The sequence below is a fragment of the Phodopus roborovskii genome, unplaced genomic scaffold, assembly GCF_943737965.1.
Source record: "Phodopus roborovskii unplaced genomic scaffold, PHOROB, whole genome shotgun sequence".
NCBI classification, from domain to species: domain Eukaryota; kingdom Metazoa; phylum Chordata; class Mammalia; order Rodentia; family Cricetidae; genus Phodopus; species Phodopus roborovskii.
Window position 1 is genome coordinate 54,454,674 of NW_026126480.1, and position 273,794 is coordinate 54,728,467.

Below are 273,794 nucleotides of genomic sequence, written 5' to 3' on the forward strand. Positions count from 1 at the left end.
TCCCTCCCTCCCTCATAAGGGAGGGAACTTAGTGCTTCCACTCCCTGCTCTTGGCGCTACCGTAGCCCAGGTGGCAGGGCCCCTACAGGACTAAGCATGCTGACCAAGACAGGATGCAGGGTCATGGACATAGGGCCGGCTCCTCCCTGCAAACTCATAGCTGGCATCACCAACATCCCTTCCCTGACTACCTTGACATGTGCCTGCCCCTGGCATTTCAATAAAACCCAGCTTGGGTCTGTGTCTTGAGTGTTTTTAAAAACACTGTCCTGATGATTACCTGCTTTGGGTCCCAGGAAAGACAGGGCAGAAGAGGCAGCCGCTCTAACCTAACCAGGCCTTCTTTGTCTTCCTCCCTCCGCAGTGAAGATGGTATGTTTCACTGCTGAGGCTGAGCTTCATCTCTAAGGACCCCTGCAAAGCGGATCTCCTATACCCCATGGATCAGAATCAGTTTCATAGGTCTTTCCAGGAAGGCCCAAGGGGCTACTTGTTGACCCTAAGGTCTATTTGTTTTAGACTTTTAATTTTTATTGAGACAGAGTCTCACTATGTAGTCCTGGCTGTCTGGAATTCACTATGTGACCAGACTGGCCAGAAATCCATTTGCCTCTGCCTTCCCAGTGCTTTTAGGTTTTTAAAAAATTATGTTCATGGTGGCACATACCTTTAATCCCAGCACTGGGGAGGCAGAGGCAGGTAGATCTCTTTGAGCTTGTGGGTAGGAGGGGAGGCCAGGTTAAGAGACTGGGGTCTTGGCTAGGCACTTAAGAGCACTGATTACTCTTCCAGAGGACAGTAAATTTAATTGCCAGCATTCATGTGGTGGCTAGTAACACCCTCCAACTACAGTTCCATGGATAAGATGCCCTCTTCTGGTCACTGCAGACACTGCACACATGGTACAGAGACATACATACAGGCAAAACACAGAAAAATGAATCTTTACAAACTGTTAAAATCAATAAAATAAGCTGGGTGGTGCTGCTGCTGCTGCTGGTATCAGTGTCCGCTTTAATCCCAGCACTCAGGAGGAAGAGGCAGGCAGATGTCTGTGAGCTCGAGGCCAGCCAGGTCTACAGAGCTAATTACAGCACAGCTAGGCCTGTTACACAGAGAAACCCTGTCTGGTGTGTGGGGGGTGGGGGCACGACCGATAAAATAAAAATTTGTGTGGGGGGGGATGCAGAAGCTAGTTTGTCTCATGTACACATTTGGAGGTCAACAACTTGACATCAGTTCTTAACAGTGTGGGTTCCAAGGATCCAACTTTGGTCAGGCAAGCACCTTTATCTACTAAGCCTTCTCAGTTGCTCGGGCTTTCATGATATTTCATTTTTTTAAGTCAGGGTTTCTCTGTGTAGCTTTGTAGACCAGGCTGGCCTTGAACTCACAGAGATCCACCTGCCTCTGCCTCCTGAATGCTGGGACTAAAGGTGTGTGCCACCACTGCCTGATAGCTTTTTGTTTTTAAAAACAGGGTTTCATTATGTGGCTCTGGCTAGCCTGGAACTGGCTGTGTAGATCAGTTGGCCTTGGACTCAATCCCTGCTGCTGCTGCTTCCCACATGCTGGGATTAAAGGTATGTTCATTTTGAAATTATGATCCTCTACCTACACCTGAGTGCTGGGAGTGTTGGGATTACAAGTGCACGATGATACCCAGTTCTATGTAGTTTTATGCTGCCCAGGTTTATGCAGTGACCAATATTAAACCCATGATTTAGTGCCTGCTAAGCATTCTGCCAACTGAGCTACATCCACAGGCCCTGTGCCCCACAGACTTGGCCTTTTTGAAACAGTAATATACCACAATTAGGTCTCACAGTTGTGATCTTCCTGCCACAGCTTCTTGAGTGCTTGGACTATACAGGTCTGAACCACCATGTGCATGTCTCAGGACTTAAAAGCACTCTCAGTCCCTGAGTAAGCAGAGATGGGCTGGATTTCAACACCTGGAGCTGGAACAGCCTGAGTATCCATGGATGGTACATCAAGAAGTCCTGGCATTGGCATTCACTTGTACCACCCTATCCGGAAGCCACTGAATAGTTTCAAAGCACTTCCACATGTGTCACTCAACTCTCATGACCTCAATAAGGAGATGCTGGCCCCATTCTGCTGTCAAGGAATTAACCACCAGGTGTGGTGGTGCACACCTTTATTCCCAGTACCCAGGAGGCAGAGGCAGGCAGATCTCTAGGAGCTGGAGGACATCATAGTGTTACATAGCAGGTTCCAGGCATCCAGAACTACAAGACCCTATCTTTAAGGGGGGAGGTTGAGACCAAGAAGAGAAAGGATAATGCAGGGTGATTCAGTGAGTGAGCAGAGCTGGGACTTGTCTCTGATCCCTCCCTTGTCCTCGGGCAGAGAGTAGTTCTTGACCCAGAGAGACACCTTCACAACCCACAGAGCATGGACACACATGATCTGACCATCCTCTTCTGCATGGCTGTGTAGCCTCAGGCCTGGCTTCTGCACCATCCTGTCTCCCCAAACCCGTGCCAGGCCTGGCCTTGGTTGCGGCTTAGGGGTGTTGGCAGAGAGCCCCTTGAGATGTTGCTCTCGTGCTGTGCCAGCGCTGACTCAGCCTGCAGCAGCCTCACCAAGTTGGAATTTGGAGCAGAGGAGCGGAGATGCCACTGGGCTGACTGGGTGGAAGTGTCTGAGTCATGAGACACTGATTTAACCCCCTCCCCTGCTTCCTCCCTACCCTGAGTTTCCCCAGGACTGAGTCCACCTCAGCCCAAATCTGGGAAGTCCCCAGAGCTCAGAGTGGGAGCCAGGTGCCCTGCCTGCCTGATTGTTGATGCTTTTCACTTGACAAAAGTGGGCCAACTTTCCCTAGGCAAGGGTGTGGCATCCCGGCAGAGTCTTCTGTTCTCACAAAGATACCCACATGGTAGGAACAGCCCAGGTTTTCTTCCCGTACAAAGCCTGACACATCCCTCCTCTCCATGTCTCCCAAACCATGACAATAGCCACTAACTTGGTTCCTCCACCCTGTATCTCCTCTGACTCCACCCCCAGCCAGATTCATATATCCTTCTGTAGAGATGCTTACACTCCTACTGAAAGGCCTTCTGTGGTTCTCTACAGCAATGAGAAACAAGGTCTGCTCTCCTGGGCTGGTGTGAACCAGGTCCTCAGCAACTGTCTCAGCAGTCCTTAGGCACATCAGTCTCCACACATTGGAGCCAACTGGCACATCCTCCACCAAGGGGTGGAGCATGGGGCCTCAAGCTTTCCTTCTGTTTAAGCACCTGCTGTGTGGTATTGATCACAGAATCAGGAGTTACTTAGCAATTACCTGATTGATAGCTGTCTCCTGCTGGTCCCCAAACTACAGACCCAGACTAAGGCAGGGCAGTGTGGACATTTCAGCTTCCAACCCAGAATAACCCTCTCCAGAGATTATTAAAGGAAAGAAGTAATTGCCACAGATCCAGCTCATGTGTATTTCTCCTGTTTTCATCTCTACACTCTCTGTTCATATGGCTTTTTTTTTTTTTTTTTTTAACCACATTCTGGCCTTTCCCACTTTGGTGCCTTTGTTGATGGTAGCTTCTAATTGCATGCCTGACACCAACTCTCCTAGCTAATAGTACATCTCAAGCCCACTAGCTCCCCAATCATGTTTACTTGTGGTTCTCATCTGTGTCTGGGAATTCTCAAGGACAGTGGCTGTGGTTTATCCTCAGGGCATCTTCAGCATCAAGCCTGGTGCAAGCAACAAATAATGTTCTTTTGGGGGATTCGGATAGGGTTTCTCTGTGTATCCCAGGGGGTTACTTTGTAAACCAGGCTGTTCTCGAACTGAGATGTACCTGCATCTGCCTCCTGAGTGCTGGGACTAAAGGTGTGCACCTCCACATCCAGCTCAGATAATGTTCTTGAATACTGGGTGATTGCATGAAAGCCATCCTCGGTTTGCAGGCCTTGGTTTCCTTACCTTGTTAAGAGCCTGACACTGGGTTCAACATTTGCCTACATTATCTCATCTAAGCTCCATTTAGTTCTTTTATCCTAAAAATAATTTTGTGTGTATGGGTATTGTTCCTGTGTGTATGTCTGTGTGTCATGTCTGTTCATGGCACCCAGGGAGGTGCCCTGGCACTGGAGTTATAGATGGTTGTGATCTACCATCTGGGTGCTTAGAATCAAACCTTGTTGTTCTGGAAGAGTAACCAATGCTTAGCTCCTGTGTGGCATCTCTCCAGCCTCTAGCTCTGTTGTTATTATATTTTGCAGAAGGGGAAACTGAGGGAGAATTCCAGTTAATTATCTCAAGGTTGCAGAGCAATCAGATAGCAGAGCTCAGCTTTCAACCCAGATCATTCAACATGGTTAGGTCTTGTTAATGAAAGTGCTGTTGAGGACAGGGGTGCTGCAGAAACAGTGCCCTCAAGGGACATAGGGCTGACTTGTGAAGTACACATGGTAGGTTCTCAAAGTCACTTGAGAGACATGCTGGGCCCAAACAGAGATTTCTTTAATACTGACCAAGGATGAGGTCCTGGGAGAGCAGAGCTTTCCCAGGGCTAGCATGGCTTCTCTTGCTTAGCCAGCTCCTGTTTACATGGGAGTTAAGAAGTGACCCAGTTGTGCAGGGGCTGGTCAAATTTGCACAAGCCCCTGTGTCTGCTCCCTTAATAAGACAGATGCATAGCATGACAGGGGCCAGAGAGACAAGATGATGTTCTGGGATGGGGAGACTCTGTGATTCCCTAACTCCAGCTGGATCCTGCTGAAAATCCAGGAGTACTAGAAACAGCTGAATAGGAAGATGCTCCACCGGAAGCTTTGGCAGTATTTGGGGGATTTTCCTACTAGGCCAGCTGCGCCCCACTCTGTTGGCTGGGAGGGGCCTTGGCAGGGATGAAGATTGGGTCACACAGCTGATTCACTGAGGAGGGAAACTCCCCACTTCTGTGACGTGCATCCCCCAGGCATTGAGGGGTAAAACTAAGGGCACTTGTTTGGGAAACCTACCCACTTTTTCTTTGGCCACTGGCTTAGGAGGGTACAGTAAACCTGAAGTTAGGCAGAAGGCTGTGCAGTCAGGGTAGCAGGAAAGGAAACCAGAGGTTGCAACCAGAATGAAGGCTGGACAGAATACCTTAGGTGTCTTACCTATTTTATAAGTGAGGCAACCAAGACTTACCATAAGAGCAAACATGTATACAGGCCTGCTTTTTACAGCACATGCTGGGCCACCTCACCTGCATTAACTCACTCCACCCCTCACATCACTCCTTTTATTGATGAAAAACCAAGGCCAAAAGATGCTAAGTAAGCTAGTCAAAGTTGAGCCAGGTATGTTGATATATATTTATCATCTTAGCATATTAGAGGTAGAGGCAGAAAGGAGTTCAAGTCCAACCTCAGTTACACAGCAAGTTTCAGGCCAGCCTGGGCTACATGACACCCTGTCTCAAAATAAAATAAAAACTTGGCCAAAGTCAAGGCTACAGACACTCTGGCAGCCTGCACAACTCCTTTGTCTTCTACATTTAGGGTTCTGTCCCCAGTCCCTGAGCAGCTCTAGCTCCTAGGGTCAGAGGCCTCCCTGGGATGAAGTCTGATTGGTTTTAGTGGGTCTTCTACCATTGGCCCTACATCTGCCTGCTGGGGACCCTGGAAGGCAGCCATGTCCCATATCAGGTCCTGGCTTTCTCCCCTGAAGGGAGAGAAAACTGACTTCCACAGAAAATGAGCCAAATCTAAGTGTTCCCGCCAGAATCCCTCCAGAGCTATAACTTTTGACTGAACCCCAATCTTGTGCCCAGAGTTTCCCTTTTTTGTCTTGATGCTCACCTCCTGTATTGTGTGTGTGTTGTGTGTGTGTGTGTGTGTGTGTACACATGCACAGACACAGAGATTTACAAGTGTACACATGCACACCCCCCCCAAAGAAACAGACACATACATGCGCACACAGACAGGAAGTGAAAGTCTAGTTTTATTGCCCACTGCCATGGAGGGTCCTGTTGCCCTCTGCCTGAGACCGAGGAACTGCAGGTTCCCATGGGGGCCTAAGAGCAGTGGTTCAGTGAGGTGTGGCCAGTGGCCCCCATTCAGGTGTGCTTTGCCCCACTTGGTTCTCTCACAGGCTACATGACTCACTCCCTTGCCCCCCATGACTCAGTTTACACCAGTGCCTGAAGGTCCTCACAGCTAGGGTGGGGCGGTTTATGGGTCCAGCCCAGACCCGCCAGCCTTTCATCCCAGCATGAGCATTTGTTTCATCCCACTCCTGGCCTAAAGCAGGAGTTGGCATCCCTGGGATCAGCAAGCCAGGCTCCTGGGAGCCTAGGGACAGGAAGTGTGTGTTGGGGGAGGGGGACTCTAGGTCTGGGGCTTTATAAGGAGCTGAAAACTGGGTGACAAGCATCAACCCTCCTTGGCTTGAGTTTGAATGGAGCAGGGGCCATCCTGTGAGTCAGACCAATTGGGCAGAGCCATTCTGGACACAGAGAAGAGGGAATAGGCCCCATGACACCAATTTATCAGTGAGAGCTCCCTAACATATTTCCTACCTTCCTAGGACTCTCCCTCTAAGCCTTACCCATGCTTTATGCTGTCTGCCCCATCAACAGCCCAGAAAAGCAGATACAAACGAAGAAGCAGAGCCGTAGAAGGGATTGCTGACATTACCATCAGGGAGTCCCACAGTAACAAGAATGAGTTAATGCATACTCGAAGGACGATTGCAAAGAGTATTTGTGTATGTGTTTGGTCTTACTATAAGCCTCTCGTCTATACAATAGGTGAGAAAGGACATCTAACATATCCTAGCCAGCCTTCACTCCAGTCGCAGTGTGTTTCTTCTCCCTTAGCCTTGGTGCCCTCCAGGCCATTTCATAAGTCACCTCCTGCTTTCCCAGTTGCATGAGTGGAAGTGGAACTGAGAGGCCCAGTGTTCGTTCCCCTTCACTCTATGGATCTCCATCGGAACACCTGGTTTTAGGAAACACAGTATGTGATGTACAAAAAGGAGAAACAGGCTGGAGAGATGATGGCTCGGTGGTTAAAAGAGCATGCTTCTCTTCCAGATGGTTGAAGTTCAATTCCTAGCACATATCAGGCGGCTCACAACTGCCATAACTCTAGCTCCAGGGCATGCAACACTCTCTTCTGGCCTCTTTAGATACAGACACACACACACACACACACACACACACACACACACATACACACACAGAGACAGAGAGACAGAAAGAGAGACAAAGACAGAGAGAGAGAGACAGAAATCTTTTAAGAATGAAGAGCCAGACATGGTAGAGCATGCTTTTAATCCCAGCCCTCGGGAGGCAGAGGTAGGTGGATCTCTGAGTTCAAGGCCATCCTGGTCTTGAGTGAGTTCCAGGGAAGCCAGCGATACACAGAGAAACCTGCCAAGAGAGAGAGACAGACAGACAGACAGACAGACAGAGAGAGAGAGCAGAGAGAGAGAGCCAGATGGTGTGGCACATGCCTTTAATCCCAGCACTTAAGGAGGCAGACATAGGTGGATCTCTATGAATTTGAGGTTAGTTAGTCTACAAAGTGAGTTCCAGGAGCTGTTACACAAAAACTGTATCAAAACAAAACAAGAAAAACCAAACAGACCAAACCAAACCAAACAAACAAAACCACAACTCTTGAGTTCTCATCACTCAAGCCTGGCATCCTTGGACATCTGTACTCATGTACAGGCACAGATACAGACACATTTTAAAATAAAATAAATCAAAAATTGTAAAAATATTAAAAGGACTCTGAAGATCCCAGAGGGAACAGAGTGTCAGATGTCTTAGAACACTTAGAGGCCCAGCTGGGACAGGATTCATTTCCTTGGGTCCTGGAAAGTGGCTAGATTGGTGACAGGAACCCCACAGGAAGCCTGAGGAGACCAGAGCTGCCTGACACCCTTTAGCACTTATCCCTTCCTGAGCCTCGTCTGCTTCATAGCAGTGTAGCATGAGTGACACCAGAGGATGAGGTACACCTGAGTCAGGGTGCTCTGGAGGGAGGCTGCCATGCAGCCATTGAGAGCCCTTTACCTTGGCTACAACATTACTCCACTATTTCCCCCTCCATCTTCCACAGCCGGAACCCATCAAATGGCTTGCTCTAAACTGCCCCCACTCCTGAGGAGTCAGAATAGCCAGGTCACAAAGCCCTTCATCCAGTAAGGGGCTCAATCCCTTCCCCACACTTCAGCCACATCCCTATTCCCATGTCTACTCCAGCCATTTTGTTCCCAAGCCTGGGGCAAGCTCCATGGTCTACTGTTCCAGGGCCTTGGCTGAGGCTGTGCCAACCCACCTTTCAACTCATGCCCTCAACACACATTCCACTGGGTACCCTGAACCTTGGCCACCAAGGCCTTCCCTTCTGTCCACCCACAGGCTTTTATGCTCACTGCCTCCAACCCTAGGAATGTCTCCCTTGACCTTCAACACTCTTCTGCTGGGAAGCCTTCTCCCACTGGCCCCACCCCAGCTGAAAAGAATGCTTGCTTCCTTCCTAGGGGCTCTGGGAATACCCTAGATACGCTCAGGCTCCCACCCTATGCTATGTCTCCCTTAAGCTCTGACTCCCTCTCCAGGGTGTCAGTATCTTGAGGCCCAGGCCAAGTCCTTGTCAGCCCTTAGTTCCTGAAAATTGACTCTGTTCCATTTCCTCTAATGTAGCCCAAGCTGGCCTTGAACTCGCCATGTAGTAGGATAACCTGGAGCCCCTGATCTTTGTCTTTCCCTCCCAAGTGCATGAATTACAGCTATAAACACTTCGCCTGATGTTTGTTGTGACAGGGTCTGACTATATAGCCCAGGCTGACCTGGAACTCACTGTGGAGACCAGGCTGCCTTTGAACTTCCAGTGATTCCTTTGGCCTGAGTTCTGGGGTTGCAGGGTTGCAGCACTATACCAAAGTCCATTCAATCTTTAGTGCAGTTCCTTTGGGTCAGTGAAACTGTAGTACATCTATGGGATATTACACAATCATAAAAAAAAAAAAAAAAGAGTCAAGAGTAGCCACACACACTGTGAAGGAACTGCACAGACAAGATAATGAGAAGCAGAGGCAGAATTAAAAGCATATGCAGTGTGACTCTATTGGTACGGAATTCCAGAAGAGAAAAGGCTAACCTATGGCTGTGGAAGTGAGTCAAGTGACTTCTTGGGATGAGGGCTTTTTTTTGGGGGGGGGGGTCAGATGTATTCTATCTTGATTGGAAGATGGCTATGTAAGTCAAAACACATGATCAGTATACTAAAAATATCCAAGTTGTGTAAAACATTCCTCAACCAAATGGATGTTTTGCTTTGTTGCTTATAGTCAGGTTTTTCTTTGGGCCACCAGCTCACAAATAGTGACATGAAGACTTCTTATTAATTATGAAAGCATGACCTTAGCTTAGGCTTCTCCTACTAGCTCTAATAACTTAAATTGATTTGCTTTTATTAATTTACATTTTGGGGGAGGGGTGTTTTTTTCAAGACAGGGTTTCTCTATGTAACAGTCCTGGCTATTCTGGAACACACTCTGTATACCAAGCTGGCCTTGAACTTACAGAGATCTGCCTGCCTTTGACTCCCAAGCTGGGATTAAAGGCATTTAACACTACTGCCTGGGTCTAATCTACATTTTACCACATGGCTTTTTACCTTTCACCTTGCACCTCCTGTTTCCTCTCTGTCTCCTGGCATTCCCCACACACCCAGATTCCTCCTCTTCCTTTCTTTCCCTGGTAATCCACCTATACCTTCTGTCTAGCTATTGGCCATTTAGCGTTTTATTATGCCAATCATAGCAATACATCTTCCCACAACAGTTGCTCAGATTGGCAAACTGCTGGCTAAAGCAATCCTCTAGACTCAGGTTCCTGAGTAGCTGGGACTACAGGTGTGTAGCCTACCCCAGATCTCATTTTAAAAAAAAATGAGACTAGCTGGCATTAATCCCAGCACTCTGGAGGCAGAGGCAGATGGATATCTATGAGTTCAATACCAGCCTGGTCTACACATCGAGTTCCAGGACAGTCAAGGCTACACTGAGGAATCCTGTCTCCAAAAACCAAAACAACACAAAAAGACTAATATAAACATACTTAGAGGAAGCCTTTCAAAAATATAAGAGGGTAGCCAGGCATAGTGGTACATACCTTTAATCCAAACACTTGGAAAGCAGAGACAGGTGGATCTCTGTGAGTTCAAGGCCAGCCTGGTCTACATAGTGAGACCCTGTCTCAAAAACAAAAACAAAAAAGCAAGGTTATAGAGATGGCCAATTGAGCAAGAACACTGGATGCTCTTGCAGAAAACCAGGGTTCAGTCCCCAGCACCCATATGGTGGCTCATAGCTGTCTGAGTGGTTGCCTTAGTTCTATCACATTTTTCTAGCCTGCATGCTCACTACATACACATACACCCTGCAGGCAAAACATTCATAGATGAGATAAAAATTAATAAAAGTAAAAATCTTTAAAGTTTTAAAAATACAGAACAGTACAAAAAAGTTGGGCACAGTGGTTGGTAATCCTAGCACCTGGGAAGCTGAGACCTGAGGACCGCCATGAATTTGACAACAGTTTGACCCTAGCCTACAAAGTGAGACCCTATCTCAACAAAACAAACTAACAACCAAATAAAACTCAAAATTTAAAATAAGTAAAATAACAATCTCTTCCTTGCAAGGCAATGTTGGTACACACCTATGATCCCCTTACTCGGGAGGTAGAGCTCTGTGAGTTCAAAGCCTGCCTGGCCTACAAAGCAAGTTCCAGGGTAGCCAGGGCTGCATAGAGAAACCCTATCTTTGGAAAAACAAATCATCATCATCTCTTGTCTGCAGCCCTTTTTACGCCCCCTCACTTAGGAGATATAGTTAGTCACCAACAAAGGCACATACACAAATCCCTCCAGATCACCACATTTTCAGAAGGCATCCTAGGAAGTCTTTGTTTGTTTTGTTTAAGTAAAATTATTTATAGAATCTGAGAACTGAGCTGTGTTTCATGAGAGATTTGATACAGAATGGCGTTGGGGAAATGGTGGGGGAAACTGAGAGCTGCAGGAGGCGAGTGGCAACGGAAGGAAGTGGGACAAGCCTGTGACAGGGAAGAGGCTTGGTACAGCAGGGAAGCCAGGGCAGGAAGGCCCAACTTTAATCTCCACGGAGAGACACACACGTCAAGCACACCTGTAACTTTTGTAATGGGGAGGTGGTAGCAGGAGGTTCAGAAATGCAAGGCTAGCCTCAGTTACACAACAAATGAGGCTAGCCTGGGTTATATGAGAGCCTGTTATAAAATGGGCTGGTGAGACGGGTCAGTGGTTAAGAGCACTTGCTGCTCTTGCAGGGGACTGGGGTTGTGTTCTCAATACTCCTGTCGGCTAACAACCATCTAACTCCAGTCCCAAGGGATCTGACGCCCTCTTCTGGTCTCCCTGAGCACTGCAGACATATAGTGCACAGACATGCATGCACACAAAATACACATTAAAAAGGACAAATCTTTAAAAATAAATGAATCAAAAACAACAAAAGTAATCAGCAGATAGCTAGGCACGGTGTACCATGGTACAATCACTTTGGAGAACAGTTGGAGGAAATCCATGGAAGCCAAACACATTCATAGCCTGGCCCCACTATTCCCTCCCTGACACACTTCCAAGACAACTGCAACAGAATAGGACGACTCTCCAAGTAATGGTGTTCTCCTCTATTTTTATATGGTTGATAGCTACAAAGGCTTATATATGTGTAAAAATATCAATGAGATAAACACATTGGATGTTGTTTTGTCCTCATTAAACTTCATTTTAATCAATGAACTTTAAGAGATAACTCTATAAAACTATGAAAAAAAATGGATGACTTCCTGACTTTGGATTGAACAACAGACTCCTAGATTTATTATCATAAACATCATCAACAATGAAAAATAGAAAATTGGATTAAACAAAAAATTTAAACTTTTGTGCATCAAAAGGACATCATAGCTGGGCATGGTGGCTCCAGGCCAACCAAAGTTACCTGGTAAGACCCTGTAGTGAAAAGAAAAGGGGACATCATCAAGCTGGGTGTCAAAAGCAAGACTGTAATCCCAACACTTGGAAGACTGAGGTAGGAGAATCAAGGCCAATCTCTGCTATATACAAGCTTGAGGCCAGCCTGAGCTACATGAGACCCTGTATCCAAAATAAAACAAACAACAACAAAAGGACATTATCCCAAGCATAGTGACACATACATATAATCAAACATTATCCCAGGCATAGTTATACATACATGTAATTCTAGCATTCCAAAACTTAAGGCAGGAGAATATGAGTACCAGAAAACCTGAACATTATATACAGATCCACCTAACAAACACAGAGGTCTAAAAGCATCTTCTACATATATATGTATACAAACACACATACACATGTATACTTTTATTCCAGACAGGGTTTCGCTATGTAGCCCTGACTTGCCTGGAACTCAACAGGCTGGCTGTAAACTCATAGAGATCTGCCTGTTACTGCTCCGGTTAAAGGTGTGTGCCACCATATCCAAAGTGTGTGTGTGTGTGTGTGTGTGTGTGTGTGTGTGTGTGTGTGTGCACGCACGCATGTGTGTGTGCCTGTGCATGCGTACATTTGTGCAATGTGTATGTGCATGTGTATGCTCTCTCGAGCTCAAGCGTGTGCCTGTGCTTATAGGAAGGGCCAGATGAGATGATTCAACAGTAAAGGAGCCTGTTCTGCCTGATGATCTTTGTTCAGTCAATGCCTAGGCTCCATATGGTTGGTGGGGAGAGATGGAGAGGACAACTCTCTCAGGTTGTCCTCTGACCTCCATACCACAGCTGTGTCCACAAAATAAATACAAGTATAATAAAAAATGTGAAAACATCAAAGAGTCAGATGTCATGTGATAAACCTGTAATACAATCATCAGAGGGGTGGAAGGAAAATTATGAGTCAAAGGTCAGCTTGGGCTACATAGCAAGACCCTGCCCTTCAACAAACACAATAGAACGAGAAAGAAACATCTACACATCATGAGGTTTATATTAAAAATATACAAAACTACTGCATATCTCAATTCTTAAAGAGTAAAGAAAGAAAGAGAAAGAAAAGAAGGAAAACCAAATGTGGTGTCCCACAGCCATGACCCCAGAACTGAAGGACCAAACATTCAGGGTGCTCCTTACCTACATAGGAAGTTGGAGGCCAGCCTGAGCTAGGTAAGACCCTGTTTTACAAAACAAAATAATCTCTGATCACAGAAATGGACAAAGGGCTTGAATAGATACTGTATAAAAGAGGCAAACAAGCCAGGAGGTGGTGCACTCTCCAGAGGCAGAGGCAGGCAAATCTGAGTTGGAGGCCAGCCTGGTCTATAGAGTGAGTTCCAAAATGGCCAGAAACCCTGTCTCAAAATAACAACCAAAAAAGGTCAACAAACATGTGAGAATATTCTCTGAGCTTTAAGGAAATACAAATCAAAACCCAATGAGATACCACTTTGCACCACCTAGTCTTTAAATTTTTAATTTTAAGTATTTATTTTATGTGCTTGGGTGTTTTGTCTACATTTCTGTCTGTATACCACATAGGTCCCTGGTGCTCTTGGATTCCCTAGAAATAGAGTTACAGACTGTTGTAAGCCAACATGAGGGTGCTGGGAATGTGACCTGTGTCCTTTGGAAGAACAACCAATCCTCTTAATTTCAGAGCCTATTCTTGAATTTTTAAATCCCCAACTGGAAACTAACTAGGTTTGGCCATGATTTGGAGAAATTCAAGCCCCGCACAGCAATGGGGAAGATGTGTGGTGGTACAGCTACTGTGGAAAATTGTCTGGAGGCTCCCAAGGGAGATATGCCAACCCACCCAAGGCAAACACCTGAGAGAAATGAAAGCCTGTGTCCTCACAAAGACTGGTACTCAAGTTTCCATAGAATTACTGTTTGTGTATAACCCAAAGTGATGGCTAAGTCCACTGGATGGATAAGTCCAGGGACTTATAAATAAGCTGTGGTACATACATAGCAAGGAATATTATTCAGGCACAAAAAGAACAAAATATAAAATCCAAGGGAAAACACAGATGAGCCTTGAGTATCTTTATACTGAATGAAAGAAGTCAAACAGAAAAGGTCACATAGTATGTGACTCCGTTTACGTGAAATGCTCAGAATGGGCAAAGCCACATCCACAGAAAGATTAGTGGTTACCAGGGGATGGGGCAAGGGGTAAATTGGGAGTGATTACTTAATAGACACAGGGTGTTTTTCTAGACCAATAAAGTTTTGAAACCAGAGAGAGGTGGTAGTTACACAACATTGTGAATGCACTAAATGACACTGAACTGTACACATAAAATGGTTAATTGTATGTTTTGTGAATTTCACCTCAATTAAAAAAGTAAACCAATTTAAAAAGAGAATAGAAACTGCAAAACATAAACATCACCTCCTGCTCCCTGGTAGCCTGGAAAACCTACTAGATTGCAAACTTTCATTTACCAATTCCCTTGGCCTCACTGCAGCAGTGGGGATTCTCTGGGATCACAGAGGGGAAGCAACTGAACCAAGCACACACACAAACCCAGGGACAGTGGCTTCCCAGCAGTCACTGCAGAACCCGGGGTTCTCCTCCAGCTCCCTGGCTGGGAGCTGCTGAGGTCAGGCATGGGGAACGTCTGTGCAACCGCAAGGCAGGAGTTAATGACTGAGGAGCTTGGAATGTGCTGGTTCTGAAAGGACCTCTTGTGGCTCCACGGTTAGAGCAGGAAGGGACTTTCGAGTCACGTACACACTCTGCACTAGAGACCTGGGCCCCGCTCAGCTGCTACAGACGTGTGAGAAGGTAGGGTACTCTTTTTTGCAGCAGGAGTATATTATGTAGTCAAGTTGGACTCGGGTCAGTTCTCCCCATGTGCCACCACCTGGCTGCTTATGTCATTTGTCTCACTCTGGTCAGCCAAAAAATTCAAAGATCAGGTGTGTGTGTGTGTGTGTGTGTGTGTGTGTGTGTGTGCATGTGTGTGTACTCATACTCATGCATGAGTGTGTGCACATGCCAGAGTGCATGTTCCACAACACTCATGAGGAGATCATGGGGCAACTTTTGGGAATCAGTGTTCTCCTGACACCATATGCTCCAGGGTGCAAACTCAGGTTGTCAGGCCTGTTGTGGCAAGCACTTTGACCTGCTGAGCTATCTCTACAGCCCTGCTTTGTTTCTTGAGACAGAGCCTCATGTAGTCCAGACTGTCCTTGAACTCATTGTAGCAGATGCAGACTTTGAACTTCTCCTGTCCTCCTGCCTTTACCTCCAGCACTCTGGCATCACAGGCATCCACCACCACCATGCCTGTTTCTGGGACGTTACTGTATGTATATCTCTAGCAATCCTCGGATGTAGTTATCACTATGTCTCTGTTTCACAAATGAGGAAACAGGAGCTCAGAGAGATTGGATGAGTCATCCAGGACATGCAGTGGATGGTCAGCCTGTCCAGAATTCAAACCCAGAACCCAGAGCTTTCTGAGTCCACCATGCATTCTTTCTGTGGTCTCGCTGTCCCCAAGACTCGTCTCTCTCCTTCCCCTAGCCCCCCATGCACACGCCTACATTTCTCTTTCTGGTAAAATGCTGTGGTTTCTCTTGAGGAAGACAGGCATTTCGTAGAACTAGAGCAAGGGAAAGGCACTAGGCTGGTGACCTTCGGTGGATGCTGCCATAGCATAACACTTTCATATCTGTGGTCTTCTTTGGTCCCATAGCAGCCCTGTGTGAGCAACAGTGAGGCCCAACAGGGACTCAGGAAGGTGATCTGCCTGGGTCACACAGACACAAGGTATAGCTCTAGGACTAGAAACCCAGGGACATTCTGTCCCAAAGAAGGCAGCCTAGGACCCTGCTTCTCTGAAGGTGAAATCTTCAGTTTCCATTGAAATGCAAGGAAGCCTAGGAGGGCCCCTTGGGATGGTTCTTGCAGCCTGACATTCTACATGTATGTGAAGTGTAAGGGTTCAAAGCTCTGATGGCCTGACTTAGTCACCAGACTCAGCCACTTACTCAGTGGCCTTGGGCAACTCATTTCAGTACCTGTCAACCTCGGTTTTCCCCATCTGTAAAATGGGGGTTAGGATGGCATTTGGTCAGGGCCTCACCCTCACAAAGACCTTTCACATACTTTCAAAGAAGGCTGGTGACACACACAATACTGAAGGAGTGCCTCCAGTCAAGAAGCCTCATTGATTGCATATCAGGACACATGTGTCCCTCTGTAGGCTCTCTCTGCCTGGAAAGGCCTAGATTAATGCTTGTGATAGCTCTGGAGACTCCAGACACAATTATAGTGCTTTCTATCTGTGGGTACCCTAAGTGTCACTTCATTTAGCATTAAAATCTAACAACATTTTTGTAACCCTGGTTTGTCACTTACTCACTTACTTTTTAGTCTATCAGGCCTTGACACCAGTTGAAACTGGGTATGGTGGCACATGCCTGTAATATCTGTCTCCATTCTGGAGGTGAAGGCAAACATCAGCAGTTCTAGGCTATCCTAAGATACATAGAAGGTAAAGATCAACCTGGGCTACATGAGACAATATTAAAAACAAAAGAAGCTAGTCTTGATGGTGGCACATTGCAGCACCCGAGAGGCCAGCCTAAGATACCAGAGACCCTGCCTTAACCAATCTTCCTCGACAAACAACAAAGTAAACTCTACCAAACAAACTACCCACCCCGATTCCAGAGGAGTGGCCTTAAACGAGGATCGCAGACTTGGGTAACAGTGCCAGGTAAATAATGATGACAGCTATAATCCATCATATTTGTAATTCACTTCAATAGTTTCCAGCTAGTTTTCCCGTTCTTCTTTCTAAATCCGCGAGCGAGGCTAATCGGCTACATGATTATTTCGTCCTGTTTTATGGCGTTGGGAACATTGGCTAGTCCAGACGGGGCGGGGCGCAGCTGCAAGCCCCAACCTCAGCTAGGTGCGTCAGGGGGAATCCTCGTTGTACCTGGGCGCGGCGAGGAAATTGCACCATGTATGGGCAGCTGCGTCAGAGGGGGCGGGGCCACCATAGAGGCTAGGGGACGCCAAGGCGGTCGCTTTCCCTCAGCAGAGTCATCTGGCCACCAAAGCAGAGGGTCGTGAAGTTTCGTGCCGACCAGCCCACAGCGGCTCATTTGGAGAGGTGGGTCCCCTGAGAAGTGAAAGGCTCGGCTGCGACACGCCCCCACCCCCCGCGGTGCAAGTGGTTCAGCCCGAGAACTTTTCATTCATAAAAAGACAAGACTCCGCGAGGCTCTAGTGAGTCAGAACCGCAGCCGCCGACGCGGACCCCACCGAGCATCCAGCCCAGGGCATGTACCGAGACTTCGGGGAACCGGGACCGAGCTCCGGGGCCGGCAGCGCGTACGGTCGACCCGCGCAGCCCCCGCAGGCACAGGCGCAAACCGCCCAGCAGCAGGTGAGGCTGGCCGGACCCCCGAGGGGGACCTGGGTTTGGACAGCATTGGGGATGCTGGAGTTAGTCTGGTTTGCTCCGGGATTAGGACTGGAACCCCGAGCAGCGTTTGTGCGATCGAGGATCCTGCAGGTTCTGCTCTGTCCAGGAACCGGTGTCCCCCGTGGCTAGGGGGACAGGCGCAGCCGGAGGAGCGAAGATCTACGAATTCCCCCTTCTCGCCCGCTCGCATCTCTCTAGCTGACTCAGTCTGCCCCTCTGTCTCCGTTATGGTCTTTATTTCCTCTTGCCTTCCCCTAAATACAGTGTCCCACCTGCCCCATCCCAAAACTGAGCTGGATCAGAGGAGTTCCAGTGTAATAACCGGGACCTGGAGTCTGGGCACAGGGAGAGATTGGGGGAGGGGGCTCATTAGAACCCGGCCCGGACAGCAAATCCTTAGTAGTGTCGCTTCCAGTTTGTCCTTGTTCTTCTGCCCGGTCAAGTCCCCATCTTTTTGAACTCAGTAGAGTCGTGTGGACCCCAGGCAGTGGCTCTGAGGGGTTCCTGGGGACAGACTCCACTCCCTAAGCCAAGTGGAGACCATGAAGTGTTGGGACATGCTCCGAGTCATCCACCAGGCCATTCTCGCTCCCCTAACTCTCGGCACCCGACTTTTCCCACTACTGGCTAGGGACACTTGAGAGGTTACAGGTGCCCATTTCCTGTCGAGGGACCACGAGCACGTGTTGCCAAGGGAGGGAAGGAGCTGCGTCCGTTCCGCCGAGTCACAGCGAACCGAGTCACGGTGGCTGAGTCACCCTGGGTGCCCCTCCCTTCCTGGCCCCAAACGGCCCCCCGGGACCAACGACCTGGGAGCGGGAGATGCCCCTAGCGATGCTTCTAGCCCAGAACTGGGGTCACTGAGCTACTGTGTCCCCCCAGTACTGGGCTGGGGACAGAGCCATCCAGGCTTGCCTAGGCATGTGAGGTGTTTCCTGGACGGAAGGGAGTCCACACCCTTACCCTTAGCTCACAGGGCTTAAACCCAGTTCTGTCCCCCAGAACACTCTCACACACCCAGACCTCACCCCCCATCCCCGCCCAGTCCCAACACATGCCTCAGATATCTAGCAGAAAAAGAATTAAAGAAAGCCAGCCCTTCTATGGAGGGCTTTTCATCTCTTTACCTTATTTTTGTACTTCAAAACCCCATCAATTTTGAGCCTTCAAAATCTTAAATTGACAACTGGACATGCCTTTAATCCCAGTATTCAGGAAGCAAAGGTAGAGGCAGAGGCAGGCCGATCTCTGGGAGTCCAGGATCAGTTTGGTCTACAAGGTGAGTTCCAGGATGGCCAAAGCTACTTAATAGAGAGATCCTGTCTCTAAAATTAAAAAGAAAGAAAGTAAAGCCGGTTAAACTCTGACTTCTGAGCTATTAGAGCCAGCTTCTCAGCAGCAAAGAAATGTTGTATGATATCAGGAACAAGGAAACTGAAGTAACATTGAGGCTAAATAGCTTGCCCTGGTCACAAAGCCAGTAGTAAATGGCTGAGCTGATACTTGCGACATAACCCTTGTTCATCATATCAGGCACCTGACTTTATTACACATTCTAAGCCACGTGTGCTGCCGTATGCCTGTAGTCTCAGTGCTTGGGAGGTGGAGGCAGGAGGGTCAAGAGTTTTAGTCTAGCCTGAGCTACATGAGATCCACCCCCCAACAACAACAAATTGCCTTCCCTAATTCTCAGAGTTGCTTTGGGAGCTAGAAGCTGAATTTATGTTCTGTGGTAAGGATGGGTGCAGGAGCCAGTGAGAGGACCCAGCCATTCGGTCTCAAATCTGTTTTTATTTGCTGGCTGTGGGTCTATGGTCAACTGTTATCCTGTCTGAAAATGGAGATATGATTGTGCCAGCTGTATGAGTCATTCTTTATTAAGTAGTTGTAACAGTGAGGAACAGTTCACACTTGGTAAGAATTATCTCTGATGGGGAAACAGAGGTAAAGAGACATTGTGTGACCTGCTGAAGTCACACAGTTCATGAACAAGTTTCTGATTGCCCAGTTGTGTTCCTTGTGATCTCCCAAAGCCAGCATCTGTGTTGAGAAGAGACAGAAGTATAGCCCCTTCCCCCTGGAAGTCCCTCAATTCACCTCGTCACTGACCCTCTGGACCCTCTGGTCTTATTTCTCAGAAGTTCCACCTTGTGCCAAGCATCAATGCTGTGAGTGGCAGCCAGGAATTGCAGTGGATGGTGCAGCCTCATTTCCTGGGACCTGGTGGCTATCCCCGACCTCTGGCCTATCCCCAGTACAGTCCCCCTCAGCCCCGGCCAGGAGTCATACGAGCCCTAGGGCCACCTCCAGGGGTGCGTCGAAGGCCCTGTGAGCAGGTAAGGAACAGAGGTATTGTACTTTCGATAGCCCTTAGGGGTCCTAGGAGGCAGGGGACAGGATCTTGCTATGAGAGAACTTCCATTGCCCATAGGAGACCCTGGGAGGCTAAGAAAGAGGCAAAAGGTCGGTCACTTGTGAGTCAAGGAAAGCTTCCTGGAGAAGGCTGCATGTTAACCTAAACCACAGATAGGATTTGTGTATGGAAAGCTGAAAGAATCTTTTCGGGAATGGGGTTAGAAGAACAAGAATGGAGGTGGGGAGGGCATAATGTAAAGTGGGTATGTGGGAATGAGGGGGTCTCCTTGTGTGATCCGAATGGAGTGGGTAGGCTCGTGTTGTCTATGTACTTTGGGGTCAGAGAAGAATAGGAATGAGTGGTCAACGTTCTCTGAATCTCAGTTTCTACTTTATTTTATTATTGTTGTTATGATGAGTATGGTTTTTTGAGACAGGGTTTCTCTGTGTAGCTTTGTGGACCAGGCTAGCCTAGAACTCAGAGATCCACCTGTCTCTTCATCCCGAGTGCTGGAATTAAAGGTGTGCATTACCACTGCCCAGATTCTTTATTTCTTTTAATGTTCACAAATAGTGAATGGGAAGTCAGGTAGTGGTGGCACATGCCTTTAGTGTATCTCTGAGTTCTGGGCCACCTGGTCTACAGAGCGTTCCAGGACAGCCAGAGCTACACAGAGACACCCTGTTTCAAAAAACAAACAAAAAGTGAATGGAAAATATATTTCAATTTTTGTATCTCCCAGCAGAGGAAGGAAAGGCACACAGGGGTAGGTAGTCGTTGTCCAGATCCATACAAATAGTAATGAGACAGGACTGGCCTTGGCCTCAGGTCTGCTCAGCTCCCAAACTAATGAGCCACACTGTCTCAAGGGGAACTCATAGAAGGTTCCAGACAAAGTGAGTCCAGAACTTTTGCCTCCCTGAAGTCCTTTCTTAAATGAATAATGGTATGTTTTTATTTGAAGCTTTGTAGGCCAAGCTAGCCTTGAATTTGAGATCCTCTTGCCTAAGCTTGCCAAGAGCTAGGATTACAGGTGTACACTAGGGTACCTAACTGAGATGGAGGACCTTTAAGGCCTAAGTGCTCTCTGGAGCACTGCGAATGTGCAGTGGAGTGAAGTTTCCGGCCAGCCTGGTCTACAAGAGCTAGTTCCAGGACAGCCTCCAAAGCCACAGAGAAACCCTGTCTCGAAAAACCAAAATAAATAAATAAACAAACTCATGGCGAAGAACATACCCAGTATATACACATGTTCCCAGGTGAACACAGACACAAATCTTTGCCATCATGGCTGGGTAGAGGATGAAGTGGGAGGGCAAAACCTTTGGAGATGTGTGAGACTGACCAGAGACTAGCCAACAGCAGGCTTTCCAGCATCAGAATAGCTGCCTCTGTGATCCGCAGGGCTGTGAGCAAGAAGCTAGCTCTGTACTCTCTGTACTTCCTTTAGCCCTGCCCCGAATGTAACCTTTCTACCATGGGTGCTGCTGGGTTGGAGCTGTGAACTGTGGGTAGGCTTCTCCTGGGGCAGCTGACTCCATCAGATGGCCTTTCACTCAGCGTGAATCCAGTGACAATTACCTGCTCTGAACTTTAACTAGCCATCTCCCTGAGCTTCAGTTCTTTTGTTCTTTTGTTTGTTAGCTTTTTTGAGACAGTCTCTGTATTGCTTTGGAGGCTGTCCTGGAACTCGCTCTGTAGACAAGGCTGACCTCAAACTTAGAGATCCTCCTGCCTCTGCCTCCAGAGTGCTGGGATTAAAGGCATGGACCACCAACGCCCAGAGAGCTTCAGTTCTTATGGGAAAGTATTTTGAGGTCTACAGAGATGATTCAGCAGTTAGCACTGGCTCCTTTTTGTAGAGGATCAAGGTTCCATTCCCTGCACCCATATGGAAATTCACTGTCCATAATTCCCTCCAAAGATTCTGACGCCCTCTTCTGGTCACCACCAGCACTGCATGTTCATGATACACATAATTTGTAAATTTTTGTTTTGTTTTTTGAGACAGGGTTTCTCTATTGCTTTGGTCCCTGTCCTGGAACTAGCTCTGTGGACCAGGCTGACCTTGAACTCACAGAGATCCACCTGCCTCTGCCTCCCTCGTGCTGGGATTAAAGGTGTTCAACACCACTGCCCGGCTTAATTATTTGATGAAATGGCTCAGTGGGTATAGATTCTTGATACCAAGCCTAATCTTTACCCACATAGTAAAAGGAGCAACTGACTTCCTAAAAGTTGCCCTTTGACCTCCACAGTGCTATGAAACACTTGTGTCTACATACACACATACATACATGTGATGTTTTAAGACTCTAGCCAGGCATGGTTGCACATACCTTTAGTTCCAGCACTCAGGAGGCAGAGGCAGGTAGATCTTTGTGAGTTCAAGGATAGTCAAAGGTTTTACACAGAGAAGCCCTGTCTTAAAAAAACCAAAAACTAAAAGACTCTATGTAGGAAGACAGGCAGATGGTTCAGTAGGGCAAGTGACTATCACATGAGGACCAGAGTCTGGATCTTTAGCACCCACACAGAGGCCAAGAGTAGCATGGAGATGGGGCGCAGGCTGAGACAGACAATTCCTATTGGATCACTGGCTAGCAAGTATAGCCAAATGGCTAGGCTCCAGGTTCAGTGAGAGACATCGTCTCAAAAAAAAAAAAAAAAAAAAAAAAAAAAATACGGTGGAGAATTGAGGAAGACACCCAATGTCAACTTCCATCTACCACACACAAGCATACACAAAGAGCTGGGAGGCAGAGGCAGGGGGATCGCTGAGTTAGAGGACAGTCTGGTCTACAGAGTGAGTTCCAGAATAGCTATGGCTACACAGAGAAACCCCATCTCAAAATACAAAACTAACAAAAGAAAACAACAAAAAAGAACTTGTGTAGGGAAGCGGGAAGTGATGACAGGAATCTGTAATCCTAGTACTGTGGAGGCAGAAGAATCAGGAGTTTCAGGTCAGCCTTGGCTATATATTGAGTTTAAGGCTAGCCGGGATACAAAAACAAAAAAACAAACAACAGAAACAAGCCAGGTGTGGTGGCACACATCTTCAATCCCAACACCTGGGAGGCAGAAGCAGATGGATCTTGGTGAGTTCCAGGCCAGCCTGGTCTACATAGCAAGTCCTAGACCTGCCAGGGCTACTCAGTGAAATCTGATCTAAAATACAAAAACTTAAAAAATGCAAAAAAGACTCTATTTAAGGGCTAGAGGCATAACTCAGTAGTAGATCATTTGCCTAGCTAGGCTGTACCAGGCAGTGGGTTTGATCCCTAGCACTGAACAAAAGGAAAACCCTATGAAGCACTTTGCTGGCACAGTAGATTTCCAATAGCTTTTGACACTCATGAGCACCTATGATTCATAGCTCCTCTGGGAAGGAAGAAATTCCATCTTCCACAGATGAGAAGGCTGAGGGTCCTATAAAAAGATAATCGTGTCTCGTAGACTCAGGAGGGAAGGCTACTTATGCCTGGGAAATAAGGCTTTCAACATCTAGGCTGAGAAAGGATGGGCAGGAAGGAAGGTCAAAGTTTATGGAACAGGAAAGCATTACAGGAAAGAAACCAGATGCAGCAAAGCTAGGTTTGAGCTGGAAAATCTACCAATCAGGCGAGGAATGCCTGGTACAGAGAACCGGTTGTATAAGGTGGTACCTAAACTACAGGCTGTGGGAAGCTACAGGCCCCCAGTTGGATGGCAAGCTTAGGGCTTCTTCTCTCTCAACCTAGATCAGCCCAGAGGAGGAAGAGCGCCGCAGAGTGAGGCGCGAACGGAACAAGTTAGCAGCGGCTAAGTGCAGAAACCGGAGAAAGGAACTGACAGACTTCCTGCAGGCGGTGAGCATCAGCTGGTACAGAGAGCTCCCAGGCCCTGGTGCCTCCAAGCCCAAGAGGGGCCTTGGGTCCCAGGAGCACGAGAAACCCAATAAATTACTCCTCTACACCCCTCCCTCCTCCCTGCCTGAGGGGAAGTCCTGGGGAAAGGATAAGGAAACCCACCTTTGATCCCAGTACTTGGGAGGCAGAGGCAGGCAGATCTCTGTGCATTCAAGGCCAGCCTGATCTACAGAGCGAGTACCTGGACAGCCTGGGCAGTTATTTACACAGAGAAACCCAGTCTCAAAAATCAAAACAAAAAATTATTTGTCTTGGGCTTTGAAGCAGAAAAGATGTTGGTAGGCAAGTCTAAGACGCCTTGGCCCTCCCTGATGGGAGTCATGGCCATTTTCTCCCAGGGTCTCATGGGAGTTGCAGTCCAGACTTGCTGGGTGGGGCTCCAGGCACAACCCCCACACTCCATCCTGAGGCTTGGAGATCTTTAGCCCTCTTAAATTTCTCCTAATCCTCTAAAGGAGACCGACAAATTGGAGGATGAGAAATCAAGCCTGCAGCGAGAGATTGAAGAGCTGCAGAAACAGAAGGAGCGCCTTGAGCTGGTGTTGGAAGCCCATCGCCCCATCTGCAAAATCCCAGAAGGAGATAAGGACACAGGTGGTTCCAGCAGCACCAGTGGCAGCGGTGGGAGCAGCCCACCAGTCCCCTGCCGCCCGGTACCTTGTATCTCCCTTTCTCCAGGGCCTGTACTTGAACCTGAAGCTCTGCATACCCCTACACTCATGACCACACCATCTCTGACTCCCTTTACTCCCAGTCTGGTTTTCACCTATCCTAGCACACCAGAACCTTGTTCCTCAGCTCATCGAAAGAGTAGCAGCAGCAGCGGCGACCCCTCCTCCGACCCCCTGGGTTCTCCCACACTCCTGGCTTTGTGAGACACCCAGCCACACCCCTAGCTGGTGCTACCCTAGCCTCCTTTCTCCCATTGATCCAGCAGGCCTGGACCATATCCATGCCCTAAGCCAGCAGGTCCTTTATCACTCAGATTAGAACAAACATATTATGCTTTGATGTAGAGCCAGCTTGGGGGTCCCCAAAGCTGCTCATTGTTTCTCTAGAGCTGGCCTATCATAATTTGCACAAAATCAGAGGCAAAATATGTCCCCTTTAGGCCAGAGAAATCCTGGCTGTCCAGACTTTGTAGATCCCCAGTGGTTCTTTGGAGCCCTATCCCTTCCTCGAAGACCACTCTCACACCACGTCACTTTCTCCATGCGGTCCAGCCAGCCCTACACCCAGACAGAAGGGTTCCTTTTCCTAGTCTAGAACACTAACTCACAGCTCCACTGCCAGCAGCACCAGGGCACCCTGCAGGCTCCTCCTGAATATGAATAACACAACTCAGGAGGCACTGGTGGCTTCTGTGATGAGCAGAGCGGCACTCCCTAGCTTTGAGAAGCCTCTGCTTTCAGGGTATCCAAGCCTCCACATCAAGGGCAGCTGCTATTTATTTTCCTAAAGAGACTATTTTTACACAAACCTTCCAAAATGGAATAAAGGCTGGAAGTTCTAGCCTGTGTTGTCGTGTTGGATCCAGAAGCTAAAGGAGATTGTTTGGAACAGGAGCTCTAGGTTCCAGTCTCAGCTGCGACCTTGAAGAAACTATCATGTATTTTTGGACTTCGATATTCTCATCTGAAGAATGGCGCTACCTCTGCTCTGCCTCGTCTCCTGTACTTCAAGAGACTGAGAATGCTCCAGAGTGCAAGCAAACAAGATTATCAGTTTTTCCCCATGGGGACCTGCGCTGCTCCTATCTTAAGGACTGGGGGCAGGGGCGGACCGTGTCATACCCTTCCACCTTCCGAACAGGCAGCCAGTGGGCTTTAGGCCCCCAACGCCTGCTTCCTGCCCTATTGTTTCAGAGAGGAAAGAGCCTGGAAAGGAGCTAGAGCCACTTCAGGGGCCGGATTTCGACCTGTCTTGGCGCCCACGGGGGAGTTAGTGGTCTACCACTGTCTTAAATCCCACCCCAAACTCCAGGTAATGAGGAGTCAGCCCTTAGTTCTGCAGTCCCTCCAGATGGGAATTGCACCACGTCTTTGAGTTTCCGCCCTCTTCCCAACCACGGCGAGTTCCAGACACAAGCTGGCCAGGCTTCGGGCTCTGCTTCCTTCCCAGTTTATTAGTCCCCACCCAACCACCCAGCAAGTCCCTCCAGTTCAGCCTCCATTCCCCTACTGCCCTGCCAGCAAGAGCAAGGGGCCCTCTTCAGTGCCAGGGCTTTTTCAGTTCATGCTAGAGCCCTGGTGCTCAGCCGAAGCAGCTACCAGGTCTGGAGGTCCACAGCAGTCTCCGCGTTCAGGGAGCAGTTCAGGCAGGCATTGGCGTGGAAAATGCGGCGCCTTCAGTCATCGGGGGAGCAGGCTAGGGGCAACTGATCTGGGCTGCCCACACTGCCAGTGCTGGAACTTCCATCGCCTAAGTCGCGGGGCCCGCAAGGGGGCAGGGCTAGCTCCGGTGTGGGCCCGGCGCCTGTGCCCACCGCACCTCCGGAGCCGCCGCGGGGGCCCCATTCTTCGCCCAGTGCCAGGCAAAGCTCCTTAAGCGCCAGGTTTTCCCGCAGCAGCTCCTCCTGGCGGCCTTCCAGCTCAGCTAGCTTCTGCCAACAGCCACCCAGGTCCTCGCGCACCGCCCGGGATGCTTGGGTCCCGAAGAGCTGCCACTGGCGCGCTGCACGCCGTCCCCGCTGGCGCTCCGAGTCCAGGAAGCAGCAGAGGTCGCGCAGTTCCCGGTTCTCTGCCTGCAGGCGCCGGTTGAGCTGTTTGAGCTCACGGATCTCGCCCAGGTGACCCTGCAGCTGCCGATTCACCTCCTGCATCAGGCGGCCGCGCTGCACCAGCGCTGCCAGGCGCGCCGCCTCCTCCCGCCGCAGGCGCCGCACCAGCTCCTCCTTACCCAGCGCCGCCATCTCCTCATCCGTCAGCTCCTCCAGGCCTCCTGCTTCGGCCTCCATGGCTGATCAGGCAGCTGCAGCATCGCCCGCCCGCCGCCGAGGCTCTGGAGCCCTTCTTCGGGCCGGCTGCCGCTCAGGCTCCGGCCCGGTCTCTGGCTCTGAGGATGGCACACTGTGGAGGAGGCAGCGTAGGATGCAGCAGCCACCCTGGGGTGGGCACGAGGCAGGGCGCGCGCCGGGGCGGGGCCTCTTTATGTTGAAGAAGAACAGCCAATCCGGAAAGTCTCCTGGGAAGGGGCGTGTCCTAAGCCTGTAGTGCCTCTCCTCTTTCCCACTCCCGACCTGGGACCGTAGAACAGTAGGGACTTTCTCCGTCCTTTCCTTCTATGGTCATCTCAGTCAGACTTGAAGGCGTTGCGGGACTCTTCGAGCACTTCTTAAGAACCGATCGATATTCAGGTGTCTGCCTTTAACTCCTCCTGCCCACCACGTGAAAGAACCTGAACAGATGGCTTTCCAGGCTCTTCTTTGCCAGAACTCTCAAACATCACTCCCAGCTATTCTGAATCCAGAGTACAAAGGTCCTGGCTCATTATCAACTGACCCTCCCTCCCTGGGAGCATTTCCTGCCTGCAGGATGGGCCACACAAAGGATTTTTTTGTTTAATAAACTTTTGTTGTGTGAAAGGCCTGTGCAGAAATAAACTTGACCAGAATCCTGACCTTGACCAAAAAGGTCAAAATGTGGCAAAAGAAAAAAAAAAAAAAAAAAAAAAAAAAAAAAGGTGGGGGGGCTGAGTGTGGAGGCTGGAGGGATAGCTCAGTAGCGCTGCTCCTGGAAAGGACCTGAGCTACGAAGCCAGCACTCACTCCTCACAGGGAGGCTCACAGCCACTTGTAACTCCTGAGGATCTGACACTTCCTTCTAGCCTCCATGGGTACAGACACACACAATTTAAAATCTTCTTTTTGGGGGAGAGGGATGGGGAGGGCATCCAAGTTCACACTGAGCATATGGCTCAGTGATCAAACACTTGCCTGGTTCATTCTTGCACTATAGAAGAAGGATGTGATGCAAAAATAGTCTCTGGGATCCCCAAAGTATTTCCCAAAGAGAATATACCTAAGGGACCCTAAAAGATACATAAGATTGCCAACAGAGAGTTCCAGAACAGATAGAGTCATGTAGAAAGACCTTGTCTCAAAACAAAACAAAAGATTGCCAATAGAGAAAAGGGATGGGAAATAAAGCAGGAAGTGTGGTAAAAGACAAGGATGCCTCCAAGAGTCTGGCTGCATTAGGCATAACTGAGGATAGTTTGAAATCTTGGTGAGTGTAGGTAAATGGAAAGTGGTAAGATGAGCAGGCTTTGAAGAGCTGTTGGCTCCTATGCTTGAAGTTGAAATACTGCCAGTTTAAACTAGCCCGGCTTCAAGGATGAGTAGAAGCCAAATTCTTTTTCTTTTGTTTGTTGAGACAGGGTTTCTTTTTGTAGCCTTGGCTGTCCTAGAACTTGCTCTGTAGACTAGGCTGGCCTTGAACTCACAGAGATCCACCTACCCCTGCCTCCTGAGTGCTAGGATTAAAGGCATTTACCACCACCACCCACCTAGAGATCGTTTTATTTTATTTTATTTATATTTTATGAGTGCTCTGCAGGTATACCTGCATGCCAGAAGAGGGCATCGGATCCTATTATAAATGGTTGTGAGCCACCATATGGTTGCTGGAAATTGAACTCAGGTCTTTTGGAAAAGCAGCCTGTGCTCTTAACCCCTGAGTCATCTCTCCAGCCGGAAGCCAAATTCTTAAGGGCTTGCAATGCTAAACTGGAGGGTTTCCAAAGGCCAGTAAGGATTTTAAACAGGGAAATAACATTTTTAAATGTTTTGTTTTGAGCCGGGCGGGCGTTGGTGGCACACGCCTTTAGTTCCAGTACTCAGGAGGCAGGGGCAGGCGGATCTCTGTGAGTTCGAGTCCAGCCTGGTCTACAGAGTGAGTTCCAGGACAACCTCCAAAGCAATACAGAGAAACCCTGTCTCAAAAAAACAACAAGTGTTTTGTTTTGTTTTGTTTGACACAGGGTCTCAATATGTAATCCTGGATGACCTGAAAGTGTCTATGAAGACCAGGTTGGCCTCCAAGTCACAGAGATTCTCTGGCCTCTGTGTAGGAATTACAAGCATGAGCCACCACATTTAGGAAACACACACACACACACTTTTTTTTTTTTTTTTTTTTGAGACAGGGTTTCTCTGTATTGCTATGGAGGTTGTCCTGGAACTCGCTCTGTAGACCAGGCTGCCTCGAACTCACAGAGATCTGCCTGCCTCTGCTTCCCGAGTACTGAACTAAAGGTGTGCACCACCAACGCCCATCGAAAATATATATTTTTAAAAGAATGTTAAAAGAAGCCAATTGTGTTGGTATATGCCAGTAGGCATAGCACCAGGAAGTGGGAGGCAGGAGTATCAGGAATTCAAGGTCATCCTTCCCATAGCAAGTTCAAGACCAGTCTGAGCTGTAGGAGATTTTGTCCCTCCCACCCTCAAAAGAAGCCTTCAGCAGTGCTGTGCAGGATAGACTCTGGCTGCAGGGTAACAGGGAGTCAGTGGGTGGAGAGGAAGAAGCCAATAGTAGAGGCACCCAGCAGGCACATAAACAGCTCTGAATGCCTGAAGAAAGGAATTTGGGAGATAGCCCAGGTTTTTAGTATGAGAACTGGGTGGATGCAGACTGAGGGTGTGAGATCTCGCTGGAGACTGTAGAATATGCTGCACCTAGGCAGAGGTGGAGTGGGAGACATGGCTTTGTTAACCAGGATATCCAGGACTTCTTGCCTTTTAGGCTCTAAGCTTCAGCTTCTTGGGCTGACCTAAACTGGCCGGTGTAGAGCTTTTTAATTTTTTTTTTTCAAGACAGGGTTTCTCTATGTAGCAGCCCTGGCTGTCCTGAAACTCACTCTGTAGACCAGTCTGGCCTCAGAGATCCACCTGCTTCTTCCTCCCAAGTGCTGGGATTAAAGGTTAATTTTCTTTCTTTAGTAATTAAAAAGGTAAACTATATTATGTGTATGTGCAACAGTGTATGTGTGGAGGTCAGAGGACAGTGTGGGCCCTGGAGATCGAACTCAGGCTGTCAGGCTTGGTGGCTCCTGTGTCGAGGTTTTGCTGCTTTACGAGGAGACAAAGAACACAGTGGACGCCTTAGCAGATAGGTGGCCCTGCGGATGTCTCAAAGACTTTAAGGGAAGTCACAGCTTGTGTGGGGGGTGTAGTATGGCTCAGTGGTTATGAGCAAATACTGCTCTTGCCGAGAAGCCGAGTTCAATTCCCAGCACCCACATTGGCAACTCACAGTTGCTTGTAATTTCAGCTCCACAGGATCTGATACATCTGGTCTCCGAGAGCATCTGTACTCACATGCACATAGCCTCCCCCCACATACATGTAGTCCAAAATAATAAAAATCAAATACATGGCGGGGACAGGAAAGATGCTCATCTATCTGATGGACTATGGAAGTAGAACCGCACGCACAGAGATTTAGGATAAGGCCTCGAAAACATTGTAATTTAGGATACAGGTCAAAATTGGGAGGCTTTGAGAGAGCTGAGAAAAAAGGGAGAGAAAGGAGGAGGAAATGGGAGAACCTGCAAGACAGGGGAGAATGGGAGAAGACCTCTGACGGGGAGAGAAAAGAGAGCAGCGTTACTTCCTACCGCTCCGTCCCGGAAGTAGTCCTTTGCTGGCTTCGGGTGCCCGGAGCGAAACCTCCACACTCCCGGAAGTGGCTCTGCGGCGGCTTGCACGGCCCCGGGCCGTGCTAGCTCCAGCTCTGGGCAAATCCGGCCCAGGCATCGCCATGACCAGCGAACTAGACATTTTTGTGGGCAACACTACCCTTATAGATGAAGACGTGTATCGCCTCTGGCTGGATGGTTACTCAGGTCTGTGTAGCGCACTCCCGGGAAGTAGTTGCTTTGGGTGAGAGAGGGGGCGTGGCCAGGACTTAGGTTTCACTTAGGGAAGTGGACCGATTTCTGGGAGTCAGGAATGGAGAAGGATTGGAGCTGGAACCCTTGGAGGGCATCTAGGTTCAGCAGGATAGGATCTTATGGTAGTGCCCTCTCCCTTAGTGAACGATGCGGTGGCTCTGCGAGTACGCTCCGGAATCCTGGAGCAGACAGGCGCCACCGCAGGAGTGCTGCAGAGCGACACCATGGACCATTACCGCACCTTTCACATGCTCGAGCGTCTGCTGCACGCGCCGCCGAAGCTGCTGCACCAGCTCATCTTCCAGATCCCTCCCTCCCGACAGGCGCTCCTCATCGAGAGGTGCTCACCTGGGGGATGGCGGGAATGTCAGTCATTTTGACTTATACCCATTTTTCAGGCTCAAACTGAGGCTCAGGAAGGATGGGACAAGAAATCAGGAAATTGAGAATAGAAGGAACCAACCCCAGGCTCCTGTCCCCATACTTAATGGATCACCAGTAATGTCTTATGCCTCCACAAGGTACTACACCTTTGACGAGGCCTTTGTTCGGGAGGTCTTGGGCAAGAAGCTGTCCAAGGGTACCAAGAAAGACCTGGATGACATCAGCACTAAAACAGGAATTACCCTCAAGAGCTGCCGGAGGCAGGTGGGTTCTACATATATACCATATCCCATCTAGCCCGCCCTTGATCTTCTGCCCACCACCCTAGCTCCCAGTGCCCTGGCTCCACTTCTAGCCTGTGGAAGCAGCTTTTTCATATGTGGTCTCTTCTCCTCCACCTCCCATCTGGCCAGAGTGACCTTTCATAGGCTCAGTTCTGACCATGGCTTTCCTTTGCTTATAGATTTTCATTGACTTCCATTGTCCTTGACTTTCAGACTCTGGTTGGGTTCCTATAGACCTCTCTAGGCTTACATTTCTTGAGCCCCAAGCTTGTTTTTGTTCATAGTGCTCCTGCCTAGAAGGAGGCAGGAGCCTCTTCTAGGTCATACTACACCTTGTAGTAGTATTGTTCTTGGCCACATCTATCCCTTGAAATCCACAGCAGGGAGCTAGATGCTGCCTTATACATGCACCATTTTGGTAGCATCCACCGTAGTATCCATGAGCCTTTTCTTTGAGTACTAGACATCATGATTCTAAAATAAATTTAAGGACAAGAGCAAGGGAACTTTCTTTTAAGGAAAAATGGCAAAAGCTGTCAAACATTTGTTGACTGATGACAGTTAAAAATACCTAGTAATGCTGGCTGTGGTGGCCCAGCCCAGGCCTTTAATCCCTGCACTGGAGAGGCAGGGGTAGGCAGAGCTCTGTGAGTTTGAGGCCTGCCCAGTCTATATAGTGAGTTCCAGGGCAGCCAGTGAAGCCTTGTCTCAAAACAAACAAACAAAAACCAAAGTCATTTGTTGAAACAATCCCTAGTGGGAAACTATCTGCCGACAGCAGAGAGAGAGGTCCTCTGCCAGTTCATACATGAACACCTCTGACCCGTCTTCTTCCTTCTTTAAATGCCCTACAGTTTGACAACTTTAAGCGAGTCTTTAAGGTGGTGGAAGAAATGCGGGGCTCCCTGGTGGATAACATTCAACAACACTTCCTCCTCTCTGACCGCCTAGCCAGGTGAGAGGCCAACCATCTTCCTGCCTGCACAGTTTCCTTGAGCCTTAGACTGGTACACCTTCCTTCCCCATCCTGATCCTTTTCTCCTCCCACTATTCTGGAAGAATGAATATTCTATCAGCGATCTGTAAATTGCATCAAATGGGCCAGGGTTAAGGCATTTGTAATGCATTTAAGACTTGCACGGTGATGGTAATGTGGCTTTCCACAGGCCACATTTCCTTAGGAAGACTGGATGAACCCTCTCTTTGCAGAGATGGGAGGTTGGTAAAGAATGTTCTGTGGATGGTCACACTGTGAGTTAAAGCAGGCAGAAGTAAGCTGGGACTAAAGTACTTAGCCAAGATCACAGGTGGGATTACCTGCTAAGAGGGATTTAAAACAAGAAGTTTCTTCAAGAATAGTTGTCAAGTAGCCAGGCGGTGGTGGCACACACCTTTAACCTCAGCACTTGGGAGGCAGAGGCAGGTGGATCTCTGTGAGTTTGAAGCTGGCCAGGCCTACAAAGAGAGTTCCAGGACAGCCAGAGCTGTTTCACAGAGAAATGCTGTCTTGAAAAACCAAAAACAGCTTACTGATTGAAACAGTTATAGGCACCATGAGAAGGTATTTCTAGTCCTAAGAGCCCACTGTCCCCTGTCTGCAGAGATTATGCAGCTATCGTCTTTTTTGCCAACAACCGATTTGAAACAGGAAAGAAAAAGCTACAGTACCTGAGCTTTGGTGACTTTGCCTTCTGTGCTGAGCTTATGATCCAGAACTGGACCCTTGGAGCCGTCGGTGAGGCCCCCACTGACCCAGGTGCCTGAACATTCCCTGCCCTCTTGGGGACTGCCATCAGCTCTTCCTGTAGCTTCACTGTGCCCAGCATCCTTCATGCCCTCAGGCCCAGGCCACCCCTGCATTTACAGCATCCTTCGTGCCCTCAGCATCCTTCATGCCCTCAGGCCCAGGCCACCCCTGCATATACAGCATCCTTCATGCCCTCAGGCCCAGGCCACCCCTGCATATACAGCATCCTTCGTGCCCTCAGCATCCTTCATGCCCTCAGGCCTAGGCCACCCCTGCATATACAGCATCCTTCATGCCCTCAGGCCCAGGCCACCCCTGCATATACAGCATCCTTCGTGCCCTCAGCATCCTTCATGCCCTCAGGTCCAGGCCACCCCTGCATATAGTCCACTCACTCCACATGCACCTTGTGTGCAGTCCAAGGCTCACGTCTGTGTGGCCTGGGGCATATCATCCCACCTTCCATCTTTGAGATCCCAGTGAGGTAGTGGTGAGGAAAGTTCAGGACCTCAGAAAATGGTCTCTCATCCACCCACAACTTCTTTCATGGTTTTTGCAGACTCCCAGATGGATGACATGGATGTGGACTTAGACAAGGAGTTTCTCCAAGACTTGAAGGAGCTCAAGGTTCTAGTAGCCGACAAGGACCTTCTAGACTTGCATAAGAGGTGACCTCAGGGATCCATGAGCCAGGGTATAAAATGATCTCTGATGGCTATAGTGTGACCCTATCTTCCTACAGCCTGGTGTGTACTGCCCTCCGGGGAAAGCTGAGTGTCTTCTCTGAGATGGAAACCAACTTCAAGGTCTGTGGCCCTGTCCAGGCCCTTCCCCCTAAAGTGTCAGGAGCTGGGCAACTCTGCTTATGCCTGAAATTGACCAGCAGGTGGCACTGCTGCTCTATCTGTCTATGAGGGGGACCAAGTTCATAACAAAAGGAACTTGATTGAGGGAGGTGGATAGATTTGGGGAGGGGCCCAGCCCTCCCCCACCCTCAGTGCTCAGCCTCCAGCTTGTGAGGCAGAAGACAGAACTCCCAAGATCCCTGCCCCACAGAATCTGTCCCGCGGGCTGGTGAATGTGGCTGCCAAGCTGACCCACAATAAGGATGTCAGAGACCTATTTGTGGACCTTGTGGAGAAGGTGAGCAGTCCTGTCCCACACCTCTGGACCCCAGCCTGCTCTGCCTCTGAGTGGCTCTGATGGCGCTCCTTGTTCCCTTGGGCCTACAGTTTGTGGAACCCTGCCGCTCTGACCACTGGCCACTGAGTGATGTGCGGCTCTTCCTCAACCAGTATTCAGTCTCTGTCCACTCCCTGGATGGCTTCCGGTACGAGGTGCCAGGCCTGCTGGCAAATGTATTTGCCCTCCAGTAGACTGTTTCCTATTGAGCTACCCTATGGGTGGAAGTTTCCATCTCTTTGTGACCTTGGGCAAGTTACCTACCCTTTCTGTGCTTGAGCTTTCATGTTATAGGGCTTCGTGGAAACTAAATAGTGTAGGGTGTAGCTTGGTAATGGTATACTTATCCACCATATGCAAGGCCCTAAGGTCAATCCTCAGCACTGCAGGGAATGGGGAGAAGGAAGCAGGCATTAGTGGCTCAGTTCTGTAATCCCAGCACTTCGGAAGCTGGAGCAGGGTCGCCACTGTTTTCCAGGCCACCCTGGGCTACAGAATGAGACTCTTATCTCTAAAACCAACCTATGAAAAATGTGTATGAATTCCAGATGAGTTATGGTATAGAAAGCAATCATAGCAGTGTGTCAGGCACGGTATTGAGTGAACATTGACTTTCAGTGTTGCCATTTTCCTCGCAGGCACCAGACCCTCTGGGACCGCTACATGGGTACCCTCCGTGGATGCCTTCTGCGCCTCTATCATGACTAATGCCCTTTTCCCTCTCCGCTCTGGCATACCCTGACAATAAAGTTGCCATACATGGAGGTCGAGGAGCCTGGGGGCCTTTCACAGTGTGCACCTATGTGTTCTAAGCATGCCATCAGTGTGTGAAGATGTCTACACTAGCACCTCAGGGGCTGGACCATGAGCCACGTGAGGTCTTTTATACCCCACCCTCCCTCTCCATGCCCCAGCTGAAACCACTCAGTAGCCAGGGATCATGTCTTGGTTTATGGAGCCATACAGAGAAAATGGGAAGCCAGGAAGACCCTTAAGGTAGGGCTCACAAGGACAATAGTGGCCATGTGGGAGAGGCGGAGGGGTGGCTGCTGGCCTCAAGGTGGACAAGAGATTGGGAGCTTCTTAACTGGATGGTCCACACGGGCTGTGATCGGGTACTTGGTGATGCCACAGCTGTTGTTTCCCCGGTATAGCCTGAAGTAACCCTAGGAAGTTAGGGGACATCAGTGCCAGAAGGCAGAGAAGAACTAGTCTGCCCCTCCCCCTTCCCACTCTACTCACATTCTCGCCCCATTCAGCTCCCCAGGAGTTCTTCAGGATCCAGTATGGGACAGAGCGTCGAGGTTTGCGAGTTTGGGACAAGACTGTCCCTGACTGCATGCCCTCCTCCTCTTTGCCCTTACCAAAACCCACCAGTAGGACAGAATGGTCCACCTGTTGGGGGTCACAGGTAGTGGGTGTGGCCTTGATCACACCCTTCTGGTAGCCCTGCAGGGGTGGGGGATAGAGGAACTAAGTCTGGAGCTGCGTCTCCCATGTGCCCCTTTCCTCCCCCCCCCACTCTACCCACCTGTAGGAGCTTCATGTTGATAGTCACGGTGATAGGGCCATGGGTGGCCAGGTAGCCTGCAATTACTGGAAATGGGTAATTACTAGAGATTATTGAGTGTGCCATCCAGCCTTGCCTGCCCTGAGCTGCTGCTCTTCTCACAGGGGAATGGACTTTAATTGTGTCTCCCATAGCCAGGCCTGTCTGTGACTCCATTCTGGTTTCTCTGCCCCCTCCCCCCCATGTCCACCCTGGCCATACCCTGCTCATCACTGGCCAACATGGTGAAATCTTGGATCCAGGCCACCTTCGTGTACCTTTTGGCTAGGCACCCATGGGGGTTGGGGTACCCCTTGAATGGGTAATCCTGTTTGCTGGCCAGGCCACCTGAAGATAAACAAGACTGGAAAATAGGCTTGGCTACTGAATACCCTCCATCCTACTGTCCTCCCACAAGGCCTGATACTCAACTGTTGTTGAGGACAGTTACATATGCATCCCACACAAAGCCGCCATTGCAGGCATTTCCACAGCGGTCACAGTCCAGCAGCTCTGGGGCAGAAAGGGACAGCATAGGTGAGCTAGCTAGCCCCTAGGCCATCTTTCCCTGTCACACATTTTTTCCCTGCCATACCCTGCACAGAGACTTCCACAAACTCGTGGTATCTGATACGCCACAGGGCCTCAATGTTGTCCGCGGCTGCTATGGCCCAGCAGCACTTGCAGGTTTTCTGGGTGGAAGGAAGGGTTAGGCATCAAGGCCTTGACCTCATTCCCCTTCCTGGGGTAGGTTGGGCCAAACTGGGTGGGGGCAAATACCTGGTTCTTGATCGATGAGATGATGTTTGTTGCTTTACGCCAGTCACAGGTAGAGGGCACTGGTTGCCCCCATTTTTCAGACCCTACCTTTTTGACCATGTTGGGGATCCTTTCAGGTGCCTTCTGATGCCCGTATAGCTGGCCAAACTCCTCCTCTGGGGACAAACAGGGCCACAGAAGTCACAGGTTTGACATTCCTCTCTTCTATATTCTCCTATCCCAGCTGTCAAAACCTTGGCTCTTCCCATCCCTGAGACACCGTTCGAGGCATCATGTGGATTAGTGAGGTCTAGAGAGTCCGGCATGTTCTGGTGTGGTCTCTGCACCTTCTATCTCTGGCCTGTGGGCCAAGCTGGGACACAGGCTGTAGCGTTCCTACCTTGTGCTCTGGGATTTGGGGCAGTCACCCGGACTGGCCTTGAAAGGGGAGGACTTTGCTCTGTCCATCTGCCAGACACCCTACCCACCAACTATGGGCCAGGAAGGCTCTGGTACCTGTGAGGTCACTGAATGGAGTCTCTCCAAACTCTGCTGTGCCCAAATCTTCTTCCTGCAGCCGCTGAGCCTGGGCCAGGTTGTGGGCAAATATGTTCAGACGGTGAGCATATTCTAGGCCAAAAAGGAGTTGTTAGCGGGGTTGTCTCAGAGCCGGAAGTGGCCATTGGTTGTGCCACCCACACCCACCTAGGTGAGTGCTGGCTCTTTTGTATAGCGTGATCACTATCACCTACTGCAAGAAAGTGGTTCTCCAGCCCACATGAGGTTAGAATTTCCCCAAGAGGCACCGAGAGGCCCACCCTAGGGGAAAGCTGAGAAAGACCACTATAGGCAGTAACTGGGAAAGGAAATAGGTTTGACATAGGTTTCCTGTACCTGTGGGCTGTACCTTCCCTGCCTCTTCTCACATCTGACCACAGGTATGGAGGGTGAGTGGGTAGAGTGTGGGGATGGGGCATAGCGCGTGCACACATGCACAAGAGCACGCATGCATGCACATGCACGCGCGCGCGCGCGCACACACACACACACACACACACACACTCATGCACACACAAAGATGAAACTCCAGAGTAAAAGAGAGAACAGCCCGTTCTGGGCTGGGCCAGGGTAAACAGGGCAAGGATGGGGGACAGAGAGTTGACATGAGACAAGAGGAGTATCCTAGGGTATTTGCTGATTGAAAATGTGACTAGATGGTGGTCCTCCACTCCCACCTGGAGTCACAGTTAGGTGGCTGCAGAGTGAGGACCATTCCATGCCCATCATACTTTGGGGAAGCCAAAGAGTACACTATGGACCCTGTTTCCTACTGAGTGACCTGGGCCAGGTCTTTTCCCCATTCAAAGCCCTAATCCATCTATGAAGTGGACAGAGGGAAAGGGACTGGAAGCATCTGCATCGTTATACCTGCTGGGTTTGCATAACTCCGGTTGTACTTGATCTGGAATAGCTTGAAGACTTCTGTCAGCTCCAGTGGTCGGGGACCTGTATCCTAGCAAGGAGGCAAAGTGGGGAGAGGCACAGGAAAGAATCATTGTATCTAACCAAGGTACAAGGACAGGACTAAGGGGTCACCAGACATTCTCCTCTTTGCTCAATGTGAGCAGTCACATATTAGCCTCAATTGCTCCCTCTGAGAAATGGGAAAGATAAAGCCACACAGAACAGCTCATCCCTATAATTGAATGTTCAGCCTAGCATTCAAGAGGCTGAAGCAGAAAGATAGCTGGGAGTTTTAAGCCAGTGAAGCCAGCCTGCACTACACAGTTAAAGGCCAACCCAAGCTACAAAATGAGAGGGTTAGGGTTAGTTTTGTTTTGTTTTTAGATAGTTTCTCTACATAGATAGCCTTGTTTGTTCTGGAACTTACTATGTCACTACATAGACCAGGTTGGCCTCAAACTCACAGAGATCTTCCTGCTACCATTCCCTGTCTTAAGAAAATTTAAAAAAAGAGAAATATGCCAGTTCATAAAGAGAAGACCCCCCGGCATGGGACAGGCATGGAAGGGCATGGAGAGCAGATTAGAGTTATTTACCTTGGTGAGGAGGGAGTCACTGAGGTGTTGGCCTGCTGTCAACAGAGCCAGAAAATAGAAGAGGTGGACAGTCAGTGCCATGGTGCAGCCACGAGTGATGGAAGGCAGGAAGCTGTATAGACCAAGTTGGAAAGGGCGGAGCTAGAGAAACCACGAGGGGAAACCAGGCTTGGGGGGAGACGGTAGACCCTCCCAGCTGACTGGCTGTCCCCCACCAACTTCTTTTCAATAGCAGCTCTTAGTTACCCTGTTCTGGAAAATACTGGGACTATAAGCACAAATCTCTGTTTAAGGAAACAAGGAGGCTAAGTGGACAGTGATGATACTGACATCTCCGCCATGATGGAAAACCTAGACAGCACAAGCCTCAGGGATCAGCAGTGGTCTGGCTCCCTTAGGGGCTCACTCTTGCTTTTCCTGTGAAATTCAGTCAACCTAAGGGCCACCATCTTTAAGAAGCTGTTTCTTCTTGAGATCCCAGCCTGAGGTATAACTGTTTATAGCCCCTTGATCCCTTTTCACACTTCTGCCCATTCATCACCCAACCACATGGGAGTATCCAGTTGGTCTGTGTCTAGACCATCCAGAAATAGGGGGCAGGCTCAGTGAGTATTCAGTTAGTTTGGGTTGTTTTCTTCATTTGATGTATTTGAGACTGAGATGGAGTCCTACTATGTAACCCTGGCTGATCTAAAACTCTCCAGCTGTGTCAACTAGGCTAACCTTAAATTCACAAATATTTTCTTGGCTCTGCCTGAGTTCTGGGATGAAAGGTGGGTGCTATCATACCACACAGTTTGGGGGTTCTTTTGCGAGGGAAGGAACTGGGTCTCCTGTAGCTCAGGCCAGCCTTAAACTCCTTAGGTAGTTGGGGAAGACCTTCAATTCTAGATCCTGCTGCTTAGACCTGAGTCCTTTGATTACAATCAATGTGTATTGGATGACTGAAAGCTTATAGTCAGCTTCTGTCCCATTTCTCTCCATCCATATATATGAATGAGGAGAAAGAAAGACAACAGGAAGTATCACAGAAAAAACAAGCCCAAAGCTAGTGTGGTCAGGCACTCGGCAGCGCCTTCATACCTGTTAACTGGTGCTTCCATTCTAAGTGGGCCATTAGGCTAAAGAAGCTCCCCCCCACACCACCACCACCGACCTCCAGACTGGGAAACAGTAGCCAAGACCAGAGATAGGTGTAGGAACTAGCCTCCCAGGTATTGCGGTCAGGGTGAAGAAGGAGGGGCCTTGTCCTGGAGGGGAGCCATCCATTTACATGCTTTCTACCTCATCTCCTCATGAGGAATTGTCTTAGAATTGTTATGTTCCATTAAACTCCACCCATATATCTCCCTGAGACAGTAAACTGAGAGACTATTTAAAAAATAATTCTGAAAAAACAGGAAGGAAAATAAATTAAAAAATAATGCTGCTTTAATTAAAATGCAGTGGATAGGATGCCCACACATGCATAGCCCAATGGCCCTAGAGCCCAATTACATGCCCCAAGTGGATCTTGTGCTGTGTGGGTCCTATGTAGGTGCCATACATGTGGCATTTAGGCTGTCCCTTGTGGAAAGCTAAAAGGAAGGGGCTGGGGCTTTTCCTTTGTCCCTTCTGTCTTTCACACAAGTTTTGGTGAGTTTTGGTCAGTGCTCTCTGTATCCTTGGTGCCTGGCACATCTGGTCAACAGTAGCCACTCAGCAAACAATGAATGAATCCTTCCCATCTTGATCACTTGTTCATGTTTATTCTGTTGTTCCTGCCCAGCAACCAGCCATGACTGGGCCATGAGCCCAGGAACCTCACTATTTTTTTTTTTTTTTTTTTTTTTTTTTTAGGAAAAAGCAACCAAATAGGAAGTTTCAGAGGGACTCGATGCCAATCCAGGGAGGTTAGGTAGTCACTGGGGTGCCAGAGGTCAGAAGCCCTCCAGAAGGCAGTTCCAAGGGGCTTATTGGCACAAGATTGGATGTTCATGCCCAAGTTTGTTATCAACTACTCTCTGAGTCATCTCTCTCTGGGTCTTAGTGCCTCTAAGTGACAGCGACAGTTATTGAGTAGGATGACACTCAAAGAGCCTGGCCAGGTTGACTTGATAGCTCCTTCTCATTTGAATAGAAGACAAAGTTCAGTCTTAGAGCCAGAGACTTGAGTTCTAACACTGTTCTTGCTGCTTTGGTGTCACGTGGGGCAAATCTGCCGGCCCCTGTCATCTGTGGAGTAGCAATGGCATCCCAGGTCTGGCTTGACAAGAGGATTGTAGAGTGCCCTTACCAGTGCCTGGGGTGGTTAGATCTGGATAATGAAGAGTTTTTACTTGCATTAATAACAGTTTTAGTGGGTAGTTATGGTGGCAAATGCCTGTAATTTCAGCACATGGGAGGCTGAGACAAGAGGCTTGCCAGGAATTCAAGGCTACCTGGTTTCATAATAAATCCCAGGCCAGCATGGGCTATATGAGACCCTGTTTCAAATAGTACCAACAGACAGATTTTTTTTTTTTTTTCCAAGACAGGGTTTTGTTTTGTTTTTGTTTTTTCAAGACAGGCAGTATAGCTCAGCCTTAGCTATATTGGAACTAGCTTTGTAAACCAAACTGGCCTTAAACGCATGGAGATCCCCCTGCCTCTCAAGTGCTAGGATTAAAGGCGTGCACCACCCACCACCTGGCTGCCAACAAAGAGATCTACTGAGTGATAAATCATTTACTATGCAATTTAACTTTTTGGTTTTGTGTTTTTGTTGTTATTTTTAAGACAAGGTCTCACTATGTTGCTTTGGCTGTCCTGGAACTCACTATTTAGAGCAGGCTGGCCTCATAGAGATTCACCTGCCTCTGCCTCCCAAATGCTGGGATTAAAGGCATGCACCACCACCACTGACCAGCTGCAATTTACTATAGGGTGGTGCACTCCTTTAATCCTAGCACTCAAGAAGCAGTAGTAGGTGGATCTCTGTATTGGAGGCCAGTGTGTCTACAGACAGCCAGGACTATACAAAGATCCTGTCTGAAAAACCAACCTAAAAAAAAAAAAAAAAAAAGATTTCTCCTTGGAGACCAAACTGATCTCAAACTCACAGAAATCTGCTTGCCTTTCCCAAGTGCTGGAATTAAAGGTATGTGCCACCAGGCCAGACTCTCTCTCTTATTTTTCTTTTTTCTTTTCTGTCTCCACTAGTGAGTGGGGCTTTGAGATTGGCCTGATTGGGCAATGGGGAATGAAGAAATAACAGACATGCATACTGAAAGCCTGGGGATGTGGTGGGCCATGTGTTTTGAGGGAGGGAGACACACCAGCAGCCTGGAAACTCGGCCAGTTTATTTATTACTTGATCCGAAGGAGAGTTTGCTAATCTCATTATGGGGACTCAGCAGAGGAGCAGTCTCATGCTTCAGTCATCTGGGCTTTCAAAATGCACGCACTGTCTGTGTCTGCACTCACTCATGGAAGGTCTTGCCATTCCTTTGAGCCTGGCCTGGAGAAGACCCTGCCATTCCCACGAGTCTGAGGGATTGGGGTCCTTGACATAGCTATGTTAATATCAGTAATACATATTCACTCAAGACTTCATGCGCACCCCACACCTTTCTTGTGTCTGTGCTTTGTTCTACTTCAGTATGTGTGTGTGTGGTTACTGGTCTTGATCATGCTAAACAAATAGCATACTACTGAGCTACACCCTAGTCCTCTATTGGAAAAAAAAAAAAAAGACTGGAGAAATGGCTGCAGTATTCCTCTTTCAGATGACTTGAGTTTGGTTCTCAGTACCCACATCAGACAGCTCACAACTGTCTGTAACTCAGATCCAGGGAATACCTCTGGCCCCTGGACACCCGCACTCAAGCCTGTACATCAGTACACAGGTGCACCATAATCAAACACATCATTAAAATATTTTTGTTCCTAAAAAAATGGCAATGGAAGCCGGGGAGGTGGCTCACTGGGTAAAGTGTTTACCACAAACATGAGGGTCTTGAGTTCAGGTTCTCAGCACTAGCATAACCAATTGTGGTGGTGATGCCTGTGTGAAACCCCAGTGCTGGAGAACCTGGGAGGTGGAGGCCGGCAGGTCCTGAGAGCAAACTGGCCAACAAGTGCAGCAGAAATAGTGAACTCTAGATTTAGTTACACAATGTCCTCTACTGGTACGTAGGCACACAGGAATATACTACACACAGACAAGTCCATGAAATGAGGCATATAATATATATATATATATATAATTTTTTTTTTAATACTGTCATAGCTGGGCATGGTAGCGCACGCCTTTCCTCCCAGCACCTGGGAAGCAGAGGCGGGTGGATCTCTGTGAGTTCCAGGACAGCCAGAGCTACTTTGTAAGAACCTGTCTCGAAAAGATATTTAAAAAACAAAAGAAAGAAGAAAAGATGGAAAGAGGTTGGATAAGGGAAAGGAAGGTCGGGCTGTTGCTGCAAGCAGTAAGGGTCAGGCAAGGGAACCCTGGACACGCAGTCCTTTCCCGTCTAGTCCCGCCCTGAGACGTGGGCAACGCGAAGTCCCGCCCATTCGCCCCTTCCTGGGAGCTGGAGGCACATAGACTCCGCCCTCAGGGCATAATCTCCGCTGGGGACCCAGACGGAAACTGGGTGGGGGACCTGGGTGGAAAGAGGGTCGGGAAAGGGTTGGCACTCGGCCCTAGTGTCCTCCGCGCCCAAGTTCAAGTTTCCCAGTTTTCTGTGGGGTTCCATTCATTTCGGGCCAAGACAACTGCTGCCCTCACCCCCATACTAGTATAGCACTGTGCAGGCAGGCTCAGGGTAAGCAAGTGCCCTGAGTAGAGAGACCACCTGGAGACCGTGGAGCTCATGGGCAGAGGGAGAGGGACAATTAACCTTGGATGAAGGTTTGAGACCATCTTACTGACGGTGCGGGAGCACAGGATAAAATTCTGAAAGCAGTAAGACTTGGAGGTTCGAGAAAATAAGTGGCGAGTAAGTTCTGAGAGGCGCAGATTCGGGGTCTGGATGTTTAGCTACAACTGAGGTGCCAGTGCACACCATGGGATTGTGGAGGACCAGGTTAGATAGGGTGGCTAGGATAACATTTTCAATGAGGCACTGAGGTCCCCAGGTGAATTTGGGGGCCAAAATCAAGGTCCGTGGCCCCAGGACCCAAGCGTTAGGGAAGTCTGGCTGGGCGCCCGCAGGCGGCGCCGCGGGGGACCGGGTGGGGGCCTGTGGCCGGCCCGGGGTGGAGAAGCCGGGGGGTCGGGGTCCCTCCCCCTGGCGCGGGCTCAGGAATCCGCCGAAGGGCGGGCGGAGGCGCCGGGGTGGGCCGCGGCAGCGGGCGGGCGGGCGGGCGGGCGGGGGGCGCTTCCTGGGGCCGCGCGTCCAGTGAGCTGCGCGGTCCATCCGTCCGCCCGCAGGCACTGCCGGAGTCAACGAGTGAGTGGCCGCCAGCGGAGGGAGGGCGCGGGCCGTGTGGCGGCCGAGTCCGCGCTACGCGAAGCCGAGAGGCCTGCGCTCCACGACTCGCGGGGCGGGGGCGGGACGGGGCGGGCCGGGATTGCGGGCCTGCGAGCCCCAGGCCTGCGAAAGGACTCGGCCCCCAGCTCTGGAAGGCTCCGGTGCTCCCAGCACAGTTCTGAGACGAGACAGCTGGGAACCCAGGCTCCCCTTCCTGATACAGGGAATGGGGGGTGTCGTGGCAGAGGCCCCTGACCCATGCCCACCACCTCCCAGCCCCAGGATGCTCCCTTTTGCCTCCTGCCTCCCCGGGTCTTTACTGCTCTGGGCGCTTCTGCTGTTGCTCTTGGGAGCAGCGTCTCCACAGGATTCCGAAGAGCCGGACAGCTACACGGTGGGGACCAGCTTGGGATGGGATGGGATGGACAGCAAGACCAGGATCTTGGGGTGGCTGATTCTGGGCATGACTCTCCTGCTTGGTTGGTGGAAGGCTGGGGGTCGTTGTGTGGATCTGACCTGAGCATAACCCAGCTCAGGCCCTGGCCTTGGCCTGGTTAGTTGGAGACTTCCAGAGTGGTCACTGGCCGCTTGGGGTTCCCTTCCAGGAATGTACAGATGGCTATGAGTGGGACGCAGACAGCCAGCACTGCCGGGGTGAGTATGCCTAGGATACTAGCCATCTTCAGAATTAGGAAGGGAACTATTGTTTCCCAGGGACACCCTGGCTCCTAGACCAGCTGCAGGGACCTGACGATGATGGCCTTTTCACTGTCTAGCTTGGCTGAGCCAAAGCCAGTCGTGGTTTTCTTGTGCCACTCAATCAGGAGTCCTACCCCCTCAAGAAGAGCAACGAACTCTGCCTCTATCTGCAGTAGACAAGAGAGCACCTGGCAATTGCCCAGAGAAACAGAAATCCGCACACCCCCCAACTGCTCTCTGCTCTCCTAGCCCAGCTTTTTATCCCAGTGCAAACTGGGAGAGCAGTACACACTCTGCTGGTCAGAAGGCCTGCAAATTACTCTGGGGCAGAGGTAGAGACAGGGTTTTGAGGAGGAATGGAAACTCATTTGGAGGCAGGAGAATAGGGACAATAGTGGAAATAGGTGGCCCTACCCCCAATCCTGCAAATCACCGTGAGGGGTTCTGGGTCATTAGGCTTAGTTTGGTGATCAGAGAGAAAGCAACAGAGGCTCAGCTTAGAGAAGGCCAAGTTGGGCTTCTGCTTTCCACTACCTCCAGGGCCAGCCCAGGTGACTGGCTGTGCCCAGCAGGCCCCTCTCTGCAGATGTCAACGAGTGCCTGACCATCCCTGAAGCCTGCAAGGGTGAAATGAAATGCATCAACCACTACGGGGGTTATTTGTGTCTGCCTCGTTCTGCTGCTGTCATTAATGATCTACATGGTGAAGGACCTCCACCACCAGTGCCTCCTGCTCAACACCCCAATCCTTGCCCACCAGGCTACGAACCCGATGAACAGGAGAGCTGTGTGGGTAAGTGGGGACCCATGCTGGCTGGCACCGAGGCTTCCAAACCTCTTAGAGGTCTTTGTTTTGTTTTTTTTTTTAAATTAATTTTGTATTTAGTGTACACAGTAAAAAGAAAAGTAAAAAAACCAAAGGAAAAAAAGGGGGGCTGGAGAGATGACTCAGTGGTTAAGAGCACTGGCTGCCCGTCCCCAGTACCCACATGGCAGCTCACAGCTGTCTGTGATTCTAGTTCAGGGGACCTGACACCCATGGCAAAACACCAACACATGTAAAAATACGTAAATTTAAAAATAAATAACTAGAAGAAAACAGAGTAAAAGTTTTTTTGTTTTTGTTTTTTAATCATGGTGTCATTCTCCTGACATACTTCATATTACTTTTTATCCCTAGTACTTTGTTTTTGTTTTTCAAGACAGGGTTTCTCTGTGTAGCTCTGGCTGTCCTGGAACTCACTCTAGTCCAGGTTGGCCTAGAACTTAGAGATCTGCCTGTCTCTGTCTCCCGAGTGCTGAGTGCTGGGACTAAAGGCATGTGTCACCATTGCAGGACTGTGTACTTTGTTTTTTGAGACAGTCTCTGGATTTGATCCCCAGCACACACTTGTAATCCCACCACCGGGGAGGTAGAGACAAGAAGGTAGGAAGTCAAAGGTTACCCTCAGCTTCACAAGGAGTTTGAGGCCACCCTGAGCTACATGAGATCCTATCTCAAAAGCATTAACTAGTTGACAAAGTAATAAAGTAATTTTCCACACTAAATACTGCAGACCTTCCTTCCTTGCTGAGAGAAGTTTTTGGCTCCTCAGAGAAACATCTAAACCCTCACCTGCTGCAGGCCCAGTGCATAGTCTGCTGCCCCAGGACTTCCTGTGCAGACATGCAAGAGCTCTGCTCCCAGCCTCTGCTGGCTTTTTATCAGGACTCAGCCTTGGGAACCATTGGCTTTGGAGGAGGGAAGACCCTGGTCTAGAGTCAGCTGAGGGGTGTGAATGGACAGCACCTTATTTATTTGTTCGTTTGTTTTTAAGCCAGTCCTTGATGTCTTGGAACTTTGTAGCTCTGGCTGGCTTAGAACTCACAGGGATCCTCCTGCCTCTGCTCCTCCTGAGCTCCCTGAGTTTGCTACCAGACCTGACAAGGCCTTTTTTTTTTTTTTTTTATGGTTTTTCAAGATAGGGTTCAAGATAGGGTTTCTCTGAATGGCTTTGGAGCCCGTCCTGGAACTAGCTCTGTAGACCAGGCTGGCCTCCAACTCACAGAGATCTGCCTGCCTCCTGAGTGCTGGAACTAAAGGAATGTGCCACCACCGTCCAGCTAAGGACTTGCTTTATATGCTCACCTAATGGGTGCTTTTCCTGGAGGCCCCCTAGTGGACTGTTTTTTTGTGCTGTTGGGAGGACCTATATCATATGTTCATGGTTTGGTGCCAGCTACCCATGTGCCCATGTGAATGATGTTTGGTGTGAACCTCTTCCTTCCAAATTGAAGTGCCTGACATGGTCAGTGAACATGTGGGACTCCAGGTAAAAGCTGAATGGTGTCTCCCACAGATGTGGACGAGTGTGCCCAGGCTTTGCATGACTGTCGTCCTAGCCAGGACTGTCATAACCTGCCTGGCTCCTTCCAATGCACCTGCCCTGATGGTTACCGAAAAATTGGGCCCGAATGTGTGGGTGAGTTCAGAGAGTGGCTTTCCTAATTCTTGCTTTGTGATTAGGTCTGACCTTATCCTTATCCTAGTCCTCTGCTGCTGGTACCCTCCTGTCACTAGACACAGTTGACTATGTGGGTGGCTCAACTCAGCTCCCCAGCAAAGACAGGAGTGAGCATGGATGCTGAGGCCTTTGTCTTAGCCTGTTCAGGCCACATCTGACTTGTGCCCTGCTTTCCCTCCCCTGCCTCCATCACAGACGTAGATGAGTGTCGTTATCGATATTGCCAGCACCGATGTGTGAACCTGCCAGGCTCTTTTCGCTGCCAGTGTGAGCCAGGATTCCAGTTGGGACCTAACAACCGCTCTTGTGTGGGTGAGGCTCTGGGGTCCTGGAGAGAGATGTATGGAATGGGTCAGGCTGTCCTCACTGAGCCCATGTAGAGTGGGGCTCTGGGCAGGGCCTCTGCTTTCACTACTGTTTTCTCTGGCACCCTCAGATGTCAATGAGTGCGACATGGGTGCCCCGTGTGAGCAACGATGCTTCAACTCCTATGGGACCTTCTTGTGTCGTTGTAACCAAGGCTATGAACTACACCGGGATGGCTTCTCCTGCAGTGGTGAGAGTCCACTTGTGCTACTGGATAGTGCATTGCCTGCCCCCCCCCCAGGATTTTCAACATACTGGACCAACTCCAGTCACATAGTCGTTTGAAGCGCCCATGTCTTCCATGTCCTCATCCCAAGCTGCTCACTGAGCATTCCCAACTTGCTGGAGAGACAGGAGAGGATGTGGGTGCCAGTCTCCCTGGAAGTTCAGTTGACTTTCACTGGAACCTTGCACTAGGACAAGTCTCTCTTCTTTCTGGGCATGTTTCTGTTGTAAACAGGTTGTTTGGAATATGGAGAGGGACCATGGTAATGGGCTTCAAGTCTCAGGCAGCAAAAATGGGAAGCACCACTTGTTCATAACTTACATGCTTGTTTAATCTGGTCAATGATTTACTTTTGCAAACAGGACACTAATATTCCTCCAGGTGTGTTGGCAGAATTGTAAGAAGCAAGCAGAAAGTCCAGAGAAAATGGTGACTTTTATCTTTCCACCTACAGAGATGAAGTGACTTGTCAAAGTTCAGACAGAAAGGATGAGATGGGGCCAGGGCTTGACCCCAGGCTTTTCACGTTACCCAGCATGCCCTCCATTTATTTTATGCTATACTGTGAAACACATCATTGGCGTTCAGCTACCTGAAAGGAATGAAAGCAAAGAGACAGTACACTGCATGTGGGGTGCACACTCACCAGAAATCTGGATATTGTGAGTGTAGATTGAAGAACTTGAAAAAAATAAAGGTTAGGCCCTCCAATCCAAGCCACTCATTTGATAGGCATGGAAATGGACCTTTCCTAAAGTTAGTTAGTAGGACTTATGCCCAAGCCTCTAGAATCCTGGTGCCTTTTCTTGTTTGTTTGTGTTTTGAGACAGGGTTTCTCTGTGCAATAGCTCTAGCTGTCCTGGAACTAGCTCTGTTGAGGCTGGCCTCAGACTCAAAGGTCCACCTGCCTCTGTGTCCCAAGTGCTGGGACTAAAGGCGTGCTCCATCACCACCCAACCTCCTGGTGCCTTTTGATGCAGTCTATGTAACCCTGGCTGTCCTGAAGCTCTCTGTTGGCCAGGCTAGCCTACAGAGATCCGCTGAGAGCAGTGCTGAGTTTAAAGGCACAGGCCACCATGTTGGGTTGGTGCGCTAATTTTTTTTTTTGAAAATATTTATTTTATGTGTATGAGTGACCTGTCTTTGTGTATGCAAAAGGTCATCAGATCCCATTACAGATGGTTGTGAACCACCATGTGGTTGCTGGGAATTGGGACCTCTGGAAGAGCAATCAGTGTTCCCAACCGCTGAGCCAATTCTCCAGCCCAGCATTAAGTATTCTTAAAGTCCTGGGGAAGAGAGGTCCCCTATAACCTGGAAGGTCTGTTCTTGTTTTGAGACAAGATGCCGGTCTGTACAGCCCTAGCTGTCCTGGAGTCTCTTATGTAGACCAGGCTGGCCTCACACAGATCTGATTGCCTCTGCCTCCCAAGTGTTGTGATCAAACACCCCATTTGTTTTCTTGAGGCAAGGTCTTGTTATGTAGCCCTGGCTGACGTTGAACTTACTATCTAATTCTAGCTGGATTCCCTCTGTGGACAAGCTGACCTTGAACTTGGTATAATCCTCCTGCCTTTACCTCCCAAGTGCTGGTATTATAGGCATACAGCAACATGCCAAGCTTCGATTCTTTTTCTTTTCTTTTTTCCTCTTCCTTTCTGTGCTGGGATGGAACCTAGAGCCTCCAGTGTGTTAGGCAAGTACTCTACCACCGAGTTATATCCCCAGCCCCTCTAACCTCCTTTGAAATGTCAGTCCCCTCCTGAACATTACTGGGTCTACCTCACCCCTTCTCTCTTCCCACATCCAGCTGTATGGGGGGCTGGGCTCTCTCAGTAAATGTCCGTGGGACTTAGTTGTGAGTACATTTGGCCCAGGGTCCTCATCCCCATCCTCTCTCAGATATCGATGAGTGCAGCTACTCCAGTTACCTCTGCCAGTATCGCTGTGTCAATGAACCTGGCCGCTTCTCCTGTCACTGCCCACAAGGCTACCAGCTGCTGGCCACAAGGCTCTGCCAAGGTACAGGTGCTTCTGGTGGGTGTGCAGGGTTTTAGAGTCTGGTAGTTTACTCTCAGGCCCAGAGTCCAACCTCACCTCCCTTGGTACAGACATTGACGAGTGTGAAACAGGTGCACACCAGTGTTCAGAGGCTCAAACCTGCGTGAACTTCCATGGGGGCTACCGCTGTGTGGACACCAACCGTTGTGTGGAGCCCTATATCCAAGTGTCAGACAAGTGAGTCAACTGTGGCAGTTTCCTGTGGTAACTACAATTCCCAGAGGTGTGTGGGGGCTAACTGGTTTAATCAGGCTGGTGAGTACCCATGATGTCTCATGAGAGACTTGGGTTTGTCTTTAGGTGGGTATATGGGAAATGGGCCCTCATTTGGGTCCTGTCTTGGGGTCTCTAGCCGCTGCCTCTGCCCTGTCTCCAACCCCCTGTGTCGAGAGCAACCATCTTCCATTGTACACCGCTACATGAGCATCACCTCAGAGCGAAGTGTGCCTGCAGACGTGTTTCAGATCCAGGCAACCTCCGTCTACCCTGGTGCCTACAATGCCTTTCAGATCCGTGCTGGAAACACACAGGGGGACTTCTACATTAGGGTAAGGTACTTGTTGGCTCACACACAATTGACTTGAATAATCTAAAATAGTATGCTTGAAGAGCTGCCCTGCCTCTTCTCTCAAAGCCCTGTCCTAAGAAGCTGGGCTCATGTTTGAAGTCAGAGATTTATTTCTGTGTTCCTAGTACATGTGTCCCAAGCAATTCTAACCAGGCAATTGGTTAATGGGGTTTGCGTCCCAGTGTCCCAGACAGTTCTTTTTCTTTCTCTTTCTCTTTTTTGTTTTGTTTTTCAAGGCAGGGTTTCTCTGTAGCTTTGGAGGCCGTCCTGGAACTCGCTCTGTAGACCAGGCTGGCCTCAAACTCAGAGATCCGCCTGCCTCTGCCACCAACACCTAGCCCCAGGCAGTTCTAACAGATAGTTAGTTAATGGGGTTTGAGTCCCAGTAGTGGTTTCTCCTAGCTGGCTTTGACACCCTTATCCATAAAACAAGAAATATGGTTCCTGCAGAGCTGGGATCAGAGACCCCGGCTTTGCAGGCAAGGGGAAGACAGCGTTTATGCCGGTGCAATGTGAGGACCTTGAGTCCATGGTCCTCATGCCATCTTCAGCATTGAGGTGTTGAGCATCAGAACTTATTTCTCCTTTCAAAATTGCTTTGGGAGCGGTGCACAGCTCCACGGCAGAACATGTGCTTACTGCTCAGACCCTTGGTTCCTTCCCCAGCACCAAAACAAGAGACTGACAGAGACTTGAATACTTTGAAAAGGGGAAGTGGGCCAGCCTATGTCACCAAAGGCCTATCACTTCCAACACTTGAGTCATCATGTGGCCATGATGGAGGGAACATCAAGGTGGATGGGGTCAGGGGAGAACCAGGGTGGGGGCATGAGTACTGGAGGGGAAGAGAAATGTCAGAGCTGGATAAGAACTGGAGCAGTAGCCTGGTCACTGTTTCCTAGCCTCGTGGCCATAGGGCAGAGGGTGATGCTGGAGTAGGGTCCTGGCTCATAGGCTAACACAATCTCTATGTTCTGCAGCAAATCAACAATGTCAGTGCCATGCTGGTCCTTGCCAGGCCAGTAACAGGACCCCGGGAGTATGTGCTGGACCTGGAGATGGTCACCATGAACTCTCTTATGAGCTACCGGGCCAGCTCTGTACTGAGACTCACCGTCTTTGTGGGAGCCTACACCTTCTGAAGGAGACCCTCAGAGAAGGGGGGCGGGGCCCCCCTTTTTCTCCCTCCCATAGTTTAAGGAACCTGGGGTTGAGGGGTGACTGTTCTGCTTAAAGAGAAAATGATGTGAAGGACAATAAAGGGAGAAAGGAGTCCTAGTGGCTGAGGTGGGTGAGTAACCTCAGCCTGGGGAGGGGCTGGGTTTGTGAAGCAGGCAGATTTCACCCAAAGGGTCCTGTCTGCATCCAGGCTGAGAAGGTTCTAGAGATAAGAGTCATTCTTCAGAATCAATCCGAGCAGGGAGTTCTAAGGAGTGTACACTTCAGGCCGTAACTTAGAGTTTGGCTGATGCTAGGCCCAGAAACAATGTTCTGGTCAGTGCTAGGAGGTCTGGGTTACCATCTGAGCCTTACCCCAAACTATACATTTGGACAAGCCCTACTGTCTTCCAGTTACCAAAATAAGGCAACTGGACTGAGAACTTTTCTATACCAGGTTGTGTTGCCTTCTGTCAAAGAAATTTATTTGATCAAGGGCCACTCAGTTATACTTAAAGATACAGTGACCCATCGACTTCATCTCCCTGACCAGGAATGCCCAACCCCTAAGAAGCATTATCTATCTATCTATCTATCTATCTATCTATCTATCTATCCATCCATCCATCCATCCATCCATCCATCCATCCATCCATCCATCTACCTATCCATCTCTTTGTGCATAGGGTCTGGCCTAACACCAGTTCAGTGCTTATTATAACTATACAACCATGTTTAGCCAGGAGTGTGCCTTAAAAAGAACCATATGGGCCAGGTATAGTGGTCCACACCTTTAATTCCAGGACTTGGAAGGTGGTAGGCCTAGGAAGATTGAGAATTCTAGGACAGCCTGGGTGACATAACATGTTCTAGGCCACGCTGGGTTTTAGGAGGGGATGGGAATGGGAGGAAACACTGTCCAAGGCTGCATATCATTGCTGTGTGGAAGAGGAATTGCCTAGCATGCATGAGGTTGTGGGTTTCACTGCCAATACTACAAAACAAAACCCACTGGCTTACAAGGTAGCCTCCAGTTCCTGCATATTTCATAAGGACCTTGGCATTTCTTCCTTAACTCCTAAGACCACAAACATTTAGATTTTATTATAGCCCAAAAGATCCCAGTTAAAAGGCTGGCTAGACTTGGTAGAGGTGAAGATGGGTGGTTGGGTGTGTCTCCAGGTGTAGGTCAGGTCAGAGGACTGTGGCTGCAATAGAGCTGGTACAGGGTCCTGCTCAGAGCAGGTCCCAGATTTCTGCAAAAAGAGAATCAGAAGGTTGACCTGCTACCTCTGGCCACCCAGACTCCTCTCCAGGTTGTGTCTTACCCTTACCTCTGTAGACGCCCACATTTGATAGAGCTCAGCAGCATCTCCTGCTCCTTAGGGGTGGCACAGGCATCATAGGCAGCCAGGAGACTGGGGGAAGAAGGCATACAATGTCTGCTTATGTGGGCCAGCATCATAAGAGCTAAGGCAGGAGAGGTTCAGCCTAGAGTGGAGGAGTCTGGACACTGTACATTTCCTGATCCTTGTGATAGAGGCCCTCCTTCATCTTGCCTGCCCTCCCTTCCTGGGAAACACTGGGACAGCCTTCCAAGGTTCCCACACAGCCATGCTCTCTCCAGGATCACTGGTTAAGTTGAACTCCACACAGGAAAGGCAGAGGAACTGAGCGGCTCTCTGGGATATACCTGGCAGGTGTGCTGTATCGGTCCACCAGGGCTGCTGCCTTCTCCCCGCTCAGTCCACGCACCTGCATCAGCTGCCGGGCAAATACTTCTCGTACAGACTGGGCCTGGGGTTGGGATAGACCTGTATTAGGGGTGATCTGGGACCAGGCCACCTAAGCTGAGGCAAGGCCAGGATGGTACCTTGTTCTTGACAGCTTCTGCATTGAAGTCACTGAAGGTGAGGAGTGAGCAGAGAGGGTTTGTAGAAGGCCTTGTTCCTGATTCAGCATCCCCTGGGGTTTCCCAAGGGCGGCTGTGTAGGGTATGACCCTAATAGAAAAGGGGACTGAGGCTAGGGTAGACTCTAAGGGTTAATCCCCAGCTATTCCTTTCCCAGGTCCAGTGGGAAACCTGAGAAACTAGGATCTCACCCACCTTTCCTTGCTTGGGCAGCAAACACCAGGCGAGGGCCCAGTGCTGGTTGGAGGCATCTGCTCACCTGATACAGTCTTTCTAGGCCTTTTGTCAAAAGGGCCAGGTAGCCAGCTGACTCTTTAATATCCATGGTACGCTTCACAAAGAAACCATCAATGACCTGGAAAAGAGGACCCAAGGGAGGTGGCTCCTGGCTTAATCCATGCACTACAAAATCTGCCAGCCCTGCCCTCTCAGCTCACCTGGGTGTTTGTGACAGCCTGCAGCAATGTACTCTCAGGAAGGCTGAGGTTGTGGATAGACCCATGTTCCTCCACCAAGTATACCCGGTGCCCCAGGCCACAGCGCTTCAGGCGGAACTGGGAAGGCAGGCAGAAACAGTGGGTCAAGCCCAAATGCCTACATGTCTACACCAGCCATCACATCACATTAAGATTGCAAGGAGATGGGGTTGGAGAGATGACTCAGCAGTTAAGAACACCGACTGCTCTTCTAGAGGACTTGGGTTCAATTCCCAGCACCCACATGGCAGCTTACAACTGTAATTCTAAGATCTGATACCCTTATACACACATGCATGCAGGCAAAACACACACACACACACACACACACACACACACACACACACACGACTGCAAGGACACCCTGCCTTGCCTGTCTTTGAGGGGCCTCCACAGAGCTTCTTGCTATGACTCCTGTAGGAAATCACTGAACTTCTGGACATTACACATCCTCCAAGCTTCCCTTCTGTTAACTGGCCTCTGTGACCCTAGGGTGAACCCCACTGCTGAGACTTGGGCATAGCTTCTGCATTTCCAATCATAGAGGTTTGCCTTTTATCTGAGATCACTAAGGTTAGGTACTCAAGGGGTCTTTAAGTCTCTCAGGCCAGCCTAGATAGCATTGGGTTCCAACTGTACACCTATATGGCTTAATAGGGGCTCAAAGTGGGTGTGGCTGGAGACCTCAGATGCTCTATTGTGAAACTACCCAATAACACTGTCTAGTTGGTGTAAGGAGTGAACAGGCTAAGATACCTTCTGCTCTCGAAAGCGGCCATCGATGATGCTGCTGCACAGGTCATCTAGCCGCTTGCGTTCCACAATGTGGTCCAAGACTAACTCCCCAGGTCTTGCTGTCAAGAAGTCAAAAAGAGTCTTACTGTCTTCCCTTGACCCACCCAGGCCAGCCTCCCATGCCTGTCCATGACCCTTTACCTGGGTCTCTGGGCCTGGTCTCCTGTGCTACCCACACGAAGTCCCCAACATGCAGCTTGCGCACTGTGTGGGGCACATGCAGCCTCTCTAACTCTCGGAGCATGTCTGGCCTGTGCCCTGACCTAATATTTCAAGAAAGAAGGCCAAGGTCAGGGTAAGCCAGTGCTCGCCACCCTGTACCGCCTCCTGGTTGTTTTCAAGGCTGCCCCCACTTCACTCACCCTCTGGTTTCTCCAGTGTCCACACACAACAACACTCTGTATTCGCCAGGCCTCAGCTCCAGTGGTGGCTGCTGGACGACACCTTCACTGGTGACACTATGAAGGAGCGGGGGCTGTGCGTAAGGCCAGAACCTTCAGTGCCAGGATAGGTCCCCACAGCTGGCAGGGAACAACTGTGGCTCAACAGTTATAGGTCCCTGAGATGTGGCTGCCCCCTCTCTCCTTCCTTCTTACGGTTCTGACAAGGTGGCTCCTGGGGCTGCTGACTCCTCTCCATGAGGCTCCTCTGGCCTGATGCCAATGTTCAGCATGCTCAGGCCTTCTGACTCTGCTAACTTTCGGGCCAGCTCCAGGCCCTCTGGTGTCAGTGCATACCTGGGAGGTGGAAGATACTTTTACCTTCTTTATACCTGGCAAGCTCTGCCACCCCAAGCTAGGTGAGCTTTACCCTCCTTGGTGTAAGTTAAGGCTCCCACCTCCTTTGTCTCCCTGTCCCTCAGATCAGCTTCCTCAGGACCTCCCTAATGCTGTCTCAGCTTTGCAATGTATGTCTCACAACTCCTTCCCCCTATTTTCACTCAGTGCCATACTTTCCTACCTAGAATATTCTGGCATCTCTAATCAGCCAAATTTTAAGACATGCCAAAGATTTGTGCAGCTCTCTGCACCTAATAACTGACTTTTCCTCTCAGCTGCTTGTACTTTCCAGGTCCTCCACCCTTAGGCTTTTAGTGGGAAGGCTGGCCTTCCCCAGCCTCGGCAGCACCAGGTCTGAGACTTGCTGCATCGTTATAGAGCCTAAGAATGTCCTAACCCTGCTTGTGCCTACCCCTGCCTCTTGTGTTCCTTGCAGCTTGCCCTTACCTGGATGGCCGATGTATTCTGAGGACTAGGTTCCTCTGGAGTAGGCCTCGGAGGGCAGGCCAGGGTCTCGAATTTCCAGGAACTATCTGTGAAAAGAAAAGGAGACCCTCAGAGAGGTCCCAGTACTCCGAAGCCTAAACTTCCTGTGCCCCTAGCCATATGCTATAATTGGATCAGGTTTCATACCAAGGCTGCCTGCCATGAAGGAAGACTACAGTGGGCTCTACCTCCCCCTATCAGCTGGATGCTCACCCGGGGGGCCTTCTGGGCACATTTCTGCAGCAGCTCCTCCTTGGTTAGGAAGCAGTGGCCATCAGGGTTCTGAAACCACGGTAGAAATGAGGGTAGGTTCAGGGCTGGAGCCCCTCAACCTGATGCAAAGTGGCTGGCACGAACACTGCCCCAGCAGCTTCTGTGAGTCTGCCTCACCCCACATAACTGATGTTTGGTGGCACTGACCAGGTGCTCCCTGTAGAGGTACAGCAGGATCTCACGGGCACCTGAGTTCTGTGCTGGCCAGTAGCCACCAGCACTTCCCGCTTGAGGCTGGGTAGGAACCTGAGAGAGACAGCAGGGCTCTGAATTCAAATGCCTGTCAGTGTCAGCTGAGGTTTCAGCTGGCCACATGGGAAGGGGAGGGAGATGCTGTAAATCCATGTAAATATGGAACATGAAGACAGCCAGAGAAGGGGCAAAGGCTGGGGGTATGTGCCAGGCCCAGCCTCCGGCTACCACTACTGGAGAACAAGGACACTGTAGAAGTCCCACAGCTTTCTGGGTTGGGTCTCTTAGCACCCTCCTTTGGAACTCCATCTACAAATGTCTCAATAATCCTATGTAGGAATTAAGATAGTGCCTCTTAAAGAGGGTAAGAGACTATCCCAGGCCAGTCTAAGTCAGTAAAAGCTGGACATGGGACTGTTAAATTCTCAAATCTAGAAAGCTAGCTCTCAACCCTCCCTAATCCTCACTGGCATGGAAGAGTCCTGGACTTGAGCAGGTGGCTCTTCACTGGCTTGATTCTTCTCCCCAGATGGTAGGTTGGGGGCATGGTCACCTGTGAAGGACAGAAGAAAGTCAGCCCTGCACCCAATTTGGATGCCAGGAGGAACTTGGATACTTCTGCTCACTTTGTGAATTTCGATATCATATTTTAAAACTTTTTGTTTGTTTTATTGCATATATATGGGTGTCTTGCTTGTGTATATGTCTATGAATCACTTGCAGGAAATGGCAGAAGAGGCCAGAGGTGGGGACTGGATCGCCTGGAACTTGGGTTTGTTTTTGTTTTTTGAGACTGGGTTTTTCTGTATTACTTTGGAGCCTGTCCTGAAACTAGCTCTGTAGACCAGGCTGGACACGAACTCACATAGATCCACCTGCCTCTGCCTCCCGAGTGTTGGAACTAAAAGTGTGCACCCTCAACGCCTGGCGTTGGGATTTGGTTTTGAGACAGGGTCTCATTGGATGACGTTCTGGCTGGCCTGAAACTTAAAAAGATCCTCCTGACTGCCTCCTTTGAGTGTTGGGATTAAAAATATGCATTACTATGGCCAACTCCTTGTCGTTTGAGACAGTCTGAAGTAGTCCAGGCTACACTTGAATTATCTATGTAATTGAGATTGTCCTTGAACTCCTGATCCTCTTACCCCCATCTCCTAAATGCTGGGGTTACAGACTTGTTTCACAACGCCACCCACCCAGTCTCAGTTGTTTATCTTTGTACGTGAGAACTACGAGGCTTACAGAGCGTCAATCACTAGCCTTGGGTCCAATAACAACCACACTGAGAGTGGGGAATTTACGGGATCACAGATAGGCGCTCACCGCCTGATGCTAGATGCTGCTTCAGTCGCTCGTCCAGCATCCGGCAGAGCCTGTCTCCAAAGTGCTGAAGGATCTTGGCTTCCTTTCCGCTGCGCAGAGGTAGCGGGTACCGGCGGAGGGAGCGCAGTGCCTGGCAAGCATAAGGAAGAAAGAACTCATCAGGCTAGGCCATAAGGACCATCTGGTTCCGCTCCAGAAGACCCAGCTGGGACTCACCTTTTGAAACACAAAGCGCGTTTGGCGCCCTCTGCTGGTAGCCTCGTCCCGCCACTCGGTCAGCCAACGAACGAAGAGCGGGTTGGGGCAAACCGGCAGCGGGCGCTTCCGGCCCAAGCGGATCGGTGCCGCCATAAAATCTAGACTGGCTCTTTTGGAGCCCTCCCCAAAACCCTGAAATTGGGACCCCGACAGTTCAGCAGTTGGTATAGGAACACCTGATTGAGGGTAAGATCTCTCCACTGCAGCAGGGGAGTTGCTCAAGGAACGCACTCCCCTCCCCTATAATACACAGTAAGAAGCTGGGAAAAAGTGAAGTGTGTACCATCTTTTCCTTAGAACCTCCCCTATTCCCCGCCAGCACCTGCCCTTTGGACAGGCCCCACCCAGGCTACGGAGCTTTGACCCGCCCCTTCCTTTCTCTCCAAAATTCGAGAGCAAGATCATTTTGTGCTGACAATTACGAAGGCGAACAGCGCCCCCTGTGACCGGGAGGGCTGGCTGGGGAGACGCTTAGAAGCCTGAACTTGGCTTGCTTCAAGGTCTCAAAAGGCTGTTGCAGGCTATTGTTAGAAGAGGCTGGAAAAAGAGGGCTTGAGAAAAGCGGGGGCGGGATGGGCTCTAGTGCAAAAATATTTGTGAGAGAGACATCTGAAGGGGAGCAAGGGATAAAATAAAGGTAAAACAAGTAGCAGAAAGATCTCAAAATGTGAGGGTACAAAGTCGGGGATATACACAGAAGACACAGGTTAAGTGAACGGCGAGGGTGTGTGTGCTATGAGGGTGCATCCTGTCAGGTGGGAAGGTCGAATGTAGTCAAATGGTTGGACCCTGAAGACGCTAGTAGAAGCTTCGTTTTTGTGGCCCACTGAAAGTGCAGGAGCCTCAGGGAGGTTGAAGGTGCGCACTTTGCGAGGGGGCGGTGGGTATCTCAGGTTGAGGGAACACAAGGATCAATAAAGCACAAGGGTCTCTTCGGGGATTGGAACAGCCCAGGATCTTCAACTGTCATGCCGGAAGTCGTCGGCCACCTTACTGGCCGACCCTCTTTTCAATCTAGTTTTCCGCGCCCTCCTCCTTCCTCAGGATGCCTTATAAGGAGCCTGAAGCTGGCGCTCGGGCTAGGCACGCCTCCTGGCGTCTCATTCCCTAATAAGGACATCTAGGACATCTTGCGGCCCGGGGCGGAAGGAGCGCGTCTCCAGGGTAACTTGTAGCCCCTACCCCCGTTGCTCTGGGAAACCGCGAGGTTCGAAAAAGGTGGAGCTAGTCTTTTCTTTAGGCGGGGCACTTGCGAGACCGGGATCAGGCTTCGGCTTTTACCGGGAGCTCAGCAGCTCAACCCGTGAGTGCAGTAGGCGGCCTCTGACTACAACCTCCGGCATGCTCTGCGAGTTGTCTCTCTCTCGGGGTTGTTCCTCATTCACACCCTTTATTAGGCTTATGGGGAGGGTCAAGGACCCCAGTTTCGTTCGCCTGTAACTTGCTTGTGATTTTGCCCTCTTTTCCTGCCGAGTGTGAAGCCATGATCATTGTTCGAGGTCAAAAAAATGTTCCTAGAGTCCCCACCCAATTTTTTTTAAAAGCTCTTTTTCTCAGAGATTGTCTCAGTTTTTTTGTTGTTGTTAAAATAAACCTATCAACTCGAGAGCTAAGTTCAAGTAAATATTCCTATGCTTATATTCTGGTAAAGGAAATATATGTCGTTAATGCACACTTTCCTCGAATTATACTTGACCCAAGAACTTGCCAAATGTCTTTAAACCGAAGCTCTCAAACTTTTTATTGTAACATTTTCCGTTTGTTAAAATCCTTTTTGTTGTTGAAATTTCACACGACCTCTTACGAGACAACAATGACTTTCCACATGGAGAGACACTTCACGGAAGCATGTCTACTGGCTTGAAGACACCGTTATAATTGAGATCCTCTTTTATTTGGAAGCGGATTCCAAGTCAGTGATTCAGAAAATTAAAATCTTAATCATCAAGAGCCGTAAATAACAGAAAAACACTTCACTTTGGGATTTAGAGACTCAGGACAGAATTATTTTCAGGTCATTTTATCAAGCAATGGGCCTCTTGCTCAGATCAGAGCGTTTCCTGGTTCATTGCACCAATGGGCTCACTCCCCGTGCAATAACCCCGCCTCTCTGCCTCCGCCTACCCCCCCCTCAGGCTCTGCGGAAGCCAGGAGCAGCTAGCCCCACATCAGTGCAAAATCCTTTGACTTCATTTCCCGTCGGCCCGCGCGGCGAGCGCCGGAAGCCCGCCCCGCCCCTCATTGTGCGGCTCCTACTAAACGGAAGGGGCCGGGAGAGGCCGCGTTCAGTCGGATCCCGGCAGCAGCTGCGGCGGCTCAGTTCTTCTGTAGCTCTCTCTGTCTCCCTTTCGCTTCCGGAAACATGGTGAGCACTAGGCCACTGTGCCCCAGGGAGGCGGTTTCGTGATCAGTCGCTTGCGCGCCGGGTGGGGTGGGGACGGCAGAGGAGCGTTCTCAGCATCCCCTCCCCCAGCGCCCCGAGCGAGATTAAGGGTCTTGCATTGAAGGGCAGGCCGCGCGTGCGCGCCCGTGGGCGCTGGGAAGGGCCGATTCGGACGTCGCTCGCGCGCCCCCTGCCTCCTTTCCCCTCCCCCATTCCGCTTTTGCGCCCGCGCGGTCACTGGCCGTGGGGGAGGGGTCCAGTGAGCCGAGCATCGGGCAACGCTCGCCGGTTCTCGATGGCGCGCGCTGGACCAGAGCACGCGGCATCCAAACCCTGCCCCGGGGCCGCTAGGGAAAAGCGCGCGCGAGATGTCGGCGCGCGCCCCACCCAAGGGCTGTTCCTTTCCTCGCATCACCCTCCCTCTGCGGATGGGTTTGTCTCCACAGCAGGTGGCAGGGATGCCACCAGGGAGGGGCGGAGGCAACTTGCTGGGGGGGGATACTAGCGCATTGGAGAGTTGGTTGAGGCACTGGCTCCGGAGACTAGGACCTTGTACGGCTAGTCGTGGAGTGGGTCCTATACAGGCTTTAGCCCCTATTCTAGAAAGAGCGATAACACACTGCCTTTTCTGTCCACTGTACTTCGGGCTGAGGCTGAAACGGCGATGTGCACCAGCGCGTGCGCACATGCTTGGGCCCTGCCTTCACAGCCGCAGCTCTGGACGCGCTAGGCCTTTGGCGCTGCCGGATGGGGCCGAGGGTGGAGCCGCGTTTAGGGAAGTGACCCAGGCGGGTACCGCCCGGAAGCCACCCAGCTCTTATGTTCAGCCTGAGGGCCTGAAAAATGATGTTTGTGTGACTCGTCCGTGCTACCTACAGAGCTGACGGGGCTCACGGCTATTCCTAAAGGAGACTCTTGGGCTTGCAGACTTCGTAGATCTGGCCGCCTCTGGGATACGAGTGTCTCTTGGGAAGGCCCTGAGCCTAACCCAACCTCCTTTCCCCGCCTACTCCGGAAGCGGGTGAATCACGTGGCTAGCTTCCTCTGCAGTTCCATGGTTGGGGGTGTTTAAGGATTTTGAATTGGGTCGGCCCCAGGGCCATACAAAGTAGAAAGTTTTTGACGATTTGGGGCACTACAGTTTGACGTATTAATTGGTTAGTGATCTTCAGGGCTCTACAACACTCTTAGAGAGTTGTCCAGCAGGGTCCTAATTAGGGGTTGTAGTTCTCTTGTCTGGGAGATCTCGATAGGTAAGAGAGTCGCTTATGCGATGACAGCATTGAAGGCTCTGGCAGCTGTTGGGTCTTTGTGAAGTTCTATCCCCTCTTTCCCGAAGATGAGTCTGTGGCCCAGGTACTGGGTCTTCCTTGAAAGTCAGCATTTTAGTCAAGCAGCTGAGTGGTGTGAATCCAATCAGTAACTTTCAGATTCTTTGAATTTGGCGTTCACAACTCAGCAAAGGTTTTTAGGAGACAGGCTTTCTCTGTGTCACCTTGGCTGTCCTGGAACTCTGAGAAGGCTTGTTCCACCACTCCTGGCTATGTTTTTTTTCTTTTTTTAACAAATGCGTTTTTAACCTTTAATGGAAGTGTTCAACTAGATAATTGGCTCTCTACTTTGTAGGGTGTTTGACCCACCTAATCCTTAGATGATGGATTGGATTGGGGAGGGGGCATCTGTGTCTGCAGGGACATTACTATTTTTGTGGGTTCCAGAGCTATACCTTTTGGTATCCTGACTGAGGTTTCCTGTTATTGGAGAGGATACCCCAGAATCCTTTCCCTTACAAAGTATATTATCTGGCTTGTCCCTCAGGCCTCTGGTGTGGCTGTCTCGGATGGTGTCATCAAGGTATTCAATGACATGAAGGTGCGCAAGTCTTCAACGCCAGAAGAAGTGAAGAAACGCAAGAAGGCAGTGCTTTTCTGCCTGAGTGAGGACAAGAAAAACATCATCCTGGAGGAGGGGAAGGAGATCCTGGTAGGAGATGTGGGGCAGACTGTGGACGACCCCTACACCACTTTTGTCAAGATGCTGCCAGACAAGGACTGCCGCTATGCTCTCTATGATGCGACCTATGAGACCAAGGAGAGCAAGAAGGAGGACCTGGTGTTCATCTTCTGGTGAGCTCCTCATTCAAGCTCTCTGCCACATTTTCCCTTTCACGGGAGAGCTTAAAGCCTCCTAGGTTTAGGGTCAGGGTTGTAGCAGAACTAATGAGGAACTTGGCAGGGAGCCGTGTTAAGCGTTCTAAGAGCTTCTTTTCTTGAGACATCTATTATTGGGGGCATCTGCTGCAGCAGTTTTCTTGCTTTGTCTTCAGGGCCCCTGAGAGTGCACCCCTTAAGAGCAAAATGATCTATGCCAGCTCCAAGGATGCCATCAAGAAGAAGCTGACCGGTAAGGATCCCCTTTTTGTGTGCCCTTTTCTTTGAGTCACGACTGCCACGTGGAGTAGATGACAGTAATGGGTCCTCCCTTCTGCCTGCTGCCTTGTTCCTTCCTTCCTTCCTTCTGCTCTTGAGACCACTTCCCAGATACAAAAACTCCCCACTCCAGTGCTCCCTGCTCACCTTCTCGCTCTTTTCTCTGTAGGAATCAAGCATGAATTACAAGCAAACTGCTACGAGGAGGTCAAGGACCGCTGCACCCTGGCAGAAAAGCTAGGTGGCAGCGCTGTCATCTCTCTGGAGGGCAAGCCTTTGTGAGCCGCCTCCAGCCCCCTGCCTGGAGCATCTAGCAGCCCCAGACCTGCTCATGGGTGTTGCAGGCTGCCCCTATCCTGCCAGACCTGAGGGGCTGGGGGATCCCAGCAGGGGGAGGGTAATCCCTTCACCCCAGTTGCCAAATGTCCTCCTCACCCCCTGGACCGTCCTCTTCCCTCCACCCTGACGGTTCTGGCCTTCCCAAACTGCTTCTGATCCTCTGATTCCTCTTGGGTTGAAGCGGACCAAGTCCCTTCCCAGTTCCCAGGCTCCCAGTTTGGGGGGAGCCTGCTTTTTTTTTTTTAACGACACCCCTATTCCTCATCCCCCCCAATCCCATGCTGCCAACTTCTAACCACAATAGTGACTCTGTGCTTGTCTGTTTAGTTCTGTGTGTAAATGAAATGTGGACATGACCCTCCCTGCGCCAGCTGGTTGCCCTCCCCTTCCCCTTGTTCTTGGCCACTCATGGAAGCAGGACCAGTAAGGGACCTTCAATTTAAAAAAACAAAACCAATAAAAAGGCTAATTAACAAGGTGGCTTTTTGGGTTTGGGATTTGGGGGACCCTATGACAGGATAATTGGTTAAGGATCAGTAATTTTCCTCGACTGCACCGTTAGCCCAGACCCCAGTGACTGAACCTCCTTTTTGGGTTGGGGCACCACAGTTGGTGTGTCACACCTGAAATTCATTGTTACTGGATCTTCACAGTGGACTGAGCCCTTTCCACCTATGGGTTAAACATAGTTTGCTCAGGTGATCTATTGAGCTATTTTCTCTGCTTTATAAGGTTCTGTTAGATCTCTGCCTTTCCTCACCCTGAGGTGCTGGCTCACCCTAAGTTGAGCCTTTGGCCTCCTGTACTTGTGGTTGGAGTCCATTCAGGGTGGATCAGCCAGGTGGAGCCCAGGACTTCAGACCCAGATGTCTGGCCCCACCTATTACCAGAGCTTAAAGCTTTGAACGCTTTGCTAGCATTTCTGTGAATTCCAGCCTGTTCCCAGAGGACTGCAGAAGGTGTGCCCTGGGACAGGTGAACTGGAGTAGTACCCTGAGTTTAAACTTTACCCACTAAGGTTGTCTCCTTAGCTTTACCCAAATAGTGGAAGATTGCAGGAAGGGACCTGTTTTTTGGGTTTTTTTGTTTGTTTTTTGGTTCCCTCCCCCAATTGCGGTTTTATGTTACATGTTGCTTTGATTTCTCACAAAGACCATAGACCCTTTAAGTTTGGCCCATTTTCTGTTTTGTGTAAGATTGTAGGAAGAATACTGGGTATTTAGCCTTGTTTTCTGTGGTGCTAGGCATTGAACCCAGGGCCTTATACATTAGGTAAGCACTTTACCTCTGAGCTGTAGCAACCAACAGATTGGAAATTGTGTTCTTGCTAGAGATGAGAGTAATATAGACCCCAAAAGACCAACTGCCTTTGGGCCTGGGTTTGTCTAAGGAAAATGGGTTCCTGAGTGGGGATGTGGCTAATGGCCATCTGGTAGAGAAGGGGGTATCTATATGGGGAGAGGGTAGAAGATGAGGACACTGTCATTGAAGGTCCTAGAGTAGCTCTCCCTTAAGGGCAACAAGGGTGTTCTGGAGAAGCAGGGTGCTGGCCTGCAGAAGAAAAGTCCTTAAGAGTTCTCTGAGCTCTGGTCCTGTCATATATACATTGTTCAGCCTCCAGGCCCCTTAACCACCACCCAATGAAGGAAAGGGAGAAATACTGGCCCCAGGAGGAGGCATTACCTCATTCTCAGGCCTGCCTGGCTACAGGGTGTTACCACCAGCACACCCCCTTAATGGGGAAGGTGGGAGGAGCATGAGAGCACAGGAGAAGGGGCCAGTGAGTGCTCACCTTGGCATGTTTGAGCCCAGCTCTGCCAACTCAGTGAGATTCTTTCGGAACCCTGCAGAACTTGAAGTCCATGAGCTCGAGAGAAGAGTAAAAAGGAATGAAGACAGTCCATAAGGGTGGATGCTCAATGTGGGACCAGGCCAGACTTTAGGGCTCTCAGCTGTTGGCTCTCTGCTGGTTGCACTTTCTGGTTCCTTGTATGAGCTTTGTCCAGTGCCTTGTTAGCATTCTCATAGTCAGCCAGTGCCTGAAGATGACAGTACAGCAGGTCCTAAGGCCATCAGCACAAAATGACTTGCCGTGGATTTTGCTGCCTGCCTTTCCCTACATGTCCTCCTTCCCTGAGTACCTAGAGCCACCTCTCACCCTGGCTGCTGGTGAGTCTCGCATGTAGTATCTCAGCATGTCAGATAGCTTCAGGTCATCTTCAGAGGCTACCCTGCCATCCAGTTTCTGTGTCAGGAAGGTGAAACTGGGAAAGGGGCTTGAGAAATGTCCTTCTGATACATACATACCCAGGAGAGAACTGCTTGGTAACTGCTGGTAATGAGGTTCTAAGTTTCAGAAGGCAGGTCAGGAAAGTGTATGCATGTGTCCAAGCCTGAACCACATAGTAGGGTAGCCATGACCAGACCACAAAAAAACCCAAAGGGCAAGCTACCTAAGGGCTTTGTAAGGACTTTGTATCTTGGGTGGGTTCTGAAGTGGGCTAGGCTCCTGCAGGCCCTTGAGCACTCATTTCAGAGACTGGCGTGAATTCTATATCTAACAGGATATCCTCAAGGCAGTCTCTGAGGTGTGGTGCATCCCCGTGCCCTGCTCTCCAACTGCCACCACCCACCCATATCCTACACTCAGAATGGTGTGCTTTTTGCATGTCTCCATTCCTTTTTCTATTTTCTGAGACAGGGTTTCTCTGTGTAGCTGTGGCTGTCCTAGAACTGTTAGCTCTTGACCAGGCTGGCCTGGAACTCACAGAGATCCACCTGCCTCTGCCTCCCAAGTGCTGGGATTAAAGGCACACACCTTGGCTCCATTCCATTTCTTTGTAGTTCAGAGTGGGAGCCACCAAGGCCACCCATCACAGAAGGCTCTCTCCAGAAGACCCTGAGTGCAGAAGGTAGCACTTACCCTCAGTTGTGCAAAGAGCTCTGCCAGTTTCAGAAAGCTCCTGGGAGGTGGATAGCAGAGATCTGGGGCAGCTCAATGCCTCTCTGCCCTCAAACCCCCCCTTGCAATCTTTTCTCCCCTAACCCCATCAGAAGCTTCTGCACAACCCCTCCCTCAACCTGGATTTCTATAGAGTGCACGCCCCTCATGGGCATGCACAGTATTGCAGGCACAGGGAGAGGCTAGGGATGGGAATCCTTCAGCTGTCCGACTTTCCTGGTTCCGAGACTGCTCAGAGCAGCAGATAGGAAGTATATAGTTGTCTGCCAGGCCTGTTGGAGAACAGTCCCAATCAGAGCCCCTAAATCTACATGTCAAGCCCCACCCATGGTGTGAGCCCCTCAACCCCGCCCTCATACACTTGTGGGAACGCATAACATGGTTGGACCTCTGGCAGGTGTGCATTCGAGTGTATTCTATTAGGAAGGTCCTCATCTCAAAGAAGTCATCTACCTCCTAAGGGATGGAGAAAGAACACTTCTTATCCAGTCACCAGGAGCATGGTGGCACCAGCACTCAATGTGTCACCATTTCCTGGCAGTCCAGGGTAGGCCCAACCAATGGCTTCCCTGCCTCAGGCAGAAGGTCACCTTGAGCCCTGATAGCCGGTGATGAGGACTTCATCTGCAGAGCTGATGATGCTTCTCCGGAAACCTCCCAAGACCTCCTTTCTGTTCGTATCTTGAACACTCAGCTAAGCACATGGGAGAGTGGGATGCTAGGATGGGGCATTTATACCTTCTTCCCTGGTCAAATGCTACCCACATGGGGAGCAAACTCGGAGAAATTCTCAGGCCTGATTCCCTGACCCTGATCTCAGATCCCAGCATTCTTAAACAGCTCACATCCTGGCTGTATTTCAAGAATACAAAGAAGTGGTCCTGAGCAGGGTGGATGGGCTGTCAGACACTGTAGGAAGACTTCATGCATTGCAACAGTCTTCTTAAAGATGGCTAAGTACTCCTTGTAGAAGCATGAACAGCCACACTGGGCTCCCGTCATCACAGTTCCCCCTCTCCCTCAGCAGACCTGGAGCCAGAGGTCAAGACTCTGGACATCTGTCACAGTCAGGGAAGGAACTCTGGAGCTCTGGGGAGGGCAGGGTTGGGGTTTGGACACACACACTTCTAGCTCCTGCTTCGTCTTGGCAAACTTCCTGGGTGGTGGAGCTGCCGCCCTCACCCAACTTCTGCAGCTTTTCCCTTGAAGCTTCAAAGTCTGGCCTGGGAGGGGCTGAGCGAATCTGCTCAAGGGAAGGGATGGATTGCCAAGGAGGCCATCACAGCCTGTATCCTAACCCCTGTTCCTGCCTGCCTCTCACAGCCCAGCCTGGCCCCTCCTCACGATGAGGCTGGCATACTCCTCCTTTCCCACATAGGTGTCATGTAGCAAGATCAATTCTTTGTGCTGCCGAACCACGGAGGACTCTGAGCAAAGTGAAGGAGGCCACTCTGGAAGCCCAGAGACCTGCATATGATATCTCCCTCAATCCTGCCCTCACCAAACCTGCTAAGCACCCACTTTTGGCATTCCCATTCTGCACCCCATTTGAAACCTGTTATTTCATCCAGAAAGGTGGGGTTTCAACCAGAGTCAGTCAGAGCTCAGGGCTGGCGGCTTCCTAAGGAGCTGGAAGCTGCACTGGTTCTGCCTCCCATCCCAGGCCATATACCCACCTCCTGGCCAGCAGTCCACTTTACCTTGGTTTGAGCAGTGAACTTCACCTCAATCCGGCTCACTCACTGCATCTGAAATCTCCACCTGTAAGGAGCTATCTCCCTGCAGATCCGACAGCATGGAGGAAGGCTTCTTGTGGGGTGAGAGGGCAAAGTGGCTGCATGAAGCTGCTTTGTCCTCCTCCCTCTCTGGAGACCCTGCTCATAGCAGTACCATTACCAACCAAACATTTCCCCAGCTCCCATCCTCAGAGACCAGTAGAATGCCCTCATTGCTCTTTTGAAGGCCCTAAGTCCTCACTTCTGTCAGTATGAAAACTGCTTTATAGGACCTAATGCAAAACGCCTTTGTGCAGAGCAGTGGCTGTGCACACCTTTAATCCCAGGCAGAGGCAGGTGGATCTTTGTGAGTTTGAAGCCAGCCTGGTTTACAGAACTAGTTCCAGAATAGCCAGAGCTACACAGAGAGACCCTCTGTCTCAAAAAACTAAACAGCAGCAACAACAGAAACACAACAACAAAAACTTCCTAAGCCTTGCTTGGTATCTCATGCCTATAATAACAGTATTTGAGAAACTGAGACAGGAAGATTACTGCAAGTTTAAGGTTAGCCTGGGGTTAAAAATAATAATGAGTTTCAGTCAGACATGGGCTACAGGGTAAGATCCTGCTCCAAGCAAAACAAAACAGCCAGGAATGGAGTTACAGATACGGGACCAAGCATTCAAGGCTAGCAGATAGGTGACAGGTTTTTTTTTTTTTTTACTTTGATCATGTTTGTAGAATTACTAGAGGAATGCATGGCAGTCATACATGGGATTTTAACTTTTGTTACCTACTGAACAACATATTATGCTCTTATCAGGAATTTGGATTTTTTTTAGATTTATCTATTTATTTTATACATACATACATACATACATACATACATACAGTGTTCTGTCAGCATGTGTGCCTGCCTGCACTCCAGAAGAGGGCACCAGATCTCATTACAGATGGTGTGAGCCACCATGTGGTTGCTGGGAATTGAACTCAGGACCTTGATCTCTGGAAGAACAGCCAGTGCTCTTAACCGCTGAGCCATCTCTCTAGCCCTGGATTGCTTTTTTAAAGACTGCATCTTACTATGCAGCCCTGATTAGCCTGGAACTTGATATATACATCAGGCTGGCCTTTAACTCATAGCAGTCCTTCTGCTTGGCCTTAGTATTAGGATTACAGGCAATAAGCCACGGTGCCTGGCTTCCTATGTTATATATTATATTATTACTATTAATACAACTACTATTATTATTTCTTGCAGTGCTGAGTATGCACTCAAGCCTCATGCTTGCAAAGCAAGTGTTCTATCACTGATCTAAACTTCAGCCCTAGTTATTTTATTTTAGTTATATACTTATTTATTTTTGAAATATCTCTCTGTGTAGTCTACTGCCTGTCAAGAACTCTATGCAGACCAGGCTGGCTTCAAACTCATAGAGATCTGTCTGTTTCTGCCTCCCCAATGCTGAGATTAAAGGTGTGTGCTACTGTACCGACCTCTACATATTTGTATAAATCATTACAATACCTTGCTAAAATTGTCATTAGTTTTTAGACTCATTTGGATTTACTACTTATATACTCCTTAATTAAGTTTTACTCTTTCCTTTCCAGTCTCTGTTCCATGATCCTTACTTACTAGTCCTTCACTACTATGGATAAGAGATAGGTATGGTGATACAGGAAACCCTTGGTTGTTTCTGATCATAGACAATGACATTGCAGCTGGGTGTGGCAAAGTACACCATCATTTCGGAGGTATAAGGAGGAAGATCAAGAGTTCAAGTCCATAATAACTTCAAGAGGCTGTAGCCAGAGTTCAAGGCCAGCCTGATCCACATGAAACATTGGTCCATAGAAAGAAAAGAGGTTGGAGGTTGGTGAGATGGATCAACTGGTAATGTCACCTGCTGCCAGGCATGATTCCGGTGTGATCTCCAGGAACCATAGGCTAGAAGGCAAGGACTGACTCCCACAAATTTTCCTCTGAATTCTACATACTTATGGTGACTTGAGAGAAAATAGTCCCTAAAGGGTATAGCTCTATGTACTGGGTGGTTTTGGGTGTCAACTTGACACAAGCTAAAGTCATCAGAGGAAGGAGCCTCAGCTGAGGAAATGCCTCCTTGAGATCCAGCTGTAAGGCATTTTCTCAGTGATGAATAGGAGAGGGCCCACCCATGGTGGGTGGTGCCATCCCTAGGCTGCTGGTCCTGGGTTTTATAAGAGTGTGGACTGAGCAAACCAGGAGAAATAAGCCAGTAAGAAGCTCCCTTTCATGGCCTTTGTATCAGCTCCTGCCTCCAGGATCCTGCTGTGTTTGAGTTCCTGCCCTGACTTCCTTCAGTGATGAACAGTACTGTTGAAGCATAAGCTTAGTAAACCCTTTCCTCTCACCATGATTTTTGTTCATGGTGTTTTCTCACAGTAATAGTAACCCTAAGACACACTATTAGGACATATGGCCTTGTTGGAGTAGGTGTGGTCTTGTTGCCTTGTTGGAAGTGTTGGGGTGGGCTTTGAGATCTTTGCTCAAGTTACATCCACTTCCTGTTGTCCTGTTATTTGAGCTCCTTCTCCATTCTTAGCTTCTCCAGCACCATGTCTACCTGCATGTTGCCATGTCCCATCATGATGATAATGGACTAAGCCTCTAAAACTGTAAGTGAGCCAGCCCAATGAAATGTGTTCCTTTATAAGAGTAGCTGTGGTTTCCGGGTACTGGTGGCACATGCCTTTAATCCCAGCACTCAGGAGGCAGAGGCAGTCTGATCTGTCAGTTTCAGACCAGCTGGTCTACAAGAGCTAGTTAAGAAAAAAGAAAAAGAAAAAGGAAAAGAGAAAAGAGTAGCTGTGGTCATGGTATCTCTTCATAGCAAGTTGGTACCAAGGACTGGAGTGATAGACCTGACCATGTTTTTATTTGGAGGCATTTGGACTTTGGATATTTGGGTTAGAAAAGTAGTGGAACGCTTTAAGCACTGCTTAATAGGCCATGCTAGGAGGAGCATGAAAGTTAATGCTGAGAATGCTTTGAACTGTGGAGAATTGGGTCAAGAGGGTTTCAGAGGAGAAGAATTTTAGTATGTTTCCTAGAGATTGTTCTTGTGTTATTTTGGTGAAGAAAGTTGCTGCTTTTTGTCCTTGTTGGAAGAGTTGGCCTGAGGATAAGTGAAGAGATTTGGATTAATTTTATTGGCAGAGGGAATCTCAAAACAGCCTAGTCATGTGGTTAAATGTACAATTTTGGGAGATGGAGGTAAGTTCTGTGTTCAAGGAGACGAACAGATGAAGAAATGAAATAAAGGCAGAGTTGACCTCAGGGTAATATCCCACTCAGCTAAATTTCCTACCTGTGAAAAGGAATTAAAGAAAAGCTAAGGGCCAGGTGTGACAGTGTACACCTTCAATCCCAGCACTCAGAAGGCAGAGGCTGGTGGATCTCTGAGTTTGAGGCCAGCCTGGTCTACAGATAGAGTTTTAGTACAGCCCAGTTCAGGCAGTAAAGGAAACCCTGAAAAGTAGAAAGCTGGTGAAGATGCAATTGAATAAGGAGACCCAGTAGGCAGCAGAAATTGGCAGCTTTGGTCACGTGGTTCTGGAGTTAAGGATAGAAGAAAGGGGCTATGGGATTTGCCTCTGAGACTAAGGAAAGCCACTGAGACCAGGCATATGTTAGGAGTGTCCCTGAATGGAGGCCTAGAGAAACAGTTGCATGAAGCTGTGAAGGAGAAGCCTGGATTGACTTGGAGACCCCAGGATGCTGGAGATGCCAGAGCCATGGGACACCTGCTGAGGAGAGATGCTAACAGGGAGTGGGACCAGCCCAAGAGAAAGACGTGTGTTGCAGTCAACAAAACTGAAAGGAGTTGAGATCTGAAGAGCACTTCAATATCACACATGAAGATGCAGAGTTTGGCCTTTGCCCAGCTGGTTTTTGGTCTTGCTTTGGTCCAGTGTTTCCTCACTGTGCTCCCTGCCCTATGTTTTAGAATGATATTGTATATCCTGTGCCACTGTATGTTGGAAGTATGTGATCTGCTTTTTTATTTTTATTTCATAGGAGATTACAGTTAAGAGATTGCATGAATTCCAGAAAAGACTTTGAACTTTAGACTTTTAAAAAGGTTTAGATGTTATAGACTATGGGGACCTTTGAAGTTGGACTGAATGCATTTCTGCATTATGATAGGCTACAAGCCTTGGGGAGGAAGTGTGTCACTGTAGGGGTGGGCTTTAAGGTCTCCTTTGCTCACTACACCCAGTGTCTCAGACCACTTCCTCTTGTCTGTGGGATCCAGATGTAGCTCCTCCTCCACTCTCAGCTCCTTCTCCAGCACTATGTCTACGGCATGCTGCCATGTCCCACCATGATGATATGGACTAAACCTCCCAAACTGTAAGCCACCCCAATTAAACATTTTCCTTTATAAGAGTTTCCATGGCTAGGTGGTGGTGCTAGCCTTTAATCCCAGCATTTGGGAGGGAGAGGTAGGCAGATCCCTGATTTCAAGGCCAGTCTGGTCAACAAAGCAAGCTGGGGCTGTTACACAGAGAAACCCTGTCTCCAAATAAATAAATAAATAAATGAGAAGAAGGAAGGAAGGTGCTGTGAGGGGAGGCTGTAGATGGAGAGATGCTCAATGGTCAAGAGTACCCGTTGACTTGGTTCAGTTCCTAGCACTGACATACTCATAACCATCTGTAATTCCAATTCCATGGGATCCAATACCGTCTTCTGACCTCCTGATGGCACCAGGCAGACACATGATGAACTTAGATACATGAAAGCAAACCACTCAAATGCACAGAATAAAATAAACCAAAAATAAATGCCTTCAAAATTCAGTGCTGGGCCAGCAAGAAGGCTCTGCAGTTAAAACACTTGTTTTGAAAGCTTGATGGAACCATGTAAAAGGGATAGGAAAGAAATGACTACACAAAGTTGTCCTCTGACCAGCAGATACCTGCTATGACACTCACATGTACACACATACACACAAGCAACACATTTTTAAAAAACAAAAAGCAGAAATTATCAAATTTCTCTCACTTTCCAAGGATAATTATGTAGATTTTCCTGTTACTCTAAAACTTTCATTTTGGGGCTTATGAGATGACTCAGCAGTTAAGAGTACTACTGCTCTGGGGTTCAATTCCCACCACCCACATGGTAGTTTACAACCATCTGTAACTCTAGTTCCAGGAAATCTTGTCTTCTGTACCAAATGTGAATACTACACACAGACATACATGCAGACAAAACACCCATATATGTTAAATATAATTAAAAATAGAGAACCAAGGTTCTGCCATCCATGTTAGACAGCTAGCAACTGTCTGTACCTCCAGCTCCAGGGGGCCTAACACCTTTTTTCTGGCCTCTGAGGGTACCTGAATTCATATGCATATATCCACACACAGACACAGAATTTAAAACCAAAAATAAATATTTAAAATAAAATGGCTTGGTTTTATGAGATTGGGTATTGCTATGTAGCCCAAGCTGGCCTGAAACTATGTAGCTCAGGCTAGCTTCCACCCTAGTTAATTTTCCCACCATTGCCTCCAGAGTGCTGTGATTACAGGTGTTTAACCATCATGCCTGACACTTTGCAGCTTTCAGGAGGGGGTAGGATCAGAAGTTTGAGATAACCTGTGTTACATAAGACCCTGTTTAAAAATAACAACTAAAAGCCAGGCAATGGCTAATTCCAGTACTCAGGGAGGCAGAGGCAGGCAGATCTCTGGCCAACCTGGTCTACAGAGTGAGTTCCAGGGCAGCCAGAGATACACAGAGAAACCCTGTTTAAAAAAACAAAACAAAACAAAACAAAAAAAAAAACCAAAAAACAAAATGAAACAAAAAGCAAGCAAGCAAACAAACAAACAAACCAAAAACCACATCTGACAGTGGGCTGATCTCCAAAATATACAAAGAACTCAAGAAACTAGACCTCAAACACCAAATAACCAAAATAAAAAATGGTTGCCAGGTGGTGGTGTGTGGGAAGCCACAGCCCCAAGATGGCACCTGGCTGGATGCCAGGTAGTGCGAGCTTAGCTGTAAACAAGCCTTATTTGGAAGTGCTTGATGGATCTGGTGCGCTTCCTCCTTCTGTGGCCTATCCGGGATCGCCAGGTGGCATGAGCTGATTGGGCAGTGAGGGCACATTTAAGGGCTTGCTGGGGCTGGGAGGAGCAGAAGCTGATGTACAAGGTTCCTGAATAAACTGCTTGAAGAAGAGTCGTGGTCGTGTTTCCTTGCTGGCCGAGGTAGACGCAACAGTGGTGGCACATGCCTTTAATTCCAGCACTTGGGAGGCAGAGACAGGTGGATCTCTGTGAATCTGAGGACAGCCTGGTCTACTGAGCAAGTTCCAGGACAAGCTCCAAAGCTACAGCAAAAACCTATCTCAAAAAAAACACAACAACAAAAAAAATGGGGTACAGATATAGACACAGAATTCTCAACAGAAGAAACTCAAATGGCTGAAAGACATTTAAGAAACTGCTCAGCATCCTTAGTCATCAGGGAAATGCAAATCAAAACAACTCTGAGATAACATCTTACACTGATCAGAATGGCCAAGATCAAAAACACTAATGACAGTTTATCCTGGAGAGGATGTGGAGTACAGGGAGCACTCCTCCACTGCTGGCAAGAGTGCAAACTTGTACAGCCATTTTGGAAATCAGTATGGCGATTTCTCAGAAAATTGGGAATAAAATATACCTCAAGACCCATCAACACCAGTTTTGGGCATATACACAAAAGATGCACACTCATACCAGAAGGTATTTGCTCAACTGTGTTTATAGCAGCATTATTCATAATAACCAGAATCTGGAAACAACCTACATGCCCCTTAACCAAAATGAATAAGGAAACTGTGGTACATTTACATAACAGAGTATTACTCAGCTGTAAAAAACAGTGACATCTTGAAATTTGTGGGCAAATAGACTGACCTAGAAAAAAAACATTCCAGTGAGGTAACCCAGACCCAGGAAGACAAATAAGGTATGCACCCACTCATAAGTGGATATTAGACATAAAGCAAAGGATCACCAGTCCACAACCCCAGAGAAGCTAGGAAGCAAGGAGGTCCCTAAAAGAGACATACATGGACCTCCCCACAAGAAGGGAAATAAGGAGCACAGGGGGGGGGCAGGGTGGGAAGGGAGAGGGGAGGAAGAAAGGGGAATGAGAAGATGAATATGAGGGAATGGAATGGGTGAGCTGGAGGAAGGACAGAGAGGGAGGAGGAAAGAATTATGTTGATAGAGGGAGCCATTATGGGATTATTGAGAAACCTGGCACTATGGAAATTCCCAGGAATATACAAGGATAACTCCAAAAAAAACTCTAAGCAATAGTGGAGAGCTTGTATGAACTGGCCCTCCCTCATTACCAGATAGAGGACTGCTGTAATTGTCATCGTAGAACCTTCATCCAGCAACTGATGGAAGCAGATGCAGAGATCCATAACTAACCACTGGGCTGAGTTCCCAAAGTCCAGTCAAAGAGAAGGAGAAGTGATAATATGAGCAAAGTGGTCAAAACCATGATGGGGAAATCCACAGAAATAGCTGACCCAAGCAAGCTAGTGGGAGCTCACTGACTCCAGACTTATAGCTGTGGAACCTGCATAAGATCAAACTAGGCCCCCTGAATGCAGGTGACTGATGGGGGATGTCTTCCTGTATATATGTTTCTTTTATTGATTGATGAATAAAACACTGATTGGCCGATGGCCAGCCAAGAAGCATAGGCATAGCTACTGGATGAGAAGATTGGGGAGAGGAAGGCAGAGGGAGGCCATGAATCGGTGCCATGTAGAGACCGGGAAGATAGGGTGTGCCAGGCATTCTTTGGTAAGATAATACCATGTAGAAATGCATAGATTATGCATAGTTATGGGTTAATAATTAATACAGAGCTAGCCAATAAGAAGCCCTAGCCAGTGACCAAGTGTAATAATTAACATGTCTCTGTGTGCTTATTTGGGGCTGAAGGACAGAAACTTTCATAAACAGGTGACAGTGGGTGGCCTGGGCAGTTTGTGGGGCCACTGGCAGTGGGAGACAGGGGGGAGAGACAGACTTCACTGACTCCCCATGGGAGGTCTTATCCTTGCTGAGGAGAAAGAGGGGTGGTGGGTTGAGGTGAAGGTTTGGGTGAGTGGGAGGTGGGAAGAGAGGGGAAACTTGGATTAGTATGTAAAAATAAATAAATAAAAACAAAACGTATAACAAAACAAAATAACCCCCCCAAACCAAAACAAAACTAAACTAAATACAGAAAACCCTGCTGGGTGGTGGTAATACCTTTTGTGGTGCCTGAAGATCAGAGGGTGGAGCTAGCCACTAGTTAACCACAGAGGCCAGGCAGTGATGGCACATACTTTTAATCCCAGCACTAGGGAAGTGGATATAAGAAGTGATATGGCTGAGCCAAGATCATGCTACATCCTTTAATCCTAGCACTCTACAGAGGGAGTTCCAGGACAGCCAGGGCTACACAGAGAAGCCTGGTCTCAAGACAAACACCCAAACTTCAGCTCAACTGCTACGGGTACTTGCCACCAAGTCTTATCAGATTTCCATATCCCATACTGTAGAAGGTGAGAACTAGCTCCCATAAATTCTCCTCTGAGCTCTACATGTGCATGGCACACATATGCATTTACACATACCATGCATACCCAATACACAATAATATCTGTAAATGAAAAATAGCAGTTTCTTTTCTCCTTTCCTTTTCTTTCTTTTCTTTTCTGAGAGACAGTTTCTCTGTGTAGTCCTGGCTATCTTGGAACTCGCTTTGTAGACCAGGCTGGCCTCAAACTCAAGAGATCCACCTGCCTCTGCCTCCTGAGTGCTGGGATTAAGGGCATGTGCCAGCACCTCCTGGCACAGTATCATGGTATATCACAATTCTAAAAGAAAAAATGAACTGAAACACATCTTAAAGATAATGCATTTTAATTGTTGTGGAAATATGCTCCTTCTCTCCTCACATTCCCTATTCTTCCTGCTTGTGCTTGAAATCTCAAGTACTTATTTCAAGAAGTCGGGGCTGGACCACTGGGTTCAGGTATGACCCTGCTTTGCTCATCGGCCAAAGCCTCACAGTACTGTGTGGGCCAGACCTTGGGATCTTGATTGTGGACTTTGGCCACAAACTTAAGAACTTTCATCTTGCTGGTTTCTAGATTTGCTCGTGGACCCCACTGGAGCTCACAATCCACAGGATCTGTGTAGGGTATCCGTCGGGACTCCAGATAACGTTGCCTCACGAAGTCTTCAGTAATGAGTTTCTTCGGATCCCCAAACACTGAATGTTTCTTGGTGGGATACACCCCCAAACGACGTAGAAAATCCCAGACTTCGGTTTCCGGGATGCTGTGGCCATTCATAAAGATGAGCCCTAAAATAATCATCAGGAGGCCGGTGGTGGGCGTTCCTTGGCTGCCTCTCATTTCACCATCCTCCTCCACTGGCTCCAGGGCGTTGATGAGGATGTAGGCATTGCTCCTGGGTTCTAGTTCTACCAGCTTGTACCCGAACACGTAGTGGAGCCGCTCGGCAGCCAGCTTGAGCAGGTCTGGGAAGATGTCCTTGTAGTCTCGGATGACGTGCTTCAGGATACCGCTCCGCTTGATGGGGATCTTCCTCTGGTCCTTAATCAGTAAGAACTGCACTAGCTCTGCCACCTTCAATTCCAGCTGCTTCTGGGTCCGGAGTTCCGGGGCGGGGGTGGCCTGGGCGGGGCGGGAGCTCGATGACAAGGTGCCAGCGGAGTCCTGCTTGGCATCAGGGCATCCGGACCCACTCGGGACCTCACCAGAAGTGCCGCTCCCCGGCTCGGCACCAGGGCGGCTCCTGTTCCTCGGTTTTTGTAACATATGACCAGGCGGCGGAGAGACACTCCAGTAACCGGCAGCACTGGGCGACTGGAGTCCTTTGCACCAGGCGCCCTCGAGGGGGTGGGGCGGGGCGGCGGCGCGGGATCCAAGGCGTTGGGGACAACGACACACCAAGCTTTCTAGATGGATTTATGCTGGATCTCATTGGCTGGTTTCAAATGCCGAGCACCTTGCATTCCTGGAATATTGCTTTGCTGAAGAACTACCATCCTGACACATTGGCTCACAAATCTAAGTTGATTATATTTTACAGTTTGCATCCTTGTATGTCTTTCTCCTTTCTCTTGCAATGCTGGAGATGGACCAAGTGAGCAACTATCGTTAAGGCATGCGTTTTGTTTTTAGTTTAAGGACTATTTCAAAAATTTACATTCATTCATTTATTTACCGGGGCAACATGTGGCAGTCAGAGGACAACTTGGAAGGAGTCAGTCCCCTCCTTCCACCAAGTGATCTGGGGGAATGAACTCCAGTCATCAGGCTTAGCAGTCTGAGCCAAACTGGCTGTCCTCTAATCCTCTGGAGTGGCTGGGTTTACTGCAACCAGCTATCCATCACACCTGGAATCTTTCCCTTTCTCTTAATATTTTTGACAATTTGGGAGGGGGTGACAAATTATACATAAGTTTTTGTTTTTGTTCTTTGGAGACAATGCCCTATGTAGCTGATAACAGCCTCAAACTCTTCGTTGTACCTGAATCAGCTAAATGCTGGCCAAACTCTGCCGAATACATGTAATTTAGAATATCTCATTTGAGGGCCAGCAAGATGGCTCAGTGGGTAAAAACACTTGTTGCATAAAACCTGGTGACCTGAGTTTGCTTTTCAGAACTGGAACCCATGGGGGAAAGAGGAAAGAGTCCCCAAAGTTGTCCTCTGATCTCTACGCATCTCCCATGGCAGCTGTTCTCTACCTCTGAAGGGACTCTGGCCAGCTCAAGTGTGAGTGGCTCTGCCAGGCCTTGCTTCTCCCCACTCCCTCTGCCTTGCTAAAAACCATTGCATTACATCCCTGAAGTTAGCCCCCAAGGCCTAGTCCCTTATTTGGCTACTTCCCCCTTCTGAGGCTGACTACTGAATTCTAGCTATCTAGGTATTGAAGTCCAGCAATCAAAAGCCTCCTTGTGGATTCCCTAATTAACATGCCCTGTCAAAATATACCTTCTAGCCCATTTTAACACAGACCTCCCCTCTTTCTCTTCTGAAAAATTACATCTGCAAGGTCATTTACTGCTGTTTTCTGCCTGAGTCATAAAGCAGCCACTTTAACTTTTCTTCACCACTTAATAAAGGATTTCTCTGTTGGGGGGAAAAGTGTTTGGGTGTGGTTTGTGCCTAATTCAGGCTTAGGGAGGAAGCTACCCCCCCACCCTTTGCTCAGGGTGTGTGTCCTTCAATCTTTCCCCCAACAATCAATAATGAAATAAAAACTAACACAAGAGCTGGAGGGATGGCTCTGTGGTTGGGAGCATGTATAGAATTTCCAGGGGACTCAAGTTCAGTTCTCAGCACCCAAGTCAGATGGCTCACACCCACTTGTAACTCCAATTCTAAGGATTTCATGCATCTGGTCTCTGAGGGCACCTGAGCTCATGTACATATCCACACACAGACACATATACACATGTAACTAGAAATAGACCTTAAAAATTAAATGTAAAAAAAAATTTAAAGCATTAAAAAAATCCCATTGGAAGCCGGGTGTTGATGGTGCATACCTTTAATCCCAGCACTGGGGAGGCAGAGGCAGGTGGATCTCTCTGTGAGTTCGAGTCCAGCCAGGTCTACAGAACTAGTTCCAGGACAGCCTCCAAAGCCACAGAGAAACCCTGTCTCGAAAAACCAACAAAAACAAACCAAACCAAACCAAACCAAATCCCATTGGAACCATCATTCTTCAGGTTACAGGCCAGATTGCTTCTACTTAAATAAGGTAGGATAGGAGCTGTGCTTCTGTGTCTGTTTTTTTTTTTTTTTTTTTAAATAACTGTGGGGGCAGGGTGTTGGTGGCACACCCCTTTAGTTCCAGCACTCAGGAGGTAAAGGCAGGCGGATCTCTGTGAATTGAGACCAGTCTGGTCTATAAGAGCTAGTTCCAGGACAGCTTCCAAACCCACAGAGAAACCCTGTCTCAAACAACAACAACAACAACAACAACAAAAAAAAAAAAACCAAACCAAAAACAAAATAAATAAAATAATTGTGGGGTTGGAGAGATGACTCAATGGTTAAGAGCACTGGCTGCTTTTCCAGAGGACCCAAACTTGATGGCCAGCATCCACATGGCAGCTCATAACTGTCTATAACTCCATTTTCAGGGGATCTAACACAGTCTTCTGGCCTCCAAGTGCACAAAGCACAAATACAGTACACACGTACACACATACACACATACCACAGAGACAAAATACCCATACACATAAAACATAAAAGTCAGATGGTGGTAACACATGCACATGCCTTTAATCACAGCACTGGGAACAAAGAAGCAGGCAAATCTCTGTGAGTTCAAGAAATAGTTCTAGGATAGTCAAGACTACGCAAAGAAACCCTGTCTCTAAAAACAAAAAAAGAAAAAAGTTAAAACAAACAAACAAAAAGATTTAAAATTTTTTATGACAGAATGGTGACCCATATTTTTATCAGAGGCAGGCAGATCTCTGTGAGTTCAAGGTCAGCTTGAACTTCTGGACTCCATGGGTACTTTTAGCACATATCACAAAAATAATAAAAATAAATCTTTATAACAAAATTAAAAAGGAGAAGTGAGACACATTACAGATGATATAGAGGCATGAAATCCCAGCATTTAGTAGGCCAGACAGGGTTACACAGAGAAACCCTGTCTCAAAAAAACAAATAAAACAAAACAAAACCTCTCCAACGTTATCTCTAAGTGTAGATATGTCCATAGCTAAATCACTTGATGCATTCAGGGAGAAATATCTTTTTATTATATTTGATTTATATATAATTGTCTGTATGTGTGTCATGTCATGAACATGGAGGTTAGAGGACAATTTGTAGGAGTCTCTCTTTCAATCATGTGGGTCTTGGGATCAAACTCAGGTTGTCAGGCTTTGTGGCAAGGGCCTTTACCTACAGAGCCATCACATAGGCCAGAAATATCTTTTCTAGTTTCTTTGCACTGACTCATTTTTACATATTTTTGGTTACAGTGATGATAATTTGGTATGTGTGTACTTTGTTAAATGCTCAAACCAGGGTAATTAGCATTTCCTCCTCCTCTTCCTCCTTTTTTTCTAAGACAGAGTTTCCTTGTGCAGTCCTGGTTGTCCTGGAACTACCTCTGTAGACCAGGTTGGTCTCAAACTCAGAGATCCACCTGTTTCAGCCTTCCTTGTGCTAGGATTAAAGGCACATGCCACCACTGCCCAGTGAACTTCCATCTTTATAACGATTTGTCAGTTCCATGTGTTGAAAACTTTTAGACTCTTCTAAAAAATGGTCATTGTTGTTTTCTTTTGCTCTTTGTTTGATTTTTGAGACAGGGCCTCCTTATGTGGCTCAGGCTAGCTTCTACCTCACTATGTAGTTGAGGATGATCTTAAACTCCTAAATCTCCTGGCTCCAACTCCTAAGTGCTAGGATTACAGGTTTGTACCACTACATCTGACTCTGGTGTGACATCTAAATATGTACATAAACCGTGTAAGACTGAATCAGGTAACAGCATATCCATCCTCAGACATATATCATTTTTTTGTGCTATTGTGCCTTACCTTTTTATTATTTTTTCTTGTCTTTAATAAGATTAATCAAATATTTTATGTTATTACATTTCTCCCCTATTATATTTTTGCTTGTATTTATTATTATAATCATCATTATTATTGATTATTTTTGGATTGCTAAGGCTCAAATGGGGGACCTTGCTAGGCAAGCAATGTACCACTGTCACACTTTCCAAGTCCTTTAGTGTTCTTTTTAATGTCTCTACATTTAATTTAAAAATTTAAAATTTATGTGTATGTGTGTATGGGCATGGGTATGCACACTTAGCACAAGTACCCCAGAAGGCCAGATGAGGGCATCAGAGCCCCTGAAGCTGGAGTTAACAGGCAGTTTGAAGTCTGATATGGGTGCTGAGAACCAAACTCAGGTCCTTTGCAAGACCTGCAAGAACTCTTAACCCACTGGGCCATCTTTCCAGTTTGCCTCTACATTTGAAAGACACACTTTGGGTTTCTTGTTTTGTTTTTAAATGTATTTATTTATTTTTATTACATATATAGTCTTCTGCCTGTATATACACATGCAGGCCAGAAGAGGGCACCAGACCTCATTACAGATGATCATGAGCCACCATGTGGTTGCTGGGAATTGATCTCCGGACCTCTGGAAGACTTGTGAGCCAGCCCTCTAGCCTCGAAAGATGCACTTTGTGAAGGCAGTATTTAATCTAGGGGATGAATATTAAAAAAGATTTTCAGAAAGTATGGCCCTTACAAATCTGGAGTACACTCATCAGCTTAATAGTTCAACATACTCTCAGAACATATAGTAACCCATTTGATAAAAGTTACAACAGCAACCACAACAATACCAATCAGTTACACTTACATTTGGCCTTGTTGTATGCTAGGCATTGTCCTAATAAAGAAATAAATTTATGTATTCATGGCAGAGTCTCACGCTGTAGCTTTGGCAGGCCTCAAACTGGTGGTAATCCTCCTGCCTCATCCTCACAAGTGCTGGCTTCTAATCACTTTATAAACATCTAAGTACATATACATATATGTATACAAATAACATACATTCTGCCTTTGATTTTATTTATTTATTTATTTATTTATTTATTTATTTTTGAGACAGAGTTTACCTGTAGCTTGGAGCCTGTCCTGGAACTCCCTCTGTAGATGAGTCTGGCATGAACTCACTGAGATCCACTTGCCTCTGCCTTCTGAGTGCTGGGACTAAAGACATGCACCACCACTGCCCGTCTTGTTTTTGGTTTCTTCTGCCTTTGAGACAAGATCTCACTACATAGCCCTGGCTGGCCTAGAACTCTCCTTGTAGACCAGATTGGCCTTGAACTCACAAAGATCTTCCTACTCTGGAGATTAGGATTAAAGGTGTTCATCACCACGTCTGCTATTATACATTCTTTCTCATATGAACATATATGTGAACAGAAAGCCAGCCCCTCTTGTTCCTTCAAATTCCACTTGAATCCCCACTCTCAACTTCTTGGATTCTCTGTCCCAAGTCAGGCTGTCTGCCCTCACTCCCGCCCGGCCCCTAGGCCCCGGGTTCCTTCTTGATGTCTATCTCTACTCAAATCTATTTTGCTTGGTGGCTGCTTAGGGGAATTGTGACTTCCAGAATGGACCATAGAGATTCCATCCCCTGCCTCTGCCACGGCTCACTAGAGCCTTTAACCCCTACTTCAAGTGTCTATTTCTGCAAATCCCAAACAGTGAAGACCCTCAATAACTACTGAATGAGGTTGAAAGGGAAAAAATGAAGAATGAACACAAATACACAGGTGAGTCTGTAAACAGGATTCTCTCACCCTCTCAGTCACTTGCAGACTGCCTTGTTCTCCCCCAACAAGCCAGTACCAAGTTGGTCCTGGGGAGGGGAGATGTAACAGTTCCGATTCCATCTATGCAGGCTGAGGTAAAACCCTGATTATCTTTGTATTCTCCACCTGGCCCCATGCAGGGGCCCTAGAATCGCTGGTCTCTCTCCCTGCTGGGCATGTTATGATGTAGTGAGGCGGAGTAGGAAGGATTTTGCTTCCTTCCTTTACCTTACTCTCTTTCCTAGTCTCCTGATGATGCTTCTCCATGGTGCTCCTCCGCTGGGACATACAAGAGTCCTACAGCTGGCCACGGCCTGCACGTTCCAAGAGCTTGGATGAGGGGACCCTGTAGGGATCCTATCAGCTGACACTGACACTCACCGCCACCTCCCTGTGTGGTTCCTATAGCCTGTAGCTGCTCCTTTTGACTGGGCACCAGGTCTACCACGCGATCTGCTATTGGCTGTGAGACCTGTCGATCCTGTGCCTTTACGTGGCATCAAAGAGGCAGTCCAGGATAGGCCAGAGCCTGAGGGGCTCTAGGGTCACGTGCCGGTCCGGAGGGTGGACTCTACAAAGGCGGCCGTTCCGGGCTCCGCCTCCTTCTTAAACGGCACGCGCATGTGCACATGCGCACTAGAGCATCTTGGCGCCACCAGGCGGTGGGCGGGGCGGGGAGTCCGGAGGGGGCCGAGGGGGAAAGGAGGGCGAGGGTGGGAGGGAGGGTTGGGTAGAGGGGAATGGGGAACCCGAGTGGGTCAAGGGGGCTAGGGCCGAGGGCAGGCGGCAATGTCTGTGGAGAAAGAGGTTCCGTTCAAGTTTTCACATCCGGGCTCGAAAGTACGGAGTAAGCAGTTTAGGGGGCCGCGGGGACGAAGTAAGACCCGGACACCCGGCGCACGGAACAAGGCCCACGTCCACAGGCGATCGCAACCAGAGCCTTACTGCAAGAAGGCACAAGTGCAAGAGAAAGAAAAGGTGTGGACGCCCTGGAATGGGCTCATCGTGATTGGGAAGAGAGTGGAACTTTTGGACAGAAACCTGCAAAAGTCTAAACTGTGGGACTCAAAGTTGGAATCTGAGAACTGGAAGCTGGAAGTCGTCGGGAGGAAGATTTCGAAAGAGAGATCGGGCCTGCATCAGGAAAGAGTGGACACGAAGCTCTTGAACAGTGTAGGAAAGACATCACAAGCTTCAGCAAGTTTGGAGGATGACAACTCAGAAGAGATTCCGGGACAGCAGGAGGACAGACTCAAAGCTAGATCTGTGTCTAATAGTACCGAGATGAAAGCAGAGCCTGAAGAAAGACTGCCATCTAAGGACAAGTTGAGGACTAGTGGAGAGGACTTGAGGTCCAGAGGGGATCAACCGAGGCAGAATGAGGAGTTGGAATCGAGTGGAGAGAACTTGATGTACAAGACAGAGAAACGGGTGTCCATGGGAGAGAAGGTGGAGGGCAGGAGAGAGAAGCGGAGGTCTGTTGTAGAGAAAATGGACAGTCGAGAGAAACGGGGCTCCGTCAGAGAGAAGGTGCCAGACAGTGGAGATAAACGGGGCTCTATCAGAGAGAAGGTGCCAGGCAGTGGAGAGAGACGGGGCTCTATCAGAGAGAAGGTGCCAGGCAGTGGAGAGAGACGGGTCTCTATCAGACAGAAGGTGTCAGACAGGCGGAGATCAATCAAAGAGGTATCAGACAATGGAGAGAAACGGGGGTCCATCAGAGATAAGATGTCAGACAGGAGGGGGTCCATCAGAGAGAAGGTATTGAACAGTGGAGAGAGGCGGGGGTCCATCAGAGAGAAGGCATTGGACAGTGGAGAGAAACAGGGGTCCATCAGAGAGAAAGCATCCAACAGCGGAGAGAAACGGGGCTCCATCAGAGAGAAGGTGTCTGACAGTGGAGAGAGGCGGGGGTCCTCCAAAGAGAAGGCGAGGTCAAGTGATGAAAAGCTGAGGTTGAGTAGAGAGAAATTAAGGTCCAGTGAAGAGAAGCCTAGGACTGATGATAAAAATCTGAGATCTACTGAAGATAAACTGGAGTCAGATATTGAGGAAGTACAATCCGATGAGATGAAGCAGGAAGAACATTCACAAACGAGTAGTACAACAGAAGAGAATATTGAAAGAGTGATAAATATTACTGGTGATGAAAGTGTGATGGAAAATATGAGTCTGAAACAGATTCCTTCTGAAAGTGTAGAAGGGAGAGATGAACAAAAGGGAGCAGAGGAAGGGGTAGAAATTAACAAATTTGTCTTGGATGAAATGGAAGATACTGCTGATGACTCTGTTCCTATGGAAGAGAAAGACACAATTGGAAAAGGCTCTGGTGAATCAGGTGGATGAACAATTGAAGGTAAAGGAGATGGGAGAAGTATTGGAAGTCAAAGAGAAGCTAGAGCAAAACAAAACTTTGTTGACCCTGGAAGGGTAAATATGAGTGAGGATTCTGGACCTGAAATGACAGGGAATGGAGCGGAGTTACTGGGCATGAAGGTCAAGCCAATGACAATGAGAGCGAAAAGTGGGGAGAGGGGGATGGGAACATTTTAAGGAGAAAGGAAAAAAAAAATGGGAATGAATGCTAAGCAGAAGGAAGCTGACTGACTGCTTCATTCTTGAACTATTTGAGAAATGAGTCTAGGGTGGGCTGGATTTTGGCAGACATGTACTGGTCAGGGGTATGAAATGTAGGAGAATGTAAAAAACAAACAAACAAACAAACAAAAAAACCCAAAAAACAAATTATAGCAGGATAAAGGATGAACATTGAGGGTTGTGGGAGAAGCCACAAACAGGTGATGTGTCTGAAGCGGGGCTCCAGCAGGAGTGAAACAAAGGGAAGAAGAGTGATCGAATTAAAAGGTGCAGGAAATAAGAAGCCATATCCTACCATGGTGATTAGATTTGTTGATATTTCTATACAGTCCATGCAGCCAGTTTTAACATCTTTGACAGTCCTCTTATGAGAGCCCTATGTATCTGAACCAAACTCATCTTCACTAGTAACTAATTCTATTTTCACAGCTTCACTTCACCCTCACATGGGTTTGAATTACCCATACTTAAAGTAAAGGTATTCTATTTGTACATGAATTGTTTCCATCTTTCACTTTTTCTTTTTTTCTGGTTTTTCAAGATAGGTTTTCTCTGTGTAGCCATGGCTGTGTGGAATTCACTCTGTAGACCAGGCTGGTCTTGAACTCACAGAGATCCACCTGCCTCTGGCTCCCAAGTGCTGGGATTGAAGGTGTGTGCCACCACCACCTGTCCCATCTTTCACTTTTAATTATTCAGCTAATTACATGATCGTGTGTATGTGTGTGTGTGTGTGTGTGTGTGTTGGTCTAGATATGTACCCCTTGCTGGTCCAGAACTATATATATGTAGACCAGGCTGTCCAGGCTGGCCTCTCAAATACAAATATCTACTTGTCTTTGCTTCCCAGGTACTATAATGTTTGTTTCTTTTTTGAAACAAGGCTTCCTCTTAGTTCAGACTGACATCAGAATCTCAGTCTTCCTGAATTAAGCCTTTTATCTTTTCCATAATCTACTCTTTTCCCAAGAAAAAGAAAAGGCCTTCAGTAACCAGTGTCAAGACTCCATTATTGGGCTGGAAAGTTGGCTCAGTGGAGAAGGACACTTACTGTTCTTGCAAAAGACCCGGTTCTATTCCCAGCACCTACATGGAGTCTCACCACTTCTTCAGGCAGCAAGCACACATCTGGTGCACAGATGAAGACACATTAAAAAAACAGAAGACTCTTATCAAGATAGGTTCTGTTGTTCTGATGGTAGAGGTAGCAGAGTAATAGCATAGGAAGAATATTTCATCAAGCCTGGCGTGGTGGCACACAGTTTTAATCCCAAAATTCAGGAGGCTGAAGCAGGCAGATCTCTGAGTTCTAGGCCAGTGAGAACTACATAATAGACCCTGTCTCCAAAAACTTTTTTCACCCTATTCTCATCTGGTTATTTTTTAAAAGCACAATTTCTGAATATAAATTTCATATTATGTATTACAAGTATCTGATAGCTTCATGTCTTTTGTCATTGTTGTTATTGGTGGTGATGGTGGTGTGAGTGTATGTGGTGTGTGTGTGTGTGTGTGTGTGTGTGTGTGTGTGTGTGTGTGTGTGTTGAGACAGAGTCTTATATAGCCCAGGCTGGCTTCAAATTCTGGAACTCATATGTGGCCAACATTGACCTTGAACTCCTGATCTTCCTCCCTCTACCTCCAGAGTGCTGAGATTGCAGGTGTGAGCCACCACACTCAGGTTATGTGGTACTGAAGATGAAGCCTGGGACTTTGTTCATGTTAGGCAAGCACTCTGCCAACCCTGATACATCCTAAGGCTTCATTTATGTTTTGACAAGGTCTCAATCTATAGCCCAAGTTTGCCTACAACTCACAGTGCAGCTCAGGCTGGCCTCAAACACACAGCATTACTCCTGCCTAAACTGGGATTGCAAATGTGAGCCTCCACTCTTGGCTGCCTCATGCTTTTTTCTTAAGTTTCCTGAATATTTTTGCATAGGTTTCTCCACAAGATTTTTAAGCCCTTTGCTATATTTCTATGTACAAGGTTAACCCTAAGATAATTTCTCCATCCCTCCTCTCCTTATTTTGCTCAGATGCATCATTGGATAACTTCCAGAGAAAGTAATCTATTGTGCCAGTCTCTCCTATCTCCTCTGTCCTCCATCCCTCCACCCCCTCACCCGCAACCTCTCTTGCCTTACTATATTGCTCAGTCTGGTCCCAAACTCCAAATCTTCCTGCTTTAGCCTCCTGAGTGTTAGAATTACAAACCACACCATGCCTGTAGTAGTTGTTAATTATCTGTTTGTCCCCCTCTATCATTGACTTTACTCGTTTCAGTATGGTTTAAAATCAAGGGATAAATCACTGCAATAATTTCCCTGCTTGTTAGACTGTCCCAGGGCTCTGTGGAGCCTGCAGGTGTCTGTTCTATACTTGAACCTGACTTGTTTGGGCACAGGATGTGTGCTCAGCCGCTTGAAGATGTGCTTTGTTTTCCTTCCGTATTGCTACTGGGATACCAGGTCCATTTTTATACTGGAGCCAGTTGTACAACAAGCCATTCTGTGGCTATGCCTTGTGCTCTGTTCTCTGTCCCTGATGATTCTGCCTTTCTCTTGGCCCGAAGCTGATTGGTTGCTCTTTCCTCCATTTCCTGAGAACTCTGATCCTGTAGTTGGATAATAAAGTAAAGATAGTGGAAATGGGTAGAATTGTAAAGATAAGCTTCTGGTGACTCAAGCCTGCTAACAGAATCTTTTTATGTATTCATTAAAAATTTTTAAAGAGATTTATTTTTTGTGTATGAGTGTTTTGCTTGTGTGTATGCATGTGCAGCATGTGCCCAAAGAAGCCAAGAGAAAGTGTTGGACCCTTTGGAACCAGAGTTACAGATGATTGTGAGTCAGGTTCTCTGCAAAATCAACAAGTGCTCTTAACCACTGAGTCATCTCTCCAACATTCTGTATTTTTTTTTTTTTTTTGAGGCAGGGTCTAGCTATATACCTAGGCTGATCTTGAACTTTTTATGTAGCCCCAACTGACCTCAACCTCTTGATCCTGTCTCCCAAATGCTGAGATTACAAATGTGCATGGTCATTCCTGTCTTTCTTTGGTCATAAGCTTTTGTTTCTGGTAAATGATACTGATAACATTTTCTGGCTTCTTGTTATGAGCAGTTAAGATGAATAGGCACAGGTCAAACACTATGATTATTCTCTGTCATTTAGCCCTTTGCTCAGCTCTTTACAACGGGAACTATTCCTCTACCAAGTCTACCAATTCAGAACTTCCAAAGCCAGACTATAATTCAGACAGTCTGACCTCAGAGCCACCCTATTCAGCTGTACATTCTTCTCCACTGTTTCTGGGACAGCTGACTTAATTTTCTAGCGTGTCAAAGTAAGCTCTGTCTGGGGAAGGGGAGAGGCTGATAAATAGCCCTTCTATTCATTCAGTGAAGCTTGCAGAAGAAAAAAATCACTTCAATGGCAAGTCTGTAAGAACATAAATTCAGGGGCTGGAGGTCCAGCTTAACTGTTAAGAGCACTGACTGCTCTTCCAAGGGACTGAGGTTCAAGTTCAGAACCACAGGGTAGCTCACACCCATCTGATGCCCTCTTCTGACATCCTCGGGCAGTGCACTAATGCAGAACACACATACACATGCAGATAAAACACTCTTATACATAAACAATCTTTCTAAAAAAGAACATGAATGCAAAAGGTAATGTTTATTTTCTTCCCTAGACCTGTGTCTACCTGAGAGCATCATTTGAAGATTCCTCTGGTGACTCTCTGTGAGCTGAGGTATTGTCAGCTCTTTAAGAGACACCTTCTTAGGCTCAAGATCAAGACAACATTTGCCATATATGGGAAATGACCTACATATCAGGATACAGAGATTCTGTCTTTGGCTGGGTGAGTTCTTTGCCTGAGCTGTCAGATGCATTCCACCAAGACCACAGACACCAGTGAAGATCAAGTTATTATGACAAATGCCAACTGCCTGGTAAGTGCAGATTGTCCAACTATCCAGATAGCTAGAAGGTTTATTTGCTTATTTATTTGTTGAGACAAGTTCTTACTTGGTAGCTCAGGCTGAGCTAGAACTGCTATGTAGACTAGCCTGGCCTTGGAATCACAGAGCTCTGCCTGCTTCTGTTTCCAACATGCTAGAATTAAAAGTGTGTAGTGCTATACCCAGCCCCCATTTTAGTTTGAAAGTTCTTGCTATGTTCCCTAGTATTGAAGTTTAATAAGGATCAGGAGAAACAAGTAGGCCGAATAGATGTTTATTCAGGGAGAAATAACTCACAACATAGACAGATGAACACCAGCAGGTTCCTGGTCCCAAGGATGCCTCTGGAAGTGCTCCTGTCCCTGAGAGCTCTCCGAGCCCCCTCCTCAGCCTTAGTTCCCCCAGGTCTCCTGTCTCCACCCCCATGGGCGTGGTCTATGCCACAGGTGTGGACAAGGTAAATATCTTACTACACCCTAGGTTGGAACTAAACTCATGATTCCCTCCGATTCCCAAGTAGCTCAGATAACAGGCCTACAAAATCTCACCTGGCTGGGTTTTATGTGTTTAATACCTGTTCTGCTAAAGTTAACCAATTTGCATATATTTCTGGGAGTTAAGAGCTTTTGAGTGGATTTTATATGTTTCTGTTATGTATTTTTTATTGTTTTGTATATTTCCAGTGGTCAGTGTTCCTTTTCCTTCCTTCCTTCCTTCCTTCCTTCCTTCCTTCCTTCCTTCCTTCCCTTCTTTCTCTTTCTGTTTCCAAGGCAAGGTCTTATTATGTAGCTCTGGCCATCTGGAACTCACTATGTAAACCAGGCTGGCCTTGAATTCACAGAGATCCACTTGTTTTTGCCTCTTGAGTGCTGGGATTAAAGGCATGTGCCACTATGCCCAAATAGATCTGTTTTTCTTATAAAAAGGATTTTGAAACTAATATCCTCATTATTATTTTGGCTCTTGTTTCGATGGCTTAATTCATTCAGTAAGCACCCAATACTTATTATATGTTGGCTGGAAATACAGGGGAAAATAAATCATGTCCTTGTTTTTAGTGTCTTTTCTTACACTGGGACAAATGTATCATAAGTACATTCCAAGGCACGATGAAATGATTTAAAGAGGCTAGGTAGGCCCAACTATAGAAGTAAGTTAGTAAGACATCAGAAAATGTTCATTTGGGGCTGGACTCACACAGGTAAGAGGACCTGTGCAGTGGTGCACACTTTTATTCCCAGAACTCAGGAGGCAGAAGCAGGTGGATCTATGTGAGTTCAAGGCCACCCTGGTATATTTGGAGAGTTCTAAGCCTGCCACTATATAGCCAGGCTATATAGTGAGACTAAAAATAAATAATAAAGAAAGAAAAGAAGAGTAAGAAGAAACATACAAGTGACCAAGAGAACAAATTTTCTAAACAGAAAGATAAACCCTTTGAGAGCCATGCTGGGAAACTGAATGGCTTGCAAGAAAAGGCAAGGATAGGATCTGGTAAGGCTAAGGTAGGAAGAATAGAGTAGGAAGTCTGGGCTAATCAGATATGAGCATGGGCAGAGCCTTGATGAAAGAGTTTAGACTTTGTTCTGTAGGTTATAGGGGGAGTGACGCCATCAGGTCTGTATTCACTTGTGGAATTGACTAAGCCAAGAGATGGAATCACCTGTGCCCAGGTAACAGTTCAGGGTGGAGAGGGCAAGGCTATGAACTAAGGCAAAGAGTGGGAATAAAGAAAAAAGAGGTGTTTTTGTCAGGGTTAGAAATGCTGTTCAAAGCAGAGGCAGGTAGATCTCTGAGTTCTAGGAAGCCTGATCTACAGAGTGAGTTGTAGGACAGCCATGGATACACAGAGAAACCCTGTTTATAAACATAATCCTACTCAAGTAAGACTTGCTCATTCATTGTAAATAAGTGGTAAGAAAGGAGACACCCAACTCATAGACACTGCTGGCTAATGTGCGAATCGGGCTTCCTCTGCACTGTGCTCTTTGTATTTGTCCCTTAATCCCAAAAGAGTTTTACGAGAGGGATTGTGAATTTTTAAGTTTACTTTTTAGTGTATGTGTGAGGTGTGTGTGTGTGTGTGTGTGTGTGTGTGTACCATGGCATGCATATGGCTGTCAGAGGACAGCTCTTGGGAGTAGAGTCTTGCTTTACACTTTGTTGAAGCAGTGTTCTTGTTTTTCTTTTCAACTCTCTATAGGAGTGCTGGGATTATAGCCGCATGCCATGGTTTCTGGCTTTGTTTTGTTGTTTTTAATATGGGTTCTGGGATTTGAACTCAGGTTGTCAGGCTTGCACAGCAGGTGCTTTTATCCACAGAGCTATTTCACTAGCCAGGAATTGTTTTAATGTATGAGTTTTATATATATCATAAAAATTGAATATGGAGTGCTCAACCCAAGTGACATTGCTAGTTTGTACTGACTGTAAATGTTGGAAATTGGATTTGAACCCAAGGGAATTAGCACTCTTTCTACTATATTGTAGCTCAGCCAGCTGACTGGATTACCACTGTCAAGTAATTGGAGGTCAGGCTACCTTCCTGGGAAGCAGTTAATAACAGCTGTGTGGGTGGAGCAGGCCTGTTATCCCAACACTCAGGAGTTAAAGGCAGGATGATCAGGAGTTTAAAGCCATCCTTGGATATGTAATGAATTTGAGTCTAGCCTGGCCTATATGAAACCTTGTCTCAAACAAACAAACAAAAACAACAAAACAAAAAGCAGAAGAAAGGGAAGAGAAAGCAGCTGCAACACTTAATTTGATAGATTTAGGCTTAGAACTGCTTACTGCTCCCAAAAGTACACAGTCAAGCCCCTGTGCATTATTTCCAGCCACAGGCACATTATAGTGGACTCATTTTTTTTTTTTTGGAATGAACTAACTCAAAAATTTTTGAGTTCACAGTAAAATATAGGTCTTTATATTTTCTTGAAAAACTGAGACTATCTGGCCACACTAGACCCATGCAGCAAACATAGACACCTTTCTGATTCCTTTACCAGGGCCCATGTGCCTTTATCACCTGAGTGTTCCCAGCCTGCCTGGGGTCCCTGCCCACCACTGCAGGTCCTGTGTTTGCACATACTGTTCCTCCATGCAGGGGACCACTCAGCTTGTGTTAGGTGCCAGTCTGTGCTTTAATTCCTGTTGGGCCCAGGCTTCCCTTGCTGCCTAAATATCCCTTTGAGTTTAAGATGTGAGGTATAATATGTGTGTTGTTTGCTTTCTTCTTTAACCCGTGAGAACTGTAAAACAACAACAACAACAACAAAAAACCTGATCACCTCAATACTTACTGTGTGTGAGCCCACAGACAGGAGGGTTTATGTATAGTTGCTGCAGGACAAAGGTGAACAGTCATAGTTCCTGAGATCAACATTGACCAAATGCCAACATAGGTCAGACATGGTGGGTCACACCTTTAGTCCCAGCCCTCAGGAGACAGAGACAGGTAGATAGTAGAGTCTATGTCTGTAATCCCCTCAGACTTTAGGAGGTTGAAACAGGAGAATCACTCTGAGTTTGAGAACAGCCTGGTCTATCTATGGAGACTCTGTCTTAAAATACCAAACAAAATAAAAGAAACAAAACCTGCAATATAGCTGGGTGGTGGGAAATGGCAAAAGTAGAACCTTGGCATGCAAAATTTGGTGGTGTTGTTGTTTTGTGAAGAATCATGTGTTTAGATTTTTGAGCTGTAGACTTTGGCTACTTTATAAGGAAATCTTCAGGGAAAATATGTGGATATGTGCATATGACTGTGTGTGCCACAGTTCAGATAGCTAAACATGTTCTTTAGAGATCCAATTTTAGTACATTTATACAAAGTTTTACATTTACTCTAAGTTAGCAATAAGTTCCTGTACCACTGAGTGGAAGTTCAATGTTGGCAACAGATATTTTGTAGAATTAGGTACTTTATTACCAAGTTTAAAAAATTTTTTCAATCTACTTTAATCGCTTTAAGTTTTTTAAAATTTTACTTTTAGAATATTTATTTTATGTGTATGAGTGTGTGTGTATATGTGCCTGCATATATGTCTGTGCACCATGAGCATGTCTGGGGCCCTCAGAGGTCACAAGAGGGCGTTAGATCCCCTGGAACTGGAGTTACAGATGTTTGTGAGACACATGATCTGGGAGCTGGGTACCCGGCCTGGGTCCTCTGAAAGAGCAACAGGTGCTCTTAACTGTTTCTACAGCCCCTTATTATCAAGTATTTTATTTGTTTGTTTGTTTGTTTTCACTTTTTCTGACCTCTTATTTCTTTTTTTAATTCTTTGATCATACATTATACCAAGTGCAGTTTTCCCTCCCAACATTTCTCCCATCCCCACCCTCTCCCAGATCTACTTCTCCCATTCCCTTCTAAAAGAGAGGCCTTCTGGTTATCAACTAAACATGTCATAACAAGTTATAATAAGAGTGGATGAGGCAAACCAGTAGAAGGAAGAGGGTTCCAAGTGCAGGCAAGAGTCAGAGACACCCTCACACCCACTGTTAGGAGTCCCACAAGAACACCAAGCTACACAACCATAACACATATGCAGAGGACCTAGCTCAAACCCATACAGGGTCCATGATTGTCCCTTCTATCTTTGTGAGTCCCTGTGAGCTCCACTTAGTTGATTTTGTGGGCTGTGTTTTCATGGTGTCCTGGACTCCTCTGGCTCCTACAATCCTTCCTCCCTCTCTTCTGCGGGGTTCTCCTGGCTCAGTCTAGTGTTTGGCTGTGAGTCTATGCATCTGCTTCCATCAGTTGTTGGGTGAAGCCTCTCTAATGATAGTTGGCCTAGGCACTGATCTATGAGTAGAGCAGAATATCATTAGGAATCATTTCATTGACTTTTGTTTTGTTTTGTCTATCTGTGTCTGGTTCTATCCTGGGTCTCTGGGCTGTCCAGGTTCTGGTCCTTGGCCATCCAGCCAGTGTCAGGCATGGGCCTCAAGTTGGACCAATCTTTGGTGGGACACTCCCACAAGTTCTGTGCCACCGTTACTCCAGCACATCTTGCAGGTAGAAGAGATTTTAGGTAGAAGGTTTTGTGGCTGGGTTGATGTCCCAGTCCCACTGCTGGGAGCCTTGCCTGGTTGTAGAAGATAACTGATTCAGGGATCTTTGCTAGGGTCACTCATAGACTCCAGGGAAATTTCACTGCACTAGGTTTCCACATTATTCCCCCAAGTACCCCCCCCCCAATTCCAGTCTCTCCCAGTACTCTGTCCCTCCATCCCTCCTGTTCCCAAACCCACCTGCCCCAAGCTTATCCACAAAATTTATTCTTTTCTCCTTCCCAGGGAAATCCATGCATCCCTCCCTGGGACCTCCTTATTTCTTAGCCTCTCTGGGTCTGTGGACCCTACAGCATGAGTATCCTTTATTTAACAGTTAATGTCCACTTACAAGTACATACCATATTTATTTTTCTGGGTTTGGGTTACCTCACTCAGGTTTTTTTCTAGTTCCAGCCATTTAACTGCAAATTCATGATGGCATTCCTTTTAACAACTGAGTAAATTGTATAAATGTACCACATTTTCTTTATCCATTCTTTGGTTCAGGGACATCTAGAGTTCAGTTTCAGGCTATTATGAATAAAGGTGCTAGGAACATAGTTGAGCAAGTGTCCTTGTGGTAGGATGGAGATTCCTTTGTGTAGACGCCCAAGAGACCTGGTATAGCTGAGTCTTGATGTAGATCCATTCCCAGTTTTCTGAGGAACCACTATGTTGACTTCCATAGTGACTGTACAATAAAGGAGTGTTCCCTTTGCTTAATATCCTCACCAGCATGAGCTGTCACTGTGTTTTTTTTATCTTAGCCATTCTGACAGGTATAAGATGGAATCTCAAAGTACTTTGGATTTGTATTTTCCTGATGACTAAGAATGTTGAACATTTCATCGTTTCTCAGCCATTTGAGATTCCTGTGCTGAGAATTCTGTTTAGATCTGTACCCCACTTTTTAAAAATTGGATTATTTGGTTTGTTGATGCCTAGTTTCTTGAGTTCTTTATATATTAGTCTTGGATATTAGTCCTCTGTCCAATGTTGGTGAAAATCTTTTCCTATTCTGCTTTGTCCTATTGACAGTGTCCTTTGCCTTACACAAGTTTTCCAGCTTCATGAGATTATCAAGTATTTTAAAATATAGCAATATACCTCAGGGCCACAGTCATGTAGGATAAAAGTTTACATTTTCATATATGTGTGAGTTTGCCTGCTCCCTGGAAGTTGCCCTTAGACAGGTAGGCTGGAGGGGTAGAACTCAGATGACACTAGAATGCAAGAGTCATGCCCGATCCTTTTTGGACTCTGAACCCTGTCCAGCATCCTTGTCTTTCCTTCCTTTCTCTTATGATTCCTGGACTCCTAGAAACATGCCTAGGTTTTATTTGGAGGAGTTCTGTCCTCACTCCCATGCTTTCTCACAGATATAGGCAGGAGCCGGACCTGAGGAGTTTAATAATGTGGAGAGTTGGGAACAATGGGAGCCCAAGCAAGGACTAACCTAGGCAATGCTGCGTTTCAGTCTCTTCGCAGCTGTTTTTGTTTGTTTGCTTGTTTTGAGACAGGGTTTCTCTGTTCAATAGTCCTGGCTATCCTGGAACACCTTTTGTAGACCAGGCTGGCCAGGAACTCAGAGATCCTCCTGCCTCTGCCTTCTGAGTTTTGGGATTAAAAGCGTGGGCCAGCAACAGCTTTTTTTGTTTTGTTTTTATCTCAGTCACTTTGTTTTGTGGGTTGTTTCATCAGATTCTAGCCTTCTCTCCCAAAGATCTGGGCAAGTCCATGGCAAAGCTTTCCCCTTGTGTATATGTAGCAAGAGTTCATCCTGTTTCATCAGGCTCCACTCAAGATGTCAGGACACTTATAACCTAGAACCACATTGACAAGCAGCCAGAGAGCTGAGTCAGTGGTTAAGAACATTTACTCCCGCCAGGCATTGGTGGTGCACATAGAGGCAGAGGCAGGCAAATCTCTGAGTTCAAGGCCAGCCTCGTCTACAGAGTGTGTTCTAGGACATGCTCCAAAACAATACAGAGAAACCCTGTCTCGAAAAACAAAACAAAAAACATAAATAAAAAGACATAAACAAAAGAACAAAAAAGAATATTTGCTCCTATCCAAGTACTAATCAGGCCCAGTTCTGCTTAGATTCTGAGACCAGACAAGACTGGGTGCATTCAGTGTGGTGTGGCAAAAAATAAATAAATATTTATACTTATTTATTTATTTAAAAAAACAAAACAAGATATTTGCTCCTTCAGCCAGATGTGGTGGCACATATCTTTAATCCTAGCACTTAGGAGGCAGTTTGAAGCTATCTTGGTCTACATAATAAGTTCCAGGACAGCCAGAGTTACATAGTGAGACCCTGTCTTGAAAATAAAAACAACAAAGTAACAACAAAGAGTGTCAATGTTTGACCTGTTCTAATAATTTTGAGTTGTTTGTGGTAGTACATGCCTTTAATTTCAGTATTTGGGAGGCAGAGGCAGGCAAACCTTTGTGAGTTTGAGACCAGCCTGGTCTGCAAATGAAACACCTCTAAGGACAGCCAGGGCTACATAAAGATACCATGCCGCAAGCAAGCAAGCAAGCAAGCAAGCAAGCAAGCAAAATCAAGCTGCTTGGCTGGAGGGGAAGATCTTCGTAGTGATGAGAATGAAGTGGGGGACCCAAGGGCTCATTGAGGCAGTTGCTTCCATGCAGAGGAACAAGGGCAAACAGAACATTCGAGAGGCCCACCGAGAATTAGAAGTCATGGCGTCATCTGTTGCTTTCACTTTCCCTATGTGCACATGTGGCTTGCTGGAGGGAATCTCTTCAGTAAACCAGTTGTGTAAACCACAAGACTGCATGAGAACTGAGCTCTCTGTGTTGACTTCATCAAGAATTTGTAATGCTTTAACAACCAAGGATCATAATTATTATATTACAATCCTGTCCTTTCTTTTTTTTTATTATTGAGGTGGAATTTACATAACATATAATTAACCTTTTTTAAAGTTACAGTTGAGTGGCATTTACTGCATTCACTATGTTGTGAAACCAGCACCTCTCAGGTTTCAAAATGTGTTTCAAACTCTAATTCAAAATGCAAGCCCTGCTCTTCTCTTTTATCTCTTATTCCTTTATTTTGCAGTGTTTAGAGACAGAATCCAAGGCATCACATAGGCTAGGCAGGTGCTCAGCCATGGAGATGCCTCCCCAGTCCCATATTTTTATTTATTTATTTTTTATTTTTTATTTTACATGTCGATCCCAGTTCCCTCTCCCTCTCTCCCTCCCTCTCAATTACCCTCTCTCCCCCCTCACATGCACCCTGACCACCCTCCCCTCCCATCCCCCCACCCCAATTCCACATGTAGTGCAATGCCATCCAGGTGGGGGTCATGTAAATCTGTCAAGTCATTTGAAGTAGGGACTAGGACTTCTCTCCTGTCTCTAGATTAAGGCAGTTATCCCTCCATGGGGGATATGTCCGCAAGGTCCTTTTGTGCACCAGGGATACATCCTGGTTCCACTCTGTCTGAGGTCCCTTAGACTGCTCAGTCCTTCTGGCTGAGACCCATATTCAGGGGTTCCTGAGTCAGTCCTATGCTGGATTCCCAGCTATCAGTCTGGGAGCCCGTTAGCTCCTCCTTATTCAGGTCAGCTGTCTCTATGTGTTTCTGCAACCTGGTCTTGTCCTCTCCCTCTGTATCTGGATTCTAGTTTGACTCAGTTTATAGGTATGGGTGTTTGCTTCTGTTTCCAACAAGTACTAGATGAGGGCTCCATGATGGTGGATAAGTTAGTTGTTGATCTCACTATCCAGGAAGGGCATTTATGGTAGCCTTTCCATGGTTGGCGGCAGTCTTATAGGTCTCTAGACCTTTCGTTAGGTTCAGTTTTCTTCCCATTTTTTTCTTTTAAAAATATTTTAAGTGTATTATTAGTGTGTAGGTATACACATGTGGAAATGGGGACATATGTGTATCACAGCTTGTGTGTGCCATGGCACACATGTAGAAGTCAGAAGACAACTCAGTTCTCCTCCCACTGTGGGTTCCAGGGATCCAGAGATGGAATTCAAGCTCTCAGGCTTGCATAGCTAGAGCTTTTAACTGCTGAGCCATCTCTTTAGTTCCCTCACAGTGTTTGATGTAAGGATTCGGGCATTATACTAGCCTGCCCCTGTCACCTGGCAGAATGCACTCAGGCAGTACCCTGGTCAGCCCAGATGCAAAGGACCCCTTTAAAAGAAAGACCTCCAACCACTTACTCTCTCTTCTCTTTCCCGCTCCTCTCTTTCTGCCCTCTCTTTCCGGCTTTTCCCCTGGGCAAACAGGACTTCTCCTGTCTCCCTCTCCTCTTCTGTCCTCTCTCTCTGTCTCTGTGTCTCTTTACTTCTGTTCTCTTTCCTTCCCCCTCCATCCCCTGTCTAATAAAATTCTCAGTTAAGCTCTGTCTGCCTGGCATGTTTGTCCCTCCACCTAGGTCACTCTTGCCTGCCATGGAATCTGCCAAGGTCCCTCACGAAAGGTTCCTTCCTCATGCTTTATTCATAACAGTGCTCAATAGAAATTTATGCTGCCCCTTTTTTTTTGGAGACAGGGTCTCACCATGTAACTATGGCTGGCCTAGAACTCACTATGTAGACCACGATGGCCTGAAGCTAACAGATCTCTATCTGCTTCAGCCTCCCAAGTACAGAGATGGAAGTCATGATGTCACTTTTGAAATAGACCCCATCCCCAATCTATCTTACTGTGTTCTTTCCATTTTTAGCTGTGGGTACTAGTTCCTGTGATTCATCTATGTGTTGATTCAACAGATATTTGTCAAGCACCTACATATGACACCTGAGTACTATGGAAGGAAGGTCCTAAGGACACATGGACAACAATGTCAAATAGGACTGCACATCCAGGGAACACAGAAGCTAGTAGGGGTTTTAGACGCTGATCATAGAATTGACAGCAAGTTAATTATGGTCTATGCTTGTAAGGGAAAAGATGTTTGGGGCCTAGGGATATAGCACAGTTGATAGAGTGCTTGCCTAGCATACATAAAGCCCTGGGCTTGATCACCAGCACTTATAAACTAGCTGTGGTAGGTAGGGTCTGCCTATAATTCCAGCGTTTAGGAGGTAGGGGCAGGAGGATGAGAGGTCTAAGGTTATATTTGGCCACATAGAAAGTTCAAGGTCTGCCTGGGGTACATGAAACCCTGGGAAAGGAGGAAGGAAAGGAACGAGGAAGGAGAGAGAAAGAAAGAAGGAAATTGTGTCAAGTACTTGTGAAAGCCAGTGAGTTGGCTCAGCAGATAAAAGGTTTTATTGTGGGGTATACGCCAGAGAAGTCTGTTCCTACATAGGTTTAACCAATAGAAAGTCTTTATTAGCCAGCCAGCCACTACAATGAGTGTTAGGGATCCCAGTGCACTCCCCGGACCTTTCTTAGTGTGAGTTTTTAAGCATAGAAACTATGTTCTGGGTAGACATACTTCTGTTAACAGGAACAATTCGCCAGAAGCAGAACTACAGAAGCTAAAAACCAAGGTTAGCTCATTTGGAGCTTTCCCAGAACTATGGGCTTTGATGGATTAGGCCCTTGCTTTAGTTTTGCCAGGTCTATGTACAGCTTGAATGGTATTTCCACCATGGAGTCAGTTGTGCTGAGGTCTCAGGCCTACTAAGGTCTGGAGTCCTGTTACAGTTTTATTCCTGAGACCCACATAGAGAAAGGAGAGAATAGATTTCTATAAACCACAGTTCCAGATAGCAGTGAGCCCCACCATGTACTTTTCCTCCAAACACAAGTAGTAAAGAATGTGATAGGATTAATTTATTCTTTAGATTTATTTTATTTTATGCGTTTCAGTGTTTTGCCTGCATGTATGTCTATGCACTATGTGTGTGCCTGGTGCCTGTGGAGACAGAAGAGGTCATCTGATGACTTGGCACTGGAGTTACAGACGGTTGTGAGCTATCTTGTGGGTTCTGGGAACCAAACCTGGGTTCGCTGCAAGAGCAGCATGTGCACTTACTTGATGGTTCATCTGTCCAGCACTGTCCAAAAAAAAAAAAACTTTTTCAGAGAAGAAGTACCTGTGAACTGGCCATGGTGGTGCAGGTTTAATCCCTATTAAGGACATTGATGCATGGTGAGCTCCAGATCTGTTTGTCTGGAAGAGAAAAAGGAAGTTGGGGTTCTGGCTCAGCCACAGAGTGCTCACTTAGTGTTTGCTAGGTCCTGGGCTCAATCCCCAGTCCTGAAAGAATGGAGGTCTGATTATGAACAAGGAGCTGCAATTCTTACAGGGCATGACCCTCCCCACCTCCCCGCCCCCCCACCCCCCACCTCCTACCTCCCACCTCCCACCTCCCACCTCCCACCGCCCGCCAAGGGACATTGGGGAGAAAGATCTTCCAATGAAATGATTGGGGTCGGTAACAGCGTTTTCATTTGCTACTGGAGAACAGCCCCTGACATAAACGGGGCCAATGGTGTGACCACTATCACCATTTTATAGATGTGCAAGCGATCCCTCCTCCCCGCCCCCACCCTCAAATTTTGCCTAACGCCGCCTAGTGGTGCTTATAGTCTAAGATCTTGCGAAAGTGGAAAGCGTTTGTCCAACAGAGGGCAGGCTAAGAAGGAAGACTTGAAGGCGAGCAGGGTGAACCCAGAATCACGCCAGCCGCGGGTGTGGTCCCAATCGTCCAGCAGAGAGTGCTGCGGAACCATCTTGGCTTCACCGATGCTCTGGTCCTTACCTCACCATACCTATGGAACTCCAGTGCTCCTGACCCAGCAAACGCCTCGGGACTTTTTCTTGCACACTAGTGCCCTCTTATGTTTTCCTAGCTGCTTGTTCCTTAATCAGACTATGGAATAACAAACCACAGCAAGTCACCTCGAACAGTGAGCCAGTGACCACAGACACACGGACCTGTCTCATCCAGTCCCCGTGCCCAATCCCCAGGCAAGGAGCCACACAAACTGCCAGAGGGTTGTTGGTACTGTGCTATGGCTGCACGTCCCTCATGTAGGCACAACCTTGGGTTTCTTCAGGCAGGATGACCTGGCAGCGGGTGCACCCCACCCTCAGCTGGTTTCGCTTTCCTAATGTTAAAAGTGCCTCTAACTGAAGGAGGGTGGTGGAACAGGTTTCAGCATTTTCCTTATTATTATTATTTTTTTATATATATGCTCATTTGTTTAAGAGTTCTTCTTTCTGGCGAGTCCCTCCGCCTTCTCTCAAAAGATGCCCAGAGCTGCCCTCTTTGGCATTTGTCCAAAGTCCAGGTTCTAATAGCTTTCAGCTAGTTTAATTTTAACCATAAAGCCGTCTTTTGAAATAATTACTTTTTAATCTGGAAAGAGCCAGTTTGATACAAGACCATAAAAACTTCCTGATCAGAGTTAGCAGATGCTGATTTACTGCTAATATGTCTCTTAAGGGAGGGAGCTGGGGGAGAGGGAAGGTAACTGAAAATGGAAATTGTGATAGATTGATCAAGTTGAACTGTTTCAATATCCACTTTAATCAACTTAATAAACTTGGTTTCTAAGGAGGACAGGCTGTTTTGAGCTGCAGGTAGCAGAGAATGACCTCTTCCCAGAGGTTGTCCTGTGCACAACCAGGTGCCCTGTGGCTTCTTAGACAGAGGACACAATGGCCATTGTCAGATCACCCCTCATTTGTCAATCTAAAAGTGCAGTCATCTAAGAGGCCTGTCAGCAGCCACAGTCCTTTTCTCCTTAGGACTGACTTGGCAAGGGCAGGCTGGCAGAGATGTCCCCAGAGCCCCACAGCTACCCGAATATGTTTGATTCCATTTCTTCCCTTATGACCCCAGTCCTTTGTAATAATTACTTGTGTTTAAAGGATTTTTGATGTTTCAGGGTAGAAAGTAGTCTTCCTTTTTGTTGTTGAGGTGGCAAACTTTTTATTTGGCAATAAAAAGTATCAAAGGTGAGAATGAGAAGAAAATGAGATGTGTATGATGGAGACCAGTCTAGGAAAGGTACTGGTTTCTGCTGAGGTAGACAAGCTCGGGAGAACATGACTTTATAGAAATCGTCTTTATTGTTGACTCATGTTGGGTTTGCTCGTGTTCAGGGCTCTGCTAGAGCAGGGGGTGGGGTGGGTGGGTGCACAGCTCGGTGACAAGTCACATGTGTGTAATGTCAGCTCCAGGTAAAGACAATCAGATTAGGAGTTCAAAGCCATCCTTGGCTACATAGGGAATTTGAGATCAGCCTGGGCTACATGAGATCCTGTTTTGGAAAAAAACAAAAACAAAACAAAACAAAACAAAACAAAAAACCACCAAATAGTCTCTCCCCCACATAAAGGCAGACACAAGCAGCCAGCGTGCCCTGTCAGTTCCCCAACTCTCTGAGAGAGAAAGACAGCACTTGCAGTGGCGTTTGGACACATTTGATGTCTACAAGTACAACAATCCATCCACTGATCTATCTGACCTAAGCTGGAACAGATCAGAGCCTAGTGCCCTCCTCTAACTGATAAAAAGGATGAAAGCAGAGTAAGTGTAAGTTTCACACCCAAAGAAACATTTGCTATAAAGATGTCCTGGAAGGAAGCATCAGGCAGCGAACCTTGCAGATTGACTGTGTTGCTGTTTTGTTCTTAAGTTCCTAAGACCTTCAGATTAGACCTGCTCCCCAGGTGTTCTCCTGACGCCCCTTCTGCACTCACATCTGGGCTGTTACATCACAGGACACCCTTTCTTGAGTCCTCCCTCTGCATCAAAAGTAGGCATTGGGGTGGTACTCCCCTCAAGGTTGTTCTTAGTGATGGCTTGAGGAGCCCTGAAGGTGGTGTTGGGCTTTAGTCCAGCTGGGAGGGAGGAACACAGATGCCAGATGCCTATCCCATGCCACCTTATAGAAGGGACAAATGTGTTTCAATTGGTTCAGGAGTGAGTGGGGGTCAGGAACCTTTGTGTCATGAATTCTTAGCACATCTTGATTTTTCCAAAATCCAGTACATACAAGATTAGGAGTTCTCTTTACCTAGGTTCTATTTTTTTTAACAGTTAACAGTGTGCATGTACATGTATGTGTATGCATGATTATGTGTTTGTGTTGGTCAGAGGAAAATATGTTTCTTTCCTTTCACCATGTGGGCCCTGGGGATTGGATTTGCCATGGTATCAGGCTTGGCATAGGCACCTTTACCCACTAGATATCTTGCTGGTCCCTAGGGTCTGTTCTTGAAGGCACAGGGAGTCTTATGTAAACACCAGAATTTGAAAAGCACAGAAGGGGAAAGCTTGGGTTATTGTGGAAGAGGCCAGAAGTCCTGCACTGTTCAGGGTTGGGTGAAGGACCAGTTGGGTCTGAGAAGACTGAAGACTGGTTTTTTTTTTTTTTTTTTTTTTTTTTGGTTTTTCAAGACAGGGTTTCTCTGTATAGCTTTGGAGACTATTCTGGAACTAGCTCTGTAGACTGGGCTGGCCTTGAACTCACAGAGATCCACCTGCTTCTATCTCCTGAGTGCTGGGGTTAAAGGCGTTTGTCACCAACACCTGACTGAGAAGACTGTTTCTACACTGGACCATCAAGAAATCCCCTCTGAGTCTCTAACCCTGGAGAGAAAGGAGTAGAACCAAAGGCTCACATAATAGTGTATGCAGCTGACCTAATTATAAGGTTGTCTGACTGTTTAATTAGAAGATATTACTTGTATGGTGTTGGACAGCAAGGTAACCCATAGCAACACTGTCCTGGGGCTTTGTTCAGCTGGAGGCTTGTTCTCTCTCTGGCATGGATCAGAACTGGAAGTCAATAGTGAAGTGACTCTGGGAAAGAAAATGCAAGAGAAGACTAGGAAATGCAGCTGTGGCCAAGGAAGCCACAGACACCTCAAGAGGAGCCCAGAGGCTGTGACAAACTCATCACAGTGGGACAGTGTTCCTATGGGGCGTTTCCTGCCCCAGACTTACCCTGTCAGCAAGACACTGTGCATCTCTGTTCAGTTCAGTTATCACTTAGAAACTCTGTAGACAGGAGAAAGAACTAGAACAAACTCGATGGCTGACATGCGAGTGCTGAGTGAGCATCTGAGAGCCCGGTGGACTGAAAAGCTTGTCCTGGACACACAGTCTTCTGAGAAGATGGCGAACTGGCAGGGTCCCAGTGCTGTGTAAGACCAGTCAGATGAAGGAGGGAAGAAAGGAACAGCTAAGACATCAACAAACATTTCCTTGTACCAAGAGTTATTTTCTCCTCCACATTGGAGGCTCCACTGTCTGAGGCAGTCAATTACCTGGGTAGAAGAATAAACTGAGGGAGAAGCCATGAGTAGGCTGGAGGAAGTGGTCAGAGCTGAATACCATGTATAGGCACTTTGATGCTGAGATGGTTGAACTCTAGACCTCACTGTAAGATGTGAGGAGTCACTCCACGTTTATAAGCTCATTAAACTACTTGTATTTTTGACTGTCTACATGTTTGCCTTAGAGAAAATACACAGAGTGCTTCAAGCCACACCTAACCCTTCCCAGAGCTCTTGGCCAGCAGTTTCTTCTAATTACTCCAGTGAGCGTCTCTGTCATTTACAGTTCATAGAAGACAGGGCGGAGTGATTTCTGGTTTGGAATCTTTTGCAGCACAGGATGGGGGAGTGGTTTAAGTCTTGACATCAGTCTGAACCATCAGAGACTTCCAGGGGTTGAGGATCAAACCCCACTCTCCAACACACACACACACACACACACTCACACACACACACTCACACACACTCACACACACACTCACACACACACTCACACACACACACTCACACACACACACACTCACACACACACACTCACACACACTCACACACACACTCACACACACACTCACACACACACACACACACTCACACACACACACACTCACACACACACACACACACACACACACACACACACACTCACACACACACACACAGTGTTGTCTTTGGTTGTAGAGCCAGGGTCACGGCTTCATTTGTACTTCCCCAACTTTATGGTAACAGGTGGCTGGTTCACCTGAAGGCTCTTCCCCATTCCTTCTAATGTGTGTGTGTGTGTGTGTGTGTGTGTGTGTGTGTGTGTGTGGGCATATGTGTAGCTGTGGGCACTTGTACCACAGCACAGGCATGGAGTCTGAGGACAACTCACAAGTCAATTATTTTCTTCTACCACGTGGGTCCCAGAGATTATTCTGGTCATCAGTCTTAGCAGCAAGTGCCTTTACCCACTGAGGCATATATTTATTTATTAGTTTATTTATATTATTTAATAAAAACAACATATATTAATATATAAGTATATTTATATGTTATTTTTTATTTATTTAGACAGGGTCTCACTCTGTAACTCAAACTGACCTTAAATTCACTATGTAGTCAGGATGACCCACTCTTGGTGAGTCTTCTGGCTCAGCCTCCTGAGTGATGAGCTTACAGGTGTGTGTCACATTCCTACATTCCTTCTTCCTTCTTTCTGTCCCTCCCTTCCATCTCCCCTCCCCTTCCTTTCCAGTCCTCCCTTCCCTTCCTTTCTTCTGAATCCTTCCCTTCTCTCCTAATCTTCCTTCCTTTCTCCTTTCCTTCCTCCCCTTCTATGGAGTCTTAATTGGTCCAGGCTGGCATCAGATTCACTGTGTAGCAAAGGATCACCTTCAACCTCTGACCCTTCAACCCCACCTGCCAAGTGCTGAGATTATAGGCATGTACCATTATGTACAGGTTCATGAAGTACTGGGCTCAAACCCAGGGCTTTGTGCATGCTAGGGCAGCCCTTTGTCAACTGAGCTACATCAGCCAAGGCCTGGGACTCTAGACCATGGTGTCCCACGTGCCTGAATTACAGGGCACAGGCTATCATTCCCAGCCCCAGCCCCTCATTTTGGGGAAATGACGAGACTTTTGCCTTTTTACGACTTGCCTCCTTTGCCTCCCTTCTTATCTCTCTTCTCCCTATTTCCCTCCCTCCCTTCCTTGGATGATTGTGAGACTACATATACATTACTGATCATAAAGTCCTTTAGATCACTTCAAGAAGGAAGTAGCCAGGTTTATTATCATACCTGCGTCTGCCCACAATCCCCACTAGGTTTCCTGTCTTCTGGCCTGAGGATGGTACCCAAGACCAGTAAGGCATGCTACCCAGTTGGCTACAATGTTCCTATGATGGAGTTGGTGTTTCCTGACTTACCCTCAACAGCCTTATCTCCAAAAGGGGCTAAATGCTTCAGTGGCTCCTGCTCCTCCCCATCTCTGAGGTGAGTGTGCTTCCTCCCTGTCTCAGGAGCTAATAATAGGTAGGATCAAAAGCCTGTTTCCTCTGACGCACCTTTATGAGATGTTTCAAAGGGGAGGCAGCAGGGAAATGGTTAACCTCTTCACCCTGCATCCTAGTGAGGCAGAAGCCCCACTTTCCAAAATAGCCAGGAGTCTGGGAAGATCAAGGCAACCACAAGCCTTGTAATATCCATGCCACTGGGCTTTGTGGGTAAGGCTGCCTGACCAACAGCACAGGCATATGGTCAGAGGTCCTGATGCTTGGACAGGCATCTCTTTCTATACTAGCTCTTTTTGGACAATGGCCATCCTGTGACATGAAAAGCATTTCAGGTGCCCCCTTTACCTGGATACCTCAGGGGTAGTAAAGAGCTGCACTTAAAAACAGTTTTTAGTGACATGTGTGGGTATGTGTGTGTGCATGTGAGTTCAGACACAGGGATTAGAAACATCAGACCCCTTGGAAGTGGAGTTGCAGGTGATTGTGACCTGCCCGACATAGGCACTAGGAATTGAACCTGGGTCCACTGCAAGAGCAGTGTAGTCTTTTAGCCACTGAACCTCTAGTCATTGTCTCCTCCCCCACCCCCAACATGCGCGTGTGTGTGTGTGTGCGCGTGCGTGTGCGCGCACGCACACACACACACACACACACACACACACACAGCTTTTCTCTCCTTTCAGTACTTGGATTTACTGTAGGGCCTGGAACTTGTTAGGTAAACATTATACCACTGAGCAATATCCCTGACTTCTTTTGTTGTTGTTATTATTACATTTAAAAATTGGGGATAGGGTGGGCTGGAGAAATGGCTCAGTGTTTAAGAGCACTGTCTGCTCTTCTAGAAGTCCTGAGTTCAATTCCCAGCAACCACAGGGTGGCTCACAACTATGAATAGTAGGATCTGTTACCCTCTTCTGGGATAAAGGTGTATATGCAGATAGAGGATTCATATACATAAAATAAAAAAATCTTTATGAAAAAATGGGGGGTTGGAGAGTTTTCTCAGTGGTCAAGAGTGCTTGTTGCTCTTGTAGAGGACCCTAGTGTGGGTCCCAGTACCCACACAGTGGCTAACAATTGTCTGTAATTAGTCCCATGGGACCCAGTGCCTACTTGTGACTTCCTTGACACCAGGCATGCATGTGGTGCACTTACAGGCATACAGTGAAAACACTCATACACATGAAAAATAAATCTGAGTGAGTTCTATGTCTGTTGAGAGGAGTCTGGCAGTGGGTGTGAGTGAGGCCTAAGCAGCAAGGGATGGGACAGGCTGTAAACAGGCATGGTAACTCCACAGCCTAACTGTGTAACTTCGTTAAAGCGACAGCATGGACATATATAGCATTCATGTAGGTGTCAAAAACTGTTCTTAGGAAAATATTTAAGCTGGACCTGGTTCTATAAACCTAGCACTCAGGAAGTGAAGGCAGGAAGATCGGGAGTTCAAGGCTAGCCTTTTAGCTGCATAGTAGTCAAAGGCCAGATTGGACTACAGGAGTCTTAAGTTTTTTTCTATTACATTTATTCATTAGTGTGTGTTAGTGCATATGTGCTATACACGAAAGCCACAGCTTGAATGTGGAAGTCAGAGGACCACTAGCAAGACCCACGTGAGATCTAACTCAGATCATTAGGCTTGTTGGCTAGCACCTCTAAATACTGAGCCATCTGGCCGGCCCAACTCGATCTTCAAAAGATAAAAATAAATAAACAAAATCCAAACAAAAGCATCTGTGAGTGGGCCACTCAGGAGATGAACAAAGGCATGAGAGCCAATGGTAGGTCACAGGGGAGCCAGCAAACCACATATACACATACCATTTCTGGGCTTCTGCCAACAAGTGCCACCCTTGTTGGAGAGGAGTCTTTTTGAGTTTTGTACCTGTGTGGAAGCCAGAGGTTAATACTGAGTGTCTTCTATTATTATTCTCCAGTTATATTAATTATTTATTTTTTAAGACAAATTCTCATCCCACCCTGGCCTAGAACCCTCTATTTGGATGAGGATGACTTTGATTTTCAGGTCTTTTTGTCTCTGTTTTCCCAGTGCTAGACTGATTAAAGATGTGCACCCCCAAGCCTGACCTTTTCTTTTCTCTTAGGGTTACTAAAGCCTCACATATGCTAGGCAGTTAACATATATCTAAAGTATTCTCCAGCTTATTTTAATTTTTGTGGTGCTGAGGATTGAGTCTAGAACTTGTGTGTACTACTCCAGTCCTCAGGGATCTATACACCAGGCTCTCTCTCTCTCCCTCCCTCTCTCTCTCTCTCTCTCTCTCTCTCTCTCTCTCTCTCTCTGTGTGTGTGTGTGTGTGTGTAAAATGGGGGTGTTAAGAATATGTTAGCAAAGTTAATAACCAGCAATTGCATCAAGACCTTACTCCAGGAAGATGAAGACCCACACCTCACCCGTCTTCCCATGTGGCCCTTCCTCTTTTGCAATTACCATTGACTGAGAATAGGTCTTGTCTTTGCACTTCTGGAAAGCCAGGCATTTGTCTTTAGGCTATGTGTAGATGCAGTTGCATACGCATGAAGGGAAAACTCTGCTCCCCTGCAGGGAACACCACCAGACAGTTGAATGCTTTGGACTCAGCCAAAGTGAAGCAAGAATGATAGATACCCTGTGCTGGAACAAAAGCTTTCTGGGCATCAGGTGTCTGCAATTGGTTTCTGGGAATAGAGAAGAAAGCTTGATTTTGCTGGGTGTTGGTGGCACTCACCCTTAATCCCAGCACTCAGGAGGCAAAGGCAGAAGGATCTCTGTGGGTTCGAGGCCAGCCTGGTCTACAGAGTGAGTGCCAGGACAGGCTCCAAAGAAAAGCTTCTTGATTTCCAGTCAGCAGCATTCACCTTTCTGAGAGGGTGGTAGGAACCCCTAGGACAGTCAGATGTCCATTTTGTCTACAGTGCTTTCATTTGCATAAAGGGGCTGGCACTTTGGGAACTGGGTACAGAGACAAGGCTTTGAGCAGGGGAGAGGTTGTTTTAGCTCTATAGTGAGTTCCATCTGGGCCAGTCTGGGCTTTAAGAAACTCTGTCTCAAAACAAACAAACAAGAAGTAAGAGACTGAACGCTTGTTGGCTAGAATATAATGATGCAGAGGTGATGTTGTCCTTACATCACCCTCCGGGTCAAGTCTTGTGCAGAATAAGCATGGCCCAGAGCCACAGTGTGAACATGAAGGACAGACCCAGGTTTGTGTTTACTATAGACACTGCTCCAAAGGTATGAGTCTAACAATCTAACCTGCTAAGCCAGATGTGGGGAATTAAAACGCCGAACAGTTTCCATTAGACACTGCCGGGGGGGGGGGGGGGGGGAGGGTGTGGTCACTCCCTAGAGAGGGTATCCCATGCAGATTGACCTGAAGCTGCTGCCCCAGGGGGTAAAATAGCCAGGTTGGTATCTGCTATTAGTCCTTGGTCTTTGCTGGATCCTACCTGGTTTTCCTTCTTGAACAGGAGGCAGGGAATATGGTTGTTTGTCTAGATGCTACTTATAGGATGAGTGTCGTACACGGGAGTGTCCTTGGGCCCAGTGCCAGGCCGATCCCACCTAAGGTCTCTATTCCTCATTCAGGAGTGCTGTAATCAGCATGTTGATTCAAAACTGGGAGGGGCCTGGAAACCCCTCTGGCAGGAGATTTCGAAATGAGATTTGGATTAGAAAAAAAGCATAGTGGGTAGGGTTCTAAGGCACAAAAGAGACAGGAAGAACTCCATCCTGTCCAGGTCTTCACACTCCGCTGGATAGCGGGAATGAACAGGAGAGCCTGGAGCAGAGGGGCAGCAGCTGAACAAGAAGAGTCCAAGTAAGCACAAGGCTGCTCCTTGCTGCCTGTTCCTACCCTTGGCAGCAGCACCCTGTGCTACTGAGTTCACCAGGAAAAGCACACCTGCCTCAGAGCTTGCTTTCGGTCTAGGGCATGTCGGTACCAGCAAGGGGTCGATGAAACGCAGGACTCCTATGGGAGAGGCGGCAGGGGGGACCTAGCGGGGAGCAGGGGGAGGGCTGGCAGGTAAAGTGGGAGAAGAGTGTGGCTTGGCTGTGTGAATTGGGGAATGGAGTGAAAGACAAAGGCAGGAGTGAGAAGGCTTGAGTACTCACAGCCTTGGTGGCCCCAGACAAAAAGGGCAGCTCCTAGCTCTGATGACCAGCTGCTGGCCCGCTGTCTACACCCTGTATCACAGGGTCTACCTTGTGCTTGAATTCAGAACACCTGGCATGGGTTAGGAGGATGGCTCCAGACTGCAGAAGCCCATGGCATGAACATGGAGGAAGATACTGGCTGGATCTAGAGAAAGAGAGAAAGATGGCAGTGAGGTAGGAGAAACCATGGAAGTAGAAGAATGATTAAAAGAAACCCCAAATAGGAAAAGGTGAAGAGGCATCATTGAAAGAGCAAAAGAAAAGGGAAGTTTGAGGCTAGGTGTGGTAGAGGTGCTTCTAACTGCAGCACTCAGGAGGCAGAACTGGGGGGACAGCCACACTTTCAAGGCCAGAGGAACCCAGGGGGACAGTCTAAAAATAAGTAAGTAAGTCAATAAATAAGTGCAATTTAAAAGAAGATTGTGTTGAGGCTCATGATTCTTCTTTAAAAGACGTGAGTGCCACAGTTAAGAGTCTCCAAGCAGATCAGTGCTTAGCAAGCTCGTCATGGCAAATGCATTTCAGTTAGGTAGACTAAAGATAGCAAGACTTTAGAAGGCCGTTCAGGACCATACCTTGTGAAAGCTGACAATGGTACTGCAAGAACTCGCTGAACGGCTCTGCTCAAGAGGGGCTTATGATTCACGAGCATGCCTACCTGCCTCGTGCAGGGTGGGGACCCATCTAACCAGAATCACCGCCCAGCCTCTCCCAGTTTCCTTAGATGACAAGCCTTGGCATCTTTGGTCCACCCAACTCAGCCCCCAAGCATTTTGCCAAAGCATCAGTAAACAACTATAGGTGAAGGAGGTCACAGGTCTCTGAATTTTGTGTTGATTTTCTTCTGTGCCCAGTACATGACTAGCCAGGATGCCTCATCAGGGACTTGAACATTCTTTCCTCAAAGATTGCCAAACACTCTCTTTTGAGCTGAGGGTAAACATTTTATTTTATGCCACTATGGACCTGGATATCCAAAAATTTGGCTGAACTGTATATGAAAAATTGTCCCTCACTGCCAGTGTCCAGTATTCCCAGTAAATCATGTAAACTTGACCTTAGCAGCTGCTTGTCTTTCTTGCCAGACTTAAATAAAAATGGAATGCCATTAGTTTTAACATTCAACATGTATTCAGGGGTTTGAAGTTGCAAAGCAATGAATTTTAGTTAATCATCCCAACTCTACACTCCTGTCACTGCACTTTATAGGCACTGAGTCCCAGGCAAGCGAAGTATCTTCCTCAGAGTCAAGTGGTCGACCTTGATGAACTAGCTGGAGCTCAGTGTCACCTAATATTTGTTTATATTTGATTTTTTGAGACAGGGTTTCTCTGTATTGCTTTCGAGCCTATCCTGACTAGTTCTGTAGACCATGCTGGCCTCGAACTCACAAAGATCTGCCTGCTTCTGCCTCCCGAGTGCTAGCTCTAAAGGCTGGTGCCACCAATGCCTGGTTGTTTATTTGTTTTTGAAACAGGGTGTCAAGGTTTCCCAGGCTAGCCTAGTTTAAACTCATCATTCCTTTTGTCTCCGCTTGGGATTACAATCATGAACCCAAACAATCCCATCGTTATTCTGTTGTTGTGTTTCAGTCTAGGTTGGTCTTAGCCTCCCTCTCCCAGAGGATGCACCGATCCTCTCGCCTTTACTTCTCAAGTGCTGGCATACAAACAGGCTTTTGTTTGGTTCTCCTTTTCGTTTTTCTTGAGATAATGTCTCACTGTGTAGCTCAGGCTGGCTTCAAACTTGTGGCAACTAGTTCTTCCTACCTCATCCTGGGATTACAAGCATACACCATCATGTTCATCTTATTAACACTTATGTGATGTACTTTTGTTATAATAAAATGTATAAACTATCAAACAACAGGAATATGCCTAGTGTTGAAGTACTTGGAGGACTAAGGCAGGCAGATCTCGAGAGTTCAAGGCCAGCCTATTATTCAGAATCAAGTTCCAGGCAAGCCAGGACCCTGTCTAAAACAAACAAAAAACTTCAAAACAAACAAACAAAAAAAAACCAAAAACAAACAAACAAACAAAAAAAAGGTGTATGCCAGAGATACATGTTACTGTCATATTCTAAGCCTATACACCAGTTATACACATGCTGATTCTAACAGGAACCTCTAAGAGCTCCCCAAGGGAGGGTGGAATTTTGGGGTATTACATTTTTATGGAAGTGGAACAGAGACCCCATGCCTGCAGTTCCCTCTTGCTTCTAGGCAAGACCCTAAGTGGCAGGGTTGTACTGGCCCAGCCTGGGGGTGGCCAGCCTGTCCTCTTCCTCCCTGAGCCCCATATAGGCCCGGTCCTTTGCTCTGTTATTACCGCTGGCAGATTGTTTGTGCCGCTGGCAGAAGGAACTCAAGTCTTTCCAGTTCTCCTGGTCTTTTCCAGCGACTCATCCACTTATCCACTGCTGCGCGTGGGGAGGGGGAGGTGCTTGGGCCTGTTACCTAGAGTCCCCCCCCCCCATGGGCGGAGGAGGCAGGAAGAGGGCCAGGCTTGAGCAGGCTGGACAGGCTGAGCTGAGGAAGTGAGGACAGACTGAGTTTCTTACATGATTGTGGAAAAGTGGGACTGTAGGGAGGAGGTCAGGGTATGTAGAGGGTGGATGCTGGGAGTTTACCAGGGCTCTGATATGGCTTTGGAACATTCTGACCTACTCTTCAATCTCCCAAGCAGCTTCCTTCTACTGTCCTCTCTTGTCCCCACTAGAGGAGCAAACCAAGCAGCTGTGCTGCAACTACCACCTCAGTTAGCAGACACAGGTGCACCTGGCACCCTTGGTCTCCCTTCCAGGTCTTTGGCTTTCCTTAGAAGTAGTCTTCATATGTCTACACTGTCCTTTGTCACATCTGCACACCTCTAGGAAGACCAGTATCCTAGAGAGAACACATGCATTCTGCTTGGTGACTTGGGCTGTTTTCTTAATCTTGGTAGGCCTGTCTCTCTGTGTCTATAAAGTGACAGTAACAACTCTTCAGGGTAGGAGCACTCAGTGAAATGGCAGGTGTAAAATGGGTGACAGATGAGGAGTATGGTTATCAAGGCGTGGACCTTCCTTCCCTTTCCTTATTCTTCTCTTCGGTGTCCATATGGAATAACACCAAAGAGCTTGAGAGACATCTGCTTGAGGCCAATGTCCATGGAGGGCTGGATGTCTTTCTTCTCCCCATAGATATGCCCACCCTTCTGTGGTTCATGGACTGTGCGGATTGTTTCTCCCAAGAGCTGTGAACTTCTGGAGGGGTGCTCCTATGTAGTGAGATATTGAATAGCTCACTACGCTCCTATTCATCTTTGGATCTCTAAAGCTTCCATACCACACCTGACATAGTGCCTGGTGGCCACAGAACCATCACAAGCAAACAGAAGGGAACTCTTATTTTAGAAAAAGAGAAGTTCTAGAGACAACAGCCAAATGTTGGGGTGTGGCAGACCCAGCTTAGATTGTGGCTCGTCACTCACAAGTGTGGTTCATCTTCCTGAGCCTCATTTTTTTTGTCCAAAAATAGACACAATAATAGCTACCTCTGCAGGTTTTTATGGGGTTTAGAGATGATGTCAGAGACAAATCCCAATACACCACAGCCCAGCGCATAGTAGGAGCTCAATAAACGGAAGCAGTGGTTACCTGTGGTCACAGGATTGTTTGTGTGTGTGCCTGAAGCAATATTGCTCCAAGAACTTTTGAGTTCATAGCAAGTGACACAGGACTTTTTGTGCTGCAAGAGCTTTTCTTGTTTTGGTCTTTGCATGAATGATGGAATGATGGGGGTCTCACCATGGTTTATTCTGCAGTGGCAACATCAGCATCTTGACTTAGTAGTCTGGATACTCAGTGCCATCCACCTGCTGTCTGCTGTTGGCAACTTCTATCTGGATTTCTTCTCTGCTGATGATAGGGGTTGGGGTAGAGATGGGAAGGGGCCATGCCTCAGTCAGCTCTCCCTCAAGTCAGCAGTTGGGAGAGAAACTGATGTTTGGGTTGGAGCAGCAGATGGCACAGGGATCCAGCTGCTACCACTCACAACTCTGGTCACCTGTTGTTGATGTTTTGAGATAGTGTCTCATTGTGTTTTAAAAGCTTGATTTGTGTAGGAATGCATGCTATCACCTTATAGAAATCCCCCTGTCCAGGGCTTTATGTTCCATGGTTTCAGCAGACCAAAAAAAAAAACAACAACAACAAAAAAAAAAAAAAACAAAAAAAACAAAAAAAAATTAATGGGAAATGATATATCTTGAGATAGGGAGGAGAGGGAAGAACAGTAAAGACACATCAGTACAGCTTTATAGATTAGCAGAGACAACTGGCTAACAAACACTATGACCCTGAAGAAAGCTAGGAAGATCCAATTTGTTCATTTATTTGTGTGTACATGACGGTCAGAGGATACCTTGCAAGAAGCAGTTCCTTCCTTCCACTGTATTTGTCCCAGGGATTGAACTGAGGCAGTCAGGTTTGGTGGCAAGTGCCTCTACACACTGAACCACCTCACAGGCTCAGGAGACCCAGTGTGTAACATGCCTGCCTTCTCCAGCCTGGAGATTGGTTCTCCGTTAATCCTCCCTTACGTCTCCAGCCTGGTGTCCACAGCTGGAGCTGCAGGGAGTGGAAGACATTGATGCATCATTAGAGCCAACATGCAGGAGAGCAGGTGTCCAAACAGGATCCAGTAACTTAGGGAGGAGCTAGACGAGTGGGAAGGAAGCATGTTGGTTTTGGACAGGAGAATGGGACAGCTTAGGTCAGGTGACTACCATCACCTAGGAGAGTAGACCCAGAAGATAGATCATAGAAGCTCCTTCCAACAGTAAGTCAAGCCTTCACCACCTAAACACAGCCAGGTACAGCCTTGAAACTGATCCCACACTTTCCAGTATTTTCTTTTCATTTTGTCCATTCACCAGCATCTCCTTCCAGCTCTGCCTTGTTAAGGCTGACAACAGTACTTTTTCCGGGTCTCACAGAACTGTGGATGAAGGAGCATTGGAGATTATTTTGCCCTGCCTGTAATCTCTGGAATGGGGCCTTATAGTCATTCCTGACAACTGCTCAGCCAGCAGTCCTATAAGTGTACCACTTCTCTCCCATGGTCAGGCCATTCCAGGGCTGGAAGACTCTTAAGTTCTTCAATGGTGTTGGCACCCATCTAGCCCTGGTATCTCACTGGCCCAGGTTCTATGGTAGGAACCAGCTGAAGAAATTTTCCTCCTTGGGCTGGCAAGATGGTTCCATGGATAAAGGTTGTCACCAAGTCTAAATACCTGAGTTTGATCCCCATGACCTACAGCATGTTAGAAAGGAACAGCTAGCTCCTGAAAGTTGTCTTCGGGCTTCTGTGCACCTCTGTGCACATACATACACATGCATACAAAATAAGTAGGTGAAATATAGTGAAAAGCTGGATGTGCTGGTGCAGGCCTTTAGTCCCAGCACTTGGGAGGCAGAGGCAGGCAGATCTCTGTGAGTCTGAGGCTAGTCTACATAGACTCTATCTCAAAACAAATAAATACAATAATAAAAAATATTTTTTAAAGAAGCTTTTTTTTCCTCCTAATGACATGACTTTTTCCCTAGGCTGCCTCTCCTCAAGGGCTTTTTAGCCAACCTCAGCAACCTCATCTCCATTGTAATCTGTCAGGACACTTCTTCCAGAGGGGCTTGAAGCGGGGCCCCAGACTCTTCGGAGCAGAAGGGACTTTTGAACTTAGGATCCACATATTTTATAAATAAGGAAACAGAGCGGTTGCCTAAGGCATCATGGACAGTGGGAGAGGGCTGGACCAGCCCTGCCTCTTGATTCAGGCCCTGCTCTTTCCGGGCCACCACTCACCTGGGTGACGGCTGGATATAAAAGAAAGTATTCATAGTAGTGCAGCGATACTTCTCCATCTTGTTTTGTTTGTTTGTTTTCTGAGCCAGGCACAGCCTTCCTGGTCCACATTTCCAGCCTTTTCTTCCCATTCTGCCTGTCCTTGAGCATTGCCACCCAGCTCTGCCGACTTAGGAACAGCCACTAAACCTGGGAGTCATGGCCTCCTTTCATGGCAAAGGACTGAATTTCGGGCCCTGCTTTCTCACACTAATGCTGACCAGGCTGGCCTTCCATTTCCAAATCCTCCTCCTCAGCCTCCAAGGGTTGGGGTTATAGGTGTGTGCCACTATGTCCAGCTGAGACCACACTTCTGAGGTTGCATTTTGTTTGTTTGTTTGTTTTGAGGAGGGGAACTCACATCTCCTTATTAACATTTTTAACTTGGCCTTAGGTTCTCTGCCAGCAGTGTGCAGGGACTTCTCAGCGTAGGCTAGGTGTTTTGGTTTTTTTTTTTTTTATTTTTTGAGACAGGGTTTTTCTGTGTAGCTTTGGAGCCCTCCTGGAACTTGCTTTGTAGACCAGGCTGGTCTCAAACTCACAGAGATCCGTCTGCCTCCCAAGTACTAGGATCAAAGACATGTGCCACCATCATGTGGCCCAGAGTAGATGATATTAATCTGACCCTACTCCTAGTTGTGAGACTCCCCTTTACTGGGCTTGGGGACAGTAACAGAGTCTAGCTGAGGCTGCTTGGAGAGTCAGGTAAGGTCATCTGTGGAAACTGCTTCCTGTGCCTGGGACCAACAAGTGCTATGTGTGGTCATCCCTAGGATCTGACTGGAGATAATACTTTGTGTCCCATCTGTGGGGATGTGGTTCTTCCCTTTGGTCCAACCCTGACCAGTTTCTGGGAAGGGGTTAGGGTAAGTGCCTCAAGTGTTTATCCAGAGCCAGAGGCCCTGAGCCCATGGAGATCCTCAGTGATACTTGAGCATTAGGCAGAAGAAGGAATCCAAGAAAGACCCCCTACTGCCATCCCCCAGATCAGAGCAGACTGCACTGGTGTCAGAGATACTGACCCTGAGACCTAGCACCCACCATCCAGGTGGGGCCAAGTTCCTTTTTATTGTTAATTGGAGGTTGGGCCTCCCATCACCATCCAACTTGTTGCGTAGCCAAGGCTGACCTTCAGCTTCTGATGCACCTATGTTGTTTGAACTTCTGAAATTACAGGAATTACAACTCCCAGCTCAGGGTAGGACAGGATCTCACTATGTAGCCCTGGCTGGCTCAAAACTCAATCTGTAGATCAGGTTAGCCTCAAACTCAGGTGCCTCTGTCTCCTGAGTGCCAAGATTAAAGGGTTTGTCACCATTCCCAGCTTAGGTCAGGGTCTTGTCTTGATGGAAACCCAGGAAACTGAGAAGGGAAAAGGCTTGGCAAGAAGCAGCAATTGTTTTAATGAATTTCTCTGCGTGAAGGTAAAAGAGGTACAAGAGGAAAATACAAACCCCCAGAAATACAGAAATTATTAGTTCTCTGACTTACTAGTTGAATAGAAGGTTATAAAACAAGACAAACGATACAAACCTTCTGGCGGCCTCGGATTGGCAAAGCATAAGTGACACAGAGATGTAAACTGTGGTCCTGACATGGTGGTCCTGACATTTGATAAGTTAAGAGGGTAAGCAGCCCAAACACATTAAGGTAACATGAAGCAAGTCTCCATATCAGTCTGCATTCAGTCCAGAGATAGTCTAAGAAGCTTCTGTCCTCTTGAGTGAGCCCCAGCTAGGGCCAGATCTTGAGTTTGTGCACATATTGAACTGAGAAGGCAGGAGAGGATGTACTGTTTGGCATTTGTGGGCTTCCCATACTGTCACATTCTGGGCCTGTCTGTGGGTCTGTCTCATTCTCTGCAGGTTGCCTGTAACTCCTTGGACCCATGAGACATGTGCCTTTTTTTACCTACAACCCTTTTCTGGTCTCAGCAGGATACCCAAACACACCAGTGGACAAAGACCCACTCCCTCAGAGGAGCCACTCAGTCCAAGGCATTTGGAAACCAGAAGACAACAGAGATTTTTATTAACCATTGAACAGACTCCCTCTCTAAGTTTCTGGTATGTGGATTATTATTGTCTCAAATTTTGCTGCTGCTCAAGAATTTTTGACATAGCCAGGAAAAAACCCAGACTCCGGGCCTGTTCCTCCCCTTGTCTTAGTACTTCAGACGGTGGACTCGGACTTGGTGTTAAAAAATTTACAAGCCCATCTGGTCAAAGAGTATATCAGTAGGACCCACTGCCACTTAGCCACACCCAGACAGTCACTGTCATCTGGCTTACCAAGAAAAACGGGACTGGGGAAGGATGTGATGCTAGGGGATTGGGGGGGGGAGAGAGGTGAGGCACTGTCCAGGGGCAGAGCAAGAGGAACAGTGATCTTTAATGGAACATCTCAGAGAATGGGGTGGGTGTGCATAACCACCCCCAGAACCAAGGCACAGAGGAGGTTTGAAATGTCCAGGATAAATAGAACCAATGGGGTTGGAGAAAAAGCCAGCTCCATCCCTTTTAAAAACAGTCTTACTGTGGGCACCAAAAATATATTAATATCTGTACATTTGTCATCTTACAAAAAGGAAATAAAACCTCCTTGGCACCTTGTGGTTAGTTTCTTAAGAATGAGTTGATATGGAAAGGCCATGAGTGCACATGCACAGGACGCATACACAAGCATGCACATGGCTGTACACATGTGAGCCTCTGTCTGATGAAAGGGCAGAGCCCTAGGAACCCTGAGAATTAGCCCTGCAGGTATGTGGGCTTCTGCCAGCCCCACCACCGCAGCAGTTTGCAGGGATGCTCTTTGGGGATCCATTGCCCATCTTGTACTCAGGCTCCCCCTCAACACATCTCTCAAGCTCTGCTGCAAGGAAACAGGGCCTGTCTGTATAAGCTGCTGTTTTTAATCTCTTGGCCTCACCCCTGCTCTGACACAGGCACTCTTCATCCCAAGCTCAGAATGGACTCTGCTTGTAAGACAGATTTCCAATAGTGAGCAAAGTCAGTGCCTGAGTGTGCCTGCTATGAGGCCTTAGGGCTCTGGTCCTGATCACTGATGTTCTGGCAAGAGGCTGCAGGAAGGTGAACCAGCTGGGCAGCAGAGAAGTGATCCAGATCCTTCCTGGGGCCTGGGCTGCTCAGAGGTGGGGGCTGCCCTGCAGCAGGGAAGTGACAGTGTTCTGCAGGGCCACAGCCACTTTCTTGGAGGTCTTGCGAAGCAGTGGGCTATCGGGGTGGTTTTCCTTGAGGTGTAGGACATGACCCTCCTGACTCTCAGATGTGCAGCCACACTCTTCACAAACATACAGCTTGGCCCGACGCTCCTTATATGCATACTTCTGCTGCACACCATGGATCTTCTTGAGGTGGGACTCCAGAGAGCAGCGCTGGGTGAAGGCTTTGTCACACAGACTGCACTTGTAGGGCCGCACACCTGTGGACAACAGGGGTCAGCATCAGGACCATGCTGGGCTGTGGAGCCTGCCTGAAGCATCCACACACAGAAAGGTCAGGACACCTGAGTACCAGGTAACCAACAAGTGGTCTCAGAATCCAGTCCTTGTCTGTGAGTTCAGGACTCTGCCCTAGGCTTCAGTATGTGCCTCCCAGGTCCCAGGCCGGTCTGAGGCATTCCCTCCGGAGGCAGACTTTACTCACCAGTGTGGGTTCTGACATGTCTCTTGAGGTCAAAGGTGTCATTGAAGCCCTTCCCACAGTATGTGCACAGGTGCCTCTTGACGTCATTGTGACATTTCATGTGCCGATTCAGCATGCGCTGGTAAGTAAAGGCCTTCTGGCAGATGTGACAGGTAAAAAGGTCTCCATTTGGACTGTCCCCCAAGGTCACCTGTGGGTGAGGATGGTATTTATGGCAGATATCTAGAAATCAGGAGTATAGACTGGCCAGCCCCTTTCCATCCTATAACACCCTCAAGAAAAGCAGACCCATCCTCCAGAGGCCAGTCTGTGATGTTTACTAAGAGGAGCTGCAAAGACCCTCTGGGTATTGGCCCAGCTTCCTATTGGGTCTCCAGAACCTTTTGAGGCTTTCACCCTGAACTTTCCATCCCAAGTGCTGGGGCTACAGCAGTGTGTCATTATGGCTGGTCTATGTGGGGCTGAGGGTTAAACCCAGGGTTCTGTGTATGCAAGGCAAGCACTCTACCCACTGAGCTAGACCTCCTGCCTCAGAAATACTTTTTATATTTCTATGTTTATGGATGTTTTGCTTGCATGTAATATGTCATGCTGTGCACCACATGCTTGCCCAGTGCCCATGGAGGCCCGAAGATGTTTTATCCCCTGGAACTGGAGTTACAGAAAGCTGTGAGGGGCTGCTCCTGCCCTGTGCACAGCCTGCTCACTGCCATATGCTTTAAGGAACAGCTACTGCCCCACTGATCCAGACTTCTTGCTCCATGCCCCTATAGGACTCTGCAAGATGCAACTGGGCCTGGCTCTAGCTAGCCTCTTCACCTTGAGACCAGTTCCCCTGTCTTTCGTGGCTAGAAATGAGACTAGATCACTTGCTGATATAGATGCTAAAGGGTTAGACAACCTCATTTCCTACCTGCTTCTTTCCTCTGTGTGCTCCGTCTAAGTGAGTCTGTAAAAGTAGCAGTTCAGGACTTAGACTGGTTCCCTGTGTCATATCTGTGCCCCTCATCTGTGGGCTAGACATCATCTCCACACATGCCCCTGGTCCTCAAGACAGAATTAAAGTTATTACCTTCATCTTGGTTCGTAGGAAACCCTGGTCTCTGCTCTGGTGATCTGTCAGATGGCTTACATCCTCAGAGGGTAGCTGGGCCACCACACAGGGTCCTGGGGTCACACTATAGCTGGGGTCCCGAAGGCTCATGTCCAAAGCCAGAGGGCAAGAAGGGGGTTCGGCCACAGACGGCTCTGGTTCCTGATAGGGCGGTGGTGGACAGAAGCCCAGGCTGACTGGAGGGAGAAGAACAGCCAGGTGAGGGTGGATGGAAAAAATGTCCCTCAGAGTTCCAGAGAGATGCATACACAAGGAGAAGGCTAGTGTCTGCATCCTCCCTACCTCCCCGTTGCAGGCATGTGGCAGAGCAGGGCGGGCCTTTAGGCCATCAGATGCTGCACCTCCCTCCTGCCCCATTAAGGTAATTACAGGTGACGCCAGCCAAGAGCCACTGCCCCCTGAGTAACTTCTCTTAGCGGAACTGGGAGGACTGAGTTGCCCTGCCAATTATGCTGCAAAGTGTCTGCCTGCCCCACCTGGGCCAGTCACTCTGGATTCCAGCATGCCCTTACTCCTCTGGGGACAAAGGGCACCGCTGGAGGCCCTGGCCAGGAAAAGTTCCTTCAGACTCATTCTAATCCTTGAAGGGTCATTGGCAGTCTGGACCCTTCTGGGCCACTCCAGTGGGCAGACCTTTGGGGTTTGGGTGGTCCTACCCTTTCTTCCCCTGATCTGGCCAAACCCTGTTACTGTAGCCCATCAGGACTCCTGGGCTCAGGCTGGGCATAGCTCTGTCAGCAAAGAGGCCAGGTGGGTGGAGAGGGAGGAGGCCAGGGAGCAGCAGGTGGGTGCTCGTAACAGTCTCTGGGCACCCTGCCCAGCGCTTACACAACCCTCCCCCACTGCGGGACCGCTCACTGTGGCAGTCAGGCTGGGCACCCTCCGGCAGTGCAGTGGCATCACCGATACCTGGCAGCCCTTTGACAAGGCCGCTCCCCTCAGCAAACACCGTGAACTAAACGGGCCAGGCCTGCAAGGCTGGGCTGGAACACTGAGCCCTAATCCTTATAGGACAGACTTGGAAACACGGATAGTAAGTCTCAAGGCCAACAGATCTGGGACAAGAAGTATAATTTTCCAATTAGTCAGTACAACCTAAGCTCTGTATCTAAGAACCTATGAATTAGGAAGTCTCCTAGTTTCAGAAGGAAAAAAAATCAAGACGGGGGGGGGGGGGAGAGGTCTGGTACAGAAAGGATGAATGAATCCAACAGGCTCAGATAGAATAGGGTTTCAGGGCTTCAAGCTAGGCCCCCTGAATACTGTATTACAAGCCAGAGATGTCAGTGGAGAGCAAGGATCCAGGCCCAGGCTATTACCCTCACCTCTTCTGGGGGACCGCCAGGGCTGTGGGGGAAGGTAAATAGAAAAGTACTTGAGTTTCGGGAGAGGCCCAATTCTCGCCCCCTCAAAACACAACAAAGGTCTGACAGAGGAAGAATGCGCCTGCCTGCCGCCCAGAACCCGTTCTTCTAGAGCTGGCGTCCGTCTGTCCAGGGGGTGCGGGGACCTTAATGAGCCACCTCATTCCAGGAGTTGATTCACTAGCGCCTGGCCCTGGCCTGGCACCTGAGTTGGCATACCACCTCTCTCTGAGCCATGCTGGCTGGTGTCATGCTCAAGCTTTGAGTCCAGCTTACAGAGACCAGTCTGTCTATAGTAGAGCCTGTGTGACACCAGGACTAGAACCAGGACAGTAGGGTCAGAATAATGGTGGCTCTGGTGCCCACTCACCAGACAGATATCCTGGCTGATAGTCCAAAATTAGATGATAATTTCGGATGGGAGATGTCATTCTGTAAATATGTTTCTCTTATTGGTTAATGAATAAAGCACTGTTGGCCAATAGGAAAGGAAGATAGGCGGGACTAGGAGACAAGGAGGATTCGAGGAAGTAGTAAGGAGGAGTCAGCATGGAGAGACTGGAGAGAGAAGAACCGCCAGATCCCTCTCTCCAGTAAGATGAGACCACATGGAAATACTTAGATTAATAGAAATGGGTTAATAATTAAGACACAGCTAGCTGATAAGAAACTAGTACCTGGCCAACAGCTTTATATCAAATGCAGAGTCTCCGTGTGTTATTTGGGGCTGGCGTGGCGGTGGAACAAAACTGGCAGGGAAAAAACATACTCATAACAAATTTGTTTCTCAATCCAAGAAAAATGGACACCTCTGCCATCCTCAGTCTGTCACTTGGGGTGAGTATGAGTGAGGCTTCTGAAAGCCAGCCCTGGGTGTAGGATCAGCAGAGGGCAGAGTGACAGCCAGCCTGGGAGGTGAGCTGTCTATCATACTCGACTCCTTGGCTCTATGGGGAGGAAAGGCTGAGGTAGGAATCTGAGGACTGCAGTCCATGGTAGAGGATGAGCCCTTGCCTTTCTTTGTCCTTCTACACAAATCTGGAAAGGCCCTAAGGACAGCAGACAGGACAGAGCTGGCCAGACGGGCACTCCATGCTGTCTCTACCCTGAGCAAAGGGCCAATATGACTGTCAGGGTGGGGATGTTTGCCTCAACTTACCCACCCCACCAAACCTGTATCCCTGCCACCCCCACAAATGTGTCTGTACCAGCACTACGCTCACAGGGAGCACTCACTGGCATGCTATCCGCCTACCCTGAGTGCCACTGAATGGCAGGAGGCAAAACTGGTTGGGCCTTGCTGGTGCTCCTCTCTGTCCCCTAATTAGATGTTTCCTGCAAGGCAGTGGCCACTGTGGCTACTACTCATCACTCCCGCCCACAGCCACTGAGTGTGGCGAGGCCAACCCAGCTAGCCCTCTTCCTCCTCCCTCAGGGGCTGGCAAGTTCTCTCCCATCGCCAGTACCTGGGTGATGTTACAGAGCTGGCCTGGAGCAGCAGACCAGATTTTAAAAGGGTGCCCATCCATGGGCCACTTCCTGCCTTACTCTCCACTGGCTTTCTTTCAGTCACTGGCCCAAACACCAAGCAGATTGCCAGGTCCCAGCCCATAAAAGCCTCAAAATAGGGCTGCCCATGAGGCCTGATCCCAGCTTTCTGGACAGAGCATGTTAAGTCGATGTGTGCATGCCTGAAATACAGGTGTGGTGTGCACATGTGGTCCAACCCTGTCCTGAATGTGGTCTGCACACCTCAGGATGGCTTCAGCTGCCATGCACACTGATCTGGAAGGGCTGGGTCCCTGTGTTCAGCTCTCTTAGTCCTGTGGGTCAGCTAGCTAGCCAGCACCTGAAAGGAACAGCAGCCGCCAGCTGGCAGATGCTGCCAGGCCCCGGCACACAGGCCCGGCTCTTAGCCTTTTGTTGTCCTGGTTGATGTCAGCAGACTCAAGGCAGGAGCTGTTTCCTTTCCCAACTGCTTTCCTTTTATTCAGTGTCTGTGCTGAAGTAAAACTCAAGTCTTGGCCCTCGAGCCAGGGGCCTAGCTCCCAACAGACGAGAACTGTACTTGTTGTGGCAGTGGCACCCTCACCCTCTCACCCAGCATGCACCAGGGTCCCCTGCCCTCACCCAGCATGCACCAGGGGTCCCCTGCCTCTCATATGTTGTGTGCTGAAAAATGACCAACGACACAAACACCAACAGTGGCTAAGCTGTGCCCAGATCCCTCTCCTCCCAACTGCTTTCCTTTCCTTTCCTGTCTGTGCTCAAGCTTCTGAGCTGTGGACATGTGCTGCCAGAACAGACCAGACTATTTCCACAGGGGAACGTGAAGCAGGGGGTCGCTGAGAGCCTGGGAGAGGCTCCTGGAATTCTCCTGGAGTTCCAGTTTTCAGGCTCAGTGTGTCCCCAGGTCCCTTCCTGACTTGGCTTCACTTAGCAAGGATAAGCTTCAGAGCATCTGTTCCACTGTGGTCCCTTGAACTCTTCCATAGTGCAGGAGTGGGACTTACCCCCAGCTACAAGTATCTGCCTCATCCAAAACACAAGACAACAACAACAACAAACCTTCCTTGTTACCACAGAGCAAACACAGACAGGAGAGTTGGTGGATGGTGGAGAGCAGCCAAGTGAACCCCTAAACTGTGCTGTCTTCAGTAGGGAGTAGCATCATTTCCTCACTGGCTTATCTTGCATCGCAGCCTGCCAGCTCTCAGCTGTGTTCTCTGCAAAGCTGAAGGAGTGACTACCCGGAGAGAAGACTCTGGAAGCTTGTGTAGGGAGCAAGGCTGAAGTGATTGTGAAGGACAATTCCCAGGTCAAGCCCGGCAATACAACATGCCCAGTGTGTGGTAACCCTTCCCCTCCAGGTGGTCTCCCAAGTCCCTGGCGGGAAAATCAGAACTTGCACACTCCCATGGTCCTCAGCCCTCCTTATGGGAATGGGGTCATTGCTTAGCTGGTCAAAAAAATGTGCCCCAAGAGTCTGTGAGGTAGGGTGACAGAAACGTGCCTAGCCGGCTCCTGGGGTCATGGCTGGCTGGTGATGGAATGGCTTAGTGAGGAGACAAAACATCCCCTGCACTCCAGCCATCTGAGGCATCCAAGCGTAGACTGAGGCTATTCCCTTTCTTTATTTCCAAAACTGTGGGAAACTGTGGCTTCAGCGGCCACCTAACTTATAGAAGGAAAATTGAGTCCTGAACTCCTACCTCCAGGTCTTTCTCTTCACTCAACCAATGAGGGGGAATTCTTCCAAGAGCTTATTTCCCACCCCAGGCAATCCTGAGAGAGGGAGCAACTACCTGCATGTCTCCTCATCAGGACAGCAGTAGTAGGTAGCAGCCACCACCCAGAGGACTAACAACTCAAATGGACAGGCCAGATCTTTGTGTTCTTCAGATCTGTGCTGGGGAAAGCCTCTAGAACCTTGGGAAGTCTTAATAATTTGAATAAGCAGAGTATCTTTGTCCTTTGTGAAAGTCAACATATGATCTGTTACTGATTGGGATGTGAAATAAAACTAAAAATAACAGCACTCTGAGCCTGGCTCAGACACAGCTCACCTTTAGCACAGTCCAAGTTCAGTTTATCAGATCCCAAGGAGCAGCTAAGCAGCAAGTCAAACACAGGTTGGGGAGGAGGCTGGAGCAAGGAAGGGGCTGTGTCCCTCACGGGCCCTTCCGGAGGTGGAGCACTGCATAATTGGCCAGAACACTGAGCCAAGCAGAAATCACAAAACCCCAAGCCCACACCTCAGGTGAGAAGGCACCCTTCCCTTTCTCCAATCCCCCCCCCCTCTGGGGATTCTAGGACCTTCTGGCCCATTCTCTTGTTTAAGAAGCCTTCAGAAAGCCTTACAGCCTTTTGAGATAAGTTTAAATTGTAAAACATCCTACTGCCCCTGGATCCTGGCAGGTCTGGCACAAAACATTTACACCCAAGACACTAACAGCTTATTCAAGAGGGAAATTGAGGCAAGAACCTACATAGGCTCCCTCCCTCACCACCTTCATTTCCCGACTTTCTGAAAAGCCTGGGTGGTGCCAGAGAGCCTGCAGATCAAGGGTCAAAGTCGGTTGGTTAATTACCACCCCCCCCCCTTGGAGGCGCAGGGCAGTACGATCCTGCCCCACCCCCAAGACCAGGGAGAGGGGAGTTGAGAAGGGCTCTCTTGCCTCCTAACATAGGGTTTTTGAATCGGGAGCAGAAGCGTCCTAGGGGGAAGATGCTGCTGGAGGAAGAGACAACTCCAGTTACTAATTCTAAGTTGATGCACAAACTGTCAAGGTGTCTTCCCTAAATAAACTAGGTACACCAGCTTTTTGAAGTATGTACCTTAGGTGTGGGGTGGGCTCCAGAACCACCTTTTTAGTGTCCTCTGCAAGGGTGAAAAGAGGTGGTACCCAACACCACCTTTGTCTAAAGGGCAAGCAAGGTGCATCAGGTGTATTTCTCAGCAGCCCCTAGACTATCAGGCTGGAGGCCAGGGAAACTCGGTGGCCCTGAAGCCCGTCTCTCTTATCTTAACCAGAGCAGTGTTGTGGGGGGCGTCTAAAGCTCCAAGTTTTCCTTTACAATGTAGCCCAAGTCTCAGCGGAAACTCCAGCTCATTTTCAGTCCCCCGCCCTCCCTTCCAAAGTGGCATCGCTCCAGTGCTCCTCTCCTGCCTCAAGAAAATCCAGGTTTTCTGGATTTACGACGCGAGAGCGGGAGGAGGATGCGGGGGGGGGGGGTGTCCCTGAGCGGTGACACACCCCGCTGCGTCCCCTGCGGCGCGGCACGGTCCTTCGATCCGGAGCCTGTGAGCGGCCAAGAACCTCGGCTTGGAGCCCCTTCCCCCCACTCGCGCTCCTCCCGCGCCAGGGTCAGCCTGCGGTGGCAATCTGCGTCCCCAAGCGCCACTGACCGGCGCCGATCGCTCTTTCGTGCGCCCCGCCCTCCCGGCGCCGGGAGCCCGCGGTGTATCACCTGGCACGTAGATCTCGCCGCGCTCCTCGTCCGGGAGTTCGCTCCAGTTCCTCTTGCACGTGGAGACGCATGGCTTCTTCACCAAGAACGCGCGGGGCATCTTCGATCCCTCCTGGCCCGGCGCGGTTGGCTCCCGTAAACCGAGTCCCGGTGGTCGTCCCACCTTTTCGGGGCTGGGGCGCGGGAATGGGGACAGTTCAAGACAGGAGTCGTCAAGACGTGCCCACGTTCTGAGGAAAGAGTACCAGGGACCGCGCGTGGCGCTTCCAACTCCGCCGACAGTCTCCGGTGCCCGCAGAGCGGGTGAAGCCAGGTGCACCCGGATCGAGAAGCGCCAAGTGAGCGTCCCTTGGCTCGACTGGCGTCCCTGCAGCCGCTCGCGAAGTCTTCAAGTGCGAGCTGGACGGACGGGTTCACGCTTTATTGGCTCGCGGCGGTGTGTGTTGGTGGCTCGGGCAGGGGTGGGGTGGGGGTGTTGATCTGATCTAATTAGCTTGGAGTGGCCGGGAGAGCGATGGCGCATGCGTTGGGAAATAACGGTGACAACCCACCTATTTGTTACCTGTCGAACCGGTTTCCATTCCGCTGCGGGTGAGGTGGCCTCGCGGCACGGGCGGGGCGGCCCGACGGGGGGGGGCGGGCTCCGGTCCCCACACCCAACAGCACCCGGCCCGCCCCGGACCTCCCCTGCCTGGTGTGCTCAGGTTTGCAAACTAGACTTTCGGAGGGAGAAGTCACGGGAAGGGAAGGGAGGGCAACGTTATTTGCACCGGCGCTCGCACGCTCGGTGGACGATGACATAAAACTCGCCCAACAGGCCAGGGCTCAGCCTGACGCGCCCCGGGCGCCCCGAGAGGTACAAAGCCACCGGGCGGGAACAGGCGGCCCAGGCCCGCACCCAGCGGCCCTGGATCCCCACGGCCAGGCTGAGCAATTCTTAGTTCAGCACAGAGGTATTTGCTGGGCACTGGCTTCCTGCGGGGAGGCACGCAAGAGCGTGGACCCGGAGGCTCGGACGCGCCTGTGGATCCAAAGCCTGCTTTCGGGTTGCGCGGGCGTTTAAACTTAATTGAGGACAGCGTCTTGGCATATAGGCTACTACAGTCGCCCAAACTCTCCCGGTCATAAATCGCCAGATTTCGGATTCTGAGAATCTGCAAGAGACCAAAGGATGAGGACCCCAGCTGAGGTCCGCCCAATACTCTTTTGCCTGTTAAAGCCAGTGTCCTCCCTGGGTATGAATTCAGCAAGCAACTACTTCCCACCCACCTTGCTGTATTCTTTAGCAGGCCTAGTTGGAGTGATGCCCCACCCCCATGGAACTACCCGGGAGTGTTCCGTGGCCTTCATGAGCCATTTCACTGTGACACTTTGGCCGTGGCTGGGTTTCTTTTACTGGCTGACCTATTAAAAGGCAGGGATGGGACCTGCTGTTAAAGGCTGCTAACATTTTAGACTCCAGACCTCAGTACACCTTTCTCATATAGTGCTAAATGTTTGCTGGAACAAATTGTGAGGGGAATTAGTCTGATAAATGAATTCACACAGTTCAAAAGTCAGGAGCTACAGGTCATAATCCAGCACGCGGGGAGCTGGGGCAGGAAAGCTGAGTGTTAGAGGCCAGCCTAAGTTCCATTGTCAAATCCTGTCTCAAAAGACGCAACAACAACGAAAGAGTCCAAAGAAATGAAGGCTATGGAGATGGCTCTGAAGGTAGGTTCTTGCCACCCAGTCGGAATACCTGAGTTCAACTCCCGGGATCCACATGATGGAAGCAGAAGATTGATCCCACAAGTTGTTCTCTGACCTCCACAGGCACACCTTGGAATTGGTGCCATGCATACATCTGCACAATATAAGCAAAAAGGAGAGGAAAGTGGCTAGGATGGACTCGAAGTCATTCAGAGGCCATTTCAAAAGTGGGAACACTTGAAGAGACCCTGTACATTTCCCCAGGATCTTCTCGAAGATCGGTGGATGAGGGGAGACATACCAGCCTCCTCCTCGTTGAGCAGGAAGTAGTTTGATCAAGGGCCTGAACTCTCTGATCCTGGAGAATCCTATCACCTACCTCTTAGTGTTACTGGAAAAGTGCTAGACCCTTATTAGGAACCAAAAAAGTTTGCCCCCTCCCCACCCCCTACTTTGCTGTCCCTAGAGAGCTATCATAGTTCACTTTTCCTTTATCCACCTTTCATACTGATCTTGGACCTTGCCCTTCAACTAACATTAAGTGAGCACCTACTGTATGCTTATCATTAGCAATAAATCCTGGGGCAGCAATGTGGATTGTCTAGGAGGCAGCTGAACTTAGCTCACTTCTTTCTTTCTTTCTTTCTTTCTTTTTCTGGCTTTTTTTGAGACAGGGTTTCTCTATGTAGCCTTGACTGTCCTGGAACTTGCTCTGTAGACCAGGGTAGCCTTGAACTCAGAGATCCATCTACTTCTGCCTCCCACATGCTGGAATAAAAGTGTGTGCCACCATGCCTAACTTGGTTTACTTACTTCACAGTCTGTCTGTCTTGCTTGCTTTTCCCCTCAGTGAAACCCATTCCTTTTTTCCTCCCCTTTTCTTTCTTTTCTTTTCTTTTCTTTTTTAAAAAACAGGTTTGTTTTATGTATTGCTGACTGTCCTGGAACTCTCTATGTAGCCCAGGCTGGCCTTGAGCTCACAGAGATCTCTCTGCCTGCCTCTGCCTCCTAAGTGCTGGGATAAAAACATACCCAGCCACCACAGTATTCCTTGAGCTTTTTATAGTGCCATCCCAGCAGGCTGGTCCCAGTGATTGCTCAGGAGAGTATGGTGAAGTCTTCACAGGTGACCCTAGACACAGAGCCAGGCTTTCTCATCAGGGAGCAGTTTGGATGTTCAGAAAGCCAGGTGAGGAGCTAGAATGGGTGAAGCCAGCCAGTCCACTGCCTCTGCTGGTACAGTGTCCCAGTGAACAGAGCGGGTCTGGGAGAGAGGGCTCTTTGTCTATGCTGTCTGTCTGTCTGCTGCTGCAGCTCCAGTGCAATATCAATAAATATTCATGGAATGAATGACTAGCCTTTACAGTTTTACTTATTTCTATGTATGTTTTGTCTGCATATGTGTCTGTGTATCACATGCTCACCTGGTGCTTGAGGAGGCCAGATGTGGGCATCAGATGTATTGGCATTGGAGTTACAGGTGGTGGTGAGTGTCCATGTGGATGCTGGGAATTGATCTCAGAGCCTCTGTAACAGCAACAGGTGCTCTTAATTGATGAGCCTACAGCTACTCCACCTTATATTTTAAGACAGTGTCTCTTTGTCAGGTGTGGTGGCGTATGCCTTTAAACCCAGTGCTTGGGAGGCAGAGGCAGGCTTATCTCTGTAAGTTCAAGGCCATCCTGATCTATATAATGAGTTCAAGGGGAGCCAGGCTATATATAGGGCCGGCCAAAAAATAAAAATGATAGGGCCTCTCACTGGACCTAAAACTTGTGGTTTCAGCTAGACTGGCTGAGAGAGAGCTCGAGAGATTTTCCTGTGTCCATCTCCCATCACAAGGTTACAGGTGCACACGGGAGCTAAGCATCTGAACTCAGGTCCTCATGCTTGCTTAGCAAGTGTTTTCCCATTGAGCCATATGCTAACCCATAGAATAAGTCAAACAAAACACTCTTGTGGTTATTTGACCCACAGGGTTGCCTGTCTGTGAGCTTTGGGTCATGGACACCCTGGAGCTAGACAAGATACATGAATTTTGGCCTGAGCTTAGTTATGAGCACTGTAAGGAGGCACTTCTGCTAAATACCATTCATCTCCATCTCTTAATTCAGCTCCCAGATATTTCATGAGTTCCCACTAGATACTAGTTCTGGGGATTTTACAATGCCATAGAATGCAGAACTGCAATGTGGAAGGGTTCACTAGGGTGCTGTGATGGTGGCAGGTGGGGTTGCTGAGGCCTGAATGAGAGGTGGGAGCCAGCTGGACAAAACGGCAAAGAGCATAGGCAGCAGGAAAAGCTGGGACCAATCTAGTGTGTGCAGCTGTGGCGTTTGGATGCTGGATGCTGGAAGGGAGGGAAACTGAAAGGTGGGCCATGGCATGACCTGTGATGTGCTGAGTGAAGTAGAGGCAGGGAGGTGGCAGTAAGGAGACCGGCTACTGTAATGGTCCAGGTAGGAGAAGGCAGGTTGAATCACAGTAAAAACCAAGCCATGAGTCATTTGTCTTCAGTGACATCACCTGTTGGTATAGAGGACAAGAGAATGAAGGGAAGAGGAACTACAGAAGCAAGCAAGCAAGGACCATGATGCCCAATTCCCATCCCAAGCAGCCTGTGGAGTTAGGAAGAACATTGGACAGTGTCTTATAGAAGTCCTTAGGGGGAGCCAGGATGGGATGGAGATGAAGGGGCTGTGAACCTGGAGGCCTAAAGCACAAAGAGATGATGGGGGACGCATGCTGAAAAGACACAGAAAAGAACCCAACTGCAGACAGTGCCCGTGGATCTGGGTCAAGTCACCTACCCTCTCAGGGCCGCAGTTTCCAGCTCTAGTAGTCAAGAGATTCTGCAGAATGACCTTTGCCTAGGAGACAGCAGCTCTGAAGTAGACAGCCTTTCAGAGCAGGCTGATGTGGTCCAGCCACTTTAGAAGCTCACCCTGCACTCCCTCAGCTAAGCCAGGTGTCAAACAGTCCAGGTTGGCCTCAACTATCTGGCTGAGGATGATGTCGTTTCTCCCGTCTTCATCTCCCAAGTGTTGGGATTACTAGCCTGTACCACCATACCCTGCCAACCAGCCTCTTTTCCAGTCCTGTTTGGTAATAGGCCCATGGAAGCTGTGAAGACCATGAAGGTTTGTGGAATGGAGCTGGTTGCTTTCTACAGGTACCAATGAATGGTATGAAACTCCACCACAGTAACCACAGGTCCCATCTGTCAGTTTTAGGCCCAGCTCACAGTCTCCATATTTTTTGTCTCTGATGTTGGAGTCATCAGCTTCCAAGTGTTACAACCCCACAGCCCCAAGTCACTGCCTCTTTCTTCCCAACACTTCTTTCCCAAGCTGCCACTAAGGCCAAGTCGCTGTCATAGTTCACCAGCCGTAGACGATGTGAAAACCCACACCCGTCATCTCTCAATAGAGAGCATCCCCAAGCCCCGAGTACCCTGTTCCTGAGGACCTCTGCCTCCCTGCAGCCTCCCTGTGTGCCCAATATACCTCCTTCCTCCCCTCAAGGTCTCCATCTCCTTAGCTTAGCCTCTTCTGCAACTACACTTTTCCACATCTCAGAACTGGCTGCTCCTCATTCAGGCTTCTGGCAAATGTTCCTTTGCCCTAGAGCTGATGGTCCAGCTAAATTCTTGTCCTCGTTGTCACCTCTACCACTGGATTCTGTCCTCTTTGTATTGTCTTTCACTATGACATTTTGTTTTTACCTGTTTGTCAATGCCACCCCACCAGTACTAGGTTTTCTGGGACCTGTTTATTTTTATCTTTTACATTATTTTTGTATGTATGCATGCATATTTTAGGTGTGTGTGTAGTTACAAGTATGTGAAGGCCAGGAATTAAAGTCAGGTGTTTTCTTCAGTAGCTCTCCACACAAATGCTCTTCCTTGCTTCTCCTGCTTTCATTTTAGACAGGATCCTCTCACTGAACCTGAAACTCACTGTTTGGACTAGATAGTCTAAGCTCCCAGGATTCTCGTTTTTGCCTCCCTAGCACTAGGATGATAGGTGCTCACTGCCACACTCAGCTTTTATGTGGGTGTTGGAAGATTCAAACTTGGGTCCTCATGTTTGTGTAACAAGCCCCAGTCTTAAGGAACCTTATTTACAAAGCCATTTTTAAAAATTATACCATACCATGCTACTAGGCCTGTACATGCTAAGCAAGTCTTGTACCATGAATATATACCCCATTTTCCCCATTTCCCTTTTTGCTTCCTGGGGTGGGGCCTTGCTAAATTGACCTAGTTGACCTTAATCTCTTTGTAGATAAATCTTGAAGTGTTGACCTTTTATGCCTCAGGTTCTTGGGTAGCTGTGATTATGGGCTGGCAGTAATCTTTCATCTTTTTTTTTTTTTTTTTTTTTTTTTTTTTTGGATACAGCCTCACGCCTCACTATGTAGTAGTCCGGAACTGATCAGAACTCATTATATAGACATTGGTCTGAAACTTATCTTTGCATCCTGAGTGCTAGGATTAAAGGTGTCTACCACCATGGACAACCCAAATAATACCATTTTTAAACAGCTTTATTATCATATAACCATCACCCTTAAGTTCAGAAGCTTTCTGTCTTGGAGTGACTATTGCTGTGATGAAATACCATGACCAAAAGTTGGGGAGGAATGGGTTTATTTGGCTTATGCATCCACATTGTAGTCCATCACAAAAAGAAGTCAGGACAAGAACCTGGAGGGAAGAGCCTTATGGAGAGGCCATGGAGGGCTGCTGCTTGCTGGCTTGCTAAGCCTGCTTTCTTAGACTGCCAGCCCAGGGATGGCACCACCCAAAATGAGCTGACCCCTCCTCCATCAATCACTAATTAAGAAAACATCTTACATCTGGATCTTATGAAGGCATTTTCTAGATTGAGTTCCCTTCCCTCCTCTCAGATAACTCCAGCTTGTGTCAAGTTGACATAAAGCTAGCCAGCACAGTTTTCATCACTGTAAAAGAAAACTCTGTGCACATTTGCAGCAACCCTCCATTCCCCACCCCCTGCCCTGGTACCTACTATGCCTTTTGGTCCATAGATTCCTTTTGTGAAATATTCCTGTAAACATAGCACCCAGTGCTATGGGGAGGCCCAGCTTGCAGATAAGATGGGGGTAGAAGGGTGGAGGGCTTACCATGGAAGGGCTGGGAAATAAATGGGATTGGGTATCAAATTTCCAAAGACTCAAAACATTATATTTAAAAAAAGAAAGGAAGGAAGGAAACCAAGGCCCAGAGTCATTCAAGGATTAACTTTTCCTTTTTCCAGTGTGATGTTTAGGGTTTTCCCCAGAACTCTCCTGCATGGGGAAGAGCGGAATGCAGAGGAGGGAAGAGGTGGGGGTAACAAGTGAGAACTCCTCTCTCCTTACACCAGACATGTCACTCTCTCAGGAGAGCCTGATGGTGAGCTAAGGACACCTCTCTGACACCCAGTCTGTTGCCAGGACAAAGCAAACATCACCTCTCATTGAGGACATTTGGGCAGGCAGATGAGAGCCGGATGCATTCAGGAACTTAGACACCCAGAGGCCTGAGGATAGCAGATGAGGCAAGTAGCAGAAGCACAATTCTACCTACAAAGGGTCTGGGGCATTGTGCCACAGACTAACCCTATCTCCTTTCTTGGGCTCCTGTGAGAGTTCATATACGACAGGCACCCACCCTCAGGACTCAGAGTTGCCATGAGCCCTGGGGAGTTCAGGAAGACATTACCATCACAGTACTGGAAACCACACATGCCACCTCAAAGAGGGAGGCTGGATGTTGGCACAGGCTACAGCATCAGAAGCTTGGGACCCAGCCAGAGTTGGACTCCCTGACCCCTGAAGCCTCTCTCCTCAACTGTAACAGGATTTAATAATCCTCCTGGCTCCTGGAGAGAGCTGGGAGACAGGACCTGCAGTTATCAGCGCCCTCTGGGCCTCAGACAGGGAAACCAGACAGGCTCCTACTCCAACCTGCCTTCCAAGCCCAGGGCTGCTCTCATCCTGGCCTCTTTCATCTTAGGCTAATTAGCCAGGCGCCTCACCCCAAAGCTCCTTGGACAGGAGTCATCACTCCCAATTTATAGATGGGGAAACTGAGGCACCTAGAGGGAAGTGGTTTAGAGCTGTCGCCTGTGAGTCACCTGTGGAGCCAGGGCCCAAAGGAGGCCCAACCAAGTCTTCAAGCTGGACCAGCCCCTCCTCCCAACCCTGTCTCCATTCCCTCTCTCCTATCCTTGTTCTGGGGATCCAGGCACCCTTTTAGGATTCTATGTCACCACTCTTTATCTGCAGCTGGTCAAGATGGGGTAGGGAGGGGCTTAGGCAGCCAAAAAGGGAGAGAGACAAGTTGCCAAAGGCTAGCAACGGAGGCCCAGGTATTTCATCTTCACAGAGTCTAGTAGAAGGCTTGAGGACGTTGGGCGGCGAGATTTGGACACCAGTAGTTCAGTGCCCTGGAAACTAGAAGCCAATGGGTACACACAGCATGGAGTTCCTGAGCCACAAGCCCAGATCCTGAGTCGCAGCCTGGATCCAGCACTGGGAACTCCAGCAGGGAGTACGCTACTTGACCCTGTTTCTGGCAGCCCGCTCTCTCTACACAAGTCTTGTTGGTTTCTCAGCCCATGCTAGTAGTGCTACCAGCTGAGTGACCCTCCAAGCCCCATCAACACGCACGTCCAAAATCAGGATCCCGTTGTTTTTTGGCTTCGCTGCAGCGTTAAGGCCCGCCTGGTCCGCTGTACTCTAGCCTGCCCGAGCCCTATTCGCAACCGGTGTGGCTTCGGACAAAGGTCAGCCGCTACCATCGGGCTGCGACCCTGGCGCCGGCTCCTCGCCTCCACGCAGAGCGGGGTATGCTCCCCCGCCCCCGCACGGACAGCGTTGCGGACGCCAAGCCAAGCCCTGCGGCGCCGGTCGGACCGGTCCCACCGTGACCCGCGCCTTGCTTTTCCTGCTCTGCTCTGGGAATGCGTCCCGCGCGCCCCCCAGCGGCCTCTCAAAGCCGGGCCGTAGAGCGCACTCTTGAGGGCCGTGCGGGGCGGCTAGGGGACGCGCTGGCGGCCTTCCCGATCTGCCCAAGCCGCTGTTCCGCTCGAGGGCTTGGGAACGCACCCCATCGGGGAGCGGGCCGAGAGTTCGGCCCACCAAACTCCGCCTCTGCCCGTGCCTGCGGCGGTTTCGGGGCAGGGGGCCTGCAAAGCGAGACAGTTACTCAGACCTGGCGAAACCGGCGTGTCGGCACCTGCCGGCCCGGCGGGCGTGGCAGGCGGAGGCTCCGTTACGCCCCGCCTCTGGGCTCGCCCGGTCCCGGCCGCCCACGCGCCGCGCGCCCCGCCCCGCCCCGCGCCGCCAGCCTGCCAGTCCGGAAGGAGCCGACCGAGAGCCCGCGGCAGCTGACTCAAGCGGTGAGAGAGGCCGGCCCGTTACCACGGGCGCCAGGGGCCCAGGCGACGCTGTGGTTTCGGTGCTCTTCGTAGGCGGGCAGCCTAATGAGCTCTCGGCACGCACCTCCCGGGTACCTCCACCCTGCTGATCGCGGCGGTTCCTGTCCCGCAGAGGCTTGAGCCGCTGCTTTCTGCCTCATTCCTGAAGCTTCCAGATTTCAGCTTGGGAACTAGGGCATTGGGATCTTTGTTGGGGTCTGCAAGATGGCCCCAAGGGTGACAAGCAGCCCCCTCAGGGACGAGGGCGGGGGAGGACCCGGGCGCCCTCTGCCGGCCGTGAAGGTCTTGCGCGTCCTCGCTACCACGTAAGCGCCCGAGGGCCTGATACTCCTTCCCTTTGCAGAGAATTTAGTGGATGACTGACCATGGGGCCCCTGAGTCGTGAAGCCTGGGCCCAGCGCCTGGGTGCTTTCCGAGCCAGCCCATCCGCCTTCCTGGCAGGTGCCGAAGGTGAGGATTTGGGTCGCGACCTGCTGAGTGACCTAAGGAGTGAAAAGCTAAATGAGCAGACCAAGGTAGGTCCTGCCTGTGTGCCCTGCTATGGTCCACATGGTTGCTCTGTACCGCTGCATGCTGAACTTCATGAGTTTCTCTTAAATCCCCCATCTCAGGTTTCCTTACTGACCCTGAGCTTGGAATATTCTGACAAACTGTGGCCTGATGCACCTGCCGCGGAGGCTGCTGCCACCTCCTTATTGGACACACTTTTTCTCCTGCCCTCAAAACCTTCAGTTCTCCGGAGGCTCCTGCTGTTGGCAGCCACCACAGCCCTGGTGTCAGGAGGTGCTCTGGGACCCACTTCGGGAGCTTCCTGCCTACTCCTGCCCCTTCTGCTTGGTTTAGCTTCAGGTCGAGACGTGGGACGAAGCTTCGGGACTATCTCAGAACAGCGCCACCTGCAGGTCACAGCGTGTGAATGCCTTGGAGAACTTGAGCGCTGTAAACCTGGGCTGCTGGCTGGCTCCCTGGGGATGCTGCGAAACCTCCTAGGACAAATGGGTCCCATTCAGCCTGTCAGCCTGCTGCTGGCCCTTGTTCTGCACAACACCTTGGTGGTACCATCCAGGCCTGGGGCTGGGATTGCGGCTGGCCTGCAAGGCCTGCTTATCTCTGGAGTCTCCTCCATTGGGAGTTGTCCCTGGGACTGGACACTAGCTGAAGAGTGGGATGCCCATCTTCAGCCCCAAGCACCCAGCTGCCCCACAGCCGAGGAGGTGCATGGCTTTCCTTTGCTAGAGCCCAGCCCTGAGGAGGCCCGAGAGCTGAAGGCTGCAGTGGCCCAGCTTCTGGATACCTCCTACCTGCTCACTCCCGTGGCTCAGGCTCAGCTTCTGTGGCTGTTGGGCTGGGCCCTTCGGGGTCTGCGAGGACAGCTACCAGTGCTTTTCAAGCCACAGCTAGTTCGGCTGCTGGGCACAGCACAGCTGACACTGTTGCACTCAGTTCTAGCTCTCAAGGCAGCCTTTGGCGAGGCCCTGTTCACTGCTCAGGATGAAGCTCTGCTGCTCCGCAGGCTCACCTTGGTGGCCCAGCACCCAGCCTTGCCCTCACCTACACACCTCTTTTACCTGCACTGCATCCTGGGCTTCCCAGAGAATTGTCCACTAGGTCCAGAAGGGGAAGAGGCCACCCCCCTGCTGTTGGGTCCCCAGCTAAGCCGGGGCCTCATGCCCAGTCTCCTGCACGACCCAATGGTCCTCTTGGCCCGCCTGCATCTGCTCTGCCTGCTCTGTGCTGATGCCGAGGAAGAGGAGAAAGGCCAAGTTCACAGCCCACAGTGGTACCTACAGGAGCTGCTGGCTGGTCTGCAGCAGAGGGCAGCCCTAGATGGTGGTCCCCAGGCGTTGGCCATTCTCTGTTTCCAGGCCTCATACCTTGTTGCCAGCTGCCTGGCTGGGCAACCTACAGTACGCACATCTTTGATCCGTGGACTGGCCCAACTATACCAAGCTCGGCCTTCCTTAGCTCCGCATTTTGTGGACTTCTTAGATCAGGTAAGCCCCGAGCTGAGAGAGCCCCTCAAGGCGGTGCTGCAGCAAGAGGTGGTAGCCAGGCCAGGCAAGAACGAATCACTTTGCTGGCACCTTCGGATACTGGCAAAGGTGGCAGAGGGAGGTGCTCAGAGTGCCACCCTCAGCTTTCTACAGGCTGCAGCCATGCACTGCACTGACTGGGGCCTACAGCAGGCCCTACTGCAGGTATGCCGCGCTCTGCTGCGGTCGGGTGGGGGAGATGGCCTAGCAGACTTGCTGCAGGTACTGGCCAGACAGCTAGAGGATGCTGATGGGCGGGACCACGCCCGACTCTACTATATCCTCTTTTCCCATCTGTCAAGTTCCAAGTTGGGGATGGCCCTGGGCCCCTCACTTGCTGCACCTGCACTGGCCTCATCACTGGTGGCTGAGAACCAGGGCTTTGCATCAACACTGATGGTGCAGGAGACTCCAGCCCCAATTCAGTTGAGTGTGGGGCCTCAGAAGGCCAAAGGCCCACTGCTGGTGCTTCACCTGCAGGTGGAGGTGCTGGAGGTTCCTGTCTACTCTCTGGAGCTGCGCTTCCGCGTGGCAGGACAGCTCTATGGGCCTTTGGAGGCTGTCCACATACCCTACTTGTGTCCAGGACGGCCTGCCCATTCTCTGTACCTGCCCTTGCGGCCCCAACGCCCAGCCCCTGCTCACCTACATGTCCAGGCCCTTTATACAACACCTGCTGGCCTTACATGCCATGCGCACCTGCCACCCTTGTCTGTGAAGTTTGCTGACCTCTTCCTGCCTTTCCCCCAGCTCCCCAAGGGCTCTGAGCTCTGTTTCTTTGATGATCTCTGGAACTCCTGCCTGCCAAAGGGTGTAGAAAGTCATATGTGGTGTCCACTTGGGCCACAGGGCCTGGAGGCCTTGGTGTCCCAACACCTAGAGCCCTTTGTTGTGGTGGCTCAGCCCCCTACCACCTACCTCATAGCTGTCCAACTGCCCCCTGACTCCATGCTGCTGCTGCGACTGGAGACAGCTCAGGTGGATGGCGTGCCTGTGGCCCTAAGGACTGACAACTGGGCTGCACTGCCCCTGGTCGGGGACTACCTCCGTAGCCTTGCAGCCTGCTAAGTACCAGTTGGGGCAGGACTTGTTGCTCTTGGGGAGCTGGTCCAAGGCTGTCAAAGGAGTATATTCTTGTAAGTGTCATCCCATAAAACCACATTCACTGACAGCTCTCACTGGCTTGTTTCCTTTTGAACCCTTATTAGGAGCACACTTACTGGGGTTGGCTCTTAAGCCTCTAGAAAGATCCAGACTAGTCCTAGTCCTACACAATCTCTTCTCAGATAGTCTGACAATGTGTTTCCCATGAGGTCTGGCCTAGCCCAAGATCACTCTGTGACTTCATGTGAAGTCTGAAGCTTGAAGTTGGTCCTCCTCACTCTGCCCCAGCTGGGCCCAGCTACATAGCACAATAAGCTAGCAGCCTGGACTGTAGAGAGAAGGCTTAGTGGCTAGATGGCCCCTTCCTGGGCAGCCCTGGTTGGAAGCAGTTGTAGAGGGTGTGCTGGCATGGCTCTGAGCAGATGGAGAAGCCCAGAGGATCTATCTGGTCTTAAAAGCCTAGCTTTTAAAAGGCAGCCCTTGGGCTGGAGAGATGGCTAGACTCACAACCAAAAATATAAAAGGCAGCCCTCAGGAACCCCAGTCTGTGCTTAGGAAACTTCCTCAGATAGAAAAATTGTTTTCCAGCGTCTTTCTCCAAATGTGCAAGACACTGAGGATGTGGAGATGTCAAAGCCAACACTGTTGCCAGGCACCAGCCTGGTGTTTTCCACATCCATTGTCTTGTGTCAACTCTACAGATCTCCCCCCACAGCTGAGGAAATCTCCAGCTGAAGAGTTAAGTGGCCTTCCTTAGGTCACTCAGCTGGGAGTGAGTAGTATTTTGTCATCCCATGGCAGGCCACCATTGCCACACACAGCAGAGATCTGCAGGAGTCACAGTCTTCAACCTGAAAGACCTCAGTAGGGTATGCTGAAGTGGCAAGGGGTATGTGTGCACATGTGTGCGCGCGCGTATGCGGGCGCGTGCTTGTGAGTGTGCTGTCCCTGCTCTGGTTTCTTAGATGTCAGTCTAGAAGAGGAAAGAAGGTTTGGGCCAGTTTTGGCAAAAGACCAGGTTCAAATACAAGTTGTGGCAGTGAATTGTTACTGTCGAGTGACTTTTTACCCCAGATAGGGCATCTATAACTGACCGAAGAAAAATTCCATTCAAGCCTAGCTCTAATGAGCCAATGAGTGGATTGGAGTTACTTAAGGGAGCATGGGTGACTCAAAGACAGCCGTGTCACCAGAAAAGCTTACTCTGGCATGGGTGGCCACGAGAAAACTGCTTTGCTGATAGCTCTACCTGAAACTCTGCACTGCGATTGTTGACTGCCTTTATAGCATGAGGAATGACCTCAGTAATCTTGTAACCTTCTGAGCTTCCAGATCCTGAGTCTCCTGAGCCTGAACAAATATTTCAGTGAGGAAGCAGCAGTTACCTAGCACTCACCCCAAAGCCATTGCCAAATCAGGAAGGTGGCCATTCTAGAAACTTCTCCAGCTGGTTTGAGTAGAGAAAGGATATAGGTCAGTTCCTTATACAATTGTTAGGAAAGCTAGAGAAGTATTTTCACAGAAGCCACCACTGGAGCTGTCCCAGGACAAACGCCCCCATCTGCAGTCCAGCCCCTCTTGGTGATCAGGCATAGGGAGTGGGTGTGGCCACTGTCTCCTCATTCCTACTAAGCCAGAGAGAGAGAGCCTTTACACCACCATGTCTAATTCAGAGATCATCTCAGTAGTGAAGGGACCCAGAAAAACAGCTCTTTCCATACAAATGCAAGAAGGCCTTACGCTTGAGCTGAGGTAAGGATAGGTCAGGAGGCTGGGGAGATTTCTGAGTCAGTGAAATGCACAAACCCAAGGATATGAGTTAGAGCCTAGCACCCACGTAAAATCAGGTGAGGGCTCATGCTCTCATCACAGAGCTGTGCGGCAGATGAGGTCTCCAGGCTTTTCTTCCCCGTGAGACAGGGTTGCTCTGTAGCTCTGGCTGTCCTGGATCTAGCTCTGTAGACCAGGCTGGCCTCGGACTTACAGAGATCCACCCACCTCCACCTCCCAAGTGCTGGGATTAAAGGTGTGCACCATTGTCCCGGCTGGAGCTTTTTAGTAAACAGTGTATCTGAGTCAGCAAACCCCAAGTTCATTGAGAGAGTCCCTGCTTCAATAAGGTGAATAGCAATCAAGGATCTCTTGCCTACTACATACATGTTCACACAGGCCCACAGACACACGCACACATGTTAGCCCATGTAACAATGAAACCTCCATCTTATGCCTATCTTCCTAGCCATCCATGGACTTCTGTTCTGTTCATTCACTCCTCCAGTGCTGGACACCAGATGAACAACTCCACCCACAAAAACAAGTTACATGTTCTTCTGTGTCACAGGTCAGATAACAATAAAAATTCCCAGGTTGTGGCCTGTGATTCTAATCAACAGTCTAGTCAGGGTTTCCATAACCAGTTCTTGAGGTTTGGTAATTTTTGTTGTTGTTTATTGTTTTTTTTTTCGAGGCAGGGTTTCTCTGTGTAGCCTTGGAACCTGTCCTGAAACTCTGTAGACCAGGCTAGCCTCAAACTCACAGAGATCCATCTGCCTTTGCCTCCCAAGTGTTGGGATTAAAGGACTGAGCCTCCAGTGCCTGGCAAGATTTGGTAAGTTCTAAAGGATACTCTACATATCTTTGCCTGATTATTACAAAAGATATTTCATTGCCAGGTCTAATGGTTCATGAGTGTAATCCCAACAGTCCAGAGCCTGAGGCTTCAAGTTCAAAGCCAGCTAGAGGCTTTATAGTGGACTGTCTTAACAAGCAAAAGTATATTATAGGTGACTAGAGAGTTCAGGTCCCAGCACCCATGTCCAACAGCTCATAGCCTCCTAACTCAACTTCCAGGGGATGCTGTACTCTTGTCTGGCCTCCACAGGTACCAGCATACATGCATACATTCCTATGTAGACACACATACACACACTCATATAATTCAAAATTTTAAAACTTTATTAGATACAGACAACTAAATGGAATGGACATACAGGGTAAAGTGTGTGGTGGGCAATGAGGTTTCCATGTCCTCCTGGGATGTGCTATCCTTCAGTTAGCTGAACAAGGAGTTTTTTTTTGTTGTTTGGTTTTGGCTTTTTGAGACAGGGTTTCTCTGGGTAGCCTTGGCTGTCCTGGAAACCATTCTAGACTAGGCTGACCTGGAGCTCACAGAGATCCACTTGCCTCTGCCTTCTGAAGCTCTGAGATTAAAGATGTGCACTACCACTGCCCATTGAATTATTTTTAAAAGTTAAACCAGTCTGCCACACCTGGAATAAATCCTACTTGTGGGTGCACTGTTAGACTCCATTTGTATGTGGTGCTGGGAGTTTGATTGGTTTTTATGAGATATAATCTGTCCTTGAATTCATATTCTCTTACCTCATTCTCTCAAGTGCAGTAGTTACCAAAAGGCATTTGTGATGCACACAGTTCAAATTCAGTGTCTTACACATGCTTGGCTAGTGCTTGGTTACCAAGTTATGGCCATATCTCCTATTTTGCCAAATTTTATCATGGACTTCTACATCTTTGTTCATGACAGGTACTGTTCTGTGGTGTTTTTAAGTAGTGTCCCTACTTGGTTTGTATGAGGTATGGTGTGACAGAGTAGTGAAGTGGTTGCTTGGCTTTTAACTTCGGGAAGAGACTTCAGAAAATTGGTGTACTCTGCATCCTAAATGTTTTTGTTAAGCTCACAAATAATCTCAGCAGGCCAAGTACTTTGTGGACTGGAAGACTACAGTTGGCCATTGTCTGTGTGCTAGTGTCTCCCATCCCACTTCATAGAATGAAATGTCCTTTTTTCTTGAAAATTTCTTATTCTGAAGAATGTATTCAGAAGTGTCAGACAGAATTTTCACAGCCTCATTATATTTCCTTTAATACTTAATAAGCTGACTTACAAATCTGCAATTAATTTAAAAACAACCTTTAGCCGGGCATGGTGACACATGCCTTTAATGCAAGCACTTGGGAGGCAGAGAGACCAAGAGAGAAAGAGCTGTGGAGAGATACATATATACCTTGTTGCCGAGTGGTGGTGGTTTTTGCCTTTAATCCCAGTACTTGGGAGGCACAGATAAGCAGATCTCTGTGAGTTTGAGGCCAGCCTTGTCTACAGTGCCAGGACAGGCTCCAAATCTACAGAAGAACCCTGTCTCAAACCAAAACATAAAAAGAAAGGAAAAAAAAAAAAAACAAAGAAGAATCACCTAATAGACATACCTCTGGATGGGTCTGTAAGGGTGGTGCCATAGAGTGGGGAATACTCACACTAAGGGGACAGGGGACAGCACCCTCCTACCTTGGTCCATTCATCTGCCTTCACTTTCCCCTGGGCGTCTAATCTGCTGCTGACACTCAGATTCCAGCTTCTTAGGCCTTCCAACTGGAACTCAATAGTGACAACTCTCCAGAAAAGTGCAGGCCTCTAGCACCAGATTGGTCTTGAAGAAGGAGATACCCAGCTTTATGCCTCCTTAGCATGTGGATAGTTAGTGTTGGATCACCTGGATTGTCTGATCAGGGCAACCCTGGGCCAGAGACAGATTGCTGAGTAGTTATTATAGAAACCATAGTTCATTAAAACCAAAAGGTTTACCCACACAGAAAAGTGTGTCAATCCTTGGTATAGCTAAAGACAAATTAGAAAATACGATAGAAAAACCAATTATAATAGAAACAAATATAAATTACCTAAAAATAAATATCAGTATATGTAATAGAGAACTTATAAGGAAAACCTGGCCACTATACAAATAGACATAAAACAGAAATAGGAATAAGTGGAATCACTTATTCTTTTGTTATTTTTGACATAGGGACTCACGTAGCCCAGGCTATCCTCAGACTTAATATACATCAGAAGAAGACTTTCAATTCTCGTTTCTGGGTGCGTCTTTAGGTATATGTGTGTGAAAGTCAGACTGACATTTGGAAATTGATTCTCTTTCCCTCTTTTAAGGATTTATTTCTTCTGTATATAGTGTTCTGCTTGCATGTATGCCTACACTTCAGGCCAGAAGGGGGCAGCAGAACACACCACAGATGTTTGTGAGCCACTTTGTGGTTGCTGGGAACTGAACTCAGGACCTCCGTCAGACCAACCAGTGTGCTTAATCTCTGAGCCATCTCTCCAGTCACCCCATGGTTTTAAATGTTTTCACTCTTTACTCGTTTGCCTTTTGACCTTTTAGAGGGGCCCACCCAGCCAGCAGCCAAATAAATCACACATAAAGTCTTACTACTCTTTAACTTAAATTATTCCGTATACCTTTGCCTCTGGGCTTTTCCTGTTGTCCCACTTCTGTAAATCTTACTCTTCTTACTCCATGGCTGGCTGTGTGGCTGTGTGGCTGCCCTGATGCCCTCCTCTCCTTGTTCTCTTCCATCCTCAGTTTTTGTTGTTTTGTTTTGGTTTTTGTTTCTTTCTTTCTTTTTTTTTTTTATGTTTTTCCTGTCTATCCTCTCAGCCAGCCCTGCCTATTCTTGCTCCTGCTTCTTTATTGACCATTCAGCTCTTTATTAGACCATCAGGTGTTTTAAACAGGCAAAGTAACACAGCTTCACAGAGTTAAACAAATGCAGCATAAACAAAAGTCACACATCTGAAAATAATATCCTACCTCCCCACATTCTCTCTATCAACGAGTCCTGGGAATTGAACTCAGTTTGTTAAGCTGGGTGGCAAGCTATCTTTGCCTGTTGAGCCATCTGAATTCCCTAATCTTCAACTCTTGATCCTCCTGCCTCCACCTCTCGTAGTGCTGGTTACAGGCCGCATCTTGTTTTTATTTTTAAACAAAAACGAAAGCAAGGCTTCTTTAAATCGACCAGCTGCCTCTGAGCCTTCTCTCTAGGCCCTATGATAAAATGTCTCAGCAAATCTTAAGGAGGCAGAGAGACTAGATCTGAGGTGAATATTTTAATAAGTAAAATGCAGCAATCACTACATTATAAAGAGAAGGGTGTTTAGTTTTGTAATTTGAACAGTGCTTGTATTTTGCCAGCAGTCAGGCAGGCCTGACTGTGGAGTGGCTCCATTTGTGTTTCGCCCTCTCAGAACCAGAAAGTGACCTTAGTTTCAACTGAACAGCAATGCCATAGAAAAAAATTACAAATGTAATAAAGCAAACTCATTACGATTTGAAGGAGAACAACAAACGCTATTCTTCAGGTATCTAGGTAAGCAATTAAAATTTAAATATTAATATCTGTATGGAATATTTGGCTCTCTGGTCTCTGGCACTACTATAAATTAATAAAATATATACTTATATAATAAATTATATAACACATCTAAGAGTTAATGAATTTGACCAACATTTAAAGTTTTATATTTGTTTTGTGGAAGAACTTGACAACATGTATCAATGTTGGGTATCTGAACCAATAAACATTAGAAAGAACTGAACAGCCAGGCAGTTGTAATGCACACCTTTTTGTTTTGTTTCTAGACAGGGTTTCTCTGTAGCTTTGGAGCCTGCCCTGGAACTCCCTCTGTAGACCAAGCTGGCCTGGAACTCACAAAGTTCTGCCTGCCTCTGCCTCCCAAGTGCTGGGATTAAAGTGTGTACCATCACCCCCAGGCTGATCTGTAGTGCATACCTTTAATTCCAGCACTTAGGAGGCAGGGGCAGAGGGGCAGAGGGGCAGAGGCGTCTATGTGAGTTCCTGGTCAGCCTGGTCTACAGTGTGAATTCCAGGGCAGGCTCCAAAAGCTATATAGAGAAACCCTGTCTTGAAAAAAACAAAAGTTGTCAGAAAATTGTTGAAAATCTGACTATAAAAGGCTGACAAGATAGTCCAAGTAAAGTTGCTTGTGCCCATCTTGATTTGAGTTTGAGAACCTGGGGCCTGCATGGTGGAGAAACAATCAACAAGTCCTCTGGTAGCCACCGTACTCCACTGCACACTCCTTTCCAATAAGTGATTTCAAATTCTAAAGAAAATGTGACATTACATTCCAGCATGGCAGACATGGCTCTGGCAGGCCTTCCCCTTCCCTCATTCCCTCTGCCTTGCTAAAACCATTAGATTACATTCCTAAGGCTAGACCCCAAGGTCTATTCCTTTATTTGGCCACTTCCTTCTCCCTAGGCTGACTGCCAAGGTCCAGTTATCAAAGTATTGAAGCCCAGGGGTCAGAAGCCCCTTTTGGGGCCCTCATTAACTTGCCTAATTAAACTTAAATACCTCATCCTAACACAGGGTTTCCCCTTATACCTTTATAAACTGCCAGTTGCCTATGGGTCACATATGTCTCCTGTCTATCCAGAGGCAGTCCTTTGTCCTTCCTGAACAAATATTCCTCCTTCTCCCTGGCCCCTTTCTCCTCTCTCATCCTGTCTCCTGTCTTTGTCTCTTATTTCCTTCCCTCTGTCCCTCTGGGCAAATAAATCTCCTTTGTGCTGAGAACTTGGTCTTGGGATTTTGAGCCAATACAGTGACTATAAATGTTTTCTTTGCTGGGTAGGCTTAGCATGCACCTTTAATTTCAACACTTGGGTGGCAGAAGCTGGTGGATCTCTGGGTTCAAGGCCAGCTTACTCTGCCTAGTAAGTTCTAGGACAACAGGGAAATGCAGAGAAACCCTGTCTCAAACAAACAAGCAAACAAACCAAAAAGACCTTTTCTTTACAGCAAGAATTACTATACATATAGAAAGCTTTGCAAGACAAGCCACACAAGGAAAAAAATGCATTTGAGAAATGGATTGATGCCCCTTATTTTAAAAACAAATAACCTGGACTGGGATCTAAAAGTGGTTTGTTTGTTTGTTTGTTTGTTTGTTTTACCAATGAAAGGGTATTATTGGGGAGAAATACAGAATGGCAGCTGCTTCTGAACAGGAAGAGAGACAGCAGAGGCTTGAGAGGAGGGGAGAGATTTATAGAGTTTTTGGAGCATATTCAGTGAGCTAGTAGTGCAGCCAGAAGTATTGCTTGGCTGCCAACTTTGAAACATTGCTAGACCCCCGAGTCACGGTGGATCTTCAAGTCTGGGGCCTAGGAGACCGGGCAGGGGCAAGGTGTTCTTTCCTTGGCCTTGTCTCGGGGGCTTGGGGATCAAGTCAAGGGTAGGGTGTTCTTTCCATGGCCCCTTTTCCCTACATAGTTGTGATTCGCTTAGTATGTACAAGGCCTTGAGTTCAATCCTCATCACCATCAAAAATCAATAATTTACCAGACAACCTAATAAATAGGACTCTTCTAGGAATCTGTTTAGTTTTTATACAACCAGAAGCGTCATAAAACTGTTAGGGCTGGGCGTGGTGGCACAAGCCTGTAAACTTCCGCACAGGGGAAGTCGAGGCATAGGCATGAGAACACAGGAATATGTGTCTTTGCAGAGGGCGCTCTCGGAGAAAGGACTACGATTCCCATAAGGCTCTGCACCGAGCGTGCTCTGCCTCCCGACCAGCCCCGCGCGTCTCACCCGCCAGGTTTTGCCTGAGCCCGCCAGCGTCAGGGATGGAGAGCCTAGACCAAGCGGCAGACTGTAAACAGCGTGTCCACTTGCGCCGTGGCTCCCTGCGTGACGCCGCGCCGGCTACGCTGCACCTCCTGCCCTGCGAGGTTCCTGTGAGCCGGCCAGCTCCGGTAGAACGCTTCTTCACGCCTGCTGTGCGCCACGGTGCAGACGGTGAGTCTCGGCAGGCCCCGCGCAGGTCACAGAGCTCACGGGCTCGATGATCCGCGGGAGAAGCCACCGGCACATTCCCCGGGGACCACGCCTGCCTGATGGGCTTTGCGTGTACCTCCCGCAGGGCTGCAGGTGTCGTTTCGGGGTCGTTGCTTGCGGGGCGAAGAGGTAGCTGTGCCGCCAGGCTTTTCGGGATTCGTGATGGTGACGGAGGAGATGGGAGAGGGCCTGATAGGGAAGCTGAACTCCTCGGGGGACGCGGAAGACAAAACGGAAGAGACTCAGGAACTGCTGGAGCGCGATTTCGTGAGCAGAGGGAAAGGGTAGGCTCGGGGTGAGGATAGTAGCTGCCGTCCAGATTTTGAACTCGGCCTCTCCTAGGACCGCTTTATTGGATCCACCGGCAGCTTTAGCCATTTCACCTTGTGGGGTCTGGAAACGGTCCCTGGCCCGGATGCCAAAGTGCACAAGGCCCTAGGTTGGCCCAGCCTCGCTGCAGCGGTGAGTACATACGTGGGCCCTTTACCCCCCCAGACTCGGTCTGTCCTCCCACCAGGTTTGAATCGTCCCTAGTTAGTGATTTGGGGTTTTTAGGGCAGTAAGCACCATGGATGGGGACCATGACGCTGGAGGAGCAGACTGAAGAGTGGTGGGAGGCACGCTCAACTTTTATCATCTGGCCTTCTTAGAAGGGGTTATCACCATGAGCAGCTGAGTCCCCACCCAACTGCATTGTATTAGATGTTACATAGTAGAAGTGACTCCTGTTGCAGATTCACGCACAGGTGCCTGAGGACTGAGAGCCACAACATGAAAATGAAAGTCACAGATCCCTTCACACCAGTAAGCCAGCAATAAGTCCACTTTGAAGCCACTGTGTGCATCACAATAAATGAGTTCTTCACAACACCTGTGAGTCTGTGGGCACCTTAGCACCTGAAGCCGGCACGGCATGACACCCAGTCTGGCAGCAACTTTGGATATCTCTGCCTATATAAACAATTTATTGCTGGGGGTAAGAGGGGCCAGAGTTTTGCAACCAGCACCCACCCCACCCTCCAGCTCCTCCTTTACAAAAGAAATGTTTACAATCACCAGTCTTCTGTACAGAATGCTCCCACCAGTCTTCATGTACACAGCTGCCTGGATCCCTCTGGTCCGTGTTCAGAGCAGACCTGGGCCGAAGATAAGCCATCTATCCTTGGAGTTGGCCTAGCCCTGAGCTTGCCTTGGTACTGGCCAGTAGTTGGCCCCTCCTAGGCCTCTCCTTTTGGAGCTGTCCTCAGCCCTGTCTCCCTTGGTGTGCCTCTTGGAAGGGATAGGATAGCCCCAGTTCTGCTAGCTCTGGGTGTTGCAATGGGCAGTGCCTGGTCACCACTTTCCTCTCTTGCTCCAGTCTTTGGGAGTGAAGTGCAGACACTTGGAGTCAATTCGAAGGAGCCGTTTGAGCATAGCCCGCTCATGCCCATCCACGATGTCCTCTGACAGAGTGAGGATATACTGGCCCTAGGCAAGAGACAGACCCAGCATGTGGTCAGCTCATAGGTCTGCCACCTGTACCCCATTTACCTATCCCCTCAATGTGCCTCCTAACCTTGTAGTAATTGATGAGATTGAGATACTGCAGTGTGGAGATGACATCTTCTTTCTTGATACTGGTGATTTCACTGATCTCACTGTGGGAAGGCAAAAGTTAGGTCCTCTGAGGGTAGCCATCTGTCCCCAGGAGCCCCAGGAACAGACAGGCCATGCCATGCACCCCCAGGTGGGCATTCTGGCTCACTTGATGGTAATCTGTGGCCTCTCCCCGCTCTCTGACTTCAGTCCCATCAGGATCTCCAAGATGGTCTGGGACCAGTAACTTCGATAAGATAGGAGGCCAAGATCTGACAGGGGCTTCTCAGGAGTCCCTGTCTTCCCTTCTACTTTAGAGAGTTCATAGCCTAAAGCAGTGGAGCACAAGAGTCTGAGTAAGCATCACAAGTATACACAACAATAAGAGCAGATACTGCAGGTAGGCTGCCTGCTTTTCTGTCTCACTTGCTCTTGGTAAAGGATGAGTGGCTTTCCTAACTGTTGAGTGGCTAGGGGAGCTGAAGGCACCTAGAAGAGCAGCTTTGACTGGGTACTTGCCAGCCAGGGAGAGCAGGTGAGACAGAAGCAATAGATTTTCCTTTGCCATCCCAGCCTGTGTCTGGGGACATTGGGAGGGTGGTGAGGGAGTCCTTTGTCATCAGTTTCCCTAGCTGTGACCCTGGGAGTTTTAGCTTCTGTTATTGCCAGGATGGATTAGGGGTTGAGGATGTAACAGAACAGTACATAAGTGTTTCTTCAGAGCCAGGGAATTGACCTTGCTGTAATGGCCCTTTCCCTCTTACTTGTGTTGACCACTAAGCACTGCTAGATAGTTCATGATGAGGCCTTTAGGTCCCATAGGGTTCACAGCCCTATTCTCTTGCCAGGCTCTAGGGATGGCCCTATTATTTTGTAGAAACCTTCCTTACCCTCAGCAATACAGGCTACATAATGGTCCCTGGCACTTTCTGGCTACACTTTTCTGGCTACATCTCTGTTGGCTAGTCTCACTCATCCTCTTTACTCAATCACCCCTGGACAAGATGGGCCAGAGAGACGTGTCTGGAGAGGAAGCCAGAAGGAAAAAAAAAAGATCCAACTCTGCTGGATCCACTTGTGTACGGTCCTCTGGATGCCATACTTGCCTCTACAGTTCTGAGTTCCTGACGTGTTCAGTGATTGCCTCCCTGCCCTTTTATCTGTCTAATGCATTTCTGTGCCATGCTGGACAGAAGTAAGCATATCTTAGTGATCTGTCCTGAGTTTCCTTTCACCTGCTCTCCCAGGCTAAGCTTCCAGAGAATGTGATTCCCAACTTGGAACCACTCAACTAATAAAATATTGCCAATAGTTCCGGACTTTGAACAAGTAAAGCATCTGTGTTTCACCAGAAAAGCTAAAGTTTGTTCCCTGGTTTCCTCAGTCACAGAATACTTAAGTGAATGAGGATGGACAGACTAACATTAGAAAATAGAATGATTGCAGAATTAAGAGCCCATGTGAAGCCACAGTGGTGGCACATGTCTTTAATCCCCACACTCAGGGGACAGAGACAGGCATTTCTCTGTAAGTTCGAGGCCAGTCTGGTCTAAAGCTACACAGAAATCCTGTCTTGAGGAAAAAAAAAAAAAAAAAAAAAGCCCATGTGAGAAGGCGCAAAGCCCTCCTGGGCATTAAAAGACTACCCTGACAAAGGAACAGGCACAAGTTCTTTCAGTGGGTTACACAGCCTTTTGAACATCTACTGCCTGGAAGGCTCAGGTAATACCTGGAGACAAAACCCAGAACCTGTTACGGTATACACCCAGAGATGAACACAAGAAGCTGAGCTGCCCAGAGCTTCAGACAGGAACACATGATTTCACACTGGAAAAAGCTGAGTGACACTTAAACCTTTAGCCAAAGAGAGGTGGGTGCTGAGAACCAACTTCAGGAAATAGGGCAGTTGCTTGATGAAAGGACCTTGGGAGAGCACCCCCTAACTTCTGGCACCTCCCCTGGTAACTGGCATGTCTGTATGTGGAGCCCAGATGAAGTCTTGCTGGCTTGGGCCTCTGCCTCCCAGCCTCCTGGTCGGGCAGCATATACTCACTGAACTCAATCAGCAGCTTGCCATAGCCTCGGCGCTGATAGGGAGGCAGAGTCAGGATGCAGGCCACATTGTAATCTTCAGTAGATTCCTTTTCCTGGAAGAAGAGTAGGTGAGTTTTAACTTAGACCTGACTCAGGGCAGGGCTGAGGGACAGCCTGAAGGAATGCTGACCTTGGAAAAGTAGCCCACAATATGAAAGCCCTTGCAGTCATACTCTGTCATCACATAGAAGAGGAAGGGGTCTGTGTCATAGTACAATGTCTTGTGGTCGAGGAAGCACTTGGCCAGCAGACACAGGTTTTGTGAGTAACTCTGTAAAGAAAAAGGCCTGTCAGTCAGTACTCTGGGGGTTAAAGAGTTAAACTCAAGTGCCCAGGCTTGTGTGACAGGACTTCTACCCACTGAGGAGTACTTTTTGCTACTTCACTTGACAGATGGTGGGCTTCCCTCCTAGGACCCTGCACCCACCAGTCAAGCCATCACCATTGATTAGGTAAGGGCCACTTTTTTCCCCTGTTTCCTGAGACAGAGGGTTTTTCTCTGTGTGTAGTCCTGGCTGTGAGGAACTCGCTCTGTAGACTAGGCTGGCCTCAAATTCAGAGATTAGCCTACCTCTACCTCCCAAGTGATGGGATTAAAGGTGTGTACCACCACCACTCAACTAAGGGCCACTTCTTAAGTATCCAGGAACATGTGTACTAGTATCTTGCTGCCTGGCCCCATGGTCAGCTGCACAGCTTCCCATATACCCAGCAAAGCCTGCTCTGGGCCTGCATTGCCCTCTGTTCTGCTTCAACAATAGTCAAGAACATTTCCAAGCCAGGCATGGTGATGTTTGCTTATAATCTCAGCACTTAGGAGGCAGAAGCAGGCTACAAGTTTGAGTCAGCTAGGGATACACGAGACCTTTTTGTTTGTCAAGACAGGGTTTCTCTATAGCCCTGGCTATCCTAGAGCTCACTGTGTGTAGCCCAGGCTGACCTCAAACAGGCAGAGATCTATCTGCCTCTGCCTCCTGAGTACTGGTATTAAAGGCTAAAGGTGTTTGCCATCACTGCCTGTCCATCTTCCTTTTTTAAAGAAGTTTCCCCATGGAGTTAGCTCATATGGCTATCCTTGGGTGCCAAAACCCCAGTATTCTAGCCACAGTAATGCCTCTTGGAAACAGGTCTGCTATTCTCCAGTGGAGGTTTAAGAAAATGCCAGCCTTAGTGGTTCTTCCTGCAAAACTTTGAACTTAATACAGAGCAGTATGGCTGTGTAGTGTTGGTACACACCTTTAATCCCAGCAGAAGCAGGTGAATGTCTTTCTTGAGTTTTGAGGACAGCCAGGGATATACAGGGAAACATTACCCCAGGGATAAAATACAGAGGTATGTGTAATTTTGTCTTTCCCTTGAGCTCCCCCTGCCCCAAATCTGGGTACTTGCCTCTTTCCCCACATCCTGGACACCCAAGAGAGGTGTATATCTTAAGGAGTTCTACATTTCTCACTACAAGACCCAAACTTGCTTCTTCACTGATCTTGTTCCTGCCACCTGACCTCTGACCTTCTCACTTTCCTTTTACTTTTCACATATACTGTACTGGTATGCCAGTGCCTGCATCTCTGAACCCAGCTGTTTAGAATTGCCTTAAACATGTTCTCTCCTTTGTGTCTAGGCTCACAGGTCAATCTGGAAACTTCTTAAAATAGGATTTGACTATATACCCCTGGCTGGACCTCCCTCAGACTAATAGAGATCTACCTGCTTCTGCTTCCTGAGTGCCACCATATCCATCTAAGATGCTTTCTGTTTGTTTTTGAGAAAGGGTCTTACTAGCTACCCTTGAATTTCAAATGCACTGACTTCAGCATCCTGGATGTTGGGATTACCACACTGAGCTAAACTGTTCTTTAAACTGCCTCTAATTTAACATTTGACCTTTGCACTATATGTTTTTGTTGCTGTTCTTTGTTTAGTTTTGGGTTCCTCTAAAGAAGGCCTTTCTCAATTTATAGCTCAGGTTGACATGGAACTCACTATAGCCCAGGCTAACTTTGAACTCAGGAGCTTTCTGAGTGCTAAGATTACAGGCATATACTACCTAAAAGTTCTGATGATAGTTTCCTTTGAACTCTGCTAACTTACCCTTCATTTCACCACATTTCTCACACTGGGATCGGAACAGCTGTGGTATGCCTTCTGCCACAGAAAATAACCTCTCAAGAGAATAGTTTGTCTAAATCCTAGTATTCTGTGCATTCCTGCGGGTTGAACCAGAGTTGAACTATTCTAAGCAGGAAAAGTTGTTCATATGACTTATCCTGGTCCCACGGCCCCAGCCACTAACCTTGTTTTTCCGTCCATCGATCTCAAAAAAGGAGATGGTGCCCTTGCGGTAAATTTCATTGCCTGGAGGGTGCCGAAGGTCACATTTGGTCTAAGGACAAAAGGAGAATCAGGTAGGGACCAGTGTGGACATACTGGGTAGGCAGCCTCCCAAGACCCTTCATACCAAGTGGCGCTGCAGACACTTGAGGCTACGGCCATATTTGAGGCAAAATTCACACAAGTAGAGGACAGGTAGTGTAGTGAGCTCTTGTGGGTACGGGGAGAAGTACCACGGCTTGAGGCGATGCCGGCCAAGCTCAATACACTCAATATTCTTCATCCGGGTGACAATGTCGTCGTGACTCCGGTCAGACACCAAGCTGCCAGTCATGCGTGGTGCTGACGGTATTCCATCTGAGCTGTCCTGAGAGTCCTGCCCAAGGCAAATGAGAAATGGTAGGTTACAGCAGACAGTTGAGCAGAACATGGCTCACAACCCTGCTGCAGGCTTCTTCCTTCAAGCCTAACATCAGCTAAGGGGAAAGCATCACAATGCTCACTCTCCAAATAAACCAAAGCAAACTGGTAATATAAAAAATTACCCAATGGCTACTCTGCTTGGTTCTTAATTTCATCAGCACCTTTACTGCCTACCATCTCATTTACTCTTCTTTCTCTCTCTTGAGACAGGGTTTCTGTGTAGCTCTAGCTGTCCTGGAATTCACTCTGTAGACCAGCCTCTACCTCTTCAGGGCTAGGATTAAAGGCATGTGCCACTACTGCCTGGCTGTTTGTTTGCTTTTAAATTAGTCACTGAATGAACTCTCCTTGCCCAAATCCATCTCCTCGGCTCACTGACACCCACCTCATCAGTGCCCAGGCAATTAGATTTCCTCTTCCGTCCTGGCTGTGCTGCCACTGCCCTACGGGCTGATCCATTCTGTGGATAAGTCAAGAAAGGGTGACTGTGAGATGAGCCTGAAGCAGGTTGATAGACAGCAAGAAAGAGGGGAGAAAAAAACTGTCCAGGACACTCAGCAGCTCCAGTATCCTGGCTGCTCTTGGAGAAGACACAGGTTCCTTTCCCAGCATATACCCCAGCTTACAACCAACCACCTCTAACTCCAGTTTCAAAGGACCATGGGCACCAGGCATGCAAGTGGTACACATACATAACACAGACAAGACACTCATAAAATAAGAATCTTTAAAAAAAAAGAAAGAAAGAAACTGGAAGACTCACCTGAGGGAAAACTGAGGCTGGGGCTGTCTCGCTGGGCACTGGAGTTGCTGGTGAAACCACCTCCACCTTCCGTTTCTGCAGAGAGAAACCAAGAAAGGTGGGTCAGAAGGTAGAGAAGGTGGGACCTGAGAAGAAAGCAAGGTCCCTGGAATTGCTGAGGGTACCGTTGAGCGGTGGTTGGGTTGCAGGCAGGAGCTGGAGGAGAGCGGCTGGTCGGGCTCGCCACCGGGAATGGCCTCCCGCTCCTTGGGCAGGTTGAAGCGGAGTGTGATCTGGACCGGGATTGGCAAAGTCTTCCCGCTGGCCTGGGCGGAGGCCGGCTGTAGAGATAGGTCCAGAGTCTTCCTCTGGGGTGGGGATGGTGGTGGGATGGCAAAGGGGCAGATGGGCCCCTCAAGGTGGAGTGATCAAATCCCACCCTCTGCCTTCTCTAAAGCAAGGCAATAGTGGACTCTGGAAGCTACACCTGCAATTTTGGCCCCCATCCTTTGCAAGCTGAAGTCATGGCAGGAGAATGCTGCCTCCTGCCCATTCGGGAACCCCTAAGGCAGAGATGCAAGAAGGAAGAGGCAGGAGAGAAAAGGTGAAATGGGGGACCTACTCACCACCTCTCTTTCGGGAGAGCCGGGCCGGGACCCAGGAAGTCCGTTCTTGGTAGGGGTCTTGGCCTCTTTCTTGGGGAACTGGATCTTCTTTAAGTCCAGCCGCTCGTGAGTCACCCATTCATCCAGACGTTTGTTGACTGCAGCAGTGGAAATGGCTCAGGAGGGAATGCCAGAGGATGCCCTCAACCCTATCCAGCAACCCTAGTTAGCCCGGGCCCAGTACTCACAATCAATGTAATGGACATAGAAAAGCTTCCGGCCACTGATGTCCTTCACGCTTAGGATCTCAGCCAGAGCTATGGGAAGAACACAGACAAGGGGTCTTAGCCAAGCCAGGTCATGAGACTCCACCCTTCGACCTGAATTCTACCTCCAGGCTGGATTCCTTTGCCCCAGCACCTAGGTTTGGCTCAAGACCTCTTTAGTCACTAAGTGACACCTCTCACCAAGCCCCTCCTGGCTCATCTCCGTACGTCTAAAAGCCACGCCCCTCCTTCCGAGTATCTGCGACCGCCCCAGGATTGCAGAAGCCCCTCCCGCTCCCGTGTTTTCGTTGACTCCCGCCCCTCGCCCTCTGGTTCCTTGGACCCGCCCCCCGACGTCACTCACGCCACTCATCTTCGTTGTCCTGGTTGCGCCGCAGCACGGGCAGGCGGCAGCCCTCGATTATCTCCCCCTGGGGAGACAGCGCGGCGCCAGGGTCGGCTACTGGGGGGCCTCGGGCTCTACCCACCTCCCCTGGCTCCCTCCGCCCCGCCCCGGGCACCGGACTCACCACCTCCGCCATCTTCCCTCCCTCCACTGCCACTTCCGGCCCCTCTGGGGAACGTCACTTCCGGAACTGAGTACGCTAAAGGCCCAAGGCCCTCGAAGCTACTTGAGAGGAAAACACTTGAGTCACTGCTCTCTGGCTGGTAGCAAGGAGCAGGCCACTTTTGGCAATGGAAGAACACAGTGCTGTAAGCCTGAGACCAAGTAATGGATAGAATCCCCACAAGTCGCACAGCGATTGGAGGAAAACCGAGTCTGTCACGTGACGCCCAGGGTGCGACGCGGGTCACGCAGATCAAGTGTTTAGGCTTTGACTTGCAGCTTTGTTCGGGCTCCTCGTAGTGGCTGTGGGAAGCGTCGCCCTGAGTAAGAAGCTGGCAAATGAGGTTTTAGACCTTGGAGAGTCAGTGGATCTGAAGACATTTGAAGCCCCAACCACGTGTTTGCATATGATTGCACAGGCGTGGGGACTTAGCAAGATTTTTTCTTTCTTTTTTTTTTTAATTTTGTATATTGGGTTTCTGTGAGTTGGAGACCTGCCTGGTCTACAGAGTGAATTCCAGGACTACACAGAGAAACCCTGTCTCAAATAAATAAATAAATAAATAAAATGGCTCAGTAAACAGAAGGTTCAAGAATCCAGTAGTTTCTGGGCGTTGGTGGTTCATGCCTTTGATCCCAGCACTGGGTAGGCAGGTGGATCTCTGTATGTTCGAGGCCAGCCTGGTCTACAGAGCTAGTTCCAGGACTGATCCAAAGCAAAACCCTGTCTCAAAACAAAACAAAACAAAAAAAAAAAAAAGCCAAAAAAAGTTAGACAGTCTTTGTGGAGGGATGTCTCTCAGTCTTTGTGGAGGGATGTCTCTCAGCTGGTCTTCAGTATATATCAGAATCTCAAAATAGACTGTAATGACAGTAGAGGAATGAACTCTCTTCTGCTCTTCTCTTTCCCACTCTCTTTCTGCTTTCCTTTTCCATTCTGTTTTTTGCTGTTCCCCCGGGGCAGACAGAACTTTTCCTGTCTCCCTCATCTGTCCTCTCTCTGTCTTTTTACCTCTTTTCTCTTTCCTCTCCCCTCCCCCTTCCCTTCTTAATAAAACTTCTAATTTAAGCTCTGTCTGCCTGGCATGTTTGTCCCTCCACCTCGGTCACCCTCACCTTCCATGGAATCTGCCAAGGTCCCCCACGTGCTTTATTCCTAACAATTACCATGCTGGACATGTGTCCAGGGCCTGGTCCTCATTGCCAAGGAACTAAGATGGATCACATGCAAAGTAAACCAACCAGTTAGCACACACAAAGATGGCTTGCTTATGCATTCCTTAAATATCCAAAGTGAATTCTTCTAGTATGGTATAATTTGGAGTTAGACATTTCCATACCAGTGTTGGGTACCAGCCCAAGATCCAGGAAGATGCCATTTTTAGGAGAGCACCAGAGACAGAAGTCAAATACTAACTGTGCAGATGTTTCTCAGAGACTCTGAAGTCATGTACCTAAAAAGGGAGGCTTACAGACTAGTCTTGTTTTCTGTCTTTTGATTTAACTGAACTTATTTATTATTATGCGGTTTGGAGATACATTTTTTGTTGTTTTGTTTTGAGACAGAGTTTCTCTGTGTAACCTTGGCTGTCCTGATATACTCTCTTTAGACCAGGCTGGCCTCAAACTCAGAGATCTGCCTACTTGTGACCAAAGGCATGGACTACCACCACCCAGCTTTTTTCTTTTTTTAATTATGTGTGTATCTACATGTGTATAAGTGTGCAGGTGTCTTAAGGAGTCTGAGAGGACATTAGATTCCCTGAAACTGGAGTTCTAGGTGGTTTGAGGTGCTGGGAACTGAACTCACTTTCTGTACAGAAGTAGTGTGTATTGTTAACTCTTGCACTATCCTTCCAAACCCAGAATAGCTTTTCTTCAGCTGCCAGTTGCCTGGCTACCAGGCTTTAGGATCTCAGCATGACTAAGCAGCAGCCATGGACTCCTTAGCAGAAGCTCACTTTCATCCTTGGTAGAAACCTCTCTTACCACCATCTAAAACCAGGAGTACTCATCCAGAAGGGTTGAGAGCTATAAGGACAGAGAACACAAATTGTCTGAGACAAACTGGGTGGTGGCGCCCGCTTTTAATCCCAGGACTCAGGCTGCAGAGGCAGGTGGATCTCTGAGTTTGAGGCCAGCCTGAATGACAGAGCAACTTCCAGGACAGGCTCCAAGGCTACAGAGAAACCCTGTCTTGAAAACAAAAATGTCCAAGATAGCCATTGGGAGTGGTGACAGTTGCCACTTCTGTCTGCATGCCTCAGTTCTCCAGCCGAGGTCACTCCAGCACCCTGTCAAGTCAGGCATCATCTTTGGGTGGTGATGTGGCCATTGCTACCTTATGATTTTATAAAAATCAGAGCCAGCTTGGTAGAGCAGGTAAGCCTTCATGAAAACATATAATAAGTAGGGAAGGCAAATCCATACCCTGCTGGGTCCTTTTGTGGCCCTGGGAATTTTGACTAGAGTAGCAAGAGAATGAAGAAAAGACAAGTGCACAGACAGAAAAATCTGTGATCAGATGGCCTGGGCTGTCCAATAGAGAAGCCTCAATATCCTGCCTGGTGTTAATACTCAGGCATCTGTACTGGCCTGCCCTTAGTGTCCTGACAGGATGTATACACAGCTGCAGCCTCTAAGACCACCTCCTGTGCACATTCACTACTTATAAAAGGTGGGCCTTGCCCACCGCCTGTCTCTCTTTGCCTGTCTTTCCTCTCTCTCCCTGTCCCCGGAGGCTGCTCTCCCTCCTCCCCTTCCATCTCTCCCATTCTACTCCCCCAATAAAAACACTCTTCTGAGAGCCACATGATGGCATCACTCTTTCTCCCTCCATTTTAAAGAATAGTTTACTTTTATTTCACTTGCATTGGTATTCTGCCTGCATGCATGTCTGTGTGAGGGTGTCAGATCTTGGAGTTACACACAGGTATGAGCTGCTATGTGGGTGCTGGGAATTGAACCTGGGTTCTAAGGAAGAACAGCCAGTGCTCTTAACTGTTGAGCCATTTCTCCAGCCCCTTTCCTGCCATTTTTAGAACAATATTAGTGCCATGAGATTCAGTAGGCCCTCACAGCATCTTGAGGGGCGCTGGGACCCTGGTCCACACACAGCAGCCTCGCTTCCCCAACTAAAGGGTCACTGGGCCCCTCCATCCAACACCAGTAGATTGGTGAGCCCCTCCTCCTCCACCTTTGGCCATTTCCACCAGTGAGGACTCATCTTTCGAGTGTGGCTTCTCACCTTTTTGCTTCATCAAGTCCTGGTGCCAGGCAACCATAGCTCTATCTGGCTCAGAGCTCTTGGTATCTGTTTTTGTATGACATAGTGAAACAGCTTGTGGCCACTCCATTTGATCCTTCCTGGATTCCTGGGACACCAGCATATCCAGGCCTTTAGATATTCTTTCTCTGCCTCACTCACGGGAACTGCATCCACCTTTGCAGTAAGAACTGGTCTCAAATACCTCTTAGATACCAATCCAAATGGCCATTTCCAGGCACTCTATATCCCGATATTTTACAGAAACTTTGCAACATTTTGCCAGCAATCGGATAGATGGAAGGAAGCATCACCCTTTTACTGTTCCACTGTTCTGTTTTCCCCTTCTTTTTTTACACTGACTCTGTGGTTTGCTGCACGTTTGCATAGTGGCAGGGCCCACCAAAAGGTAATCACTTCATGCTGGGACCCTGCCCACTTGCTCCACCCTTAGCAGATTTGCTCTCTTCCACTTGCAACAAATCTTTCTCATTCACTAATGGCTTGGCCTTCCATTCAATACCAATAATTGGGTCTCTGGCAGGATTATCCACTTCTGACCATTCCCCTGGATGTGAGGCTTCCTTTCTCAAGCACAGTCCTTTCCTTGCCTGGCTTTTCTCAAATCCTGGTATCAGGCAACTGTGTCTCTCTTGAGCTCAGAGCTCTTGGCCTCTGTTCTTGCATGACAATGTACTGACACAGCTTGTGTCCACTCAAACTGATCCCTCTTGGATCCCTGGGACACCAGCATATTCCCTCACTCATTGTGCCCAATTTTCCTCTACCTCATCCTTGGGAAGTGTGTCATGCACCTCCTTGCTCCCATTGGGATGTCTTTTGGAGACCCACTGACCACTCCTTTGAAAGCAAATCTGGTCTCAGTATTCCTTGGACCAGACAGCCGGGGATCTGAGAAAGAATTCTCCGCTTTCTTTTTCATTGCTCCAAAACCTGTTTGTGTCTGTCTGCTCTCCCTCTCTAAAAGTCCTGTCTGGGTCTGCTGCAAAGTGGGAGTCAGAGACAGAGCCAGTCCACAGGAAAGATAGAATAAACTAACAGCTCCTTAAACAACAACAACAGAAAACATCCTTGTTGGGGCTGGAGAGATGGCTCAGAGGTTAAGAGCACTGACTGCTCTCTCAGAGGTCTCGAGTTCAATTCTCAGCAACCACATGGTGGCTCACAACTATCTGTAATGAGATCTGGTGCCCTCTCCTGAATTCACTAGACCCAGAATAAATGAAGTGGAGTTTATTTTGGGGAAAGAACTTAATATAGAAAGCAAGTGACAGTCCCAGCACTATAGCTTCAAGGATGCAGACCACGCCCAAAAGGCGTGGTCATTGTTATAGGTGCTGAGGCAAATATATCAGTACAGTTCTTCTTTTAGTCTAAAGAAAAAGGTTTAGGCTTAATACAAAACTATATACTATGATAGAAAATGTCAAGTATGCTCTAAGAGAAGGAAATGTAAAAATTTAAGACCTACTACCAGAGAAGCAACATAGAGCAATTGGCATGAACTACATATCCCATCCTAGGGTAAAGGCATAACAGAGATTACTACAAAATTGTCCTAAACTGGAAAGTTTAAGTCTTGTACCTAATATTTCTATCTAAGAAGAGAGGATAATAACTGTGGCAGTCTAATCATTAAAGACCTGAGAAGGAGGATAACAATACTAGGGTAGGCAGGAAATGCAGGCGAACGACTTCCCAAAGGTGCAGCAAAGACAGAGAGCATCAGGGTGGCAGAATCTGCGTCGCTCCTTTTCTGTGTATGTTCTTGTCCCCAAATAAACTCCACTTCATTTATACTGGGTCTAGTGAATCCTGATTTCCACGCCTTCTTCTGGCGTGCAGGCATACACGCAGCACCATAGAATAATAAATAAGTAAATGTCACAGGAACGACTGGAACCTTGCCCCCTTGTCCCCAGTTCCAGAAGAATGAGATTTCACCCCCAAAGCTGTGCTCAACTCTACTGGATTGGGAACCCCTTCAGAAGTGGATGCTTTCCTTCATGACCCCTCTCCTCATTATCCTGCCTTTAACAACCACACCCTGCTTCATCAATTTCTTTTCTGAGTCACCAGTGATACATTAAAAAATCTCTGATCAAGCAACTAATCAGCTATTGTTAGAGGACTGCTGTTAGCCACAGAGCTGGAGGTGCAAGACTACCAAACATGTCAAGGTAGTGAGAACCCACAGCACCCCAGATTCAATTTCATGTAACTTTTTACTATCCCTTTATTTAAAAAATACTAATTCTCAGTAATCAACCACCTGTGTTTCCAGGTAAATTAGCTAGAAAGAGGGTGTTCAGGTGATGCTGTGGTGATGGGAAAGGATCATGTGCTTTAAGGTTTGTTTATGTAGAGATAAGAGAGCTTAATTAGTGATTTCTCTCTCACTATGTTAATCTGACAGAATGAGACCAGTATACTACCTTTTCTGTAGTATGGATTTCAGTACCAATTACAGAGGTTATGCTAATGTGTCTAGAACTTACCTTTCACAAACTCAAAAAGTTCTTGTAAGATCCAGGCATTTGACTTGGATCCACCTTGAACTTGGATCCATTTTGCCAGGTCCAAGAAGCATCAGACAGCCGCACAGAGCCTGGATAGCCAAGTGAAATAGCCAGCTATTCCTGGACCTGGGCAGCACCCCAGCTTTCTCAGGTCTCTCAAAGATTGTGATGCCCCCAGGTCAACAAGAAGCAGTCTCGAAAACATGGTGTACTTATCCCTGCCTACCTGCTACCCTTTTCTAAGTCCTTTTGTTTGTTTGTTTTTGTTTTTCAAGACAGGTTTCTCTGTGTAGCTATGGAGCCTGTCCTGGGCCTCACTCTGTAGACCAGACTGGCCTCAAACTCACAGAGATCTGCCTGCCTCTGTCTCCTGAGTGTTGAGACACCTGTCTCGAGGGAAAAAGAGAGAGAGAGAGGCTCACTTGAGTAGCTCCTCCCCATCCTCCCCATCCTCCCCATCCTCCCCATCCTCCCCATCCTCCGCATCCTCCCCATCCTCTGCATGCATCCTCCGCATGCCCACTTGCCTTTGATCTCTAATCTTGCACTTCCAGGCCCCTGACTAATCATCTACAGCCTTCACCACTGCTCAGAACCCATGAATACCCCTCCTAAAGTCACTTTCTCCCTCCACACCAAGTGGATGACTAAGTCTGTTGCTTGAAGTTTTTAAACATGTTCTTCCTTACTGCTGTTTTTGGTTTTTGTTTGTTTTGTTTCGTTTTGTTTTTTCACCCTGAGTGAGACTAATGAACCCAATCAGATTTTTGGATCCTTCTGCTTTCTACTGGCTTACTGGCCTGTCCTGAGTTTTTCTTCTCCCTTGGTTGGTCATAGGAAACTCCCAAGAGTAAGGGAGAGGTATTGAGGCAAAAGAGAAAGAGACAGACAGGTAGAGCTCAGGACATATTATTATGAAACTTGTGCCTTTTGTACCTTCCTAAGCCTGATATACCCAATTGCACTTTTTTTTTTTTTTTTTTTTTTTTTTTTTTTGGTTTTTCGAGACAGGGTTTTTCTGTATTGCTTTGGAGCCTGTTCTGGAACTATCTCTGTAGACTAAACCAGGCTGGCCTTGAACTCACAGAGATCTGCCCAGCTATGCTCCTGAGTGTTGAGACTAAAGGCATGTGCCACCAATGCCCAACTACATCCCATTGAACTTTGTGTGGACAATAGTCCCTAGTTTGTGATAATCAGGGGCCCAAATGCCTACTTCTGAGCATGAGTAAAGCTCTCTTTTCTCTGGTCCTACTCGAACCTGACAGTTTTCTAGGGAGTTAATCAGAGCAGAATTCCAAAATGTGATTATATATTGTCTAAATACAACAAAACAAAAACTGAGTATATGGTAGTACATGAGTTTAATCCCAGCACTGGGGAGACATAAATATCTTGCCATTTGGGCAAGATACTGCTCTTGTCTGGACTGTTGGACTTTATGCTGTTTAAGCTGGACATGCAGGACCCACAGGAAAGTGACTGCTGATACAAGATGGACATTGCTACAGGGTTCCTGCTTCATGGAAGAGTCTGCCAGACAGTCTGCAGGACACAGAGAAAAGTGACTGACAAACTGCCAACACAGGTGGACAGTTTAAAGTTTCCTGCTTTGTTGAGAAGTCTGCCAGACACACGATGGCCTACAGGCTGAAGATGGAACATTACAGAAGAACTTCAGGTGACCAGGTAGAGATGTCTCTGTCATTTCTAGAGTTCATATATTATCCTTCTGTGGTCTCTGATGGAGTTGAAGACAGATAGTTATGGTTATAGTTTCCTTTAGTTAGGATTAAAGATAAGTTACACATAGGACTTGAAACTCACAAAGATAGGATAGATGATGGAATATTTTCTTTAAATCTTACTAAATGTTAATGAACTAAATATTGTTAACTGTGGTTGTTATATATTTTGCTATGTTAAGGTTAAAACCCTCCTTTTTATTTAGACAGAAAAGAGATGATGCAAGATGTCATTCTGTAAATATGTTTCTCTTATTGGTTAATGAATAAAGCACTGTTGGCAAATAGGAAAACAAGATAGGCGGGACTAAGAGACAAGAAGGATTCTTGGAGATGTAGTAGGAGAGTTAAGATGTAGAGACTTTAGGGAAGAAGGTCCAGACCCTCTGTCTGGTAAGATAAGACCATGTGGAAACACTTAGATTAATAGAAATGGGTTAATATTTACGACAGAGCTAGCCAATAAGTAACGCTAGTAACAAGTTAACTGCTTTATATCTGATAAATTGTCTCTCTGTGTTATTTGGGGCTGATGGCGGCTGTGGGACCAGGCTGGCAGGAAAACTGCTCGTAATAGAGGATATAGTAGTACATGACTTTAATCCCAGCACTGGGGAGACATAAATATATATTTATTTGTGGTTGGAGAGATGACTTAATAGTTAAAAGCAATTGCTACAGCTGGTTGGTGGTGGCATACACCTTTTATCTCAGCACTCAGGAGGCAGAGGTAGGTAGAGGTAGGCAGATCTCTGTGAGTTTGAGGCCAGCCTGGTCTACAAAATAAGTTCCAGGATAACCAAGGCTAACCCTGCCAAGATAACCCTGCCTCAGAAAACAAAACAGAAAAGCACTGACTTCTCTTCCAGAGGATCTGGGTTTGATCCTCAGCACCAACATGGAACCTCATCATCTGTAACTCCAATTCCAAAGGATCTAACGTAATCTTCTGGACTCCTCAAAAACCAGAAACACATGTTCACAGACATACATGCAGGCAAAACACTCACATACATAAATAAAATTTTTTGAGGCCTCAAACTCTGCCTCCTGAGTTTTGGGATTAGAGACGTATACCACCCCCACCCAACAAAATAAATTTAAAAGGGGGGAGCAGAAAATCTTCCTAGACTGGACAAATATGCCCTAGATGGCCAAACCCATCCAAACTCCTATGGAAATGCAATGAATCCGTCCTGAAGGTGGCCCTGTTCTTTCAGGCTGTCCTAAAACTCACCTGCCTCTGCTACATCCATGCCTACATGGCCTTGCAACAATGGTGTTGCTAAATTTACCTGTGCTGTCCACAATCCCCTTGCCGTTTTCTTAATTTTAACACCATGATAAAAATTAGTGCTCTCATCAATGTTATTTTTCTTGCCTTAGAAACATACGAGTCTCTGCCACCAATCACCTTGTTTGTCCCAGGAATTCTTTTGATTTGTTCATTTATTTTGGTTTCTTGAAGCAGGGTCTCAGTGTAGTCTTGGCTGTCCTGGAACTCACTCTGTAGACCACGATGGTCTTGAACTCACAGAGATCTGCCTGCCTCTACCTCCTGAATGCTGGGATAAGTGTGCATCCCCATGCCCAGCCCTGTCCCAGGAATTCTTTATCCCTCCAGTGGCAGTACAGACCCATGGGAGTCATGGGCAAAACCTCTGGGCCTTCTCTGAGGAGTCTGGCATAGTGTGTATAGGAAGCCTAGCGGTGACCATTTGTCTCTCCTTCCTCTCAGCTCCTGGGATTCCCCTGCAGTCTACCATTTCCTACTTCCTGTTCCTGATCTTCAGACATCAGGCTTTTCTGATATGTCTTCAGAAATGTTTGAACAGCGTCCTTTTGGACTGACCATCTTCTTCAACATTGACCATTTGGCTGTCAAGTTAAAAAGCATCCCATCTTCTCTGTGTTCATCCAGACTGTTGTCATCCCCATCTTAAAGTCCTACCCATCCGCAGGGGATGTGTCCTTCTACACTGATTTCTTCCCTGATGGAGCCATCTTTGCTCTTGACTGTATTGTCATCTGACATCCTCTTCCCTTCTTGTGGTACCTTTCAGTCTGTGCAGGAAATGCAACTCTCATTTCTTTAAACCATCACATTGACCATCACAAGCAGATTCTGCTCACCTTTGACAACATCTGTGTCTTCCTACAGCAGGGGTACCACTTCACACACTGGCTCCACTTCACTGCCAGAGACAGCCCAGAGGCCATGCTGGTGCTAAGTAGCTCTGGCTGGCATGGACTGGACAAACTCAAGCTGGGGAAGGGCCAGAAGCTGGGCCAGGGTCCCCATCCATATTTGCCAGTAGGCCAGTCCTCAGGCAAAAAAAGATTAAAGTCCAATATCACAAATCTCTGGCACCAAAGGGGTCCATAGCTGTTAAGAAGGAACATCAGAGAAGCTGGAGCACTGCACTTGAGCCCTCACTTTATGACTTTATGACAGAGTCCCTCCTGGAAAACCGGACTTGATAGGTTGTGGACACTTAATAAATGTGGGGTTTTGTTTGCTTGTTTGTTGTGCATTCTCTTCCTATTTTTCTTTCCTTCTTTCTTCCTTTCTCTCATTCTTTCTTTCTTTTTCTTGTTTTTTCAAGACCAGATTTCTCTGCATAGTCCTGGCTGTTCTGGAACTTACTCTGTAGACCAAGCTGGCATGAAACTCGGGTATCCACCTGCCTTTGCCTCCCAAGTGCTGGGATTAAAGGCATTTGCCACCACTGCCTGGCTTCGACTTTATCTGCTTCCTTCCCCCCGCTCCCCCCTTTTTTTGTTTCAAGACATGTGTTCCCTGTGCTATAGCTCTGTCCTAAAACTCACTCTTAGACAAGGCTGGCCTCAAACTCAGAGATCTGCCTGCCTCTGCCTCCCAAGTGCTGGGATTACAGATGTGTGCCATCACCCAGCTCCATCTTATTTGCTTATTTATTCTTTTTCCTTTTTAATTATTTTGATGTCTATTTGAATGTCTATGTGTCTGTGTGTGTGTGTTTGTATGTGTGGACACATGTTTGTGGAGACCATAGGTTGATATCCAGGTTTTTTTCCTTTTTGCTTTATTTTTCTTTTCTTTTTTGATTTTTCGAGACGGGGTTTCTCTGTGGTTTTGAATCCTGTCCTGGAACTAGCTCTGTAGACCAGGCTGGCCTCAAACTCACAGATTTCCCCCTGCCTCTGCCTTCCAAGTGCTGGGATTAAAGGCAAGCAGATATCCAGGTTTTTAATTGCTCTTTCACTTTATTCTTAAAAAAAAAAACAAACAAACTTTTTTACTCATCTGTGTTTGTTAATATGTGTTAATATGTGTATACAGGTAATCTTGGAGGCCAGAAAAGGGCATCAGATTCATTCAAGCTGGCCCTACACAGCCAAGGTGGGTGCTAGGAACAGAGCTGTGGTCCTCTGCAAGAGCAGCAAGTGCTCTTAACTGATGAGCCATCCCTCCAGCCCCTCCACCTTATTCTTTGAGGCAGAAATTATTAAAAACAAACAAACAAGCATTCTCCCAAACAAGCATGTCTCTTCCTTCCAAGGCTGAAATTGCAGATAACTCACCACACTGATGGATACTGGGTTCTGGAATCCAGAACTCTGGTCTGTCTTACTCCATAAACACTTTAACTGAGCCATCTCCCCAACCCCTCTGCCTTACTTTGTATTGACACAGAGTCTCATACAAAGCCTACTATGGACTAATTTGGTTAAACAGTGACCCTCCTGGAATCTTCCTATCTCCATCCCTACTTAGTGCTAGTGCTTGGGTTATAGACAAACCATGTCCAGCTTTCATGAGGGCTCTAGGAACCAACTCAGGCACTCATACCTGTACAGAAAACCCTTTCCCCACAGGGTTATTTCTCCAGCCACTCTGCCTCAATTTTTATTTTAGATTTATTTATTTTATTCTATATTTATGAGTGTTAAGTTCTCATATATGGCACTGCACCATATAATAGTGGCCTGTGGAGACCAGAAGAAGGTAGTGGATTCCATGGGATGAGAGTTATAGATGGGTGCCGGGAATCAAATCTGGGCCCTCTGTGAGTGTAGCCAGTGTTCTTAACTGTTGAACTATCTCCCTATCTCCCCTGAAATATTTTTAAGAGAGTAAAACTGCAGCCATTTACAAATATGATAACAAAACTAAGATACCAATGAATCAAATTCAATTGTGTGATCAATACACCACAACCAAGGTAAGGCCATCCTAATTACAGGAGTTGGTACAGTTTGTACTATAAGGAAAATCATGTCTTTCCCCACAGTAGGAGATAAAGAAGAAAACCACATATCCTCTGTAGATAAAGGGAAAATGGTTAATAAAATGAATACTCATTTTATCAGAAATATTTTTTCTTTTTTTTTTTTCAAGACAGGGTTCCTCTGTGTAGTTCTGTAAACCAGGCTGTCCTGGAACTCACAGAAATCTGACTGCCTCTGCCTCTGCCTCCCAAGTGCTGGGACTAAAGGTGTGCGCTACTAATGCCCGGCACAGAAACATCTTAATAAGTAGGACAGGAAATTAAGTTAACCTGATTATGGACATGAACCCCAGATTTACAATCTCCACTGAAAATTGTTAATTTGTGTGATTGATTAGGAAATGTTGTTGTCAGCTCATTGAAATCACGCACTTATCTTTGGAAAAATCAAAAGTGTGTACAATCTTTAAAATCAGGATCCAGACTTTGTGATACATTGGTTTTAACAATGGCCTTAATCTTTTCCTTCTATGTGGTTACATCCTTGCATGACTTCCTCCTATGAGAAATGTAATATGAAAAATAAAAGACCCAGAGACAGATATTGGAATTCAAGCTTCAAGCTGAAGATCAGAGAAGAAAAGCAGCCAGCCAGTAGCTCTTACTTCTACCCAGCTGAAATGGCAATCCTGTTTCCATGAATCCTCAGAAGCAAAAAGCTTTCAGTTCCTGTCTTCTCCTCTTTATATTCCATTCTCCGCCCAGCCATATCCTCCTGTCTCCATCTCCCTAGGGATGGGAATAAAGGAGTGTGATCCCCAGTGCTGGGATCAAAGGTGTGAACACTGTACTTTTTCACTCTTGTGTAGACCATAGCAGCCTTGAACTCAGAGAGATTCGTCTGCCTATCTCTTGAGTCCTGGGATTAAAGGTGTGTGTCACACTGCCTGGCTAGCTGGTATGGATGCTGTGATTAAAGGTGTGCATCACTACTGCCTGACCTCTATAGCTTGTGGCTGGCTTTGCTTTCTGAATTCTCAGGCAAGCTTAATAAATCATAAATAATATATCACCACAGTTCCCCTTTTTGTCTAATACAAAAAGAAGGCTACAACTAACATAAAAAAAACCATATATAATAAATACAATAAGTATATACAATATATATAGGCAATAAGTTTGTCAACAATGTCTAGTCCTTTTGTATTTGACAAATTCAGAGAAAATACTCCATTGTCTATTCTATCTTGGTAAGTCCAAAGTCTTGTGCCTAATTCAACTTTCTATTCTAATTTGTATTATCAAATTATCTTTTAATGTCTCTCAACCTTTCATTAATTTCTGTGTCTAGTAAACAAGGAAAACTATAACTATACTATCTAGTCTTCAACTCCCTCAGAGACCCGAGAAGGAATTAATATTAGCCAAGTAAACAGGAAGTGTAAGTGAGAATGACAGAAACAGCTGACCGCCTGGACAGTCAGTCACCCACGGTTCCGCTGCAGCATTGGAGCAGCCATCTTCAGCTTACAGGCTTGGCATATCTGGCAGGCATTTCTGTGAAGCAGGATATTCTTTGTTTGTTTGTTTGTTTGTTTTTCAAGACAGGGTTTCTCCATGTAGCTTTGTAGATCAGGCTGGCCTTGAACTCACAGATATCCACCTGCCTCTGCCTCTTGAGTGCTAGGGTTAAAGGCATACGTCACCACTGCCAGGTGAAGCAGGCTATTCTGAAGGACTCTCCTGCCTTGTCTTGGCAAGGTTTGCAGTCTCTTTTTTGGTGTCCTGTTTGTCTAATTTGGACAGCACACTATCAGCAGTCAAGGCAAGGACACTTTCTTGCCCAGTGGCTTACTTTTGCCACAAAGAAAGTAAACTCCATGTGGAGTTCCCTTGATGCCCATCATCTTCTCTGAAGTCGATTGGTGCTTCCAGGAGCAGACATGTCTCTCTGTCATAAAAAAAATACCTATTTTTTTAAAATGCCATATTTTGTAGATCTCTGAAGTGTTGGAAGATGACCTGTCTTTCTAAACTATATCTGTTTGACCTTGAAAACATACCTAAGGTGACTATAAGTTCAATTATAATAGGTGACTAGTTACTAACCTACATTTCCTTATTATCTTGTATAGTTGGTAATAACTTTCAGAAGGACTAGAAATTTGCATTACATTGTTAAATGAGCTGTATAGGTACAATACCTTGAACAATATTAGAAATACATGTACAGTATGTCTTAACAAAATCTCAGATTTGTATCAACATACAGAAGTTTGTATACACTATACAAAAGTCCAATCCAATGTAAAATATTTAAAACTAGTAGTTGCTTTTTAGAAGTGGATTCAATAATCTACCTTTTTATCTTATCATATCTCTATCCTCCCTTTCTACTTTTCAGAGTAGATTCAATAATCTACCCTTTTTATCCTATTATATCTCTAGCCCTTATTTTTTTAAAAAAAAAAGCAAAACAACAACAACAAAACCTGAATCTAATCCCCCTTCTTCCTGACTGTAACCAACAACATTTGTAACCAATCTCCCTAAACATAACCCAATGAGTGACAAAAAAATCACCCACCTCACCTCTTGGGAATGTGGGTGTAATGTTCTTAAAGTTACTTCTTGATGTCTGAAACATCTTTAGGGGATCCTGGAAAAGAAAATTTTGGGTCAGTTGTCAAGCTGTATAATTTTTGTCCAGTTTTTGCATAATGGGAAAGTTCAGGGCTTGTCTCAAGTCCTGACTAGAGTAATATGTGAGGCTGGATCATATCAGTCAGTCTCCTCAAATTGTCTTGACAGTGTAGCCCAAAGCTGATCATTAGTTGATGTTGTTCAGCTTAGTGATGTGATCATAGTCCTGATGAACTGTTCATTGTGGGGTTCCATCTTCTTTTTTTGGTTGCTTGTTTGGTTGCTTGGTTTCAAGACAGGGTTTCTCTGTTTTAACAGTCCTAGTTGTCCTGAAACTCACTGTGTAGATCAGGCTGGGGAGGTTCCTAATCTAATCTTTTTCAATTCTGATTTATGGTTTCTCCTGAAATTTCTGTTTCATCTGTTAAAGCTCTTCTGTCATCCAGAGCAGTATGATTTCTCTTTTTTTTAATAATTTTTATTTGTTTTTATTTTGTAAATGATTCAATTTTCTTTCCTGCTTCTCCAATTCTTTCCCAAGTCTTCAAAGCTGCTGCACAGCATAATCCCAGGAGGTGATCATCATATAGACATTGCCTTTCTAAAGTAGCATAATCTTCTCCAAGAATTTGATCTTGGGGAATATCTATACCTCTTGCTTTAGCCTTTTTTTTTTCAATATTCTTAGCCTCTTCTCTGAACCAGGAAGCCCATTGTAATTGTGGTCCAGGCTCTAGGACAGTTTTAATCAAATCTATCCAGTTTATAGGGATGACTCTGTCACAAACTGATGATGAGTTTATCATCTTCTTCACAAATGGTGAATGGATGTCATATGAGACTACAGCTTCCTTGAATTTCTCTAAATCTAATATTGTCACAGGCTTCCAAGTAGCTCTTATACAGCCTCTTTCATTTGGCACTTCCTGTAAGATTACTGGATATATTAGAGTTGGTTCTCTTAAGACCTTAGAGTACTCCTTTCAACCTGAAAATATCAATGCTGAAATTGTTTTCCATGTAATTCCTCAGTCTGTGTTTGAATATCTCTATGATCTGCTTTGATAAGTTTTATAAAGCCTGAATCTTAGCATTTTTAGAGATAAACTGACAACAAAGTTCATAAAAATGATAATTAATAGTATGTTAATCCCAGTTGACTATCTCTTCATTTAATTGTTCCATTTTAAAATTATGTATTGCATAATCAAACAGAGATCTAACTCTCTTCATTGTAATTGTGTTTGCCATTTTTAATGTGGGAAAATAACTCTTTTTTTTTTTTAATTGATTCCTTTTTTCTGAGACAGGGTTTCTTTGTGAAGCTTTGGAGCCGGTCCTGGAACTCACTCTGTAGACCAGGCTAGACTGGAACTCAGAGAGATTTGCCTGCCTCTGCTTCCCTAAGTGCTGGGATTAAAGGTGTGAGCCACCACCTCCCGGCTACACACACAAATATTCCCAATGTAACTTAAAAAGAAGAAGAAGAAGAATGAGGGCTATCAAAATGGCTTATCAGGTAAAAGGCTGATAACCTATGATGGTACACAGGATCCCACAATGGAAGGAGAGACCAACTCCTAAAAGGCCCATGACCTCCATGTAAATGATGTGGAATGCACAAGCCAGGAATCATACACATAGACACACAATGATAACAAATTAGAACTATAATTAAAAGAAGCAAGCATTCTACTACTGCACTACATTCTCTGTATCCATTCTTTTCTTTTTCCTTCCTTTCTTTTCAAGCCCTGGCTAGCCTGGAACTTGCTATCTAATTAAAATTTAATTCTACTTAAATTAGAATGAAAAGGATTAGGCCTGGGGCTGTAGCTGAGATGGCAGAGTACTTGCCTTGCCTAGCATGTATTGCAGCTCTAGGTTCAACCCCAAGAACCACAAAGACCCAACATGGTGTCATAACCCTGATCTCAGTATTTAGGAGGTAAAGGCAGTAACTTGAGAAATTCAAAGCTGGGCAGTGGTGGCACACACCTTTAATCCCACCCCTTGAGAGGAAGAGGCAGACAGATCTCAGTGACTTTGAGGCCAGCCTGGTCTACAAAACAAGTTCCAGGACAGCCAGGAGAGAAGCCCTGTCTCAGAAAAAAAGAAAAAAAGAAAGAAAGAAAGAAAGAAAGAAAGAAAGAAAGAAAGAAAGAAGGAAGAAACTCTAGGTCACCATTGGTTATATAGTTAATTCGAGGCCAGCCTGGGCTATAAAATGATCCATCTCAAAAAAAAAAAAACAAACAAACAAATAAATACATGTATTATAAGCCTGAATGAAAACAAGGACTGGGAATATATGGCCTATTAGGGAAGTTACTTGTTTGTTTGCATCAGGATCTGTTTTAGTCACTGTTCTATTGCTGTGAAGAGACACCATAGCCAAGGCAACTCTCATAAAAAGCTTTTTAAGTGGAAGTTTGCTTACAGTTTTGGAGGAAACAGTCGGAGACCTACATGGTGAAGGATATGGCACCTGCCAAGCAGGCATGGTGCTGGAGCAGTAGCTGAGAACTTTACAACCTGATCTGCAGGCAGGAGAGAGAGAGAGAGAGACTAGGGACTAGGTAGGCCTGGCATGGACTTTTGAAACCTCAGAGCCTACCCACCCTACCCACAGTGGCATATCTTCTCCAGCAAGGACATAACTCTTAATCCTCCCTAAACAGTCCACTAACTGGGAACCAAATATTCAAATATATGTCATTCTCATTCAAACCACTACAGGATCTCACTATGTAGTGCTGGCTGGCTTGGAACTGGCTATGTGAATAGGCTAGTCTCAAACTTACAGAACCCAACCTGCCTCTGCCCATGTCTCCTAGGTACTGGGATTGAAGGCATGTACAACCACATCCCATATCTGATGTTTTGTTAAGTGGACATGATGACTGCCACAATGCCTTCTAAATGTTTTTCCCCATAATTATTGCTGCTCAAAACTCTGATCAGAAATGTTGATTTTTATGTTTGTCTGTTTTTCTGAGACAGGGTTTCTCTGTGTAGCCCTGGCTGTCCTAAAACTAGCTCTGTAGACCAAGCTGGCTTGAACTCACAGAGATCATTCTGCCTCTGCCTCCACAGTACTGGGTTAAAAAAATCTATGTGCTACTACTACCTGGCTATTTTTTTTAAGACATAGAGACACTAGGAACAGAAGAGGAGAGAAGAGAAGAGAAGAGAGAGAGAGAGACTGGCTATTTCTTTTTAATGTGTGTGTGTGTGTGTTCTGGAGTGGGCAGCTGTTGCTTTAGAGGCTCACAGATTGGCACACTGAAGAGAGTAAGTGTCTGTATCACCCCTCCAAACCCAGAGACTCTCATTAAGAGGGTTGTGGAAGGGAACGAGCTGGAGGAAGGGGTACAGCAATGTGTAATGCTGTATTCCTGGTATGACATGGCCATTACGCTCTAGAACTTTCAGCAGTTGTGATTACTTGCACAAGACAAGCACAAGATTGAGACAGTGCCGGGCAGTGGTGGTGCATGCCTATAATCCCAGTACTTAAGAGGGAGGGACAGGAAGATCTCTGTGAGTTCAAGCCCAGCCTTGTCTATAGAGTGAGTTCCAGGACAGCTAGGACTATATAGACAAACCTTGTCTTAAATTTCAAAAAATTGATACAGTTATCATTCAGCTATAGAAGGCAGAGGGACTCAAGAGGTCCACCTCTGTCTGAGGACCTATAGGAAGGAAAGGTTGCTGGGAGGAAAAATTATTTTCTTTTTGGTTTTGAGACAGTTTTTCTCTACACAGCCCTGGCTGTCCTAGAACTTAACAATGTAGACCAGGATGACCTTGAACTCACAGAGATCCACCTGTCTCTCTGCCTGTGGAGTTCTGAGGCTTAAGTTGTGCACCACCATGCTCTACAGCATTTTTTAATAAGTTGCCTTGATCGTGGTGTTTTATGATAGCGATAGAACAGTGCCTGTGACAAAGGTGGTACCAGGAGTGGGTACTGATATAACAGGATGTTCATGTATTTATTTGTTTGTGTTTCAGGAATATGGAAGATGTGGACATTTGAACTAGAAAAGTCATCGAATGCTGTAAGTAGACTTTCATGGGACATCAAAATTGGAACTTGAAAGGTAGAAGTACTGAGAGGTAATCGGACTGTGGAGTCCTAGCTCAAGAGGTTTTAGAGGAGCCAGATGGTGGTGGCGCACGCCTTTAATCCCAGCACTTGGGGGGCAGAGGCAGGTAGATCTCTGTGAGTTCAAGGCCAGCCTGGTCTATAAAGCAAGTTTAAGGACAGTCAGAGATATATAGTGAGACCCTGTCTCAAAAGAAGGTGGGGGGCAGTTTTAGATAGGAACAATGTTAGCACTTGGGCTAGAAACCATTTCTGTAATATTTTGGCAAGAACTATGGCTTCTTTCTGCTTTAGCCTGAGGGAAAATTGAAAACTAATGCACCCTCACAATGGCTCCCACTTGTCTGTAGTGACTCACCTAGTACTAGACATACAAAAGGTACACATGCATGCAAGAAAACACATAATAAATAAAACTGTCCTTTGTTTGTTCGTTTTTTGTTTTTCAAGACAGGGTTTTCCTGTGTAACAGATATGGCTGTCCCAGAACTCACTTTGTAGACCAGGCTGGCCTCAAACTCACAGAGATCCACCTGCCTCTGCCTCTCAAGTGCTAGGACTAAAGGCATGCGCCTTTATTTATTTTTTTTTTTTTCAGTGTTCTACCTGCACGCCACAAGAGGACACCAGATCTCATTATAGATGGTTGTGGGAATTGAACTCAGGACCTCTGGAAGAGCAGCCAGTGCTCTTAACCTCTGAGCCATTTCTCCAGCCCTAATAATACTCTTTTTAGCAAAGCTTATGTGTATGAATGTTTGCCTGCGTGCCTACCTGTATATAAGTGCACTGCACGTGTGTCTCCATGTGGATGATTGGAATCAACGAGTCCTCAGCAAGAACAGCAAGTGCCCTAAATACTTTGAGACAGGCCTTGCTATGTAGCTCAGACTGGCCTTGAACTCCTCATCTGCTTCTAACTTGATAGTGCTTGGATTACAGGAAGGGATCACCATGCTGGGTTCTAGCTTATCCTTTGAACTTGGATAGTTTACTGTGCTCATCTATGCAGATGACATCCTACGCATCAGAGGTGAGTGACGAGGATAAATGTCACCCAATGTGATGTTGGGTGTGTTAAATGAATTCTTAAAAACATTTTATTATTTCTATTTTATTTATATGTGTGTGGTCCTGAGTGTATGTATGTGCACTCTATGCATGCAGGTGCCCACAAAAGCCAGAAAAGGCAAAAAAAAAAAAAAATCAGTTATGAACCACCTGGTGTGGGTTCTGGAAACTCAACCCAAGCCCTTGTAAGAGCAGCAAAAGCTCTTAACTGCTGAGCCATCTCCTGAGCACCAGTATCAAATATATCTTATGTTTTGGCTTAGAGTGGGTTTATCTGGACATGACAATTATAAACAGAGGAGCATCTGTATATAGACATATACAAGAAGTTCAGTTTAGGAACTGACTGGATTTAAGCAGAGTCCCTTTCTTGTGTGAAGGTGTTGCTGTTTGTAGCTAGTCTATTGGAAGCATGTATAATATTCTGAATGATAGTCACAGGGACAGATAAAGACCAAAGGTCCTCAAGTCCTGATTATCACACACTGTATCATCTTGGGCACCCACTTACTCCTTTGCATTAATTTCTTCCTTAATAAAATAAAGGCATTAAATCAGACAATCCCTAAAATACCACATAACTTGAAAACTTGAGCTTCTGATAATTCTCCTGAGATTGCCTCTCATGTAAGGCTGGGATCACAGGTGCTACTGCTACAATGTAGGCTCTGGGGATTTGAACTCTTGTCTTCATGCTCACATGGTGAGCACTTTGCCCATGAGCCATTTCCCCAGCCTTCTGGTTTTGTTTTGTTTTTTTCTGTTATGAGACAGAATCTAACTACACAGCCCACACTGGCCTACCCCTTCTGGGTGCTGGGATTACAGGCATGGGACACCATACCTGGCTAATTGTTTTCATTCAGTCTACTCATTCTACACTGATTTCTTCTAGAAATGTACTCGAATGAATACTCAGAACTGTCTTATCAGCGATCTGCACGTCTCTTGGGCCATCATGTGAAGCTAATCATTGCTTGTCCATTGATGAATATTCAGATTATTTTAAAGATGGGGATACAAATATATTTGAGTCCCTGCTTCCCATTGTTTGTTTGTTTTTATGATCTATATCCAGAAGCAGAATTGCTGCACTATGTGGTAAGTCTGCTTGTCTTTTTCCAGGAGAGCTGTTTTATCGCTCAATAGCTGCATTATTTTATATTCTCACTTATAACCCATATGGTTCAGATCTCCTACATCCTTCCTATCTTGTCATCTGTTTTCTTGATAACACTATGCTAGCAGGCTCTCAGGGGGTTTTGTCTCCTTAATAGCTAATGTTCTTAGCTACCTTGTTATGACCTACTGGCCATTTATGTGTCTTCTTTGGAGAAATGTCTATTTAAATTCTGCATCCATTTTTTAATTATTCAGAAGTGTAGCTGGCCTTCTTGTCAATGTTAGTTCACTACATTCTGAATAGTGAATTGGAGAAACAGCTTGGTAGTCAAAAAAGAGCACATGCTGCTCTCAGAGAATTGGGGTTTGTTTTAGCATTCATCTTGGGTGGCTCACAATGACTGACTATGAGTTCTCATTGGACATATGGTCTGTACAGTGGGAGGGAATCTCAAAGGACTCCAAAACAATCTGAAAAAGAGAACAAATTTGGAGAAGTGACACTTCCTGATTTCAATACTTACTACAGAGCTACAGTCATCCAGAGGGTGCAGTGGCGTAAAGAATACGTGTTGTAGGCTGGAAAGATGGCTCAGTGGTTTAGAGTACTTGCTCTCTTTCAGAGGACTCATGTTCAGTTCCTGTCACTCACATTGGGTGACTAACAAGGACTTGTAACTCCAGCTCCAGGAGTTCTGGGCTTCTGACCTATGAGGACACTTAAGTGTGTTTACTCTCACACAAACACATACACACACTCATTATTTTATTTTGAGACAGGGTTTCTCTGCCCTGGCTGTCCTGGAACTCTGTAGACCAGGCTGGCCTTGAATTCATAGAGATCCGCCTGCTGTGTCTCCTGAGTCCTGGGATTAAAGGTGTGTGACACCACATCTGGTTTATTTTATTTTTGAGACACGGCCCTACTGTGTAGCCTTCACTGGCCTGAAACTCATAGAGATGGGTCTGCCTCTGCCTCTGCCTCCCAAATTCTGGGGATTAAAGTCATGTACCACTATTCCCAGCAGTTAAAAAAATAAATAAATAAAATAGGGCTGGGTGTGGTGGCATATGCCTTTAACCCCAGCATTTGGGAGGCAGATATAGGCAGGTGTCTATGAGTTTGACACCTGCCTAGTGTTCAGAGAGTTCCGAGCAGTAGTGCTATATAGGTCACATGATGTAGCTCTGCCTGGCCTACTTGCTATGTAGCTGAGACAGGCTTTGAACTTGCCGAGAATTCTGCTTCAGTCTCCCATGTGCAGAAATCACAGGTTTATATCACTAAGCCTAATTTTTTATTAAATAAAATTGACCTGTTATTTTCTTTGTTGATTGTGCTTCTATGCCATAGCAAAGAAATTGTTGCCAAATCTATTATTATTTTGAATGTTGTCTTAGGTTTCTATCACTGTGATGAAGGACCATGACCAAATATAACATGGGACAATAAGGGTTTATTTCATCTTACAGCTTCTTGTCCATCATCCAGAGAAGTCAGGGCAAGAGCCTGGAGGTAGAAATTGATGCAGAAGTCATTGAGGGATGCTGCTTCCTGGCCTACTTCTCCTGCTCTTTTATAGAACTCAGGACCACAGCCCAGGGGTGGCACCATCCATAATGGGCTGGGCCCACCCACCTCAATCAGTCAAGGAAATACACCACAGACTTGCTTACAGGCCAATCTTATGGAGGTATTCAGTAGAGGTTCCCTATTCTCAGATATGTCTCTGGCTTGTGTCAAGTTGACATAAAACTAGCCAGTGCATGTGTTGCATTCAGGCTCCCATGTAGATGTATGTGTGTACAGGTGCACTTGAATGTGCAGGCATATGGAAATTGACACAGCATGTTTTCCTTGACAATGCTCCATTGGGGCCCCCTGCCCTGCAAGCCTCATGGCCTATGGAAGGATGGGGAAATGATCTGTGAGAGGTAAAGCACAGTGCTATCTTTGTTGACAAGCCTTCCAGAGACTGACCTTGGGGTTTACTTTCCTTACACATTTAAACATAGTAGAACTTGGGACTTATGACCTTTACAATAAGAATGGGTTCTATTGGCTGATAAATAGAGCTCAGGGCTAGAGCCTAGAGAAGGATTTGTAATAAGCATAAAGATAGATTCTATTGGTGGAGGATGCAAAGAACTTGAGACAACTTTCATAGGGATGTGTCCTATTCACTATAGTATTAGGGCCTAAACAATGCTCAGTATATTGGGGTGGGGGGATTCAGATGGAGGCTGGCTCCTAATAGAATAGCAAAGAATCACCAGGCTGATAGGCTGCTTTTCACTCTAGCGTTCCAGGTGACTGGGCATCATTCCTTTCCTTCCACTGAGGAATACAGGCCTATGTGATTGACAGTCCTGATTTCTCCACTGCTTAGTCTAAGCTGTGCTTCCTACAATGCTCCCATATATATTGAGGTAATATGTAGCTCACTGTTCAGGAAGTCAATCTAGGTATCTTGCTCCAGGATTCCTTGTCCCTGTCTCCAAAGTGAATGCTGGGAGCTAGAATTACTATTGGGCCTCCATTCCAACTCAGAATTGGTACGGATCTGGGAATCTAAACTCTGGTCCTTACTCTTGCATGGGAGGTATTTCACTTGCTGAGCCATCTCCCTGGCCCTCAAATCTGTCTTAGAGTTACTATTGCTGCAATGAAACACCGTGACCAAAGCAACTTGGGGAGGAAAGAGTTGACTTAAGCTTACACTTCCAGAGAACAGTCTGTGACTGAGGGAAGTCAGGACAGGAACTCAGACAGGGCAGGATCCTGGAGGCAGGAGTGGATGCAGAGGCCATGGAGGAGTGATGCTTACTGACTTGCTTACAGTTTACATTTTCAGAGGTTTAACCGCTACAGTGGGAAGCAGGGTGGCACACAGGCAGACCAGGTGCTGGAGACGGGCTGAGAGTTCCACATGGAGATCCACGGGCAGCAGGGGAGAGGCACTGGGACTGACTTGGGATTTTGAAACCCGGAGCCCACCCCAGTGACACACTTCCCTCAACAAGGCCACACCTACTCCAACAAGGCTGTACCTTCTGATCCCTCTCAAGTAGTGCCACTCACTGATGATCAAGTATTCAAATTTATGAGCCTATAAGGAGGTCATTCTTATTCAAACCACCACATTCTACTCCATGGCTCCCATATCATAATGCAAAAATGGATTCAGTCCTACTTCAAAAGTTCCTATAATCTGGGGCTGGGGCTGGAGAGATGTCTCAGGAGTTAAGGACACTGAATGCTCTCCCAGAGGATCCAGGTTTGATTCCCAGCACCCACATGGCAGCTCACAAATGTCTGTAGTTCCAGTTCCATGGCAAAATACCAATGCACATAAAAATAAAAATAAATTTTGAAAAGGAAAATACTTTTTAAAAAGTTCTCATAGCCGGGCGTTGGTGAAGCAGGTCTTTAATCCAAGCACTCAGGAGGTGGAGGCAGGCGGATCTCTGTGAGTTTAAGACCAACGTGGTCTACAGAGCTAGTTCCAGGACAGGCTCCAAAACAATATAGAAACCCTGTCTCCAAAAAAAAAAAAAATAGTTTCCATAATCTATGACAGTCTCAACACTTTAAGATTTCAAAGTTCAGAGTCTCTTCTGAAACTCATGGTGATCTCTTAACTGTAAAATCCTAATAAATCACATATTTCCAATATGCAATGACACAGTTTACACATTACCATTTCAAAAGGGAAGAAAGGGAGCAGAGTGAGGAAATACTGGACCAAAACAAGACTGAAAACCATTTGGCAAACTCCAAACTGCATCACCATGTCCAATGTCAAATCACTCTTCAGACCTCCAACTCCTTTCTGCTTTGTTGACTGCAACACATTTCTCTCTCTTGGGCTGGTTCCACTCCTTGTTAGTAGCTCTCCTCAGCAGGTGTCCCATGACTCTGGCATCTCTTCTATCCTTACCTCCAGAACCACATGGCTAAAGCTGCCAAGTAATTCTGCTTGCTGGGGCTAGAACTCAGTCCCCTCATTCCATCAGCTTTCTGTCTTTGATGGTTTCCTTCACTGGTTCTGCTTTTCTTTAACTCCTTTTGACAAGTTGGAAGTTTAACTGGGTGGGATTTTGTCCTGAGGGTACCACTCCCCTTATTCCATTTAGCATCAGGCGTTTTCCCCTTAACCTTTTATCCTCTTGAACATACGACTTAGCTCCATTTCTCTTCCCAGGGCTCCTTTTCTCTGCAAGCTGTCCATTTTGTGTTTTTCCTTTCTCAGCTTGCTCCTTTTCACAGGACTGGCCACTAATAACCACTCGATGCAGTCAATACTAAGCTTTCTTGAAATCTCTGCCAACATCATTAATCCAAAGCTCTTCAATTTAGCCTCAGGCAGATTTTTTTTTGGGGGGGGGGACAAGGGCATAAAACAGCCACAATGGTCCCTAGGATACTTACTAATATTCTCCTTCTCTGAAAACTTCTTGAGCTGGGCCTCCACAGATCACATCCCCCTCAGTACTGTCTTCCATGCCCATTAAGTTCTGCTTAATGCACTCAACTGCTTTCCTAATCCAAACTCCACATTCCACCTACAAGCAGCATGGTCAGGCGCGTCACAACAATGCCTGCTCGCTGGGACCACCTTCTGTCTTGGTCACTATTCTATTGTTGTGAAGAGACACCATGACCATAGCAACTCTTCTAAAGGAAAGCATTTAACGGGCTGGCTTACAGCTTCAGAGGTTCAGTCCATTGTCATCACTGCATTGACGTGCAGGCAGACATGGTGCTGGAGAAGTGGCTAAGAATTCTACATGTGGATCTGCAGATAGCAGCAAGACAGCCACTAGGTCAGGCTATAGCTTTTGAAACCTCAAAGCTCACCCCCAGTGACACACTCCAACAAGGCCATACCTACTCTACAAGGCCCATCCTAATCCCTTTCAAGTAGTGCCACTCACTGATGGCCAAGCATTGAAGTGTATGAGCCTATGGAGGCCAATTTTATTAATTTTTTTACATTCCAATCCCAGTTCCCCCTCCCTCCTCTCCTGCTGACCCCACTCCTTTCCTCCTCCCATTTGCATAAGGCCTTATGGAGGTCATTTTTACTCAAACCACCACACTGACTTAAAACATTTTTTATACTTATGTATTTAATATTTGGACAGAGACAGAGAGTGTTACTAGACCTAGGACCAGAAAGGTTATAGGCAAGTGCCCTATAGTGAACCACACATTTCTGGTGTCTCACTATGTTAAACAGCTGGTTCTGAACTTACTCTATAGCCCAGGCAATCTTGAACTTTTAATCTTACTATCTCAACCTCCCTAAGTAGCTGGAATTACAGACCTATACCACCTGGTCTGCCTGTTTTTAATAAAAGTGAAATGTTCAAAATAATTGAATTGAAGGCACTAGGAATGTAGTTCAATGATAGAACACTTGCCTAAGATATACATGGCCCGAGTTTGATCCACAGTACCACAAAAATAAAAACATAAGAAGACAAATAATGTTAAGTTAAACTGCAGTCTTGTAAATTTGAACACCTGACATACTACATTCAAACTTTTATTGTGTAAATAAGCTAACAACCACATTCTTCCAATTTTGCAACACAGATTCAGGGATACTGCTGTGCACAGATGTGGCGGCCAGAGGACTGGACATCCCTGAAGTGGACTGGATTGTTCAGTATGACCCTCCTGATGACCCCAAGGAATAAATCCATCGTGTGGGTAGAATGGCCAGGGGCCTGAATGGAAGGGCACGCCCTGCTCATCCTACGCCCTGAAGAGTTGAGTTTCCTTCATTACTTGAAGCAATCTAAGGTTCCATTGAATCAGTTTGACTTTTCCTGGTCTAAAGTGTCTGATATTCAGTCTCAGCTGGAAAAGCTGATCGCAAAGAACTACTTTCTCCATAAGTCCGCACAGGAAGCATACAAGTCCTTCATTCCAGCCTATGATTCCCACTCGCTCAAGCAGATCCTCAATATGAACAACTTAAATTTGCCTCAGGTCACTCTGTGTTTTGGTTTTCAGGTCCCTCCTTTTGATGATCTGAACGTGAGCAGCCATGATGGCAAGCTTTAAAAGGGAGGAGGTGGCAGTGGATTCGGCTACCAGAAAACAAAGAAAGTGGAGAAGGCCAAGATCTTTAAACACATCGGACAAGAAGACGACAGACCGCAGGCAGGCAGTTCTCTCACTGAAGGGAGTGGCTTCCACCTGGACTGACTTTGCCCTAACTTCCCCTTTCTCTTTAAAAAGGAACTTTTTAAAAAATCACCTTTAGAATCTTTTTGTCTTTACTATAATGATAATTTTATTTTTTAAATATTTCCATAAAACAAATCACATCATTGAAAAAAAAAATTTTGTGTGTGTGTGTGTGTGTGTTTATGTGTGTGTACGCAAGCTTATTCTATAGCACATGTATGGAGACCAGAAGATAACATGTGGGAACTGGCTTTCTTTTTCCACCATCTGGATGCCAGACACCAGACTCACCTAGGTTGTCAGGCTGGGCAGCATTGGTCCACACTTACCCCCACTCACCTTAGGGGATGAAGCAGTTGCTCAGCAGTCAATAACAGGTATTGTTCTTGTAGAGGATCCAGTGCTCCTAGCACCCATATCTGGCATCTCACATCTCACAACTGACTGCAATTGCAGCTCTGAGGGATTCTGTCATGCTTTTCTGGATTCTCCAAACACCTTCACTCCTATGCATAAATTCACACAAACACATAAGACTCTATCTGGAGCGGGGCAGTGGTGGAGCACGGCAGTGGTGGAGCACACCTTTAATGCCAGCACTTAGGAGGTAAGGGCAGGAGATCTCTGACTTTGAGGTCAGCCTGGTCTACAGAGTAAATTCCAGGACAGCCAGGAAACCCTGCCTCAAAAAACAAACATAAAACAAAACAAAAGACTCTGTCTCAAAAAAAAAAAAAAAAAAAAAAAAAAACTAACTAAACACTTGGCGGCGCACGCCTTTAGTTCCAACACTTGGGAAGCAGAGGCAGTTGGATCTCTGTGAGTTCAAGGCCAGCCTGGTCCACGGAGCGAGTTCCAGGACAGGCACCAAAGCAATACAGAGAAACCCTGTCTCAAAAAAAAAAAAAAAAAACAAAACAAGAAAAAAAAAAAAAAAAAAAAAAAAAACCCCAAAACCAAACAAACAAAAAACAACCAAACAAACAAAACTTAACTAAAATAAAATAGAATTAAAAAATTCTCAATGGGTGGTGATGGCGCATGCCTTTAGCATGCACTTGGGAGGCAGAGGCAGAGGCAGAGGCAGAGGCAAATGCAGAGGTAGAGGCAGAGGCAGAGGCAGATGTATCTCTGTGAGTTCAAGGCCAGCCTGACCTTCAAAGTGAATATCAGAATATTCTCCAAAGCTACAGAGAAATCCTCTTGAAAAACAAACAAACAAACAAACAAACAAAAATCCAACAGCAAAAAACTGACTGTTCACTGCAAAAGCTCTATTATTGACCAGTAGGGAAAAAAAATAGCCATAGCTCTCAAGTTCTTACTTTTTCTGTTTCCCATAAAGTGGGTCAGGACTGTAAAAGTGATTCCAGATCTGAGCAGACCTGATGTCTTAGGACATCATTTCACTCCAGACAGCAAGGGAGCTATGAGGCTTCCAGGGTAGTGTCAACAGGACTGAAGAACCGGCCTGGAGAGGTTTCCACTGGCCAGCAATGAACAATTTGAACTTCATTATCAACTGAAGCACACCAAATATGCTTAAACATGTGCAGTTATTAGATTTATTTTGTATTTATTTATTTAGTGGTGGGGGAGGAGGCATGCCCAGCATGTAGAGGGTGGAAGTCAGTTTTCCCTTCTACCGCGGGGTTTCCAGGGTAGAAATTCTAGCACTGGAGACGAGGAGGAAGGAGGATCAGAAGTTCAAGGTAATTGCTCACCGTACATTAGTGGCATTATTTTGATTAATCTGAGTGAATGTGTGGTGTGCCTATATCCAGGGCTCCCCAGAAACACAAACTGCACCCTATATCCTGAGTCCCAGACTTTTGAGGGGACACCATGATCTTTGCACTTTTGTGTTTAGCACGTGGCACTGACCTCTACTCCTTTACAAGAGAAAACTGCCCAAACTGTTAATGTTTTTGTTTATTTTCTATTCCACACTTCTCTGCTTTGTGGTTTTTCTTTTCTCCTCATTCTTTCAAAATTCATTCCTTTGAAAAACCTTGTGAGATGGCCTAGTGGGTGAAGTGCTTGCTACACAAACGAGTGCCCTACCTTTCATGCCCAGGACCCCACAGTGATGGGAGAAGAAGCAGACTCCTCAAAGCTGGTCCTCTGACCTGGCTGCACATACAGCATAGGCACACAGTGATAACAGACTATAAATAAGTAGATAGCTAAATAAGTAAATAATTTGTGCTGTATGTGGTGGTGTGTGTCTTTAATCCTAGTACTCAGGAGGCAGAGGCAGGTAGATCTCTTTGAGCTCAAGGCCAGCCTTGGGTACACAGTACACAAGTTCCAGGCCAGCCAAGGCTACATAGTTGAGACCCTGTCTCAAAAAGTACTCCCTTTTGATGATAGGAAATGAATGAACTTTAAGATAGATTAACTTTGATAATGTATGACATGAAAAATCCAAAAAACCAAATAGGAAATATTGGTTGTGCTGGCCATGCCTATAATCCCAGCATTTAGAAGCCTGAGCCAAGAGAATTGTCAAAAGTTTGAGGCCACCTTGAATTGCACAATGAATTCCAGACCAACCTGGGGTACATAGCAAGACCCCATTTCACAAAACAGGCTGAGATGTCTCAAAGAATTAGAAAGGCAGCTGTCACTGGGCAATGGTGGGACATGCCTTCAATCCCAGTACTCAGGAGGCAGAGACAGGAAGATCTCTCTGAGTTCAAGGCCAGCCTGGTCTACAGAGTGAGTTCCAGGACAGCCAAGGCAACACAGAGAAACCCTGTCTAGAAACATTCCCCCTCCAAAAAGAAAGACAGAAAGGCAGCTGTCACCTGCCACCAAGCCTGAGGGTCTGTTTGATCCCCAGGACCCATAAGGTGAAAAGAACTGAACTGACTGGCCAGTTGTCTTCACATGACTGAATGTAGCATGCTCCCACACAGATGTGTGTATGTGAATAGGCTTTTCTTTAACATGAAGAAATCTGCATGGTAGGAGCCCGAACTCAAAATGAAAAAGAAGTAGACAGTGAAGAGCACATTTGTAGACATTAGTGAAGTCAGCGTCCTTTGTTTCCTTGATGTTTTTTCTGGAGTATTGGATGGAAACCAGGGTCTCCAGCATGCTATGTAGGTGCTATAGAACTGAGCTATACTCCTTTTGAGACAAAGTTTCACTGTGCAGCCCTGGCTGGTATAGAACTCCCTGTGGAAATAAAGCTCTTTTATTTTTTTATTTTGAGACGGGGGTCTATGCAGTCAGTCCTTGCTGTCCCTGAATTTGCTATGCAGACTAGACTACACTGGCCTCAAACTCATGAGATCCTCCTACCTCTGCCTCCAGAGTGCTGGGATTGAAGGCCTGCCCTACCAAGCCAACTTTATTTTTATTATGTGCATCTGTGTGCAGGTATGTGCACATGTGGATACAGTTTCCAGAGCAGGGTGTATAGTCTCCCAAAGCTGGAGTTATAGTTGTGAGCTACTCCATGTGGGTGCTGGTTACTAAGCTCTGGTCCTCTGCAATAGCAGTATGGACTCTTAATTGCTGGGCCATCTCTCCTGCCTCAGAGAGGTCTTCTGCAACTCAGGATGTTCTCAAGTTCACCATGTATGGGAGGATGACCTTGAATTTCTGATCCTATGAGGGCTGGAATGACTGGTAGGTATGTCAGAGTTAGGGATCAAACTTAGGGCTTCCTGCATGCTAATGGAGCATTCTACTGAGTTGCCACCCCTAGCCCTTACTTTTCAATAAGTACACTGGTATTCCTTTTTATTTAACTTATATGTCGGTTTTTAAAAGTAGTACATGCAAGGATCAATATGGCCGTGAGCCATTAATCAGAGATCATAATTCATTCTGTCGCCTTGAAGTCCACCCCCGCGAAACAGTAAACTGCTTTTTCTAATCTTCGACAAGTGGGAAACTGCAATGAGTGGGAGGGGCGGTAACTATTTTCACTTTTGTCTTCCTGTTTTTTTCAGAGCCTGGGAAAGCAAGTCAGAATTTCCAATCTTTTCCAATTCCCACATGATTTCCTAATTTAGAATGACTTCAGAGAAAATAAGTCCTTCTCCATGTGCTGAAGCCTTTTTATCCTGGCATTGGGGAACAGCCTGAGGTGGAGAGTACTCCAACCCAGGTCCCCACACTCAACCAGCATACCCCATGCAAATGCTTTCATCACTGGAGCCTGGGTCCAAGTGCGAGATGTGCAAGCAAGGTGTGACCCCGGCTGCTTCTGGAGATCCCTGCGGGTCTAGACTTTAGCAGAAAGCACCTATCTGCAGAGATGAAGCCGTGGGGTTTGACCCTGGGCGTCTTCCAGCACTCATTGCCCTCCGGGACTCTTAAATCAACTCCTTAGAGAGGCACAGGTGTCCAACCCTCGGTCTTCCTCCCTCCCTACGGCCTCAATCACGCCTCGGTGAAACAGGTTCCACGGAGCACGGGGTCCCCGACTCCTGCGCGCAGCTGGATCTAGATTGAGGAGCATATGGCCTATAACGCGCCGCGGTCCCCAGAAGGCCTGGCACGGTTAGGAAAGCGTGTGGAATTCAGTCACCGGCCTCTGCGGGCGCAACAGGCCTGGGCCTCTCCCTGCGCACGGCGAACGGCCGCGGCCTGCCAGCAGTCCTGGCTCTACTCCAGGCCCGGCCAGGGTGACATCACCAAACTCCCGCGATCAGAACGGGGCGGGGAACAGGACCCGAAATCCCCTAAAAACAGAGTGAGTAATCGCGGGCCCGCCCTCCAGGCGGGGCCGGGTCGGGACCCCGAGCGAGCTGCGTTGCGCAGCCCGGGAGCGGCCTGCAGCCGGGCGGGCCTCGGGACGAATAGCCTCGGCGCCCTCCCGCCGCGCCCCGGTGTCCCCGCCTGAGCGCCGCACACCTTCCGTGCCCTGCGAGAGTGGCACACCTACCCTCGGGACCCACGCGCGTCAGTGGCGGCAGCGCAGCGCGCAGGCGCGGCCGGATTCCGGGCAGTGACGCGACGGCGGGCGCGCGCCGCGCATTTCCGCCTCTGGCGAATGGCTTCGCTTTAGCGCGCCGCGGGCTCAGCTGCGACCCCGGCCCCGCCCCCGGGACCCCGGCCATGGACGGTGAGGCGGCCCTCTGACCCCGCGGGGTGTCTGCCCTCGAGCCCCCCCGGGCCCGCGGCGGGAGGCCCCCCACCCGCGCCGCCTTCCGCCCCTTTCTGCGCCGCGGGGTGCTGCGCAGGGAGCCCGCAGGCCGGATGGTGGCACGGGGCGGGGCGGGCTGCCAGGGATCTGACTCAGTTACCCCTCTCAATGGAGGGCGCCTTGTCTCAGTGTCCCCCCTGGGTGGGAGTGGGGTGTGAATCTTGACTCTGATTCCTCGGCGGCCCCTCCCTCTCCGGTGTCGATGCGATTAGTTTTGGCTTCCTTTCCTTGTAAGGGAGAAGGTATCTGACTCAGTTTCCTTGAAGAGAAGAAGGAGGTAGTGTCTTTCCTCAGTGTCCCTTATGAACGTAAAACCGGCGTTGACTCTGTTTCTCCTGGCAGAAGAATGCCTCCATGCTCCTTTTCTCTCGTAGAGAGATGCTGCTGCCTTCTTTGCCCTGCCTCTTTCAGGGCATGTCGTGGGGTCTTGACTGGGCTTCCTTGGAAGGGAGCTTGGCTCTATCATGCCTTCCCTGGTGAGGATGGGCAGTGAGTGGAGTTTACTGACAATGTGTCTTTCCTTTTTAGATCTATTTCCTCTCATCTTCCCGGCAGGTAAGTGGACCATCCTTCCTCCATGGGTAGGGGCTGTCCTGGAGTAGGGACCATGGGGGCAACACCTGATGGCTGGCTATGTCACTTACAGAGCCAACCCAGGCTTCTGGGCCTTATGTGGAGATCATTGAGCAACCCAAACAACGGGGCATGCGCTTCCGCTACAAGTGTGAGGGTCGCTCAGCAGGCAGTATTCCCGGGGAAAGAAGCACAGATACCACCAAGACACACCCCACCATCAAGGTAGGTACCAGCCCCCAAGGCTATGAGTCGGGGCCTGATGCCGTGAAAGGCACTTGGAGCCCCAGCAGACCTGCCTCCTTGCCACCATGCCCTGTGTCTAGGAGCCAGATTTGGGATTGCTGGCCCCTAGAGTACTCTGTACTTTGGACAGATCAATGGCTACACCGGACCAGGAACAGTTCGAATCTCCCTGGTCACCAAGGACCCACCTCACCGGCCTCATCCACATGAACTTGTGGGGAAAGACTGCCGGGATGGCTTCTATGAGGCTGAACTCTGCCCAGACCGCTGCATCCACAGGTGAGCTCTGTACAGACCAGAGGTAAGGGGAGGTCAGGGGTTAGGAGGCGGGGTAGGAGCAGGCAAAGGGCCAGGCAGCTGTTACAGTGTTACCTCTTTCTGGATGCAGGCAGAATTCTGAGTCCTTGCTCTGTTCCTAGCTCTGCAAACAGATCTCCTTTGTCTTAAATTGTCTAAGACAGGAACTCCATGGGATAAGGACCACCTTATCACCTTGGAGCCATAGACACTTGTGGCTGGACAGGCCAGTCCCTTAGTGTCTCTTGTATAAGAAAGATATCCATAATGGACTCTCCTGGAGCTTAAATACCAGCTGACAAAACCAGGCAATAACTAATTGTACAAACAGATAGACAAGATATCACTAGAGAATAATCTATGATGAAAAGAAAGCACAATAGAAATTGGAAGGATGAGGAGAAGGCTAGTCTCATATAGCCCCAGCTGGCCTTGAGCTCATTAGGATTCACCTGCCTCTTCCTCTCAACTCCGAGGATAGCAGGCATGTACCACTATGTCCTGCTACTGGTCTCATGACTTTGGGTTGGAAGGTTACAGAAGGCCTCTCTGCTAACCCTTAAGTGGTGAGGAAAGGCGGACAAGTCTAAAAGAATATTCTATGCTCAAGAAAGAAGTCCAGTGACATTGAAGAAGGAATAAGTTTAGTGTGCTTAGGAATGGGAAGAGACACCCCTGTGGCTGAGGGTAGAACACTGGCTTGGAGGCTTGCTTTAGCCAGAGGCTTGCTGATGGGGCAAGGAGTGGTTTTCATTGAAGCACAGTGGGAAGCCAATAGAGGGTATGGACCTGTGACCTGGGAGTGGGAGGGAGGAAGGGGCTTTGCTGTAGACACAGAACTGATGCCTGAGACACCATAGCTTTCAGAACCTGGGGATCCAGTGTGTGAAGAAGCGAGACCTGGAACAAGCCATCAGCCAGCGCATCCAGACCAACAATAACCCCTTTCAAGGTAGGAGCAAGGGGCAAAGACACAGCCCTACCTGTGATACACACATCTCCATCATGTTCCCTGGGCCTCTGGCAGTCACCTCCCTCTATGGCCAGGCAAACAATATAAATGGAATCTGCCAGTTTTACCTCAAATTTTACCATCGAGAATCAGGCATAGAGAAGCCTACTGCAACATGGCTTCCATGTTGCAGTAGAGCCAGTGATGGGTCTAGAATTTTGTCTTCCTCCTAAGATGACTTCTGTTTTGCACGTCTCCCTTTGCTCAGAGCTCCCTGACTTCCCGCACCCCTCTGTTTTTCTGACAGTTCCCATAGAGGAGCAGCGTGGAGACTATGACCTGAATGCAGTGCGCCTCTGCTTCCAGGTGACAGTGCGGGACCCATCAGGCAGACCCCTCCGCCTGACACCTGTCCTCTCTCATCCTATTTTTGATAACCGTGAGTGTCCATCTCTACTAAGGGGAAAGGGAGGGCCTGGGAAGAGAAAGGGGGCTGGGGTGGGTGTGGCCTGTGAGGAGAGCTCTCTCCCTTTAGTCATCCAGTTGTGCTGGCAGGGGACAGGGCAGAGAGGACCCAGAGCTGCCCTCGATTGGAAGCTTCCAGGATGCGCAGCAGCCTGATGGGAAGTGACTATTTTCTGTATCTTGTGTAGAGATGCCGGTCTGTCAGGGACTCTGCTCATGACTTTAGGAAGCAAACTCCCAGGAACCAGATAATGCTAGGCAGTAATAATTCAACAGTAGTAGCTCACAGGAAGCTCTCAGCTGACACTGATGGATTAATAAGCATCAGGGTAATAGAAAATAAAAGGGCTTTGGAGCCCCAAGGACCGGAAACCAGTATAAACTGGGAATGAGGAGGGAAGGACTCATTGCCAAGGGAAAGATGAACCAAAAGCTGAAAAGACACTTGGTCAGGCAGAGGGAGACAAGCTGTCAGATTGTTTCCTTTGGACTGTAAGGTCTGTGAGGACAGCACAGCATACTGTGTTGCACTATTGCCCTTTCTAGAACAGTGTTCCACTGTTCTAGAAACTGATTGAGGGGAAGAGCAGATGGGAATGGTCTACAGAAGTGTGGTCAGCAAGCCATGGGAACATCTCCTGTCTGTTACTCTGGAGACCTCTGGTGATTCAGGGTTTCCTTCCTTGTCATGCCCTCAGGTGCACCCAACACTGCTGAGCTCAAGATCTGCCGAGTAAACCGGAACTCTGGAAGCTGCCTTGGTGGGGATGAAATCTTCTTGTTGTGTGACAAGGTGCAGAAAGGTACACACTGGATTCTATGTACCAAGAGGGGAGGGGTGAGGATGAGTGTCAGAGACCTCAGTGGCTTCAGGGGAAACAGGGTAATGTCTCAGGAAAAGCATCAGGAGTTGGGGATCGAGGTCCGTTGGAGATCAGATACTAACCCTTACTGCTCTGTCTCCTGTAGAAGACATTGAGGTATATTTCACTGGACCAGGCTGGGAGGCACGAGGCTCCTTTTCCCAAGCTGATGTGCACCGACAAGTGGCCATCGTGTTCCGGACTCCTCCATACGCTGACCCCAGCCTACAGGCCCCAGTGCGTGTCTCCATGCAGCTTCGGCGGCCTTCTGATCGGGAGCTCAGTGAGCCCATGGAGTTCCAGTACCTGCCAGACACAGGTGTGATGCTAGGGAGGGTAGTACCAAGGCTTTTGTACCCCAGCTGGGAAAAAGACCAGGACTGGATGCCTGGGACAAACACCTAGGGTTTTTACATACTGTAGTTCATTGCACATAGTATTTCAAAGACAGCCCACATATGCCATGGTGGTCACTGTCTAGCAGGGCAGTAGTGGCTCACACCTTTAATCCTAGCTCTCGGTAGACAGAGAGGTAAGTGAATCTATGAGTTTGAGCCCAGCCTGGTCTATAGAGCTAGTTCAGGATAACCACGGCTACACAGAGAAACCCTGTCTTGGGAGTGGGGGTGGGGGAACTGTACTGTCTAATGACATAGGTATCTTAGTTTGTGTAAGTATCCTTTAAGATGCTCATATAATAAGCTGGGTACTCCAGCAAGCATGTGTAGCCAGCGTGCAGATGGTGTGGAGATAGACGGACCTCTAGAGCTACTTGGCCAACCAGCCTTGCTGAATTAAGGTGCTCAGCTCCAGATTCATTGAGTGGTACTGTCTCAAAAAATGAAGTGGGCTGGATATGGCAGTGCACACCTTTAATCCCAGAACTTGGGAGGGAAAGACTGGCAGATCTCTGTGAGTTTACATAAAAAGTTCCAGACTAGCCAGGGCTATGTAGTGAGCTCTTGTCTAAAATAAGTAAATAAGGTGTGGATGGGGCTCCAGACCAGCCAGAGCTGTATAATGAGATCTTGTCTAAAGTAAATAATAAAGGATGGGGGCTGGAAAGATGGCTCAGTGGTTAAGAGCACTTGCTGTTCTTCCAGAGAACCCAGGCTTCATTCCCAGGACCCTTTGTAGTTCTAGGGGATCTGACACTTTTCTGAACTCTGCAGGCTCTGGACATGCACAAGGTGCACACACATATAAGCAGGCAGGCTGGCCTTGCACATAAGTAAGTGTTAAAAAAAAATAAGGTGGAGAGTGGTAGAGGAAGGCAGCCATATTGAGCCTTTGACATGGCTTTGACATGCTCATGCACACACATGCATATACATTCATACACCTTCATGAACACACACACACACACACGTAATAATAAAATGGATATTCATACAATGACAAATTTACCAAGCAACATGTCTTAAGATGTGTCCCCATTGTAAGCAACATGTAATTACAGTTAGAATCAATTTCTTCCCCTAACAGTGACATCCAACTTATTCAGCTCTGTCTACCCTATCTGCCCTTGCTATGAGTGGTCTTTTAACCTCTCCTCACCTTTTTAGGGGAACGATTTAATGGCACTCACTAGCAGTAGAGGCAGTGGTGCACCTAAACCAACATCACTTGGCTTTGTGGACTTTGTGTCTCTTGTCACTACCATATAACCCAGCTTCATTTTCTCAAGACTTGGTGCATAATTAGGGCCTATCCTATGTGCCATACATAAAAAAACAAATGAGACAGGAGCCAGAGAGATGCCTTAGACTGCTTTTCCAGAGGACCCAGCACCTAAATGGAAGCCCACAACCATGTGTAGCTTCAGGCCCAGGGCTTCCGAGGGCATCAGGCATGCACATGGCGCACAGACATACATGCTGGCAAAACACCAAACACATAAAGTAAATAACTAAATTGGAGGGGGGCCGTGTTTTTTCAAGGCAGAGTTTCTCTGTGTTGCTCTGTGTGTTCTTGAGGTCAGTGGTCTAGTCAAGGAAGAACAGGGGTTCCAGGAGAGCTATATGTAGGCAGTGAGTAAGCCCAGACAATTGGTGGCCTTGGTAGGCTTAGCTGCCTTGGTAGGCTTAGCTGCCTTGGTAGGCTTAGCTGCCTTGGTAGGCTTAGCCCCAGGGAAACACTTCAGATTTCTAAATAAGCAGAAACTTGACATGAGCAGAGCTGGAAGCTTAGTCTGGCTTCTCTGAGCAGAGTATTAGAGATAGAGACACTTGGGGTGGGGACATAACTCAGTTGATGGAGGGTTGCCTAGCATTCGAGGGAATTTGAATTCAGTCCCATGTATCACTTAAACTAGGCATGGTGCTGCACACTTGTAATCCCAGCACTGGGGAGGTAGAGGCAGAAGGATCAAAAGTTCAGGGTCATCCTTGACTACATAGTAAGTTTGAGGCCCGCCAAAGCTACATGAGATCTTGTCTCAGAAAAGAAGAGGAGCTGACAAGATGGCTGAGTAAACACATGTGCCACCAAGCACCATGACCTGAGTTTGAGCCACATGATAAAAGGAGATAATTGACTTCACTCTTGCTATGATACATGCATACATTAAATGTAATAAATTAGTTTTTTGTTTGTTTTGTTTGTTTGAGACAGGGTTTCTCTGTGTGGCCCTGGTTATCCTGAACTTTCTCTGTAGACCAGGCTGACTTCAAATTCAGAGATCCACCTGCCTCGGCCTCCTGAGTGCTGGGATTAAAGACTTTTACCACCACCACCCAGTGAAATTTTTTTAACATTTTAAAAAAATATTTAGGTATTTTATGTGTATGAGTGCTCTATTTGCATATATGCCTGCATGACAGAAGAGGGCATCAGACTGAAGAGGGCATCAGATCCCATTACAGATGGTTGTGAGCCACCATGTGTTTGCTGGGAATTGAACTCAGAACCTCTGGAAGAACAGCCAGTGCTTCTAACCACTGAGCCATCTCTCTAGCTTCCATAAATTATTTTTTAAAAATCAGAGACTGACAGGCAGTGGTGGTATGTGTCCTTAATCCCAGCACCCAGGAAGCAGAGACAGGCAGAACTCTTTAGTTTGGGTCCAGCATGGTCTACAGAGCAAATTCCAGAGCAACCATGGAGAAGCCCTGTCTTGGGCTGAGTTGGGGAGGGAGCTGAGGCCTTGCAGAGGGTATGACAAGGTAGAAGATCACATCTCCTATCCCTGTCCTAGGTTACCCTTCAGCACCATCACCTTTTTTTCTGTGACACACACCAGGCGGCCTCGCCTCAGGACATGTGTGTTGCTGTGGCCTCTGCTTGGAATGCTTGGCTCTCGAGCACTCATGACTATCTCACACCACCTGTCTCCTTGACCACCTTTTGTTAGACCTCTCCACTTCACTTCTGGGGTTGGTCCTTACCTTTGTTCATGTGCATGAGCATCTTTGCACTCCCAGCTTTTTGTTTTGAAGCAGCATCTCACTCTGTAGTCTTGTCTTGAATTTGAATTTGTAGAGATCTGCCTACCTCTGAATGTATGTGCCACCACACCTGAAAACATTTTTTTTACATTGTTTATCTGTGTATGTATGCACATGCATGCTGGTGTCGGTCAGAGAACAACCTGCAGGAGTCAGTTTTCCGTTTTCTCCTTCCATTATGAGTGTTCCATAGACTGAACTCACCTTTATCTGCTGAGCTATCTTACCAGCCCAAAGATTGGACTTGGGGATCCTGGAATTTCTTAAGGTCACATTTTTGAGGATTAAACCTCTTATGTTTGCACATCCCCATTATCTAGGAGGAGAGCCAGCAGAGCAGGTGCTTGGCAAGTTGTGTTGAGTTAGTATGGGTGGATTGGAAGAAAAGATGATGTTTAGGATAATTCCACAGTGTTCTGTTTTGGTGCCAAGGTGGACAACAGGAGACACAGGAACAAGAACTCTTTGCTATGAAGTGATGAAGTTCACTTTGGAGGAATGGAACTGAGGCGCTCTAGATAGTTCTGAAAGCTTCAGACTAAAGAATCAAGCCTTTTCCTGAGCTGAGTCTGTGGAAGTCTTAGGCTAGCCCAGGATGTTCAGTACACAGTGCTTCCCTCTAAGCCTGGGTGGATGCATGGGTGAGACCAAGGCACTTGTCCCCCAGAGCAGTCCTTGACTTAGCATCACCCAGGGGTCAAGATTCACCCAACATAGCTGGTTATGGTGATGCACGCCTTTAATCACAGCACTTTGGAGGCAAAGACAGGTGAATCTCAGTGAGTTAGAAGTCAGTCTGATCTATATAGTGAGTTCCAGGACAGCCAGGGCTATATAATGAGAGTCTGTTGCAAAAAAAGAAAACAAAGCGGGGGGTGGGGGGGAGTGTTTCACACATTCCTTCTTAATTGTTGGGAGAGTAGGTCTTGGGAAAATGTGACCCCACTGCCCTCCAAAGGGTGCCTGGAAGAACTGGAGCCCAGCTAAGGAGAGTAAACACTACCGTCCATATTGCTTTTCCAGATGATCGCCACCGGATTGAAGAGAAACGTAAAAGGACCTATGAGACCTTCAAGAGCATCATGAAGAAGAGTCCTTTCAATGGTAGGGAGAACCTGGGGGAGGGGGGTACAGAGCTGGTAGGCCAAGCTTTAGAATCAGCGAGAGGATTCCTGCAGTCTTAAAGCTGACCTAGCTTTTGTCCTGTAGGACCTACTGAACCCCGGCCTCCAGCACGGCGTATTGCTGTGCCTTCTCGAAGCTCAACTGTCTCCAAACCAGGTAAGAAATTCCTTTGTCCTACTTGAATGAGGGTCACATTTGTTCAGACTGAAGTTGCAGTGTCTTCTGGAAGGGAACTGAGCAGACATTGGCCTCCTGCAGAGTTCTTCAGCCTACCATCTCTAGGGCTCATGCTACTGAGGTGTGAGGCCTGGGGCTCTGTCAGGATCATCCAGGGAGCAGTGCAGGTATGGATTCTTGGACTCTACACAGACTGATAAACTTGAGAACTTGAAAGTGTGGCACAGTAACCAGCAATTTCCTAAGGGTGTTAATGTCCATGGGAGTCTGCAGCCATACTCTAGTTAAACAATGAGCTGGGTCCAGGCCTCCTGATAACAGCCTGCAGTCTCAGCTTTGCAGAAGAGTATTCCAGGAGGATGACAGGTCCAAGGCCATCCTGGACTACAGGGTTAAGTTCAAGGTCAGCTTGAAGAACCCCATTTCAAGTTAAAAAGTAAAAGCAGGTCTAGGATATAGCTCAGTGGAAAGAGTGCTTCCTGGCACACATGAGGCCCTAGATTCAATACCCAGTATCAAGGAGCTAAATAAATCCTTAGCTGGATACCTTGAGATACAGACTTTGGAAATGGGTAGTCTCTGTACTTGGCTCTTGATTGAATTTAGAAAGAAGAAATCACCTCTAAAAGTATAAGTTATGGGGCTGGAGAGATGGCTGCTCTTGCAGAGGACTTGGGTTCTAGTCTCAGCATCCACATGGTAGCTCACAACTGTCTGCAACTACAGTTCTAGGAAATCCACTGCCCTCTTCTGGTCTGTGAGGGCACTACATTCATATAGTACATACATATAGTAAAACATTCATACACACAAGTAAAAATAATAGCTTGTGAGTTCTGGTGTGTAGCTCAGAAGAGTGACACATGCTCCCCACCTAGCTCCATGGGTTTATCCTCTCAGTTGGTTTTGCAGCTGTAACATGAGGAGAACTTGAAAAGGTCAGGGGTGAGAGCTTTGTGAACTTTAGTAGTCAGGGAAAACCTCAGTGAGGCCCTTGGGAGTGGACCCTACAGAGCAAGAGAGATTTGGTCCCCTAGAAAGGGACTGAGTCTAAGCATTAAGACAGGACTGAGGGTGGAGGTTGGGTATGTATGTCTCTAGTACTTTTTCTGACCCTTCCTCTCTGTCTTTGTCCTCCAGCCCCCCAGCCCTATACCTTTCCAACATCCCTCAGCACCATCAACTTTGATGAGTTTCCCCCCATGGTGTTACCATCTGGGCAGATCTCAAACCAGGCTTTGTCCTTGGCATCATCCTCTGCCCCAGTCCTGGCCCAGACCTTGGTCCCCTCCTCTGCCATGGTACCGGCTCTGGCTCAGCCCCCAGCCTCTGTCTCAGTTCTAGCCCCAGGTCCTCCTCAAGCCCTGGCCCCACCTGTTCCAAAGACCACCCAGGCCGGGGAAGGCACACTGTCTGAAGCCCTGCTACACCTGCAGTTTGATGCTGATGAAGACTTGGGAGCCTTGCTTGGCAACAGCACAGATCCAGGTGTTTTCTCAGACCTGGCATCTGTTGACAACTCGGAGTTTCAGCAGCTCCTGAACCAGGGTGTGTCCATGTCTCACCCCACGGCTGAGCCCATGCTCATGGAGTACCCTGAAGCTATAACTCGGCTAGTGACAGGGTCCCAGAGGCCCCCTGACCCAGCTCCCACACCCCTGGGGACCTCAGGGCTTCCCAATGGCCTCTCGGGGGATGAAGACTTCTCCTCCATTGCGGACATGGACTTCTCAGCTCTTCTAAGTCAGATCAGCTCCTAAGGGGCTGAAAGCCAGCCCTGCTCAGAGCACCAGATTTCAGGGCATTGAAGCCTTCCTGAAGCACTTATAGATTCTGGGGAGCATGCTCCAACTGCTCCCAACTTCTTTGGGTGATATCTTCTGGGGGTGGCACATCTTATTCTTTTATTGGCAATATCTCACTCTTTATGGAGGTGCTTAAGCAGAAGCATTAACTTCTCTGGATGGAGCTGGGAGGACTCGGACTTCTCCCACGGTGATAGTCAGCTCCCTTCTGGGTAGGGAACTTTGGAATCTCTCTTCCATCCTCCAGTTCTAGCACTCTTCTAGAGAGGGGCCAAGCTGGAGCTGTGGCCTAAAGGCCATAACGCCTTATTATCAAGTGTCTTCCTCATCACCTTCCTGTACACCTTGATCAGAAGCAATGCTCCTAATAGCAGCCCTTACGTAGTGCTGCCCAACACCAGCACAAGGGGCCATTTTTCTCTCCTGTGGCCTGTGGCACACTTGCCCTGCCAGCTCTTTCCATGCCGGGCTGTGACTGAGGGGAACAGGTGGGATAGCGCTAGCCACCTTCAGGATCCTGAGAGAGTTTAGTCTGAGACATCCCTGCTCCCCCTTTTCTCAAGTGCCTTAATAGCAGGGCAAATTGTGTGGAGTCAGAAGGGTGGGCTAGATGCTCAGCCATAAGACAGTCTTCACTGAGAAAGCTATTGGACTCTTGTTCTTTCTAACTCTGAACTAATAAATGTGTTACCATGCTGGCAAGAGAGTCATCATTCAGCAAACATTGAGCACACTGCTGATCATTTCAGACTGGATGATAATGAAATAACTAATTGACTTTGTCCTGTCGTTTAGAGGCCTGGGACCTGAGGATGCCCCCTGCAAAGCCTTGGTTCCCATCTGGTAGATGTAAGGGCAACTAGGGCAGGACACCCACTGCTAAAGGCTCAGTAGGGCTCAGTGGCTGGGGGGAGGAGTCTCTTCCTGGTGATAGAGATCCCACTTGCTCTAGGTGTTAGGTCAGCAGAGACCATGCAGCCTGGTAAGGGAGGTGATGGTGAGACTCCCGGTAAATGATGAAAAGCCCTTCACAGCAGTTGGGAGGTTAAGGTTGAAACAAGACGGCCACTTTGCATCACTCAGTTCAAGGTCATCTCAAGGACTTTCTGAGTTTGATCTCAGCCTGAGTTATGTACAACACTGTCTCAAAACAGCTTGTTTGCTCCACTCCCCACCAAAAAAGCTGGGCTTGGTGGTTCATGCCATTGATCACAGCTTCCCAGAGGCAAAGGCAGGAAAATCTGTTAGGGCCAGCGATGGCTACACAGGGAGATCCTATTTCAAAATAACAAAAACCCCAACCCTGCACCAGTACTTTTGATACAATGTTCTGGGAGGATCTCAAAAATCTTAACCCACAGCCTCAGAAACTTAAACAAAGGCTAGGTGATGGCTCAAGTGCTGAAGCTGGATATACTTCCGGTTTTGTTTTGCGCACGCGCAGCAGCTAATGGTACGGGCCAGAAGGCCCGTCTCTCCGGACGCGCACGCGCTCTGCAACTACTCAGCGCAGGTTTTGTGGCAACGTGCTCGTGGGGAAACCCCTGTGCTGAGAGGTTTTAAGTGGATGATGGACGAGCTGCAAAAGTTGGACCCCTGGGAGCAGCAGGGGTCTTGTGTTGCACGGTAGATGGTTGCTGCAAAAGAAGATGCTGAGGAGCAGCAAATACTGGGGAGCCGGTCTGTGGTCTCCTAACGTAATCGCTGGGGTGCACACGCTTAAGGGGCGGGTCCAGGGGCGGTCCTGAAGCAAGGACCCCGCGAAGCGCAACTCTAGCTGAGACAGAGCCCGATCTGGTGTTGGCTTGGGATTAGACCTGGAGAAGCCTAAAGGCGGGACTGGCGGAGCCCTGTAAGTGAGAAGGCTTGAAACCCAAGGACAATCTGCTATGGTGCTTAGTATAGGTTCTCAGCCTCAGTTTAGGCTTCCCCAGTGTCCTGCAGTAGCCTCCTGTGACCCCCGGAAGCCCTCTTTGTCCTTCCCACACTCCCGGAATGACCTCTCCATACTAATGGCTCATCCGTCCCAAATCTGTCCCTAGTCCAGACTTCTGTCCCCTGGGCGCTAGCCACTGGACAGCTCTACTCTGACGTCTCTGAAACTCACTCTACTCCAAGTAACTGCAGTCATCCCAGGGTGTCCACTTCCTTCTTCCTCTGTCTCAACTCTCACCCTCCCTCCCACTAGGGACTCCAGGCAGAAACTTAGCCACCACTGTGGATGCCACCTCTTTTCCTTTTCTAGCATGCGTCCAGTCTTTCACAAGGTCCAGGGAAACTGCCACTCCTCCCCATTGTTACCTTATGCCTTCCCTCCAGGGCAGCTGCTACAGCTTTTGTCCTCACTAGCCTCCCTGTAGCCAAATAGCTCACACCCACACCTTCCTTACCACTCTCCCTTTAAACATCTGTCAACCACAAGGTCAGATGCTAGATCTCTGCAGGCACATCTCCAGGGTGATCAGAGCCTTGCCCTTCCTTTCACACTGCCCCACGAGGCTGCTCACCACAATCCCTGGGATGGCCCATATTCATTGTCACCTTGACTGGATTTCAGATCACCTAGAAGACACGCCTGGCGTGTTTGTGTGGGAATCCCAGAGTGTAACCAATGAAAGATTATATGCGGTACCATTCTATGGAGTGGAATTCCGGTGACTGACTAAAAAGGAAAGCAGAAAGTTGAGCACTGACATTGGGTTTTCTCTTTGCTTCCTGACTGGATATAATGTATCAGCTCCCATTCATGATTTTTCCACCACCATGGACTAGAGCTAAAAATAAACCCTCTTCCTTCAGTGGTTTTTATTGTATCACAATAATGAGAAAATTAGTCACCCACCAGGAAAGGCTAGGCCTCATGCAGAAACTGCTAATCCCAACATCCGTAGTGCACCTCTCATGACCCTTTCTGATTCAGCCTCTTTAACCCCGGGTTCCTTCATGTACCCTCATTTCAGCCCAGGGGGCCCTAGACTGCTCCTTCTGGAATACCTCTGACATCCGCTGGTGAACTCAATTTTCATAATGCAGCCTTCACATTGCCTCCTCCAAGAAGCCTTCCTTCTGCCCCCATGCCCCACATGGTCACTCATTCTAGCTTATCCTGCCAGAGAATGAGTAATCTGGCTCAGGGCCTGTTTCAGAGGAGCACCTCCTGGGTAGGGTCTGATGAGGCACATGCCTCCTCTGGCCCTCTGCAGAAGCAGGGTGTTAAGACAAACTCCAGGTTTGGACAGAGGATGAACCTAAGGGGAAAAGCCCAGCGTGGAGAGGAACGGTAGGTGTCATGGCCAGGGAGAGAGGTGGGTTGAGGGCCACTATCTTCTGGGATACAAAGAGGCACTGCCACCTCTGCAACTAGGGCCTACAAGAGATGACCAGGTGGCAGAATCGATGCTCTTCAGCTCAGCGACTGAAGACAGCGGGCCGTCTGGGGAGGTGAGACTACACATGGCCAGATGCAATCCCTGCCCTGCAGGCTTGCTCTAATGCCTGCTTGTCGAGTATGGCCACCTGCTTCCCAAGAGAACCCAATAAATGAAGAGGAGAAGGGGTATTCTACCCTCAGAGCCCCTGCCCTCTGCTTGGTGGCAGGCCAGACCAGCCCAAAATCAATGTTCTGGAGACAACTCCCTACTCATGTATATTGAACACACAAACACAAACGGGTTTTGTTTTGTTTTTAAACTCTCTGGTATCTCCTTTTCTTTACAGAATATTTACAAACAGGGACAGGTAAGGGCACCTTAGCCACCAAATGGGCTGGGAAGTTGGGGGCAGTGCTAAGACGCGCCTCAGTGCAAGAAAGAAGTCCTGAGGAAGGTCACTAGTGTGACCCAGGTGCCCTGAAGGGCCAGGCAGTTCCAAGCAGGTCCGGAATCAGAGCAGAGCATGAAGTGAACATTAGGCCAGGTCAGAAGTGGGTGAACCCAGCTGCCTGGAGGCCAGGAGCAGGCGGGTGGCGGCACTCTCTGACTCTGCCAGCAGCCGCTGGTTGTTGTGCCTGAGGCTCCGCACCTCCTCCTCCAAGGCTGCCCTGTCTGCCTTCTCCTAGGGTGAGGAACAGTAGTCAGAACCCTTTCCCGGGAGCATCCCTGTACTTCAGTGTCAACCCCAGACCCTCTCCTCACCCTCTGCAGGTCCTCCTGGAGCTTCTTGAGCATGGACTCTAGGTGAGAGACCTTTTCTGACAGGCTCCCGGGCTCTGGCCTGAGGACATGGGGTCAGAGTTCAGCAAGAGTAGCACCACAGGCTGCCTCCCAGACACCCCTGACTGAGAACAAACCCAACTCCACCTTCTGAGACTTAGGTATCTGTGGAAGCAGAGCCTAGAAAATATTTGACTCCAGAGGGGAGGCAGGGAAGGACACACCACCACACACACACACACACACACACACACACACACACACACACACACGCACATGCACACGCACACTATGTGAGAGTGGAAGCCTTACTCAGAATCACACTTTGGAGCTCCTTTAGTGTCTCCACTCTCTGGGATAGGCTGTCCTATGGGAGAGAGAGGGAGAGACTGTGTGGGCAGCTCTGAAAGGGATAAAGAACACCACTCTGGCCCCTCTCCCCTGTGCCCTAGTAGCCTCACCCTCTCGGGACAGTGACTCCAGAATTGTGTTGCAAGTGGAGGCGATCTCTGAGATGGACTGCCACTCATCCTCTAGGGTCTCACAGCCAGCTTCTGACATAACTGCCAGGTAAGGGAAAAGGCTTAGGAGGGACCCTAGAACGGGCTACCTTCTCCCGTCCTTTTCCCTAGCTCCAGACTCACTTTTACTGATGGAATTCCGCAGAGACAAGGTTCTTGGCAGGATGGAGGCCCTCAGTTCTGGGGCTGAGTCACTGGGGTCCTCATGGCTACTGGAGCTGCCTGACTGGTCCTGGAGGCAAAAGTGAACAGACAAGGCTGTAACACCCAGTGCTACCACTGCAGCCAAATCCCCATAGCCTCAGTTTCTGCTTACCTGGGAGGGGGGTGTCTCTCTTCCAGTACCAGGTGCTGATGGGTTGGCAGTGGTGACAAGGAGGAGGTCTGGGGTGGTGTTGGCCAAGACTGGAGCCTCATCTGACAGGGAGCTAAGGAGGGCATGGGTTGGCTCCGAACAGAGAGCTGCTTTCCTAGAGCTGTGTCCCCAGGTGCTAAAAGATGGGCCAGAGGGGGCAAGCCCAGAGGGTGTACCTGCGGGGCGTCAGGGAGTTGTGGCTGCATAGGAACTCTGTTCTCTCTTCAGTCAGATCCCCAGGCCCTGGAGGACGACTGCTGTCTTGCAGGCAAAAATGCAGCAGCTGCTTTGTGGGGGGCAGCAGGACCACCTTCACAGTCTCATCCTGTACTGGCTCTGGGGCCCCACGGCGGCTGGGTTCCTTCAGTGACAGAATGTACAGCTCCGAAAAGCTCCTGGAGGATGAGGGTGGGGCGTCATCAGGGAGGCCCCTCCAGATCATCAAACCTACTCCAGCTATTTCCAGAGGCTTCCACAAGGAGGAGAGCTCCATGCATCCCCACCAATGCTTGCTGCAACAGAGCACTTTCCAGACCTAGGTTAACATTACTGCCCCATGTATCCTAGGCAGGTCACCTGTCAATTTTTCTGTCAAATGTCCATACCAATACTGACTTTACTGTAGGCTATGAGAGTTTAAACAATGCAATATAAATTGATTAGCATCCACAGTGCACTTTGGTGTGTCCACAAATCCTCTTTGGGACATGAAAACACACACACACACACACACACACACTGAAGCTGGTCTCCAACAGCACTGCCTAGAACTAAATCCAGTCCATTTTTTCCTCTCCTTTCTTTTTATTAGCACACAAGCCAGTTTTTGAAGTTCTTATCAGTTAAGAATAGTGTTTAGGTCTCTTAAAATTTGTATTTATGTGTTTATGTGTGGGGAGGGGGTCAGGCACATGTGAGTGCAGGTGGAGATCAGAAGAGGGCATGGGTCTCTTGAAGCTGGAGTTACAGGCTGCTGTGAAACACCAGGTGGGTACTGGGAATCCAATGCAGGTCCTTTGCAAAAGCAGCAAGTGCTCTTGACAACTGAGCCACCTCTCCAGACTTAGTTTTTGTTTGTTTGTTTGTTTGTTTTGTAAGATGTTTAAATAATTGAAAGACATTAATAGAATATTTTGTGACATGTAAAAATTACAGTCTGAAGCCAAGGATGGGGGATTAGGAGTGGCACATGTCTTTAACCCCAGCACTTGGGGACAAAGGCAGGTGATTCTGTGAGTTCAAGGCCAGCCTGGTCTCTGAGTGTGTTTCAGAATAGCCAGGGCAGTTACACAGAGAAACCCTGTCTCACAAAAGCCAAAATACAAACAAAAAATATAGTCCGGAGGTAATGTATTTCCACTTGGAATTTTTTAACCTTATATTGGATTTGCCACCAGCAACCTCTTTACAAGATAAAGAGTATCTATACAAAATCCCCAAATTTCAGTCTCCATGGTTTTAGTGGAAGCTCAGTCATACATTCATTTTCCCACAAAAGAGTCAAATAACTGTGGCAAAGACCAGGCAGCTCAAAAAGCCTAAAAATATTTACTATTTGGGGCCTTATGGAGAAAGTTTAGAATAGTAAATGATCAATTAGTGTGTACATGGCGTAGGGGAGCTAATGTCTTGAAATGAGCTATTGGAGCAGGGAAAGCAAGGTTTAATCAGCTTCCGTCTAGATGAGTAATGTGCGATTCAGAAATCAAGAGTCGTGGAATCTTGAGAGCATGCTCATGATGCACGCACAGGAGACACAGAATGGGCCAGGTGCCGAGTCCTCCCACCTCCCCACATCCCGGGTGTCCTGACCTTCGCGGCCGGCCGCTCTCATCTGGGGGCAGGACAGTGACGCAGACCTTGGGCGCAGAGCGCAGCATCTGGGCAGCAGCTTCTGGACCCAGCTTGGGTAGCGTCTGGCCACACACTCGCAACAGGCGTGCTCCGGGCCGAAGGCCCGTGGTCTCCGCAAACGTGAAGCGCTCCACGTGCGTGATAAAGCCCTCTGCATCCACCTCGAAGCCCAGGCGACCTTGACCGTCTCTGGGTAGGGCCAGTTCTCTGGTCTCACATCCGCGGCTCACCAGCTGAGGGGAGAGGCTGGGTGAGAGCGCCCCTTGGGGGCGTGGCTTCCCAGAACCAGTCCTTTGGCCCTGCCCCTGTTTCATTTTACTTAGCACATCACTGCTATGCCTAGGGAGCCTTAGCGACCCACCTGATAGTGGGAGTCTTCCGGGCTCTGCGATTAGGAGTCACGTGTACAAGCCCCCAGACTGGCCTAACGGGGTTTCTAGTAGGCTACACCCCTGACGCACACCAGGCCCTTGGAGGCTGTGACCTACTCCTGGAGTTTATAGACCCGGTGGCCTTAGTCTCCCCCAAAGCTCACCTGCAGACGTGCCACAACTTCGCCCACTGCTTGGCCAGGGGCCCCGTCGAGCCGGAGCGTGATCGCCTCCCCGCGCCCGTGGTACAAGTCAAGCTGGTGCTCAGAGAAGGTCCAGGCCAACACGTCGCGACAGGCACAGTTGAAGACGACGCGTCCATCGCGCGGTGCCACCAGCACCAGCGTCTCTGCTGAGATGCCCAGCAAGCAGGGCACCTCAGCACCTTCCGGGACACTCGTTTCTGCTCCCGCAGCGACCCGCGCCCCTAGAGCCGCGCGCACGCCCCACATCAGCGCGCCCGCCGCCTGCAGCTCAGCGCCTGGGCCCCGAGGGGTTGCCCGGCGCCTGCCGCCCAGAGATGGCAGGCCGAACCGCGAAGCCGAGTCCAGCGATGTAGTAGTCACTTCATTAGTAGCCAGGTCCTGCAGGTACTGTTGGCGTGTGCGTGTAGCCATGGCGTGGAACTGGCGTGCGTGGCCGGCCGCTTGCTCACCATTGAGTGCCTTGGCCAACAGAAAGGCCCGGAAATCTGCGTTGGCTGCGAAGGGGCCTCCACCATGTGGCAATGCTGGTCCGAAGGCAGGCGTGTCCTGGGTGCGACTCACTGCCACCCTGTGTGGAGAAAGGTTATAGTGAGGGAACGAGAGGCAGAAGGAGGTGGGGAATGTGTGTCCAAGAATTGGTGCCCATGGGAAACCTGAGCCACCCTAGCACCCACCTGTATGAAGTGTGCGGGGTGCAGGGAGCATGCGCGCGCACCACTAAGAACACGTGCTGGAAGTGCGAGCGGATAGTTGTAGGACAGAAGGGTTTACTACCGGGCTCCTGGAACACGATGGTCACAATGTCATTGCCAATGTGACGCTTCCTCAGGAGCTGGGGGTTAAAGATAAGGAATGTGAGATGGGCTTTGTGCCCCTCCCCCAATCTCTCCTCGTGGATGCATGGCATAGCCTGGACACCAAGAGTTCCTCCCCTCTGGTAAAGGCCTGAGGAAGATATTTGGGAAGGTGGTACAGCCAGAGGGGGAGGTTATTTGGGGTCAGCAGAGCTCATGCCAAGGTTCTGATATTGCACCCTCCATGGCTTCTGAAAAGTTTTTAGCCTGTCCCAACCCCTCTCACACCTGTTGTTGGTTATTAGGCGTGTAAGGCAGCATCGTGGACACGTGGAACATGATCTCATGGTCTTGGTAGGTGGTGTAGAGCGAGTGTGTGCCCGTGGAATCCGCTGTAGCCAGACAATTGGGGATACAAAGAGAACATGTGGAGTGTGGGTGACTCAAGGGCCGTCCAAGGCTGAGCTTATTTTTCTCTATGCAGCACCCAGTTTTGAACATGCCCAAGCCATGAAGCCCAAGGGCTCACATTTGGTGAGTTCCCTCCTCTCCCCCATAGGCTACAGTCCCCATCAGGGTGAAGAGGGATCAGGATTGTGATGCTGAAATAGAAGGAACCCAGAAGTGAGAAATGGTCTTAGAGAGAAATAGAGAGCTACTTACTGCCCTGGCTTAACTCAGGCAGCAGGGTTCCCAGCTCAATTCCCACCCTCAGCCCCAGTCCCTGGCCAACACAGACCAAAGAGTGAAGATAAAGTTCTGCCCCTGAAACTTCAGGCCCCTCCCAGGAGCCTCACTTTTGGTATCCAGTTGGGCCCGGTAACTCTCAAAGCCTTTGAGCCGCACCACATCACCCAGCAAGGTGAGGAACTGCATGAAGGCTGCTCCCGCCTCCTGGTTGTTGTACATCTCTTCTTCAGAGCCCTGGCCAGCCCGGCAGTATAGGATGCCCACTTTTCGTTGGAAGCTCAGCTGAGGGGGTCATGGACAACAGAAAACAAAATCTTCAATATTCTGCCAGCCTCACCCCTGCCATATTGGAGAGAATAGTAACAACTGGCCTGGGGGCTGAGCTGCTTTGGTAGGAACTCTGAGCCATTTGTGTTTCTTGCCTATCAAAACTGTCCCTCTTATGCTTAGGAGGGTAGGGGAGGTCACAGTTAGGAGAGGGGATGAAGAATTTACTTTTCCAATGACAAAAGAGATGACTCACTAAAATGGCCCTATACATAATGCATTCACTCCCAACAAATGTCCAACATTATCCTCCTCAATTCAGAGCTCTAATGTGCCCTCCTCCCTCAACTCCAACGTAGTAGCCTTACCCCAGCCCTTTGAGGTTTTGAGCCATTTCTGTTCCCTTCCTATGCCCACTTGTTTTTTTCTTGTCTTTTTGATACAGTATTGTACACAGCCCAGGCTGCACTTGAATTCAATGTAGAGCTAAGGCTGGCCTTGAACTCCTGATCCTCCTATATGTACCTCCTAAATGCTGGAATTACAGTCTTATGCCAGGATTTTTTATTTGTTTAAAACACAGTCTTGCTCTGTAGCCCAAGATGGCTTTGAATTCACTGCAACCCTCCTGCTTCAGCAGACTAATACTGGGACTACAGGCATAAACCACCACGTCTGGCTTTTCTGCACTTTCTTCTCCTAGTGTCTTACAGTTGTAGATAGTTATACCCTACTGACCCCACTAACATAATCTCGCCTCCCAATCCCCCAACCTCTGTGGTTGAGAGCTTGCCTTGCATGCCTGAGGTCCAGGCTTCTGTCCCCTAGGGGAGGTGAGGGAAGCAAACAACAAAAGCCACCAAACCCCGACCCCCCTGTAGCACATAGATATGGCCCAATCCTGGCACGCCCCTGGCACTGTTGGCCCTGATGTTTTGAGGGGACAAGAACCTCATATTGCTTGAAATTCTCACCCATGTTTCCACATTTTGTCCCTCTCCCTCCATAGCTGCTTCCAGCTCAGACCCTTTTCCCAAACTACAGGTCTAGTTTGCCAGCTGCCAGGCGCCTTTTCAGTATCTTTTTCTTTATTTAGACAGTCTCTCTACACAGCCCTGAGTGTCCTGGAGCTCGCTATGTAGACCAGGTTGTCTTGGAACTCACAAAGATCTTCCTGCATGCTAGGACTAAAGGCCCTTTCCAGTATCTCTCCTCCCCCCCCCCCAAAACAAAACAAAACCACACAGGCACTAAGAAACTGGGGAACCTTCCCCACCTTTCAGCTGGTCACAAAGAGCTAGCCACTCTAGACTGCCACCTCCTTATCACCTGGGCCACAATGACTACCATGTCTAACCCAAGCAGCACAGCTTTGGGCCTGTTCTCCTCCAGCCTATGTTGCAGCTAGAGAGTCAATGTGCCTCTCAGATCTGTTCTGAATCCCTCTGTGGCTCCCAGTATCTACAAGAAAAAAAAAAAAAAAAAAAAAAAAGGCTCCCCCATGCTTCCACCCACAAGACACATCATGTGACATACATCAGACCTCTAAACTACCATTCTAGATACCTCTGCTAAGAAAACCTTGTTAATCCTGCCTGTCCAGAAAACACAGGCTTATGCTGGCCCAGGTGCTTGTTTTTACAGTGTGAAAACTTGGCTGCTGTCAGCACCATTTGTGTGCCCTCTAGGGACCCCCTACATTCTCGTTTTCACCCAACCCTCCTGCTCCTGTTTTTCAGCAGGAGCTCTCTTGCCCATGCTCAGGGATAACACCTCATAGGGAGCTATTGCAGCATCTGGTTGAGGGACTGACACTGTGAAGATGTGTTTGCTCAATGACCACTGAAAGAAGCAACAGAGAGGAGAATCATAGCCACGAGGCAGCTTTCAGCACTGGGAAGAGGACTTCCAAGTAGCTTGAGTGTCCTGAAGTGGAACAGGAAGTTCTGGGAAGGTATGAGCCTCCTATATGGGGAGAAGACCGAACAGGGGTTGCAAAACAAATTGGCCAGGAATGATGAGGGAACTGTAGAGCAGCAGGGCAGGGTCAATCAAACAGGGCCTTCTAGTAGTGTAAAGTACCGAAGAATCACCTTAGGTTTGAAAAAAACAAAAACAAAAACTACATACACAGCCTGAATTAGAAGGCCAGGCCTGCAGCCTCAAATCTGCATTCCTAACAAGCTATGGCTGCTTTACCAGCCCTCCTTGGTTAAGTAAAGCCCAGATGCCCTCTAACCCTTCTCTCTGAAATGCTGGAGGTAGATCACCTCTCCTGAGGTCAGTGCCTAAATCAGGGTTAGGGAGCTGGGAGCTACTCTGAGTTTAGACCTGTCTCCCTGGTAAGCTGAGCCCTCCTTCCTCCCAGGCACTCACCACTTGCTCATCTAGAGTAAGCAGCGTGCGGGGCACCTTGGGAGAAGCTGAGCCCAGGCGCAGGCAGGTGGGGCTCAGCCGTGGAGCCACATGTTCCAGAAGCTTCCTCGGGGATAGGCCCCTTGGGGGACCGGGTGGCAGTGCGTCCTCCGAGATGGCGCCACGGAGGGTCCGGAGCTGAGGATGGGTTTTAGAGACATTCAGTTTCTGTATAGGCTGTGGAGGAGGGAACCCACCCCCTGAGCCTGTGGTCCCAGCCCACCTGTGTGGTCCTCACGATGACCCGGTAGCTGTGTAGGGTGCCCCCTCCGCTGCCCTCTTTCTCCTCCCGTCGAAGGCTCACTGCCACCGGACCCAGCGCCTCATCCAGCCCAAAGAAGTTCTGATGTTCTGGGGTGGGGGTGGGCAGTGGGTGATCGGTCAAACCCACAGAGTGCCCTATCCTTTCTCCACCAAGCCCACCACAGAAGTACGGCCCCGGGCTCCCTCTTACCAAGTGCTGAATGAGAGACACTGACTGACTCCAGCTCCTTTTGCAGTCCCCCACATCACACCTTGTCCCAGACCCTGGGAACTAACTAACGCCTAAATGCTCCCAGGTTTAAATGCTACCCTGGTGAGAACAAGGTTTCTACCCAGCAAGTATGGAGATAGGAAATCGCTCACTATCCTGAAGGGTTACGAAGGTGAACTAGTTGCTAGGGGCACTCCCCTGACTTCAGGTGTGATGCCAGAGCTTGGCTTTAAAGAGGTGGTTAGACTTGAGCCATTAGAGCCCAATTCGGCCCCTGCTCCTTGTCCAGCCAGAGACTTTACAGGGAAAGGGACAGCCCATAAGCTTCCTATTGTATGCACTGCAGACCACGGGAACCTCTGACCCAGACCCTCTCCTGCTTCTTCCAGGCTCGCCTGCCTCTTACCTTTGCCATAGAAGTACTTGCGGTAATAGCCCGCACCCAGATCTGCGTGCTCCAGGCTGTAAGCTGTGGTTCGGGTCTGTGGCTCCTCCAGGACGGACACAGCCGCATTAGGCAGAGCAGGGGGCACAGGTGGGGACACTGGTCCACCCAGCCCTAGCTCACCCTCACCTCCAAGCTCACACACAAAGCCAGGTGCCCCAAGCAGTAGATCTGAGGTGGCAGTCTGGTCTTCAGCTAAAGTCTGAGTCCCAGAGCTGGCCTCAGTATGGCTTCCTGTCCCTGGAGGCCGTGGAGCCCAGTCAAAGAGCAAACTTTGAACATCATAGTGAGCAAACCACCGGGGTTCCAGCACTGGTGGGAAGGTGGGTTCTGGCTCCTCAGCTGGCAACCCCAGAAGTGCTAGTGGGTCAGTGAAGAGCCGAGTAGGAGTTGCAGCAGGACGGCTGGCATCCTCGTGGCTGTGGGCACGGGCACGAGGGCTGGCTGGTGTAGGGGGCCGGACTTCGCCAGCATCACTGCCACTGCGCAGGAGTGGGCCCCGAGCTGGCCTTGGTTCAAAGGTATGTGGTGTCAGTGGAGGCCGGGAGGGTTGGCGCAGCTTACGGGCAAAGAGGTCATCTGTAGGTGCAGGGGCCATGCCCCGCCGAGGGCTCCCCACTCCACCGGCCCACATGGGCATGCTCTGTGGGCCTGACTCTCTGCGGGCCGGGCCGCATTGGTGGGGACAGGTCTTTGGTGCCCAGCCAGAAGGCTGAGGTTTCGGTGGTTCCTGCCCTGAAGGAGGAGGGGGCTGCTCAGATGGGCCTGGGAAGAAAACAGGAACTCAGGCCCCCAACCCAATCTTCCCTCACCCCAGTTGGCTTCCGGCCCCCTCCGGGACCATCAAAGTTGCTTCCGCTTTCCTGGCCACTTCCTTGTCTGCCTGGGACTGAGGTTTCCAGCCCCCTCCCAGGCTTAGGGGCTGGACAAGGCTAGGGGCTGAGTTTTGCCTCCGAGAGTCCTATGCCTGGGCAGCAGAAGGGGCACCAGAGCCTCCCAGTTCCCACGTATACACCTTGGGCCTACTTCCACAGTCAAAGTCACCAAATACTGGATAGGCAGTTTCCACTGGGACGGAAATCAATGCAGCCACTGGTGTCTGGGTCTTGCCCGCTTGACAAAGGGTGGACGTCCTGTCCCCAGAGGCCTTCCTCCCTGGTACCTCCCACTTCCTCCAGGGTCCCTGAGGAGCTGAGCACCCAAAGCCTGGTCTCAACGCCCTGGTTCCCTTAACCTTAATACCTCAAGGACAAAAGGGCTCCTGGAGCTTCCACGACAGAAGCAGTGGCAAGAGGACTTCCTTCAACACAGGAAGTGGCCCCAAGCCAGCCCAGTCCCCTGCTTGGCCCCTGTATCCTGAGGAAGGTGGGTCATGGGACCCAAGGCACCCAGGTCTAAAGACTGGACCAGTACTAACCTCTTCCAGGTCACTATGCCCATGACTGGCAGCGCCCCTGTGGATGTGTGGCTACCTAGCCTCATATGGACAGGGAGGTCTGAGCCCAGTAGGGCAGAAGGTCAAAACGAAGCCTGGTTAAGGAGACGAACTTGCCTGGATTAGTTCCTTGTTTAAAGTAGAATTCGAACCTGGTCTGTGAATCTCAGTCGTTCTAAACCTTCCTAATGCTATGACCCTTTAAGGCAGTTCCTCATGATGACACCCCCCCCCCACAGGTTGAGACCCACTGCTCCAGGACTTGGCAGAGCCGCACCTGCCTCCTGTCCCTGTATGTGTAGGCGTGGGGCAGGTTTGTGCGGGGAGATGAAGTCTCAGGTTCAAGGTCTCACAGGATGTAAGGCTGAGACACCCAAGGCCCCAGGGACCTGCTAAGTGCAGATATGTGGTGAAGCCACACTAGGCAGGTGCAAAAGGTGTGAGAACACAGAGGCCCCTCCTGGGTGAGCTCAGATGGAGGCAGCAGCCAGGGCAGGGGCATGAGAACTCTCACTCCGGGTGCAGGTATCTGCTGGTGAGTTTTTATACAACAAACAGTGTCATCAAGTGGGATTAGGCCAAAGGGGATGCGAAGCCACCAGAACCAAGTAAGAGTAGACCTCCTCGGGTCTTCCTGACTTGGTTTCTCCTAGGACAAGCTCTGATGCTGAACTTCTTGTTTTCTTTGAAGACTGCTAAGAAACTGAAAGGCTGAAGCCGGCTTTGTCTGTGAGTGGACTATGCAGGCCCCAGTTCCATGGGCCAAGCTGTTGGCACGTGCAGGCTTGGCCTTAGGCTACAATGAGGGGAGCAGAGTGAGAGAAAACACCAGGGAGGGTGTGTGAGGGCCTTTCCCCATATGGGCCAAGCTCTGTGAGGGTGTACAGCCCAGCCCATGAGCTGCCTCTTGTTCTGGCCCGGCCTGAAGGGGTGTACTTGGGCTCTGCCCCCCATCCTACATCTTCACACAAGATCCATTGAGGCCAGGACATTCCTTGCCGCCTGTGTCACTGAGGGGGAAAGGGGGCGCCCCACCCCCACGGATCCGGAAGGCCTGGCTGCCCCAGGAGGAGGCGCTGGATGTTTCCCAGCACATCTGGAGGTCATGACCCCATTTCTGTTGCCAGGGAGTGTTACAGATGTTTCCTCCCAGGCCAGACCCAGTATTGAAAAGGCTGGGAAAGAGGTCATACTGGGAGAAGGGGAGCCCCAGAAGAGGGCGAACCCCAAACACACTCAGCAGTAGAAGTTGCCAGTGCCTGCTGAGAGAAGTCCTGTGAGCCAATGACCAATGAAAGTACTCAGCGGCTCATGCAGAGGAGGGAGTGGGAGCTGCCAGCAGGAGACAGAACACTGAGCACGCTGACTGGGGCTGGGGGTTGGGGGGTGCGGACAGTGAAAGCAGCGAGCAGTCCCGTCCCTCCCCACACTACACAGGTCCGCATCCAAGCCACTTTGTTGGGTAACCAGCTCTAACCCGGTGCCTCCCAGTTCCCTGATCCCGCCAGTACCTCTCGGGCTCCCGCCAGTACCTCTCGGGCTCCCGCTGGCTGCCGCTGCCTTCCGCACCAGGGTCCCACAGCCTGCTCCCTCACCGTTCCCGGCGCTGCAGCTCCGCCTGGGGGCGGTGTCAGGATGGGGGCGGTACGTGCGGGGATGGGGGGAGAGGGCGGGACTACTCAGGAGTTGTCTAAGGCGGGAAGCTTGCCGGGTGGGGACCTCCGGCTGGGCCCTAGGCGGCCCTGGACAGTCTGAAGCCCAGAGCGCTGTCCCAGCCTCCAGCCGCCCTTCTAACTCTCCAGTCAGAGACCAGGCTGCGTCCTCACCAAGGAATGGGAACAAATGTAGCCGCTTTCCGGACCATGGGAGTGCTAGAGGCCATCTAGTGTCCAGCTGTGGGCCAGCAGACAGCAGGTGTTCAGGCCCAGATACTATTTCACCCTTTAAGGGCTGGGCCTAAGTAACTATCCTACAAAGGCTGTCATTTGTTCTTAAAACTTCTCATGTACACCAGGTGTAGCAGTGGACGCCATTAATCCCAGCATTTTGGAGGCAGAGGCAGGTGGATCTGAGTTCAAGGCCAGCCTTGTCTACATAGGGACTATAAAGTGAGACCCTATTTCAAAACTAAAAGAACCCTTTTTATGCCTTTCTATTCTCTTTAAGCTTGGAAGAGCTGAGGTTCAGAATAAGACTCTGGTCACAATCAAGGATGATGAATGTGTGGGCCACTAGGGCTGGGAACCTGTCCACATGCAGAGGGGCTGAAAAGCAGACAGGCCAGCGAGGAAGGCAAGCCACTCTACCTGACCCCCACTTTGGTTTAACCCCACATCCTTCACCCTCTTCTGTGTTCATTCTCCTTACCCTAACCACCTATAGCAACCTCACCTAGTCCCACATAAAAGAAACTGCCAACCAAAATCAAAAATAGTGTTATTAATTTGGTGTCTCTGAAGCACAGAGGGAAAAAAAAAAAAAAAGAAATGACAAAAAACAACGAACGAAACCACCCTTGCCACACGTCAGGCCCCAGGTCCAGGCTAAAGAGACCAGCCTTGTAGGCAGTGCAGGCCCAGGGGCAAAGTCAGTCTTGGTCATGGGCTCAAAGGGGGACCAGCCCATGGGTTTGGCTCTTAAGAGTCTGGCTAGGAGGCTGCTGCCTCAATTTAGGGCATCCAGGCCGTGGATCAGGGAGAGTCTGGTTACTCAGTTCTGACACTGCTTCAAGTAGCAAGAGACCAGGGTGCAAACGCCAAAGCCAGTCCATTCTGTGGTCCAGCAAAGTCCAAGTTACTAGAGTCCTGGGATGAGATCCAGCAGAGGCCAGGCTGCTCAATACTGATGCTCCAGCAAGGGCTGGGCCGCTGGGCTCTCTCGTTCCTCAACAGGAACAGGCCAGTCACCTGGGGTGCCGGTGGGTGTGCCACTTTCAGGGGCACAGCTGTCCAAGCAAGGAATGTCCTGGGTTGTCCTGGCAGGTGAGGCCTCAGAGCTGACATCAGGACTGAGGCTGAGGTCTAGAGGGGCCTGCAGAAAGGAAGACATGAGCAGACAAGCAGACCAGACCTGAGCCTCCTGGGATCTCATCCTCCCACAGACCCCTTACCTGAGATTTGGGAGTACCGCCTTTGGGGCTCCCTGAGGCTGGCTCCCCATCAGATCCTCCCAGTCCCTTCCGACCCCCCAGACTCCACTTCCCACTGGGCCCCTCAGAACCGAGGAGACCAGAGCCAGGAGGTCTTGAGGGCCGGGGACCCTCAGCGGGAGCAGGTGAAGCAGGGGGTGGCCCAGGGAGCCGAGGGGGAGGCCACTGCAGCAGAGGAGGGGGCCGCCCATCACCAGAGCCACTGAGGGAAGGCCGAGGCCCCCAGCTAGGGCCTGGTGGGAGGGGCTGCTCACTGCTGCCTGCTGGAGACAGATAAGACAAAGGCATCAGCTGGGTTACAGCCTCACCCACAGGTTCAGCCCAGCTTTGCTTGCTCACCTGCTGTGTTTTCAGGTGTGGGGTGTGCCAAGGGGGGATTATTGCTCAGGGAGGTCAGGCCGCCAGCCCCACCACAGTCCGAGTCATCTACATTCCCACCGCTATTGCAGCCAGCGCCACAGCCCTTGTGAAGTCTGGGTGGAAAGTGGGAGAAGTGTGAGTGGGAGACAAGGGCTGAGGCCAGAGGTCTTCTGAGCCCTGGGAAAAGTCATCTAACATCTGAGTTTCAGGGTTCTCATCTTTTTTTTTTTTCTGTTGTTTTGTTTTTCAAGACAGGGTTTCTCTGTGTAGCTCTCTCTGTCTGTCCTGGGACTCACTCTGTAGAGCAGGCTGGCCTCGAACTCACAGAGATGCCCCTGCCTCTGCCTCCTGAGTGCTGGGATTAAAGGTGTGCACCACCAACACCACCATGCAGGATTCTCATTTTGTAAGATATTTTGGTGCCTCATTTTTCAAGTTTTTGCTTAACCCTTAAAGATATCTTCAGGGCAAAGGGGGCCTCTGTGGGTAAAGGGTCATCTCTCAGGTCAAAGCTCACTGACTCCAGACTTCATTTCTAAGGCCCTGGAAGGAGTTGCCTGATTCCTCTCTGTGCCCCCCCTACACTGGAATCCCAGAGCATCAGGCCCTCAGTAAGCCTGCAGGCTGGGGTGACAGCCAGGGCTCACCTCTCCCAGCTGCGCAGGAGCCATCGGGCAATGGCACCCAAGCTGACAGGACCACCCCACAGCGCCCGCAGCTGGGGGTGGCTGCCAGCCAGAGATGTTGTAAGAGGTGACACGTAGATGGGGTAGCCCAGTGGCTGGTCACAGGAGGAATTGATCATGTTGCGGAGTGCCTGCTTGGCATTCTGGATGCTGCCACGCTCAGGGTTGCGGTTGCGCAGGAACACCAGCTCCTGCTGCTGCCCAGCCCACAGCCCACGCACACACTCTCGGTTTACCTGTAGAGGGCCACACCAAAGGTCAGGACAGTGACAGTAAGGAGGGCCTGGGCTGTAAGGCAGGGTGAGAACGTCTGTCCCACCTTGATGACTCGGAAGCTGAGGTGGCGCCGGTTGAGCATGATGATCTTGTACTCGTCAGAAGCATCATCCATGACATGGCGCAGTGCCAACAGGGACGGCGTGTTGCTGAGGATGGCACTGCGCCAGGCAGGGTCGCCCTCATGTGAAATGACCAGCCGCTCCTCATTGGCTGCAATGGCGTCATATAGGGCTGCTGGCTCCTCATACTCGTCAGGAGATGTGAAATGGTCCTGGCAGGGAGGACAGGACAGGAGTCAGGAACTGCTGGCCTAGGAAAAGGCTTCATCTCCCACTTGACCACCTTGCCTGGCACACTCCTCCCTACCTGGTGAAGCTTGAGGGCCATGCGAACCCCAGGTGCTACCACTCGGTGAAGCAGGTCCATATCAGCAAAGACCCACTCATCACGCGGGGAGGTGATGCGGAAGTCCCCCTTGAACAGGGCATGCAGGCCATAGAGGAAGGGCTCCAGGCTGGGTGGGAAGAAGACATCAGCAATGGGGAAAGCCAGAAGGGGCTGTTCCCCATCTTGCCAAGGAAGCCAATCTCTCCCTCACAGAGTAGTGAAGAGCAGGCAAGGCCAGGCCTGGTAAGAGTCTTGTTCATGTGAGACAAGAATGCCCCAACAAGACTGGAGCTCTTCAGGGAAGGGCAGAAGGTAGAGCAGCAGGCCCACTCACCTGGCAGACATGCTGTGTGAGGCTGTCCCCAGTGCCCGACGACCCAACACACACAGGCCAAAGCATAGTGTGACCAATGGTGAATTCCAATCCTGGTCCACGGGCTATGGCACAAAGACCCCAGTCTGAGCACAGCTCGGAGTGGGACTGAGAACTTGGGGTTGGGGCTGGAGACCGGTCTGTGAGTGTCACCAGGTATGAAGGGAGTGATCAGGAAGTCCAGGTTCTTAAGAGTCTGTGGGATGGGCATATCTAAGGGAATGGTAGCCTGACCTGGCTGCGCCGAGAGGCACAGTACTGGATCCATTCAAGGTGAACAGCGCAAAAGGATGGCAGCGAGAGGCCAGACAGGCGAAGGTCATAGTCTTCATCAACACTCAGTGAGAAGGTAGGGTCTGAATCAGCATAGCCAAGGGCTCGCACAGGCCGTAGGGCAGCTGAGATGCCCTCATGGTTCAACCAGGTCTCCAGCTTTGGAGAACGGCTCACATAGTAGATGATGCTCTGGGAGAGGAGGGGCAGGTATCAGGAGTGCAACTCTACCCCAAAAGCCCTGCAATGGGGAGAAGGCACTCCAGCCTGAGCTGCAATGCTTCTCATGATGCAGCTTCTGCAGCTCAGCCCAGCTCTCTGAAGCTAAGTAGGCAAGTGACTCCTCTCCTGAGGTGAGAGTGGTCCTGCACTTGGCAGCAGATCTGCTCTCTTCTTGCCATCCCTAGAACCCAGCCCATCTATAAGGGGAATGGAGGCTCACATAGATGGCAGTTTTGCCCAGTGGTATGTAATAGGGAAAACTGAGCTGGAATGTGAACACTGTGCAACATACAGATCTCAGAGGCCGTGACAGTGTGCTGCCTACAGCCCAGGGAGCCTACATGACCTAGGTCATGGATCCCTTTAGGCACATGACTAGGACAGACTTAAGATATTCTCTGAAAAAGCCAGAGGCACACACTTTGTATCAATGTTCAAAGTGTTAGCTATCTTTTTTTTTTTTTTTTTTTGGGGGGGGGGGTTGAGACAGAGTTTCCTTGTGCTGCTTTGGAACCAGTCCTGGAACTAGTTCTTATAGACCAGGCTGGTCTCAAACTCACAGAAATCCTCCTGCCTCTGCCTCCCAAGTGCTGGGACTTCAGGTGTGCACCACCACTGCCCAGAGCGTTTGCTATTCTTAAGACATCTTGTTGGCTGGGCAAGTGGAGAGCAGCTTTGGGGAGCTGGTAATGCTGTGACAGCTAGTAAACAGCAAGGTTACAGGGATGCCATGGCCCACCCTGAGCTGAAGCTGATGGGGCTGGCCCTCTGCCTGGGTAAATGGTGGGGAACCTCTCCCAAGGCTCACTAAAGCCCAGGCTGAGGAGGGTGGTATAGCTGGCCATGGACAGGGTGCTCAGTCAGTAGGGAACCCAGCAGGGTAACTACGGGGAGACATTAGGAGTCTGAGCCTGGGCAAAATGGCCAGGGCACAAGCTAGGAAGAACTGACGCTCAAACAGCTCCCCAGGTGGAGCATGCGGAGCCAGCGACTACACAGTAGCACATGGATGGAGTGGCGTGTGTCCATCAGTTCCCTACAGAGATGTGGTCTTGGCACAAGTCAATGAGAAAGAAGTCTGGTGAGGACTGCTGACTTTTATCTTACTAAAAGGAAGGAACAAGAGTTGAATGAGTGAGCTTTGGTCTCCAGATGGATATTCCTGCCTATAGAGCATTGTTAAAGTTGAGGTACCACCACAGCCCCTGAGAAAAACCTGAAAGCATTGCTTCTGGGTCAGGGAGGAGCTAGCCTGGCATACAGGTAATTTTTAACACTGTCATTGTGTTCTATGACATGACTTCTGTGTCTAGTAAGAGCTTCTGTCTAGAATATTCTCTGTAGTTGGTTGTACCTAATATGCTGCTTGGGTACATTTCACTGACTGCATGGGCCTCAGGACCATGGTGCCTTCCTGCACTTGGCTCACTGCAGATATGAGGTTTGAAAGCTGAGCAACATAACATGCAAAAACTAAGACCTTGAGTATGAGGCGTGGCTGCAGGTAGCTGGGAGCTGGTGGCACTGTTGTGCCCAGAGACTGTATTTTATTTTTTACCCACATTAAGTGATTGATGCCCGTGGTAAGAGCAAGATGTGAGCAGAAGTATTTTAGCATGGCCAAAGCTGCACAGGAAGGGCAGAGTCTGGTCTGGCCTATCTAGAAGGTCCAAGCACTGCATGGCCTGGGCTCCTGGTGAAGCTGCTACCTGAGCCCTGCCTTGTTCTTGTAATAAGTCTTACTCTCACATGCCTTTATCACATCTCCAAACTGCTTCTGCCCAGCTTCCCAGGTACGCAGGTTAAGGCCAACTGGCATCTCCAAGGGATAGTAACGCTGACAAGGCTGAGCACATTCCACTCTGCCAGCCTACGCCTGAGCAGTAGTACCTGGTGCACAGCAGTCTAGGGTACATAAAGGTCTGATGTGACTCATGTGATGTGACTGATGTGACCTGACAAAAGCACTCCTCTTCAGATGGGCCAGCAGGTGGACGGGACCTTGACAACTGAGTGATCTGTGGTTAGAAATAAACCTCTGGGCTACTTCTGGTCTGCTTCTTAGTAAATGTGGAGAGTGGGCATAGCCTTACAAACTCTTCTGTAGAAGTGGCTGGCAGGGCAGAACAGCAGTAAGTATGGTTTCTTGGTTCTTCCAACACATGACATTGAAAGATGTCCACAGGGCCTGGTACACAGGGACAGATGGGCTGTGTGAGTCTGTCTTAAAGAGAACCTCAGTGAGGAAGCTCCAGCAGGTCACCACAGTTTCAGGGCAGGTCTTAAGAGCATGTAGGGTCTGGACTGTGACCCCAACCCGATCACACTCTGTGGTGGCTGGAATGAGAATGGCTTGCAGAGGCTCATATATTTCAATGTGTGGCTCTCAGTTGGTGGACTGTCTAGGAAGGATTAGGAGGTGTAGCCTTGCAGGGGGTAGACTTTGAGGTTTCAAAAGGCTAAGCCACTGTCAGCTACTGCAAGCCTGCCTACTACCTCGCTCCCTGCAATGATGATGTGGGACATCCCCCCTACCCCCACTGAAGCTCTAAGCAGGCCGCTGGTGAAATGCTTTTAACAGTTGCCTTGGTCATGCTGTCTCTTCACAGCAACAGAACAGTAACTAAGACACTTCAATAGTGCCCCTCTTCTGAGTGTCACAAAACCTTATTGCTCCTCTTATCCCACAAATCTACAAGCCCCTGCTTCTCAACGGCTAAACTGAGCTAGGCCAAAGGAGGCAATATTGTAGGTTGCCTGAAATCCCTACAATTCCCTGCTCAGAGCTCCTGTACCTCACTGTCTCAACACTTTCCACAGGTCTCAAGACCCTCTGGCCTGACTTGGAGCTCCAGGCCAGGCAGAAAACCTAGAGACTGAGATGCCAAGCCAGAGTCTAGAACCTGGCTCTGTAACATTCCAAGGCCAAAGCCCCAATCAATCATTTCCCTTCTGCAAACCATTAGTGTCTACATGTGCATGTGGAGACCAGAGATTAACATCAATTACCTTCCTCAATTGCTCTCTACCTTATTTGTGAGTCAAGGCATCTCACTGAACTTGGAGCTTACCAATTTGGCTAAAGTAATTGGCCAGCAAGCCCCAGGGATCCTTCTATATCTGCCTCCTCAGCTCTGGGATTAATAGGTCATGCCAATAAGTACAGCTTTCACAAGATTTGAATTCAGGTGCTCATATTTGCATGGAAAGCATCTATCCAGCCCCATTTTGTTGTTGTCATGCTGGATAAGGCTGGTGGGTTTTATTTTGTTTTGGTCCTATGAGTTGAATCTAGGGTATCAGGCATGCTAGGCATATATGCTACCACACTCCTAGCCCTGGGCTGGTGGTCCCGAAGTCATACCTCAGCCAACTGCTCCAGCTGGACCTACCAGCCTGGGATGGATTCATGGCTGTGCTGCCCACCCACCCTGCACACTCAGGGTCTGAAACAAGCCTTCTAGAAGGGGCACTGGGGAGCTGCTACTCTGGGCACGTGTTCACCAATGCCTCTGTGGCCTGTTGTCTGATGGTAGTAGCACTGTGAAGAGCAAGTTTCTCTTGATCAAAACAGGCTCCCAGCATTCCAAATGGCAGACAGCACTCGGCAGCCACACACCATACCTTGACGTAGTAAGTGACGAGGATCTTGCGGAGGTCAAACACCTGCAGCATGGAGGCGGCGTTGTTGTCAGTAATACTATAGCCTTCCAGCACATACTTGCTGGCTGTCACCTCCCAGGCCAGCCAGCGCTGCCCAAAAGCAGCATTGAAGGACAGGACTCGTGGCAGGTGGCCAGGCTCACAGCAGCAGCAGCCTTCATCTTCCTCCACTCCTTCAGTGATGGCCTCCACCTCTCGCTGCTGGCAGTATGTGCCTGTGGGGACAGGGATGCCCAGTCAGAGCCACTAGGATAATCCCTGCTGGCCCAACACAGTGCTAGACCCACTGCCACTCAGCTTCTACTGTAGCTAAGACATTGAGGAAAGGTTACTAAGTGAATGGATTAACAAAGAGAGACCCTTTCTCCTCACAATTCCAACTCTCAGAGAGAAACAGGTTCTGTTCCCCCACTTTGTGAGGCAAAAACCAAAATCTATAAATTGACTTTCTCAAGGTCATGGTGCTGGTGCTGTGCTTGAAGCCTCTCTAAGGGATTTGTCTCAAGCTGGCATATAACATGTATGAGCTCCTGAGAGCAAGGAATCAGCTACCCACGATGCTGGCATGGTGTTTTTCAGGGGCCAAGTTAAGATGCAGAGCAGGCCAAAAGCTGGCATCAGGGCTCAGGACTCAGCTTTTACAGGTAGTCCTTGGACTCCCTATAATGTCAAAGGTGGTGTGTGCATACGGTTGGGTGTCACTGGAAAGTGAGTGGTTGGGCTAGGAAACCCAGGCCCAGGGAGAACAAGAACCTTGCCTGAGATTACCCAGAAGCCTGAGAGCTTGACTAGAATCTAACTCACCACAATACTAAATGTGTCCCAACCCAGGCCACTCTGTTCCTCACACCCCCCCCCCCCCCAGCTCAGCTTTGTGTGGCTCACCCCTGAACTCAAGGCCACGAAGCTGGAAGGTGACAAGGCCATTTCCAACCTCAATGAGGTGCACCAACGCATTGAGGTAGTCAGAGGCCAGGACAAAGCAGTCACCAGGGCCATAGTTGCCCCAGCGGCCCAGCACCAGGTCCCCACATAGGGTGTGCTGCAGTGAGCGTGTCAAATGCTCATAGAAGATGGAGTTGAGGTTGTTGTCATCAGCGCCTGGGACCCAAAACAAACATAAACAGGCAAAGGTATCAAGTAGAGGGCACCCTCCAGGGGACACTGCTTGTAAGCTCCTGGTTAAGCAGCTACCTACCCGGGTTGCGGTCCAGCTGTGTCACTAGGCGGGTGTTGGAATGATCCACACGTTTAGTGCTGTTCAGAGAGTAACATGTATCAGTCAGGGCCAGGCAGTCCATGGCAGCATTTCCTCTGCCCAGGTCCCATATTCTGGTCCTCTCTACACCCACATCCCTGAGCTAGGAACAGATGCCACCTGTAACAGCCCACTGCAGCTGAAAGATAAGGAGGCTAAGTCTCACAGACATAAAGGCACTCACACAGGACCACAAGGAGGATCAGACCTGGAGGTGAGTGGGTCCTAAGGCCAGACAGCCTCCACTGATGCTTCGGCCTCGTACATGTTTGGCCTTTACCAGACTCACTACCTCATGTCCCCACTGAGGCCACACACTCATACCCTTGCTGTGGTATCACAGCCACCTTCTGAGTGCTTTCTGGCTAAGACTACAAGGCCTCACCTCCTTGCTGGCCACCAAATCCTGTCTCCTGAAACTTACTTGTAGTCCCTCTCCCAGAACTTGAGGGGCCTTGCGTAGGACATGATGAAGACAGCACTGCCCAGCAGGGGGTTGAGTGGTGTAGAGAAGAGCCCTGAGAGCAGGGCCTGGAGGAACAGCATGGCTGAGTCTGGGCACAAGTCAAGGAGGTGACAGGCACATGGGACCTTTTGCCTCCCTTTCCTCCCTCTGCAACCCAAGGCTGCTACTCTCCACACACATCCCACCCACAAAGAGATAGCTAGAAGCTGGATACGTGGTACAGCGAAGGGCTGGGCAAAGGCATGGAAGGCTGAGCCCCAGGTGATCTGCCACGGCGCAATGTAGGTCAGCACAAAACGCAGCTTGTACAGCAGGTCCCACAGCTGCAGGTCATCAGGACAGAAGTGATAAAACACACACATAGTCACACATGGTGGTGAGATCTGCCAAGCCTCCAGACAGGGTGGACTTCACGACCACTCCTAGACCTTTCTTTCCAAAGTTGGGTTTGTAACACTTGAAGCCATGGGAACTTCCAACTTCCTCTAGGGAACATTAGCTAGTTAATTCCCATGATGGCAGTCGAAGCTTCCTATTGCTATCCCTGGTTCACAGATGGGGAAGGTCCAGTTCAGATAAAGGTAGGAGAAGGTGAATGACTTTCTCGGGTCACATTGTTCAATCATTAATGAGATTTTCAAGAGATGACCCTAACCCTACCCTCAGAAGGGCCTAAGGGAAGCCTGGTGGGCCAGGTTTCTAATAATTCCAGACATTTAAGAGGATCACAAGTTTCAAGGCAGCCTGGGCTATAGGATGAATTCAGGTGAACCTATGCAACTTAGTAAGACTATCAAAGAAGTCAAAGGAAGGCTGATGGAACAGTTCTGTAGTAGAACACATGCCCAGCACAAGCAAAGTCCTGAATTCAAACTCAAGCAACTAAATAAACAAATAAAAGTGGGAGGGGACCTAATATGGAAGCTTGCCAGCAAACAAAAATCACATATGAGAAAAATATTCAGGAGCCAATTCTGAGTCCCAGACCATGGCAGATGGCAGGCCTTCAGGATGATGTGGAGAACGTGCCTTTGATCAATGTGACCCCAAGCCTGAGTTGGGAATCCCACAGCCCAAGCGAATAGCTGTACACCCACCCAGGCCCTATGATGTATACCCTCAGCTCTGAACTGGGCTCAAGTGGGAGCTGGTAGAGGAGCAGAGCTCAGAGGCTTTACAGCATCTAGGGGAACAAGGTCAGGTCTTGACATCACTGATCCAGAAGAAGCTGGTTGTGAGGTCAGACTGGCCATCAATTCCTAGGAAGGTGTGATGCAAATTCCCCCTCGAGCCTCAACCCGCTCTCTGCAGGGAGAGGTGGAGGAGTCCTCTCCTCGGGCCACTGCAAAGGCCCACAATTGAAGCAGGTAGGTCTGCAGATCCAGGGCACCCCCACACTACCCTCACACCCCTGCAGACGGAGTAGTTCTGCTCTGTATGTTGGTCAGCCCAGCTTACCTTGCTGCAGAGCAGGGACATGAGGAAGTAGTCGAGCAGAAAGCCCTGCGAGAGCCGAGGGTAGTCAAAATGGAAGAGCAGGACAGTGAAGGCCAAGGTCAGGTACTGCTGGGGTGGGCAACAGAAGGCTGAGCGGAGCAGCTTCAGCCCAGCCACAGTCATCAGCAATGCCCGGCAGCTGTGGGTGGGGCAGGCATTCAGACATGGCAGGGCCTTAGAAGGAGCGGGCACAGACACATCTCTCACTAGTAGGTCTGAATGCAACCCTAGGCACCTGCTGTCCACTAGAATAGCCCCCTCCCTTTTTTTCTGTGCCAGTGATTGTTAGGTTCAGTACCTCTGAATGGGGTGATGGGGACACATTTGCTTCAAATAATAGCTCATAAAGAGCTGGGATCCTACTTTGCCTTGCTGCCAGTCTTGGGTATTACCCATTCATCAGTGGGAATTAATGAGGATGTAGACAGAGAATGGCAGAGAGGGGAGTGAGTGGTCCTCACTAGAGGCAGAATTTGTCTGGATGGCTGACAACTGTGTGGGCATCCACTGTGAGAGCGTTGAGAACCACAGCAGGGTAGATGAGGTACTTCTCAACACACTGCAGGCCAGCATAGAGCTTCTCAAACCACATCACCTGGGCAGCACCTGCAATGGAAAGGCAGGGTTGTTAGCTAGGACTTGGCCCTTCACACAACCCATACTCAGGAGCCCAGAAGACTATCCACCACAGGGCCAGAAAGCATCAGGAAAGGTAGGTGAACCAGCTGTGCTTGGAGACTTTCACTAGTGAGGAGGGAATAGTGCTGACAGCTCTGAATGAGGATGAAGAGCGAGCCCATTGGGGCAGGGCTCCACGTGCCACTTAGTATGTCACAGGCCGGGGGGGGGGGGGTTGCTCTGTTTCTGCTGTCGTAGAAACAAACCTGACCAAAAATAAAGGTCATGTAGAATAGGCTGAGAGGGAGGGGGTCAGGATGACTCTATGTGACAGGACCTTCTAAGGGGCAAGCTTTCTCGGTTTAAGCTAATGAGAGGAAGACATACGGGGATGCTGGGGAGCAAAATTTCCCATTGTTTGAGAAAAACGGGCTACACACAAATAACATTATATGGACTAAGAAGGCTGTGTATGTAACAATTAAATTTGAGAGCAAGAGAATGGGCACATGGGAAGGGCTAGAAGGAGAAGAGGGGAGAGTCAAAGAGCATACAATCTCAAAAATTGACACATTATTTTAAAACCTGTTTAAAAAAGGGTGGCAAAATAGCCCCTGAACCTGGTAAGTCCAAGGCCCAGGAGTACATGGGGAAATAGAGAACCAACTCCTAGAGATTGTTGTCTGACTGCTATGTATGCGCACACACACACACACACACACACACACACACACACACACACACACACACACACACACACACTTACTTCAATCCTGTTAATAAAACAATAAGTAATGTGATCTTTGTATCTCCAATCAAGAATCTCTTTTTAAAAATATGTATGTATGGGTGTTTGCCTGCATAACTGTCTATGCACTGTGTGTGTGCAGTGCCTTTAGAGGCCAGAAGAGGTCAGCAGACCTCCTGAAACTGGAGTAACAGCAGGTTACTCAGGTCCTCTAAAAAACCAGCCAGTGCTCTGGTGAGCCATCTCTCCAGCCTCACCAATCAAGACATGTAAATAGCAGTCAGAGGAGCTTTTTGTTTGTTCTGAGACAGGCTGTCTGAACCCCAGTTGGCCTGGAACTCACTATGTACACTAGACTGGCCTCAAACTCACAGAGATCCAACTGCTTCTGGCTCCAGAGTGCTGGAATTAAAGGTGTGTGCCACATAGAATATTTTATAATATACTCTGCAATATTTTTTTTTTTTTTTTTTGCCAGCAGCATGCCACAGGTGGCAATTCAAGACATGAAACCCCTTCTGAAAGTGTTGAAATTCCTCTTCCATTAGAGACTGCAGGAAGGCAGGACAAGGGCAGTGCATAGATTAAGAGTATCGCAGAAACTGCCCCAGGACAGTGAAAGGAGCAGGCAGAGAGCAGTATGGCAGCAGGTGCCCTCTGCTGACACCCTCAGGCAAGAGGACCACACTTCCCATTAGGATGTTCTCCAACCTGACTCTGCCCATCCCAAGCAATGGGGAAGAAGGGAACAGGCAGCACTCACCTCTCACTTCATACTGGCTGTACTCCAGGGGCTTCAGCACAGGCTGTGAGAGGCAGAACCAGGGCAGCTGTTTGCGGAGCTGTGGCAGCAGGTAGTGTGTGAAGAAGCCCACAGCTCCTGCCAGTGCATACAACACGAAGCCCAGCACCGACTGCAGGAGGGAGAGGACAGAGGCTCAATTCAGTCTGAGGCTCAGCCAACAGGCTGGCTGCGGGCTCCAGAGGGCCCTCAGGACCAGCAGACTCCTATCAGAACCAAGAAGGGGATGACTTTTACCACACAAACCTTCAGGGCAATGAAGACAGTGCTGGCACTGATGGCAAAAGTGAGCACAGCGATAACCACACACATCACCAGGTCAGAGTGCAGGACTTCACGCTGCAGAGCCAGGAGAAACAGCTTGACAGCCTGCTGCACGAGGTCACATGTCCCTCCCAGGCCCGGACCTGCGAATCCCACACTTGCACCCTCACCGGTCCCACCCTCACCACTGACTGGCGCATCTTCTCTGGCAGTGGGTCTGGGGGCTCCACCCGCGCTGTCTCGAGACTCCGGCCCTCCAGCTCAGGAAAGAGCTTACCGCGCACTAGAGACCTGGAAGGAAGAAGAGTAAGAGACCAAGGCAAGCGCTACTGATCTTCCTTACAGAGTCTGTCAGTCCCAGGCACATGCACTGACCACCCAAGTTCCAGGCATGCATATACACACATGCACTTAAGAGTACACATGTGTGCACATAGATAGGCACATGCATCACCCACCAGAGCACAGTGGGGTCACTGCTCTGCCGGCTCAGATGGTAGGACAATGCCACTAGGAGGCCACAGAAGACTGAGAAGAGGACAGGGACGTGCTGCTCCGGCCAAGGTGTCTAAAGGAGAGAACCCATGCTGGTCAGGGGTAGTGAATATGAGTGTTGGAAGATACATTAGGTGTCCCATGTGAGAAGCCACTGCTGAACCCAATTCACAGCCCTGTCCCAACAACCCCATAGGGTTCAGCAAGCCCAGATACCCTAGGACACCACTACCTTAATGGCTCCAAGGCAGAAGCCGTAAAGCAGGGCAGCAGCCAGCAGGCTTCGAGTGAGGCTGAAGACTGCAGTGAGTGGGCTGGTGGCAGCTGTGAGCAGGGAGAAGTAGGTAAAGCCCGGCTCTGACCTATACGCACCTCAACTCACCCTGTCCCACTCCTCAATTCCCACAAAACCTCCCAGGTCCCACCCTCCTCCTGGCGTTCTGGGCTGAAATCACTTGCTTAGGGAAGGGAGAAGAGGAGGAGAGGTGAAAAAAAGGAAAAAAAAAAAAAAAAAGCTTGCAGCCAGAATATAGATGCAAGCTCTGTAAGAACTAGAGCTGTAGATCGATCTGTGGATAGACCCTCCTGGCCCCACACTGTCCCCTGCCACCTAGGCCACCTGTGGGCATAATACCTGTGCCTCCAAAGCCGTGCATATCTATCTGCTCCAGGAGGTACATGAGGCAGGTATTGACTTGAGGCAAGAGGCCCAGGAGGAAGACGAACGGGAAACACAAGGTGAACACTGTTCAGAAGGAGGAGGGAAGGCCCGTTAGCCTGCCAGTCTCCCCCCCCTTGGCCTACCCACCAGACTTACTCCCAGGGTCAACACTGCCCTGCCCTGCCCTGCCCTGCCTCACCAGTGGCCACGTCTCGGGCACAGAAGAAGAAAGAGGCAGAGAAGAGTGTGAGGCCGTAGAGAGAGACTGGTGGGAAGGGCTGAGCTGTGCCCAGGGCATCCAACAGCCAGATGAGGAGACAGCAGATGCAGAAGTAGACAGGCCGGCTGTATGCAATCACCCAGTTGTGGCCCTAGGGAGTGGGCCAGTGAGAACCTGGGCGTTCCCACTGACCACCCCCTACTGGCATATGCATATTCAACACTCCCCAGGCTTGGCCACATCCAAGCTGGAAAACTGGGAAGATGGGAGCAAAGCGGGTGGTCAGCGAACTCTGGCCCTCTCCCACCATGGCATTGCATCTGGTCTCAGACCCTCAGAAGGCCTCCTGGCCAGAGCACTACCCCACAAGTACTCACATGCATGGGAGATGCTGCATCAGGCTGCACACTCTGGAAGAGATAGGGTTATGTTGGCAACAAGAACTGGTACCCATAGACGAATAAAAAGCACTGAGACCTGCCCTGTTCCATCCACCACTGGGCAGTAGTAAGTGACCAAGGCAGAACCCTGTACTTTCCTAAGTCTTAGTGTCTGTACTTGTCAGATGGGTAGTTGGCTACCAGGGACCTTAATCAGAATATCTATACTTCTTCTCACACCTGGAACAAGGGGAAGGGATGGCCCAGGAAAATTCTGGATTCAGGGAGCCAGGCCTGACCTTGAGTAGGGAGTACTGACAGGAGGCGATGACCAGGCAGAACTGGAAGACCCAGATGTCAGTGAAGAAGCCCTTCAGCAGCAACAGGTATCCCAGGAAGGCAACCAGGCTGCTCAGTCCAACGCCGAAAACGTTCTCCATTATCCCCCTCGTCCTACAAAGACGTGTGGGTCAGGCCTGGCTTCCCACCCCTGTTTCTAAGAAGAACTGGGGAGACAGGAACCTGTGCTAAAGATCCACTTCCGGGCTTCTGAAAATCCAAACTTCTGACCTCACAGGGAAGAAAACAGTTGTAATTGCTCTGAAAAACCATCTTGCTGGGACACTGGCCATGTCCATTTCCTGCTCATGCTGATATGAGTTACAGTGTACACACAGGAGGAGAGCCATGATGTATGCATGGACAATCCCCTACCTGTGCCCAGTGACAGGGTGAAACAAGGGTGATAGACAGGAACCTGTCTATCAGGCTCCTGTCAGGCTGTGGGCTATAGGCCCAACTCTCTTTGATGACAAATAAAGGCCATCTGACTTTTTATATGACTGTCTGCCCTTTGCTTCCCCTCTGAAAATGGGGAAGTTGTTTTGTTTTGTTTTTAATGGTTTTTAATTTTTAAAAATTTACTTATACCTGCATGCCAGAAGAGGGCATTAGACCCTATTACAGATGGTTGTGAGCCACCTTGTGGTTGCTGGGAATTGAACTCAGAACTTCTGGAAGAGCAGTCAGTGCTCTTAACCACTGAGCCTTCTCTCCAATCCCCAGGAAAGGTTCTGAGATAACCAAAGTTTATGAACCTATTAAGGTTATAGCACTCAAGCAGATAGAACAGAAGGAAAAAAAAAAAAAAAAAAAAAAAAAAAACTGATCCTGGAAAGGGAGAGCAGTAAGGAATCATCTGAGAAAGGCTTTGAGAGAAGGGTAACCCTGTACCTCAACTCCTTTGTACTCTACAGGAGCCTAAAGAAACCCATTGCAGCCAGCAGTGGTGGTTTGGGACTCTAGTTCTAGAACTTTCTAGGCTGAGGCAGAAGGATCACTGGAGGTCTAGACCAACCTGGATTACAGAGTGAATTTGAGGCCAGTCTAGGCTACAAACAAGACCTTGTCTCAAAACCAGAAAGCAGCCAGGAAGAGTAGTGCACTGTAACCTCAGCACATGGTAGCTGGAAACAAAGTGAGCTGGAGCTCAAGGAGCCTTAGCTACATAGTAAATTTAAACCTAGCCTGACTAATGAGATCCTTTCACAAAAACCAACAACAAAAATCCAGTGCATCCTCCAGCAAGTGAGCCATTCAGAACCTGACACATGACCATCTCTATAGGCTTAGAGTTTGGAAGACCAGAGTCCCAGAACTTTCTAAGGATTAATAAATAATAATTGCAGGTACTCACCGGTCCAACAGAGCCAGTAGGGCCAGACGCTCATAGCGCACAGAGGTCCAACGGCCAGGAAGAAACCAGTATTTATAGCTGTGCTGGGCCCGGGGTGGTGCCTCCTCCATCAGTGTCTGCTCCTGGGATTCGTGCAGGGAGTCCTGGTCCAGCAGGTCAAACTGCAGTCCCCACAGCCGCAGCCATCAGCCCCGCCACCCCCATGATCTATCATCACCCCCCTCCAACACACTGGTAAGATGACTGAGCACATACTTCAGTACACCAAGGTCCCAATGGCTAGTGGCCCTGTGGCCTGCTCCTAGCTCTAGGTTCCTAGGACACGGCTGAATTGTTGCTACAGGCTGCCAGGTGCCAGAGTCACCAAATCTCAGGCAGAATCTTTAGTGAGGTCTACATTTTGTCTTTCAGGACCTAGCACAAATATCTCCTTCAACATAGAGCCACCATTGTCACTGTGACAACCCCATTCAGAAGCACAGAACACCTGGTTCTGAGGACAGGCTAGAGCTGTGTGTCCCAGAGAGAAGTACTTAGCTTCTTCATGCTGGGGGGGGGGGTGTATCCTTCATTCAACAAGTGTTTATGGGTTGCTGAGATGGCTCAGAGAGTGAAAGCACTTGTCCCACAGACCTGATAGCCTGAGTTCAATCCCTGAACTCCATGATGGAAAGAGAAAACTGGCCTACTCCACATGTACACTGTGATACACCTATACGTGTGTGCATGTACACGTTTACATGCATAAACACCCAGAGAGAGAGAAACACACACACAAGTATAGAAAGAGATAGGTAGAGGAGAGGCATACACACACAACATGTGCAGGATGCAATGGAAAGCCCAAAGATGTACAGTTCTGCCCCATAGATGACAACTACAGGGACAGCAAAGATGATGCTGTTGACTTTACATAATGATAACATAAATGAGTCAAGAAAAGGTAGCCAAGCCTGGCAGCAATGAACTATAATCCTAGATACTTAGAGGCTGACACAGGAGCATCCCAAATTCAAGGGCTCCTTGTACTACAGACTGAGATTAAGGCCATCCTAATCAACTTAGTAAGACCCTGTTTCTAAGATTAAAAAAAAAAAAAAACAAAAAAACAGGGGGCTGGGAAAATAGCCTGGTGACAGAATGTTTGCCCAACATTCAATCCCCATTACCTCACACATACACACAAACTGGCGCTCAAGGGTCACCTGTTATCTTAGGTGTTAGATATTTTGAGGTAGTCCTTTTAGGATTTATTCTAAGCTGTGAGAAGATGTTTGGATGGTGTTTTTGTTTTGAGGTCTGAGTGTATATGTATTAACAGATGAAGGATCCCACTATGTTGTCAGAGACGGCCTTCAAATCCTGGGCTCATAAAGTACTCCTGTCTCAGTCTCTGGGGCAGCTGGGACAGTAGCTGAGATCATGCTTTATATATGCATTCTTAGTGTTTCTGTTACTACTAGAATGACTGACTAAATAAGTACTAGAAGTAAAAAAGGACACTATCAATAACCACACAGGTAACCTCAGACAACCACACCTATAAATTGCCAGTCATAAAACAAACTAAACTGTCACTTCTACAAGTGAAACATCCATTATCCTGCTAGCTGTTCCCACTCCAGGATCAGAGATGCACACCAGACACATTCACAGAGTGAGTACACATTAAAGACAGAGACACAATGGGACACCCAAGCTCTTCCTGAGGGTAATCTATCCCTCCTGGGGGCCTAGGCAGGCCATCTACCCAGGTCAGCCTTATTCATCTGCTTACATGCATCTTGTCCCCTTCCCTTCACACAACCCTTTCAAAGCTGTTCCTTACCTCTGGGATTTCTAGGGGCACCCTTCGCACCTGCATACCCTGAAGAACCACCGGCCTGGGCTGCAACAGGTTCAGGCCTCCTGTGGCTTCAGGCACATCAGCCGAGTGGAAGCTGGAGGAATGTGAGTGACGGTCCCTGTGGGTACAACAGCATGAGGGTGAAGGCCATGGACAAACCCTGGATCTTGGTAAATAGGAGCCAAGGCTAGGCAGGTAGGGATGCCTGCCCCATGAGTGGGATCTCCAAGAGTCAAGAACTGGAGTCAGAAGAAGGTAGATAGCAGAAGTGTCTCTTTTGCAGGCCCTGGCCTACACGTGAAAGCTGTGCTTCCCTACCCTCCTCCCCAGGAAGCTGTACTATGCTTCCTAGACTTGCAAGCCTCAAATGACTGCATGTCCCATCCCCCTTATCATCTTCCCCTCCCAGCCTTGTGCTGCCTCACCACAGCAAAGAACACTAGGATCAGGCCCTCCCCAGAAATGCAGCCTACCAGGCCCACAGGTAGCCCAGCCTGGAGACTCACCAGGCTCCATTGGCTGCCTGCTCCCCTGGTTGCCCCACAGGGTTCTCGTAGCCACCTCCAGCTAGGCCAAAGGTATATGACCGCCGCACACCTGGGACAGAGGTAGAGCAATACTGTCAAGGACTGCTCTAATTGGGCATCAGGGCCAACAAATGAGGAGCCCTGTGGTATGTCCCCTGCCATGACAGCCCAGCCCTGGGGACCAAGTGTTAGATAGGAAGGGGCCTAAAGATCAAAAGCCTGGGCCCTGTGGTCAGCCTGCCTTGGATATGGCTCTGTTCTACCACTAGCTCAGCCTGTGGCTTCAGGTGTGCCTTGGCTTCCTCATCAGCAGAGCAGGGATGATGACACCCACACCTCAGAGATGCTGCAAGGATGACATCAGGCAGCATAGGTAAAGTACTTGCCACAGAGCCAAGGGAGAAATCATCGACCAATGGTGCTGTTGGTAGGTGGGTAGCCACAGATGTTGTGGGAAGCATAGAGGATGTGCTAGGCTGGCTTAGGAAGGGCTCACCACTCTCGTCGTAGAAATAGTGCACAGCACCCTCAGAGGTGTCATCAAAATTGCTGGCTTCATGTACATTGGGACCAGCTCGGGTGAGCAGCAGGGAAGAGGCGAAGTGCAGAGCAGAGGGCAGAGTCAGCGCCCGAGAGTGGGAAGCAGTCCGGCCCCGCTGAGCCTCCTGCAGGCTGCTGGACAGCATAAACCCTAAGTTAGCACTAGGAAGAGCCAGCCAGCCCATCTGCCTGCAGCAGGGGGCAGATGCTCACCTGGGTGGTGAGCCCATGACAGAAGCTGGAGGGGTAGGGTTGCTGCCTGCATTGTGTCGTCTCCGGATAGCCTGAGCCCGCCTCACATTGCTTGTGCATTCCCGCTGACCTGTGTCCTCGGGTGCTGCCAAGAAAGAAGCTCCAAGCATAAGTGACAGGCTTGGATGGGATGAGGACAGGCGCTCCCACATGGAACTAAAGGTTAGACCTAATATAGTAACACTTGGTTTCAGGAGCCTGACCAGGGCATATATAGCCATTTGTGCCTGTTTTATCATCTGGAAATAGGATGGCAATGATCTGCCCTGCCCCACTGATGGGCAGATGGGTAAGTGTGACAGATGATGTCCTCAGGAAACAGATACTCAGGTGCTCACCACAGGACCTGGAGCCAGACAGTTGGGCTCTGCTGACCCAAGAGGTATGATCTACAATTCTTCACCACGAAATCCATATCCATCTGCCTCTTGACATGGAGACTAAGCTGATGCTGACTAGGTCTGCTGCAGCCTGCCCTTTACCCTAACTCAACTCCCCCCCCCAAGTCCCCTCCCTCACCCTCAGTCCTGGGGCCAACACTCACCTCCCCCCACAGCACCTTCCTCCTGCAGCTCCCCCCGCCAGCCAGGCTGGTTGGCAGTAGGTCCCCTACAAGCTTCAGTAGGCAGCACAGCAGGCTCTCCAGCAGCCAGCTCCACTCCTGGCTGGGCCTCCAGCTCAGCCTTGGAGCCAGCCAGGGGAGCCCTTAAGATGTCACCCCCTGCTCCATCCATGCTCAGCACACGGGCATGAGTTTTGCCACTGGCAGTACTGGGTGTCCGTTGAGTCCCATATGGTCGCTTAGGGGGCACAGCAGCTCCTTCTTCAGTCCCATGTGGGGCCCGCCGCTTCCGAGGACCCCCTGCTGCACCCCGGGAGCTCTCAGGGGAGTAGCAAGAAGTAGATGAGGAGCTGTCAGTACTGTAGCGGCGCTGAGACCGGAGACTGGATGCTGGACTCAGCTCGCTACCTTCGCTGGTGTCTTCATCTTCAAAAAAGCCTGAACCCTCAAGCAAGGGCCGTCTTGGGGCACGACTTGGTGGAGAGTGTCCTCGAATGGGGATCCGCCGTTTGTTAGGCCGAAGCAGGGCCAAGTCCTTGGGCCGCACAACCAGGAGAGGCTCAGCTTGGCCTGGTGGTGTCCCTGCTCCAATGACTGTGTCAAAGGAACGAAGTGTATCATCTGAAGGGACCCCAGCGTCTGGGGAGGCAGGCAGCTCAGCCTCCGAAGGAGGGTCTGTGTCGCTGCCCTCAGGGGCATGCCCTCCAGGGGGGCTATCCAGGTGTGTAGAGTTGGTTTTCTCACTCTTGAAGCTGCTCAGAGTCTCCCTGTCTGTACCACTGAAGCAGGAATCTGAAGAGCCAGCTTTCTGGGGTGTGGGGTCACCTGAGCCCCTCCGGTCCAGGGGCTGATAGCCTCCAGTTCCTCGACATTGTTCCCGTCTACTGCTGGTCCTCACCAGGGCCCGGTCAGGCCGGGTCAGGGTCAGGAAACTCTTGCTTAGCTCCTGGCTGAGGCTCCCCTTCAGTAAGGGGCTCATGGGAGTGTCAGCTACACTGCTCCCACCCCAGGGAACACCATCTCCAGCCAAAGGAGAACGATCTGAAGAGTCCGTACTAGGGAGAGAGGGGTCTGGGACAACCCCTGGGGGTGTCTGGGGAAGGTCTCCAACTGTTAGAGGAAAGGAAGATGGTTGAGAGAAGGGTGTGTGACAAAGGCAACTGGTGGTTAAGGAGATCACAAAACCTCTATTTTCCCATGGGTATGGCCAGGAGAGGAACACCAAGGCAATCCCATCCAAGAGTACAACAACACAATGTAGCCAAAGTCTGGATGATATAAGCACAAGACGTGGTACTCCTGCCAGACCCCTGCCCCCTATTGTGCCCACTTACTCAGTTTCTCTTGAGAGCTGAGCTTCAGCATCTCTCGATCGGCAGAGGTCACAATCACATTGTTGCTGCCCTGCTCCCGTACCAGCTCCTTGATGTCTATAACCATAGCACCAAAGTTGTCACCAGGACCCTGAGGTCCTCTTATGTCATCCTGTTCCATACCACCATGATTCAGCCCAGAACAGCAGCCACCTACCTCTGAGGGGCCCAGAATCCTCCATCCGGGGCAGCAGTTCCTGATAAGACAGAGGAGAGAGCACAGATGAACAAGCAAGAACAAGAAGTAGTCTTGAACAGGGGCTAGCTCCCAGGACAGCAGCCAGAGGAGTCCAAGGCTTGCCTACTCACCGAAACCTGGTTGAAGCCAAACACAGAATGCTGGGAACTGCAGCGTACAGGAGGTGTGGAACTCACTTTCCTGAACACGGTCATCTCCACACCAGGATCCCTGCAACAGAAAAAACATCTGAGCAGAAGTTCTCAGCTAACCTCTTTACTGTTTCTCACCATCCTTAACACTCCTCCATCCTCAAGGCTCTCTTTTACAGATCTACCATTACATGCAATACATGCTTGGCGCCAGTATTCCCTCAGCCCTCTCTAACTTCCAAGACACAGACAACAAGAAACAGCAATCACTGGGGTAGCCAATGCGCCACCCACCTGGGAAGACTGCTGTCCACCTGAGCAGCCTCTTCTTCCTGCTCCCCCATGGTAGAGTTGCGTTTCTCCACAATCTCGCCTTGGTCGAACATGGCGTGCAGGCGATAGTTCACAGTCTTGATGGTAGCAAAGATGAAAGCTACCACCAGGCAGTACACTCCAGCCACCATCAAGCTGGGAGGCAGGACCTGGAGGTGACACTTAAGTTAGGCCCCTTCCTACAGAAGGGTGCTCTCTTGAGGGTAGACCTGCAACCACTGTCATGACTAGGATTCACCAGTTCACAAAACGTCATCACCCCTTCATGCAACAGTACAAAGACCCTGTTAAGAGCAGTTTTCTGTTTAACCGGAGAACTAGATTAAATGAGGTACTCAAGATAACCCCATGTAGGAAAGACTTGGTCTTCCCTCTACACGCTTCCAAACTCTACAGTAACTAGTCTTTAACACCCCAGGGCTCAAGGTGTGGTGCCCATCCCTGCCAGGCTACCCTCCCTCTCCCAGCAGTCACAGGTGGCGGCAGGCTCTCACCATGTACAGCAAGAAGGGAAAGATGAGCAGGAAGATCCAGACATACAGATGGAAGCAGTTGGAGAAGGTGCTCTGATGCGGATCGAAGAACCAACCTCCAGTGAGCGAGGCCCACACCCCCTGGCGCAGGATCTGCAACACCTGAGACCCCATGGCCCAGCCGCTGCTGCGCACGCCCTCCTCCCGGGACCCTCATGGGGGCGGCCCCCGGCCCATGCCCCGCCTGATGCCCGAGGGTCCCGGGGTCTGACCGAGAGCTCACGCCATGGCCTCCCCCAGCGGGGGAGGGAATTGGTGGGACGAGGGCACGGGCAGGGGGCGGGGCCGGCCCAGGCAGTCAGCCGGATCAAGCCGAGATACAGAGATGGGACTGCATCAGAGGCGGGGCCTGGGCCCCCTGTGGGGGCCCAGAACTGTTGTGAGGGGCCGAGCTTGCAGACAGACGCAGGGCACGGGCTGGGCACCCGTCGGCAGCATCCAGAGGTGGGCGTGGAGTGGGTGCTCTCGGAGTGCTGGTGATAGCTCCCTTGGCTCCGAACCCGGGAATGTCTTGGAACCCTAAAGTCCACTTCCGGGGTTGCAGGTCACTCTCTTGGGGCTCTGCGTTCGCCCCGCTTCTACCGGTGCCGGCGCAAAGGGGAGGCCGGAAGAAGGAGCCTCGAGCTGCCAGCCTGCATTGGCGCATGCGCCCGTTAGAACCAGTTGGGACCCGGAAAAGGAAAACCAGACGGCAAAAGTGCGCAAGCGCAAATAAGTGACTGGCTGCAGAGGTGTTTTAGGCGTGCGCGCTGTCTAAATCAAGAGCGCCCAAAAATGGGAAGCGATTTAGCGCATGCGCACGTCCTAGTGCTTCGCCATTGGGTAACTGCGCAATTATTGGCGTGAAGTTTCTCTAATGCGTTACAGGAGGCAGGGAAAAGCTGGAGGCAGGTACTCCTCCCGGCTACTTCCAGTTTGAGTTACCGGGTCACGCCCCCAGCTTGGGCCGCCCCTCTTAGAGCTAGACCCTAAGTCGTGGTCATCGCTGGTCTTGAGCCCCCTCTACTTCCGGGTCAGTGCTCAGAAGAAGCAGAGAGGGAATCTTCCAGTACAGGCCTGAGTAGTCGAACAGGATGGCATAGTTATTCTTAAAGTGACAGACACAATGCAAGTGAGTTTAACCAAGGAAGATGTTGAAGGCTCTTCTGCTGAATCCAGTCCCGGGCAGTGCTGAACAACAGTTCCAAGTTTCTGCCTATTGGGGAAAGTACACGAAAAAGAGAATTGTTTCTCAGGTGGGAGGAAGAGGATTTTAAATGGTCCAAAATCTTGAGGTGTAGCTAGTTCTGAAGTTCCAGTCTTCCCTATCCCCATTTCCTGTAGCACTGCGAAGCAGGGTACCTTGTTATTTAACATATGAAAAGAACGAAGTTTAAAGAGTTCTGCAACTTCATATCCAAGACCAGACTCAGATTTGGGGACGATAGCAAGGGCTATTTTGCTGATGAGAACTCAGACACAAGAACTGTCTGCCTTTGCAGAAATCCACTTCGACCCTGAGTGGCGGAGCACCTAACCTAAGGTTTTCCTTCTGAGAGTTGTGATGGTGTGTGGGTGTGTGAGGGGGGCGCTCGAGACTGCCTCGCCCACCTTTTACCTCTCTTGGCCAATCTCCCCGGGAACTCCCGGTCCCAGCCGCCGGGAGCCTCCGGGAGGGGAGCGGTGTAACCCGCCCGCGTCATCTGATGCAGTTTCCTGCAGGAGGGAGAAGAGCGGAAAAAAGTGAAACTCCACCCTCCACCTCTGCCTCCCGCCCCCGGGGCCAAAGCACAAAGGGAGGAGGAAGAAGGGATCGGGGTCGGAGCTGTTGGGGCCAAAGGCACTATCCCGACTAGTGGTAGCTTCAGCTCAACTGGGAACTTTTCTCTTCACCTCTTGTGCCTGAAGACGCAGCCGGACCCTGGCAGGCCCCACCTTACAGTAGGCGGGCGCTGGAGCCAGGTTCCCAGGACTACTTCGGGACTGAGGGACTCTCTGCTGCTCCAATTCAGCCATGGTGAGGCGCCGGAGGCCAGGGGGCCCCACCCCTCCAGCCTGACCACATTGCCCTCGGTGCCCTCCTCCAGAAGCCCGAGATGCGGGGGGCCGGGAGGCGACACTCCTGGCTCCCCAGAGAGGCGTGGGTCTGGGGCTGAGGACCAGGGCCCGTGTGCCCAAGTTCCGGCACTAGGGCCTCAGAAGCCAGCGGGGGTGGAGACCACAGGCACCGAAGAAAGTCCCCCATACATTCCAAAGCTGGCTCCCGGCCATGGAGCCTTTGAAGAACCTCTTCCTCAAGAGCCCGCTGGGGTCATGGAATGGCAGTGGCAGTGGGGGCGGCGGGGGTAGTGGTGGAGTCCGGCCGGAGGGGTCCCCGAAGGCAGCAGCAGCTTATGCCAACCCTGTCTGGACAGCCCTGTTCGACTATGAGCCCAATGGGCAGGACGAGCTGGCCCTGAGGAAGGGCGACCGTGTGGAAGTGCTGTCCCGGGATGCAGCCATCTCAGGAGATGAGGGCTGGTGGGCGGGCCAGGTGGGTGGCCAGGTGGGCATCTTTCCATCCAACTATGTGTCTCGGGGTGGAGGCCCACCCCCCTGTGAGGTGGCCAGCTTCCAGGAGCTGCGACTGGAGGAGGTGATTGGCATCGGTGGCTTCGGCAAGGTCTACCGTGGCAGCTGGCGAGGGGAGCTGGTGGCTGTGAAAGCAGCTCGCCAGGACCCTGATGAAGACATCAGTGTAACAGCTGAGAGTGTTCGACAGGAGGCCCGACTTTTTGCCATGCTGGCACATCCCAACATCATTGCCCTCAAAGCTGTGTGCCTGGAGGAGCCAAACCTGTGCCTAGTGATGGAGTATGCAGCTGGTGGGCCTCTCAGCCGTGCCCTGGCTGGTCGGCGTGTGCCCCCCCATGTGCTGGTCAACTGGGCTGTGCAGATTGCCCGTGGGATGCACTACTTGCACTGCGAGGCTCTGGTGCCTGTGATCCATCGAGACCTGAAGTCCAACAACAGTGAGTTTCAAGGGGCATGAAGCAGGGGAATGGGGAGTCCAGGGGCACTGCCCAGCCAAGGCCTGGGTGTACACATCTTCTCCTAACTCTTAGCTAAGCCTAGTTGGGGAGATGTTGGAGTCAACAGCTCCTTCCTGAAAGCAGTATTAGTTATCCAGGGATACCCATAGACCGTCAGTGACCCCTAAACAGGAATCCCAGGCACCTGGCAGAGTTCTGCCTCAGTCCGTGGTCCTAGCCCGCAACTGCAAACTGCAACAAGCAAAAAACAAAACTCAAAACTGAGCTCTGTCAGATGGGCCATCAGCATCCTGCCTAGCCATGGTCTCCACCTCAGGGAAGTCCCCTGGAGGCTGCTACTCCCAACCTTCCCCTTCCCTGAAATTCATAAACATGCTGCTGCTGCTGCTGTTGCTCTCCCCTCCCCTCAGACAGCTCCTTCAGGACAGATCTCAAAAGGGAAGACCTCCTCCCTGCTTGGAGATCAAGGCTGGTCCTTCCCACTGTTCCCTAACTGCATGGTCACCAGCGGATAACTTAACCTAGAGCCTCGATTTCAGCCTCCCTAAAAAGAGAGCAGCTTTATGGCCTTCAAAAGCCCTGACACGGGATGCCCAACAGGCAGTGGGTCCTCAGCCACGGATGTAGATGTTTTCTGGCAGGATGGGCAAGGGGTAACAGGAAGTAGGACTGGGAGTGTCTAGTGAAGGGAGACTCCATCTCTCACTATCTCAGACTCTGGTCCATAGGAGTTATCATAGGCCACAGGCAAGTTAGTGACAGGTTTGGACGGCTTCCTGAAGTGGGCAGGTTTCAAGCCAGTCCAAAACAGGCAGCATTTAGTGAGGTACTTGCTTGGGTGTCTGGGTAGGGCCTGACCACAGTGCAGGCTCAGAGGCAGAATCGAGCAATGTGGGGACACCAGGACCTGGGTCTGGGTCAGCCAAGAGTACCAGCTGGGGAACAGTAGGCAAAGCAGTGGGACCGTGCTCAATGGGATGGCTGCAGAGAAAGCATGGAGATCCTTAGAGGGGATCAGCGGACATGTTGAGCCTCTTGGTCTTGGCTTATTGTAAAGCAGGGGCTAGAGGAAAGTAGCCAAACTAGTGATGTTCACAACCTTGCCAGATCTGAGGACCCCCAATCCTCAGAGTGGGCCCTAGCCACCCAGGGACCCCACTCCCTGCACCAGCCTGAGGGGGATTCCCCGAAGGCCCAGGGGGTGGGGGCTCCTGTCTTCTGTTTTTCCTCCGTTCTCTTTCCAGAAAAAAATGGAACAATAGTCCAGGCCCCTGCTCCCCACCCTCCACACCGCTTCCTGTGTTTCCTGCTGCCCCTGGGCTGGCTTCCTGCCCCAGCTCCAGCCCCTGCTCCCTCCCTGGCCCAGCTGCCTGCAGGGGAGGAAAGAGCTGGGGGTGGAGGGGTTTCAGGAGAGAGGAAGGAGCCAGGGGTTGCCCCCCCCAGGTCCTGGCCCTAGTTCCCCTACTGCCCTCTCAGAGTCTGGGTGGTGGTGAAGGGCAGGCAAGGTGCCCTCAGCCTCTGAGTCTGGCATCCAACTTCACAGACCCAGTCCTAGGCCCGAGTTGCTGTCTGTAGGATTGGGGTGGGGGGAGTCCCTGGGCTTGGGGGGGGGGCTTGGGCAGTAAACAATGGCATGATTTTCCTGGACAATGAGGGCCTTGTGAGAAAGCTTGGCTGGGAGAGAAGGGGGAATTCTCTAAGCCCACAAGTCACAGGACTGACCAGCCAGTCCGGCCTGAACCTGACCTCCCCCAATTTGCCCCCAAAGAACACCCCCCAAGTTGGCCCAGGCCTCCTAGAAAGGAGAAGTAGGGACCATGAAAGGGAAGAGGAAGAGGTGTGAGCTGGCCAGGCTACTCCCTAGCCAAAGGCCAGGAGGGGGTGGGGGGACAGTAAGGAGATGACTATGAGGCTTGCCCCAAGGCTTGGGCTCTGTAGCCCTCACTGGGTGGCCACTGACCTCCCATGCCCAAGGTCTCAATCAGGCATCAGGACAGTAACTTAGGTTGCGAGGAATTCAGAACCCAGGCAGGGTGCAAAACAATCTGGAGGAAAAGCTGGGGATGCAGAAGTGAGATGCTTGGCAAATACCAGAGTGGAGAGTGGGGACGTAGCAGAGCAGTCAAATATAAGGTCCCGAGACTGGGTGAATTGCTGCCTCTTTCTACATTTAGATTTTCCAGTCAAAAAAAAAAAAAAGGGAGTTTGGCTTCCTTACCTGAGAAAGTGGTGCAGAAAGTGCTTTGTCTGTGGGCACCCACACACCGCTAGAGACCAGGCCAACGGTAGTGAGAGGTCCTCAGTGGAGGGGTGGGTCCTAGCTCCAGAGACAGCTTGTGCTCTCTGCATCCTGCCCCAGCCTGTTGCAGTTCCTCCTGAGATGATGAGCTTGCACAGGCCCGACAAGGGGTCCCTGCTGCCTTCAGCAGCTGACATGGGGCTGGAGCTTGGGAGTTTGGACTAAGGGTGGAGAGGACGGAGTGGACTCTGACAGAAGTGAGCACAGCATCTCTAAGGCAAATGACAGCTATCAGGCCTCAGGACTAAAGGCCTTTTAAAAGTCTGAACTGGGCTAAGACTCTTTGACAACCCTGTGAGATATGTTTGTTGTCATCCTATGCTTTATCTATGCCAGACTCAATCCTAGTCCAGAAGAGGAACAGGTAGAGTTCAAGACCATCCTCTGAATTAGGAGAATTTGAAAGAAAGTCTGCTAGGCATGGAGACATAGCACCATACTAAGTAGAGCATGTCATCACTGTCTCACCTAGAGTCCCAAGTTTAAAAGATACCATCCAGGAGGGCGCTGGGACCTGGAAGAGGTGAGGTGTAAGGGGTGGTAAGGAGAGTCTGAGCTCTGAGGAGACCAGAATCGAAGCAGCTGAGAATGGGAGAGGCTGCAAGGAAGCAGTCAGGCAGAAGAGGCCCAGGGAATGAAGGGTCTGGGGAGGGCTTAGGCAGCAGTACCAAGTCACCCATGGAAACGGAGGGCTTAGGCTGGCGGTGGAAACAGGTTCTGGACTCAGGTTTTCAAAGATGAAAACCTAGTCTGACACCTCCGAGAAGCCCTCCCTGATTCACCAGGCCACACAGGTGCCCTTCCCCTCCCTCCCTGTACCTGGCACATGTTCAAAATAGATGGTGCTGCTTGCTTACTATGAATGGACCCTCCAGACCTTTGAAGATTTTATGACTTTGTCCTCCTATTGATCTAAAACCTCTCACTCGAGCTGGGGTTTTGTTGTTGTTATTGGTGGTGGTGGTGGTTCCCGCCCCCTTTTTGTTTTTCAAGACAGGGTCTCTCTGTATCCCTGGCTGTCCTCGAACTCACAGAGATCCCCCTGCCTCTGCCTCCTGAGTGCTGGGATTAAAGGTGTGCACCACCACTTGCACTGTTTTTATCCAGGCAAGAGATTTCTAAGTTGCTGCTTTTCCTCCTTGTCCTGAGAATGGTTGCTGCACCTGTGAATGCACAGGGCTGTCAAACAGCCCTGTGAATCTGACCAAGAACCGACACCCTCCCTTTCTCTTCACACCCAGCTCCCTCTGTAGATACCTTTATGGAGTCTTCCACTGTAAGAGGCTGTGGTAGTCACGGGGCTGTGGGCTCCAGGACCTGCAGGCCTTCTCTGCTCACTGAGAGCTTCCCTCCTAGTTCCCCAGCCTAGGTTCTGATTCACACTCCTGTCTCAGCAAAATGGCAAGACACTCAACAGGTTTCTCTCTCCCTTTCTTTGTTTTTTGAGACATTGTTTCTCTGTATAAAATAGCAGTGGCTGTCCTGGAATTCACTCTGTAGACCATGCTGGCCTCAACCTCAAGCTGCCTGCCTCTGCCTCCTGAGTGCTGGGGTTAAAGGTTTGAGCCACCTTGCCTGGCTCAGGTTTTTCTTGAAAGTAGAGCCACCAATCCTGAGAACCTATCACATTAGTTTTTATTCCATTCAGTGTCAGGAAAAAGCTACATTAGCTTTGAGGCCATAGGCTAACTGGAATCTCTAGAGTTGCTATGACCTTGACCAACACATTTCCCTACCTGTAAAATGGGAATAATTCCTACCTGTTTGTTTCATTTGGTTTAGTTTGGCTTGTTTATTTAGTTAGAACTAAGTATAAAGATTTTGCCTCCTGCACTCAGAGGAGAAGCAGCAACTTAGAAATCCCTTGCCAGTTAATGTGTGCCACAGTTATCTCTCAAGTCTCACCACCAGCTGTGAGCTTCTTAAGGCAGGATCCTCATTAGTCACGTCCATGTGCACAGTACATGTGTGTGCGCCATGCTCTTCCGCTAGCCCCATTACCCTCTTTTCCATGCTGCCTTCTTCCCCAGTTCTGCTGCTGCAACCAATCGAGGGTGACGACATGGAGCAAAAGACCCTAAAGATCACTGACTTTGGCCTTGCCAGAGAGTGGCACAAGACCACACAAATGAGCGCTGCGGGGACCTATGCTTGGATGGCTCCTGAGGTTATCAAGGCCTCCACCTTCTCAAAGGGCAGTGATGTGTGGAGGTACAGGCTGGGTTGGGACTGGGCAGTCTGGGCTACAGAAAGTGAAAAGGGGTGCTTAAGACTAGGTGGCCAGATGGGCTGAAGCCAGAAAGACCCCAAAGTATCTAATTGCTCCTTTGGAGTGAAGTGAACACACACACAAATCCCTTGTCTTCCCCACAGCTTTGGGGTGCTGCTGTGGGAACTGCTGACTGGGGAGGTGCCCTACCGTGGTATAGACTGTCTCGCAGTAGCCTATGGTGTGGCTGTCAACAAGCTAACATTGCCCATCCCATCTACCTGCCCTGAGCCCTTTGCACAACTCATGGCCGGTAAGAGGACGGGCAGGGCAGGTGAGAGGGTAAAACTCCCTAGCCCCAAACACATATACCGACAGACTCTCTTATCTTTCCCCATTAGACTGCTGGGCACAGGACCCTCACCGCAGGCCCGACTTCGCCTCCATCCTGCAGCAGTTGGAGGCGCTAGAGGCGCAGGTCCTACGAGAGATGCCACGGGACTCCTTCCATTCCATGCAGGAAGGCTGGAAACGCGAGATCCAAGGCCTCTTTGATGAACTGCGAGCCAAGGAAAAGGTGGGAAGACCTCAGGGATACAAGATGGAGCAGAGAATGAGGTCTGTCTGGATCAATGCTTGGCTAACCCCATACCTCCTCTCCTTCTCTTTCCGGAGCACAGGAACTACTGAGCCGGGAGGAGGAGCTGACCCGCGCAGCACGCGAGCAGCGGTCCCAGGCAGAGCAACTACGACGGCGCGAGCACCTCCTGGCCCAGTGGGAGCTGGAGGTGTTTGAGCGCGAGCTGACGCTGCTACTGCAACAGGTGGATCGAGAGCGGCCGCACGTGCGTCGCCGCCGCGGCACCTTTAAGCGGAGCAAGCTCAGGGCGCGCGATGGTGGAGAGCGCATCAGCATGCCCCTGGGTAACAGGCGGGACTCCGGGACTCCTCTTTGCCATTGGCTGTGGGCGTCAGAGGGTGTGGTCAAGCTTGTCTGCTGGCCCCTTTGGGATTGGTGCCCTGACCAGCTGGAAGGCTGGAATAGGGAGGGGTTTATTTTAGTTGTTTTTTTTTTTTCCTGTGGGCGGGTCCTGATGGAAATATTTGCATATCCAGCTGCTAGTGGCTCCTAGTGGTGCTCCTGAAAGTTCTGAGAATAACTAGAGGGTGGGGCTGGCCTTCCTGCAATGTAAACCTACTTATCTACCAGTTAGTCGTAGTGATGGGGGTCAACTACTAGGCTCTTTACTGAAAGCCTCAAGGCAGGAATTCGATGAAGCACCCCCAAGCACAGTCACTGTTGCCATTACCAGAGAGGCCTGGGAGCTCCCAAGGGTCCCAGAGGTTTTGAGTGCTTCCTCTCCACAAACCTGCACCTGTTCTTCTTTTCCAATCCCAGATTTCAAACACCGCATCACTGTGCAGGCCTCTCCTGGCCTTGACCGGAGGAGAAACGTCTTTGAGGTTGGGGCTGGGGACTCGCCCACTTTCCCTCGCTTCCGAGCCATCCAGTGTAAGAGACTTGGTCTGCCCTGTCTTCCTCGAAGCCCCTAAAACTCCCCATCTGGAGGTGGATCCACTTTCTCTCACTATACCCTGTTCCTCTGCTTCCAGGCTTCCTGCCTCTTTAAGTTCCCTGTCTCCCCTCCACTGCCCTAAAAGAAAAGAACTTTACTCTTTTCCCCAAGCAAGTGATTATATATCATGATTTGTGTGTGTATGTGTTTGCTTTTGAGACAGTCTAAACTTTGATTCACCTAGTACCAAGATTAAAGGCCTGTACCGCCACACACTTGGTTTATTTTTGTTTGTTTTTCAAGACAGGGTTTCTCTGTAACAGTCCTGGCTGTCCTGAAACTAGTTCTGCAGACCAGGCTGACCTCAGACTCACAGAGATCCACCTGCCTCTGCTTCCTGAGTGCTGGGATTAAAGGCATGCACCACCCAGAAGTCCATACAGTCTTTATTTCCCTGAATGCTTTGCAAATATTAACTCAATAATTCTGGTGGATTACTAAGTGTAGATGAGAAAACTAAAATGAATACTTTGCCACATGGCCAATAAGTGCCAGAGCAAATATTCAAGCTCAGGCAGTAGAAGGTGACTTGCTAACTGCTGAGTAGCAAAGGTCAGTTCAAGGACTCAGTTCCTGCCTCTGCCCCACTGCTGGCCCAGCGCCTAGTCCCACTTATCCCACCAAAGCCCAACCCACACCCCCATCCTGGCCGTTATGGTACAGGTGGATGAGGATGGACTCAGACCCCATGGTATTCCATTACAGTGGAACCTGCAGAGTCAGGCCAGACATGGGGTCGCCAGTCCCCTAGACGTCTAGAAGATTCAAGCAATGGAGAGAGGCGTGCTTGCTGGGCTTGGGGTCCTAGTTCCCCCAAGCCTGGGGAGGCCCAGAATGGAAGGTAAGTGTCTGAGTGGACCCCGACCCTGCTATTGTACTGTTCTTTAGTGTCCTAAGACTCACAAAGCATATCTTCACTGCCCCTCCCTCTCCAGAAGAAGGTCCCGCATGGATGAAGCCACGTGGTACCTGGATTCAGATGACTCATCCCCATTAGGTTCTCCTTCTACTCCCCCAACACTCAACGGTGAGTAACTCTGTCTCCCCTATCTGATCTTGCCTAATTCTTTCTGTGGGTGCTTGGGTAGACTGTGAGAAGCCAGCAGGAAGAGATGGAATCCTGCCTTGAGAGCTTTCACTCAAAACTAAAGCTGAGGCTGCACAGAACCAGACCTAGAGCCCAGGTCACCAGTTCTGGCTTCTGGACCCTCAAAGGTAGACTTACCTGAGGCCTTGGGGCTTCTAGAGACTAGCCCTCCTGTGCAGCACTGTAACCTCAACAGGCTCCAACAAAGACAAGAAGCAGGGAATGGTTTCTTCCATTTGGTACCCAGAAGAGGTAAAGCCATTCTAATGGCTTCCACAGTGCTTTTCTGAGTCCCTTCTGGGAGTCCATGGGTGGAGAAGAGAATAGTAAGACAGGACCAGAAGAGATCTGGCCTCATTTGCATCTGGGGAAGGCCAAGGCTTCTGATCTTCGGAATGATAATGTAATGACCTAACTGTGAGGGAAAAAACACATCTAACCCCATTAGCGAGGAGCCGTTATTCTCCCCATTTTAGATGCAAGGAAGTTGAGGATCCAAGAGGAGAGGGAGTATGCTACCTCAGAACCCCAGCTAAGGACTCTAACCAAGAGAAGCTGTGGCTTGCATATTCTCAGCTGGTTTCCTGGGAAGCTTTCCTTCTGTACAAACTACTTAGGAAGCTAACTGGGGCTCTGACACCAGAGGGAAGATGCCTCAGCTCAGCTCAACACTACCCAGACTACACAGAGCCAAGAAAGTTGTGTGTCTGTGGGACCCTTTTAACCTAGGGACCATCGGCAGGAATCCCAGCCCTACCTGCTGCACACAGCAGAATGTAGACCTTAGCTCCATTTCAGGGGCTCCGAGACTAGAGCCCTGTTCACTAACTGTGCCCATTAGCTGTGCCCTTCTCATTCAGCACCCACAGACATAGCCATCACCTCCTTCTGTTTCTGTACTAATAGCAGCTAATATTCATTGACTTTCTCCTATCTGCTAAGCAGATGTCATCATTGGCTCCCTTTTACAGAGGAGGAAACTGAGTCACAGAAAAGTTAAATGGTTTGCTTTAGGGCACTGGGAGAGCAGGGATTGGAACTCAGGTTCATCTGACCCTGGAGGCAGGCTCTGAAGCTTCCATCTACTAAGATTTATTTATTTATTTTGTGGTTTTTCGAGGCAGAGTTTCTCTGTATAACGGCCTTGGCTGTCCTGGAATTATCTTTGTAGATCAGTTTGGCCTCCAACTCACAGAGATCCACCTACTTCTGTCTCCCACGTGCTGGGATTAAAGGTGTGCACCACCACGACTGGTTTTTAATTAATTATTATTTTGTTATTTTATATGTATGGATGTTTTGTCTGAAAGCATGTTTGTACACTGTGTTGTACATGCATTGCCTGAAAACAGCACAAGAGGAAAGAGGGCATTAGATCCCCTGAAACGGAAGTTATAGATGGCTGTGAGCCCCCATGTGGGTGCTGGGAACTGAACCTAGATCCTCTGGAAGAGCAGCAGTCAGTGCTCTTAACCACTGAGCCATCCCTCCAGCCCCCACATGTTTTGCTCCAGCAGTTACAGCCCACAGTTGGCTAATATATGAGGGTTGAACTGAAAACTGGAAGACTAGGTAGATTGAATTTGTTTGTTCTAGAATGCACCAGGCCAGAAGGACCAAAGGAGAATTTGAGGGCCTCCGAACCCAGGTGTAGGTCAGATCAATCCTTGACCATCTCCTGCCAAGCTCTCTGGCCATGACTTCCATGAGTTCCCAGAGGAAGGAACTTAGATCCCATTCCTGTCCTACTGGTCACTCTTTGTGAGAGGACACCACCACCCCATTATCTGCTGACCGAGCATGTGGTTCCCTGACCCAGGCCTATATATTCTTGCCCTCATTTGGGTCTACAAGAATATATAAACTTGACCTCCCAAACACCCACAGTCAGGAAGCTAACACACAGAGGACCCACACTTAGCACATCTCATGCATAGGCCACTACCAGGAAATCCTAGGTAGAGGTTCTGGCCCTTGGGAACCTGGTTGCTGTGAATTGCTCTTTGGCAGCCTGCAGTCAGCCTATTCTAACAGAAAACTGCCCAAAGGGTGTTGCCAGGAGCCGCTCACTAGCCCAGAGCCCCTTGGAAGTAAGTTCACCTTCAACTCCAGGGCAAGCATCTTATGCTGTCTTCTCCAAAACAGCAGGGTTGCTAACTATGACATTCAGGAGCTTAGAAGCAAATGTAAATCCTATTCAAGTTACCTTGCACAGACCACTTAACTCGATTTCTCAGGACCGACTTGAGAAACTTCCAGTCTCCACTCTCACTTCCCTCTTGTCATTTTTCTCTTGTTTATTTTAATACTTTTAGATTTTTTTTTTTACATTTTTATTACTATTTTGTTCCAGGGGATCCATTGTCCTCTACTGGCTTCTGCAAGCAGCAGGCATGCACAGTAGTACACAGACATACACGTAGCCAAAATACTCATACAAATAAAATATTTTTTAAAAAGAGAACGCCCTGGGCCAACAGAACTCCAAGCTAAACCCTGTTCACAGCAGAAGCTCACATTCACCAGCCTTGTATTTCTTTCTCTAGCCACCCCCCACGCCCCGCCCAGACCTCCAGACTGGCCAGCTGGGTGCCTGGCACACAGAGGGAAGGACAAGGGGTTAGAGCAGGGAGGACTTCGATGATGATTCAAAGTGAAGGACTCTTGGGACAGCTGGTTAGGAGGTACAGGAGAGAGCACCTGAGAAGGTGAGGTGAAGGTCATGATCCTCCCAGAGCCCTCCTATGGAGGACCATAAACAACCCTGACTGGAGAGGTCTCTTGCAAGTCGTTATAGCTACTCTGAGGAAGTCAGCTATTCTGCTTGGAAGATAGCTTCTACAACAGCTGCTTCCAGACTTTGCTTCAGGTTGTTGCCCCTGCCCCCAGACCCCTTCCCTTGAGCAGAATGTGTGTGATGGGGAGGTTCTGCAGATCGCCAAAGAGCCCAGGAAGGTGGCAGTGGGGAGCAGGACTTGGTTCTTGTTCCAAGGCCACTGAGGGGTCCCCAGGATTCTCACCAAGCAGACGTACTAGCCTCAATCAAACCTGTGTCAATGCTGCTCACAGGTAACCCTCCACGACCTAGCCCGGAGCCAGAGGAGCCACGGCGCTCAGGACCCACAGAACGCGGCAACAGCTCGGGGACTCCCAAATTGATCCAACGTGCACTGCTGCGGGGCACTGCTCTGCTAGCTTCCCTGGGTCTGGGCCGTGACCTGCAGCCTCCTGGAGGCCTGAGCCGTGAACGTGGGGAGCCCCCACAAGCACCACCCCCTGCACAGATGCCCTCACCCTGCCCAGCCGAGCTGCCTTCCACCCCACTCATTCGCCTTTCACCTACAACACCTGATGCCCGTGGCCCACCCACCCCTGCACCCTTATTGCTGGACCTAGGTGTTCCCTCTGGCCAGCCATCAGCCAAGAGCCCTCGGCGGGAAGAGATACGTGGTGAGTGACCTTAAGTCAGAGGGCAAGATACAGGTCCTGTGAAAAGGGAGAAGTTGCTAGGAACTGAGGATCTCAGATAGCTGCTGGGGACTCAAACTAGATCCTTAGGCTCTGGGGCCACTGGTAGAGCTCTAGGTTTAGCTGTGAAATAATATACATCTCCCTAATGGCGACAAATTCCTATTGATTAATTGGACCAAGTACTGTAACCATTCAGTAGAGAGGTTATTACATTAAATTATAATCTTTTTTTTTTTTTTTTTTTTTTTTTTTTTGTAAGCATAGACCCACCATGTTTTGCCTGCATATATGTCTATTTAAGGGTGTCTGATCCCCTGGAACTAGAGACACAGACAGTTCTATAAGCTGTCGTGTGTGTGTGTGTGTGTGTGTGTGTGTGTGTGTGTGTGTGTGTGCTGGGAATTGAACCTGGGTCCTTTCAAAGACCGGCCAATGTTCTTAACACCAGCCCCATATCAAACAATCTTTTTTTTTTTTTTTTTTTGAGACAGGGTTTCTCTGTATAACCATCCTAACTGTCCTGGAACTCTGTCTGTAGACCAGGCTGCTTTGAACTCACAGAGATCTGCCTGCCTCTGCTTCCCAAGTACTGGGATTAAAGGCATGCAACACCACCACCCAGCTGTATCAAACATTCTCTTTTTTTGTTTGTTTGTTTTTGTTTTTCAAGACAGGGTTTCTCTGTATTGCTTTGGAGCCTGTCCTGGAACTAACTCTGTAGACCAGGCTGGCCTTGAACTCACAGAGATCTGGCCTGCCTCTGCCTCCTGAGTGCTGGGATTAAAGGCAGGCACCAACCAAGCCTGGCTCTGTATCAAGCATTCTTTTTTTTTTTTTTTTTTTGTGGAGGTCGGCATGACTTTATTTTTTTTATTATTATTATTTTTAATTTATTTTATATAACAAATTCCAATTAAATGAAAACAAACATTTATACACAATATTTGGGAATTTGGGCGTTGTTCTTTCCAATGTATCAAGCATTCTTATACAGTTTTTAGATGAAGTATTTTTGTTTGGTTATTTGAAGCAGGGTCTCACTCCCTATGTATCCCAGGCTGGCCTCAACTCCCAGCCCTCCTGTCTCAGAATCCCAAGTTTTGAGATGACAGGCTAAATGAGGAAATTAATTTATTTTTACATTTATGTATTCATTGTGGGGAGCACACATGCCGCAATGCAAATATGGATGACAACTTCTCTTGTCCCCACCCCCAACTCAGATCATATGGGTCCTAGCAGCAGGCGCCCTTAACTACTAAGTGGTCTGATCAGCTTAGATGAGGAAATGTTGAGGTGCACAGAGCGTGTAGATGTAAAGGCTCAGGGCTCCCACAGCTAGTGAGTCGCCAAGCCCAGAGGGGTCTAGGACAGTCTGGTTCTGAAACACTAATGAACAGGCATATCATAGAGCATGAGGAATCTTAGAACCAGATAGCTCACAGAAATAGCTAGATGATTAGGCCAGAGCAAGGCAGTCTGGGGACACCTAGGAATTAGTAGATATCTAACCATTTACTCCTTCAAAACTCCATAGGAAGAACTGTCTCACCCCCACCAGGAATATCACGTTCAGCTCCCGGCACCCCTGGAACCCCTCGATCACCACCCTTGGGCCTTATCAGCCGACCTCGGCCCTCACCACTCCGTAGCCGTATTGACCCATGGAGCTTTGTGTCAGCTGGGCCACGGCCTTCACCCCTGCCCTCTCCACAGCCTGCGCCCCGACGGGCACCTTGGACTTTATTCCCGGACTCAGATCCCTTCTGGGACTCCCCACCTGCCAACCCCTTCCGGGGAGGCTCCCAAGACTGCCGGACACAGACCAAAGACATAGATGCTCAGGCCCCATGGGCACCAGAAGCAGGGCCTTGAGTGGGCCAGGCCACACCCCCAGCTGCCTTAGAGGAGGCATCGCATACACTGGAAGAGGAACCAGGTAGGCCTCTGTGGCTACCTTGGTTTCCCCCAGGGCCCCCGACCCCTTGGGGGGTCAGGAACACTACACTGCACAGAAAGCCTTCACACTGGATGGGTGGCTACACCCCACAGACCTACAGCCTGTAGGTCTCCTGACTTACCTGCCCCGCTGGGGCCTGACACTGTACCTAGCTGGTTGGGAGGACCAGAGCCTGTCTCAGGGAATTGCCCCCAGGAATGGTGCAGGGGAGAGGGGGAGGTACAGGGAGAGGGGCCGACCTCAGGTGTCACCAGCACTTTTGACCAAGTCCTGTTACTGTGGCCCCTGTCCCCAAGTCCTAGTTCCTGGATCCCCTACTCTGGAGGCTATCAGAGCCAGGTCTCTCTGGGTGCCTTTCTACTGCCCCAGCCAAGGTTGGAGCCTTGGCTGGGGAACCAATGAAGCCAAATAAACTCGTAAGCTGTCTCCCCAATTGCAGTCTGTTTCCTTTCTTGGAGGTAATCTGGTCCTCTCCTCCTCATGCTCCTAAAGCAATGGGCAGATAAATAGCCTGAGACAAATCTAGACTGCCTGGTACCACACTCCTCTCCTAGGGCCCATCCCACCATCTGGGTAATCAATAAGGGCCCCTGTCCACCTCCCCAACACTACTGCGGAAACTGATCTCATCTACCTGCTCACCATTGCCAGGCTTTGTCCACTCCACATGTTTAATCCAGTCATTTCTACCATTCAAGTGAAGGTTTGCCCTGCTGCTCGATGCTGCTTCCTGTTGCTCCTTGCTGCTGGGTGGTCCCTGCCTGTCTGGACCCAGCTGCAATATCATCATCCCTAGGAAGCCTTCCCGGGCCTTGCTTTCCCTTCCCCAGTAGATCTTACTCCCATAGCCTTCTGGGAAACATCTCACTCGAGATGTTTGTCCTGGGTATATCTCTAGCCCATGGCCTGGATATAGGCAGACTAAGTGCCCACCAGGTATCACCATGGCCCACCCTGGTATTCTCGACACTGCTTTGAGATTCTGTTTCAGGCCAGGGCCCCTCTATGTTTTTTGAGTGAACCCCCCCCACACCTAATTTACACATGGCAGCCATTCCCAGTCTGCAGTCTAGCCAGGCAGGGAGGCAGGACATCCTCAGCAAAAACTGGGAGGAAGTTTGGCAGCATCACCTGTCCAGAGTACTCTTCCCTCATTTCTCTCCCCAACTACTTCCATCTAAATCCCACAATTCAGTTCTTTCCCATCCTCTGCCTAGACCACCACTGTTTCACTCAGAATACCATAGAATCTTGTAGAAATTTCCCTGGGCCCACTATTCTCAAAGGCCTATGTCCTCAGACCCTTCCTTGTGCTTAGTCTCTTGGTTGGTATGACTAACTTTTTTAATGCTATTTTAAAATTTTTATTTAATTTCATTTATTTTGAGTTGGTCTTACTCTGTAGCCCTAACTGACTTGGAACTCACTATGTAGATCAAGTTGTCCTCAAACTCACAAAAATCTGCCCTTCTGTCCCCCAAGTGCAGGGATTGAAGGTGTGTGCCATCACACTTGGCACTATATACTACATGTCTTCACCACAAGTGTGCCTGACACTGGAGGGAGCCAGAAGAAGGGTCAGACCCCCTGGAACTGGAGTTATAGGCAGTTATGAGCTGCCATGTAGATGACAGGAACCAAACCCAGGCCCTCTGGAAGAGCAGCCAGTGCTCTTTACAGCTGAACCATCTTTCCAGCGCCATAACTGGCTTCTGTTTTGTTTTATTTTTCTAGACAGGGTTTCTCTGTGCAGCCCTGGCTGTTCTGGAACTCACTCTGTAGACCAGGCTGGCCTCATACTCAGGCTTACCTCTGCCTCCCGAGGGCTGTGACCAACCACCCAGTTCATAACTGGCTTCTTAGCCTCCGGTTGAAACGTTACTTCCTTCAAAGAGCTTTCCTGAGAAGCTTGCCCTCCCTGGTGGTTTCTCAGCAGATTTCTTGTGTGAGCACCAAGTGAGAAGCCTGTATCTGCCCGCTTCCTTGGTGTCTGAATGAGTGAAATGGAGTAGATACATGACTGAGGAAAAGTGACTTTGAGTAGGTGTGAGGCCCTCTCCAGGCTAGAATTTTCTCACCATTCTTCTCACCACAGCGCCTTCCTCCACCCCCAGTGTCTGGCTGCCATGTCTTGCTCCAGAAACTGGGAGTGCTGCTGCTCACCTCCCTGCATTCACACTCACCCAAGTCATCTCAGCCACCTACCCACGCAGCACCTCCCGCCACGCCCTTTGCAACCCCTCCCTGGTGCCTGTGGTGACTTAGCCAGCTCCCTCACTGCCTGAGACTCAGTGCCATGCTATGGGGAGTCTGAGGCCCTGGGCCCGATACCTGCTTCTGGTTGTGGCCCACCTGCTGGCCATGGGCCTTGGGACCATGGTGCTTCAGGCCCTCGAGGGCCCTCCAGCACTCCAGCTCCAGGCCCAGCTCCAGGCTGAGCTGTCTACCTTCCAGGCAGAACACAGGGCCTGCTTGCCACCTGAGGCACTGGAGGAACTGCTAGGTGCAGCCCTGAGAGCACAGGCCCATGGAGTTTCCAGCCTGGGCAACGGCTCCGAGGCAAGCAACTGGGATCTGCCTTCAGCTCTGCTGTTCACTGCCAGCATCCTCACCACCACCGGTAGGCTACCACCACCAGGCAATCCAGAAGGAGGATCTGCCAGCCCATCCCCTATCCCAAAGCTCCAGACAAAGCCCTGGCTCTATCAGGCCTGGCATCACAACTGGGGCTCCCCACACAACACACCCCGACTGGTGCCTCCACTTAAGCTGCCAGGAGGGTGTGGCCTCACCAGCCCCACCCTATACACTCTGAATCCAGAAGAGAAGTCCAGATCACATAGGCCTGAAGCCAGACAAAGAATACAACAGGGTGGGAAAGATTCTTGGATGGAGAGATGCCGCAGGAAACAGCTTAGCTGCCCTCTGAAGAGGGTAAAGAGAGGAAGTAGGGATGCTCTCGGAGCCCAGTCAACAGGGTGCAGAAATAAGTAGGGTTGATGAAATTCCTGGCTAGGAGAACAGCGTGTGCTCAGGCTCAGAGAAATGAGCCCTAGGGTTTGGTTTGGTTTTGTTGTCCTGCAAATAGTCTAAATACTTTTTAAAGTGCAACACGTATTTCTAACTTCTTTTCCAATTGGCTGGAGCAGAATGGGGCCTCTCCTTTGGAGCATAAGCCCTCTGGCCCACCCGGTCCTCACTGCTCTTTACCTCACATCTGATTCCTATAAGCTTTGGCGTTTACAGCCTGTGAAGCCCACTGACTCTGTTCCTCCAGTGTGCCCATCCCCCACCTCTTCTCCCTTTCTTGCTCCCGTTTCCCTGGCTCTAAATGCTCTCTCTCATGCATGCTGGAAAAGTTCATTCTCAGAACTTCTTGCTTTCTTGCCTGTTTCCCCCACTGTAAATCTTACCCATCTGGGCAGATGGAAATTCAGTGCAGCACAAGATATGGTACAGAGAGACAGGGTACACCTGTGGAGGATGGAAGCCGGTGGCACCTCTCTGGTTGTAGATTTAGAAATATTGGTTAAGGTAAGAACTAATAAACCTCAGGAAGCAGTTATCAGGCTAGGGGGCCCATCAGCTCTATAACACACACCTAGTATGTAAGTGGCTCTCTAATTTCCGCCTGAAGTCCGGGGGAAGGAAGAGAGGGAAGACCTGTCAAAGACAGAACATCAGTTGTTCCGGCTGAAAAAGGTCTAGGGGAATGTCTTCAGGATTAATTTTCCAGAAAAGGCAACAGTAACCCAGAGAGGTGAAGGGACCTGCCCACCATCCAGTCAAAGAGGACCCCAGCCTGAAGTGTTCATGCCATTTTGACTACCAAAAGGCAGACCTCTGTGGGAGGAAATGGAGAAAATGTGACCTCCCCCCCATAGGCATCCTACTCAAAAGCTTGCTGTTCTCTTTTCCAGGTTATGGCCACATGGCCCCACTATCCGCAGGTGGAAAGGCCTTCTGTGTGGTCTATGCTGCCCTTGGGCTGCCAGCCTCCCTAGCACTGGCGGCTGCCCTGCGTCACTCCCTGCTGCCAGTGCTCAATTGCCCTAGTGCCTGGGTAGCTGTTCGGTGGCAGTTGGCACCAGCCCAGGCTGCCCTGCTACAGGCAGCAGGACTGGGCCTCCTGGTGGCCTGTGTCTTTGTGCTGCTACCAGCACTGGTGCTATGGGGTATACAGGGTGACTGCAGCCTGTTGGAAGCCATCTACTTCTGCTTCGGCTCACTCAGCACCATTGGCCTAGGGGACTTGCTGCCTGGCCATGGCCGTGGCCTGCATCCAGCCATTTACCACCTTGGACAGTTTGCACTTCTTGGTGAGTCCAGAAAGGAGGAGGGTAGAGGAGTCTACACTTAACTCCCATAGACCAGTAGGAACTACAACTCAGAGAGAGATTTTACCCTACCCTAGGGCATGTAATGGTTATTGTAGTCCAAAGAATACTAGGGCCCATGTTGGGAGTTGTGAGTAGTACCAGGGTAGATGATACTGGGAAGTTGGTGGGGAGCATTGTGAGCACCTTAAGAGCTGCCCTAACTAGCCCTTCTCCCCAGGTTACTTGCTCCTGGGGCTCCTAGCCATGCTATTAGCAGTAAAGACCTTCTCGGAGCTGCCACAGGTCCGTGCCATGGTGAAATTCTTTGGACCCAGTGGTTCTAGAACAGATGAAGACCAAGATGGTATCCTAGGCCAAGATGAGCTGGCTCTGAGTACCATGCCTCCTGACTCCCCAGCATTGGAGCAAACCATTCCAGCATCAGCATCAGAACAGACTCCAGCTTGCTGATCCAAATCAGGTGACAGGTCTTCAGCTCATTTACATTGGAGGCCACTGAGCTGGAGGTTCTGAGGAATGCTTGGGAAATACAACAGGAAAGAAAAGGCTCATGGTATAAGGATGTCAGGGATCATGTTAATTTAAAAAATTAAAGTGCTGCTTAGCATACACCAGGAGGCTCTGGGCTCGACACAATCTTCCTGAACCAGAAAAGAAAGAACTCAACTGTATGAGTACATCAAAAAAAAAAAAAAAATCTAGTGTGGGGTGTGTGGGTGTACACTAGTGTGGAGACAAGGACCATGTTTGGAGGTCAAAGGACAACTCTGTGGGTTTGGTTCACTCCTAGTCACCTTTAGGTGCTTCCAGGGATTGAACTCAGATCCTCAAGCTTGACCAACAAATGTTTTTTTCCCACTGGGCTAGCTGAATGACCCATCTCATTTTTTTTTTTTTTTTTTCTGTTTAGAACAGTGTCACAAGGTAAACCAAGCTGGCTTTGAATTCACAGAGATTTGCCTCTCCAGTGCTGGGATTAAAAATATGTGCTACCACCAACATAGTCAAGGCTGGCGTTGACTTCCTGATCTTTTGACATCCACCATCACCCGAGATACTGGATTTATAGGTGTATACCACCACCTATATGGTTTTGGATTTTCTTTCAGAATGAAATTTCCTCTGTCCCTCATCCTTGGAGGCCACATCTGTGACCCACCAAGCTCAGCTGGCATGGGCTAGAATCACATACACAGCATATTAGCTTAAGTCCCACCCTCTTCCTTCTATTGAAATCCTGAGAAAGGGCAGGCGCTGGTTTGTCCTAGTCAAACTTTATTGCTCCAGACACAGAAGGGAAGGAGGATGTAGGTGGCAGTTCCCAAGCCATGGCTTTGTAGACACAGGAGAAGAGTTCTCTGCAGCGCCCCTAGAATCCTGGCCGCTGCCAAAACATTCACACACACTCGGAGAAATAAATACTGCTTGGCAGGCTCAAATGCTCCAGTGGGCAGGTCCGGGTCCCCCCTGCTTCTGCTCGCTGATGGAGCATGGGGGGCGGGGGGTTGTCCTCTGCTGTGCAGGCAGGGGGACTGGCGAGGAGGGGTCCCGTGACCAGAGAAAAGAAGGGCGAGAACCAGGCAGGAGGCTCAGCTCAGCGAGCAGCGTTCCCGCCTGCTCAGCTGCCGGCTCACCTTGCGACGTCGCTGCTCCAGGCCGCGTTCCAGGCGCTCATCTTCTTCTAGAGCACTAGGGCCAAAGGGCTCAAGTCAGTCTCAAAGTTGGCCCTACTTACAAACCCTGAGATTACAGACATGGCATTCCAGGAGTGTGCCCAAGAACCATCCAGGTCCCCAACTCACATTCGCTCCTTCTGGTCCAGATCTCGGACCAGCTCGTCCCTCTGATTCACCAGTGATACTAGCTCCTCCAAAAGGAGCTGCTCTCGGTGCTGCTGTGCAGCGGTTTTCTGCCACTCTAAGAGACCAGGAGCCTGAGTCAGGAGGGTGCCCACCCTGGCCCTGTCCTGCCTCCTGCCTCTGCTGTTCCGTTTCTCACCCTCAATGGCCAACATGGCCCGCAGTTCCCGGCTCAGTAATTCAAACCTCCGCTCCAAGTCCTGTTCCTCGATGCTGATGGGGAGGAGTGCCAAGTCAGACAGAGTGGGATGGGTGTGCCCAAGGCTGTGACCACCTCATCTCCATCAGTTTCCATGGAGGCCCATTCAGAGTTCTCAGCTGCTCCAGCTGCCCTCCAGTTACACTCCAGAAATGTATGTTGCTCCTTTCCCACATCCCACTTTTATACAAAAAAATACCCAAAAAGGATTCTTTGGATGAAAAGGTAAGCTAACACTGTTATGGGGAAATGATTCAAAATGCAAAGGGGAAGCAAAGCCTCTGGCATGCAGGATGGTAATGCAGGGGGAGAGTGGCTTGCTGACCCACTTCAGAACCTGCTCAGGTTTCTGAGCCTGTTTTCCCTGCTGTAAAACTAGAGTCAAATCGGAGGGCCTGTTTTCTTACTAAAAAGTTAAGAGGTGTATGCTTTTACATAGTAAGATAGTTAAGACAAAATATTAGTAAGACTGAGAAGCAAAAATTTTCCCCAAAAAGATCTTCACAGGAAGAAAGAAGGGAGGAAGGGAGGAAGGAAGGAAGGAGTGATAACCCTAAGAAAAGCTAGGATTCATTCCATCTACTAGCCAGCTGGTGGGTGGGCCAGCACAGGCCCGGAGGGCCTGAGGAGACTCGACTCACAGAAGCTGCAGCTGGTCCTGCCTCCGGATGAGGGCATTCTTCTTGTTGACCAGGGTGAACCACTCCTCAATCAGCACCTCCTCCTGCAGCCTGTTGGCACCTGAATTAGGCCAGGGCAGTCACCAGAGCTGCCTCCTGTCTGTGCAGAGTGGCTGAGGATCGGGGAAGGAGCTTTTTGTTTCCCGGTGGCGTCTCGCAAACCTGCGCTACAATCCTCCAATACACCTCTTCCACTCTGGCTGTCCCTCCCCCTGGGGCAGAGCTGCTGCAAGGCTGGGCAGCTCTAGGGAGACTATGGAGGACTGGACCCCAAAATGCCTGTCCCACCTGACTCCATGAGGCTCCTCAGCTGTGTCTCCACCTCAGCAGCCCGCCCATCTATCTGCCCTTGCTCCTGTTCCAGGGCCTGGAGCTCGGCGTACACGTACTGACTTGTGTCCTGGAATCGTTGCTGGGAGCGGAAGGGGAAGGCCAAGGACAGGTGAGCTCACCACAGGGCCTGCTCAGAAATTACCACACCAGCTCCACCCACCTGATGATCCTTACCAGGCCAGCCTCTTCTCCTGGACTGGGGGGTGGCTCCTCTGAAGGAGGGTTCCCACCTGCAGACAGAAACCAGGTGAGGTTCTTCCAGCCAGCAGAAGGCCCCAGAAGGATTTGTAATCAGCCAGAGCTAAGCTGGGTCACTACCCTCATCTCCCAAACCACTCACCAGAAGGCTGCTTCGGGGTTGGGGCTGTGCGTGGGCCTGAGTCAAGGCTGGAGTCAGGGCTTGGCCCTTCCTGTGGAAAGAGTCTGCTGAGAGCTGGGATGGGTTCCCCACAGTCCTGGTCAGTGCAGATAACCAGAGCCTCTCACACATGGGAGGGGGGATCCTTAGTCTCAGACACAGCTGACGCAGGTACTTCTCCAGTCCCTCAAGCACCTCCTTCAGGGTAAAGGCTTCCTCAAGGAAAAGCCATGCCTTTGCCCCAGTCTGTGGGCCTAGGCCTGCCCACCTCTCTGCTTCCAACAGCATAAGTCAGTGGCGAAAGGCTGGGAAAGACACAGCTGGTTCCCTTTCTTCTCTCTCTTTCCCATTCCTTCAGAGATCCCCTTCAGGCCATTTGGCTTCTTGTCACTTAGCACTAGCACTTCATCACTCTGACCCTGAAGTGACAGAGCCAGGCTATCCTGAGTCAGCATCTATCTTCTGGCCAGAAGGGGGCACCCTCCTAACTGATAGGATCGCATAGGGAGAGGCAACACCTCTCTTCACTGAAGAATTTTATCTTGGAAGGGTCAAGTCTGGCCCCACTCCTGGTTACTAGGGCCCAGTTATTTTTATAAATATTTTAGATTCACTTGTTTTATGTTTGAGTGCTTTTCCTGAATGTATGTATAAGCAGCATATGGGTACCCAGAATTTGCAGAGGTCAGAAGAGGGTGTCAGGTAGCCTGAAGATCCCTCAGAACTAGAGTTATGAGGGTGCTGGGAACCAAATCCAGGTCCTCTTCAAGAGTGTGCTCTTAACCCCTAAGCCTACTATCCAGCCCCTGGGGCCTAACTTTTAACTCATTTGACAGCCTGGCTCCTTTGACAATACTGTAAGCCTCTCTTCTGGGTCAGAGGTGTGGAACCTAAATGAGTTGCCCCACCCCTCACTCAGCTTGGACCTCTCAGACCAGCCTTCCTGGCTCAGGTGCTCCTGTCTGGATTGGATTAAATGTGGTGTCACCAGCCACCACTATGCCCTGCCATTGACCTCACCCTTGAGCTGAGAGGTCTTCCTAAAACAGATCTCAGAACACTCACGGTGTAGCCCTCCCTACATACCATCTCACCCCCAGGCTCGTTGCACAGGACGGCGGGGAGCTTCAGCCTCAATTCCCTTAGCACCTCAAGGCCCAGCAAGTCACCACCCTCTTGTCACAGCAATGGACTTTCAGTTCCCTAAAAAGCTTCCTTGTGAAACCACTCTCCATCTTGAGCTGCTCCAAACCAACTAGAACTTCCTGCCCCAGTGTGGACTCCCTCCTGCAAGGGGCTCCTCAGACTCCCTTCCACACATTCTACCTCCCTCCCTGTCCTTCTAGTGTCTGGAAGTTTGTCCTGGTTCCCCACTGAGGCAGAGATCACCCCAAGGCTTACTCATGGTAACTCAGTCCGGCATACCTCCTCATGCTATTGGTTACTGCAGTCTCTCTAACTCACTAGAGGTGGCCCATTTATTTATTTGAGAGAGGATCTCACTATGCATTGTCCCTGGCTGCCCTGGAACTCGCTCTGTAGACCAGGTTGCCTCAAGCTCACAGAGATCTGCCTGCCTCTGCCTCCCGAGTGCTGGGATTAAAGGTATGTGCCACCACCACCCAGCTAAAGATTTGTTTTTAATCGTGTATATGTGTATATTATGTCTATGTGTGTGTGAGTATAGGCCACATGTTATGTGGGTACTTTCAGAGGTCAGAGACATTGGGTAACCTAGTGCTGGAGTCACAGGCTGCTGTGAACCATTTGTCTTGTGTGCTTGGAAGGGAACTTGGGTGCTCTGGAAGACTAACCACTGAGCCATCTCTCCAACCCTGGCTTATTTTGTTTTTAAAATCATGCGTATATGGAAATGTGTATACGAGTGCAGGGCCAGAAGAGGGTGTCAGATCCTCTGGAGCTGGAGTTACAGGTAACTGTGAACTGCTGGGTATGGGTGCTGGGAAACAAACTCAGGTCTTTGGAAGAACAATTTATGCTCTTAACCTCTGAGCTATCAAGACACTGACCCTTTAGACAGGCCCAGTGTCCAACACAAGAGTGTTGTCAGGTGCCAGGTAGCCTGAAGATCCCTCAGAACTGGAGTTATGAGGGTGCTGGGAACCCTCATAACTAGAGGCAGTAACTGCTAAGCACTGATGTTGCCTCAAGGACCTCGTGAGGCAGCGGCTAGTCTCACTCACTCTACAGACAAGGGAACAAGGAGTCAGAGATGAAGTTTGCCACAGAACTTGACCTATGGCCCAGGGTTGTCTTACTCAAAACTTGTTCCAAAGCCTGGATGCCCTGCCACACTGGGCTTGGTTGCATCTTTGTGTGTGAATGGGGATAGATCCCAGCCCTGATGCAGGACTCCAGACACATTGAGCTCCCACTTGTGACATCAAGCAGCACTGGCTTCATGTCACTTTGCAAAGAGTTTTCACACTTTGATCCTTATCCTCAGGGCAAAAGTACGGGTGTCAACTGTGTGGAGCCCAGCAGAGGGCGCCAATTAGTGCCGCAAGCTCAGAACCCAAGTTCCCAGCAGCAATGCCCCCCTTAGCCCCTTCTTCTCCCTGAACCTCACTATTTCCATCCTTAAAAGGCAGGAATTGTGGCTTCCTGTAAGGGGCACCATGGGAATCTAAGGAATCATGGCTGACCCACCCGGCAGAGCAGGCATGATGGATGGTGGGGAACACAAACATCAGAAGCATTTGTCACACCAGTCCTGGTGGGAACTCAAAGTTTCACATCCAACCCAAATTCCTCTTTCTATGCTTTCTTTGATGGGCGACCTGGAAGCAGCCATGTTTCTTATGCAGCTGCTTCTACCCCACCTCAGTCTCGAGGTGCCTGACCTCTACCTACTCCAGGCCTTGGGGAGCTTCCAAGGGTGGAGAGAGGCTACATGCTCCCAACACAGTGGGGGCAAAAGTCGGCCAGTGAGAGAGCCTCCTCTCGGCTCATGGGTCAAATATCTCTTATGAGGCAAGGGCAGGAGGAGGGCCTGGCTTGGAAAGATCAGATGCTGGGACTCAACCCCAGTAGGGTGAATGTTGAATCCTCCCCTTTGTGACTTAAAGAGCCACTGACCTACTTTAGCCAGCTGGACTAGAAGTCCTACCTCCACCTCCTCCTGCAGGAAATGCCTCTCTACTTCTCATTCCCAGTTCACCGAACCTTCCCTCAGGGCTCCTATTCTCAGACTGGCCTCACCGCCATCTGGGGACCTCATGGAGATGACTGTGTGTTCCCTAATGAGAGCTGAGTGTCTTTTCTTGCTTGTGTGGGTCTCCTCATTTGAGAAGCATGCCTCCCCTTTTTCTGTGTCCTCTTATGTTTGTTTGTTTGTTTGTTATGTACATGTGTGTGCTGCATGCTTGTGTGTGAGGGTGTGTTTGTCTGTGTATGTGTGTGGAAACCAGATAACTGCTGTCTTCCTTTATCACACACCACCTTGTTTTCTTTTCCTTTCTTTAGATTTATTTCTGTATTGGGGGAGGAGTTGATGGGCCACAGCAAATGTGTGGAGGTTAGAGGACACTTGTGTGAACTGGTTCTCTCCTTCCATCCCTGGACCCCAGGGATAGAGCTCAGGTTATCAGACTTGGTGACAAGAACCTTTACCTGATAAGCTGTCAGTTCTCCATCTTATCTTTTGAGACAGTATCTCTCACTGGACCTAGAGCTCACTAAATAGCTACACCGAGTGGCCAGTAAATCCTAGGGAACCTCCTGTCTCCACTTCCCAGTACTGAGATTACAGGTGCCATCACACCCAGATTTACAAAGGCTTTTTACATGTTGCTGGGGATCCAAACTGAGGTCCTCATGCATGTGCAGTAAACACTTTACCCACTAAGCCACACACCCCCAGCCCTCTTATGGTTTGTTTTGAACCTGATTTTTTTCTGCTTTTACCTCCCAAGTGCTAGGATTACAGGCATCCGACACCCCACCCAGCATTTTGTTGCTATAGAATGACACTGAGTTTCGAACCCAGGATCCTAGGCACTGAGTTATTTACTTAGTCCTCTATTTTTCACCAGGGAAAATTGTCATTGAACCATCACTGGGCAACTATAGGTGTGCAGTGGCTTCTTCTGATATCACCCTCAGATTGAAAGTCTGTGGGCAGAGTTCATCTTGAGTCTCTGGGATTCCTATAGTGGCATCTCTCCTTTAGCAAATGAAGGTGTGTGTGTGTGTGTGTGTGTGTGTGAGAGAGAGAGAGAGAGAGAGAGAGAGAGAGAGAGAGAGAGAGAGAGAGAGAGAGCTCTAGGGCATAGGGGTAGAAATACTCTCTCAGGCATCAACTTCCACCTCCTAACTCCCATTAAACCTCAGGGGTTAAAAATTCAAGTCAGAGAATAAGGAGGCTGGGAGGAGCTTCACAGGCCACTAAAGGACAGTATCCCTTCCTCTAGCTATGGGACAAGGTGACACCCAAAGCCACCCACAGAGGAAAAAAAAAAAAAAAAAAAAAAAAGGCCCAAAGAGCTGGTGCCGAACTTGGAGCCTTCAAGGAACTTCCTACTACAGCCCATGTTTCTACAAACTGGGTATCAGATGTTAGAAACAGCTCACACACACAAAACTGGCAGCACAGTTTAGGGGTTCTGTGGGCTTTGTCCCCCGACAGGAAGCTCAGTACCATATCAGGGGATCCTTCCACAGCACCAGGGTCCATCTGATGGAAGTGTATCCCAGCATCCAGCGAAGCAACTTCTCTGAAGCTGCCATTCCTGCACCAGCTCTGACATTGTGACAATTCAGGACCCTTCTCTGAAAGCTCCCCAGTATCCTAAGCTGCAGCAGGGTAGGGGTACTCACCACAGCCCCAGCTCCTGCAGGTCCTGCGCCGACTGCTGCTCCAGAGTCCGGGTCATCCACAGAAAAGGAGTTGCTGTTCCGTAGCCTGGATCGCCTCTTCTTTAACAAATCAGCATCACGCACGTGGGAGAAAGAGCCATGTGCGCGGGGTGGGGGTACCGGCCCTGCTTCCCCATTGACCGAGGACCGTCTCAGTCTCACACCACTCATACCACCTGGTGCCCCCACTCCGTTTACCAGGCCCTCTGTGGAGGCCACGGGGGATGTGGATGACCGGGCTCTGGGGCCTTCAGAGGGCACCTCTGGGGGAACTGCTTCCTGGGCAGCCTCAGCCTCCCCATCCTTGGAGGCATAGCCCAGGTCCCTGTCCCTAGAAGCCACTTTGGGCACCGCCCCAGCCGCGGGGTTCACAGCCTGCTTGGGCTCTGTGGGCGCTTCAGCCCCATGCTGGCGTAGCCTCTGCGCCAGGTCTCCTGCGTCCAGGCCGTCGGGCAGGCTAGGCTGGGCGTTACCCACGCGGTAAGTGCCAGAGCCACCACCGCCCTCCAGCTGCACTAGCTGAAGTTCCTGTCCGGTACAGAAAGCTCGGATCTGGCACAGGTAGGTCATGACGATGAGCTTGTCAGGTACGGACAGAAGCACCATGTCCGCTGGCTCCAGCAACCGAGACACGCCCAGGGCAGCGAAGCCATCAAAAGCCTAGCAAGTGAGCACTCTGGTCAGAAGCAGCAGTGATTGAGCAACACTCCAGACCCAAGTCAACCTAGGGGGTCCCTGAAACTCTAGAGCCAGGATTTGCTTAGCAACGCCTTCACCAACCGGTAGAGGGAAATATAGCAACATGGCCCGCCCTCACTGTTACCTAGCAACTGCACATCGCCTACCAGCTATCAAAGGATGATTTTTAGCAAAAAAAAAAAAAAAAACCTAGGGAAAATATGCTTTTGAAATTAAAAACACCAGAACAAAACTAGGGCAAACAATTTAATAACCAAAAAGATTTTAAAGTTTCCAAACCTCAGACTCCAAATCTCAGGCCAGCAGCCCGAGTCTCTAGCTAGACCCTTTCTTCAGCCATGACTCCCTCCTCATCTCACCTGTTTGTTGTTCTGTTTGATGTTGAGTGGGTCAAGGGAAAAATAGTCACTGCAGAGAAAGAGAGCTGGTAAGAAATGGATGGCACTGGTGTCCCTGCAGGCTCATTGCCCATCCATCCCCATGCCCCTGGCAGCTTACATCTTGTCTGGGTAGAATCGATGTAAAATAGCACAGAAGGCCAGTCCATTGCGCCAGGATGTGGTGAAATTGGTGATGCAGACACCACGGTAGCCATTGGTGACCTCTTGGCACCACTCCAGCAGGGACTGGCTAGAGCTGACCAGGGCAGGTGGTGCCTGGGGACACAAGGATGGATTCAGAGGATGTATTATAATGACTTCTGTCCTCTGCTCTTTGGGGAAGCCCAGGCCTGGCATAAAAACACCCCAGCTCTAAGTTTGCAAGGATCATCAGAGATCACTGGCCAGGGCATTGGGTTTCCAGCTTGGGGTAAGGAAGTTATCTTCCAAGGTCACCTAAAAGGTCAGTGTACCCAGGCAAAGTCAGAGGTCAACAGCAGCAACACCTCAAAGTCAGCCCAGAAAATCAGTTTAAAGGTATACAGCTCCATGCAGCCTAGCAGGGCGAAAGGGCCAGGACATCCTGAGGGACCTTCTTGAATCTGAACCCCCCTCCCCTCCAAAACTGCATCTCGTTCTACCAGGTGGGTCCATGCAGAGCCACTGTGCACTCAGCCCCAGGTTAGTGGAAGAAGCAGACTGGCCACCAGTGGCCCCCATCCCTACCTGGCTGCCCGGCAGCCTCCTGTCCTCTTCAGGCGCCTCTGGGGAAGAGGCCCCCGAGGGCCTGGGTACCCCAGCCCCTGCCCCACTGACCACCTGTGTCTTAGTCAGGCTGGCCTCTTCCCGGCTTTCGTCAGCGTCTTTTCCCTTCACCGTTCCCAAGACCCCAGATTCTGTTTCCTGGGCCTCAAAAATATCAGATTTATTCTTTGGAGACTCAAACCCCTCCCTCTCTGCCTCCTGTGGCCCCACAGTCCAAGACTCTGCCTCTATTGTCCCCAAAACTTTACTTTCTGTCTCTTGTACCCTGGACACCTCTGGTGCCATACCCTCGACTCCAGAAACTCTTTGCTTAGTCACTGCAACTCCTAAGACCTCATACTTGAGAGTCCCTTGAGCTCCAGGATCCTGGACCCCCAAAGGGTCAGCCTTTGCGTTCTCAGACTCCAAAACTATAGATTCTGTCCATTGGGCCCTCAGTACCTCAGCCTCTGCTGTTCCAGCCTTTGGCCTGGAGATCACAGAATTCCTAGCTTCTATTTCTTGGGCCCTGGCTACCTTGACCTCTATTTTCTGGGCTTCCAGCACCTCAGCTTCTGCTACCTCACTCTCTGTTCCCAGAAGCCCTGACTCCCTTACTTCTGTCTCTTGGGGCTCCAGAATCTGAGATGTTACTGTCTCAGTTTCTAACTCTGGGGTCTCTAAACTTATTTCTGCCCTCTGTGTCCCAAATAACTCAGCATCCACTGTTTCTGTTTCTACCTCTGGGATCTTACAAATCTTCATTTCTTTCTCCTGGGACATCAAGATCTCAGACTCTTCCATCTTAGCTTCCATCCCTGGAATTCCTGAACCCTCAGATGCTATTTTCTGGGTCCCCTCTGCCCCTCCAACCTCTGTCTGTGACAGCTCAGGACCTCCCACCTCTGTCTTCTGGACCCCTAACATCTTAGATTCCGTTATCTCTGCCATTATTCTCAGGGCCACAGAACCTCCAGATAGCTCCTTGCCCTCCAGTATCTCAGCCTCTTTGGCTTCTGTCTCTGGAACTTCTGAAGAGCCAGCCTCTGTTTCCATGACCCTGGCCTCCCCAGTTCCTATTCCCAACACCTCAAAAACTCCAGCTGCTATCTCTGGGGCCTCTAATATCTTGGCTTCCACTGGTCCAGGGTCTACCTCTAGAATCCCCAAGTCTCCTTCTTCTATCTCCAGGGACCCTTTAACCTTGGATTCTGGTCTCTTGGCTTCTATCCAAAGTACTCCATGACCTGCTGCTGATGTCTCCTGCATTCCCAGTATACCATCTTCTGCTGTCTCTATCACTGAAACATCTGAACCTCCCATCTCTGTCTCTTGGGACCCTACCATTCTAGATTGTATCTGTGGGGGCCCTGAACCCTCAAATGCTATTTTGTGGATCCCCAATATCTCAGTTACTGTTGCTTCAGTCCCTGTCTTTGGAATACTCCAAGTTCCCATCTCTGTCTCCTGCATTCCCAATACATCAGACTTTGCCATCTCTGCCTCCACCTTTGGACCCTCTGAGCCCTCAGCTGCCACCTTCTGGGTCTCCAGTGTTCCAGTTTCTGCCTCCCTAGCCACTGTCTTTGGGGTTCCCAGTATCTCAGCCTCTACCTTCAGTACATCCGCTCCCCCATCTGTGACCTCCTGGACTTCCAATATCTTAGTTTCTGCTGTCACTGTCTTGGTACCTAGAACCATAAAATCTCCATCTGTTTCCTGGATCCTAAATTCCTTAGACTCCCTTATCTCAACCCCTGTCCTCAGCATCCCCAGAACCCCAATCTCTTTATCCTGGGTCCTCAGTACCTCAGACTGTGCTGCTCCAGTAGCCTCTGGCTCCAGGACCTCTGATCTTGCTGCTTCTGACCCTGGTGCCTCCAATACTTCAGATTCTGCTGTCCCAGTCTCTATTTCTGGGGACTCAGATCTCCCAACATCTGTATTTGGCATCCCTATAACCTTCTCTGGCACCCACTCAATCTCTTTTTCCAGAACCCTTGGCTCCCCAACCTCTGCCTCCTGGGCCCTCAGATCTGCAAATACTACCTTCTGGCCAACTAATGGGACTTTCTGAAAGCTGCTTGCCTGGTCCCCAAAGCTTGCTGCTCCAGCAGAGGGGCCCTGCTCCAGGCCTGTCCTCCCACTAACAGGGGCTCTGCCCCTGACCTCTATGCTTTCTCTCTCCTGGCCTGCAGGTGTGGCATCCCTGAGGGGCCCTACATGCCCTTCAGGCTCAGCTGGAGGTTGGGTCAGGTCACTGGGAGCCTCTTCTAGGGTCCTTACCCCCATCCTCCTCTGAACACTCCTTGGAGGAGCCTCAGGCGTTTCCCAGAGTCTTGCCTTAGGCACCAGCCCTGCAGCCTCTAGCCCCTCCATGGCTACATGTACCTGTGACCTCTGTTCTGCATCTACTTGATGAAGTTTTGAACCCTCTTCAGCCTCTCCTGCCCCACTAGCGTCTTGCCTGTTCCCAGTGTCCCCCTCTTCAACTTCAGATCTTTCTCCTCCTAGGGCATCCCCAGAGCCTCTGCCCTCAGTGTCTGGCTCTGGCTCAGCTCCATGGCCCTCTGTCCCTCCCTGGGAGCTTATCTGGGCCTGGGGCTCCCCAGAAGAACCCACTCCTATTGGAGGATCCTCTGAGGTATTGGGGTCCTTATCCCCCCTGTAGGGGACTGAGGACTGGGATACATCAGAGCCTTTCCGGAGCCGAGGGGCTGGGGTCGGGACCATGTCTTGGCCTGGCTGCCTGGTGGACCTGAGGAAAGAGAATGAACAAGTACTGTAGCGCTCTCCTGTTTAGACTTACACCCACCTCTTTACCACCCTTGAGAATATTGTAGCCCTGGAGAGGAAGTTGGAGATGGGGGTGAGATGGGGGGGGTGCATCTACTTCTAACAGCAAAAGAGCTGGTCCCTTACCTTGTCTCTGCTGGGGATTGTGGGGGCCTTGGGGTTTCAGGCCCCACCTGGCCCCCGGCTACAGCAGCTGGTTCTGACCCCTGGCCCCGGGAGGCCCTGGCCGGGGGCGCAGGGGCACTCACAGGGGCAGGGCTGGCTTCTTGAGCACTACAGGGTCTGGCAGCTAGGGGGAAAGAGAGGGGATACTGAGGACTGTGTTGTGACATTGGTCCAGTCCTCAACCCCAGTCTCAGGCCAAGTCTTACCTGCCTGCTGGGGCCGTGCGTGGCCTTCATCATCTTCTTCACACAGTGTCTTCAGCTCTCGAGAGAGATCTGAGAGGATCCATTGGAGGGGTATAGTCAGGCCAAAGCAGGATTTGAGCCCCACTCTGATCCCCAACTAGAGTTCAAGGCCTACCTGGGAAACGTCCCAGCCTCAGGGCACAGCCCCGGCCTTGGAGAAGAGGCAGGCCCACAGATGCAGAAAGAAAAAAAGTGAGAAAGAACCACAAAAACAAAGGCCAAAAGGCCAAAAGGGAGGGAAAGCAGAAGGGAGGAAGGCAGATGACATGAGGGTTAGGAGACTGGACAGAGCCCTCACTTCATGTGACCCAGCTTCCCAGGCATCCACCTCAGGATGAGATGGCCAGAGACATGGGGAGATATTGGGAACTCATTCTACAGGACTCTGCTCAAGACTGACACACCCATAGGACCAAGACCAAGCTTGTATAATCAGAGCTGCTGGATAGGTTGGAGCTGATGTAATGAGGACCTCTCTTTGGCTGTACACAAGCCAGCTCTGTCCCACAACAACCAGCACATGTGATCCATCATAAGTCTTGGCAGTTTCAACCCATAGATGACTGTGAGCTTACCTGACTGGGGGCCTCGTGCCCGGACCTCAGGAGCCCCAGGGCCATTAGATTCATCTTCATCGCTCTCAGCAAAGTCATCCAAGTTGCCCACATCACTAGGCTTCACACTCATGAGGCTGGCCAGACTCTGCATGTCATCATCCCTGTGGGTTTGAAGTCAGGGGTGAGGGCTGGGGTCAGGGATCACAGGCCAGGGTCTGGGAGGATGGGGGAGACTTACGTGGCACGGCCCTCACGCAGCAGCACCCCAGAAAGGGTGAGGCTCAGCTCAGCATGCACTACCTTCACAGATTTGGGCTTCAGTCGCAGTCGAAGTGGAACCTGAGCAGGCACAGGCCCTGCGTGACGGGCCAGGTCCACATCAACTGTGGCCAGTACCTTCCGCTGTCCCTTGGACTCCTGTGGGTGGGGGAAGAGAGGAGACAGCATCAGTGCTATCCTGAGGTCCCTGAGATTTCATGTCCAACCTACCCAGACACTCACGTTTTCAATGATAAAAGTCCACTCTTTAGCTTCATACTGGTCCACATGAGGGTCCTGGAGAGGGGAGGACTGGTGAGCACTGGGTTTCAAGGAGGGCAATGCCAGAAGAGCATGCATCGGCTGGGGGGTGGGGCAGGGCCCTCACACCTGCTGCTCCCTCCTGGAATGCACTTTGGCTTCTCTGAGTGTATATATGCAGTACTGGATTATACCTCAAACTTCATGCATGGTCTCCAACTGAACTACATCTCCAGCCAGCCCTGTACTCTGACTCCTTTTTTTCTTTTTAAAATAATTATTTTGATTTCATGTGTATGAGTGCTTTGCCAGCATGTATGTCTGTGCACATGTGTTCGCAGTGCCCCTATAGGACAGAAGAAGGTGTTGGATCCCCTAGAACTGGAGTTATAGATAGTTATGAGCTGCCATGTGTGGGCTAGGAATGGAACCAGGTTCTTTGGAGAAACAGCCAGTGCTCTTAACTGCTGAGCCAGCTCTTTAGTCCTTGTGCCCTAGCTTCCGATCCCAGGTGACTTCCTTACAAGCTGGGTTAATGCTGCCTCTTTCAAGAAGATCTCTTCAGCCACTAGCAATAAACCCAC

General features: G+C 49.1%; 21 protein-coding genes across 61 annotated transcripts in view; 11 read left to right on the top strand and 10 right to left on the bottom strand.

Annotated features, from left to right (window-relative positions):
- Positions 1 to 262, top strand: part of CUNH11orf68 (chromosome unknown C11orf68 homolog) — a 2,173-nt gene extending 1,911 nt beyond the window's left edge. For both annotated transcript variants that reach the window (XM_051193636.1, XM_051193637.1), the window contains exon 2: positions 1 to 262. This exon is cut by the window's left edge. The gene's annotated coding sequence lies outside the window, so the exon portion shown is untranslated.
- Positions 263 to 17,139: 16,877 nt separating this feature from the next.
- Fosl1 (FOS like 1, AP-1 transcription factor subunit) lies at positions 17,140 to 25,294 on the top strand. Its single transcript, XM_051193640.1, has 4 exons — positions 17,140 to 17,476; positions 19,654 to 19,851; positions 23,615 to 23,722; positions 24,238 to 25,294. Exons 1-4 carry the CDS (start codon positions 17,372 to 17,374, stop codon positions 24,655 to 24,657), a joined length of 831 nt encoding a protein of 276 aa, XP_051049597.1. The 5' UTR covers positions 17,140 to 17,371; the 3' UTR covers positions 24,658 to 25,294.
- A 593-nt stretch (positions 25,295 to 25,887) lies between these two features.
- Positions 25,888 to 26,864, bottom strand: Ccdc85b (coiled-coil domain containing 85B). The gene has a single exon (XM_051193641.1). The coding sequence runs from the start codon at positions 26,736 to 26,738 to the stop codon at positions 26,130 to 26,132; it is 609 nt and encodes a 202-aa protein (XP_051049598.1). The 5' UTR covers positions 26,739 to 26,864; the 3' UTR covers positions 25,888 to 26,129.
- Positions 26,865 to 30,450: 3,586 nt separating this feature from the next.
- On the top strand, positions 30,451 to 35,034 carry Fibp (FGF1 intracellular binding protein). 2 transcript variants are annotated; one of them, XM_051193642.1, is made up of 10 exons: positions 30,451 to 30,628; positions 30,818 to 31,016; positions 31,198 to 31,324; positions 32,199 to 32,299; positions 32,946 to 33,100; positions 33,651 to 33,759; positions 33,834 to 33,897; positions 34,148 to 34,234; positions 34,324 to 34,421; positions 34,912 to 35,034. In XM_051193642.1, the coding sequence occupies exons 1-10, from the start codon at positions 30,544 to 30,546 to the stop codon at positions 34,979 to 34,981; spliced, it is 1,095 nt and encodes a 364-aa protein (XP_051049599.1). In that variant the 5' UTR covers positions 30,451 to 30,543; the 3' UTR covers positions 34,982 to 35,034. The 2 variants fall into 2 exon arrangements, with proteins under 2 accessions (XP_051049599.1, XP_051049600.1); XM_051193643.1 differs by having other exon boundaries at positions 32,946 to 33,079.
- Positions 35,035 to 35,205: 171 nt separating this feature from the next.
- Ctsw (cathepsin W) lies at positions 35,206 to 38,730 on the bottom strand. Its single transcript, XM_051193644.1, has 10 exons — positions 38,642 to 38,730; positions 38,010 to 38,094; positions 37,098 to 37,211; positions 36,603 to 36,757; positions 36,418 to 36,514; positions 36,255 to 36,335; positions 36,045 to 36,170; positions 35,805 to 35,869; positions 35,516 to 35,722; positions 35,206 to 35,439 (listed from the first exon to the last, which is right to left on the bottom strand). Exons 1-10 carry the CDS (start codon positions 38,720 to 38,722, stop codon positions 35,329 to 35,331), a joined length of 1,122 nt encoding a protein of 373 aa, XP_051049601.1. The 5' UTR covers positions 38,723 to 38,730; the 3' UTR covers positions 35,206 to 35,328.
- A 4,918-nt stretch (positions 38,731 to 43,648) lies between these two features.
- Efemp2 (EGF containing fibulin extracellular matrix protein 2) lies at positions 43,649 to 51,772 on the top strand. 3 transcript variants are annotated; one of them, XM_051193650.1, is made up of 11 exons: positions 43,649 to 43,683; positions 44,347 to 44,464; positions 44,676 to 44,724; positions 45,356 to 45,562; positions 47,109 to 47,231; positions 47,469 to 47,585; positions 47,710 to 47,829; positions 49,768 to 49,887; positions 49,977 to 50,103; positions 50,279 to 50,474; positions 51,475 to 51,772. In XM_051193650.1, the coding sequence occupies exons 1-11, from the start codon at positions 43,664 to 43,666 to the stop codon at positions 51,634 to 51,636; spliced, it is 1,359 nt and encodes a 452-aa protein (XP_051049607.1). In that variant the 5' UTR covers positions 43,649 to 43,663; the 3' UTR covers positions 51,637 to 51,772. The 3 variants fall into 3 exon arrangements, with proteins under 3 accessions (XP_051049607.1, XP_051049608.1, XP_051049606.1); XM_051193651.1 differs by lacking the exon at positions 43,649 to 43,683 and adding an exon at positions 43,955 to 44,049; XM_051193649.1 differs by lacking the exon at positions 43,649 to 43,683 and having other exon boundaries at positions 44,163 to 44,464.
- A 658-nt stretch (positions 51,773 to 52,430) lies between these two features.
- Positions 52,431 to 58,378, bottom strand: Mus81 (MUS81 structure-specific endonuclease subunit). 2 transcript variants are annotated; one of them, XM_051193646.1, is made up of 16 exons: positions 58,105 to 58,375; positions 57,889 to 58,018; positions 57,033 to 57,118; positions 56,521 to 56,619; positions 56,314 to 56,382; positions 56,062 to 56,147; positions 55,432 to 55,572; positions 55,198 to 55,293; positions 54,977 to 55,098; positions 54,797 to 54,894; positions 54,002 to 54,118; positions 53,824 to 53,919; positions 53,526 to 53,654; positions 53,346 to 53,449; positions 52,987 to 53,070; positions 52,431 to 52,908 (listed from the first exon to the last, which is right to left on the bottom strand). In XM_051193646.1, the coding sequence occupies exons 1-16, from the start codon at positions 58,237 to 58,239 to the stop codon at positions 52,842 to 52,844; spliced, it is 1,659 nt and encodes a 552-aa protein (XP_051049603.1). In that variant the 5' UTR covers positions 58,240 to 58,375; the 3' UTR covers positions 52,431 to 52,841. The 2 variants fall into 2 exon arrangements, with proteins under 2 accessions (XP_051049603.1, XP_051049604.1); XM_051193647.1 differs by lacking the exon at positions 53,526 to 53,654 and having other exon boundaries at positions 58,105 to 58,378.
- A 1,964-nt stretch (positions 58,379 to 60,342) lies between these two features.
- Positions 60,343 to 63,773, top strand: Cfl1 (cofilin 1). The gene is made up of 4 exons (XM_051193655.1): positions 60,343 to 60,511; positions 62,348 to 62,655; positions 62,856 to 62,932; positions 63,128 to 63,773. Exons 1-4 carry the CDS (start codon positions 60,509 to 60,511, stop codon positions 63,238 to 63,240), a joined length of 501 nt encoding a protein of 166 aa, XP_051049612.1. The 5' UTR covers positions 60,343 to 60,508; the 3' UTR covers positions 63,241 to 63,773.
- A 1,018-nt stretch (positions 63,774 to 64,791) lies between these two features.
- On the bottom strand, positions 64,792 to 69,725 carry Snx32 (sorting nexin 32). The gene is given in 19 exon segments (XM_051192150.1): positions 64,792 to 64,848; positions 65,090 to 65,106; positions 65,109 to 65,141; positions 65,195 to 65,360; positions 65,456 to 65,542; positions 66,221 to 66,262; positions 66,457 to 66,507; positions 66,509 to 66,531; positions 66,619 to 66,717; positions 66,851 to 66,953; positions 67,105 to 67,147; positions 67,149 to 67,219; positions 67,379 to 67,412; positions 67,414 to 67,502; positions 67,604 to 67,683; positions 67,686 to 67,710; positions 67,960 to 67,986; positions 67,988 to 68,068; positions 69,666 to 69,725. Coding segments are annotated over 19 exon segments (1,188 nt in total).
- A 7,223-nt stretch (positions 69,726 to 76,948) lies between these two features.
- Positions 76,949 to 77,918, bottom strand: LOC127228700 (non-structural maintenance of chromosomes element 3 homolog). Its single transcript, XM_051193652.1, has one exon. It carries the CDS (start codon positions 77,886 to 77,888, stop codon positions 77,046 to 77,048), a length of 843 nt encoding a protein of 280 aa, XP_051049609.1. The 5' UTR covers positions 77,889 to 77,918; the 3' UTR covers positions 76,949 to 77,045.
- A 6,300-nt stretch (positions 77,919 to 84,218) lies between these two features.
- Positions 84,219 to 119,673, top strand: LOC127228698 (splicing regulatory glutamine/lysine-rich protein 1). 3 transcript variants are annotated; one of them, XR_007835043.1, is made up of 4 exons: positions 84,219 to 84,987; positions 85,030 to 85,813; positions 89,752 to 90,013; positions 119,302 to 119,673. XR_007835043.1 is itself a non-coding variant. In XM_051193648.1 (2 exons), the coding sequence occupies exons 1-2, from the start codon at positions 84,247 to 84,249 to the stop codon at positions 85,801 to 85,803; spliced, it is 1,515 nt and encodes a 504-aa protein (XP_051049605.1). In that variant the 5' UTR covers positions 84,219 to 84,246; the 3' UTR covers positions 85,804 to 85,947. The 3 variants fall into 3 exon arrangements, 1 of the variants encoding a protein (XP_051049605.1); XR_007835042.1 differs by having other exon boundaries at positions 119,305 to 119,673; XM_051193648.1 differs by lacking the exons at positions 89,752 to 90,013; positions 119,302 to 119,673 and having other exon boundaries at positions 85,030 to 85,947.
- A 719-nt stretch (positions 119,674 to 120,392) lies between these two features.
- Ovol1 (ovo like transcriptional repressor 1) lies at positions 120,393 to 128,984 on the bottom strand. Of its 2 annotated transcripts, none has more exons than XM_051193653.1 (4): positions 128,485 to 128,984; positions 122,108 to 122,325; positions 121,036 to 121,225; positions 120,393 to 120,811 (listed from the first exon to the last, which is right to left on the bottom strand). In XM_051193653.1, exons 1-4 carry the CDS (start codon positions 128,582 to 128,584, stop codon positions 120,516 to 120,518), a joined length of 804 nt encoding a protein of 267 aa, XP_051049610.1. In that variant the 5' UTR covers positions 128,585 to 128,984; the 3' UTR covers positions 120,393 to 120,515. The 2 variants fall into 2 exon arrangements, with proteins under 2 accessions (XP_051049610.1, XP_051049611.1); XM_051193654.1 differs by lacking the exon at positions 128,485 to 128,984 and adding an exon at positions 127,080 to 127,236.
- An 8,461-nt stretch (positions 128,985 to 137,445) lies between these two features.
- On the top strand, positions 137,446 to 140,828 carry Ap5b1 (adaptor related protein complex 5 subunit beta 1). Of its 2 annotated transcripts, none has more exons than XM_051193656.1 (3): positions 137,446 to 137,585; positions 137,968 to 138,139; positions 138,236 to 140,828. In XM_051193656.1, exons 2-3 carry the CDS (start codon positions 137,990 to 137,992, stop codon positions 140,723 to 140,725), a joined length of 2,640 nt encoding a protein of 879 aa, XP_051049613.1. In that variant the 5' UTR covers positions 137,446 to 137,585; positions 137,968 to 137,989; the 3' UTR covers positions 140,726 to 140,828. The 2 variants fall into 2 exon arrangements, with proteins under 2 accessions (XP_051049613.1, XP_051049615.1); XM_051193658.1 differs by having other exon boundaries at positions 137,549 to 137,695.
- An 8,348-nt stretch (positions 140,829 to 149,176) lies between these two features.
- On the top strand, positions 149,177 to 150,316 carry Rnaseh2c (ribonuclease H2 subunit C). Its single transcript, XM_051193663.1, has 4 exons — positions 149,177 to 149,407; positions 149,532 to 149,713; positions 149,789 to 149,908; positions 150,181 to 150,316. The coding sequence occupies exons 1-4, from the start codon at positions 149,236 to 149,238 to the stop codon at positions 150,205 to 150,207; spliced, it is 501 nt and encodes a 166-aa protein (XP_051049620.1). The 5' UTR covers positions 149,177 to 149,235; the 3' UTR covers positions 150,208 to 150,316.
- Positions 150,317 to 150,382: 66 nt separating this feature from the next.
- On the bottom strand, positions 150,383 to 158,206 carry Kat5 (lysine acetyltransferase 5). 4 transcript variants are annotated; one of them, XM_051193660.1, is made up of 14 exons: positions 158,013 to 158,206; positions 157,847 to 157,913; positions 157,465 to 157,533; positions 157,238 to 157,374; positions 156,797 to 156,952; positions 156,633 to 156,707; positions 156,255 to 156,329; positions 155,574 to 155,822; positions 155,409 to 155,498; positions 153,246 to 153,386; positions 153,075 to 153,168; positions 151,191 to 151,350; positions 151,002 to 151,083; positions 150,383 to 150,913 (listed from the first exon to the last, which is right to left on the bottom strand). In XM_051193660.1, exons 1-14 carry the CDS (start codon positions 158,022 to 158,024, stop codon positions 150,779 to 150,781), a joined length of 1,542 nt encoding a protein of 513 aa, XP_051049617.1. In that variant the 5' UTR covers positions 158,025 to 158,206; the 3' UTR covers positions 150,383 to 150,778. The 4 variants fall into 4 exon arrangements, with proteins under 4 accessions (XP_051049617.1, XP_051049619.1, XP_051049616.1 ...); XM_051193662.1 differs by lacking the exon at positions 156,797 to 156,952 and having other exon boundaries at positions 158,013 to 158,203; XM_051193659.1 differs by having other exon boundaries at positions 157,847 to 158,024.
- Positions 158,207 to 189,423: 31,217 nt separating this feature from the next.
- On the top strand, positions 189,424 to 200,775 carry Rela (RELA proto-oncogene, NF-kB subunit). Of its 2 annotated transcripts, none has more exons than XM_051193665.1 (11): positions 189,424 to 189,671; positions 190,653 to 190,679; positions 190,771 to 190,922; positions 191,074 to 191,222; positions 192,101 to 192,192; positions 192,500 to 192,631; positions 193,356 to 193,460; positions 193,627 to 193,839; positions 197,990 to 198,070; positions 198,176 to 198,247; positions 199,409 to 200,775. In XM_051193665.1, the coding sequence occupies exons 3-11, from the start codon at positions 190,830 to 190,832 to the stop codon at positions 200,026 to 200,028; spliced, it is 1,557 nt and encodes a 518-aa protein (XP_051049622.1). In that variant the 5' UTR covers positions 189,424 to 189,671; positions 190,653 to 190,679; positions 190,771 to 190,829; the 3' UTR covers positions 200,029 to 200,775. The 2 variants fall into 2 exon arrangements, with proteins under 2 accessions (XP_051049622.1, XP_051049621.1); XM_051193664.1 differs by lacking the exon at positions 189,424 to 189,671 and adding an exon at positions 189,715 to 190,043.
- Positions 200,776 to 203,756: 2,981 nt separating this feature from the next.
- Positions 203,757 to 215,692, bottom strand: Sipa1 (signal-induced proliferation-associated 1). Of its 4 annotated transcripts, none has more exons than XM_051193666.1 (16): positions 215,585 to 215,692; positions 212,579 to 213,382; positions 211,921 to 212,048; positions 211,659 to 211,835; positions 209,123 to 209,297; positions 208,614 to 208,717; positions 208,206 to 208,363; positions 207,490 to 208,099; positions 206,913 to 207,187; positions 205,277 to 205,495; positions 205,062 to 205,173; positions 204,869 to 204,977; positions 204,686 to 204,787; positions 204,537 to 204,591; positions 204,207 to 204,285; positions 203,757 to 204,126 (listed from the first exon to the last, which is right to left on the bottom strand). In XM_051193666.1, the coding sequence occupies exons 2-16, from the start codon at positions 213,255 to 213,257 to the stop codon at positions 203,980 to 203,982; spliced, it is 3,129 nt and encodes a 1,042-aa protein (XP_051049623.1). In that variant the 5' UTR covers positions 213,258 to 213,382; positions 215,585 to 215,692; the 3' UTR covers positions 203,757 to 203,979. The 4 variants fall into 4 exon arrangements, with proteins under 4 accessions (XP_051049623.1, XP_051049625.1, XP_051049626.1 ...); XM_051193668.1 differs by having other exon boundaries at positions 212,579 to 213,352; positions 215,585 to 215,684; XM_051193669.1 differs by having other exon boundaries at positions 212,579 to 213,352; positions 215,564 to 215,663.
- A 779-nt stretch (positions 215,693 to 216,471) lies between these two features.
- On the bottom strand, positions 216,472 to 238,962 carry Pcnx3 (pecanex 3). 12 transcript variants are annotated; one of them, XM_051193672.1, is made up of 36 exons: positions 238,806 to 238,962; positions 238,273 to 238,460; positions 237,958 to 238,057; positions 237,806 to 237,845; positions 237,610 to 237,705; positions 236,258 to 237,385; positions 235,675 to 235,798; positions 235,418 to 235,593; positions 235,163 to 235,267; positions 234,901 to 234,991; positions 234,377 to 234,512; positions 232,549 to 232,709; positions 231,152 to 231,305; positions 230,850 to 230,882; positions 230,452 to 230,623; positions 230,226 to 230,336; positions 229,824 to 229,915; positions 229,555 to 229,664; positions 229,282 to 229,387; positions 229,079 to 229,171; positions 228,794 to 228,944; positions 227,126 to 227,270; positions 226,626 to 226,803; positions 225,382 to 225,490; positions 225,126 to 225,255; positions 224,642 to 224,700; positions 224,329 to 224,544; positions 223,405 to 223,658; positions 219,520 to 219,750; positions 219,247 to 219,350; positions 218,892 to 219,039; positions 218,566 to 218,796; positions 218,208 to 218,482; positions 217,540 to 217,673; positions 217,162 to 217,463; positions 216,472 to 217,082 (listed from the first exon to the last, which is right to left on the bottom strand). In XM_051193672.1, the coding sequence occupies exons 1-36, from the start codon at positions 238,956 to 238,958 to the stop codon at positions 216,888 to 216,890; spliced, it is 6,231 nt and encodes a 2,076-aa protein (XP_051049629.1). In that variant the 5' UTR covers positions 238,959 to 238,962; the 3' UTR covers positions 216,472 to 216,887. The 12 variants fall into 12 exon arrangements, 10 of the variants coding, with proteins under 10 accessions (XP_051049629.1, XP_051049634.1, XP_051049632.1 ...); XM_051193677.1 differs by having other exon boundaries at positions 232,549 to 232,670; positions 234,407 to 234,512; positions 235,418 to 235,596; XM_051193675.1 differs by having other exon boundaries at positions 234,407 to 234,512; positions 235,418 to 235,596.
- Positions 238,963 to 240,558: 1,596 nt separating this feature from the next.
- Positions 240,559 to 254,891, top strand: Map3k11 (mitogen-activated protein kinase kinase kinase 11). Its single transcript, XM_051193681.1, has 10 exons — positions 240,559 to 241,834; positions 246,185 to 246,365; positions 246,528 to 246,676; positions 246,765 to 246,940; positions 247,044 to 247,287; positions 247,763 to 247,876; positions 248,646 to 248,781; positions 248,876 to 248,967; positions 252,097 to 252,477; positions 254,036 to 254,891. The coding sequence occupies exons 1-10, from the start codon at positions 241,093 to 241,095 to the stop codon at positions 254,371 to 254,373; spliced, it is 2,553 nt and encodes an 850-aa protein (XP_051049638.1). The 5' UTR covers positions 240,559 to 241,092; the 3' UTR covers positions 254,374 to 254,891.
- A 1,829-nt stretch (positions 254,892 to 256,720) lies between these two features.
- On the top strand, positions 256,721 to 259,299 carry Kcnk7 (potassium two pore domain channel subfamily K member 7). The gene is made up of 3 exons (XM_051193682.1): positions 256,721 to 257,078; positions 258,379 to 258,777; positions 259,016 to 259,299. The coding sequence occupies exons 1-3, from the start codon at positions 256,760 to 256,762 to the stop codon at positions 259,246 to 259,248; spliced, it is 951 nt and encodes a 316-aa protein (XP_051049639.1). The 5' UTR covers positions 256,721 to 256,759; the 3' UTR covers positions 259,249 to 259,299.
- Positions 259,300 to 260,056: 757 nt separating this feature from the next.
- The window catches only part of Ehbp1l1 (EH domain binding protein 1 like 1), a 17,109-nt gene continuing 3,371 nt past the window's right edge, over positions 260,057 to 273,794 (bottom strand). The window contains exons 4-21 of one of the 14 annotated variants that reach the window (XM_051193687.1): positions 273,193 to 273,246; positions 272,930 to 273,108; positions 272,710 to 272,852; positions 272,250 to 272,285; positions 272,096 to 272,164; positions 271,851 to 272,013; positions 270,738 to 271,686; positions 268,911 to 269,087; positions 268,303 to 268,460; positions 268,164 to 268,212; positions 267,067 to 267,765; positions 262,210 to 262,279; positions 262,044 to 262,099; positions 261,825 to 261,948; positions 261,498 to 261,597; positions 260,797 to 260,870; positions 260,601 to 260,715; positions 260,057 to 260,487 (exon numbers count right to left, since the gene is read on the bottom strand). In XM_051193687.1, the coding sequence (XP_051049644.1) occupies positions 260,388 to 260,487; positions 260,601 to 260,715; positions 260,797 to 260,870; positions 261,498 to 261,597; positions 261,825 to 261,948; positions 262,044 to 262,099; positions 262,210 to 262,279; positions 267,067 to 267,765; positions 268,164 to 268,212; positions 268,303 to 268,460; positions 268,911 to 269,087; positions 270,738 to 271,686; positions 271,851 to 272,013; positions 272,096 to 272,164; positions 272,250 to 272,285; positions 272,710 to 272,852; positions 272,930 to 273,108; positions 273,193 to 273,246 (3,315 nt within the window). In that variant the 3' untranslated portion in view covers positions 260,057 to 260,387. Of the gene's footprint in view, positions 260,488 to 260,600; positions 260,716 to 260,796; positions 260,871 to 261,497; positions 261,598 to 261,824; positions 261,949 to 262,043; positions 262,100 to 262,209; positions 262,280 to 267,066; positions 267,766 to 268,163; positions 268,213 to 268,302; positions 268,461 to 268,910; positions 271,687 to 271,850; positions 272,014 to 272,095; positions 272,165 to 272,249; positions 272,286 to 272,709; positions 272,853 to 272,929; positions 273,109 to 273,192; positions 273,247 to 273,794 lie in introns of those variants that run through there. The other 13 variants (XM_051193686.1, XM_051193689.1, XM_051193683.1 and 10 more) reach the window with 13 other exon arrangements.

Bases quoted from the DNA above. Each gene is read 5' to 3' on its own strand.
- Rnaseh2c (XM_051193663.1), top strand. From the start codon at position 149,236: ATGGAGAGCCTAGACCAAGCGGCAGACTGTAAACAGCGTGTCCACTTG. The intron at 149,714-149,788 runs GTGAGCAGAGGG...GGCCTCTCCTAG, and splicing joins AACTGCTGGAGCGCGATTTC to GACCGCTTTATTGGATCCAC. The intron at 149,909-150,180 runs GTGAGTACATAC...CTCCTGTTGCAG, and splicing joins GGCCCAGCCTCGCTGCAGCG to ATTCACGCACAGGTGCCTGA.
- Kat5 (XM_051193659.1), bottom strand. From the start codon at position 158,024: ATGGCGGAGGTGGTGAGTCCGGTGCCCGGGGCGGGGCGGAGGGAGCCA. The intron at 156,330-156,632 runs GTGAGTCTTCCA...ACTTATCCACAG, and splicing joins CAGCCTCAGTTTTCCCTCAG to AATGGATCAGCCCGTAGGGC. The intron at 153,169-153,245 runs GTCAGCATTCCT...CTCTTCTTCCAG, and splicing joins TTGTGGGCTACTTTTCCAAG to GAAAAGGAATCTACTGAAGA.
- LOC127228700 (XM_051193652.1), bottom strand. From the start codon at position 77,888: ATGTTACAAAAACCGAGGAACAGGAGCCGCCCTGGTGCCGAGCCGGGG.
- Fosl1 (XM_051193640.1), top strand. From the start codon at position 17,372: ATGTACCGAGACTTCGGGGAACCGGGACCGAGCTCCGGGGCCGGCAGC. The intron at 19,852-23,614 runs GTAAGGAACAGA...CTCTCAACCTAG, and splicing joins GTCGAAGGCCCTGTGAGCAG to ATCAGCCCAGAGGAGGAAGA. The intron at 23,723-24,237 runs GTGAGCATCAGC...AATCCTCTAAAG, and splicing joins TGACAGACTTCCTGCAGGCG to GAGACCGACAAATTGGAGGA.
- Mus81 (XM_051193646.1), bottom strand. From the start codon at position 58,239: ATGGCGGCACCGATCCGCTTGGGCCGGAAGCGCCCGCTGCCGGTTTGC. The intron at 55,573-56,061 runs GTAAGGGCAAGC...TCCACCTCCCAG, and splicing joins AGAATACATCGGCCATCCAG to GTATGCACTGACACCAGAGG. The intron at 53,920-54,001 runs GTGAGCTGAGAG...CCTCTTTTCCAG, and splicing joins AGGCTGTCACAAACACCCAG to GTCATTGATGGTTTCTTTGT.
- Ovol1 (XM_051193653.1), bottom strand. From the start codon at position 128,584: ATGCCCCGCGCGTTCTTGGTGAAGAAGCCATGCGTCTCCACGTGCAAG. The intron at 121,226-122,107 runs GTAATAACTTTA...CCTCACCCACAG, and splicing joins TCCTACGAACCAAGATGAAG to GTGACCTTGGGGGACAGTCC. The intron at 120,812-121,035 runs GTGAGTAAAGTC...TGTTGTCCACAG, and splicing joins ACATGTCAGAACCCACACTG to GTGTGCGGCCCTACAAGTGC.
- Ccdc85b (XM_051193641.1), bottom strand. From the start codon at position 26,738: ATGGAGGCCGAAGCAGGAGGCCTGGAGGAGCTGACGGATGAGGAGATG.
- Rela (XM_051193664.1), top strand. The intron at 190,680-190,770 runs GTAAGTGGACCA...TGTCACTTACAG, and splicing joins TCCTCTCATCTTCCCGGCAG to AGCCAACCCAGGCTTCTGGG. The intron at 198,248-199,408 runs GTAAGAAATTCC...TTTGTCCTCCAG, and splicing joins CTCAACTGTCTCCAAACCAG to CCCCCCAGCCCTATACCTTT.
- LOC127228698 (XM_051193648.1), top strand. From the start codon at position 84,247: ATGTCTGTGGAGAAAGAGGTTCCGTTCAAGTTTTCACATCCGGGCTCG. The intron at 84,988-85,029 runs GTGCCAGACAGT...ATCAGAGAGAAG, and splicing joins GGGGCTCCGTCAGAGAGAAG to GTGCCAGGCAGTGGAGAGAG.
- Pcnx3 (XM_051193670.1), bottom strand. From the start codon at position 238,958: ATGGGGTCTCAGGTGTTGCAGATCCTGCGCCAGGGGGTGTGGGCCTCG. The intron at 230,337-230,451 runs GTGAGGCAGGGC...CCTTCTGAACAG, and splicing joins TGCCCGAGACGTGGCCACTG to TGTTCACCTTGTGTTTCCCG. The intron at 219,751-223,404 runs GTATGGTGTGTG...CTCCTCTCCCAG, and splicing joins TCGTCACTTACTACGTCAAG to AGCATCATCTACTATGTGAG.
- Sipa1 (XM_051193666.1), bottom strand. From the start codon at position 213,257: ATGCCCATGTGGGCCGGTGGAGTGGGGAGCCCTCGGCGGGGCATGGCC. The intron at 209,298-211,658 runs GTGAGTGCCTGG...TGACCCCCTCAG, and splicing joins TTACTCTAGATGAGCAAGTG to CTGAGCTTCCAACGAAAAGT. The intron at 207,188-207,489 runs GTGAGCTTTGGG...CTCTCCCCTCAG, and splicing joins AAGTTGTGGCACGTCTGCAG to CTGGTGAGCCGCGGATGTGA.
- Fibp (XM_051193642.1), top strand. From the start codon at position 30,544: ATGACCAGCGAACTAGACATTTTTGTGGGCAACACTACCCTTATAGAT. The intron at 30,629-30,817 runs GTCTGTGTAGCG...CCTCTCCCTTAG, and splicing joins CTGGCTGGATGGTTACTCAG to TGAACGATGCGGTGGCTCTG. The intron at 34,422-34,911 runs GTACGAGGTGCC...TTTTCCTCGCAG, and splicing joins CACTCCCTGGATGGCTTCCG to GCACCAGACCCTCTGGGACC.
- Map3k11 (XM_051193681.1), top strand. From the start codon at position 241,093: ATGGAGCCTTTGAAGAACCTCTTCCTCAAGAGCCCGCTGGGGTCATGG. The intron at 248,782-248,875 runs GTAAGTGTCTGA...CTCCCTCTCCAG, and splicing joins GGGGAGGCCCAGAATGGAAG to AAGAAGGTCCCGCATGGATG. The intron at 252,478-254,035 runs GTGAGTGACCTT...AAAACTCCATAG, and splicing joins TCGGCGGGAAGAGATACGTG to GAAGAACTGTCTCACCCCCA.
- Ctsw (XM_051193644.1), bottom strand. From the start codon at position 38,722: ATGGCACTGACTGTCCACCTCTTCTATTTTCTGGCTCTGTTGACAGCA. The intron at 36,758-37,097 runs GTACCAGAGCCT...GTTTGTCCCCAG, and splicing joins TCCATTCAGTGACCTCACAG to AGGAGGAGTTTGGCCAGCTA. The intron at 36,171-36,254 runs GTTGAGTATCAG...GTTTATCTTCAG, and splicing joins TGTAACTGTCCTCAACAACA to GTGGCCTGGCCAGCAAACAG.
- Ap5b1 (XM_051193656.1), top strand. From the start codon at position 137,990: ATGGGGCCCCTGAGTCGTGAAGCCTGGGCCCAGCGCCTGGGTGCTTTC. The intron at 138,140-138,235 runs GTAGGTCCTGCC...CCCCCATCTCAG, and splicing joins AGCTAAATGAGCAGACCAAG to GTTTCCTTACTGACCCTGAG.
- Cfl1 (XM_051193655.1), top strand. The intron at 62,656-62,855 runs GTGAGCTCCTCA...CTTTGTCTTCAG, and splicing joins GACCTGGTGTTCATCTTCTG to GGCCCCTGAGAGTGCACCCC. The intron at 62,933-63,127 runs GTAAGGATCCCC...TTTTCTCTGTAG, and splicing joins CATCAAGAAGAAGCTGACCG to GAATCAAGCATGAATTACAA.
- Kcnk7 (XM_051193682.1), top strand. From the start codon at position 256,760: ATGGGGAGTCTGAGGCCCTGGGCCCGATACCTGCTTCTGGTTGTGGCC. The intron at 257,079-258,378 runs GTAGGCTACCAC...TCTCTTTTCCAG, and splicing joins CAGCATCCTCACCACCACCG to GTTATGGCCACATGGCCCCA. The intron at 258,778-259,015 runs GTGAGTCCAGAA...CCTTCTCCCCAG, and splicing joins TGGACAGTTTGCACTTCTTG to GTTACTTGCTCCTGGGGCTC.
- Efemp2 (XM_051193649.1), top strand. From the start codon at position 44,297: ATGGGGGGTGTCGTGGCAGAGGCCCCTGACCCATGCCCACCACCTCCC. The intron at 44,465-44,675 runs GTGGGGACCAGC...GTTCCCTTCCAG, and splicing joins AAGAGCCGGACAGCTACACG to GAATGTACAGATGGCTATGA. The intron at 47,232-47,468 runs GTGAGTTCAGAG...CCTCCATCACAG, and splicing joins AATTGGGCCCGAATGTGTGG to ACGTAGATGAGTGTCGTTAT.